Source organism: Tinamus guttatus, unplaced genomic scaffold (assembly GCF_059628265.1).
Source record: "Tinamus guttatus ecotype Peru unplaced genomic scaffold, ASM5962826v1 Tinamus_guttatus_pri_ptg000649l, whole genome shotgun sequence".
Classification (NCBI taxonomy): Eukaryota; Metazoa; Chordata; class Aves; order Tinamiformes; family Tinamidae; genus Tinamus; species Tinamus guttatus.
In genome coordinates, this window is record NW_028289183.1 from 642,276 (window position 1) to 872,829 (window position 230,554).

Consider the following 230,554-nt stretch of genomic DNA (forward strand, 5'->3'; position numbering starts at 1 on the left):
GGAGCGGGGCCGGGAGCGGGGCCGGGAGCGGGAGCGGCGGGGCCCAGTCTAAAATGCACTAAAATCCCTCCTGACTCCATCTGCTCACGGTAATTCAAGATGGCGAGGACTTCTTTTTTTTTTTTTTTTTCTTTTTTCCCTGGTCCTCCCGTCCCCCAACTCCCGTATGAAATAAATGCCCCGTTCCTTTGAACAGCAAACTCTATTCATGCCCGTTTTCCACATTACACTCGTTCAGCTTACCGCTTCCCAACGTTTAACACGTGTTTCTGCCTCCTGTAGCCAGACAGGAAGGGAAACATCGGTTTAGATCTCCAAACGCAACTCCAGGAGGATTCCTAAAGGTGTGCGCTGTGTCTGTGCGTTCCTTCCCTTGGCTGCACCATCCCCTTCCCATGCCAATGGTTTTCTGCTCAGGTGATCAGTTAGAAACTATGGAAACATTTTTAGTGTTTTTAATAGTTTTTTTTTTCCCCCACCATTGGAACCACTGCAAAGGTTTCTTAGGGCATGGCATGGGATTTTCAGAGAATGTTTCTTTAGTTGATGCAAAAACTAAATGACAGCGCGTGGTATTTTGTAGTCTAATAAATCTTGGCACTGTTATCTGCCATTTTTATGTGCGCAGTTCAGTGTTTGGATCTGTGACTTCACTAAAATCAGTGGAATTCAGTAAAGTTACAAAACTATCTTTAATCTTCTGATTACAAAGTCTTACAAAGTCTTACAAGTCTTACAAAGTCCAGCTTTCTGAAGCTGCAGGATGGCGCAGGGCAGAGCCCATAGCTCTGCACCTCGGTGCAGGAGGGTTTGTCCCCACGCTCGGCCCCGGAGCCCTGCAGGAGGCCAGGCCTGGCCCTAGATGGCAGCCTCCGCCGCGGATTCCTGCACGGGAGCCGGGCTCCAGCGCTGCCTGCCTGCGTTCCCTGCCTCCCCAGGCCGGTACCCGCCTGGGTGTCCCTCTGTCCCCAAGAGGTGCCCGCCTGGGTGTCTCTCTGTCCCCAGGCTGGCACCCGCCTGGGTGCCTCTCTGTCCCCAGGGTGGCACCTGCCTGGGTGTCCCTCTGTCCCCAGGCCGGTACCCGCCTGGGTGTCCCTCTGTCCCCAGGGTGGCACCCCCCTGGGTGTCCCTCTGTCCCCACGAGGTGCCCGCCTGGGTGTCCCTCTGTCCCCAGGCTGGCACCCGCCTGGGCAGCAGGACCCCAGCCAGCAGGGCTGAGCACGGGGCACCAGCTGCCTTGGGATCAGTTGCCCTCCCACGTATACTGAGGGGGGACCTTGGGCCAGGGGTCTGAGCAGCCTCTGCCACCCTGTACAAACGCCCCCAGTCGCCCCGTGCCCCCTGTTGCTGCCCCAGCCCGTGTCAGCATCCTCGGCATCCTCTCCTCGTGCCCCCGGATCATGGGCCATGCCCTGCGCAGCACCAGACTTAGCTCCGCTCCCCCATGGACCTTCCGCGCGCCCGGAGCCGCTCCGGGCCCTGGCGGAGACCCCTTTCCCTGCTGAGTCTCACACTGTTCCCAGACCGCCCACCCTGTGGCACGAGTGCCAAGGAGCAGCCCGGGCCAAAGCACATGCTGCACATGCTGCTCTGCTCGGGAGCTGGGAGCAGAGGGGCTGCCCCGGTGCCTTTTATCTCCTCCAAAGCTGCCCTCAGTGCCATCCTCCAGCAGGTCACCTGCCCCTCACAACATGTCCCCACTGCCCCCATCCCAGCAGACCTGCTCAAACTGACTCCGTGCAGGATCCATGGTCTCTTTAACCCACCCTTTGTCCTTGATTTCGAGAGTTGGGAATGGGGATTTGAGGGGTGTTTGTCCCAGAGAGCAGGCAGCCGGAGAGGACAGGGAGAAGGGGATGTGAGTGAGAGCAGTGATGGAGAGGGTGTTACGGGAGTCAGACAGGAGGTGTGGGGCTGCCAGGGCATCACTCGTGCCAGGGACAACTCTGTCCCTTCAGACAGGGTCTAAGGGATGCTGCCTGGAAAACAGGTACCAGTAGCTGTGCATCCATGGCACCATGGCTCGTTTGCTCGGGCACCCCTTACCAGGAAGGCCCCTCTGCCCTGCGGGTTGTCCCTATCTCCTTCCCCAGACCAGCAATTCTCCAGCCTGGTCTTTACATTGCGCTTGAGCAGCCCGTGGGACATCAGCAGAGCCAGGGACCCTTTCTTGGCAAGGAAGGCACAACCCACCCTCACCCCTCTTGGCCCTGTGAGCTCCAGCCATGGCTCAGATGCCTGAGGACCTGAGGGGCTCCTGGGTTTTCTGCCAGCTCGCTCACCCCAGCACCCAGCACAGGGCTTCAAGCTGGCATGGGACCATCCTCAAACAGGTAAACACCGTGAAGATGATATGAGGTTCTAACAGATATAGTCATCCTTGTCTATGGATGCAATCTTTCAAGAGCAGCCTCTCCCGTTCCTGCCTCACCTTGCATACTAGTGAAAAGGGGCTCTAGGGATCTCACAGATCCGTGTTTACTGCAAGGTAAACACAGATCATCCCATCAGCTTGGGAACAGCAGGACACAGCCTGGAGAAAAAAGCTGTTCCAGGACTCACCAGTCTCTATTTGAGCACATGCAGCCGAACTACACCTCTGTCTTCCAAGCAAGAGATACCCTGTCAGGCAGGGATGTCTGCAAGCTGTGAAGAGCGTCCTCGCTTCCTTCCCTCCGGGGAACTGTCTTCCCAAAGAGGAGCAGTGGGCCACAGTTCCACGCGGAGAACACCTCACTCCAGCCCCAGCTCCCTGTCCTGCTTGACAGGGTCCGTCTGGTACAGGAGCGACTTCCACAAAGACCCTTGTGAGCGAGAGCCAGGATTGCTGTGCCCTATAACTTTCTCCAAAGAGCAGGCTTTGATATTTATGCCAAGATTTCAGCCCAGCCTGGGTCACTTGCACCTGGTAAGCAGGAGTTATATCCAGATATATCTGGCAGCTCCCCGTTACACAGAACATCTCCTCAGTCAGGTAGTGCAGTACGTCCTGCTGCGCTGGATTATCCTCATGGCCCAGCTTGCTCTTTTTTTTAAATTTTTTTCTTTTTTTTTTCTTTTTTCTTTTTCTTTTTTTTTTCTTTTTTTTACCAGTGGGGCAAAGCCAGCCCCACTTTGCTCCCAGGTGGACTCAGGGGGCCTCACAGCCCCATGAGCCACCATGTGAAGCAAGACCCAAGATCCCAACTCTGCTCGGTCCATAAATAAGAAGCTACTTCCCTTAATTCCCTGTCATCCCATCTGCCTTCCTGCAACTCACAGGGAAAGACACATTTCACCAGGCAGTTTGTGGTTCACCCCTCGACACAGTGCTTGTTTAATTCAGTGCCCCCCCAGCATTTATTTATTTATTGGCCTTCATCTCCCGCACGTCTTTGCCCTGATGGGCGGCATTTGTACATGTCCTTCTTATCCAGAACATGGAGCTTTGCAGCCACTTCTCTATTTACTGTAATTTTTAGCTCAGACACAACCAGAACTCCCACCCTGTCTGGGCGTCTCAGAGTAGAAAACAAGACTAAACTATTTTGGGATGTTTTTCCCTTTTCCTCATACTTGGGTGCTTTCCCATGTGGCTAAGTCTTTGGAGCCTTGGGGAGGGTGAACCTGCTTAGCACACCCTTCAAGAGCTGCCTCCGACCTTTCCACCCACTTTAACCCTCTTCTATCCATGTACTACTCGACATAAGGCACCTCTTCGGTTTTTGTTGCTTTTTTTTGAGATAGAAAATGTATCCAGTGTCAGGAGATGAACTGGGAATGTGATAGATGACAACAAGCCTCCCCAGCTCCCTTTGCACCATATTCCCCTTAGCCTGTCTTCTGGCCCACATCTTCTGAAGGTGCAGAGTTCACTTTTGTGAAGGCTGCCAGAGAGCCGTGTTTGCCCTTGTAGAGCTTCAGGACGCCACATTCTGCTATCCCAAGGCAGGTTACCAACATTAATTTGAACCTATTGGTCCGGGCTCTGAGATACCCATTCATACAGAAGAGCCTGGGCAATGCACCTTTGTCTGCAGCACTCACACCAACCCTCAGCATCCACCACGGAACAGCCAAACCCTCCCCTGGGTTTGCCCACACGCGCTCTTTGCATCCCCAAATGCAGCGTGCACTGACAGGCACCGTGCAGCAGCGCTCTCCGCTGCTCCCCACGTGCCGTCCCTCCGCTTAGACGGATGTGACAAGCGCTGGGAGGTGAATGTTTGACCAAGCAGCGCCCCGGAGAGCCGCGTGCCTTGGGCTGGCCTGCCCCGCGCCTCGCCGCTCACAGCCAAGGGCTCTCTCCATTGACGTTTGCTTAGAAGTCCAATAAAATTTTGAAACTGGAAAAATCCTTGTGCGGAGGGTTCGCTTTGTTTAAAGGAAAAGAACCATAAAGATAAAAGTTGTGCCGGAGAGGCGCTCCCCTCCCGCTACCAGGGCCAGGGGCCGTGGCACAGCCCTTCCCACCCAGCCCGGCTGCGCACGGAGGAAAAGCTTGTTTTCCTAACAAGAAGTTTGAAGATTAAAAGGGGAAAAAATCAGCCATTTGGAATCCTCTACTGACGCTGCAAATACCCTCGTTAATAGATATGTCTCGTTTTGTTACCTCATTTTAATTAATCATTAAACAAAGACAGCTGCCAAATTTTGGCTCTGGCTCTGAGCCTACAACTGCCTTGGAGCCCTTGAAAAATAGACTATTTATGGTGCCTGGGTTTAAAGCTTAAATTTCTTGTATAAACTTTACCCTTCCTAAGAATAGCGTGGGGAGTGTATTGCTGGCTGCATCCGTGGTGCCCCACGCCCCAGACACCGGACCCCGAGCAGTCTGCCCACGCTGCCCCACTGCTGGACAGCAGCAGGGTCCCTTTGGATGCAAATGTCCCTATTTAGCCTCAAAGGGGAGGCTGCAGTGGCTGCGAGATATCAGCACTGTCCTGTCCCGTGGTCTGAGTTGGGGCAGGTGTTGTCACTGTGGGAGGCAGGATGATGTCCTGCCCAGCCACGCTCCCTGATGCAGGAGAGCATCCTGGTGTCCCCCGGGCTGGGATGAGGGCTAAGGCTCCTCTGGGAAATGAATTGATACACCTCACGGACAGGGCAGGACATGGGGAGCCTTGGTGAAAACCTTACCTGGGATTAGGTCACAACTCCCGCTCCTGATCTTCCCATCGCCCCAGGACGTGGGTTTCCATCTCCGCTTCATATATCACCCAGATATCAGGGCTCTTGAGCCCTGCTTTGTGGTGGCTGAAGTTTCGAAAGGCTGCCCTGGGGTGGGGATCCAGAGCTCCTTTGCCTTTCCTTGGATAGTGGCTTGTCTGCTCTTTGGACACAGAAATGTTGTTTGTTCCTTTCTTAGATATTTTCTATATTTTTCTTGTTTTGAATTTCTTGGTGGTTTATGGCTCAAGCCAGCTCCAGAGACCATGCCCTTGATCACAGGTGAAGAAAGATCTACCCTAAGGAACCTTTGCAAGTCTCATGGTCAGGGACCATGCAGACAGCACATGCTTCTGGCTGCAGGAAACCACACATGTGCCTGCTCCCCCAGAGCAGCTCCCTGGGAATGGCCAACCTGCACGGTCTGCGCAGACCTGCTGTCTCAGGTGATGCTCATGGAGTGCTTTACATTAAAGCAAGGACTGTGGATTCTGGAAGGGCATGTGCCCTGGCCCTCTGCTTGCAGAGAGCATGTCCTACTGCAGAGCACACACACGTGCACTCATACCCACAGCTGAAATGTGCCCAAATTCAGTGCACATCAGTCCTCATGCACAGACACACCCTGCTACAAACCCCATCCTTGCTCACAGAGAATTGCAGACATGGCCCAAATAAATACATTAGAAACTGGCCCTGCATCCTATGCTGAGCAGCTGCCTGTGCCATGCTCGAAGCATCCTAAGGCGTTATCTGACCATCCGACTCTAATGCCCGCTTCCTGACCGCAAGGGGAATCTCAGCGCTCCGCCAGGAGGCACTGCATCTTTTCCATCAGCAGCAGGGGGGTGTTGCTGCCCTCCACAGTCCTCGGCTAACAGCTCTTTACGTTGTTTTTAAGCTGCCGAGATGAGAGCGCCAGAGCTGTTCCTTCCTCTGGAAGGTTGTTGGGTAATTCCTCCTAAGCGCCGGCGGGCTCTGCACTTTGTCAGCGGGGACGGCCTGTGGCCCGCAAGTCCTTTTCGGGATCTCCAGCCCGCTGCGAGCACCCCTGGCAGCCAGGCTGCATTGTGGAAGGGAAATGGCCCTTTCTGAATACGAAGGGATCAGTGAAGTCCTGGTGCATGCAGTGCTCATTTGTCCCAACACCAGAAATATTGGTGGGGTTGTAGCAAGTGCAGGGCTTGAACCAGACTCAACTCATGGCTTGTCCTGGGACCGTTTGACCCTTTGAGTGCCTAAGAAGCAGCTGAGTTTGGAGGGCTGGCAGAATCAAGTGCCCTGGATGGCTGCTGGTGGATTGAGTTGCCGTTGCTGTCAGGGCAGCACGGCAGCACCAGCTCCGGCACGTGCCAGAGACCCTGGAGCATTTCCCCAGGCAGCTACCCTGGCACAGAGCGGGCCAGGGCTGAGCCTGGCCAGCTGTGGGGCCCTCGCAGCCTGGGGATGTTTATTTGGGGCCGGCTGTAGCCGCTCGTCTCGGCATCGCCGCACGCAGCCCACCGCTGGGATCCGCACCGGCGCTTCCCGCTGACCTGCCCCTCCTGCCATGGAAACAGAGGGAACAGGGCCAGGCTCCAGACAGGATGAACTCCTCCAGCTGTGTCTGGGAACCCGCAGCTCATATTTCACCCGGCTCCCAGATCTCCCACTCGGGTGACACCAAACGCGTGTCACACGTGCTGGAGGCAAGCGCGTACGGCCCCCCTGACGCCAGCACAGGCCCAGGCCGGAGCCTGCAGCCTCCCTGCCCTCCGTCTCCCTGTGGTGCCACAGAGCCCTTGCGCTGGCCTGGGCTCTGCAGTCCCCCGTGCCCCCATGTTCAGACAGTCACCAGCAGCAGATCCCCCTTCCCCAGCTCCGCTACAGGTTAAGCAGCTAAAATAAACCATTTGAATGCACGGCCTGTGCAGTGCGGGGAGGCTGAGGCTGAATGAAAATCCAGCCTGGCCTATGGAGAAACTAGGAGCCCCTGGCTCCATGCTCAGTGCCTTCCTGGATGTGGGGGCCTGCGAGCAGCCCCACCGCCGTGGCCTGGCCCCTGGGCATCCACTGGTAGCTTCTCATCTCCCCCATCCCAACCAAAGGCAGGGGACATACACAGAGACACAGCCACGTGACGGCCAAGCCACCCGCCCGTCCTGCTGCCATGACCCTCATCGGCTGTGCTGCATGGACAGCCAGCAATCGATCCCCAGCATCGTCGGATGGGAGGCAACCCCAGCCCTGAGGCAGCCCCACGCAGCCCAGACACCACGCGGCACTGTCAGCACCCGCCTGACGAGACGAACTGAGTGTGTGTGGAGCACACGGGGAGATTCCACCCCAGCAAGATGGCTCTACCCAGCCGCCAGCTGCCGCTGCCGACCCCGTCACGCAACCAGCCTTCAGGCAGCCCTCCAAAAGCTTTCTGTGGAGCGAGTTCATAGCCCTTCTGCCTTGCACACACCCCAAGAGAGCCGCAGGGCCTGTATTCATGCCCCTAGGCCCAGGACCTGGCGGGAGGGAAGATCCTGCCGCCCCCTGCTCGCTCTGCCCACCAGAACTCACAGACTCACAGAATGGTTGAGGTTGGAAGGGACCTTGGAGATCATCTAGTCCACCCCTCTGCTCAAGCAGAAGCAACCTAGAGCATGTGGCACAGGGTGGCATCCAGGCGGGTTTGGAAGATCTCCAGAGATGGAGACTGCACGATCTCTCTGGGGAGCCTGTGCCAGGGCTCTTGGCAGGCCTCACCCCATACAGCAACAGGAGCAGGTGCCATCAGGGTGCAGTGTCCCCAGGGGTTCTGCTCCATCGGGCTGCAAGAAAAGGGGTGAGAAGCCCAATGTGGCCGGGCCTCCACACGAGTTTGCCTCAAGAGCTGGGGCCTGCTGCTGTACTCAAGCAGCACGAGCAGCATGTCATGGGGGAAGGTGCTCCGTCTGCTTGCCCCGCATCCTGGCCGAGCTCCCAGAGTGGGATTTAGGTGTTGATATAACATTAATCGATCTCCTCCAGGCAACGTGACTAGATGTGATAGGTAATTACCCTCCACAGGGACCACCATGCCAGTTAGGTTTCTGTGGTGGTAGCCCCTTCTGGTCCCCAGCACAGGTACCTCCTAGGGCAGGAACTCCTAGGAGCTTCTCTTGTGCCCAGAGACCTGGACTGATTTGTCAAGGAGCAGGAAGGGCTCCATTTATAAGCTCCTGTCGGGAGTCCAGGATTTATGGAATAGCTGGAGAGGGGCTGGAGGTGCGGCGGGCGACAGGAAATCTTGCTGCTGCATTTGCCCTGCCATCAACTTCTGCACAGACTAAAGGGACATGTTTGTTAGTAAGAACAGCAGATTTGCAGCCATGTGAGTTCACAGCGAGCGGGATATAAATAAATAGAAATGAACTTTCCGCGCACAGGGAAGCCTCATTCCGCCTGCCTTGGAAAGCCTTCCCCTAGGCTTGATGCTGGTCAGAAGAGGGCTCTCTTCTCGACAGAAACAAGGCCCTGTTGCTTTCTGTCTTCAAGGAAATTACCTGCTGGTGTGCAAAAGAGACAGAAAGTGAAGCAGATTATTTTTTTGAAAGCCTAAATGTTCATTTCTGAGGAAACAGCTGAGGGCAGAAGTGTAGGCCAGGTCAGAAGAGGCACTAGCAGCGTGGACAAAAAGCCTAAAAGAGCTTTGCGGCTCAATGTTAACAGGGAAAGAAGTTGAAGTCTGAGCAAAGACACTGCCCTTCGTCTGATTTCTCCTGTGTTCAGAAAACATACTTTTACACGCACACACAAATAAAAATAAAAAAAGGATTGCATCTGGGAAGACCCTATCTCCAACCAGATTCTCTTCCTAACATCAGTAAACTGCAAACCTCTGGGCTTCAGCCAAAGGCTGAGATCAAAAGGAGAAGCATTTCTGTAAGGGATGTTAACACATTATATATGTGCTGCATTGGCACAGCTTTGTACAAGATAGCCTTTGGCTAGCATAAACCCAGAAAAGGAGTTGTGTAGGTCATAAAGTGACACAACTTGGGCATTGAAGTGTAGAGGAAGTTAGAGACATTCAGCAGTGCTTCATTCTTTACTCCTGAAGATCAGTGCCGAAGGCAGGAGAAATCAAGTCCCTTGGGACCTGCCGTGGTGAGGACGATACTGTAGACACGCTGAAGAACAGCTCCATTCCCAAGGTGAGTCTGTGACTCTGCAACATGGGGGGACAGCTTCCCATGCACCAGCTTCCCCTCCCTTCCTGGTCCAGTGGGGCTCCCCAAAGCTGCCTTTGGTACCCCTCGATCAGCTGGTTGCTTCTGGGTGTGAGGGTCTGTGGGGTGTCATACTGTTGTGGCAGTGCGGACAGCGGGTGGTGCTATCTCATACTAGCCAAGGGCAATGAGGGATATACCCCAGAAGAAAGTAAAGAGGGATCAACCCTGACCTGTTCAGCGTGAACGACCTCTCTTATCAAGAGAGTTCTTGATGCACAGTCATTCCCCTCTGCATTAACCTGTGCCCAAGGTTTTACACTGAATAAGTGGCTTGTCTGCTTGATCAACAGACTCCAAGCAGAGATCTCAGAAGCCCAAACACCTCCCACAATAAATGCCAGGCTGCCCTTATAAACCTGCCTATTGCTCTGCTTTCCAAGAGGATAGATAGATGGATAGATAGATAGATAGGTGTCCCAGATGGGCCAGGTACTATAACTTAGAAGAGCTGCAGCTTTGCCAACAGCAAATCCCAGCTCATCAAAACCTGTGCAGTTTGTCATGAAAAGGAGATTGGTTTCTCTGGCTGGCCGAGCTAGCCTTCCTTTTTCAAATGGGGATGCACCAAGGTCTGGAAGGTCAAGGGTGTCTGAGCCAGGACATACAACTCCGGCTGTTCCCAGCCAGCTAGAATCCCTACCCAGCTCATCACTAGGCAGGATAGGTCTTTTCCAACTGCACCTGCTTCCACATACAAATACTAACGTATGCACTGGGCAGCCGAGGAAGGGAAGGTTGTGGTTGTTGCAGGAGGAGGGAAAAGCACAGTAAAATCAAGGCACCGCATGTAAGGGTGTGCTCTGGCTGACTTCCAGCAGGTTGCAAAGGTGTGGGGGGTCTCGGGCTCTGCACTGCATGCGCTGAGGCCAAACTCTCTGGGAATAGCTAGGGAATTTCACAGGAGAAAAACACTAAGTTTGCAGTGGATGAGAACAGGGAGGTGCCTCTAGGAGCATCCCGCACAGCCCCAGAGCCTTTCGCGTTTCACCAGGGAGTTCAGGTGGCCCTTTCTAAATGGATGAACAGTGACCTCAAGAGCTTTCCTACTTCAAGACCAAGAAAGAGACCCCCGGGCTATCAAATCAAGGATTAGAAGGCAGGTGAAGGAGCACAAGGCAGAGCAGAGCGCTTGCTCTGGCGGGACACACGCATCTGAAGGGAAGGCTGCAGCTACTGCTGTTATCTGAGCTCTGGCAGAGGAGGCTCCTCCTTTTCCTTAACTCTTGCAGAGTCAGGGAGCACAGCCTGTGGTCCTGGGCTGCAACTCGGGGCCACCGGGGCCACCGGGCACGGGGTAGGGGAAGAGCTGCACACGGGGGAGCCCCGGGGCCGCGAGCTGCCGGGGCCCATAGCCCCGCGCCGCCGGCGGGGCCGCAAGGCAGGCGCCCACCCTGCCCAGCTCTGCTGCTCCGCTCGCTCCTCGCGCGCCTCGATGCTCTCCCCTCCCCTCATCTTGGGCCAGAGCTCAGCAAGGTGAAAGACACCCCGGCAGCCCCCTGCCACCGTAGCCAAGAACGCATGGCAGGCAAGCCCCCGGCCTTCCTCCCTCTGCAACGCGGGCTGCAGAGAAGTTAATTTATTTTTGGAAAAGCAGCTCTCAGAGTTTGTCTAATTCCATCCGCACCAGCTCCTTTCACTCTATTTTAAACCAGTTCTTACTGTGCTTCAAGTTTATAAAAACAATCATTGCTCCCTGATAAAAGCAGCCCTAATCCTCGGAGAAAGCAAGGAGTCACAAAAGCCGCATCTCCTCCGGGAAACTCTAGATCAGCTGAAAAGTTCACAGGTAATTTCCATTTCATACTTAACGTCTTTCTGTTCTTGTGGCTGCTTTCTCACAGGCGTGTTCAGCTATATAGACACATGGCACTTGCAGAGGTGGCACACAGCTCTGCAGGGAGATGGAGTGTGGTCAGGCATTACGCTTATCTGCTGCTTATTCTTGGGTTGTTGGCGGGGACTTTGGTGGCCAGTGCACCTGGCAAGTCTTGGAGTATGTGCAGACCTACATGGAGCGTCCTGCTTGTGTGAGGTACAAGGTGCATTTTGTGAGTCAGGAGCTGGCCCAGCAAGGAAACATGGAAAGATTTGGTAGCTTTGGCTTTGCAAAGGCAAGATGATGGTGAAGGGCCACGCGAGGTCTTCCCAAAGGCCGGGCTCCTGCTCTGTTGCAGCCATTAAAGGCTGCTCGGAAGGTTATTCTAATCCCGCTACCCCTAGGCATTATCCCTAGGGGTCAGTCTGTGTGATGGCATCCTGCTTTTGTCCCGTTTATTCCCAGTTTGCTGGAAGAGTGTCACGGCTCTGTTAACTGTGGAGGGTCACTGATTACGCAGAACAATCCGCCGTTTAATGCTATTTCTCAGTGACTCACCAATGCATCCCACCAAAACTGTTTAGAAAAGCTCCCAGCATCGCTCATGCTCAGCAGTCTGGGGCATTTATGGACCATTTTGTTTCTTTTAAATAAATGCTTTGCAAAATGTTGCCTGACATAAGCTCCTGATCTCATTTGCCGAGCTCTGGGAGGAGGCTTTGCCTTCCTCGCGCTGTGGCTGCTGGCAATCCAGGGTTAATGTTTCCTGCCTTGGCAGCAGCGAAACGGTTACATTTCCAGGACAGTGAAACTGTGCAGGGAGAGGGGATGGGATTGCGAGTGCGCGGCCAGGCCGGGGCTCTGCAGGCTCTCCCCACTCTCCCCACAGGCTGCACGAGCCGGCCCTGCGCTCGTCCTCTCTGGGACCTGGTCAGCTTTTCCTGTTGATAAAAAATGCATCATTTCAGCCCCAAGCCAAAAAAAAAAAAAAAACAAACAAGAAAATGAAAGGGTTTTTTTTTTTTTTTTTAAACTGGACAACCTGGGTTCTCCTGTAAATGCCACTTGTCAAGACAGGCAAAGGCATTTGGGGTCTAGGGACCACACATCCCTATCTCTAGTGCTCTGTCCCTGAATTTTGGTGGTCCAGTTTGCAGAGGAAGGGTAATGTGGTTGCTGTGTGGTGTAGGCAGGCTAAAAATAGTCTCCCCCTCATGCTCCATCTGAATGGGCAGCCGCATATGACTGTACATCTGGCCATTCTGATGGAGCCATTGCAGGGGAGAGACAAAATATCTTAGTTATGGCTTTGTTCTTCAGCTAACAATGGTAGCTAAAAATATCTGACTTTGTTCCACTCAATAAACTTCTCTCAAGGGGAGACACTAATGCTACGTTTTTTGCCAGATTCATGCAAAACGCAGCCAAAAGAAATTCACATTTTTGCCAACAACTTTTCATAAAACATGTAACTAGCAGAAAACTTCACACACTGCTCTGCGAGCGGGGCTTTGCTCTGCAGCAGCATCCTCGGGCTTGTGGCCGTCCCGCTCCCTGGGGGCATCGGAGGAGGGCAAGGCCTGGCGGTGGAAGAGCCGCCTCCTCCTCCTCCTCCTCCTGCTTTTCCTCCTCCTCCTCCTTTTCCTCCTCCTCCTCCTCCTCCTCCTCCTCCTCGGCGCTGCTGCCTCGCGCCAAGGGCCAGCGCGCTCGGGCTCCGCGTCTCCGTGCGGCGGCCAGGCCTGGCTGGGGGCGAGTGCCCCTCGCCGCGAGTGGCAACCGCTTGGTGGTCGCTGCGGCCTCCCTCCAATTTCCGTATTTCCCGTTTTCTGGCAGTCGGGGCGCTGGAGGGCGGCCCAGCCGGCCCGGTCCTGCTGTGCAGGCGCTGCGTGCGGTTCAAGGCCTGGCACGGCCTGCCTCGAAGCACTTGCGGCCTGGCAGCCGAGAGGGAACTAGCGGGGACCTCACCGGGCTGGCACAGGCCCTGCAGGGAGGAATAGGATGGGCCCTCGCCCCCATCTCCGACTAAAACCCCGGCCTCCTGGCTGCTTCCAGCTTCCCAGGGCCTTTCCTCTGGCTGCCGTGCTGCCCCACCGCTGTCTGCACCCAGGGGCACTCCGGAAAGACGGAGGATGGGGGAAATTAATGATAAAGGGTGATTAATGATAAAGCACAGTAAAGACAGCAGCGAGGATGCTGCCTGGCCGAACGATCCCAACTCCTGTGCTCAGGGCAGGCTGTGCTGGGCGGGCTGCTCATTGGGTAACGCAGCAGCCTCCCTCCAGAGCTGCCGTGTCTGTGCATTGCACCCAGTGAGCAGAGCAGAGCAGAGGGGCTCCAGCTGGGAAGGGCCCTAACTGGTTTTGCTCAGTAAGCAGCAATCCTCTTGTCATACGCGCCTTGCTTTCTGGTTTCAAGAATCCAGGCTCTGCTTGGGGCTGGAGAGCTATCCACCAGGTGTTTGTTGAAGGGGACCAAGTCTCATTTTGCTATGTCTAGCATAAGTAAAAGAAATTGGTTTTCTTATATCTTCAACTGCGCAATAATTCTCCCATCTGCAAATCGTTCTTGTAGCTGTTTCTGAACCTGTTCCAGTTTTCCAGCATCCCTCCCATCATGTAGGCACAACGACCACTAATGATGTACCTAATTCTGGATGTCTTTCTCTGTGCTATGTTTGCTTTCTAAGATGTAATGGCACAAGGGGAACTTGTACTCAATTGTGCTTCACTGTGACCCTCTTCCTGTGACCTTGTCCCTTCTTTTGCTTCCCTTGATTCTGAATGTGCCCGTGTTAAACTCTATTGGGATTCTGGCTCCTCTGCTGGTAAAGTGTCAGGAGAAGCTTAGAGATGGGCAAGAGAGGAGTTTTGTGTGTTGTGGCAGGAGTAGTGCTGTTATGGAAAGAGTTCAGAAGTGCTTGTGATGCTCCAAGAGTTCAGAAGTGCTTGTGATGCTCCGGAGGGGTAAAGGCAGGAGTGGTTCTGCCGTGGTCACTTGGTGAAGTCTGGCTTGTGTCGACTAAAGAAAGGCCACTGGAGCTGGGTCTAATTGCAATGAGTAGTTGAAGCTGTTGGTAAGCGAGAGAGGCAATCAGGAATGTAGGCCAGGAGAGGACACTACTTTCCTGGTTGGTGCTGCTCATTGGATGCTGATGGTTTAATTAAAGCTACAAGGTAATTTCTGAGAACTGAAGGCAGGGTCTTGCTGTCTGGTTATTCCAGTCCATGTTGTGTGTGTGGTGCACAAGGCTTCCTGGTCAGCATGCCCTTCTCCTTGGATTCATGGAGCACAGGGAGCTCTGCTCTCAGGATTGTTTCTGTATCCAACCGCTGGTCTCGAAGCCAGAATACCCAGTGCAGTGACCTTCACCCTCCTCTGGCCACCTCACCTGAGACCTGCCTACATCCGTCCTGCCACGTGTCCCAGACATACAGGAGCCACCAGCTTGGGGCTGTCTCCAGTGTCCTCCTGGAGAAGGCACCAGGGCAGGCAAGGCACATCTGCTTTCAATACATTCTCTAACTCATGATAATTTATGTCCCAACCTCAAACCAAAAATAAAAGCTGGACATTGTTGGAACAGATGCACAGGACTTATCAGCTGTGGCCCAGGAACTTCCTGCCTTCTGACATCCTCAGTGTGACAGCCACGAGCACCCTGCAGTCCGTAACGGAGCTGCAGAACACCCCGGCTGTGCCCTCTCATTCCGGTTCTCCCCGCTCAATCCTCCCTCTCCCTTCCCTAGCAGTGGGTCCATTCTGCAGGGAGGCTCTCGCCCAAGCTCACAGCCACCTTCTGGGGCCACTCCAGTCCCCAGCGAGAGCCCAGGGCCTCCTGCTCTCCTTGTAGCCCGCCAGCCCCATTAGCTGCAGAGCCAGTTTTACTCGTATGTCATTCTTCAGGCCTCCCAAGGCCAGTCCATCCAACACACTGCTGTGATCAGTGGCAGGGAAAAGAGTGACTGCAGCCTGTTTGGGATGGCAGTCTGGCAAACCGTTATGAGAACAGCACTTCTGCTCTTAAAGTGAGTTTGTCAGCAACAGGATGTCTCCATTCCCGTAGCATGTTACTCCCAAACTGACTGGGTTTTGCACCTTTCTGACATTTGCGAGGCCTAAATTTATGCTGAGATAGAGAAAACGGTCAGGAAATCAGTCTGAATGTCTCCCCATAGGAAGCAGATCAGAAGTGAAAGCTCAGCAAGTTTCAAGTCTTTCCTGTGGGGACTTGCTGAAATGCAGAAGGACCTGGGGATGAAAGAGCTGAAGAGAGCACATGGACACAATAGGGTGTGGAACGAGATCCAGTGCATGTCTGTGCGTGATGTTCCCTATCTGCACGGCCGGCTAATGCAGTAAATCAAAGCGGATCACTCGGAGGAGGCCTGTCAGAGCAGGTCATTTCACAGGCTTTGACATCGGCCAGCCAGCTGCTGGACGGGGCATATGGAGTTTGTTTAACTACCAGCAGCAGCACGTATTGCCTGGGTCCAACAGCTCATTTTGCAGTGCAAGTAACAATAACATCCATTTGTAGTTGACGGAGGGCTGTGGTGCCATGTGGGATTTGCTCTCAGCTCAGGAAATGTTCCTGGGAAAGTCTTTTCCCTCCCAGCGTTAGAAGAAGAGGCTTGAGCCCTTTCTGAAGTGGGGCGATGAATAAGGTCTCCCGAGAGATGTAGCAAATGCTGCGAAACAGCCTCACAGGGCTGTGAGCTGCAGCTCAAAGGATCCTGCTGTGTTCTGTCCCTGGAAGACTCGCGGTGTCTTATTTCTGCTCCGCAAACAGCACGTAGGCATCTCCACCAGCGGCTGTCATCGCTGCCCCGAGGAGTCGTCCTGGCATGCGGCACGGAGTCCCCAGCCCCGCGCTGCCGCGCTGCGCCCTCCCCGCGGCCGCGCTGGCCCTGCCGCACACGCGTGTGTCCCGGGGCCGCACGGGCTTCCCGCCCTGCGGCCGGCCCGGCGAAGGGCAGCGGTGGTTGCAAACAGCTCCTCGAAACGCCGCGCTGCCGTCAGCACGGCCAGGCTGCTGCTCTCCCAAACCTCGCTGCTAAATGGAGCTCAGATGACAGAAATGGTTTTGGAAGCGGTGTTTGAGCTTGGCAAGTGCTTTGTGCCGTTGCTTGTTCAGCCCTGCTCCGCTGTTCCACTGTGTCTCTCTACTTATCCAGCATTTTGAGTAAGGTAGGTTCAGCCCTTTCAGTACAAGTCCTGCAGAACAAGAAGATTCCTGGGGCTTCATGCTTCACCATCCCACTGTGGTGCTTTTGAGGTGCAAAACATTCTCCTTCTCTGGTTAGTAGTGTAACCAAATTAAAAGTCAAGTAGGTGCGTAATTCCTTTACCCTGATCCACGCAGCAATTTCACATGCCTTCCAGCAGGGATTGTGCCATGTCTGTGTGGCACCCAGTGCAGTGGGACTGCCTTGCTGCCACGTCCTAGATGACATTCGTGAGCGGAACCTTTCACGTTTTCCCAGAGCTTTGTCCTGTAGTTACATTTCATCTTCAGGGATGTGTGGTGATAAGGAAGGGCAGACACACAGGCTTTCAGAGGGTTTCTAAAGACACTCCTTAGCTCACTTAGAATAGCAGGATGCAAACTGTGCCAACAATATGTATCCCTGCAGACACTGCCAGCCTTATTCCTCCTTCCATACATCTATCTGACAGAGGTCTCCTGCCCTTCAGCCAAGACGCTGCCGCTGCCTCCCATCTGTCTGCTGCTGTCAGCTCCGGATGTAGCCTCACTTCCTACTCGTACCCTTGCTCTCTTCTGTGCAAGTGTTTGCCTTACTCCTTTTCTGAAACCACAGGGTATCTCAGATATACAAACAGCTCTTTACGGATTCTTTTGCCCCTTCCTCAGCTGTCAGCATTTGTATTTCCAGGGGGCTGCACGACACTTTACTCCTCTTGTCTCCTCTTAGCTCTTCCAAACTGTGCTCCCCTGCGGACAAGCTGGAGAAAACAGCATGGGCAGGATGCCAGGGGGCTGTAAAGGGACAGGTTGCAGGTTTAGGACCACTAGAGATGGTTTGTTTGGAAGGGAGGTACATTTAGTTCAGTCTCTGGTGCACAATGATCCCTGCTGTTGCAACTACAGTGCTGCTTTACTAAAACAAGAGCATAAAGGACCTAAAGAGTGTCCTGAGGGCTGGTGCTCACAGCAGTTAATCCACAGCACACAGCCAAGCCTACACAAAGAGATAAGGGATGTCTCAGCCCAGGGTGGGAGTCAGCAGCTTTTTGCAGAAGAGCCTGGCTTTGCATTCTGTAACTGTGCAGTGGGCTTGTCTGTCAGCCCATGCAGGCTCTTCTGATGGAGATTTTCACCCATACGGTGTGCTTGGTAGTATCTGCTCCTCTGCACCACGTTCTCCAGGGCCATCTGACTGCAGCGCACACGCTCTGGGCTGCCCAGCTCCCCAGCTATTTGTCACGGAGAAATTTAACTTTCTGAAGTCTGCAAGCTTGCTAAGAATAAACTTAATAAATTAGTGAGCATATTTAAAGTGCACCACTGCTCGCTGATCTGGCATTTTAATCTACTTGTGAAGCTATCCAGAGTGTTTGCTCAGCGTGTGGCCAAGTTCTGAAATATTTGCATGCTGCTATTGTCAGTACATCTTCTGACCCCTTGCAAAAGGATGGCAGGAGGAGTGAATTTATAAGAATCTTCCACTGGCGAAGGTAGTGGACTCGTTCCTCCTAACACACTCAGTAGAGTTATCTCTCTTAGATCATCTTCGCCGGTTATTCCGATCTGGTAGATGAGATACTATTAAACAACGCAGCTGCGTTTTATGCTCTCCAGGGCTACATATCCTCTTCAGTGACACACATTCTTTGCAGGTCAGTTGTAAAACATGTTTGATGTTGGCACATAGGCAGCCTGAGCAAACCAAAGCTGCCCTTTCCGCTTAGCAATGACGGCAATCATAGCTGCAGGTTAGACTGGCCTCTGACCTGCTATGGCAAGAAGTGACCCGCTGGTTTCCTTCCTGCCTCTTCTCTGTGGCCACAGGGAGGTGGGCAGAGGGGAGGAAGGAGCTTACGAGGAGGACAAGGACCAAACTGCTGTGCTCAGGGCACCAGGAGCTGCTTCTTCCACCCTCACCCTCTTGGATGACGGCCCCACCACAGGGTGCCTGACCCTTCCACAAGCTGCCTGTTCTGGTCAAATTATGAGGGTTCACAAAACCGTAAGGAACTGGGGGGAGAAGCCCTCAGCTCTCCAAAGACAACCTGTGGTCGTGCTTCTTTCTGTGATCATCTCCGTGCCCTGATATGCAGCTGGTGTGGGCTCTGTAGCCCTTGCACGTGTCCTGAAGCTGCCAGCGCTGTGAGCAGGACCAGGATATTTCCAGTTTCTGGGCAGTTCTAGGTCTCTTGGTTCTAAGGCATTAAGATGACAAGTCTTCTTCAGGATCACAAAGTTAAGTGAAAGAACTGGGCAGGGAACCCAGGAGTCGCGGGCAGCCTCACTCCATGAAATTGGCATTTCTAGATAATGAATCACTATTTTAGACATCTTTCTTTTTAGTGCATAATTAGTTGTTTCATAAACACCACTGACTATAAAAACAATACTTGTTCACCAAAGTATGGAGAATGAAAAAGAAGCCTAAGCAAATTACTCCCATTCTTCTCAATTTTGTGAGGTCAGATTTTCTGATGAAAAACTGTTTTGTTGAAAATTGCTAATTGTCTTGAAAATTGTCATGTCAATTGTCATGAAAAATGAATATTGGCAGAAGCACTTCCTCTTCTTGGGGGCCCGAGCAAGTCTTCAAAGGCTGGGGAGATCACAGGCCAGCGGTAAGAGTCTGAGCAACCGTGAAGGTGGCAGTGCTGGAGCTGGGAAGTGAGGAAGCAGCTGCAGGGGCAGGTTAGTAGCTGGGCTTGGGCCACAGTGAGTCAGGTGAGTCCCTACCTGGCTGTGTAACGACAGCAATAAGTAATATTGCTCAAGAAGTAGGATTAGCAGGAGATCAGCTTTTCCTTAGAGCTCATGGAGGAGTCAAGAGCTAGAGCCAAGCTTTGAGAGAAAGCCCAGTTCTCAGTTAACCTTGAGTACAAAGCACTAAGAATTTGAAGAGAAATATTGCCAAGGATAAAACTTCTATTCTTGCAAAAAATAATTGGGAAAAAGATAATTTAGGGGAGGGTAGACAAAGTCACAAAGGGAATCCAGAGCAATTAGAGCTACAAAGGATCAGGTAGGGTGGCAGCTACAAGTGCCTTGGTGTGACAAGTAAGCAGAGGTTGGATGGAGAGGGAAGTCCTAAGCCTCATCCTCAGCAGAAGGGCCACCTGCTCAGGTGTCTGGCCTCCTAGAATTCATGAAATGTCACTTTTCGAACTGTTTTTCCCTTCTAAAAATGACCATAACATAACCTTCCCCACTTCCTTTGGAGGCCTGTTCAGCCTGTGTCACTGTTTGGCTGTCCTGTGGAGCACCCCGAGGTCCCACAGGGGACCATGCATTTGCACCGAGTTCACAATGCCCGTGGGTGCAGGTTCCCAGGCTGAGGATGTCCTAAGGACCAGCTCTGGGGAGAAGGACTGTCAAGGTCACTTCTGCTGCACTTGATGATTTCATAAAACTGCTGTGATGATTCACCTCTTTTGGCTCTGTGAACTCCTTCTAGGTCTGAGAAATGGACCTTTTCCCTTTTTTTCTGTCACATATATCACTAGGAAAAATGCTCATGTTGAAGCTTTTGCTGGTGATGATGGATGAGTCAAAGGGAATAGTGGGACTCATCCCCTGCCTGTGAGTACAACCAGAGTGAGTAAGAGGAGTGAGGAAACCATATTCGGAGTTCCTTTTCGTTGTTCTTTGGAGTATGAATCCTGCAAATACTTTTGTGATTATCCAGCCTGGTTACCAGGTATAATCTGTGCTGCAAGCCTGCTTTGTGTTTATTCCTGTTTCAGTGGGGTCCATCCTTTAGCAAAGCAACTAAGCATGATAGAATATTTGGTACTGATGCAGATTTCGGCACTGCCGTGGTAAGTTGTTCCAGTTAATTACCCTTGCTGGTAGGCCAGTAAGTGTTGTGCCTATTTACTCATTTCAGTTTGCCTAGCTTCAGCTTCTAAATATTGGGTGGTGTTAAATCTGCTTGGCTGGAAAGCCTTCTGCAAGGAAATGCTTGTGGTCCAGATACAGCAGAGCCTGTTTCTTTGGCAAGCAGAGCAGACTGAGTTCTGAAGGTCTCCCCCTGTAAGGTTGCTTCTCTTCAATCACTTTTCATGGCTCTTCTTCCAGTCTATCAACATTCTGGTGAACAGGGAGCCTCAGAACCAGGTGCTGGTGGAGTGGTCCAGCAGCAAACACTCAAAGGAGTAGTAGGATTTCTTTGCTTCCCCTCCACGTTCTCCAAGGAATGCAGTAGCCTTGTGTCCACGTTCACATACAAGAGGTTATGATCAGCAAAAGCCCCACCAAACTCCCAAAGGCCTCATAGTCACCAGTCCCCAGGACAAAGGATCCTGCCTTGTTCACATGCTGATAGTTCGTTCCTGGTTCTGTGACTATATTTGGCCATATTAACGATCTGCTTGTGCCCAGTTTAACCAGCAACTCAGGCCATTCTGTAGTAGTGAGCTGGATTCTTCGTTATTTGCCACTCTCACAATCTCTGTGTCATCAGCAAACTTTGCCACAAATGATTTAATAGTTTTTCAGATCATTGATAAAAATGTTGACTAGCATAGGGCCAAGAACCGACCCCTGGGGAACTCCACTAAATCTGCCCCTGCTGGGTGAGGAGTTCCCATTTACAATTGCATCTGAGACCCAGCATCCAGCCAGCTTTTAATCCATTTAATATGTGCCATATTGATTGTGTATTGTTCTAGTTTCTTAATCAAAATATCATACAGCACCAAGTCAATTGCTTTGCAGAAGTCTAAGTGTATTACACCACCAATATTATTTTTGTCAATAAAACTTGTAATTTCACGGAAAAGATGAATATTAGTTTGAAATGTTCTGTTCTCCATAAACCTATATTAACTAGCATTAACTATATTTCTTTCATTTAAATCTCTATCCATTGCATGCTGTAAAGGCTTTGGAGGTGAGCACCAGAAGCTGATGCCAGCTGACAGACTTACCAATATCTGGTTCAGCCAAACACTTCTGCAAATACTGGCAAACATCAGCTTTTGTCCACTGCCACTGACTGATCTACCACATCCGTCTACACATCCATCTAATACAACCAGCAACATCAGAGGAGCTCTACTTACTCCTTGTATATAAAGACAAATTCTTTTTCGTTAGCTTCAGGTTTGCAGCCTGTATGTTGTCCTCAACTCTTGGCTTTCCCTGTCAGTCTTCTGCAGTTTCTCACTTCTCATTCATTATTATCAGTTTCCACTTTCTTAAGTTACATATGGTTTTCTAGGTTTTTTACAGTTGTCTTCACTTCCCTCACAAGCCAGAGTCTTTTTTTCTTCTTTTTTTTTCTCTCCCTTTTTTTTTCTTAACTAGTGTTGTCTTCTTTCTCAATTGTGGGATTGTGGTTTTGGGGCAACGCGTAAAATGTTTTTCAACAATTCCCAGTTAGCATTCACATTTTTTTGATTAAATTCCTTCTCCCAATTGATTCGCTTCATAATTGTTTTCAGCTCTGTGAAACTGAATCACTTAAACATTAAGTAGATGTATTTTCAGAACAGAGCCTCACTTTAAATATTCGTTTTATTGTCATTTTGCTTTTCAGTTAAATAAAACATCGAGTCTTAGAGACATTTGGCATGCATTTTAGGGTCACAAAATTGGGAAATGGGATTTGTTCCTGAGAAAAGATGTTTTCATGAAAAGCTTTTTGTCAAAATATATTTAATTTGAATAAATGGGCTTGTCTAAAATCCAGAACCAAGAACATGACATCGTTCATCTTTTGGCAACTGAAGATTGAGACATTTCATCCAAAACTTTTCAATTCTCAAAATTTCCCCAACATTTTGGATTTGGCAACCAAATTCAGAAACTCTTCAATCACTTTGAAATTGTTCAGACTTCAGTGGAAACCCAATTTCTCTTTTTGTAGAAATGTGGATCTCCCTTTTAAATTGCAAAGTTGGTGTCCACAATACCACATTTCTTTGACAGAACATCTGAAGTGGCATTTGTGACTAATTTTGCGAGGATATCTGTAGCCAGAAGGTCTCTTATCAGTTGCCCTGCCTCCTGGCAGGACTTCCACTTTCGTTGCAGATTAATGGTCTGGAAGATGACTAGAAGAGACAGGGAGATGCTGCTGGATAGTGTGTGCTGGAATAGCACTGTAGAGAGCTCAGAGTTGCCACTCCATTCCCATGGGAAGTGGTGGAGTCTGGATGATGTCTTTGCAGAAGTCATTGCAGCCACTTTGTGTATCAAACAGTGCACGTGGGAAGGAGGAGAAGCCCAAAGTGAGATGTGCCCCATGGCTGGTTGCTCTTTGGCCACCGCCCTATGAGGACTGTGCATCCTGTGGGACTACCTGCAAATCCATCCTCAGTCTCTTAGCTGTTACTGAAATGTGTCCAGCTGGTGGCTTTGGTCCTCCTACCTGCTCTTGTCTCTGATATTTACAGTAACTATCTGTAATTTTTAGCTGGCCAGTCAAGCCACGGGCTTTTGTCTCTGCTGACTTAATGGCCAGAATGTTGACCAGGTGAAGAGGTATCTGGCTGTGCACCCTCTTGTTCACAAGCACTGTGGTTTCCCTCATCCTTCTCTGACTTAGACCTCAGGGTAGTCTGAACTTTGTCATACAGTCTCTGCCTTCCCTAGATGTGGTGCATTACCCTTGGAGGTAGAGTTACAGGAGTTAACCTGGCATGTTTTCAGGAGTCACTTTTTCATTCACACCTTATGTTTCTGCAAAGCCATTTACAGGTTCTCAAGTGCAAAAGGAATCATCTTCTCTCACTTCCTGCATGGCAGGCCAGGGACTTTCATCCATCAATTCTTGTGTCCTGTCTGCAATTTTTGATCAAGAAATGGCATTTATTTCACAACAAGACACTCAGTCTTGTATTAAAGTCTTCCTCCTGAAAGCAGATTTGTTCTGTCCCTATGCAAGTTGGTCCAATGGGCCGGTAGAGGTCGATGTTAAAAGTGCATTGCATATTTCTGCGTAGATCCTATATTTGTCTGCCAGATTAAAGAGCGCTCTGCCAGGAGAGATCTCCCTCCCACATTGGTGTTGCTGGATAACTGGAGCTGCTCCTGCTTGCCTGGAGAAAACAAAGCTTGTTGTTCAGAGGAGGGCTCCTGGTTTCTCCAGAGCTTCAGAGCTTCTTCAATGTTTTCAGAGTCCAAGGCAGCCCTGCCAGTCTTCTCTCTTTTTCCCCATGTTTCTCCTCTTCTGCTTCCTCCCCTAAGGAGACCTGCAAGACTTGCACTCTCTGAGGGGCAGCATATCTTCCATGGGCTGTTTCCTCATGGTTTCTCTTCCCCGTGCCCTCATCTGGGAGCCCTTATTGGCCTCTCCATAATGGACATCATTGCCTCTGTCACTTTATCACCGGGCACAGGGTGAAGCACCCTGCTCACGCTATGGGACAGCATCTCCCTCGGGACCATGTAATAGCAAAGGCAGACCTGGGAGGACATGGCCACTCACCCATGTTCAAAAATCGGGAGCCTCTTGGCTGACCCTAGAAGGCCAACATATGTGAGATGCCCTCCTGGGAGGATCCTCTTGCGATATTCAGGTTTTTCCTGCTCACTCCCCCCTCTCCCTGCAGTCTTGGGTCACGTAACTCGTGCTCAGAGCAGGCCAGACAGACTCTCTGGCAGACTCTCTGGCATCGTTTTTTCAAGCCTGATTAATGGGGCCAACTCTCCTCCAGATTGAACTCAAGAAAATACCATTATCTCCTGTGCAATGACTCAGATATTGTATTGCAACATCTTGTTGGTAATGTCAGATTGCAGGCAACGATATTAAAAATGAGCATTTTACCCTGGACAGGGTATTAACTATGAAATTAAATCTGTATTTATTGCCTTTAGCCACGAGCCTCTAGACCCTTCCAGAATAAATGTTTTTAGTTCCGTGCAGGAAGATTCTGGCATTTATATGCCAGACATTTCTAAGTAGAGTATATACCCTGTGCATACACCCAGCGCAGTACTGTGAGCATATACATTACTGTGGCGTGTGACGCCATAGGAGATAAGGTAAGCTCTGTGCCTTGCACCCCACTATGTCGTGCTGAGATGAAGGAACCCCCATGCCCTGCAGACATTTGTCCCTGACCAAGTGCGTGTTGTGAACACCAGGCACAGCTTGTGAATGGAAAGGGCTGTCTGCGGGAAAGGCTCCGCGGTCGGTTATGAGGGATGAGCCCCGCGCGGCCGCAGGAGGCAGCGGTGCCGGAGCTGCTGCTGGTGCCGCGCGGCAGCAGGGACTGGTGCTTGGCAGCAGCAGAACCGCTGCACGTCACCGGTGACAGTGCGAGGGCTCCGCACTCGCTCAGCATCACCCTTCCTCACCCTCTATTTGCTATTATTAATGGGATTTTTCATTTTAAAAACAAAAGAGAGATCTTCAAAGAGTAATCAGAAATCATGATGTTCAGTTTGATTCAGTTTAAAACTCCCTATATACAGATTACTTCTTTTAACTCCATATATGCAAATTACCTTTTTTTTTTTTTAACTAATATTTAGGATGCTTACACTAGGTAGAGCCTTTGCTCTGAAAGATTTCTCTGGTGGTATTGACACTATTGATTGCATTTTGGGGGTGCTTTTCCTGGAAAGTGGGAATCATGGACATGCATGCAGGTCCTATCAAAATGCACCTTCAATTTCTAGAGTGGCATTTTATGATGATGTCTTACCAAATCAGCTTTTCAGTGAGGTTTCCAATGCCTTGGAGTGGCTTTAAGTATTACAAAAACATCCAGCTGCTTGTTAAAAGGATGCTGACTCTGTGGTTGTATGGAAAGGAGAAATGAAACATCCCAAACTTTCCTTAAAAATCAGTGTGATGTGGCTTGCTTTCACTAATCATAGCAGTGCAGCTTGGGACAGCAGCACTGAACACAGGAATGAGCTGTGTCGTATTCACGCTCTTCCTTTAGGATGCTTCTCAGGGCTGCTGCAGTGGGGGTCCTCCGAGTTGGACCTGTCCACATCGTTGCCACACGGCCTTAGAGGTCCCCACGTGTCCTCCCGTGATGCGTCACCAGCTGCCTATTGCTGTCAGGGTTCCTGGCGTGCAGGAAGGTGTCTGGTGACACAGGGTGTCTGGTGATGACCCTCTGTGTGGTGTCCGTCTGTATGTGTTTCCAGTTTGATAGCCTGAGGCCCTGGAAAGAGTTTAATTGCATCCTGATATTTTAATGGGTATCCCTAAGTCCGCTTTGGCTGGATCCATGGCTCACCATGCTCCAGTGCCACCATGGACTTTTGCCAGCTTTCATTCCCTCAGGCCTCCCTTGTTTTCTTCCCATCAACAGGATGAAACTACAGCTTTTGGCTTGGATTTTCCATCCTTCCTCCCCTGTGATCTGGGGTATCTGCTGTCCCATGAGATGCTAGCAGCTTGCTCCAGAACATCCCCCCTAGGCAGCAGCAGAACACAGGCAGATTGTCACTTGTACCCCTTGGGAGGGTGGAATGGGGCTGATGGATTTAAGGACTTTTCCAAAAGGCACTGAGTTTAGGGAACACATACTTCTAGTTAAATGCAAGAATGCTTCATTGTTGTCAAGTGTAAAAATCACTTTCTGTTGTCTTGTGCAAGCAAACTGTGTTGGCCTCACACAGAGACTGCTGGCAAGGAGTAAGTCCTGAAAGATAGTCTGCGTTTAACAGCACGGCAGGGGCTGCTTGACCCCTTGGGAGACAAAAAACAAGAGGATGCACATGCGGCCAGCCCTTTTGACTGGTGCCAGCACACATTACTCTGCACTGAGCTGGGAAGTGTGTTTAACAGGCCACTGTTGCTTCCTGGGGACAGCTCAAATTAGGTGCAGCCCTTTGGTGACAGCCCTCCGCGTGGTGTCCATCTGTATGTGTCCTGCTGCAGGAGGCTGGGATGGTCACATTTGCTTCCCAGAGCCATCCGGAATCCCGCAGGCCTGTTGCTCCGCCGAGTCTTGCTGGAACCTGGGGCTGATGGCTGCCTGGAGGCAGGCAGGGACGTGACCCATGAGGTCACTCTCCGGCCATTAAAAGCACCTGCAACAGGAGGCAGACCCTGTAGTGTCACCAAACCCCACAGGTCACCAACCTGCACTGAGCAGTGAGTGGGCAGTGGGTGCGATAGTTGACTCTACTGGCTGGAGTGGCAGAAGTGTCTCCACTCCTGGGCTCTGTGGTACAGGAGGGACATGGAGCCGCTGGAGGGAGTCCAGCACAGGGCTACAAAGATGACAGGGACTGGAGCATCTCTTGTATGAGGAGAGGCTGGAAGAGCTGCGCCTGTTTAGCCTAGAGTACAGAAGATTGAGGGGGATCTTATCAGTGTGTGCAAATATCTTAAGGGAGGGTGTCAAGAGGATGGGGCCAGGCTCTTTTCAGTGGTCGCCAGCAACAAGACGCAACAGCCACAAATTGAAACCCAGGAAGTTCTGTGTAAATTTGAGGAAAAACTTCTTGACTGTGAGGGTAACAGAGCCCTGGAACAGGCTACCCAGAAAGGTGGTGGAGTCTCCTTCTCTGGAGATCTTCAGAACCCGCCTGGATGCCACCCTGTGCCCCGTGCTCTAGGTGAACCTACTCGTGCAGGGGGGTTGGACTAGATGATCTCCAGGTCCCTTCCAACATCAATCATTCTGTGATTCTGTGGTACAAACCTGCAGGTCTGGAGAGGTTTAGTCTTTGTGTGTGCATAAGTGGAAGGAGCCCTATCTATGTGGATTTTCTTGGTGAACCAAAATAAGACAGATGATGGGCATATTTGACAAAACTACCCAAATACCTCAGGAAAAAAAAAGATGTGATCTAGGAGAAGCACTGGGCACCTTGCTAAAACCAGTAGAGATCCCTTTAGAAGTTTTCATGGAAGACCTGCAGAGAAGAAGCTGGGGCAGAAGGTCCAGGAGCATGACTGCTAGCCAGGACCTGATAAGCAGGATCAAGGAGGTCAAGCTGTGCAGCACCAGGTATCTGCAGTAGATCCTCTACTTTTTGAGAGGAAAGGGAGATGAGAGCCTGAGCTCTTCTTCTCACATGGAATCAAAAAATATTGTCTTGAGTAAAATCTCCCAAGGAAGTTTCTCTGCCTCAGTTTAATATCGCAGAGCAGTGAATGGCTGAGGAAACAAGCAAAGAGGAGAGGGTTTTCGCAGTCAGCTTGAGTGGGCCATTTGCTGCCAAACGTATCCCCATAAAAAAGAGACTCAGTGATCCAGATCTGATACCAGTTCTTGATGTGTGGCTCAGAGCCAGGCATCTCTCTGAGCTGGCCTGAGCAGAGCTAAGAGCTAGGGAAAAAGGGAGAAGTGCAAAACCCCACCTGAACTGGCAGTGGGTCTGCAGAGACTCAAGTGACGAACGTGGCTGAGCATCAATGAGGGCTTCCAGGATAAACTTGTACTGAGCAAGCAAATAGTCACTCTGTTGGGCTTGGAGATCAGCAGAGGAGGCCAAAGGCACTCTGAAAGCCCTGGACTTTGCCACGGATGCCAAATCTTTTCTGGCAGAGACACACCTGAATGGGAGGCAGCTGCGAACAGGGAAGATGGACACTGGTTGAGATATGGCTCCGTGTCTGTTATTAATGTCGGAAACCTGTATATAGGTCCTTGAGCAATTAGAAAAGATGCTATGTCCTGTGTGTAAAAGAGGAGGACTAGCAAGAAGGCAAAAATTAAGAGAAGCAGTTGAGCTAAATGCTGGCACCTTCAAAGCTGGCCATTTAAAGACCCTTCCTGGTTGATAGGGCCAGTCCAAAGCTGAGCTGTCTGAGAAAGGCCCAGCCCAAGGAAAGCTGGACAGTGACTGCTGAATGTTTCCTGGCTCCTGTCCTGGGCCCAGGACCCTCAGAGCTCTCCCTGGTCCAAGCACTGCTGATGCTGGGACTGTTTTTGGTGCTTTGAACACAGTATTTTCTGGTGTGGCATCTACGGCCAAACTCCACAAACCAGTCCCACAAATCATGTAATGGGCGATGCAAAGTGGCAGCCTTGAGGAGTCTGACCCTCCCCTGCCCCTGTGCTCCCGAAAGCACCAGGCCACGGTGCTGCTGGAGTGCGTGCAGATCCCGCAGCGGGAGATAGTCACTGTCCAGATGTATGGGCTTCCCCTGCAAGCTATATCCTTGATTTCTGAGCAGGTTGATGACAATTTTGCTTCAGAATTTGCAGTGATGTCCTGATGATTAGTTTACAACTGTTTTCCAGTGCCACATTTCTTATTCTGGGCAATTTTAGCTCTCCAAATACTGCATCTGCAGCACCCTTGCCAGGTTATTGCTTGCTTTCTGCCCTCTCAGTCCCAGCATTGCAGAGGCAGAAAGGTAAGGACAGACTGATGGCTGACTTGAGGGATGGTAGAATTAGACATGCTTTAAGGTGTAGGAGGTTTTTTTTTCTCTCTTTGTCTCGTGCTTCATGAAGAGCAAAGGCAGAGTCTTTCTGCATTTCCAGCTCCATTCGGTAATGCAGGAAGGACCAGGTGATGGGAAAGCAGCCTGGTAAAACAGATCAGGCTGCAATATGGAAAGGATTGAGGGCTTGCTGGCTGCTTTTGTAGCCGTTCACCACCCTTGGATCGTGCGGACCATTGGGAACGCTCAGCATCTCGTTGACGCTGGGTTTCCCTTTGCAGTCCAGAGGTTGCCCTTCTGCATTGGATATGTTCTGCACTCTGCCTGTAGCTCTGTCTTGTTTCATGGATTTGAAGTTGTTACTAAGTGCTCTAGGATGAAGAGACTTTGGCTGCACAAGCTTCACAGGTTCTGACATCATGGTTCTTGTCAATCATCCCAGCAACACTGACCCCAGTGAGAATTGTGGGGTGTCACAGGATGTGACAGCTGTTGTGAGCCCACTGGATCTTCCATTTATCAAGGCTGTTTCGTGGCGTAGCCTTTTCCGCTGAATCATGTGAGTGCAATAATGAGACCTTGAATTGCCATCCTTAAGACATTTATCAAAGTAGTCACACCTGTATTATGGCCTTTTATCTCCTTTTCACTTAATTTGGTATCCCATGTCCACCAAGCTGTGATTTAGAATCTTCCATAGCTATGTAGTGCATTGTGCACCAGCTACATTTAAGAACAGCTTTCAGGCTGTCAAGATAATCTCTTTTAGCTGAAATGGATCCTCAACATCTTGAGCCAGGAAACCTCTTACAGTTTCAGAGAATTTTTAGTTTTTTCTGTTCCTCCCTTTGTGCTGGCCCAGGCCAGATGATAGTGTTGGAGATGGGAGGCATGGAGTTGCTTTTTGTGGGTGTCTCTAGGAAATGGTCCAGAAACCACCTGAGCCTCTTCATCTGATCCCTGCTCCAAGCCCAGGGAACGTACTGTTTCCCACTTGTCAGGGCATCAGTGCTGTGTCTGACATACAGACAAGCATGTGGCTGACATGCAATTCCCACAGGCCAGGTTATCCATATTCTTGGAAGTCCACAGATAATTGCATGCCCCATTCCATCCCATCCTGTCAACTATTCTAAGTCTTAGCTGTGTTTTTAAGTGGATCATGCTCGTACCATTCTTATACCCAGCTCTGACTGCAACTCCCTGATCTTGGTAATTAGAGGTGTTCTTGGAAATATCTTTGCTAGCAGCAGGATCTGACCAACATAGTCCCTCAGACCAGTTTTTCTGCAGTAATGTGACTGTTTCCACAGCCTTAACCACAGCAACATACACGATGGAGCTTTGACTTGCCTGACAAATGTAGACAAACGTTTCTCTAGTGCCTTCTTTGTTTTGTGCTGCCCTGACCTCCAATGTTACATGGAAATACACCTTTTCATTAGCTTTCAGTGTACAGAGGAAATTTATTTGCCCATAGCTGAGGGTGAGATGGATGAGCTCCTCTTTACTTGGGATGGACAAAGCTGTGTTATTTCTAGGGCAAACTAAAAATGCCCTCCAAGGACCGTACCTCATAGCCCGGGCTCCCTGCTGCCTGTCTGAGGGTGGCTCAGCTTTGTCCATTGTTTTTCCCCCATAGGAGGCTGCTTCTGCACCACTCTTTCCTCCATGAATTACGCTGAGACAGGTGACCCAAAGACAGCAATGATTTAGGGCCACAGCAGTCACAGCAGTCATAGCTTGGCAAAAAGTGTCTAGCAGCTGTAACCAGAGCAAACGTGGGCCACAAGCCCCAGGCTGCTGTGGGGATCCTAGGAGCCGAGAGTTAGGAGAGTTTTCTTTCTTTAGGGATGAGCGCAGGTAACTGGAAGGTTTCCAACACTCCCCTTGCAGCACTTGCAAACCAAACCTTGCCTTTTCCTGGGATGGGATGTGCTGCAAGTGAACAGAGCAAGGATGTGCAGGGAGGCCCACACGCCTGTGCTCAGAGCCCTCCTGCTCTGCCCGCAGAGTGCAGGGCAGCGGGTGCCTGCTCGCTGGCTCTGCAGCCGCAGCTCTGCTGCCAACGCACTCGCTGCCAGAGCTGATTATTTCTCCTGTGCTGCACTGAAGGGAGCAGCTGGCAGCCGCCTCCTTCACGATAAGAAGGAACTAAAAATAAAAGCCAGGCCAGCGTGGTGCAGAGTCCCCAGGAGGCTGAGCTGTCTGGGAGTGCACGACTCAGCTCTGCCACCCAGCCTGGCACTGAGCTCTGCACACATCCAAGGAGTCACTTCATTCCGAAGGGGCATTGCTGAAAGCTGGGAGTCGATGTGCAGCTTGCGGCGATTCCTGCCATCCCGGTACGAATTTGCAGCTTGTTGCACACACGCACCCCATCATCAGCAGGGTGCTGGGAAGAGGCTGGAGGTGAATAAGCAAAGAAGCAGAGGGCTCTCCCGCCTCGCCTTGGTGCCGTCACCCGAAGCGGACGGAGCAGGGGAGCACAGATGCTAAGCACAGCTGCTCTCGGTCTGCATCCAGGGCACAGCTCATGCAGGAATGTCAGCACAGCTTTTCCTCTGGGTCAGGTTCAAAGCAGCAGCCCAGCAGGAGCAACGCTGATGTAACCTGCAGAAGCTGCTCGTGCTCATCGTCCCTCACTGGGAACGGCAGGGAGCCTTGGGCCCTCTCCTGCACTTAGTTTCAGCACGGAGAGAAGCCAAACGTGGGAGAGCTGCATTGCGCATGGGCAGCAGAGCTCCCATGTTCCCTCTAGAGGTTTGCAAGCATGATGACTCCAAGCTGCTAGTGATGATTTCCAGGATGAGAGATGCGAGTGCTACTGAACAGCATGAGGAGTGCAGACATTTCACCAAACGCTCTGGCTGACCCTTCTGCAGATGGTCTCCAAGCCCTTGGAGAGCAGCGGGTTTGTTCCCTCCTTGGGTTTGTTCACCTGCCTTCTAGGTGGGTATCCACTGAGCAGTATCCCCCTACACAGGGCTCTCACACACCTCTGGCTGGTGTCCAGCACCAAAACTGAGACCTATCTAGGGTCCCCATGTAACCCCAACCCCTAGGAGGTTACAGAACCAGACACCAAAGCTGAGATCTACCAAGCTGGTGGACACACTTTTAGCTGGTCATGGACTCTCGGAGCATAGGTATGTGGGAAGGAGCTATGAGCAGGTAATTTCCTCTCCATGCATGTTAGTTCAGCCTCAGGCTGAGATCAGCTGGCATTTTCCATGGTGCTCCCCTCGGATCATTAGTGTGTCCTGGGCCTGCTGGGGTGGCCAGTTCGGCAGCGTGGCTGGTAGCAGTGGGGTGTTCCTGGAATACGGGGGTGGAAGGAGACCATCCAAGGAAAGGTGAGGGCGAGCTGCCTCCCCAGGAGGAGTGAATCCAAATTTACTAGGGTACCGAATGGTGCATTTATCAATCTCCTCCCGGAGTGACTTTTCAGGCGCTGCTGTGTAGTCAGGCTGTGTCACTCACCCTCATGATGTTATCCCTTAGAATTGCATGTTATGATGTTGCCATGGGCCTTTACAGTTTCCTCTGTTCTTGGAAAGATGCTTATTGTACAAATCAGTAGAAACACTTGGAATCTGCACACCTAGCAATTCTTGTTGCCTGTGCCGGTGCACATTTCTCAGCTTGATTTAAGAAGAGGGGTGTTTCTAAATAACACCCGCTTCTGTTATCCCTGCAGCAGCTAAAAGGCACTGATGCAAAGTTGCATAACCCAGTGCTGTTTGTGTACATGCTTGAGAAGAAACAGCTATGGAAAAATCCTGTAACATTCCTTGACTGGTCCGTCTCCTGGTATCAAAGTGTTTCTTGCTATGCTTTCACCTTTGAATTTTAATCCAATGGCTTTGTAGGAGTTCTGAAAAGGAGGTGGACGAGGGCTCTGGTTAGTTAAAAGACCCTTCTGTGGAGTGGGTAGGTAAAAGCTGAGTCATGTTATCTTCCCCTGGGGAGACACTGATTTAGTGTCTCTGGCTGAAGAAAATCCATCACTCGTGAAGTGCGTGTCGAGTTGTGGCCCAGAGTCCTGGTTTTCAGGGTCGGAGCATAGAATCATAGAATCATAGAATGCTTAGGGTTGGAAGGGACCTCTAGAGATCATCTAGTCCAACCCCCCTGCACACGCAGGGACACCTAGAGCACGTGGCACAGGACTGCATCCAAGCGGGTTTTGAAGATCTCCAGAGAAGGAGACTCCACAACCTCTCTGGGCAGCCTGTTCCAGTGCTCTGTCACCCTCACTGTTAAACAGACACTCCCGTTTGCTGTGGCCGGGATGGCAGCCCTCAGAGGCTGGGCTTGCACCAGGTGAGCTCGTCTCAGCCCTGACCCGCTCATTTGTTCAACCGCCCCCGTCCGCCCGAGCCCACCAAGCCCCTGTATAGGTGGCCCGATCAGTCTGTGACTAGAAGTGAGCTGGTTTGTTTTCTCCTGTCCTCCTCAGTTGACTAATGGAAAGGTTTTGCAGGGACATAACACACCACATAGAGCAGGTCTTTTTCCTTCCAGGCTACTCCATCCCGGGGAGCTCGGCCTGGTTGTGTTACTGCGTCGCTCTTACTTCTCTGCCTGGTACATGAGTTTGGGAACATTAATGTAACGACGTGCTGGAGGCCACGTGCTGCAGTGCAACCGTTCCTGGAGCAGCCGCTGCCACGGAGCTCCTGCAACCTGGCAGGGACCTTGCAGGCCTGCACGGTGCTGGGGGACAGGGAACCACAGAGATCGGCGCTACTCAGCTTTGGGCTCCTCTTTGTCCTCAGCCTGAGACTTCTCAGCCATCTTTCCAGGAGAGAAAAAAGGTGTGCAGGATGGCTGTTCCCAAGAGGGTTAGATCCTGGTAGCTACCTGCCTCGAACAGCAGTCCAGAGGCAATGTGATATAGGGGTGTGCCTGTTCCAGCCCCACAAAAAACAGTGAGCAAATACAGAAAATGGACCTGCTCCGAAGGTAGCTGTGGACCATGGGTCTAGGGTACTTGAGGAGGGAGAGAGGTGTTATTTCTCACTTATGTTTATGGTATATCTCTGAAGGGTGTGTGGAGGATACCCCAGCAGTCTGGCAGTGCAGAGCCCCATGTTAAGGTGTCTTCCACCCTCCAGGCTAATCTGCTGACTGTTCAACACGGAAAGTGGGGAGCACGAAGAAGCTTCCAACCAAAACTCAGTGAGGTCCTTGCTCTCAGAGCATGAACCATCAACCCACAGCAGCTCCCAGTTAAAGTACCTGCCAGCATGACAGGTTGTTTAATAAAACCTGCTGTACAGAATAAGCTCTGCATCTCTGCTGAATCAAGTAGGCATGAGAAGGGTCCACTCATGCAATCAGGTCTATGTCCAGTGCACCAGCAGCCTCCTGTATGTCTGAAATGGCTTTGGAGTCCTTCTCTGCTACTGCAGCTGAAGCAGCCCCTGCTTGCTTGGAGAGCAGAGATCCCTGTGTATTACCGTGTACCTCCTGTGTGACATTTAGACTTTGCCAGGCCTCACCAAGACACAGCACATTGGCTCAATTGTATAGATTCACTCATGACTCACTCTGCAACTTGATGCATTATGTCCAGATAAAAGATACTTTATCCCTATGATAAAAACGGACACAGATGATGTCAAAATAAAAGAATGTTTTCTCATCCGAATAAAAGTTGAAGCTGCTGTTCTTGGGGTTATTTTGCTTGAAAACCTCCAGAGAAAGCAGGACTTTGAGTTTTTACCATTTATAGTTAGTTTTAGAAAATTCAGCATATGAAGTTTACTGTCAGCCTTCCTCCCAGCCCCTGGACAGGAGTGTCTCTGTGTCGTGGGTGGTGGTTACCTGACCATGCGCAGGTGTCTCCAGCCTATACCCAAGGTGTCGGGACACACTCCTCCTCGGGAAGAGACCAAGTGGTTCTGTGCTGAACTCCCACTGTCTGCCAAGGCAGCAGAGCCATGTGCTGTGCAAGTGCTGGCACCCCCGGGGTGTGCAGGGAGGTTCTCGTGAGTTCACATGGCTGATGAGGGGCTGTACTCGGCAGTGCCGCCACCAGCAGCTTGGGCATTCCTACAGCAGGATCTTAGCCATGCACGAGGGCAGCTGGTCTGATGGAGAGTCCAAGCCCTGGGGGAACTGTGTCTTCCTGGCTGCAATTCATTGAGCAGGAGTTTATTTTTAGCAAACAATGCCAATTACAGAGGGATTGTTCAATAGCTCCATCTCGATGGATAGCAACAACTGCTGGCAGTGCTCTGACGGACCCCATTTGTGGGAGGGATCCTCTTGGGACAGGGGAGGGAGCAGCTGAGATCTGCTCTTTGCTGGTTTGGGCTGAGGTTCTTCCATTGCAGTTCCTGGGTCATGATTCTTGTTCCTTGAGTGAGCAGCAGCGATGGAGCTCGCTGAATGTGTCCAGTGATGGTGGTCTGATGGGGGAGCCTGAAAGTGTCCTGCTGAGGCACTGAGTCCGGATGTCACAGTTCCCTTCACTCACCACTCTCAAACATGCTGTGCTTGCAGTCACCCAAGTTAGTTGTCACTGGTTATTTGCACAGGGGCTGGAGGCCAGCGGGTTGCCAAGGCATCCAGAGAAGGATGGACAGATCCTTGTCCACTAGCTGGGTTAGGCTGCAGCAAGAGGTCTGGGAAAGTGCAGAAGAATAGTAGGAAGGAATTAAGGACATGGACTCCCTGCATTGATTCTCAGTTCAGAGTTAAATTGTTTACTTCAGTTAAATCCTTCTTATTAATATAACTAAACATTCTCCAGAGAAGGATCTCAGGTCACCTACATCCTAACTCTGTGTGCTATGTAAAATGTCACAAAAGTCTCTCTCTCTAAGGACATCTCCTGTCAGTGTTTACCCAAGGAAACAGCTTCATGAGGATGCCTTGGGATGAAAGTGCCCAGCAGCAGGGCACCCCAACAGCTTGTGGCTTTTGATACTTCTCTTTCTGTAGACAGCAAGACCTGAATCAGTCTCTGGACCTTCAGCATCTTTCAGAAAGAGCCCTGGAGACAGCTGGGAGATGAAGGTGGTAGGACTAATGTTACTGAGAGCTCTCAGAGAAGATGACGTTATGTGAATCCATCAAAACACTAAGATAGTGCAGGTTGCAAACATGTCCTCCTTTGGGAAACAAGAAAGCCACCTTTTCTTGCCAAAGGAATTTATATCCTGAGTGCCAGGCTGCTTTCACAGTGAACAGAGAGCCCATTCCTAGGTTAATTTTCCAATGAAACAACTTGTAAAAAGGTGAAGAGTGACTGCAAGAGGGAAAGAAACAATCACAGAGATTTCTATCTGTCTCATTTTGGAAATGAAAGAGAATGTTGGCAATGGCAGAACTGCACATGCTGAGCTTGAATCACAACCCAAGGAAAAAAGGAATGAATTAAACAGAACAAGAACTGAGGGACTCTAAACGCTGTCTTCGACATTTCAGTAGAGTCCTCATAAATCTAAACAATTAGGAGATGCAGTTAAAGAAGCCCAATGCAATTAAGTTAGGACATGAGGCTAGCTCTTTGGAAAACAAAGCCCTCTATAGTTCTTGCATGAGGCCATACTGGAGCAGTGTGACCTGTGTGACTACTTATTAGCTGGATGAGAAAGGCTAAATGAATAGAATGGGCTGGAAACATTAGGTCTATTAACTCATGAAACACGGGTCAAGAGAAATGCTCCTTGGCTATAGCCTCTTTCCTTTTTTGGATGCTTGTCTGAATCCTGGGTAGCCAGTCCTGGAATCACCCCTAGGTTTCTAGGTAGTTTGTGAGAGGAGGCTTTCAGTCTAGTTCCTCTGAACAGCTGAGCTCATGCAACTGGTGCTAGTGGATTTTCCACCAGCTCTTCTTATACTAGAATCAGCCTGCATGGGCTCTGCAAGAGAGGCAGTGCTGAATTGTTCAGAAATGTTAAAAAAAAAAAACAGAAATGTTAAAAAAACAGAAGAAAAAGTAACACCATCTTTTGGGTATTTTACCTTCCAGACTGTATTAAATGAAACACATATTGTTTATTAAGGCACTGTTTTGCTGCATGCATCTATAGTGACAAGTTAGTCATGAAAAGGAAGCTAATACAAAGCAGTGTAGATGTCTTGTGCATGGTGATGTGGGTGGTTTAGGGATGAGGCACTGCCTGCTGCAGGTGGGAGATCAGCATCGTGCTGACTGCAGCTCTCATGATCTGCTGGCATTGCTGATTGCAGGTCAACACTCAAGGGCCTCAATTGCCTTTGTGGGAACTTGCAAAGAGGAGCACACAGTGCAGGAGCAGGGCTCTCCTGTGCCATGGGCACCTTGTGGATTGTGCCTGCAGCCCTGCAGAGATGCCAGCAGTGACTCAGTGTAGGCCATGGTGTCTCCTCACTTGCAAGAGAACAGGTTGATACCTGTCTTCATTTTCTGTTCTATGGGTGCATGCTACTCCCCTCAGCAGCATTGCTGTTCCCAGGCCTTGGAGGTGAGTGAAGCCTGCGCTAAGGAGGGAGACGCAGGGCTGCTGGGTACCTGGGTCTGCAGTGACGGAGTGCTCTGGCTGTGGGGACCGTGGAGGATTGGGCAGACACTGGACCAGCACCACCAGGGCATGTTGCACCCATCCTGGCTACCAGGGTGGCAGTGTGCAGGAAGCAGCGTGCAGGTGACAGGCAAGAGAAAAGAGGCAATTCTCTGGGCAGGTTCAAGAGCGGGGTACGTGTTTGCTGCCCAGGCTAACACTCAGTGGGCACACAAGCCTGCAAAGCCCCCCAGCTGGGATGATGCTCCGTCTGAACAGTGTGTCCTGACGGAGTCGGGGCTGCGGGAGCGGGGACTGCATGTCCTTGGGCTCGGAGCAGCGCCCGAGGCCTGGCACTGCGCTGCAACGCTAAATCCCCACGCAGAACACCCACGGCGCCGACACGAGGCACGCAACGCAGGCCGGGCCGGCCAGCATCTGCCGTGACCTTCCCTCCGTGCAGAACTGCAAGGTCAGTGTCTCTTGGCGTGGCCCCGCTGAGCACCTCTCCAGCGAGTGCCGGAGACACCCGCGCGGCTGCTGCGGAGGAGCTCCGCTTCCGGCATTCCTGCGGCGCTCGCGGCTGCCCGGAGCTTCCCGGGGGCCACGCAGACCGCGGGATAAAGCAGGAGTTCGCTGGCCCCTTCCTAGGAAGAGAGTGCGTTTCCCCATTTCCCTTCTGCGGGAAGGTGAATGAGCCAGCGACAGCAAAGGTCACTCACAACATGGAAGGGGACCCGGGGGGCTCGGTGGGTGTTGCGGTGCCGCCTGCGCTGGGCAGGGTGGCAGGCACGGCCCCTTGGCAAAGACTTGCTGTCAAAGGACACGGCTGTGTATTTGCATGCGTCTTGCTCACACCCCCTGCTCAAAGAGCAAATCCAGAGGTATTTTATCCTCTGTACGTTTGTTTAAGGAAGTTTAAAAGCAAATTTGGCCCCTGACTTTGAATCCTTGCTCCTATAAATTCAAACACCTTGGACAGAGCATGTCTGTGCAGTCTTACATGTGACATTTAGCTAAAACCACTTACAAACAACTTGCATTACAAGTTTATTCATTCCCTGCAGAATGTTGGCTCCGCTGAGCGTCTCGCGAGCCATCTGCTGCGGGCGAGCTGCTTATCTTTGCTATCGGAGCCCTCTTCTAAATATTATGACCAAACAGAATTCCAAGAACAACATCCATCCCGCTGCACTGCAAATGCGCAAAGCTGATAAACTGTTTATATATTATCAGCTAAATAAGTTGGGTTTATCTGGAAGAGTTTGCAAAAAAAAAAAGCCTCTTGGGGCGCTCGGAAGGAATGCTTTTTACAGGCAGCGCTCGGCAAGACGGGGAGGTCATCAGGGCTCACCCAGCAGGCCACATAGTGCCAACGTCGCTCCGGGACGGCCGCTGTGCCAGCCTCGGCAGGTCCTCCTGCCCGCGCGTGGGCCCACAGCCTGCTGGGGAGCTGCAGCCTTCAGGGCTCAGCTAGTCCCGTCAGCAGCTTCGCTCTTGGTGCTCCACTGGCGTCTGGCTTTGGGCTGAACCGCTGCTTTACCCTCTGCAATACAGAGAAGAGTCCTCAGGCCTTCTGCTGCCCTGGGTACCAGTGTCCGTGTGCTGGTTCTTGCTTTTCTCCTGCGCCGCACCTGACTTTTTGCCACGTCAGGTTGCCTTCAGCACCTTGTGCTGGATCGCCCATCAAGACAGACTTGGCGTCTGGTCTGGCAAGGCAAGGAGCTGTCTAACCTCCATGCCTGGGATAGTGGCGGGAGGCAGCTAACCCTGGCGCCTGGGACAGTGCCCAGAGCCACTAACCCCAATGCCCCAGTATAAATTATCGAAATGCTTGTGAAATCCACCCGACGTGTCTCTGCCCCTCCTAGTGTTCCACAACCCAAATTGGGTATCACACAGTGTGTTTATTCTTGCACATTTGGGTTTTTAGTGTGGCTGAGGACTTGCCTTTCAGTGTCAACAAGCTCCGGGACAAGGCCATGAGCAGAGGTCAGTGTGGATCCCAGCCGTCCCAGCAAATGGAGAGCATTTATTCCTCCCAGGGGAGGCCGGATCTAAGGACACTCTGTCTGCTAGCTGCCAGCAAACAGATTTCACAAATCAGGCTGGTTTCTGCTGGCCCCGGCCATGCTCACCAGTAGCACTTCAGCACAGCTTGACTGGGGCAGTTTAGCTGCTCATGGGGTACTGGCAGCCACAGCAGCTCCTGCAGTGACCCTGCCTGGCCAAGACCACGAGTGAAAGGAGAGCCTGCGGCACCGAACAGCACCAGAACATACCCAGGCCTGCCTACTGGGTGCCATTTTAGAGCTTTTCCTAAGTCTTAAAGAACTTTTAGGACAGACTAGGGAAGAGATCGAACAACTGACCATGCCTGGGAGCTGCTGGATTCAATAAACGCTCCAGAGGAAACTGGGTCTGGGTGGGAGGAAGAAGAGGAACTGGGAATGGGCAGATGGCTCCTGGGGAGGGAGGCAGCAGGGCAGGAGTCTGGGGGTGAACATCTTGCAGAAACCACTGCAGCAGCGGGGTGTTGCAGGCAGGGAAAGACAGATGAGCAAATTTTAAGAGTGGGGATAAGCAGTCGGTGGCACAGACCATGTAGGAATCACAGCTGTGACGGTGACAGGTTCTCCTCTCCCTTGGTATTGTTAGATGGAGACTCAGAGTCTGTTTAGAAAAGAAATATTTTATATAAAAATCGGTTGCTCTGTGTGGCAGCGAGCAGTGAAACGTGGAGTGGGGTTGGTGACAGGAGACCTTCGGGTCCCCTTGCCTACAACGTTACAAAGTTCTCCTCAGTTTATCCCGCACAGTTAAGCCATGTTCATGGGTGATGTGGGATCAGGCACTGCCGCCTGACTCTTTCCTCAGGCACAATTCGTGTGTCACTTGTGTGACAGGGTTACAGCTGTTTGCTTTCCCCTAGGGGTGGCCTTGGTCATTGGTCACAGCAGGGATGCTTCTCTGTCGAGCTGTCACAGGGTTGGCACTGATGTGATTCTTGACATGACACCGTATGGGGGGGACACAGCCACATCTGTGCCAGCTGGGTCCCTTAAGGCTTGACTTATCCTCCCACAAGCTCCTGCTATTGATGTTGAATCAGGGTGTTCTTTTGCAGGCACAGATTATTTCCATATTGTTCTCATCCAAGCAGCAAATCTTCACGCTAAGTGCAACCTGGTCCCTACAGGTGGGTGGTGAAAGAGACCTTGGCTCTCCTGATGATTCCTGGTCATGTTTGTGATGCTTGAGGTCTCTGTGGCAGCACTTGTGAACTGTGCAATGAGTCCCTCTATGCATTGCCTCTCGGGAGGCTTCAGTGAATGCAACCAGCTCCGGGCTCTCACCCTGCCATGCTCGGACACCCCGAAAAATCATTGGTCCCATGAAGAGCCTGTCTTTTTTTTCAGGCTTTCTGTCATTCCTTTATCCAGAAAATCAGAGTGAAGAAGCTTCCCAAAGCAGACTTGCAGCATACATAAGACACTCCTTGTCCTGGAAGTTCAGGCTGGCACTGAGCCTCATCGTTTTGCATATCTTGTATACATGAAGCAGTTCCTTTGCATAAAGATATGGAGTTTATTAGGAGATATTGGAGCTTAGGAGCTGTCAGGAGTGGAAATCAATTCTGTTTCTGACACGCAAAGAGCCTTTTATAGCCTGGAATGGGCACAGTACCCTAGCGGAGTACCTCCCCCTCGGCACTCAGCTAGTCCCTTTCCAGGCACGACCGCTCTCTGGAGCCAGTTTCCTTGGACTTCCTCCGATTTGAGATGGGTCTCCATCCCTTGGCGTGAGAGATAACTCCACAATCTAAGGAATCTCTTGAGCTGAACTCTTTCAAACACACCCACATGGAGAGACTAGGCTCCCCCAAGACTCCTCTTTTGCTCTTTCCCCAACACACCCATTAACCCTTGTATTGTTTAGTGGAAGCACAAGGCCACAGTAACCTCCTGGGCTTATTGAGGAGGGCCCTGGGACCCTGAGCCTGTGCCCGCTCTCTGTAAAAGGGTCATTTTTGATATCTTGGTAAGGCTGCAGACGTATCCGATCCTCTCTTCTGATTCCTGGGTGTCTGGGCTGCCCTGAGCTCCAAGAGCTTTCTCAGCTCCTTTATGACATGACACTCTTGAGGAACAGAAAGTTCTTTTGCCTTTCTTGGAGCTATATATTTTGCACACCACTGCCATATCCCTCCTCAGTCACTCTCATCATAAGCAATATTTGTCATAACGTGGCTTGTCTGCATCAGCCAAGCTTTTGACGTGCCTTAGGTCTTCTGACTAGCTATCACTCCCCAGGCTCCTCAGTTCCTTCAGTTCCCCAATACCCTTATGAAATATAGGACAAAAGTATCCTTTCTGTCCTCATCCTGCTCTGGCCTTGCTACACTGGCTCAGAAACATTAGGAAGTGATTTTTATGAATTTTGAGGTCACAAAACACCTTTCCTGGTCTTGGAGCCCTTGCAGAGCAACTCTGTCTAATTCCCCTCCTATGGAGTCCTTGGAAGCTTTGCTTTTCTGATAGCATCAGCCACATCTTTCAGCAATAAATCTCATTCAGGGACATTTTGGGGATGGAGTTCGCTCAGGAACACATTAGCCCTCCTTCCTGGCTGTGCTGAACAGGCCTCAGTCGCCTTTGACTGCTGCAGCTGGACACTTCACCTCTTCCCAGTCTGTAAAGGAAGGAACAGAATCAGCCATGTTCTCAAAGCACTGGGAAACATTGCACTTTTAAAACTCGAAAGGCAGGACAATGTGCTCATGTGGAAAGAGTTTCAAAAGGAAACTCTTGACTTGTTTTCTATGCTATATCAAAGGAAGTTGCCTTCTACCAACATTGAAAGCTTCAGCTTGAATGGCAGTTCTGTCTGCACCAGGCAGCCACCAGTGGGCTGTAATTTATGTTTCAGGCATATGCTGTCTCCCTCCCAAACTTACTTCAAGCGGTCTTCCCTCTGAGATGCTTCTGGCATGGGCACAAGCAGCATCCTCAGGGAACCTAGAGGCAAAGCTATCTGTATCATTCAGACCTTCACTCTGGACAGTCTTCTGGACAGAGCAGAGATGTGAGCCAAAATTGTCTGCCAAAGCTCCAACCAGATTTCTGCCACATGCCTGTTCTTCAGGGATGCAACCCTCTAAGCTCTGCACTGTGGGTGGTGGGAGACTCCAACAGAGCAGAAGACACGTCACTGGGAGTCTCACTGGTTTGCAGTTCATTCCAGCTACACAGCTGTCTCCTTTAAACAAAGTTTACTCAATGTTACTTAATGCTTCAACCATGTCTCTTCCCAGAAGATGTTCAGCTGCAGCATGTATGACCTTTACCCACCAAACTGGCTTGGTCTGGGTCTGCAAGGGGGGTGCCAGATTTGCGAGGCTTGGGCATGGCAGTGCTTGGGAGCTGGCTCTGACGGTCACCATTGCAGTCCAGCTCTCCCAGCACTCGCACTTAACAGGCACAGGACTTGCCATATCGCATTTTGGATGCTTTCCATAGAGACCTATCCTCCTTTTACCCAGTCCCTTTCCTCTTTGGGTGTTACATGGATGTGCCCCATGGCATCACCCAGCACAGGGGCTCATGGCTGGGGTGCACCTTGCCTTGTCTGTGGTGAGGAGGCTCCTTCTGTCCTTGGAGTCCCTCTACCTTCCTGAGCCTCTCTGCCATGACTGTTCCAACACTGGCTGTGCTCTTAGGGAGCTTTGCAAACCCATTTGTTTCCAGCTTCTGCCCCTGTGCCTGGCCATTATCCCTTGAGAACAGAGCTGACAGTGCTCAGCTTGGTCCTCCGCATCTGCCACAGGAACTGCTCTGCTCAATCCATGGCCTGGCAGCACAGGGTATGTCCCCTAGGGCTGCCCGTGCTGTGAGTTTGGAGTCCACACTGCTCCCTTCATGGAGCTTTGTCCTGGTGGAGTTGGCAGGTCATGGGCTCCCTGCAAAGACAGGGAGGCAGGAAGAATTTCTGACTCAGAAACTCCGCTTCAATCTCCTCAGGCCATGCTTCATTTTTCTCACTTATAAGAGAAGAAAAGTGCTCTGAAAACTTGGAGGAAAACGTGCTTGGTGTCCCCACCATTCTGAACACGTGTGTCCTCTCCCAGGGTCCTGTGCACTGCGCGGTGCTATTAAAGCTTCCCAGGTGCCCAAGAGGGGTTGCTGGAGGCTGTGTTAACGTAGGATCTTTCTTGGCTCTTTTAAACAGAGGATCTTTCTTGGCTCTTTTTTAAGCCCTTTTGCTTTTCATGAACACCTTGTCAAACGGTGCAGGCGTTGCCTCCTGGTCCCAGCAGCGGTGGGAGTGCTGCACGGAGCAGCAGGCAGCAGATTTATGGCCCGAGTGTCTAGACCAGCTCCGACCTGCCTGGGATGACGGGTACATCCTGGTGAGAGGTATGAGCCTTGCCTCTGGCCATCTGGCCCTTCCTCGCACAGATAAGCAGGGAGTTTGCCAGGAAGCACGCTGCAGGGTTGCCTGGGGACCCCGGCAGCCTTGTGGCACGGGATGTGTGCTGGCCACCGTGCCATCCTGCAGCACCGCAGCTGGCGGCAGGGAGCTGCACCCCTGGTCTGGCGTCACGAGACACCGTTTAGTGAGCATTTGTACTCGAAAGGGTGGGCAAGGAGATGGAGGGCTTCACTGAAAAGAGCAGGGTGTTTTGGGGGTGGGCTGTGATGCTGGGAGCAGTGAGTGACTGTGAGAAGAGGGTCCCTGCCTCTCCAGTATGGGAAGTGGGCACTGAGGATCTCCCTGGGCACAGACAGCGTCAGCATAGCTGGTAGATAGCTTGAACTAAGTCAGAGCCGAGGGCTAAGTGTCTGCTAAGGAGAGTGGATGCAGGGATGTTGGGATGCTGGGATGCAGGGAGCCGCCTGCCAGGAGCCAGCTGGAAGCAGCGAGTGAAGCGCAACCCGTCACCCTCCTGGTGGCATCACTGCGTGGGGGCAATGCCATCCAGAACGCCACGGTGGGGACAGAGCGGGTGCCCTGGAGCTGTCCCCTGCCCTTTGGGCTTCTCGGGCAGTTGGTGGAGCAGCGGGGTCTATGAGGAGGGGATAAGAGTGCGATTCTGCTGCTCGTTTCCTTGTGCTCGTGGGCTTAAGGGAGATATTGCATGTGTGGCAGCCCCAGTGGCTGCACCGCTCCATCTGCTGAGCCGTGCGGTCCGTGTGTGTGTGTCAGCATGTACACATGTGTGTGCACACGTGCCTGCTGATAAACATACAGATATGAATGTGAGGGAAAACATAAATATATACAATAATTTTCCACAATTAAAAGATGTTTTAGAACAGAAAATTTCCATTTTAGGCCTAGGAACATCAATTTTATAAATAAAAGATTAAAATAAACATTAGCATGGATACATCAACACACACACACACACGCACACACACTTAAAATAGGCTCCCACACTATAATTTTAAATAGTACAAAACAAATGAATTCTCCAAATATTGTTTAAACTGGCACAGGGGGTTATGATGTCATCTCTGTAGTAATCATAAACTTGTTTTCCTGTAATAAATATGATCGTTTTTCCCATTAACAGTTTATTAGGACTTTGGTCTATGTGAGACCAATACCAAACTGTGGCTGGTTTTGATTGCTGCAGACTGCATTAGGTCTCCATCCTCTCTGCTGGCTCGCTAGCACTGCTGTCAATAGCTGCTTTTTTATTTTCTCATCCTTTTCCTCTGGGGAAATGCAGAGCGGCGCCTGGCTCTGGAGCGGGCTGCGGGTTTGTGCAGCGCGTGGCGAGGCCCTGCCTGCGGATGGGATTGTCAGCCCGGCCGCTGCCTGCGGCGGGAGCGGGACCCCGGTGCGTCGGGGAGCCCGCGGCAGGGCCGGGTGACACGGGCGGGCACGCGTCAGGGCAGCCTCTGCGTCCCCCTGCCTCACGCCCCGCTCCTGCCCGCGCGCGGCCGCGGGGCACAGTGACGCTGGGGACACCGAGCAGTCACGGGGACCGCTCGGGACAAGGGCTGGCCACGTTTCACACCATCTCTGAGCAGGTAGAAGGCCCCGGTTCCTGCTAGAGCACCGGGGCTGTGTCCCAGTGTCATTAGAAGCCCCTAATTGTCCCCTGTTCTTACACGCAGCCCTGTAGGAAGCGCTGCTGGAACATGTGGACTCTGCTCCTAGAGCTACGTTCATTCACACTTACCAGCATCAGGACACAGTGTCTCTGAATGACTTAGAATAATATTTGGGAAAATCCATCTTAAGTATATTAGTCCACTAAGCCTTTAAGTCTTCACAAGGACCTTAATTCCAAGGACGCTGATGCGTGTGTGTGTGCCAAGGATTTTGCAATGCGGTGACACACAGGCAGCAGGGCTCGCTCCGAGCCCCATCCTGCTGCCTTGAAAATGGTTAACAAATGTCTTACTGCTGGAAATCTGTTTCTGCTTAAATTGAAAGCGGTGGGGTTCTGAACCCTGCTTTGTAGCACCCTGCTGGCAGCTTTTGTCATTCTCAGGCTTGGCATATTATTGGAACTATTAAAGGATGCTGCATTGCCTCATTGTATTTAGATTTTAAACATATTTGTAAGGCTTAAAAAAAATTTGTTCTCATTATTAAAGCAATGTACCAAATACCTTCTAGTAAATAATCTGTCCCAGAAGTGCTCTGCTCATCCAGAGCAGTCTGGGGAGCAGTAAACCAGCAAAAGGAAAGAAAAAAAAATAGCAAGGATATCATAGGAATGTAGAGCCTGGAGAAACGAGAAGCGGGAAAGCACTGGATGATGCAGCCAAACTCCCTGCAAACTTTTAAGTGCACAATCACCTGCCTAAGAGGGAATTCAACAGCAATCCTGCTGGTTCTAGGTTATCCAAGAGAGCAGATTTCGTGGAGCAATGGTGCAAATAAGGCACTTCTCATGGTGGGTGCTGCTCCTAGCTTTGGGAATGAGGGTCCTGAAGGATACCAAAGGTCTCTGTGCAGGCTGACGGGGAGTGCTGGAGCAGCTTTCAAGAAACAAAGCACTTTTTAGGAAAATCAAGAGCTGCTGCCATCGAGCTCTTTCTCAAGGTCTTGAGTGTGGTGAAAAGAGTGATGGAGGGTGCAGAGTCCAGCAGAGATGTAAGTGGTGCCAGTGGTGGAACATGGCCTCAGGAAGCTGGGGAGTTTATCCCAGGGCTTACAGATCTGCTGAGTTTAACTCTGCATTTTGCTAGACACAAAATTCTTTTCATTCCAGAAGACTGGCCCTCTGTGTGCCCAGCCTAAGAAACCTGGGGGCTTTAGAAGAGGACATACAATTTCCATGCTTGAAAGCTCGGGGTGAACCTACAAGCCTTGGTGACACAGGTGGGAAAAGCTCCTCTGAGAATGGAGCTTTTGGAGTTGGTAGCCAGTCCCCTGGCTGGAAAACCAGGGAGAGTGGGCACCATTCCAGGGAGGCAAGGAGAGTTTCCTGGGGCTCAAGAAACTGTTGAGGAGCACGAAGTCCTGGCAAAACTGGAAAGGCCAAAGGGGCTTGAGCAGGGAGTTTGGGACAATTGGGACATGGACAGTGAGTCCCCAGATCCAGGAGCTGGAGCAGGAATACCACGGGTTGCTGCCCACGGAGCCTCCACGCCAGCATCCCCAGGCTACAGAGCTGCACATACGTTGATGATCTCTTCACTAGCCACCAGCTGCCCCAGTACTTAGCAGTGCAGCTAATTACTAGTGATTTGACTAACAGGACTAGTCTGGGCCAAGTATATATTAGGTCAATCTTCTAGAAGCTGGGAAAGTACCAAAAAGCAAACACAACCAAAACAACAACAACACAACAAAAAGCCAAGGCGAAAGGAAAATAGCTGTGATACTGTTGTGATGTCTGTGCATGAGTATTTTTGCACTCAAAGAATGCAGATGCATTTTTGCTGTGTTACAGCACAGTTTTAGGCAGACCAGCAATGATGCACTGTAAACAGACCATGCTAAAACACATAGTTCTCTCTAGATCTTTCTGCAGTATTTTCTCTAAATAGTTTTTTTTTTTTTTTTCATAGTCATTTTATTTGCTTTGCAGAGTCCCTAAATAGTAGGAGTCCTAGCTGAAGAACATGCATGTTCTGGAATTTATTTTAAAGGGCTCTTTATTTAGTAAGAGCACTGCAGGAACCGATGTCCCCGGGCAGCCCTACCCGGGTGCTGCTCCCGGGGCTCTGGGTGTGCGAGCGGCTTCGTTTGCTCCGGTCAGGCTGGAGCTCCTGCACCAGGAGCACCTCGAGCTGCTCCAGGATGACACTGGTGGGATGGAGAACAGGGCCAGCCCGGCTCTTCCAGACGGATTTCGAAGCATTGGGCATTTGGAGAGGTGGCTCCCTGCTCCTCTGCGCCTGCACAGGGATGGGGTTGGGGCTGAGAGAGGTTTTCCCCACTACTGACAGGGAAAGGGAATCAGAGGATGGAAAAGAAGAAACTAAAGGGGATGATCTAGGGTTCAAAAGCCTTTGATGTTTTTCAAGGGGTGTTTGGACATGCTAGGAAGTAAAGCCAAATTCTGTACTCAGCTACTGCAGTGGCAAGAGCCCATTTTGCTGTGCTCCCAGAGAAGAAAGAAGATTTTTTTTCTCATTTATACAAGAAGAAATTGGATCTTTCTGTTATCTAATCTGGATCCAAATCAATATGAGTCTGCCCTTGAGAATCGAGGACAACCCTTAAAATTCTGGATTGATCAAAAGTGATGTTACGAAGATAGCAACTACAGATACTGGTAGATATGGCAAGTAGGGCAGGACAGTCAGAGAAACTCTGCTGCCTCCCTGCAACCTTTCCACCCGAGGAAGGGAGACTGGGATGTGGCTCTAAGACACCCCTGGAGTTTTGGGAGTCAGGGACAACTGCTCCTTCCCACCGGCTTTATGATCTCATGTCAGGGAAACTTTTGGATGAGGGGTTGGGTTTTAATGCAAGCGTCTATCACTCAGCTGCAGTGTGAAGGAGCCCCTGGTTTCGGCTCTCCAGGGAGCTGGAGGATGCAGAGAGGTTTGCCCATCGCTCACGCTGTTCTGCTGCCTCTGGGACACGGGAGGGAAGCCCTGTGCTGAGCCTGGTTTGGGCTGTGCCATCACAAAAAACAGCAGAAATTTCCTATGTCCCTCCATTAGCGTTTTCTGGTGAGGAATGCAAAAAACCCTTCTGTATTTAAGGCCATATTTCTTTTTTTTCATGTATTTCTCATTGGTTGCTCTTTGATTCCTCCCCCTCCAAATCTTCCTCTGTCACCGGCAAAAATTACTTTATGGTTTGTAGAAAACATATTGGAAGCAAACTCCAAAATATTTTGCTTTTGCAGAAAGGGGGAGGGGTAAACAAAAGTTAAATGCTCTTTTCCTTACTGGCCTCATTTGTGATGCCAAGTTTTACCCATCGTGTCAATCTCAGATCATTTACCGAAGCAACAGGGGTGGAAATCCAAGGCTTTTTGATGGATGGGGCTGTTTGGGTTTGGAGATCACGCTATAGGAGTGTGTGCAGAGGGAGGGCTTGCCATTGTGGTTACCCGCTCCAAAGGGGAATGGGATGGATAGCCAAACTTTTCATAGGCACTGTAAATTGTGTTTCCACAAACCAACTTCCAGGAATAACAGCATGCTTTTCTAAATGATGTTTGTTTGCTCTCTACACCCTTTCCAGCCCTCCCCCCCCACTCTCTGCTCTGCTTTTTATTCTTTTTCCTTCATTAAAGTGATGAAAACCTAGGGAATATTTTGGTGACTTTCACAGACATTTGTGATTTTCCTCCTGAACTGCCAAAGTAAAAGTTGGCCCAGAGCAGCTGAAGTACTTCCAGTGGGATTTGAGGATGGTAAATCGGGAAGAGGCAATACTATAGTGAAATCTTGGTTGGAAACTACAATGCCATTTCCGCCCTTGCAATCAACCGAAAGACAGGAATAACCTAGGGAGAGACTCTTCTGCCTCCACAAAGCCGGTTAGAGTTTGTGGCAAACCCAGAGTGTTTTTCTCCTTTCCCTCTTGCACGTGTTCATACTCAGGGTCAGGGAGTTCTGGACACGAGTCCTTATGTGGCACAAGAAGTGGAGCAGCTGGTTGTGAGTAACAGGCCCACCTAGGGTGTGTGAAAATCAGATCTCCATGCGAGTGTGTAGGATTGTGCAGACTGTCTCTGAATCCTTCTTGGAGATGTTCCTCTGTAGGCCATGCTTATGGTTAGATTGTTTTCAGGCCTGGCTCCGAAAGGCCTGTAGCTCAAGGCTGTTGTTAGCAACAGTTCAGTTCTGTAATGCTGGCAAAAGACTGCAATCCATCCCAGCACAAGCAAAGGATCCCCTCCAGGATGCTCTCCCACCTTCCTTCCAGCACCGTATGGCTGGAGGTGGGTGTCCTGGTGGTCTGTGCATCAGGGAGCAATGTTGTTTTCTAGTTCCTTAGCGAGTGCAGTCACATGAGATGCTCTAGAGCAGCACTGAAGGGTCACATCACCTAGGTCTGTGATCTAGGTAGCTCATAGCTCTGTGAGGATGATGGGTTTCACAGGACAAGAAGCGTGTGGCTCTGGCGCCAGGCCACCACAGGCAGAGCAGGTCACCCAGCAGTGCTGACATGGAGAATCCCCCTGTGCAGACTGCACTGAACCACGTCACGTGTTGATGTGCTGCTATCAAACACCCAACAACCGCTGGGCTCTGGGTCCAAGGAGATGGAGTCCTATCTCCTTGGAATCGATCTGCACCTGAAGTTTGGCCTTTTCAAACTGGACTATCTTACCTGAAAACTGCAGTTTCAGGACTGCCAGGAGAAGGGATTTCATGGAACCAAATCTGTTCTGGTAGCACAAAGATGCCTGTGGTGACTCAGAGGTCGACAGGAGACAGAGGACAGATCCCATGAAGGAGCTTGGTAATGCTGATTAGAACCTGGAAATGGGCCTTGGCTTTCAAGTCAGAGGATCATTAAAAGAATCCATTCTGGGCTTTTAATAATGTGATTCTGAGCTATTCTGAGCTATTCTTTGAAATTCAGAGAGCAAGCAACTTGCTTGTTTTGAGAAGGAAGACAAACTTCTACCATATTCATGAGTATTCAGGACAAATGGCTTTAAGTAACATCACCCAGCATCACAGGGGATGGTTGGAACCTTCTCATGAGGTGGTGAACATGCCTAGAGCAGCCTGGGCTCCCCAGGCAGGGGAACCGGACAGAAAGGCCTGCAGAATCTCATGGGAGAAGCCCCGTGTGCATTTCTTGCAGCGGTAGGAGCAATGTGCAATGATGGGTGAGGAACATGTCTGTGCTGCATCCTGCAGAAATTGCCTCCCAGCTCCCTGAGCCATGTGCAGGGATGTTGCTTTCCTCCTTTGCTGCTCCAGTCAATACATTGTCTGGGGACTGTGGACTGGCAACTTCATACTCTCTGGTGAATTGCCCTGCTGAAAAATCTAGTCCTATGCATGTTTCCATTTCTATACCCACTGGTATAACATCAGGTCCCGGGAATGCTCCCCCCTCCTGTACTCTTTCAGGGGGTATCGATGTTTCCATTTAATGTGGGTTTTTTGCCCTCACTGAGGAATTTTACGAATAGTTTGTTTATTGTGTCAATCTCTGCCTTTGTGAACAGAAGAGGGAGCATCTGGAGAGCATCATGAACTCTTGGCATGGATGCTCCTGGGAGGCTGTGCTCTCCCCAGCATGAGAGAAGCAGCCCATCCCCGCTCCCCAAAGCCCCTCACATCCTCACACGAGGTCCCGTCGGAGCGCATCATCCTGCTCCGGACCACATGGGAGGCTGAGGCAGGGTGCAGACAACCGTGGTCTCTAACTGCTCCTGCCGATATTTGCTTGCTTCTTTGCCTGCTTCTTTGCTTGCTGATAGTTGCTTGCTTCGCTGCAGAGGAAGGTCTTCTAATGTCTTACCTTTTCTGGGAATTGCAGTTGGTGCAAAAGGTAAATACCAGTCTCTCCATGTGGACTGTAGCAAAGCCAGGCTGTTGTGCCCAGCTCCGCTCTGCCTGGGGACCCAGAAGAGCAACAGCTCATTGCTGCTGTGTTGAGCCTGCATGTGAATGTTCACTTCTGCATTAGCTGGGTGTTTTCCATCTCAGTAGGGTTTAATAGCGGAAAAGAATAAAAGAGTTGATTAATCAAAACTGAAATGTTGCACAGAAATGTACCAGTCTGAGTTCAAATCTCATGTGGAAGGGTCGCTGGAGTTTGGGAAGGAAAGTCCTGTTAAGACAACGAGAGACCACCCTGTACTGCATGATCACCTACTGGTCAGGACACGGCTGGGAGCAAAGCAGGGACTTGACCTTAGTCCTGCGTGTCCCAGAAGAGCAGGGCGCTTGTTACCCCGGGATGAGGCATGCCTTCCCCCCTGCCCCGCTGGAGCTGCGCAATTGTGTATAGTAAATTAATATTCATTAAGTCGAGGGGAAAGTTGGATGACAGTCTGCTCATTAAGGTACTGACTGGGGCTCAAGTTCAAGTGGTTATTTCTTTATTTACACAGTGGAAGTGGCAGTGGGACAGGCCGTATAAACCCACTAGCCTGGTGATGTGAGTGCTGAGCTGGGGTCCAGGGCGCTTCCAGCCAAGCTGCTACACTACCAGCTCCAGAGAAGGTCTTGGTCCTCCTTCCTGCACCACAGCTGTTTTTGTGTCATGGCAGGCCGCTCAGGAGGGTCCTTGGTTTTCGTGGAAATCACTGCAATGTTCTGGTTTGCCGCTGGTGTGGGCTGGGAACATTTTCTGAAGCTGTGAGAGGTTTTACTGGAATGACAAGGCTCTTCCTGCCCAGCCCCTGCTGTGAGCACTTGGACACAAGCTGCTGCTGGGTTTGCATCCAAGGTGAAGGAGCAGCTTCTCAGAGACCTCCGAGTGATGAGTGCCACACGAAGTCTGTGACAAATGCTGCCACAACCACCCAGCAATCCCTCAGCCTGCCGTGGGGAGGTGCATCCCTTCCTGTGCAGCTCTCATCATGGCCTGTGAGCTCAGCTCTGGTCCGGGTGACGGGCACTGCAGCCAGCTCTGGGCTGGCACGTTGGATGGGGACAACCGAGTCTGTAAATGGATTCCCACTGGAGGCCTGCTGTGCCCCAGGGAAGGAGCATGGCCTGCTCCATCCCTGGTACTTGCACTGCTGCAAGGGATGGTCAGAGCTTTAGCAGCCCCAGCCAGCAGACTTCTGTCATCTGCAGAAGATCTGGGCCTAGACTGTGTTCATGGGGCACATCTGTCTCCTGCCAACCCTTGTCACTGGTTTTATGGTGGGTTGAGGGTGGTTACAGCCCCGCTGGGTGTACGGGGTGTGCAGTGGGAGAGGGTGCTGAAGTGCTGCTGTCTGCACTGCCTGGCACTGGCTTGACAGGGGGTGAGCTACAAAGCCCGTGTGCTCATTTCTGTGCCCCAAACTGACACAAGGTGTCTCTGCAAAGGACAGGGGCTGGTAGACATCAACAACAGGTGACAGCCTCCTCTGTGGTGCTGTCCCACTTCAAAGTGATCCGGTTTAAGGTGTCTTCTGGCTTGGTGGTTCCCTAGAGAGATAGATTCTCACACGTGGCAGGAAGATAGCTGGACCAGGAGCTCATGTTCATCACTACAGCAAGCATGTGGCGATTGCCAGGTGATGAATTTGAAGAACATATCGGGGAGAGCCTGTGGGTGCCTGTGTACCATTCCTGTTTGCACAAGGATGTGCACGGCCACGGAGACAGCTTGTGCCCTGCCAGCAGAGCTGGCAATTCTGCCAATTCATCTCAATGGAAACTTTCCATAGGAATTAAATTTGTTTAGAGAAACCATTGAAATGAAACATTCTGCTGATGTCAAGATGTTTGGCTTTTACATTAGCTGGTGAAACGCTCTGAATTTTTGTTTTGACTTTTTGTTTCTATATCCTACTGACTTTATTATTCCAGTATAACTCATAAAAAGAAGAAGTAAAAGAAAAAAATACCAAACAGAATTACTTCAATTCGCCCTAGTGTCATTCTTTAAAATGCATGTGACTGGGCATTTGGAAATTCATAGTTTTTATAGCAGTTAGAGACAACATTTCTCCAAATCTCCAAATGGCAGCATTTTATATGAAATAAGATTATTTCAAAGGCAACTTGAACTGCTAGCACACACTCCTTCCTTTCTCAGCCGCCTGAGGAGAGCTGGGAAGAGGCCAGTGTGGGCAGCTTGGCTACCACATGGGGCAGTGGTGATGAACTCAGCAAGTCCTCTCTGCCGTCTACTGAATTTAAAATATTGAAGGGTGAATAATCTAGGATTCTGTATATCCCAGTTCACTCAGTTCCCTTTCTTCTTCTTGTACTTCTGGCTTTCTTGCCAGTCTGTGCCTGGATCCCAGTGCAGCTGGGTGTTCGGTGCAATGGATAAGTGAATCAAGACTGCTCCTAGGTCTGAATCCTCACTGCATTAGTTCTTGCAGCCTACGGGTGCTTTGGTTACTTCCAGCTGAGCTCCAACCATTCTTCTCTCTCTTCACCTCCCTGTCTTGCAGCGCTGCCCACCACTAGCAGGGGAACATGCACTGCTCCTCTCCATCCATCACCACTAGCAGGGGAACATGCGCTGCTCCTCTCCATCCATCCAGCTCTCTGCTGTTCCCAAAGGCCACAGGCATATCATCCTGCTATACACCAAGGACATTCCTCCTAAGAGGCTGGTTGAGAGGGTTTCCAGACAGCAACTGCTAGTACAGCGCAATCTAAACATCCCATGGGACAATATTCATTTAGAGACTGACGTAATACTGCTGATGTACTTTGTTTGGGTCAGCTAGAAGCATGTTGCTGTGGCTTCTTGCTATTAAATTGTGCTTCATCCACCACTGGTTGGAAGAGGCGAGCGTGTTGTGGGGTGGCATGAGCTTCAGCTCTTCACGTGAGTGCTCACTCCATGAGTAACGTCACAGAGCAGTTTTGGAGGGGGACCTGGTGCTATGAGCTGCTGTGCCGTTAGTTTACATCCTCATTTACTCTGCACAAGTCACGTTGGAGAAAACCTTACTGGGAAACAGTAGGACAGGCAATCTGGGGCAGCTTGTGTGAAGATTTGAACCAGGTTCAAAGTAACAGCATAATCCTAGGAAAACCCTGAATAGGCCCTTATGGATACTCTGAGCTCGCAGGCAGGGACTTTTGGCCAAATTCTTCCCTGCAGTGTCTTTACTTCACCATTAGCTTCGCTTATCAGCACCCTGAGAAGGAGCTGCTTCTCTTGAGATGGTGGCGAACGGCTACAACCATCAACTCAGAGAGCTCTATTTACCCTGTCAGAAAGGGAGTTAGCTTTAGTTGGTGGCCACGCAGAGAGGAGCTGCCAGTTAATCACTAGTGACATTCAACATTCATCTACTTCTAGTAGCTTCAGGACATAGTCCCTGCCCTGAAGATGCTGTAACCACTCGAAGGCGGCGTTTGTTGAGAGCTGATGAACAACTTGCCTGGGGAAGGTTTAGATCCGTCTGCTGGTCCTTCTGCCCAGCTGGGCTTAGCCTCCACCATCCCCGGGCAGCCTGGTGCTCCACAAGGCTCCCATGCTGAGAGGTCCTGGCTGCCTTCGGAGCTGGTTTCTGAGTGCTGCACAGAAGTGTGTGTGGTTTCCCCTCGGGAAGGTCTGGTGCCTGCGGCCAGGCCAAGCCTGCAGCAGGGAGCCCTTCCAGAGGCAGCCTCGGCCTCCCTGTTTGGAAAAGCTGTATTTGGGCTTGCATCCTTCAGCAGAAACACAGTGTTTGTTTATCCACGGGCTGTCTGGGTCTCCTAAAGGCCCTTAGGGACAGCTGCCTTCAGAGAGCTTGGGTAAGTGAGCTGTCAAGTCCAATAAGAAAAGCTGAAGGCTGATGACCCCTAGAGTCAGTTTAGGAAATGCAGCCCTTCCTGAGCAGCACCAGAGCTCCGGCTGACCCCGTGTGCTGGGCCCAATGCTGACAGCCTCCCTGTCTGCAAGGAGCATCTTTGCCCAGCCTGCCTCTTGCAACAGGGATGTGTCCTCCTCCTCTGGTGAAACCCATGTCCTGCAAAGAGGCTCTGCAAAAAACCCCTTCTTGCTCAGCATGGATGGAGACCTGGCTGCATGGATGGAGCTATCTCCTTGCTGGCAGCAGGAGACCACGTCTAGGGATAATTTTGCAGTAACATAATGTGTCCTGTACCCATCAGTAGCTCAGAGAAAGCCCTAGAAATCCCTGTGATGAAGGTGATGCAGTGGTACGGACATACCCTGCCAGGTAGTCACCCATCCACGGGGCAGCACAGGCTGGTTTATTGCTTTGCTACTTTTGGTTTTCAGTAGTATTGCTCGAATGGCATCACAAGCAGTATAACTGTCCCACTGATGAAGCACCTACAGTATTTTATTTCACGGTGTTTCCCAGGTTAATTGTCTGGCACAGGCACACCTGTGCTTGTGTGTAGGTGCGAATGTGTGCATTTGGGTGAAAATGCGCCTTTTTTAGTGACAGATGCAGGAGTGGAAGGGGGCATCTGTATAGCTCATCATTGTATGGACCGTGTTAAATAGCGACTCTTGTGGGGACAGCACACGATGCTGTGACACACAGTGTCACTTTTTCTAATGCTGCCAGCGTGAGCACGGCCGGAACAAGTGCAGGCCTTTTGAACCAGCACAGGAGACAGCCCTGCCCCTGGAGCGTGTCCCACATAAAATAGGCGACGGAGACAGAAGCATGGCTCCTGCCCAGCTTTATGGACGGGAATAGAGGGAGACTGGTATTAAAAAAAAAAAAATCCCTTGCATGTAAAGAAAACATGTTGCAGAAATAATTGGTTTTCCATGAAAACAATCTTTCTATTTTTTCACCAACAAGTGAGTGTCCTGGAGCTGCAATTTGGAATCTCATTGCACATCCCCTGGGAATTTAACTGCTTGGGTTTCCTCCTGGCCTTGTCCTCTTCCGAGGGCTGGGCTCCCTGCCAGCCTCCCTCACCTACGTGTTGCACCACATCCAAGGACATGGTCGGCACAGCTCCTCCACAGCGTGCAAATTCTGACTGCAGCAGTTCAGCAGGGATCCAGGGTTTTTGGTCTTTGACCATTTCCTGGAAATCAGCATTTTCCACGAGAAGGGAAAAAAAAAAAAGGGGGGCTTTTGAACAACATCAGGATTTGGTCCTGAGGGAATGGCAGGGCTCACCCAAGGTTGCAGAAGGAGGATCTGGCAGGGTCAGGGGCTGACTCACTCCAAGGGGGAGGTTCTGAACAAGCACCGAGCTGGGAGATTGAGTTTGGGGTCTTGAGTTCTGATGGGGTGAGATAAGCCCACACAGGGGGCTCTTCCATGTGTGTTGCAGGGCACCACTCGGCTTCCCAGACATCTAGGTCTCATCCAGCCTGGGACCCTGAAGCTCAGGTCAGGATTATGAGCAGAAAATCCTTCTTCCTTCTCCAGACAGCCATGGATCCTTTGAGGCAGGGAGCACTTCCTAATGGTTGTGGACCTACAGCCCACCCCGATGCATTTTCTTCCCGTACTAAGGTACTTCTCTGTGGAGGGTGCCAGGGTGCCGTCACACTGTGCCTTGTCTGGGAGGTCCCACAGACCGTCCTTGTGTGGGAAGGGAGGACACCCACCATCTGCCTGGGGATCTCCTGTGATCCCCGGCCAGATAACTCCCCACGATTGAGGAGCAGCGATGACTTTCCATGAGCACTAAAGAAACTGCTTGTTATCTAGGGTTTCCTGAGCACATGTGGGCAGGATGGAAAGCAGATTGTCAGAGCAGTGTTACTCGTGTGGTTTGTCACGGGGAAGCTGTCTGATGGGCGATGTGTTCCCCCACATGGCTGGGCAGTGCTGTGGGGGCTCCAGTATTGCTTTTCATGTGAACGTACGTGTCACCTACTGTCCCAGCACTGAAGAGATGGGCACACCAACCCCAGGCAAACTGATGGTTCTCCCCTATGGCTACAGACACAACCTAGCACTTACAGAGCAGAAAGAACATGTAAGTTGAACTAAGCTGAAATGCACCCTGAGGCATGGCCAGGGTTTGAGCTCAGCCAGGTGTGATGGGCAGAAGGACTCTCGGCAGCAGAGATCAATCAGTTTGCTTGGTAGCGACCACAGGCAGACCTGGGTCTCACCAAATCCTACAGGAATTTTGCCTATGACATCAGTGGAGTGGAGAATTCACTTCATTCTATTTAAAGAGATTATCTAGAGCAGCAGTTGGCAGCCCGTCAGGGTGGGATGACAGATTTTTTTCCCAAATTAGAGGTTAAATGGGCCAGCAGAGACTCGGCAAGAGCTGGGCTCCCTGCCTCCCCGCAAGCCGGGCGCTGTGGATCTGCTCACGGGACCGGTGCTGCTCATCCCGCGGGAGCCGGGAGCCACGGACACCCCTGCCCACGGGATCCCGGATCCCGCGCCTGCTCCCACACCTGTGTGCTCCTGCTCCCACAGCCGCGCTGGCTCCCGGGTCAGCTCTGGCATCTGTGCCAAGCAGAGAGCAGCTCTGCCCAGCTCCGGGGCGCGCGGCTTTTCAACTACATATAATGGAAATTAGTCCTGAATTTTTCCATGTTAGTATATTTTTTCCCCTTCAAGGTACTTCTTCGCCCACTGATGAGCTTTTCAGACAATTTCTATTAAAATGAGGCAGGAAACCAGTTGTGCTCATGTGGCCACCAGGCTCCCCTGGGTGCTCAGCTGCAGAGGGTCCCGTGGAGCTCAGCTCTGGGATCCTGAGAGTGAGAACTCACGTAGGAATTTTTGATAGAGTGTTTTCTCTTGGATGCTGTTGTGGAGAGCACATAGAAATGGCTTGGTTTCAATGCTGATTATTATAAGAAAAATGTCTAAGTGAATCATTAATGCTTTCAGGCTTTATATCCGCAACCAAAATGTTAGAAACATTTCAATGCAAAAATGTTATTTGATTAAGCAAATATGCTTTATTGTTTTGCTTTATTTTTAGCATTTATGTATGCCATTAGTTGCTATTAGAGATTAGCTATCATGCTGCTATTTTTGGTATAATAATTTGGTAGTATAAAAGCTCATTTTTTGAGTTTCTGGTTAAGCATATTTCAACACCTTATTGAGAATCAATTCTGAGATTTCCTAATGGTTTGAAATCCTGTGCTCTTCTGCGTGGCTCATTACAGGTAGATTTGCTAGTACTTTGGTTTGTCAGGCTATGTTATTAATTATCACCGTACATTAGTGGGGGAAATTTTTTAAATTGACCCGTGCACCATAATGTGTGTAAAGCAGGGACCTTTCCTAATGCTTGCTGTGAGAAATCCGATACTAACACTTACTTTTTCACTCTGTCTCACCAATAAAGCAAGATCTGTTTTGCAAGAAAGATGACCAACACCCACCCTGGGGATGGGAAGGTGCCAGCCTGAGCGACCAGGAGGAACAAATCTCTTCATCATTCAAGTCACACGCGGGAGGTGGGGCCAGCAAGTCGTAATCAAACAACAATTTGCAGTGGAAAGCTGGGGATGGGAAGCTCTGACATGGCTTTGGAAAGCGCTGGTAGGAATCCTCTGCACAGCTCTGCTGAGATCCCATCTCTCGTGCAAAGTTAAACAAAATGATGAGATGTTGACATGCTTAAAGGGCAGAAGAGCTAGAAGTGGGAAAAATAGCTGACCAGAAAGGTCACTGCAAATAGGCAAACACTGTAAGTACCATGGAGGTAGAGGAGATGAAATTGCCTGTGGCCCTGCAGTGGAGAGCTCCACTGTGAACCTAAGTGGAGGAAAATGCAGGCTGGATATCCGCAAAATCCCGTCTTGCGGGCAGCAAGCCCTGTGGGAGCAGAGTGCTTCCCCAGGGGACAGAGCAGGCTCGCTATTACCGGAGTAACTTAAAATTGGATAGGACAGAGTGCTTGGGAACATGCTGCAGAGGCTAATTGCGGGGCTGTGCCTGTGTGAAATCTGGTGTGCTTGGGAAATAACCGCTCGCTGCAGCAGAGCCTGCCGATCGGCTCCGGGGTTTGGGCTGAAAAGGGAGAGTTTTGGTGTGGAAGGGCAGAGCTGCGCAGCACTGCAAGGCCGCAGCACCGCTCTGCTGTCCGCGGCGCTGCCGCAGGCGCCGCTCGCGCGGGGCCGGCCGGCTTCGCCTCCCGGAGTTGTGTGTGGGCTGCTTTTTTCCCGGAGGAGCCTCGCAGCGCTCCGTCCTCCGGCGGTGATTTACAGCGCTCTGCCCGGCTCCGCCAACCTCTGCGCTGCTCCTTAAAAACATCCTCGTGACCCCGCGGGGCTGGGAGGCGCAGGGAGAGGCGGCAGCGGCGCGCGCGCGCGGTGGACGAGTCCCGATGCCCCGAGGCTGCGGGGAGAGAGGCTGCGGGGTCTGGCCTGGGTTTGCCGTGCAGAGCTCCCGTGGGATCCTGCGTCCTGGCCTGCTGCCGGAGCGCTGCCCCACGCACCTACGGCACAAGAAAGCAGCGGGTCCTCCCGTACCCGCCCCGCGGCTGCGCTCTGGGCCGGTTTGCCCAGGGTTGCTCCCGCCGCCGTCAGCGGCACGTTGCGTGGTGCGCAGAATCCCGGAATCCGAGAGTGGCTGGGGTTGGAAGCCATCTCTAGAGATCATCCAGTCCAACCCCGCTGCTTGGGCAGGGTCACCTAGCGCACGTGGCACAGGGTCGCATCCGTCCTTCCCCAAGCCCCTCGGCTCCCCTTGCACCCTGCTCTCTCCCGCCCCGAGCACCTCCATCCCCGGGCTGCACTCAGGCTGCCAGGCTGTGGTTCACAACCCACGGGTGTCCTCTCCATGGAGCTCGGCGCTTCCCCTGCCTTCGCCCCGTTCATCCCTCCACTGGAGCAGGCTCTTCCAGAGGGCCGCTTGCCCCTCCACTGAGGCACTAGCCGGAGGCTGATGCCGACGTGGCTGTGGCTTCCCACCGTGCAGGTGCTCGGGACACTCCAGCACCCAGGACGGGCTCCCGCATGGCGATTTCCTCACTCCTCCTGCAAGACAGCCCCTCTCTAGGCCCTGTGGAGTTAAAAATAAAGCCTTGCTTATGGAAAGTTTGCGCTGGAAAAGAGACTTAGCAGGACGCTCCTTAGATCCTAATTTGAACGTAAATCAATCGCGGCGTTGCCGGCAGAATCTGGGCAGTCCGGAGGCAGGAGACGCCCCGGCAGCCCCTGTCTAATCAGAAGATCGTTGGGTGAACGTGCTCCGCTTTCTCTGCATCAACAGCAGGGCGGTCAGGACACGACCTGCAGGCTCCTGCTGGGGCTGGACACCAGCCTGGTGGTCGTGCATCCCGGTTAAGCCACCCCACGGGCCAGGCTGTGCTTTCTGCCAGCACCTTGGAGCCATCAGGACGGCGGGTGAGACCCTGGCTGCTGGGAGGGGTCCTCACGGTCACGTATTTGGGTGCATCTGTGCTTAGGGCTGAGCCCGTGCCCTGTGCCACCGCTCCCCCGGACAGCACAGGGTTCATTGCTGCATCTTTCAGGACACTTTGGGGTAAAAGGACCTGCGCTGTGCTCTGCTGGGAGCTCCCTCCTCTCCCCGGGCACCGTGGGTGGCTGGGGTGCAGGGGGAGAGGGGTTAACGCAGCCTCCGGTGTGCTGTGGGCGGGTGCTCGAGCCACTAACAAAGAATAGTAATGAATGGAAAAAGTGAAGTGTTTTTTTCCCTAAAGCAAACAGCTCGGTCAGATTAGAAGCTCGGAGTGCGCTTTACCCAACTATTAATACATTCCTCGCTCATCTCAAACTAAACAGCCGCGCTGAGCTCCAAGTTCATAAAAACAGCATCAAATCCATGAGAGCACAGTACATTTATAGTGTCAGCCAGTAAAACTGCCTGCTGGAGGTGGTGGTGCTCTGGATCTGTGCCTGCCAGGGCAGGAAAGGCAAGATGACAGGCAGCCCTGAGCAAGCGGACCCGTGTCCTCCTCATCAGAGGCGCTGGTGCCCATGGAGGGGGCTTGAGGAAGCCATGACCACCACCTTGCTGGTGTTGTCCTGCTTAGACATACCCACACCGAGCAAGGAGCACGCAGGGACTCGCATCCATCACTGCCAGCACGTGCCCTGGGCGGTCAGACAGGCTCGGGCTTCCTCGCAGGAATAAACACGGCGCACGTTTTTGATCCCCCCCAGCGCCCGCGTGCTGCTGAGCCCCGGCGGGCATTGCGAGCGCAGAGCCGTGCCCTGGGTTGTGCTTCAGACCACAGGGTTCGCTTGTCCCCGCGAGGTCCCCGCTCCCCGGCCCGCGGCGCCCCGTGCGCTGCCCCTCGCCGCTCGCTGCAGGAGCTGCTCCTCGCTCCTCGCCCGCGCGTGCCGGCGCGCACAGCTGCCTGCCAGATGCCCCCAGCTGTGCAGCGCAGCTGCAGCGCGCGCCGGTGCCAGCTGCAGCCCTGCGAGCGCGCGGGGCCGGGGGAGGCCGCCCGGCGAGCCGGGGACAGCGGCATCGCCTTGGATTCCGGCAGCGCCGGGGGCCTGCGGGGATAAAGGTCCTGCAGCCCCATCGGAAGAGAGGGGGCCCTTGGGCTCCTGGATTGAGCGGCTTGTGCATCCTGGAGCCCCAGCACTGCACGCTCACTCCCACTGCACCAATAGCTCTGGCCTAGGTGGATGGTCCCATCCTGTCCCCAAGGGCTCCTGTGCCAGGGGTCAGCAGGGACAAAGTGGCCTTTCTGCAACTGCCAGCTGCATAATGAGATCTTAGTGATGCTTTAATTCTCACAAAATGGGATCTAGGGTGCTTTATTTCTCACAGTATATTTCCCGCTGGGCTGATGTATCCTCAGTGATTTACCCCTTACATATGTCAGCGTGGGGTTGCTAAAGTGATACAGCCTGGTGCCGACTCAGTGCTGTGAATGTGTTTGGGCTGGGCATCACCTGGGGGCTGCACTGTCTAGAAGTGTGCAGGAGCCCGGGAAACCTCGGGAGCTTGGTTCTTCTGTAGCTTTGTGAATAGGACTGCAATAGGTTTGCAGGGGCTTGGGAACCTGTCAGGAGAGGCAGACCTGGAACAACAGCAGCTATTTTCCTAGTGTTAATTAGATGCTAACATTAAATAGCTGTGCCATTAGGCAAAAGAAGGATGAGTCCTTGCAATCCAGGATCTCATCTGGTCCTTCCCTAACTGCAGCTCCCAGTTCCTTGACTCCTGACATCCTTGGCTAGAGATGTCCCTTGGGTAGAGAAAATTCTTGAAACTTCTTCCTTTCCTTTCCTTTTTTTTATTATTTTAATTTTGTCCTAACTCAGTCTGAGAAAACTGAAACATAGCGCTTATCAAAAAAGCAAAACACTTGGGGAAAAATAAATCAGGTCGGAAGTAACAAACGAACGGCTTTATTTCACGCAAGCTCCACATCATTACCCAGCATTTGTCCCTCGGGGCCAGCGCCGGGTGAGCACAGGCCCTGTGTGCTCAGCAGCCACCCGGCTCCCACGGGGATTATCCCGTGTGGGGGTTCGGCCGTCGTGGGACACGGATCCGGGCAAGGAGCCCAGCTGGCTGGGCAGCCTGGGAATGCGGACGGGGCAGCGCAGCGGTTGAGGCAGACGCAGGGTTAATGCGGGATGGACTTGCAGGGAAATAAAAACAATTCCTATGGAAAAGTGTTATTTTGGTTTTTGTGGAGCTGCGCTGCAGCAAGAAGGTCACTGTGTCAGAAAAGGCAGCACTGTTGACAGCAAGGAGACTGAAAGGACTTAGAGACCTGGTTCTCTTTTCCTCTTCATTGCCTCATTTTACTCCTCATGCTGACACAGGGCATCCTCATCCCCACCATGTGCTGCATCCCCATCATCCTGTCCGCGTCCCTGTGGTACCCGGCCCACTCAATGTTCATCACCAAATCTCTGTGTTTCATTGGGTTGTACTTGACTGTGCACAGGGCTCATCCTTCCTGGAGGAGAAATGCGGCTCACTTGTTCTGTAGAGTCAGGCCAGGTTCAGGAGAGAAACAGGGTTTATTCCAGGGGCTGCATTTTGCATCCAGCTTCAAAGCAAGGTCCAGGACCAGGCACACGTATGTAGAATTATTCTGAAGGAGCACAAGCACTTGAGGTGTAAGGGTGGATATGAACACATGCAGGTCTAATGACTGGCAGACCCTCCGCACAAACCTTCCCTGGCTGGTGACAACCTGCCTGCCAGGTGGCTGTCTGGAAAACCACCTCTTCGATTGCTAATGGCCTGTGCTAGGCAACAAATGAGGCTTCTTCAATGATATTTTTATATAAATGTTCCAAACCGTTAGAGTGCTGCCACTTCAGTCTGCCAGAGGCTAGACCCCCCTTCAGAAACTTCTCCTTACTCTTTACCTAATGCAGAAAGCTTCGCTGAAAGATCCTCTAAAACATGACAGAACAGAGGACTTGTCCCAGAGACTGTTACTTTTTAAATCAGCAGAGGAAGAAGCTGATCACGATGAATTGATAGAACATGGCTCTGGGAGCGGAGTGACCTCAGTGTCATGTTCTGCCCCTTTTTTATCTTTCCCACACAGTGCGAAATGGCCGAGTCTGAAGCGATGCTATATATACGTCTCGCCGTGCCATCCATGGGGGCAGCACAGCGTCCGCGTTTGCACGGAGCTGTCTGGCATTAGAGGATTGAAAGGTTATGTTATTGGTACATTTCTGCACATCCAAACCATGAGTCATCATTTCCAGGAAGCCAAATGCTTTCTTAAAGGACCGTGATGCAAATTGTTTATCACAAATGTTTTATTCCTTGGTTTATTAATGCAACAACTCGCACCAAACAATCGTTCTCAGCCATCTAATGCTTAGTAAATAGGTGTTGGTACTAAATCTGGGTGCATCACGTATGAACAGCAATGTTACAGCAAAACAGTAATGGGTTGCCTCTGAATTTAGCCTGATTTATGAACAAAATTTTATTATGAAAAATATAAGTACTTGGTTGCTATGGCAGATCTTAAACAGCGCACATCACCTTCAGTGTACAAGAGCTAACTGCAAGGAAGCCTCACAGCAGAAAACAGGCTGAGATGTGCTTGCTAGTATTTCATATTGAGATATCATTGCTAATATTTCATATTGCTAATCTCCAAATTATTATTATCAAGAATTTGAAACAATGTTTTAACGAGATGTGTTTTGAGATTTTTGTGGCACCCATTCTTCAACACTGACCGATCAAAGCTTTTCTTTACAATTTTCTTCTTAAAATCATGGAAGAAAGCCTGTGAATGAAACCCAACTACAACAAGCACCCAACCATAAAAAAGGGCAAAAGTTCTGCCAAAAATATATAATTTCAAGAAAATCAAAACAATTTCAGTAAAGCTATTCCTGCAAAGCTATCTACATCTGGTTGCAAGAGCAATCGGATGGATTCCTTCCTCTCATCGCGGTGGCTGTCGCTATGAACCCGTCACACTGTGCCAAGGGCTCTGCCAACAGGGACGGGGTGACGGGGGTGGCCTCCCCTTCGCAGGGGGACTCGGGAAACGTCCCGTTTCATGGAGCAGGATAGTTCCACAGCCTGCCAGGGACGTGCAGCACGGCCTTGGTTCTGGGCAGGAGAAGGCACTGCGGGGAGGAGGAGCTTGCACCTCTGGAGATGAGATATTCCAAGGGCATTGCACACTTGTACCAGGCACTTTGTACTGTGTACACCGGAGGGAATGTGTCCAGGCCCCCTGCCATGAGTCATGATTCAGAGCTGCAAAGCACCGATTTTTGCTTTCCTTCTGATGGAGGCACAATGCAGATGCCAGCTTGGTGACATTGCCTGACAAGCACAGCTAAGAGCAGGACATCCTGGCTTTAATTTGTCTGTTACAAACAACTTGCCCTCATAAAAGTTGCTGCAGCTGTGGGAAGGGCTGCATGAGCTCTAAAAGGTTTGGGAATATCTTGGGCCGCAGGAGCTCAGGCTCCATTTCAGACCATCTCTGAGTCTGCAGTTGGTGGGGCCTGGCTTTGGCTCTGTGCTAGGATGTGGCGCTACCCTGGAAGAGTCCAGCAAAGTCACCAGCCCTGGCATGGTGAAACAGTCCTCCTCCCATCTAGGCCCAGTCGGAGCCCTGTGGTGTGGGTGCATGTCCATGGGACCTGGTGTGTGCGGGTATGGATGGTCTTGAGGAACAGGAGATCCCTGCCAGGATCGCCTTGGCTCTGTGTGTGTGCACAGAGAGGACAACAGAGCCAAGGCAGGGTTCAGGTGCTGAGCTGCGGTCATCCAGGTTGTCCAACTCTTAGCAGGTTCCCTAATGCGCATCTGGGTCGGGCAATCACGGCTCTCCTGGGCAGTCTTGGGGCTAGCAGAGCTCATAGACAGCTTCCCCCTGGCAATACTGTTTGCTCTACTTGAGAGGGTCGCATAGTTTTGTGGAAAAGCGTGTGGAGGTTTAGATACAAACAGTGTCTTCAGTGGCACTTAGGGACAGAGGAGAGTCCCTGAAGCTTTTACTTATTAATTATGTCATTTAGCAAGTAGCCACGTCTCCAAGAGTCTCTGCCCGCTCCCTGAAAACTTCCTGCCAGGCACGTGCACAGATGTACACCCAGACAGAGACTTGGCAACGGCTGGACTCATAAATTAATTATTTAATATAAATTAAATAATTACTGCCACCAGCCAAACCGTGTCCTGTGCTATTGACTGTCAGGTGGGTTCCTCCAAACTGCTACTCCTTATTCCCACGGAGCCACCAGTGCAATTTAGCGGACAGCTGTTTCTCAGAGCTGGACCAAGCAGAGATACCTGAGGGGCTGAACAGGCTGGTTTTCTCCCTGGGATCCTCTGTAGCATCTATTCTGAGGTTGGTCGTGTTAGACTCTGGGAATGGGATGTAAAGCTTCCTCTCGGCCTGCCAGCTCTCCCGAGGGACTTCATGTCAACACACACGGCCTTCCCAAGCTTCAGATGGCCACACTTCGTCACAGGGAGGTGCTCTGAGCGCTTTGCTCAGGCTGAACCTTAGCAGGCTGGGCACCTCCCAGCTCTCTGAGAGTCCAGAAACCACCCTGCAGACTCACCTTTCTGCTATGGATCTGTTGTGTAGCCTCCTGCCTGGATGAGCAGCTTAACAAGCCACGTCCTGTCCCGCCAAAGCAGCCCCCCATCACTGAGCACAGTGTTTCCCTGAGTGCCAGCTCTAGGGGTGCCCGTTCTAACATTTACTTAGCTTGATGCATAGGTTACATAGATGCAGGTCTGCAAAGGTCTACAATGTGTTACTGCTTACTTAGGTCATGAGATGGACACAATTAGGTAGGTAGTTTTACAGAGGTGGCTCTCGTGGACCACAGAGAGACTCTGTGACAGTCACCGCAGGCTGGACCTTGTTGGGCCCACAAAGAAAACTTCCTCCAAAAGCTAAATCCTTGTAGGGCTGCGAGGGGAAACAAAGAAACAAATAAATCCTCACAAAGTTTAATTTTAAGAACAGAAAGAACAGAAACAAGATAAAAATACAAAAAAAAATGGTTAAAAAGGAATTCAAAAGAAAAATACATGGGTAAAATATTTATAGAAAGCATGAAAACTGTTTAAAGACTAAGTATTAGAAGCTTAGAATAAATATACACAACCAATCAAAAATGTGCTAAAACATGAAGGAAAAAAACTGTAATGCTTAGTAGTGAAAGAGGCTATAAGAAGAAAAGAGATATCCATCAAAATTGAAATAATTTCCAAAGAAGGAAGATAGAGCACAGTGTAAACTCTGTTGATTTAGAGGTAATACCCAAAATAAGGACAGATCCCATTTTTTCTGAGAGAGGGAAAATTGCTAAAAGCATAAAAGCAAATAATAACAGCTTTCTCAAGGCATGAGTACTAGGAAGTATATCAGAAAGTGTGCAGGCCATGATTCAAATCTGTTTATGAAGAGTCAAGGAAGATAACGTTGTAGTGCAAGAGCTAAGTAGCTACACTGATTATTTGTACTGATGTTCCCCGGAAAGGGAAGGATGTTTCCCCTACTGTGTTCATCCTTTACCCAAAATGAGTGTGAGAATAGGAAAAAAACAAAATAGATTATCAATGAAGCCAGTGTGAAATTTTAAAGTATAGATATTGTGTGTCAAAATGCTGCTTAGTTTTTAAGTTAAATTGTGGTGGACAGGTTAGGCTCAGCAGCAATGATACTGATATTGTAGAACGGGCCCTATCTGTTAACTGGAATCAGCACATGCGTGAACGTGTATGGTATAGACTGGCAGAAATTACTGCAAAGTTTAGAATAAGTGGAATTTGTTTGTCTATGATCTAATGGGGATATTACGGGGAAGAGTCCATGTGGCTACGGTCATGCTTCATGAACCGACGAGGAGCCTCCTGGGAGCGGACACTTCTTTGTTAGCTGATTTTTATTTAAAGGACAGGGAACGAAAATAGGAGTAAACTGGTTTTCAGAGTGCAGGGCATGGGACATGAGAGAAGCCATGCTGGGGACTGAGGTGCCGGGGCTGTGGGAGAGGGACGAGCCGTGGCGGCCCGTGCCCACGCTTGGACAGAGCCCTGTGCCGCGGCCATCGCGCATGGCTCGGTGGAAACAGCGAATGAACTACTGTTAGCTTGGAACCAAACGAGAATAACTTCAGTCGCATCCGAGCCCTAAGTGGAACAGAATGAAAAAAATGCAGTGGTTTGACTCCCTGCTAGCTGAGCACTAGGCTCTAAATTATTAATTACCACTGAGGGAAGAGATCTGGGGTTCTTGGGCTAGGTCATGGAAAACATCAACTCAGTGGGGAGCAAGAAAGGGAATCAGATTGGAGGAAAGATTAGGGAAGGAACTGGGAACAAAACAGAAGATGCAGCTCTGCCATGGTGAGTCCATATCACCCTGCTCATCCTGTATTGCCCTGTCCGCTTCTCCCCGCAACCTCTCAGAATACTTAAAACAAACAAAAAAGAACAAAAATTAAAACAAAATAATAATAAAAAAAAGAAAACTGCAACCAGCATGACCACAGGAATTTAATGGTGTCCACAGGAACCATTAAGAACCATTAAATAGACAAGGGCACTTTAGCCTGAACAGGTGTTTTGTTTGTTTTGACCTTGTTGCACAGAATCACAGAATGGCTGAGGTTGGAAGGGACCTCTAGAGACCATTTAGCCCAACCCCTCTGCTCCAGCAGGGACACCCAGAGCACGGGGCACAGGGTGGCATCCAGGTGGGTTTGAAGATCTCCAGAGAAGGAGACTCCACAGCCTCTCTGGGCAGCCTGTGCCAGGGCTCTGGCACCCTCACAGGGAAGAAGCTCTTCCTCACATGGAGATGGAACTGCCTGTGTTTTAATTTGTACCCATTAACCCTTGTCCTTGGTGTCCTTGACCACCAATAAGAGTTTGGCCCCATCCTCCCTGCATCCTCCCCTCAGGTACTTGTACCTATTGATCAAATCTCCTCTCAGTTTTCTCTTCTTTAGGCTAAACAGGCCCAGCTCGCTTAGTCTCTCCTCATATGATAGATGCTTCAGTCCCCTAATCATCTTTGTTGCTCTGTGCTGGACCCTCTCTAGAAGTTCCACGTCCCTCAAAGGTGACATCTGAGCAGGGTGATAGAGGAGATATACAGCAGTCCTAGGTAGTCTGGCAAAGATGGTTAGGGAACGATCAGTCTCTGCTTCTCATTGCTCAGGAACGAGGAGGCACTGCATGAAATTGTCAGGTAGCAGATTAAAGCAAACAAAAGGAAGTACTTTTTCACACGACTCATAATTCATCGTGAAACTCATTACCACAGAATACGGTAAGGCCAAAAGTACAACCGACTTCAGAAAACAAGTGCATCCAGGAAGCAAAAATCATTGAGTCTACTGAAAACAAGGACCCAACGATACCTTTTCATTCATCAGACCCCAAGGCTGGGTGCACAGAGAAGGATCCTAGTGGTTTTTTTCTGGGTCTTGTGCACTCCTTCAGCACACTACTAGCCATCAGTGGAGAGGGGATGTGGTTGCACGGGGATACAGAGCTGAGTCCTACAGGCAGTGTAGATGTTTTGTCTCCTCTTCCAGGCTCTCCGTGTTCCTCTGCTATCCGAAGCTCTCCTTGTCTTTCTGATTCTCAGCCTGAGGAGGATTCATCTCTATCTCCTGCTTCGCCTTTTGTCTTTGGACACTCTGATGGCAGCTGTCCCCCCACAGAAAAACAAGCCTCTCTGATGTTGCTTCTTTAGGCTGCTGCAGCCGTGCCCACGTGCCAGCCTTGTGTGAGGGAGCTGCAAAACATCCTCTTGCCAAGGTTTTGCCTGACCTTTTGTTCTGGGCAAACAGGATCTGCTCAGGGCTGACAGGCTGGCCACATATAGGTGTACAGAAGACATCCTCCCTCCTAGCAACAGATACATGAGGCCCAAACACAGCCCCCCTGAATTCCTCGGGCAGATCATAAGCAGACATCAGATGCCAGTATCAGCTGGTTATAGGATTCTTTCTGTAGTTGATGGAAAAGAGAGATTCGTCCTCGGGCTGACCTGTCTTACGTGGTGGGTTGAGACTGAGGCCTGACATCCCCTGAGTTGTCACGGACATGAATGCACCCCACGGCTGTTGGGATGAGACTGCAACAGCGGGTCTTGCAGGGAGGACAAGGTGCTGGGGAGGGTGCCCTTACCCTGGGAAACTCCTGCCTCCTGACCCCTGGGCCAAATGACAGCGCCCGGTGATGTGCCAGATGGCACTTGTCCTGCAAATGACGTCAGTGCTGGCATTCCTCAGACACACCAGGACGGGCGGTGGGTGCTGTAAGGAGACTGGGAAAATCAGGGAGTTCCTGACTTCCACACACACGTGGATACGTGTGACCACGCGCTGCCCACCCGGGCTCTCCGGGTCTGCGTTCCCGTGCTGGAAGCGCAGGCAGCGGGAGGCAGCGGGAGGCAGCGCGGTAGTTGTGAGCAGCGGGCACTGCCGGGTGATGGGCGACCAGTCAGAACCTGCCCCCGAGTCTATAATTAATGCGGTAATCAGACATGATTACTCATGCCAGCCGCAGCTCCATAGTAATGATCACAGACATCTTCCAAGTACATTCAGTTCACTGCCCTGCTTCCCATCCACCCCCTCATTGGGGAATATATAAATAGAGGATATTCTTAGCAGAGAGGATTCCCAAGAAAATGCCATGTCTCCTTTATGCAAGCAGGGATTTAATACACTGGCATGAGGAAACACGGAGGCCTCCCTCGTGGCAAGCGAATCGGAGCCTCTGACACTGTAGCACCCAGGCTAGACTAGTTGGGTGATGTTTGCTCAGCTCTCCTCTCCACTCGTGAAAATCAAAAGGGGGGCAAACCTCAATCAAACAGCTGAGCTAGCCACTGCTCCAATTCATGAGACAAAATATCTTCTAGAGCTGTGGGAATTGTCTATATCGAATCCTGGGGATCAGCTTTAAGCATTTTTTACTCCTACCTAATAACAGTGAAATCCCCTGGGACGTGGGTCCGTGCGTGTGGCTGGTGAAAGGCAGAGCCAAGAGCATGACCGGGGTGGCAGCTGGTGTCCTCTGGTGTCCCCTGATGTGCTCCTCCAGGCACGATGGGCCAAAATGAGGGAGCAGAGCAGCTGGGAGCTGTTTCTTGCTGATGCAGCCCGTGCAGCCTCGGTGCATCCACAGCCTGATGTGGGGCACGTGGGAGGCCAAAGGGTGAGGAGCTCCCTCAGGCAGGCACAGAGGTCAGTGCACAGCGGGCAGACACTGCCAGGATGAATTTCAAGCCCCTAAAAAGGGATCTTTCTCTCCCTTGAGACCGCCTCGTAGGGAACGTCGTAAATCCCCCAAGCAGCCTGTGCAAGAGGCGTGGAAGCTGCGACATCCAGGCACAACTTGCCCTTAACATGCCTGATGAAGATACTCACGAAGCATGTGTCTTTCCCTAATAAAACAGCATTCAGAGCTGACATATGTAAACATGATAATCAGCGGGACAAGGACCTTGGAGACTTATTGCCATTTGATGCCAGCAGTGGTAGGGTAGCATAGAGAGAAACCTGTTTGGAACGTATGGATTGGTGGGTCAAGTTAAAAGGTGTGGATGTAGCGGGGGAAGAAGTTTTAAAGCAGTAGATTTCAGCCTGCAGCTTCCTCTGCTACTTGGGCTTGCTGTGCCGAGCTGAGTGCCTGAGCAATTCACCCTGAGACGTCAGGTTTGGAAACTGCTCCTTAGTGCTCCTGCTTCTGCAGCTAAGCAGTATTTACACACACACACAGGTACACGCAGGACTCCCGAGCCACAAACGCACATGCTGAAGCTTATGCCTGGCATGTGTAGGAATACAGATGTTAACACATGAGCAGAAACACAGGGTAGTCAAAGAAAAACTTCAGGATCTCACAGACACACACATAACAGCACTTCCCAGTGCACAAAAGGATCCCAAAGGAAAAAGGAAGCATGGCTATAAGGGTAGCAAGGTGATGTTGGAGCGTCTGTGTTAGCAGAACAGGGTCCTTTCACTTGCATATAGAGGTGAGGAAATGGCCTCAAGTGGCACCCGGGGAGGTTCAGGTTAGATATTAGGAAAAATTTCTACATGGAAAGGGTGGTGAAGCATTGGAACAGGCTGCCCAGGGAAGTGGTGAAGTCACCGTCCCCAGCAGTGTTCAAGAAACCTGTAGATGAGGCACCTGGGGACATGGTTTTGTAGGCATGGTGGGGATGGGGTTATGGCTGGACTTGCTGATCTTGAAGGTCTTTTGCAACCATAATGATTCTGTGATTCTAAGTGGACAGGTTGCTGCGGGCTGCACATGAGTCCTCCCATTTGACCTAACTCTGCAGCTTGGCTGGAGACTGCTCTGGGCAGCCTAAAGAAGCTGTTACGTGTCCTACCTGATCCCCCCTGAGATACACCAACACTAACCTCCAGGCTCAGCAGGCCACACCGATCTGAACATCTTGAGAGCCTATTTGCAATATATGGTTTTATACAGTTCCATGTGTGCCGCTTTTCAACATCCTACGTAATGTTTAGTCACATTTAATAACAATAAAAGTCTCCTTCACAGCCTCATTCTGGAAAATGGAGCTGATTTTACTAAAAACAATGAATGTGAATAGTTCATGGTCTTCTCGCATTACCCAGAGATTTATCACATCTCTTGCATAATTTAATCTCTACATCTGTGGGACACAAATGTTTTACATTTCTAACATTTATGGGCAGACATCGAAAACATCTGTGCAGACCCAACGCACAAAAACATCTGGAAGACATCTCTGCCTTTTTATGACATATGTCTCCTGATCTTTTGTCTGGAACAAGTGTGCTGCTATCAGTAGTAGCTTTATATGTCGGTTACTGGGCTTCCCGTTTGGGCTTTGACAGGCACAGGGGAAAATGTGATCAGCTCTGAATTTCAGCCCATTTCAGCAGTGAATTTCAACAAGTGGGGAAGCAATTCAGGGAGCTCCCACCCACCCACGCTGTGAGAATTTGGACTGGGATGGGAACAAGGCAGCCAGGGTTTGCTACTAAGCTTATGGACAGGACTGCTTCCTGAAGGTTCAGATACGGAGCTGCGCAGAGCTGCTTTTACTGAGCTGTTGCTGTCCTTTTTCTGGAGCATCCAAGCCTGGTGCAGCAAAACGGCTGGAGTGGGGATTTTCTTTGCAGTGGGAATCCATCCCCTGAAATGGGGGCTGGCTTGGCAGGGACTTCGGATGTGGGAGAGGCGAGCTCACCTGTAGGGACGGGAGGGACAACGTGCCCCCAAATATTGACCAAATTCTTGCTGCTGCTGTTACTATCTCGGCCTCTTAGAGAACTAGATAAGCACTTTCTGCAGCTGGGAGCAGAGGTGAGATCTTTCTTCCACTAAGATGTTACCTAAACTAAAGAAGGTAGTGAAATAACTTTGAAGGACTGAGATGAAAGCTGTCAGCAGTGTGATGATTGAAATGATTGTGAGCAGGTGTGTGAGGACACCTGGATCGTCTTAAACACATTGGTTGAGTCAGCTCAGCTGAGTCCACTCTGCAAACTGCCCTGTAATTGCAGTCAGGTGTTGAGGGGCCTGTTGCTCCCTTTTTGATGTGCTGCCCGTTGCTTCCCCTGGCACAGATCAGGCAACCCGAGGGGTTGGACTCTCACATAACCTCCTGCTCCCCTTGCTAGCCTGCCTGTTTGCTGTGGGTGTTTTCCTTGGGCCAGCAGCCTGGGCAGGAGCATGGTGGTAGCCATCTGATCTCCTGGGCTGCCTGTCCATCTTGAACTGCCTTACATGGAAGGGATGGTTGAGGAGAGCGCTCCATCACCAGGGACTGGAAATAGAAGAAATGTCAACTTCCCCTTTGCACCTTGTGCGAGTCCATGGGGCAGCAGTGACGTTCTGCGAGGAGGCCGGGGGATACGAATAGCCTCTGGGTTTGCTGGGGAGACATGGGTTTGTTTGGAAATTCCTGAGCTTGCGTTGCTGTTGGCACACGGCAGAGGACGGCAGCCAGCTCCTCCAGCCTGTGAGCTCTCTCCTTGTCCCTGCTGCCCTGACAACAGCACAGAGATCTGCGAGATAGTGGATGCAACCCAAGAACATGCTCCGGGCTGCCTGCAGCCGTGGGTCCCGCTGGGAACGCAGCCCCGGCCACCGCGAGGCTCTGCTGAGGTACGGTGGGGACAGGCCCTCGGCCCGGGGGTGGCTGGCAAGGATGGAGTAGCCTCGTGGTTTGAATCGGCGTGAGAGCCAGGCTGGGGTGCGACAAGGGGTGGCTGTGTAGCACAGAGGGCCTTGTAGGATGGGAAAGCGGGACAGAGATGCTGAGGGGAGCTAAGCATTTCATCCCAGGCTTATGGAATGAGGGTTTCTCCATCTGGATGGAGGTTCTAGGGGCAACTGGTGAAGGGAAAGGAGAATGTGTGGATTGCACAGTCTGAGTGGCTGTGGGAAGCGCTTGTCACTGCCAGGAGAGCCCAGCAAGCCCCTCCAGGCTGGTGGCCAAGCTGGTGACCAGCACTGGTGGTTGCCCATGTTTCTGTTTATCTCCAAAGCTTACCTGGGACCCTCACCCCAAAAAGCATCTGACCCACCAGTGCCAAGCCAATCTATAGTGTGTGTTTGGCCACGCTCCGGCCCTGAGCCTGAGGAAGAGCCGCCCTGACGCTCCCGCTCGCTCGGGCCCTGCAGTGACACGAGTTTCTGGGGACACCTTCGTCCAAGCCCACATTGCAGTGGCCAGGGGCTGCCCGCGCCGCTGTCCCACCACGGACACTGGTGTCCCAAGGAAGCGGCTTGGCAGCGCCTCTGAAAATCCCTCTGTTAACCATGTGCAACACCCCGGCAGCAGGACGTCCCCAGGGGATCCGGGACCAGCCAGCCTAGGCCAGGCCACCAGGAAGGTCTCCCCATCACACGGCCCATTTTGACATTAAAAACATTTCTATTGCATTGCTAATAATGAGCCAAGTTATCGAGGTTTTGGTTGTTTGTTTTCTCCACAATTGGATACTTAAAAAAAAAATGCTCAGGTTATAACAGAGGAAATGTTTTATTTCAGAAAATTTGAAATATTTCAAGGGAGTTTTAGCTTCTTTTTCACTTAAAAAAAAAAAAATCTGAATCTTTATACAGAATGTCATTGTGAAAAGAAAACCTGGAAAGGTTTTGCACAGATATGCATATGGGACTTCTTTCAACATCTTCAAATTTGTACTTTTCACATTTTTAACAAGTAAAACAAGAAAAGTCAGCATGTTCTTGTAAGTTTAAATTTAGACACATCTGCATTTTTCAATGCCGAAATGTTTTCCTCAAATTCTGAGAAGAAATTCCTAAACATTTCTGATTGCCTGGGCAATTTCATTTGCCTTCATTCTGATACAACGTTGGATTATGTGAGCAGATGTTATTTTTCCACACGACATGGTGTGTAAACTCAGGCTTTCAGAGACATATAGTTTGACCAAATGTAACTGGATTTTCACAGAGATGACTGATTTTGAGCTCTTGCTCCAGCGCTAAGAGGTCCTAACTTCTGAATGGTGGCTTTGATGAGGTGTTTTTTGCTGTCGTTTTGTTTTGTTTTCATTATGGCTAAAACAAAACACTTTTCAAAAATCCCGTTATGAAAAATGGCTGGTCTGTTAAGCTAAGAGTTAGCAAAATCCTCATCTGGAAGCAGACATCCTGGAAGCCAAACTTGGGCTTTGGCAAATTGTGAGCTACCAAAGCAAGGTTTACAAGAGAGAGTTGGTCAATGTTACTCATCCAGGTTAATCATAAAGCTTGGGATTTCCATATTTTTTAATAATACTTAATTCTAGGATGGAAATAAGAATTGGTAATTTTTTTTTTTCTTTTTTTATAAGATATTCTGAAAGTGTCTTGGCATCAATGGTAGGGGGGTCCAGGCAGGGGAAACAAGAAATCTCTGTGTTATGCCTTGGTTTGTACATGCTGACCTAGTGGTGACGCACAGTGAAGATCAGGGACGTAGAAGGGACAGGTCTCCCTGCAGACTGCGAGAGAGGCTGATTTCAAGACCATTGCAGGGGCCACAGCCAGGATTTAGCCAGGATGGTGGATGTGGGGCTATGGGCCTAGAGCATGCAATGGACTAGAGCAGCTGATGGGGGTCTGAGTCTGCTTGAGTCTGCTTCTTGCCCCAGAACAAGTCCATCCACCGCTGCAAGCACCACCTTCTTAGTACCAGCAGGATTGATCCCTTGGCTGCAACAGGAATGCACTTCCCGATCAGGGTCAGTGCCCATGCACTGGATCAGAGCCCAGGTCATCTTTAGAGAGCCTTGATGGATATCTAGCTCCTGAATCACAGTTTTAAGAGGATTTGGCTGCATTTTGGCTGCAAAATTCAGTCAACTTCCAAATCGCACCCTCTGGATTCCAAGCTTGGCATGTCATGGCTACAGAGCTGGCCCTTCCATACCCCTGCAGCAAGGGCTGTGGGATCAAGAGTGTCCCCTTTCTCTGCGAACCATGCTGAGGACCAGGAGACTGGGGACATGCCCATCTCTACCTCCCGGAGAGCTGGGGCCTCCACAGCTTTGTAATCTGTCAGGAAAGAAACACTCATAACTGAAACTTGGCAGGAAAGGTCTGCAGAAGGAGAGCTCCCTGGAGGCAGCCACTGCTCCCCCTAGACACAATACACCACTGCTTCCAAGCACAATTTTCTCAGGCGGTGTTGGATAATAGCTGGGAATGCTAAACACCAAAATGAGCAATAAGGCTGACTGGAATTTCTCTGCAGGGCAGGCACTACTCTTGTGTTTCTTACTGGTGGAAGAGGTTAGTGGTTGCAGGTCACTAGAGTGGCTTAACCCCTATGGGCTATGTTGAAAGGATCTTGGATACCTCAGGAGTTGGAGAGTCTAGGTGATAGGTGATTTAGGATTTACAGAAAGGCCTAAATCAGCTATCTGGCATTCCTCTCTGTTATGGAAATCTGGGGCCAAAATCAATTCTGTGCACATTACCCCCAGCCCCACTTTGCTATTAGAAACGGCAATTCTTGTGTGAGGTATGGCCAAAGAAAAACCAAACTGCTGAACCCTTGCTTGGCAGCTCTGTATCTCATGTCTAGGTGAAGGGCCTTTGTGCTCCCAGTGCCACCAGTTTCTCCTCTCCCCTCGTGCAGCCACATCCCTGGCCAGTGCATGGGGAAGGTCCTCAGCTGGAGGAAAGAAGGATAAAGGGTCTCCTTGGGATGTGTCTCTTACCAGTGAAGGGAAGAGCTCCAAGCAGTAGAGATCCCATGAGACAGTCTTCCACCATGGTCCACATCTTCTGGGTAGAGGGCTTCATGATGCTCGATAGGGGCACACTGAATTATACGTCCCCAGAAGTTTGGAACACAAAATCATCATTTTATCTAGCAAAGATGGGGCCTAATGGAGCCTTTTCATCAGAGCAGCATCCAGCCTGGGAAAAGCCAGGCTTGGCCAAAGCTGTTGTCTTCACTCTCATATTGGGCTCCTAAGTAGACTGGGATGTTTGAGTTGTGGTCCCAAGAAAACCTGCCTAAATATCCCTTGAAAGCCAGCTTGGTCCTCACATTGCTATGGCCCTGCCCCATATTCCTTGAACTGATGCCATGACACAGGTCTTGGCCAAAGGTTTCTAGCTCCAACTTGTGTCCAGCTTAATGTGCCCACATGAAGGGATTTTTTTTTTAATCTGGAGAGAAATCTGAGACAAATCCTGCCAGCCAGGAGCCCTACCTGCAGGTCACATCCAGCTCTGTCAGCTACGCTCCAGAGCAGAACATCGTGTCCTTCGCGAGCGCTCCGGCTCGTACCGTTAGCGAGCGTTTCACGCAGATTAAAAATGAGTCATATCCTGCACGTGCAGCACGGGGGGCAGCTGGGGGGAGCAAAGGGGGACGGATGCTCCTAGCAGAACAGATCCTTCCGCAGGGGCAAGTGGCAAATGGTGGGTGATGGTGACATGTCAGTGATGCCCCTGGTGGCTTCATGACAAAGGGGCAGGGGGCAAGCTATCTGGCCATGGAAAAGGTGCAGCTCTTGGCATGACGAAGGGGAAGGACGGGGGAAGAGGCTGGGTCATTTGTGCCGCATCCCTGGGAGAGGGCTGCTCCCCAGCCTGGCCCGTGAGGGTGGTTGTCCTGCTGAAGCAGGAGGCAATGGAACCAGCAGCCTGGAGCAGAGGCAAACACAGTGCTCACGGGAGGAGAGGCAGGAATTTCATCTCCTAGGGATACAAGGTCACCGTTTGTCTGTGGCATGCAGGGAAAATGATGCACTGGGTTAATGGGACCCTCCATCCTCCAGGAAATCTGTGCCTGTGTTTGCTGCTGCCAGGCCTGCCCCAACCTGTGCCTCTTTCCAGAGGATGTGCTGGCAGGTTCAGGTGCTCGCTGTGGGCTCTGGAGCTGCTGGTTGGCTCACCTGTGACCACCCAGTGCAATGTCCCTCTCTGAGCATCAGCGTGAGAGTCTGGAAGCACCGGAGACGTTTGGGGGTCCCTGGGCACCCGTCCTGGATGTGCTGAGGGCAGAGCCTGGGTGAGAGCGCTAGACCGGACCCGACACCCGTAAGGCTTCAGTGCAGGGGTCTGGGTCCCAGTTTGCTGCTGTCCCTTCCCTGTGGGACACGTGGGCAGTGCTGAGACACATGGGTGATGGTTGTAGCCAGTCAAGGACACAGGCCGCTGGCCTTAGCGAGAGGTAGCGTGGAGTTAATTTTTCACAAAACCAAATCATTTTCAAATTTCAACAAAATGTTCCTGCTTACATGGGAATATGATAAGGGTTGTTTGTTTGTTTGTTTTTAATAACTGAGAAATGTTTATTTCTGGGAGATTCTCCTGGTTTTCTTCCATGAAAATCCTCCCAGAAATTCAAGAGGGGAAAAAAAAAAAAGCAGGGGAGAGGGATTTGTTTTTTCATTTAAATTTCTGCTTGGCTAAAACACTACTCTCCAGCAAGCATATATCTGCCCAGCCCTGGGGATAAGTGCTGTGTGTGATAGACACCTCCAGTGCCCATCAGTGCTTGCAAATAAGCTGCAGCTCCCACATTTGGGACTCATTCGGAGAGCTGGGGCTGGCGTGTCGAGGTTGTTCTTGCTCTGAGCCGTTCCAGGAAACCTCCCTCGGATTCTTGGCGTGGGCCTGGCTCTGTGATCTGGCATTGACCCCCTGAAAGGCACATGGAGGCTCATTATCATTTGCTGACCCAACTCCTGTTTTCATTCCTCGTGACAGGAATCTGCACAGTGTTTAATGCAAACGGAGGAAACACATTTATTGCCCTTTCTAAAAAAAAAATTTGATGTTACAAAGTCATGTTCAGAAAGGCACAGCGACTAAATTCTTCAGGCTCTGCTATCCAGGCTCTGAATACTTTCTGCTCTTCAGTTAGGAAATCGTCTCAGAAAATTCCACTAGGAGATATTTATTTTACACTTACCGGGCCTTTCTCTGAGGGATTGTTGGACTTGATGTAGGGTCAGTCAAATTATTAGCTCACAAGAACAGTCAGTTCCACTCAGAAAACTGTTTCTGCTGTAATTCTGCTCTGCAGGAACAAGCTTTGACACTATCTTGATCTTCTCATGGGTTCAGGCTGGCGCCTGGGCCCTGTTTAGGGTGGACAGGCAGTAGGGCTGGACATCCTTCATCAGCACCCTAACAAGTGTAGGGTTTATTGCCCTTTAAAATGTAATTAGTCATTACAATGCTGTTAATTAGCTACATTAATGAAGAGATGTCAACAAAGACACTTCCTAAACACAACCCTGCCACAACAAGCCACAGGCACCCAGTCTGGTCCTAGCTGGGATGCTGGGACACACAGATACCCAAGAGAAACAGGGAACAAAAACCCCAGGGCAGGTCTGGGATGGGGCACAGGGACAGGACAGCTACTTTTCCAGCAGGAAAATGGTGTATTCCTAAGAAAGTTGGTCAGAAGATTGCAAATCTGACCCCGGGATGAGCTGTCAGTAAGCTGAGCCAAGCTGCTGTGCTCATGGTGAGCTCAGGTTCACTTCAGGCAGCAGCATTTCTTCAGGGCAGTGCTAGAGAAACAATCCCTTCTCTGAAAGCCCTTCTCCACCTCAGGATCCATCCTCAAGCCCTGATTGTACTGCCTCCTCTGAGGAGAAGTGTTGGTGAGTCTTCCACAGGGACTTCATGCCATAGCACCCACATCTTCAAAGAGCTGCTTTGCTCTAACTACAACCTGCTCTCAAAATCACACCTTAAAGGAGCTAGTGTTAGAAAAGCGTTAGCCAGAACTCTACCAGAGCAGAGTCTTGCACAAAATAGAGCCAAATCATTGCTCTGAAAGGCCTGAGGTCCTGGGCTCTCCCACATGCACCCTGGGTGACTTAGGGAGATTAGGAGGCCATGCACAGCTGACTTGTTGATGCACACAGGGGACAGGAGTGTGCGGTGTTGCAGGGGTGCTCTGCAGGGATTTCTTTACTTGCTCCTATCAAGGATTGCTTTCGACAGGAAATAGATGGAAGTCAGCATCAAAGAGGCTCTCTGTGTTTTAGAGAGGGGGCAAAAGACTTTCCAGTTAAGACCTCTGATTTATAAACACTGCAGAACAGTAGGTGTAGCTCCAGTCCCACTCCACTGGGAGTTAATTCCGCTGACTGATGTGAAGTTACACTTCAAATGAGATGTCAGCTGAAGGGGAGCCTGGAGGGGTGGCCAATCCCCACCACTATGTGCTGGCAGAGACCTTGGGACCTGCCGAAGGAATTGCATTCAGAGGATTGCAATTCCTAAAAGGAAGAAAGTATTATTTTAATCAAATTAGTGGTCTGAGCAATGCTGCTTAGAGCAGCCTAAAGGATAATGCATTGTTTTGAAGGCGCCTCACTGCCATAAGTGCTGTGACCTGTTAAATCATGTCAGGAAACTCATTCTGAGCAGCTTCAAACAGTTCTGCCAGCTTTACGGGTTTCTTTATTTCCAATACATCACAGCAGAGCAGTTCACGTTTGCATGCTGGCAAAAAAAAATGAGAAATTCAGTTTAAATATTCTGCATGTCAGCCCACATAACATTTGCTGGATCTGCCAAAAAGAATCAGGCACTTCCTTGAATGGTGCCCCATGCCTGGTCTTCAACAGTAACTGTTCAGTAACTTCAGTAACAGTAACTTCAACTGATGCCTCTGATAAGGCTGGGCTGACAGAGCTCTGCTTTTTGCAGCGCAACTGAAATTTTAGGCCAGATGATAGCAACAAGTCTGAAATCCGCTGAGCAGTGGTTTGCAACAGCTCCATGATGCCTGTTTGTAAGAGAGGGTAGAAGCAAAGGTTGCCTCCCGTTGAACGCGCGTTGCACAAGATCCCACAGATGTGTTTCCTGCCTTGTGCTCGTCAGGAGGAGCATAGCATAGGCTGCTTGGACTTCCACCGTTTCTCCAGATGTCCCTGTTGTCCCTGTGCTCATCGGGTTGCTTGATGTGTTGGTGTTTATGGGAGCATTGCAAAGACTTTTGTCCAGGCCAGCCCATTAGTGTTTGCTGTTACCAGCGGACTTCCTAGGAGGGCTCTGGCAGCAGCGGGCACTGCTGCTGGTCCCCGTTGCTTACAGAAGGAGTTAGGAGCACGCAGCTCGAAATCCCCGCTCTTCAGTTAAGTGAATTGTGTATCTTACCAGGACTGCCGATGAAATAAAATGCTGTCATGCCGAGAATGGCCTCACAGCCTTAGCCTGTCCTCAACATAAAGACTAAGGGAAGCAGTTCTGGTTCAAGTGTTTAAGTGGGTGCCTGTATAATTGAATTTCATGCCCGTTCATTCCCTCTGAAGTGGTGTATGCAGGCAATCACTTGAAAGGGGAGAAGCTTTCTCAAACCCTCTGTAAACTTTCATATGTTCAGCGAGGTTTTTCATAATTGGTAAATCCTGCTTCAGATCACTCTCAGCTTGGCCATGGGAGATGACAATGAGAAAGGGTAATTTTGTGTAATTTTTTCCAAAAACATAGTGACTATGGTCTCTTTATGTCCAAATGACCTGCAATGTTTTGCAGGTGTCAGAAATGTGTAAATTCGCTGCAGCCGTTTTTGTCATTGCATATGTAATGGAGAGCCTTGAGCAGGTCTTCTCTGCCACTGTGACCCTGGCAAAGAGATTTGATGTCCTCGGGTGAAAGCTCCTGAGTAAGGACTAGTGCCCTGCTGGCACTTGGTGCACAGCGATGGCCCCTCTGCCTCTGTGTTCGTGTCCCCAGGGTGTCAGTGCTGGAAGGGAGCAGCGCGGTGGAGACCTGCCCATCCGTGGTGGCAGGAGCACATCCCGTGCGTGTGTGTGCACAGGAGAGGCAGTCTGGGGTGTGGAGGGAGGTGCACTCACATGTTAAGGATTTGTATGGGTCTCAAGGACACTTTGGGGCACGTGTTTGTGGAGCAGATATTTAGGAGAGCCTTGGCAAGGAGGCATCATCATTGCTTGCAAGGACAAGTCCCATAGCAGAAGTTTTTGTCTGATCTGGTTCTGCCCCTCTGCCCGGCTGTGTTCGTGGTTCCCTGGCATTTAGTTCTGTGAGGCTTTTGGTTGTAGATGTGGCTTACACCCAGACTCTGGATTCAGCCATAAGCAAGGGCAAGCACAAGGCTCAGCAGCTTACCTAGAGCTGTCAAAGCCTGGATTGTTTCCTGTGTGATGATATCTGACCATCAGCACAAGGAAAAAGCCATTTTTTTGCCCATTGTGGCATTTGGGCACCTGGCAGTGGTGGGAAATCCGGAAGAATCACAGGGCTGCAGATGCCTTGGAAGGGAAGAGCAGATGCTGTTGACAGAGCAAGATGTTGCAGAGGAGATGAACTCTCCAGTGCTTCTCTTCTAGGATCTGGGGGAACTGGGAGACAGAGGTGCTCAGTGTTGATATTGGCCAGACACCAAGAGATTTCCTGTTCTTCTAAGAGCCCTTGTCAGCAAACCACAGCTCCGCGGGCAGCAGACGCACGCGGGAGCACGGTGGAGCTGTCCTGCACAGCACGGATCGGCACTGCACGGAGCGATGCATGGGATGGCCCATGTCAGAGTGCCTCATCCGAGGGCCCGGGGAGGCAGACGATGCTCCGAGCAACCCATCCTGAGGAGGGTGCTGGTGTGGGCAGGCTTCACGTGCCTCCTGGCTGTTGTTTCACCCTCCCACCTACCCCCGCATCCTGGGAACAGGATGCTGCATCAGGACATGGAGCCAATAAAAGCAGGGCGCAGGGTCACAGAAGAGCCCAGATCCATTGCCCCAGCACCACCACCAGTGCCACCAACAGGCTGCAACCCACGCCTGTTTCAGGGTGCAGCTCGCCTTCGTAGCACCTCACTGCTCAGAAAGCACCATGGGTGCCCTCGCCAGGCTGCATCCAGCCAGTCCTCCCCGCTCCAGGGCAGCCCCTGCAGCAAGCCCTGCAAGCAGCCCCACGCTGGCACCCACGCAGGGTAGGGGGGACACTGCGCAGTGCCCCGGGCTGAGTCCCCTGGTTGCACGCGGGGCGGTGACGCGTTCCCGGCGCCCGGTCCGCACCGAGGGTGCGCGTCGCCAGCGGTGGAACGGACACTTCCCTTTGAGAAAGGCAGAGCATCTCCGTGCTGAAAGCAGAGTGATGCAGAAGGCAGGATTTATGACTGCACGGTATTGTTGCCAGTAGACATTTGACCAGCACCCCTACACATGACATTTGTTTGTTCAAATGTAACACAATTCATAGACTCTTTAGGAGAGTGTTGATGCTGTGACATTAAGCAGCCGATTACTCCTGTGCTTGGCAGGCGCTCTGTCCTGCTGCGATATGGCACTTGCCCAGCACCTTCCCTAGCAAAGTGCCTTGGCATAAATATGTGAGTAATGCAGGTGACAGGCGCTGTGGCTCTGGCTGATTATCCGCTGCTTTTATGTAATTTATGCTCCAAAAGTAACTGTGCTCAATCTTGTCCATGGGCTTGATTCCTTTCATGTGGTTTTCTGTGCTAACGAGATTAAATCAGTTCCAATAGGCACCATTTTAATGGAGATGATAAACTTTTATTGAACTCGAGCACATTAAAATGAAATGTAAGCAATAGGTGACTTTAGCATTAGTCTAGAGTCGTTTCCAATCTGGATCAAGCCAGCATACCTTCCCTGTTAAACAACAGCCAGCACCCCAGCACATTTTATGAGCTTCTAAAAGGGCCGAAAAATCCTTCCCCCGCCCGCTTCCATATTGCAAAGCTGCTGGAGGCTGGAGCGGAGCGTTAATAGGAGCAGCTCCGTGACCTGGTGATGCAGCCATGAAACGAGGCGTAAACACAGCTAAGTACAGGACTTCACATCTCGCAAAAACAGGAAAGCAGGGGATGGGTAATTTGGTGTTTTACAGCAGCTTTGTCTGCTAATCTGTGATCTGTTTGGTCTGCCAGTAGGATTATTATGGTGGGTTTACTGAAGAAGTGCCAAAAATGATGTTAAATAAACTGTTTACACAATGTAACTACAGGCTGAAAAGCTAAACAGAGAGTCCCAAACTCAGCCCCGTTGCAGGTTTGAACAAAAATAAACCTCTTGACACTTTCAACTGGACACTGCAGCTTTGCAGAGTATGCTCTGTTTGTTGAATATTAAAACATAAAATTAATGCGTTTCCCCCTCTTTCTGGGGCTCTTTCCAAAGGTCTCATGGCTGGAAACATGATCGGATCATTTTGAGCTCCTTGGCTGTCCTTGGAATTTGCTGTGATCATTTTATCCATTATAAAATATTCAAGTTTCAGAATTACTATTAGAAAAGCTATCATTATTTAGAAGCGGGTTGTGCAATATTATTTTAAGGAGAACAGGAAGAGCTAGAGCTTGTTCTTTGCTTTTCAAGGAGTTATAAGGCGGATACTGGTGACAGAATTGCAGAGCACTCTCCAGTGTGGCACAAGTCGGCTATGCAAAATATCATCTTCATCTGTGGCTGAGTGATGCAGGAAGCCATCAACTACCTTAAAGGACTGTTTGGAGGGATGCAGGAGCTTTCATCCCTATTCTATAATTTTGTCTATGTTTAACATGGGTATATTAATTACTCAGGAAAGAGCTTGAATGTAAGTTATAAAAATCAGTGGTGTCTGCTTTGTGCTTTGGAAAGCACTCATGATTTCTGACTGTTTGTCAGTGAGAAAGGGCTCGTGATTTCTGACTGTTTGTTAGCTACAGTTTCACCCCAATAGCCAGAACAGTTTCTGCACCACACGTGATAAGCACGTTCCTCAGCAGAGTGTGTGCACAACCCATCACTTGCTGCATGTGTTAGTTCCCGGGCTTTGTTCTACGGTCTGAGGGGGATTAGGGAATAATTGGCTTTGGTATCAATTTAGTGAAGGCCCCATATGGGAAAGGATTTTAGTACTTGTGCCGAGTTTGTGAATAACAACTGCCATAAAGATCAGCGAACCACATGTGTGCTGGTCATTGACTATCACATGGTAGGACCCCATCTGCCTGGCACTGCTTCTGCAAAGAAACTGCCTGCTTGTTTCTGCAAAGATCGTATTAGTGCTCTCTGATCATGTCAAAGCAGTGGGTGAAAATGAATCAGCTGGCATAATCCGCACAGGCTTTCAAAAGGACTTTGATGGACTCCCTTACAAGAGGCCGATGAAGGAGCCAAGTCATCTGGAGCACATCTACAGATCAAAACCTGGAGTCAGGGAATGAAGAAAGAGCTCTTCACCCTGCTGCAGAACAACAGCGGGGCTTCGAGGCTCCCAGCTAGGTTCAGTGCTGTCAGATATCATTAAAAATCGTGTACAAGAATGAAGTAAAATGATAGAAAGGTGAAAATCCAATATAGAAAATGCCATTTGAGCCAGCCTGTGAAATATGGGTTAGCCCCTCATGTCTTATGAACTAGGTTTTAGTTGTATGACCACACTTTTTTTTTTTTTTTTTTAAATAGGATCTAGCCTTAGTTGTGCAATTGCACAAATTGTACTCCGAGATCTATCCTAGTGGCTTGGTTAAGCAAAGCTGCTGTGGTATGGCACATGCAATCATGAGAAGACTGCAAAGTGCAATATATTCTAAAAAAGCGAAAACTAACTTAAAAATGCAATTGTGCTATGGAAAAGAAGAACATCAGAAGTAGCAGACAAGCTTCGTAGTGATGCCTAAGGGGTCACTACAGCTCCCAGTTTCCTTCTGCCACCCAAGCTCACCAGGGCTAGGGAGCCAGGCACGTTGTCACCAACGGTGGGGGCCGCCAGCTAGGTAAATAAGTGGTCCTTGTCCCGCTGGCTTTCTCCGCAGCTCAGCGGCCGCAGAGGAATTTGGAGCCATGCGAGTAGACATTGCTGTGTCCCGACAGCCTGGGAGAGGCCGGCTCCCTCTTATCGTTCCTGGTGCCTGGAGCCAAGGTGGCATCGTGACGCTAGGGCTCGGGAGCCGGGAAGCAGGGAAGGGATGCCAGGGATGGGGCCGTGGTGTGCTCTGCTCCCTGCCAGGCAGCTCGTGTGGGGTGAGCTCGGAGCACGGGAGTTGTGGGAAACGCCGGGCACGGTCCTGTGTCAGAAATCCCTGAGCAAATGAGGTTTTCACGCCTGTCTGTAGCTGGGTGTATTTCTTACGAGAGACATGAGAGCAAAGACACAGTCCTGAGGACAAGGCTCCTGCCTTCACATTTCTGAAGCAAGGGTTTCCCAGCAAAACATCCTTAGGAATCGTAACAAGCCTGTAACAAAGCGTTTTTCCCCTAATTTTGCTTTTCAGAAGGATTGAGCTGGTTCTTGCTGAAACTATTACAAGGGCTCAGCCCAAAGGGTTAAAGTTTGGCAATGTTGTAAGCAACTGAACAATGGGTCATATCATGGAAACTGTCAGGCAGACCTTAAATATAGCTGTTATGATCTGCATAGTCTGCAATGCTCTGGAAACCAGGATGAGCAGTAAAGGGAAAAAATTCATAGAGCCCATAGAGTTGTTTAGGTTAGTCAAGAACAGAGAGGACCGCAGGGAGCTGAGGAAAGCCAAAGAGCGTTAGGGGAGTGTGGTTGGAGCAAGGGGAGGAATCTGCTCGAGAGAGGAAGGCAGGGGTGACATGGACTGATGGGCTCTCGGGAGGGAGAGGAACTCGGAGTCTGATGTGGATAATTCAGTGGATTTATCTGATGGCAGCTGGTGACCCCATGTTTTCCCCAGCCACTCTTCTAATCTGTCCTCTCCGATATGTTCAGATACCAAAAATCTGATTTAGTGTTTGGAGGAACTGAACTAACCATGAGCCAGGAGCCAGGGCTCAGCTCAGCATTGCCATGGGGGTCCCAGATCCTCACAGGTGAGACACAATCCACCCTTACCTTTCTCAAGGGTTTGCAACGTGCGGATGGTTGTTTCTGCCCTAAAGAGCTCCTAAATATCCTCAGCGAGGCAGCCTGCAAACATGGGCTGAACTTGGAGCCCAAAGGCTTCAAAGTGAGTCGGAAACTATTTTATCACAGCAAGATCAGCGCAAGCCGCAGTACTGGACGCGATCAGCAGTAGGGTTGAGAAGCCCTCTTACGGGAAGCGGCTCTTAATGTGCTGCTTGAGCGTGATCCTGGCCCAAGGAGGGAGTCGCTGTGCTATGTAGGAGGTCAGACCCAACGTCCCTCCTGGCCTCCCTCTCTGCAGGCAGATGCTCGGTTGGAAGAAAGCGTTACGGCCACAGAGCCCGATGCTTTTATGCCAGTAGAAGGGCTTTTTCTTTCACTTCTTCCTCTGCAAAGCCCTTCTCTCCATCATCTCTATTGAATTCTGCCAAGCGGAAGAAGGGGTGAGGGGAGGATCAGAGCGTCCTCCTGCACAGATCCCTTTGTCCCCTGTCCCGACAGCGGCCTGGCTGGGAGGGAACACAGGGCCTGCAGTCCCACAACAGCCCGATGCCCCCTGCACAGCCGCTATAATGACACATGTTGCTAGAGGTGTCTGCTGAGCCCCTTGGGGACAAAAGCAACTCTGACCTCAGCCCTTGCAAGCCTGCAGTGACAACATCCTGGAGCTGCTCATATCCCTTGGAACAGCTCCTCAACAACGTGGTGTCATGGGAAGATGGTGTCATGGGCTGGTTTGGGGCAGGACTTGCCAGGATAGAGCTCAGAGGCCCAGGCAAGATGCACCCCACGCTACGTGGCACAGTGCTGACCTGAGTATTTCCACTGGCCTTCTATTGACCATTTTTGGTCCCTTCCATTTGTTTTTGAATCTGTTACACCACTTTGCCCAAGTTCTTTGCACTAATTGGGAACTGGCTCCTCGCGGGGTGGGAGGTCTGTCAGGACTGCCTCATGACAGATTTACTTTGTCTCTCTGTCTCTGCATTTTGGCAGTTTGGTTCTTCTGCGATGTTCTGGATTTGGATATTATTTCTCAGTGCTGAGATCCTCACAATAGGCAGCCTATGGATTGACTAAATTAAAACATAATGAGCTGGAATGCAATTGGCAGCTCTGAGAGATTCCCATCGGGACGGCAGTGGCTTGTAAATGCACAGCTGAGCTGCGTCTCTGGGCAGGCTCCGCATCGCAGCCCGGCTGGGGATGCAGGAGACCGGAGTGGGATGAGACCAGCGGGATGAGACCCTGCTCAGGGTGCCCAGCACCTCAACGCTGTGTGCAGGGCTGCAGGCACTCGAACAGGGCTCAGCCCCATGCCAGCAAGGGGATGATGAGCATGAAATGCTGCTTAATAGACATCTAGAGGTGCAAGTTCTGAAGGAGTTCAGGTTAGTGAGCTGAAGGCAATTCTAGGGGAGAGTGGCAGTAGCTGTGCCTGCTAACCAGCACTGACTCTTGCACTCTGCAGTCTCTGGATGCATGAGTTTTCTTCACTAGCGGAGCCTTGTCCCCATCCCACTTCCACGTGGTAAATACCATCACAGCCTCCTGCAGCCGATTCCCTTCTGCTGTACGGTGGCACTATGTTTGTGTCAGCCTTGCACCTTGGAGAGGGATGTCTGCACCCTCCTTTCTGCTGCCTCTCTTTTCCTCATTTCCTCTGGGATGTCGGATCAGGGGGTGTATCTCCACCAACACAGCTGCACCCCCTTTCTGTATCAGCTTCCCCTCCAAAGTTTCCCAATTCCTGAGCACCCCATTCCCTCAGACACCTCTGCTGGCCAAGAGAGCTTTGCTAACCTCTAAGAGTCTCTGCTTATCATGTCTGGTGTTGGAGGGCAGCCCTGCTTCTTGGCTTGTATGTGGAGGTGACACACAGAATTGCTGTTTGTGGAAAGCAGCCAGTGAAAAGGAAAAGGAAATCCCTGATGGTACTGAATGTGGGAGTCTGTGGCCAGCATGGGCTTGGGGGAATGTTAATCCCATTTTGTAAGGTTTCCGAAGGAGATCCAAACCCAGGAAAGGCCCTTGAGAAATGGAGAGCATGCAGCCTGGGGCCAGAGGTTTTGAAGAAACTGCTGAGAGCTGAGAGTGGCAGTGATGGAGACAGCGAGCAAATGGGAAAGAGAGGAGACAGGGAAAGCAGCTTGTTCTCCCTCCTGAGGATGCTGCTGCTCACTGCAGGCTGCCTTGACACGCTGCAACCCGCCTGTCTGCCAGCTCTGGTAAGGTTCTGCAGCCTTCCTGCATCTTGTGCTTGCCAGTACCTGGCAGCTGCAAGCAGGAAATTACTTCGGAATACATGGCATAGGTATTGTTTAGTTTGGGTCCAGCACGCCAATCAGCAGCACAACAGGAAAACTGAAGTGGCATATGCACGCGTCAGAGCTTGCTTACATTTCCTGAGACAGCCCTGACCATCAGCAGGGCTGGACGGCGTGTGCCTGCAATTAGGCTGCAAATCTTCCCCAGTGGCTCTTTGCAATCAGTTACAGAAGGAGAAAGACAAGCGAGTTTGCAAAGTCCGGGATGAGACATGGAGCCCTAGGTGCTCCCTGTGTGCTAGATGAAATGAAGGGATAATCAGTCTCCTCTGGAAGGGGAGCAGGACTGCGAGGACAAGGGGAAATTCTGGAGAAAAGTCAGTGCCGGCACTGGCAGAGGGAAAGGCAGGAGGGGGATGTGTCCATGGAAGTGGGGAGAACCCCCCAGGGCAGTTTCTCCACTGTCTCTAGGAAGCCTGAAGTGTCTATCAGGGCATTTCCAATGAGACTCTCCTGTTCTTGGGGAGCTGGAAACTGCATCCCTGGTCCTGAGAACCCGCCTTGCTCATGGGGAGAGTGCAGAGCTCAGCACAGAGATCACCTCCAGACCAGCCATGCTGCTCTTTTAAGATACCGGGACCATCCCATCACCGTGCATGAAGGATCCCAGATTCACTTTCTTCTTTGACCATGGGGTATCTCTAAATCCTGGCAGCAGGGAAAGAAACCATCAAGCCTCACCAGTGTCTATTTAACGTGTGTTATTAACTGAACTAGGTAACTAAATTAAGCCAGAGGGCTGGCTGAAAAAGGCATGCAGAGAATCACTGGCAATAAGGCCAACAAGCAGTGTCATCTGGCTTGTCTTCCTGCACAGAGCAGGCCAGAGTGTTTCCCCAAATGAGTGCTTGTAGAGCACGTATTTTCAGAAATCATTTTATATTGATTTTTGAGTTGCCAACTGTGGGAACTCCTCCCACTTCACTGAGTATCTTGTTCCAGTGCGTCTTATTTTACATCAGATCATCAAATTAACTCAATTACCAACTTGATTAAATTAGAGTAAATAAAGCAACAGATCCCATGTCAGCTTTTGGAAAGATATCAGTCTTGTTTAATCTCTAACCTTCCCCAAACAGCTGTCACTCTAATGGGTATGTCTCTTCCAACCTAATGGGGAGTTTGCACTAGAGGATCTCCTGAGATCCCTCCAATCAATGTTTCTTTGCTGCTATGAATAGCTGGTCCTGGGAGAGTCAAGCCTTTCCGTGGACATCAGACTCTTTAGGCGACTCCTGTGCTCAGCTTTGCTGCCAGTTTTTGCAGTTTGGCCAGAGCAATGCTAGATACATAATATTTTGTCTCTTTCTTTCAACCTAATGTTGTATACACCAACTCTATCCGACCAAAAAAAGAGTGCAACATGTCACACTTCATCTTCCAGTGTCAGAGTTGGATAAAAAGACTGTGATAATACATAATTTGCAACCCACCAAAAATAAGAAAAAAGGAAGAAAAATGAAGGAAGGGGGATTTTTTGAACAGTGAAACTGTGGTGGGTGCTTGGCTGTGTTGTGAGAGCCTCCCTGTGCTTGTGTCCCTGTGCTCACATATGCCAGCTCACTCACAGCCAGCTGCAAGGGCTAAGGTAGAGACCAAGATCTATTGCTAAGGTGCAGGCAGCCCTGTTTAATTCTAGGAATTAGAAAAAGAAATATGACCCTAAGGTTCAAATCTGTGAATGCTGTGATGTGCTCAGCTTTTGGAGCATGGTTTGATGTTGAAAAGATTAATAGGTGATCCTGTGGAACCTGCTGCTTTGTGGCAACATGATTACTGGGTAGAAATTACTTGCCTGGGGATGAGGAATCATGTTTTGTAAGATGAGAGATGTCTCCAGCCTGATGCAAAATGTTAGTGGATGCAAAAATAAAAGCACAGATTTATTTGTCAGTTGTGATGGCATTTGGGAAGCTGCAAGACTGCGGCCAAGATCCACCTGAAGCCACGAGCTACCTGCCAGCTGCAGGGACATTTCCTCTCCATTTCCAGGCTGTTGTCCTGAGAGGTTTCTCATGCCTGGAATTCCTCGAAGTCCCTAACTACAATGGGACACTGCATTTCTCAGGCCATGGGCACTATCCAGTGCATATAATTAAGTGTCATTTCCATAACTAGAGACCATATATTTCCAGTATTTTAAGGCTCAGAAAGCCCCTGGATCCAAAAATATTCCCATTGCACAGGACTGTAAGTCATCTCTTCAGGAGATGGATTTCTCAGTTATTGTTAAGGGCCTGTCTCAAAAACTAATTAAGAAAAGCGAAGTTTTCTAATGTATTCCAACTTTCTCTATATACACTTAGTCAGCGTTTTCAAAGCAACATAGTTACTGCAGCCCAGGTGAAACCCTGGGAGTTCTCTGTGTATTTTGGTATTTGACAGCTTAGCACTTATACAAGAAACATGTAAATGCATAACTAGAATATGCTGACTTCTGATTGCATGAATATTGAGCTCCAGTGCTTTTTCAGCTGGAATAGTTCTCTGTGGTAGATATTTGCAGATAGCTGGATCCCTCAGCCTACACCTGAGGCCGTTTTGACTTGCCCTGGCTCTCTGCACAGCCGGTGCTTGTGTCCTCACTTAGCCACGAGCCCACTGAGCTGCTTGCCAGAGAGGCAGTAGCAAATGCTGAAGCTTTTTAGAGTAGAAACTCAGGTAGGTGTCTAACTGGGTGGATAGAAAAGATGAGAGCGAGCTCTCATGTGTGTCTCATCAGGATGAAAAACTGCCAGGCTATAAAGAGAAAAAAAAAATCCATTAAAAGTGCCTCAGTTTCATGTGGGAACAGATCCGCTCTGGACATCCCACTCACCGACCCCTGTTCCTGTGGAGTGGATGGGCCCAGGGAGCATTCCCTCCCTCCAGGTTGGAAAGGAGTCCAGCTTTGAGCAGTGTGATCCGCAGCAGCCCTCAGGCTCCCGGCGGATGAGCCCCGGGGGAGCGGTGCCGTCCGGAGGAGCGGAGCTGCGGCCGTGACCCGGCGCTTATAGAGAAACTCAGCAGGAATTAGATCTGTTTCATAAAATAAACAGCGCAAGTCTCTAATTTCCAAACAAGCCCCAATGGCCCCTTTCCCTGTGCAGTTCTGCTGTGACTAATCGTACTGGTAGGTGTTGGGTCAAAATCAACAATGGTTCTTCACTAAGGTCACTCACTTTCTCTGTTTACACTTCTAATTTTATCACTGCTCGGAGTGGTTAATGGTATTATTTATACATTTAGCAGTGATAAATGTTGATGCTAAATAAAGGCTTCCTGGCGCAGGCAGGTTGAGGGCTGATATGGCACATCCAGAACTTTATCATCAAAGGAATTAGCACTGTGGGTAAGAGCCTCTCTGGTTTTCCACAAAGCTGAGCACTCATGAATGGGAAATGGTGTCAGCAATTAGCCTTGCCTGATAACAAAGTTGATGAGCTTTGCCTTTAAGAGCCTGGGTTTCCAACAGTGCTTTGGGAGAACAGAAGGAAGTTGCCCTGGTGAAGTTTTCACCCTGGTCCTGGTGAAAATCAGCATCTCAAAGACCTCATACCTTCTGCTTTGTAAAACACGACGTAGGGGAGTGCAGAGGTGGGGCTGCATCACAGTGCACTGTCCTCTGTCCCTGCTAACGTTGCTGGGAACGGGGATGTCTCTGGCTCTCTGTGCATCCCACACTGCCCAGGGTTATCACCAGGGTGGACAGCCCAAAGAGGAGCACTGAGGTTATTGCAATGCTCAGACAAGGCTTCTCATAAATGAACTTTTTTTTTCTTAATTTCCAAAATCTTTTGTGGCATTTGATTCCATTCTGAAAGGTGTTTTTTTCATCCTAGTAGAGGGATGTGGGAGCAGGCAAGGGGTTTCAAGGCAAATTAGGCCAAAAGGTCTGGTGTGGAGACATCATGGCCATGGGCAGCAGAGGAGGAGCAAGCACTAAGGTGGCTTTTGGAGAGGAGAACAGAGAACTGATAATACGGAGGTCTGAGCTGGCAGCAAAATGAAGGAGGAGAGCGTGAAGGGCCAACGGGATGTACATCAAGATAAGGTTCTTGCCTTAGTGCTCAATGCCAATGGGGTGCACTTACAGTCCAGCAGAAAGCAGAGTGGGTGTTTCAGTGGGGTTGGGAGAGACAACTTGTCAAACACCTTGTTGTTATAGTCTATGATAACTTTTCAGCAGTTCGGTAAGGATAATTTCACTGTGATAATGAGAGGCTTCAGAGATGGTTGTTTTATGCCATATTGGCACTCCCTTCCTCTTGGAAATGGTGGTCCCTGGCCTTGAGGTGATGACTCTCAGGAATGGTGGTGCATGATGCTGGCTTGGGCCTTGTGCTGGGGCTTCATTACAGTTTGGAGGTGCATGTGCAGTCCTTGAGGAATGTCAGCGCCACGGAGTGTGAGGTCCTAGTGGATGCTCTGCCCAAATGTCCTTGAACAGCAGAGGAGAGCTCTGGATGTGCCCTCACCAGACACCTGAGACCATGATTTCTGCCTGGAAGAGGTATATTTGCAGGCCAGGCCATGGACCACTTCTTGTGGAAAGTTTCCTCATGGTAATATGACACGACTGTATTTGATTCCTGTCCTTATGATTGGAGTCAAGAGCTATATGCAAGCTAGCACATTAATGTAAACAGAAGTCTCCAAAACAGTGGCAGGAGAATTAACTGGTGCTATATGCTGCTGCTTCATGTTTTCTTTGGAGTTGAGAAATAGGTTTTGGAGAGATTTTCCTCCCCATTTTCTACTCGTGCCCTTGGACACAGCTTTGTTATCCCCAGCTGACTTGCCTAAGCCTATAATCCCTGGTGCTCAAGAGAGTGAGAAGAAAATAGGATTCAGAGTCCAAATGTTTCATGTATCGGCCTCTAGAAGATTCCTACCATCTGCTCTGGCCACCAAGCAAAGGGACTGAGCTCATTTTGATTCCTGTCATCTACTTTTGTTGTATAGAAGAAGCTGGAAAAGCCATAATGAGGTCTGTCCATCACAGCCCTGGCATGTGGACCTGTTGCAGTACTGGGGATGCAGCATGACCTGCCCCTCACACAGGCAGAGTCCAACAAGTCCTCGTGTATCACTCACTGTTCTGTCCCATGTAAACTGGAGAGAAAGATGAGCAAATCCTGTATATTTATCTCAAGTGCAGATCTTCTAGCTTGGAAGCATTTATTTTGCAATCTTGATATTGAAAATATACTGAAGATCATTCTGTTGTTTCAGGACAAGATCTAAAGCACTTTCACACCACAACCATTGACATGCAAAGGGGCACCTACGACCACTTCCACTCCCTTGATTCTGCCCAGCCAGGAGTGTCCCAGTCGCTCGGGAGGACTGTCCTGTCCCACCCGTGCAATGCCAGCTACTGTCATTCTCCAAGAATGCCCGGGGAGATCCAGCTGCTTTTCTACCCCCTTGTGCTGTCACAACACCTTAAAGGTGTCAAATTGCAGCAGCAGGACTGGTCCCTTATTGTTTTTGACACTCTATGTTATTTTGTTTTACATGCTTGGGTACAATGTGTAAGCAGTTGTTGGCATGGATGAAGTGTTTATTGTTAGTTAAGTTGTGATTCTCTTTTACAAGCTGAATGCCTCTTTTGCCAGTAAAGTCTCTTGCTGCCTTATATTGCAGCATAAGATGAATTCACAGCCTTAATTTAATATGCTGTCACATACCTGGGCTCAGTGTAGCCTATACTTGTAACAGCCTGCAAATTCAATCCTCTTCCAGCTCTGTTTTGTAATGGCAACAACCATCACTGCTGGGGTCCAGGGGATCAGGGTAATGAATCCTGTCAAAACTTTCCAGAGTCACAGCACAGTGCGGAGCAGAAGGCAGCACAACAAACCTTGGCTTTTCAGAACAGATCCAGAGATCTCTGATTGCAAATACAGGGCAGAGATCAAGCTGGAGAATGTCCGCATCAAGCCCTTAAATGCTGGTTGAGCAGGAGAGCTTGGGGAAAAGGTATTTCCAGCCACACACTTTGAACGCTCCAGGGGAATGGAGCACACGCTGTGCACTCAGGCTGAGATGATGATTTTGTTGAACAGGGAACTTCATTTATAGCTGGCATTTGTCTCACTCTCACCACCAGCCAGCAAGCCATGTTCTTTATTTTTCCACTCAATCAAAGATTCTTTTTGTAGAGATGTATATACTTGCAAACATTGTTCAGTCACTTGATCATCTTTTATTGCATAAATTAAATTAACTGTCATTCTTTAATCTCTCCCTAAAACATGACATTTAGATACTAGATCTTTTCTGTTTTTTTTTTTAAAGTTTTTCAGATTTTTGAAAGAAGAAACCCAACAGGCAAAAACAGCCAGGAGATTCTTCCAGTGAGGTCTTGCCAATGCCATAAATAGGTAAACCTGACACTCTATTTGGAGACAGCATTATCCTGTTTGTACAGGCAGGATAGTGATCTCCCATATAGAAAAAGCATCTCTTTGGCAAGTTTTACTGTTCTCAACAGTGGCCATTTTCAAGGTCACCCATTCCAAGATTACAGTCTCCTGTCCCGTCCGTGACATCTTCACCTTCCTTCCTATATGTCTGTGATTTATCTGGCTTTAGCTGTGCTAAACCATGTACTCAGTAATGCTTAGTTAACCAAAGCTTCATTTACCGCACAGTCCAGATGCTGCATCCACTAAATCTTCCTGTTTTTCCACTACAACACTTCTCCTGAACTCTGAAAAGCCACAGCAAATATGTTTTTCCCGTATTGCTGATAAAGACAATGTATCGTGCAGAGTTTAGGGCTTGGCAGTAAAGTAGCCCTACTAGGAACTCCTGAGGGGAATTGGATGGGGATGCGCTGTTAACAGTTACATTTCAGGATCTGCCGGTGGGGCAGGTTTCATTTCATTTGTCAGGGTAAATATCACATTTGTACAATGAGATTTTTTAATTTCAAGAACAAAACATCACTGAGTTTCACCCTTCAGGAAAGGCTTGCTTTTCAGTTGTTAACTTTACAGACCGACTCCACAAGATTATATATTGAATTTAAGTTCTAAAAGCAGAAACAGCTTTTAATTTTCTCTCAGATCTCTCATATCAGCTTGCCACAATTTTGTCTGGGACTGATGTCAAGCTAAGAGGCTGACAGTTTATTCTATGCTCTGTAAATATTTGTACACTGTTGGCCTTTTCCAGTCCTTTGCAACAATATTCCAACATTTGTTAAAAATAAACATTAATGGGGCGGAGCTCAGGGGCCAATTCTTTATAAACTCTTTGTGCAGATTTTCAGGTCCTGACATTTTTAAGAAATACTAAATTTTCCATGTCTTGATTTCCCAAGCTGAAAAAAGTTCAACATTAGTTACATCAGTTGTTGCTGCATTTTCAGCACAGAGGTGTCACATTTGGATGAGGATGATGGAAAGCATCCAGAAGGTAAAAACTTGCTGCAACTGGAGACCTCTGTGCACTTTCAGGTTACTCTTAAGTCTGAGCTTCCACAAAGAGACTGCCAAGAGATAAGAACTGCACATGGGTCAGTGTGTCAGAAAAGGGAGAGGATGGATGGGAGCCACCAGCAGGTTGGCCACACGGTAGGCAGGATTGGATGAACATCACCTAGCCATAGTCAAGAATGTGAAGTGTGGGGTGTCAAATGCATGGGTGAGAAGAAAAGTTAGACTTCAGCATTCAAGGCAGTGTTTTTACCAGTTTTGCCATTACTAGTTACAATCACGTGTCAAATTGGCAGGCCCAGAGGTTCAGTGCTTCCACGGCACAGACTTGGGGCAGCTTCTGGCTTGTAGATTTGAGATGTTCATTGACTGTCTCCAATCAGGAGCAAACTCTGATTACAAGGGAAGAGAAAATATGAGAGCAGGGACCATGTGGCCCAAGGCCCAAGGCAGGGATGCAGATTGGAAGACTCGTGTGGGTTGTTTCTTGGCCTGTGCTGCAGAACAAACCATCTGTTCGTCGTCTCTTCGGGCTTCACCCAGTCCAGCTCTTTGACCTTGGTCATGGCAGTGCAGTGGGAATGTTGCTCACTCCACGGGAGCTGGAGGAGACATTTCCTCCTTGAGCACTGCCACGCCAAGGGCTCCCCCAGCGCAGGGCAGGGGAGAGCACCAATTCCCTGGGCTCCTGGAAAAGACGGACAGGGAGAATGAAGATAGGAAAGCAAACATGCGTCAAACCTCAGGGAAACATTGAGCAAATACTCCAAGAGCCTGGCACTATTATTCATTATGATTCTCCTATTATATAATGGCATGAGGTTAAAATAACTTACTCAAGTAAAAAAAAAAAAAAAAAAAAAAAAAAGACCTTAAAGAAACCAAAGCAAAACACATTTGGAGGAAAAACATCTTTGGCTCTGATTCCTTCGGAGCAGCCTTGATGGGGGAGCCTCTTCAGCCGCATCTCCCCAGGGACTTGTGTGTGGCTCTGCTAGGGATTTAATGCATGAAAAGCCAGAGGAGTGTGAACCCACACAATTCTTCTGGGAGCAAACAAGGAGGTGGGGAAGAAGGGCAGGCCAAATACGGTCCCAGTCAGGGAGAAAAGAGGAATTTTAGTAAAAGTGATACTTTTTGGTGGCTCCCATGGGTCAGTTATGCAGCTTGCTTGTGTTTCGTCAGGGGTCTGAGACATGGACCTTTGAGCAGATCTCCCAAGGCAAGACCTGCTATAAAGGCTGCTCTTTTTCCTGGGGTCCTTAAGTGTTGAGAGCCAAAGATCCACTACCATGTGGAGCAGTATTGCTGGAAGTCTAAACCTGCTGGTAAGGATATATGAGATATTGAAGGAGTCGATCGAATCCCACCGTTAACACTGTGAGGTGTGGACCACGCAGTTCTGCTGTAAATCTGTGTTGTCTTCCCAAATGCAGTATGGCTGGCTCCAGATGCTGTTACGTGAGAGCCACGTGCAGGACCAGTACATTTTCAGTAAGAGGCAGAAGGGAAAACAGGGGAACAAATGCGTTGTGCATGATGACAATTGGTGTGGATGGCTTGTTTGGGGACCGCGGTCACGTTCAATCAGAGCGGGCCGGAGCGGCAGGCCAGGCTGTGTTCCCAGCAGCGGGAAGGCTCTGCTGCGCCCGGTGCCAGCGCGATGCCGGGGGAGTCATTCCCAGGGACACATTCCGATCCCCTGGGTCATGCAGCTTGCTTGGATGTTGTTTTGATAAAGCTCCCAAGTGGATCTCTGACAAAGCGCAGCCTTAAAAGCAGCAAATGAAATCCTCATTTCATTGAAGCCAATGGGATCTTTGCCTTGGACCTCAGTAGGGCAAAGATTTCTCCCATGCACACCTAGCTGGAAAATCAGTGGGCGCAGAGCGATGCCAGCCCATGGTAAGGCAGGGCACGGTCCATAGCGAAGACACCGATGACACTGGGTAGGTGGCAGTGACATGGGAGAGCGGGATGTCGGGGTGCGTTTGGCAGTGCAGAATGTCTTGGTAGTGGAAACGTTCTGAAAGCCATTGGAGAAGCTAGTCCAAAAGGACATGTGGGGTGCAGCCACACATGATGGAGAAGGACTGCCTCCCGAACTGGAAGGAGAGATTGCCTTAATTCCCTTGTGGGTTCTCTAATTCCCTTTGGTGCTTATTCCTTCGGACATATTCATCTGCTCTTCATTTGTGGGATTTTGTGAGGTTCAGAGCAGTGCTTGGTGGCTGTGTGGCACCTGCTGTGTTTCCTCTTTCACTTCCCTCAACAAGTCACCCCAGCACTGTCCTGTTGTGCACCCCACCACAAAGCTCTCAGCTCAGGGAACATGATGGGCAGGAGCATTTCCCCACCGTGTCCACTCAATCCAGAAAAAAAAAAAAAAAAAAGAAACTTTCCCTCAAAGACCAGAACACTGTATCCCAGACATCTACTATGGGCCAGATCTCCACTTCCCACAGAGAAAAGGTTTCTTTGAGCTTATGCCCCTCATCACACTGTGATCTCTACTGACACACAGGGCATTTCTCTTCCCAAGACTATTCCCTCTTGTATGCTAAAACGGAAACATTACGACTGTTTCCCTCCCTGCTCTGCTGCTGTAGCTGGGCACTGGACATCTATCAAGACCGGGTCTCCTACCTGCTCACTTTGCTTCTATCCCCTAGGTCCAGGCTCATGCACCTGTAGGAGCAGCACGGACCTCGCTGTTGATTTCTCAGCTCCTTGCTTGGAGTGTGGTGTCATCTGCAGAGCTGAAATACTCTCCCTGCCCTCTTTCTCCTTTTCCCCAAGTTAGGCAATACTTTTTTCCCTTCATTCCTAGATGGAAAGTCTTCTCCTGATGTGCAAGATGAGTTGTCACTTCCACTAAACCTCCTTTCTTTAGCAGGAAATATCTCCCTATCTCCAACTCTCCTTAGCTGCATGATCATTTATCTTTGGGTTTCCACTGGTTTCATGTTTCCTGTTTTCTTCTTCCAGATTGTGATCCCTAGCTGTAGACATTTTACAGCTCTGCTTTGCTTTCCACATATCACTGCAGAGATAATCGCTGAAGAGAGTTTTTTTGTTTTTCCTTGGTAGTTATTGGGGAAAAAAAAAAAAAGTAACTCAGCTATCAAAACATCAGCATGTCTTTGAAACCAAAAAAGCTCCTTTCTGGCCATGCACACCCCTGGCCCCAGCATGTTGCTCAATAACTGGGACCTCTGTGTTTCTTGAGGATTTGCTTTTTGTACACTTCTCCTTTAAATTCCCAGGAGCCTGCTGGCAGCGCAGGCAGTGCTGATGCTGTCTTACCCACCAAGAATGCCTTGTACTTGGGTTTGTTGATTCCCTTAATCTAAACTAAGTCATTCACTCAGAAAGTTCAGGGATCTGGAAAGGTAAAATGTTGGGCCCCATCCCAGGTGAATGCTCTATTCCCTGCCAGTTTCCAGAAATGTAACGTCTTTCTGGCTCTCTGCATTTTCAGCGACACCAGAGTCAACTGTTATAAACCTGCCACGAGGGCTGAGAGTACTCACGGGAAAAAAAAGAGCTCTTTATTGTCTGTCTGCTTGCCTGCCCTTAGTACTGCTTCCCATCACCGCGCTTATCTTCGTACTGCCACGTGAGACGTGCAGCAACAGCAAAACCACGTGTGCCCAGGTTCTTAGCACAACTGTGCAGGATCGGGTCAGTGGTCCCTCTAGCCTGGGGCTTTGTGTACGACAGTGGCAGCAGGGGATGCTATTTGAATCGAGAGCATGCAAGCCCTGGCCCTTCCTGCTGTTGCCTCTCCTCAGACAGCCCTTGCATACAGCGCTTGTGCTCAGGATGGGGGGGATGCAACCCTGCTTGTTTCCTTGAGAACCGCTTTATAGACGATGGATTTGTATAATTGCTTTTTGAGTCACTGGACTATCTGCCTTTGCAACCTTTCATGGCAGCAGGGTACTTAGATAGTCCTTACAATCTATTATTTTATCTATTATCGTTCATCTATTATCTATTACTAAACTATTACTATTACAATCTATTTATTACTACTATCACTAGTACTACTAGTGATACTACTACTTACTACTATTACTACTACTACTATTGCTATAAAGGAGTGCTTTGTTTCATCTGTTTTGTGCAGTCTCCCGATAGCTTCATCTCGTGCCCAGCTCCCAGTTCTGCAGGGTTTGGCGACAGGCCTCATCCACCCCCAGTCTGTAAGTCGTGCTCTCTCCCACCTCAGCCGTCTCTCCAGAGGGCCAGCCTGGCCTGTCTCTCTGCAGGTATCTCCCTGCAGTGCAGCCGCTTTGTGCCCTGCTCCCTTCTGCTGCCCTGCTCCAGAATTTCACCAGCTCCGCTCCGTGTCTGAGCCACACGCAGGTTGTGCCCAGGCTGGGCTCCCTGGAGCAGCCAGCCTGCCACACGGATACGGCTGTAGGAGCTGTGCTGGGGTGAGGTCTCCTCCGAGGCCTGGGCGCGGGTCCGGCGGGGGGACACTGTGTGTGTGCCCCGCATCTTCCCCGCGCTCGTGGCAGGGGTGGCCGCACCTCCTGCGTGGTGACGGCCCGCGCCGTGAACGCAGCGTTGAGATTTCCACGCATGGTGCTCGTCGACTCGTTCTTTGAGAAGCCGTTTCTGCCGCTTGTCACGTAACTGTTTGCCTGGAGGAATGTGCTGGTGTTTTTTTCGGAGGATTACTTGGGTCTTTCCTGTCTGTTTTTCCTTGGAAAAGCCCTTTCTGTCTGCAGGACCCAAGCAGCATCCCTGGGCTGTGTAAAGCTTTGCACCACACTGCATGCATAGGGCTCTTGCCTCCTGCCAATGCATCTGTGTCAGCAGATACCAGAACATGGGTTGAACGCTCTGCTCTGGATAGCAGTGACCAGCACAATGTCATGGGCAAAGCCACCTGCTCGTCATGCCAATGTTGTCTGCTTGGTGTAACCCACGTAAGGAGGACAGCTCGCCTAGATTTACCACTGCCCTCTTGGGCTGTAGCAGAGCAGCATGTGCACCCAGCAGTGGTACAAGCACCTGGAGAAGTGTCTATGGGTTTGATTCATGGTCTGAGATCCTCTCAGGGTCTGTGAGATGGGGCACGTGGCTTCTGCAGGGCCATGCAGACAGAAAACTGCCCTGGACTGCTCTGTCCATCCCCTCCTGGGGGACAAAGCCTGAGCTCAGCTCCTGTTTCTTCTGGCAGAGAGCAAGTGGTTGAAGTAGATATCCTGCATCATAGGAAATCCTTGCACTGTTGTATATTAACATCCCCAATGACTCAGAACTTGTTATTCTGAGCCATTGAGGAATACTGAGTCTCTGAGGAATACTTCCGAGGAATATTCCTCAGAGAGGAATAACCTGGAAATTCAGAGCTTGACCAGCATATGGCAGCTTTAGGCCTAATGTCCAAACTCATCTTTGAGAAATTTTATTTTCTAATAATTGGAAGCACGTTTCCTGACTCCTTTTCTGGAACTGCTGCCTGTTTTCCATGGCCTGTGTGATCAGACTGTCATTCTGTGCGGGTACCTCTAAGCTCAGCTGTGCTTTATTGCTGTACTTAGTTAGGAGGAGCAGATGTGGGCTCAGGTGGCCCAGCTGGCCACAAGTTGAAGATCCTCACCAAGGCATCCTGTTGGAGATGCCTGCAAGTGTATTGAGGTCTGACAGACCTTTTAGCAAGACCTGCAGTGTCATGAGATGTAGTTATGCTGCCTTTATGAATGCAAAGATGAAGTCAGTATTACTTTAACTGGTACCTCTTCTAAGACACAGAAGGTTTTGGAGCAGTAGCTCTATATTTGCAGCTTCAGAGTTGGAGAGGAAATGCTTTAGCTGTGACACTATTTTGCAGAAAACTGAATCATAACTTTCCTAGGAGACACTGACACCCGAGTCCACTTGGGACTGTCCATTGCCTCTTTGGAAGCCTGTGCTCTCCCTGATCCTCCAGTCAATGCATGAAATGCTCCTGCAGTGATATTGCTTGGATTGGCCTGTGGGAAGAGGACAGAGCCCAGTCTCACCACTTTGGTTTTTTCAGGCATCAGTTCACTGCAACTGATCCGCCCTTGTATATGTTGGGGTGTGCAAGTGTGTGTGCTCCATGCACACCTTTGGAGTGAATGAGAGCATGCACGGGGAACGGGTTCTGCCTGGGCACTGCAGAGCTCTGCTGCAACCCAAGAGGATTAAGAGACACGAGGATTTTCTAAAACAGTATTTCCTATAATCGATTTCCCTGAGTCCCAGAGCATGGCTCTTCTGAGAAGCAATCCATTCATCTAATGTGTTGCTGCATGAGAGGCTCTCGAGGGACAGCTGCTATCACTCTGTCTATCCAAGCTGCTCACTACAAGCACGCTTGTAAGTGGATCTGATTTCTCATAGTGATGCAGAGCTCCTCTCGCTGAAAAGTCTCCACATGTGGCTGTGGTCAGACAGAGTGCAGGACAGCACAGCCCTGGCAGGAGTGCAGACTTTCACTGAAGAGGTTAAAGAGTTACCTTGAGCTGGGATCTGTATTTTGTTAAATTATTTGAAAGAATAGCATTTCTGCTGTTTCCTTCTCCAACATGTACAAGAAAAATGACTGTATTATGGTTGTGTCTAGCGTAGTCTTTGGCACAAGGCCAGTGGGATTTACAATGGCAGGGTGAAAAGTCTAGAGGGAAGGCAGTTCATTTTACTGTGGACAGTACTTACAGGGTCTGCAAGGACCAATCTCATAGCAGAGAAGGGGCCCATTGAGCTCCAAAAGGGAAACCTGCCAGCAGAAAGCTGCTGGAGAAGCCATTTGTTCTGTCCATGAAACATGAGGTCAGCAGGACCCACCGCCTCCTGCCAGGAGTGATAAGAAGAGAAAGACAACAGAGTAAGACAGGCTTTGTCTATTCTGGATAAAAGATCAATTTTATAATGACTTTTTAGCATACAGATTTTTCATGCTCCATTTTTCTGGCTGGAAGAATAATCCTCTGATTAAGAACTGTTTTCAGAAAGAGGCACCTGGCTTCACTGGGAAGAAGCAGCTGAATACAGATTTCTAATACTCTGTATTTAATTCACACACACTCCAGAATTATGTTTTACTATAAAAGCAAGTGAGGCTGTTGGAGTGGTGGTCAGGTCTCTGTTCTGCTCTGGTTCTCATCACTGCAGGTCTTGAGCATTTTCCTTCTCTGCTTGAGTGTTTTGACTGGACCCTCTCTGCTCTTGTCCGGACTTCTGTCCTGGTAGAGTCACATTTGGGAATGTGGAAGGGGGCTATGGCACTGTAAGGATTTGCTCTTTTAATTGGGGATAGCACAGGGACTCACGTTTGCAGATCCTGCACTCTGTGGAGATCAGACATGCTGCTACCATACAGAAGGGACACACATTGCATGGCTGGAGTCTGGCAAGAGGCAGAGAGATGCTGCTGTGCATGGAAGCTCATCCAGGAATGCAACAGAGCTTCTAAATCACAACGTGCTGTATAAATCTTCACCAAGGGCTCTTTAGCCTTCCTGTATTCCTGTTCTTTCTTGGGGTGTGCTGAATTCGATCTTCACCACAGCACCATGACGGAATATGATGTTTATCAACACCATGAGGTTTATCCAAGGAGAATCTGCCCCTGGAAAGACAGACTTCAGAGACAGGAGGCCATGATCTAGAGGTGAAACCGCTTTTCTTTGCTGCTTCATCGGATCCATCCTCCCAGAAACTTCCTTGGCATGTTACCCTGGATCCTGGCTCTGGGATGGGTCAACCATCTCATGGCTCAGCAGAGCTGTTATTAAGTGCCCAGCAGAAGTGCCATACAGGTGACTGTGGTTCTGATTCAGGCTCTGGCCTTAATCCAGGTTATGATCTAGTGTCTCAGCTCCTTTAGATTATTTTGCAAGCAGTTTCAACTGATGTCTGCACTTTAACACAAGCCATCTCCACACGAACGTATCCCCAGAAAAGCTTTTAGCAGTAAACAGGTGCCTTTGAAATTCTTTTTTTACTGGTTAGATATCAAATATTTTTTAAAGACTGAAAGAAAGAACTATGCTACATGTTTACTTTGGAATATCTGTAGTGAAAATGATTCCCCATAGAATGAATCACACTGGAGACATAATGTGTTCCCACAGGGCAGACATGGTAGGCCTTGCTGCAGCACAGTTCCAGTCTCTCGTTCTTGGTGGCCCTGTAAATTGTACCACACTTTTCCAAAGACAAAACAGTCAGGCCAAAATGGCACCTTCTGTCTTGCATTCATCTGCATCTGGGCTCTTTTGTGCTGAAACACAACTCAGCCCATCCAGGGAGTCAAGAACACAGAACACTGGAGCATGTAGCAAGTATCTGGAAGTCCTCATCCAGAAAACAGCTATTGATTCAGCAAATGCAGGAGCTGAAATTCATCCCAAGCCCGATGCTCATCAAGCCTGATGCTTACTGCTCTCCATTGTAGGCCAATGATACAAGAGTTGTTCTAAATCACCAGCCAGCAAATGGTTTGCAGATAGACTCTTACAACCTGGGGAAAAAAATGTAGAAATTGAATATTTCTGATACCAGCTCTCCAGGACAACCTGCTGCTAGCACCAAGTGAGCCTTGATCCCAAGTACTTTGGAACAGGGCTAGTGAATTTTGCTGGTCGGTGGAGCCAAGGGTCCCAGCACTGTGTGAATGGGAATGTCCCCTGGCTCGGCAGACTTTGGCTCTTGTGCATGTGTACCACTGTCCTGACTCTCATGTGGGAAGAGAGGCTCCTCCATCGTCTCAGGACTCTTCATGGATGCTCCCAATCACTGCGTGCAGGTGGAGGGAATGGGTCGCAGCCAGCTCTCCTAGGGCTTAGCAGAGAGAAAAAGGAGCAGGCCCCAGGGCTCAGCTGCGTTGGTGAGTGTCTGCCTGAGCACGCAGCTGCCTAAATCCCTGAGATTACTCACAGGAACCTCAGCACAAGAGTTACTGCTCAAGGAAAAACTTCAATGTCAAGAGCATGAGTAATAACCAAGCTGGCACTTAACGGTTCAAACAGAAGATAAGAGCTAAGGCTGGATTCTTAGAGGGCTCGTTTTATCTCTTTTATATATGTCACAACCGAAGAAATGAAGAATATAAAAATTATTTATTAGCGTTTTGCTCCTACAGTACCTTAATCATGTAGAGTGTGCACTGACCACACGATACCATGGTACTGGAGAAAGGATTAGCAGATAAAGGGAATCCTCTATCTCAGTGAAACCAGATTTGGGGGTGATCTTCATTCACCCTCTGACCCCTTCACAGCTCTTTCTTGCTGCCTTGTAAAGCTGCTGTGCTGCTCCCCAGGCTGAAGAAGACGCTTTGATCCTTTCCAATCCCCTGGGCAGGAGACTGGTGGTGGTCTGGCTGCTGGTGCTTCCACTGACCCATGGTCAGCTCTGATGGTTGTCAGAAAGGAGACCATCCCCAGGCTCTGCCGGACTGCGCTCTGTCCCCATCCCACAGGGACATGCCAGAGTGCTCCAATGCAGTGAGCACCAGCTGCAGCAGTCTGGAACTAACAACAGTTTGGTGCTACAGAAAGGTGACAGAACCAGCTTAGGGTCACAAAAATGAAATTCAGACAGTAAAAATGTAAGATGCCACCTGCGTGAAAGTACCCTATAGAAAACAAAGGTAGGAAGGAAACAGGGAAAAAGAAGAAGGGAAAGGACAAGTCCATATTCAGTAAGCACAAAGTAAGTTGTCAGTTCCCTTGATTCTGTAATATCCTTTGCTAAAAAGAAAAAAAAAGTCTTTCCTACAGTAGCTTTGTCCTAGCAGTGAACCAGGCAGCTGTGAAGTGCAGTCTCTGTAGCAGCCTGTGGAAGTGGTGGAGTTGAATAACTGAGAGGTGCTGGAGAGAGCAGCCCCTTGTCCAGATGCTCCGCAGCTCCCTGGTGCTGAGGGCTGGAGGGCACTGTGGCATCCCGAGCACAGCATGAAAAGCGGAATTGTATTCAAACAAGTTTATATTGGTGCAGAAATGCAAACCATTTAGCTGTGATTTAAAACACTGCACGTCTCGCTGAACTAAACAGCAATGAAAGGTGTGGTGTTCTCAGTCTACACAGACGACCATGGTGTTTATGTGGTGCAGGCAGAGGGATTGCTCTGGGGGTTCAGGAGTAGAAAAGGTCAATAATTAATTATTGAACAGATGTGACAGTTTTGCCTGCATCTTCCTACAATTTGACTGTAAGCAGGTGGTGATTGTCTTGAATCTGTCTGTGATCTGAAATTAATCTCTGTCCCTGAGTAGTTCTTGACCCACAAAGCATTTGCATGGTGTATATGTACAACAAATTCAAGCTTTGATTCAGGTAGGTCCATCCCCTCAGGTCCCTTCTTGGATTCTGGTCTCACAGACTGGAAGGGCAAAAAGTGCATTTCTGATCCTGGATGGGATACATGCAAAATGCCCTTGCAGTGTGACTTTTAAATATTATAATGCAGCCCACCAGCTGCAGTGGAGGCTATTTAAATATTTAACCTCAGAGATCACCTTTCTCAATTCTTCTTGCTAGTGGTGTCCACGTGTCATTTGTGGCAGGTACAATAGAAGATAAGGAGCACAGTAAGAGATATTCTGTGGGAGCATCTCTGTGGAAATCAGGGGAGTGCTAGGGAGATTCATCAGGTGCCAAAAAGAGTCAGGATATCATGATGCTCTGAGACAACAGCACATATGTCTGTTAATCTGATTTCTGGCACAAATGCCGACTAGAAGTTCGAAGGGTCTTTCTGTAAAGAAGCATCACGGGATGGATGCAAGGGCTGGTAAATGCAATTCTGTGTGCAGTACTGTCTTGGCTGATCTGGACATACCAAACACACTCAGTAGCAATCTACAGACTAGTATTGTGAATACTTTAACTCCTCTGATCAGACAAAATGTCCAGGATTTTGGCATCAGTGTCACCCTTTCCAAAATACTATCTCTAATATAAACCAGATCTTCTCTCAGGACGTAATTAACACCTAAATTTTAAATTTAAACTTAAAATATGCCTTGTAAATATTACTTGTAAGAGTAATTAAGGTGAGTGACAATCTTTATAGTTTAGATCACTCAATATTTCCCATTTCAAGGGTCTATCTCCATCAGTTTATAATCTTACTTAATGATCAGGACCGGATTCTCCACTCCACATGTCTGCCCCGTGTTGGATTTGTTTGAAACAATGCACTGAAATTAAGTGACGTATGTTTATGTTAGGAGAAGATCAGATGTGACAGAAGGGCAACCTCCACTAATTATCCTAGAGACACTCAGGGCCCTCCGCACACACTGGTGCTGAGTGATGGAGCCTGTGATGAAGCAGAGGGAGGATGTTGCTACCTGGTCTGCACAGAGCCTCTCTGGTGGCATCAGCAAGAGCACCAGAGCAAGACACAGAGGAGCCAGGACAAGACGCCATGAAAAGGAGCAGTTCTTATGGATGCCATTAGTCTACCTTGTGCTTTTCTGCATACATTTCCACTGAAGATGATAGTGGACGGAGTGTAGTCAGTGCTGGGGATGTGGCATGTGGCCTATGGAATCTAGCTCCCGTGTTGTGACCATATCTGATACTCTGGCTCTGTGAGGAGGTCGCCCTGCAGTACTGGTCAGTTCTTTGTATCTCTAAGATGTTTTCTGATGTGTCATTTGGATATAGCTTGTGTAGAGGATGAAGCCAGATCTTTGGTTGCTCTTACTAGTGCATGGGTAAATGCAGAATTGTCCCTAATATTAGGGAGGTGTATTAGCAGGCTTAAGAGCAGTTTGATCTCCCCATTGACTGGTATGGTCTCTGCTGTTTCATAGAATGCTCAAGTGGCCCAAACAGCCGGAAATTCACAGTAAAATCAACTGCTAGCCAGCAGGATCTGGGGCTTTCAGGCTGTTCATTTCATTGACAGTCCAGGATGCAGCAGGAAGAAAAAGGTCAAAAGGCCACATACAAGCACTGGGCCAGCAGCCAAACCCCTGGCATTTCTGAGATTCCCATGCTGCATGGAAGCAGGTTGCTCTGGAAGCCCAGGCTGTCTTTCCCCACTGCTGCCCCAAGACCAAAACCATCTTCCGGAGCAGCTCAGGCAGCAGCTGGAAGTCAGTAGGTCCTACAGTCTGTGCGTGCACAACGAAGAGGAAACAGCCATCTGTGCACAGTTGCTTGCACTAGTTCGACTGTGCTATCTCATCAGGATTGCTTTTCCTGTCTCTGAGAAAGAAAAGACCCTCTTGCCCATGCTGTCTCCCCTAAAAAGACAGTGGTCATTTAGAAGCAGGGCAGCGAGTCTCTGTCCCACTATCACCACCAGAAAGGTCTTTGTGCAGTGGCATTAGTGACAGAAATCTCATTCACTGGAGACATTCAAGCCAGAGGCTGTAGTTTCTGAGACACTACATGACTTGTGAACCAGCCAGGAGCCCTGCCAGGCTGATGTTCCCTGCACACAAGCAGGCAGCAAGTGCTCTGGCAGCAAAAGATGGAGCGCAAAAGGCCAGCTGGTAACTGCTCAGGGAAGTGACCTTTAAATGGCACGTTGACCAGTAAAGCCAAAGAGAGGAGAGGGATCTCACTTTTTAACACCCACTCTATCTGAAATTCTTGAGTGAAAGGAAAGGAAAGGAAAGGAAAGGAAAGGAAAGGAAAGGAAAGGGAAGGGAAGGGAAGGGAAGGGAAGGGAAGGGAAGGGAAGGGAAGGGAAGGGAAGGGAAGGGAAGGGAAGGGAAGGGAAGGGAAGGGAAGGGAAGGGAAGGGAAGGGAAGGGAAGGGAAGGGAAGGGAAGGGAAGGGAAGGGAAGGGAAGGGAAGGGAAGGGAAGGGAAGGGAAGGGAAGGGAAGGGAAGGGAAGGGAAGGGAAGGGAAGGGAAGGGAAGGGAAGGGAAGGGAAGGGAAAGGAAAGGAAAGGAAAGGAAAGGAAAGGAAAGGAAAGGAAAGGAAAGGAAAGGAAAGGAAAGGAAAGGAAAGGAAAGGAAAGGAAAGGAAAGGAAAGGAAAGGTAGCATTCACAGCACCTTGGCGTCTCCTTGGGAAAGACAAATTGCACCCACGCCTGACACGCTGACTCCTGAACACTGGCAGTGGGAGTGCAGTCACTCGTGCCATCTCAGTCCGTTCTGCACAACTCTGCTGGGGTTGAATGGCCTCTTGCATGAACAGCTGTAGGAGCCCAGGAAGCAGGTTCTTGTGAGTGACAAAAGTTGTGCGTAAGGATTTACTGCTCCAATATAGCATGGAGTGGGCTGAGCACACATCCTTCCTGCACAAAAGTTCAGCTGGTATCTCATCAGTTCAGAGCCCCAGTACAAGGTAAAGATGCTGTCATCTCTGCATCCTGACCCTATGTGCAATGGGGTTTTTCAACAGAAAGGGCACTAGACTAAACTATCCTACTCGTAAAGATAGTGCAACACACAACGTGAGCGTGCAGCCGCTGCACCAGCGCTCTGTAGGCAGGTTTGCTCTGCTAAGTGTTGTCTGACAGGATATGGGAGTTGGACTGTATTTATACTACCCAGGTTGTTATATAATTACAGGCTGGAAGACAGGGAAAAGGAATATTGGTAAAGGGGGTAAGGGAGGGAAAACAAACCTGGAAGACTTGCAAACTGAGACTGTAGGAGTCTTTTACAACCTTCTGCACTCTGCAGTGAGGGTGAATGGAGCCATGGGTGCATCTGGGCCTTAGGGTAGATACGTACTGTGCAGGTATGGGACTGTTGTATGGATCAGGGGGTGGAGAGCAGCTTGTCCAGCTCTCTGGTCATTCCCTCGTCATGGATACAGAGTGCGTGCTGCTGTGGCTTTCCCCATGGGAATCTGTCTGCTTTCTGGAGGTAGGATGCAAACTTGCCCAGGTACAGCTACCTCCTAGCTAAGAAACATGCTAGGCTGATAATCCAAGGAAGGTCAAAGAAAGTGAGTCCACTGTTCAATGCAGGGGAAAAGTTAACAACAGATGAAATGGTAGGGATGAAGAGTTCAATGCTTTCTTTGCTCCAGTTGTTACTAGAGTGATTAAATTCAATGAAGTGATTAATGCAATTAACTAGCTACAAAGGGGGGAGAAATGTGGATAAACCAAGAAAAGAATCAGTTTGAAAATGCTTAAATAACTGGAATCTGCTTATTACCATCTCAGCTGGGCTTGCTGAAATACATTCTGGGCCATTTAGGGAGCCGTCACGCAACCCCTGACAGTTCTCACTGCAGGGGCTGGGAACAAGGTAGGGTCCCTACTCAGGAAGGGAGAAGGAAGGAGATAATTGTAAAGGACCCATATAATGCCAATTATACCGGGAAACACTGGAGCAAGTAATGAAACATGCTACTTGCAGGTAAGACATGATGAATTATAGCAGCCAGCTGACATGGACTTGTCAAGAAAAATCTTATTGAAACACCTACTTTCCTTTGTACTGATGTAGCCTGTATTACAGGCAGGGAAAATCAATAGGTGCCAAATCAAAATGATGCAGGAGTTTTTCACAGTCAGATGACACTGTGAACTAGTAGAGGAAAGATGAGTCCTGCTAAGGGTCCGTTTAAAGAAGGTAATGAAGTAATGAAGTAAAAAATGTACTCAGTGTTGTTGTAGTTTGGTGCCTGTTTGGAAGTCTGCATTGAATGGAAGAGCTGGAGAATGTCCTAGGTACTTTCAAAGATTTCCATAATTTCATAGAATCATAGAATCATTATGCTTGGAAAAGACCTTCAAGATCATCAACTCCAGCTGATTTAGCGGGGTGGTGGATCAGAAGGTATTTACTACATCATTAACTGATGACAGGTTGGGAACAAGAAGTTTTTCACAGGTTTAGAATTCAATTTGTTTTAGAACAACTGGAGAAAATGTCTGCAAGCAATGAGATACCATTCTGTAAGATACATGTGAGGGTGGACGCTGAGCATGGATCCTCCCTTGGGTTGGTCGTGGGTTCACCCAGGAGGTGGCAATATGATAGCTATTTATCGGGGTTGTCCATGCACTTTACCTCAGGAAAACCTCCAGATTTCCAGCAGCCACCAACAGCAGACTTAGCCCTCCGGACTCCTTTCCTTAGCCAGATGCTGCCTCCTGCAGGACTGGCATGGGGGAGGAAAGCTGTGGTGGGCTGTCCCAGTGGAGAGTCCCCAGATCACTGCCTGAGGTCAGACTGTGGCATCCAGGGGACATGGAGCTCTGTGGAGCGGCAGAAGTTTTCCTTTAGAATCGTTTTCCAATGGAAAAATATCCTTTCTTTACTAAGTCAGTAGTTTCATTTTGCAATTGAAAATGACAGCTGTCTAATGGCTTCATGACTCCTGCAGGAAAACGGCTCAGCTGGCAAGAGCCTTTCAGATCACCAGCCGCAGGGACACTGAGCACCATATCTGACCGTATGTCCCAGTCAGGAGAGCTAGGCAAGGATTTGTAGAGAAATGAAGACTCCAGTGTTCGGGAGCCCACAACCTCTGGAGGAAACTGAAATGGCAAAGGCAGACATAGGACCCCAAATGGCTTTGTCATTTCTCCTCCTACCTACACTCAGGAACTGAAGACCTTCCAAGGGAATTAAAAGGGAAAGCTTTCATCAGAATTGGCTTCCTTCAAGATATCTGTCACTGGAGGTGTTTAAGACACGCAAGTTATCACCTGATATCGTGTTGGAATTATCCTCCTTTGACCAGAAGTTTGACATAGAGGTCAGTGGAGGTCCCTTTCACCAAGAGACCTGTGACTCCACAATAGGGAGCGGATACCTTCCAGGGTATAGCCTCTACCATGCATAATCCTCCCAGACCGGTGTGCTTACTGGTTGGAAGGACACCCTCATGCATTGTCTAGTGACTTACTCAACACCAGTCCTCTCCTCCCCTTCTTTTCAGTCTCACAACAGTGTTCAAACCTCATGGAGCCAAGCTAGAGACACAGTAGATTCAGCACTGATAGTCATAGGCACAGAAGTCAAGTGAACCAGCAGTTTAGGCATTTTTCTTATTCCTTCTGTCCTGGTCCATGTTGTGATGGGAAGATCAGACCCATTCATAGTCCCCTCTATCAAGTGTGGTAATTCAGGACAGGGAGCTCCCAGAATGCCCCCACATCTCCTCTATACTATGCTCACTTTTCAAAAATAATAGTAAGAAAGATACTACTCTGTTATTAGCTTATAGGTTGACTATGCAAAATTATAAAGATGTATATGTGAAAAAGATACTGTTCTTTTCTCCATAAATGGTTATATTTTTGGTGCTACTGTGGAAGACTCTGGAAGGCCAACATCATTCCAGTTACTTACTTCAAGAAAGCTGAACTCAGATTGGATTAGGTGCAAATAACGGTTAATAGGAGGAATGGGAATCTGTATTTGCCTGTGTTGAGTAATGTGGGAAGGACAGCAGTTAACCCATAGAGGAAGAGAGTGATTACCTGAGACAAGTGCCCTGTGCCAGAAGAGGAGCTGGGATAGACCAGAGCTGTGAGCAAATACCTCTCCCTTCCAGACCATGCAGGTCTATGTATGGTGTCTTGCCTGCCAGCAAGGAGCTATGGAAACTCCTCACAAGTGTCCCCTCATCCCTGCTCCCACCTCAGGAAGTGGCAACTTACTGTAGACATACCACTGGCCTAGTGTTTGGTCACTGTGGCTCCATTGACTGAAATTTCTGCTTTTTCTAATTACATTTATATATATTTTTAAAAAGCAATTGCATCTGAGGAAATAAGTGCCCATAAGTGCATAAGTGGGATCACACAGTGGTTACCTATTGTCCCATGAACATAGACCACCTTTTCCAAGGACTTCCCTCATTCAGACCATTTTCAGTGTTTGATTTTGCAAGTTGTATTGCCTGTTCATGGCTTTTGTGAGTGAAATGGCATCTTTGGTGCCCAGCCACAGTGAGGACCTAGGTGGACCATCCCAGATAGACAAAGAGAAGTGAGTGCTGCAGGTTCCTTTCTTGAGTTTCAGTAGGAAGCTCCTCCTGCTTTTTCGTCCCTCAATTCTTCCCATGTTAATAGTGCTAACTGGACTAAGGCTGGTCTGATACAAGACCTGTATATCCAGGACTGGTTTAGCTCAGGACCACTCTGCCAATGGGAACTCCAAGCTCCCTGATGGCTCATGATCAGCGGTGTTGGATCAGGCAGTGGCAGGCCCTTATACTTTGGTCAGCTCCAAATACTTCTTCCATGGTTCACATTCAACTGAGTCATGGTGACTGATGGTCACCACAAATGGGCAGAAGGTTCCTAACATTTCATACATAGCAGTCAGATGGATGGAGCAGGGAACCTGATCACCTGTCCTCACAAAGTGACATGGCCACCAATGCGTTTCAGCAGGTTTTGAGAGTCTGCATTTTTCAGCATGTGCCCAGACATCCTGATATCTCCTGTCTACCAGAGCTGGGAGAGCAGATAGGTGGAGCCTTTTGCTTCTGGTCCACAGGATGCTGTAAATCTTGGGGAGCTGTTGCTGTGAAGCCCTTCACAGCACCAAGCCTGCTGTCTATTGAGAAAAGCCAATACCCTTCTGTCTGTCAGATGGCACTTAACCGCTGCTGTTATTCTAGATGAGTGAACACTTGTGTTAGATTTTCCAATAGCAAAAACTGAGGTCAGCAGGGTGTCTGCTGTTTTAGCCAAATCCAGATGGGGTTTTCCTATAAACAAGTGCACACAGAATATTTATACAGGCGATGGCACCTGACGCCTTAACACTTAGGCCATCCTATTGAGTAGCCACTCATACTATAAGTCACTTCAGTGCATTAAGTAAATATTTTAATATAGCCATGTCACTGTTTATTATATAATGGCGGGGGCCCAAATCTTGCCTAATGCTTGGTTAAAAAGTCAGTTTACACCATCCTTTACAGTGAATCAAAGAATGCATAAACGGGGCTCTTTTGTTACTCAGAGTTCTGTTTACTTTACTTTTCTGTAAACCTTTCGAAACACTTGCTTATAAGAGCTGATAGAACCCAGATTTTCCCCTGGGGCTGAGGTGTTCATGATGTTGGGAAGGTACCGCACCAAGTAATCAATGGAGTTTCCACTGAGCAGCTCAAGACTCTTCCCATATTATCTCTCCTCAGCTCTGCTTTGAAATCAGCTCAAGGTGTCATGAAGGTGAGTTGCTGCTTGTGAAGGAGAGGGAACCTTGTGGCTCCTTCTCCCATGCAGGTATCACCTGCATTGCTGAGACAGACTGTGCAATGTAAGCGGATGGCAGCAGTTACAGGGAAGCATCGTTGATAGTAGAGGTGCAGTCTGGATCAGGGAGAGTCTTCTCCCAATGAACCCAGCCAAAGAGATGTGTCATCTAGTGACCAGAGCAAAACATTAGTTCTTTTTTTTTTTCTCATTCTCTTCTTTTCTTCATTCAATTCTTCACCGAGGCAGCGGCATTGAACGCCTCTCAGAGCACAAGGTTCCTCTGCTTTGCCCTGTGACGTTCTTGAGCTAGAGGCATGTTCGTATCTTTCTTAAGTTCTTAAGACTTAGAGAGAAGCATGGTAAGCGTAACCTGAGCCTGGGGACTTCAGAGGTCCATCTGAGGTTTTGGATCACAAGGGTTTGGGATATTGCAGAGGAGTGCAGATTGCTCACAAAACTGAACAAGGCCTCACAATCACCCCTCTGCACTTGAATTTTCTATGATGTTTGTCTATTGTTCCTCTTCCTGCAGGGTATAAACTTGTCTGGAGCAGGACCTGCATGATTTTTGCAAAATACCTAACAGGACTGGTATTGAGTAATGTAAGAGAGGCCCCCATAGCAGCACTAGGTAGCACCATCTTGTCCTCAGTTCTTCCTCAGATGTCTCCTACATGCCAAGATTTTCAGTGCAGCAGCCAAAGTCTCTGCAGGCATAAGGTAGGATGAGGTTCAGAGAAATGAAAACTGCCATCTATAACCAGGCTTTCTTCATCATGTGGGAAAGAAAAGCTTGGGTAAGGTGATACCATTCAGGAGCCTGGGAGTGCTGAGGAGCACCATTTCTCCTTGCACAGCCTCATTTACCTTCTGCAGGTTGACTCCCAGGAGAGTCAAAGCTGCTACTTGTACACACTCCCTGCTGCTACACACAAAAATGGTGTAATGTGGCCCACTTTGTATTTCAAGAAGTTCAGGCATTCCTGTCTTCCTCTTGGGACTGGTGCATAAGGGCACCCAATCCACCTGAGCCAGGGAAGGAAAGGCCTGTGGAGCTGTGTTGAACTGGGATGCTGCAAGATGAACTTGTCACAGCATCAGTCTTTAGGGTCCAAGGGACTCTTAAACAGGTTAGAGAGCAGGCCCAGTCTGCAGATAGCAGCAGGGATGGAATGGCAGGAGCTGCCTGGCTCCGAACGTGGCAGGATGTGCTTTAGGTAGAGGGAAAATCCAGCCCTGGGCTACTTGTTTCTGTGTGTTGGGCTGTGTACACCCACGGGGAGCTCTTATACTTCTCTGCCTGCTCCATCCAGCATCTGCTTCTGGTTTCTCTGCCAAAACAGCGTGCCTGTATGTAATTTTAAGGCATCAATTCTATATCTGATATAGAGCAGAAAATTACCCCTCTGTGGGTTTCTAAGGTAGCTGACATCCATATCCTCCTCTGTGCGCTAATGTGAACGGTTAAACCACTTAGCACCTCAGCCACATGGAAAGCATGACAAGAGCCCTGGGTGCTCAGCCTGACCCAGAGCTCTGGACTGCAGTTATATCCCTAGGTTAACTTAGGTTAAGTCCAGAGAGGAGGTGTCTGCCCTCCTGTCCATCACCTGGGACTTATGGCAGTTGTGGTAGGACATGTTCGTTCTAAGGTGGCAATGCCAAGTTCCCGACAGTCTCCTCCCCTGCCATCCAGCCCCCAAGCACACCAAGTAACCTGAGTGTGAGTGCCACATGGTTCATCTCCTCCAGGCTCTGGGGCCAGCAGGTCACAGCAGCCACACAGTCCTGTCCTGTGCTACTGCCCGAGGTGTAGAGATAATCTTCATGCACTCAAGTCTTTCTGCCAACCCCAGAGCAAGCTTTGGGGGAGGCAGGAGGGCGAGAAGGAATGTATTTGTCTTCACACAAAATTTCAAAAACTTATATGCTTGTTGTGATAGAGAAAAGAGACGTTTCTGAGATTGTGAGGACTTTTCTGGGTGGGAATCAAGCTTCTGCTCAGTTCCCACGATGAGCAGAGCTGAGACCCAGGGTTAGGAGCACTCACAGTATACTCGGTGGGGGACCCTCATCTATCCCCCTGCAGAGATGATCAGGCTGAGGAAGAGGAAGGCCTCTGCATAGACTATGCCTCTCCTCTGCAGAAAAGGCAGAATGTGAAGATATGGCTCCTGCTGGCCAAGCAATGCAGGGCTGAGCCAGCCAAGAGAATGGGCATATAAGCACAGGCACAAAGCTATGCTCATTGCAGCCACCCTGCTTTCAGATCTGAGCTGGACTACCAGTGTAGAATGCTGATAAAGCCAAAAAGTAGCAATAGGCAAAGAAGCCAGAGAATAGAGTCACCAGGGACATAGGTATTTAATGACAGAAATCCCAAAAGGCTCCTGCAACATGCATGCTCTTTCCCAGGGAGAAGCTCAACTCCCTGCTCCTAGGGGAGACCTGCAAGGTATGGTGAGCAGCTCCAATGCACCTGTAGTTCTCTTGAAAACTTCTTCAGATTTTGAAATTAAGCCAGCAGCCTTGGCTAGTGGAAGGCTGTAATCCATCACCTTCAAAGAGAAAATGTTGCGAGAGAGATCATGCTGCATTAGCGAAGACCAAAATACAGGCAAACACACATCACAGTGAGCCATTCAAAGAGGCTTCAGAGTCCAGACACGAGTGCCACCCCCTTCCTTTTCCTGCTCTGGAGATGTTCACTCTAGGTCTCAAGCCCACACTTCCCAACATGTGATTTCTGTGTCCAGCAAGAAGAGCATGGAAGCCAGGGCATGTTCAGATGGCCTCTGCAATGCCACCAGACACCCTTCCAGGTAGCTTTTGTTCTGCTGTCTGTGTGCATCAGGACAGAGAGCACGCTGCGCTCACATGCTGGAGAATGTGACCGTGCTACATGCAGCCAGTAAGCAGTCTTGCAGCCAGCCAGTAGTCTTTAGCCCATCCTTGCTTTTCTTAGCAGATGTTGTGAAATATTTGGTCTAAATCTCCTTTCATGCTCCATGCTCTGGGATCTCATTGCCCATATGCTGCTGCGGTGGAGTTCCCACCTGCAGGACCAGGGAGTGGTGACATTGTCCTCTCTGCACTGCATTATTTTGTTGCCATGTGTGGATTAGGTCAGGATTAGTGGAGTGTAAATCCTTAATCTCATGGGTCTGTTGTCTATGTAATATATTGTTCTCCATTTCCCCCAGGGCAGCCATGTTCCATTGGGTAATTGGAAAGTATTTATCTGTGTCATATTAAGAGTCATTTGAGATAATTTTGAAACTGGCAGATCCAGTCCTCCTTTGTTTAGACCAGTGTATAATTTGGTTAATTTTAATGTTTTTTTTTACTTCGCCACAAAAAGGCGGAAATTCAGATTCCAGTATTTAGCAAGTAGCTCTGAGGAATGTTCTTTGGCAGCAGGGCGATGTGGTGAGGCCGCAGGGCTCCTCGCAGCTTTGGAGCATTGGCTCTGTCCCGCGTGCTCCGTCCCAGCCTGCTCGCCAGCCCCCGAGACCCTGCCCCATGTCTGTGTCCTTTCCCTTCTGATTCATACATGTTTGTCCTCACTGCCTGCACTCCACCCTGTCAGGAACCACGTCTGATATAGGTAATTACTGCGCTACAGTCACCTGTGGAGAAGAGCTGCCAGAACGTGTAAGAGAGACTTGACTGGGTTGACAAGATAGATCTGTCACTTCAGTGCTCCAAACATGGGCACGTGCCCATGGAACTTATTGAGTGCTCAGGGCCCTATTGTCTCTGTGTTTAATATTCTGTGATGAATTTTTCTTTCAAGAATATGTATGAATGCCTTTTGAACATATCCAACCCTTTGGCATTTACAGCATCCTGTAGCAAAGAGCTCCAAAGTTTGACTGCATATTGGCTGATAAAATCCCTCCTCTTTTTTTGAGGGGGCTCTTTTTTAAAATCTGCTTCTTGAGCACTTCATTGATTCTCCCTAGTTCCTGCAGTGTGAGAACAGCCAGGTTGTATTGATGCCTATTGATGCCAGTTCTCTACCTCAATCATCTTTCCAACCTAGGAGTAACAACCAATTTCATCCCGCTTTGGATCATCCTTGTTTATCTTCTCTGTAGACTGTTTATCCCTAAGGATTTTTTTTTGCATTTAACAATATCAAATGTCATCGGCCTTTTTAGCACTCAGACAGTCATTGCTTGAAAATCCTTCTGCAACTCTCCACAAACACGTTTCCTTTTCAGCATTCTGATTAATCCAGCACTGTTAGGAAAAAATCTCTGCCTCTTTCTCTGCACAACCGTTAACCTGTCTTCTGCCTTCATAAAGACAAACCTACACTATGTTTTTTGTCTCTATCTGTACTCATATTCTGTAATGCATTTGTTTCTTTAGCAACTTTTGTTGGGGAAACATATTAGAATTGTTCTAAAATTCAAGAACACTTTTATTCAGGTGTCTTCAAGGAGTTCTAGTAGATTTGAGGCAAGACTTCCTTCTCCAAAAGCCATTTGAATCCCTCCCCCATATCTTCTAACTCTTCATTATATTTCATCCATGTCTAGTAGTGATGCCAGTGTCTGCATTTTGAGCCATCCACTCTGGCACTCCTCTGCTTTGTTGAAGCTGGCTGCACCTATCAGTGCTGAAAACCAGTTTGTTTGTGTTTAAGGAGGGCTGCAAACCTGTTGACGTGGTCTGTGGTTTGGGTATCAGGAGGGCATCAGTATAGCACCTTTGCCTCAAAGGGTACAATAAGGCATAATCTTCCTAGGGTATTTGACAAGAGCAGGAAGTCTTCCTCTCCCACCACTGCACATCCATTCCCTACAAATCTTGCTGCCAAGATATAGACAAAACTGTTGATAGGCAGCCAGGAGATACCTCAGTTTATCTAGACTTGTAGCTGTCCGTGTCCTTTCCAAGGCTGGCTCAGCTCCTAAGGAAAAGGTATTCCATCAGGGATTCCGGATTCGTCATGGAGACACTGGGCATTTGTCTTTGTACAGTGTATGATAATCAATCACAAGCATCAGCGGTAATAATAATTTCCAGGTATCAGTGGTACCCATGATGAAAGAGGTCTGTATTTCCCACAAAGCTTGCTGTGTTTTCCAGTCCTTTCTCACACAGTCTGGGAACTGATTTGTTACCTGTTTCCAGTGGGTCTGGGGCACAGGCACTGAAATAAGAGGGAACAGTGAACAGGAACAGCAGTAACCTCTAGTTTCAATTAATGCCCAACCTGGCATCTTTCAATAGCCTTATCTGATACTTCCCTAAAATGGCCCTTTTTGGTCACAGGCTTGATGCTTTGAGTCTGGTTGACTTTGTGGATAAATTTAGACAGGGAGATAGATGAAACTTTCTAACCAGAAGAAGAATGACATTCTTGAATAGCCTTCCAAACTGGAAAGTAGGGGCAAAGAGCCTACATTGTTTCTAGATGAAGCCTGATAAGTTTATGGAAGGGATTTTATGACATGACAGGAATTATCCTAGAGTGAAAAATTAAATTATAGGATAATGGGCCTTGAATGTTTCATTTGCTAGTATTGCTAGAAGAGTGTTAAAAAGAGAGATCAGTTGTTCTTGATTCTCTTTATTGCATTATGTTTTATCCACCCCATCCTAGATAGCTTTGGTTAGTTGTCTAAAGGAACCACAAATTTTCTTTTCCCTCTAATGTAAACCTGGACTTCAGGGATGGGCAAAGGACTTTTTCACTCTGCTTTGAAACCAAGGCTTATGCCTTTTGCCACAAGATACTTCCCATTTGTAAAAAAAAAAAAAAATGTTTAAATATATGCTGAATTAGAGATTAAGAGGGGCTGCTTTCTTACTAGTCCTGGGCTGGTCATGACCACATAGTCTGGTCCTATGGTCCATATAAGACTGAGCAATTCAGCAGCAGAGTGCTGCAGAACATCCCAAGCTGTGCTTTATTCCCACCCATGAACACAAAAATGATGTCCACTTGCTGACGAAGAGCCAGCTATGTGATTTCTGAAACCTCTCATGCAGTGGCTCTGAATTGGGACCATGGTGTGTTGTGAAGCAGGCCTGAAAACTGAACAGCTCTTTGCTGCTGAATGTGTGATCACAGAATCCCAGAATGGCTGAGGTTGGAAGGGACCTCTGGAGATCATCCAGTCCAACCCCCTGCCCCAGCAGGGACACCCAGAGCAGGGGCACAGGGTGGCATCCAGGTGGGCTTGAAGATCTCCAGAGAAGGAGACTCCACAGCCTCTCTGGGCAGCCTGTGCCAGGGCTCTGGCACCCTCACAGCAAAGAAGTTCTTCCTCACATGGATATGGAACTGCCTGTGTTTCACCTTGTACCCATTAAAGTTTAAATGCAAAGTTGGATGTGACCTCTTTGCCAGATATATTCTACTTCAGTGTTTGATCTGAACACTGAGTTGAGCCGTGTTGACCACAGGGTTAGAGAGGCAACATTCAGAGCCTTTCTGGGCCTGGAACTAGCGTGCAGGTCCATTCAGGTCCATTCCATAGTCCTGCTCAGGTTAGTCCCTGCTGGACTAACACATCCCCTGGGCACAAGTCCTCTGTCAGGATCCCACTGGCTGCTCTCTGTGCCAGCTCAACCTGGTGAGGCCCGCGCTGGGCACAGGGACTGCCTAAGGCCAGCAAACTGGTTTTGCTTCCAGCAACAGTCCTGTTTCAGAATTGCCTTCATCACTTTATTAATAGTGTTTGTCACTGTGGCTTTTGTTTCTTCCCCTCTTTCTGGCATCTAATATAGAGGCATGGGTTCAGTTTGTACTCATTTTCCATTTCAGATCTCTGCCATGTTTTCTTTCTTTTAGAAAGATTTTGTTTATTACATTTCTAAAATTTAGCAAAATAAGAGAGACAAAGATCAGACATAACCGCAAATGCAGCAAAATTAGGATACGGTTAAACGATGCAGCAATAACCAAAGGCATTCAAATGGCCTTCTGCAAGAGAAGCCAGTGCTTGCTTGCAGAAATAAGTGGGGAGGCAGCTGCTGCTGGGGGTGAAACTGTGACCAGGAGAGTCTTTGGGGGGTGACCCATCAAGGTCGGGTCAGCTCAGTGCTGGCGAATCCACACTCCATGCATGGGAAAAAAAATCATTTTCAGTCAGGCTCTGCTAGCACATAGATGTTCTGAAAGGGAGCGACCCCGGGACGTGGGCATGTTGCAAAAAGAAAAGATGTGCAGAGGGCACATCCGTGCTGTGCAGCGCCACACGGGCAGGGAAAAGGGAGAGCTGAGGAGAGTGCCTGGGCTGAGCTGTGGGACCGAGCAGATTGAGGGTGTCTTTGAGCTCGTATCTTTGTTTGGCCCTGCATGGCCCCTCACTGACAAACCAGCCTCAGGAGAAATATGTCCACCCTGCTGGCAGAATACATCATTTTTTTCTGACTCCGGGACAGTTTTTCAATTCAGTGAATTTTTTTCTGGAACTCAAGGCCGTGCAAACCCAACATGCATTTGGATGCTTATGTCCTCAAACTCAGGAAGTTCAGCATCAGAATGGATAAACCTGCTATATTGTGTGGCCACAGGAACCCTCTGCACTTTTGAAATGAGCAATCTGCTCATTTGTAACCATCAGACCTATGATGTGGCTGTAGGAACATTCGCCATCTTAATGGTAACAGTGATGCTCATATTGTCAGGTACCAAGCTGCAGCTCAAGAGAACATGGATTTCCATCTCACTAGTATAGCTGAAAAATATGAGCTTTAATCTGGACTGGATTCAAACCAAATTCTGAAAATAGTACTGTTTCCTTCAAATTAGGAGCATGATTTGTCCTGTGTAAACAGTTCAGGTTACAGCATTGCTAATAAAAATAGCGAGCTGCTAAAGAATTAATAATAAAACAAAATCAAATTTAAAAAGGGTTTAGCAAAAAGAGTGCCACTTCTATCACAGGCCTCATGCTAACTCGCAGGACACATCCTAACGTGTCCTTAGACAACCAAGGCTGCACAAAACTGCTGCTGGAAATGAAGCTCTCTCCAGGGGTGTCAGACCTTGTGTCCACTGTGATCCAAGCATCATTAGCCGCAGCTCACAGGGATCATGAGTCAGACCTGGGCAATTCATAAGATTAGCCTAAAATCAGTTTTACAAGACAAGTGACTTGAACAAATTTGAGTTTGATAGCTGCTTATTTGAACATATTCAACCTACTTAGAATATTGCTGATTTTTTAAGATTTGTAAGATCACCTTAATTTAAAAACTACGAGCATAGACTAGATTCAGAAAGAGAGGCTACATCTAATACCTAGATATTTGTATGTGTTGTCCAGTCAAGATATAGTGGTGTTTCTATGCACTGTTTTGCTATGAGCAGTGCTAGCAGCAGTGCTGGTGACAGGGACACCTTTCCCTGGACGAGGCCAGGAACCGTGGCTCTCTCCATGCCAGGCTCTGTGGAGGAGCTGTGGTGCTCTAGGAGGAGGTGTCAAGGTCCATAAGCATAAAAGGGGCATCCTCGTCACCCCCTTCCATCACCTACCTATCCACACTCACATGACTCCTTTTGAAGGGCCTCTCTCTTCCCATTGATAATACAGGGAATACTGGAGACCAGCTCTGGATTAGACATCTAAGCATCATGCCTAAAGGTCACAGAGTGAATACTCACCATGCAGAGAGGTTTTCTAATATTCCCAGTTTTCAGGCAGCTTGAAAGACAAGTGAAGAGAATGTCACTTCTAACCACATCAGTGATGACATGCCCCTGCTCTGGTGCAGTTTGTGATACGTGGAGAACTTGTGTGCTGGCTGGCGAGTGTCTAAGCCTGTGATAAATGCCATTCAGAGCAAAGAAAGATTTTTTTTTCCAAACTGTTGTGCATGAAGATAATCCAAGCAAATCCTTTGAGATGATCCAGTGGGGTGGACACCCTAGGACAAGCACTGGAAGCAATGCAGCAGTTGTCTCAGTTAAGGATAGCTTCATCTGAGCTGATCACCCAGGCTCTCCTGTGGTGTGAAACGGGTGCTTTAGGAAGCAGATCATCCGCCCTGTTTTCAATCCACAGACAAGCCCTAAAAATGCCTGTTTCTCTCCAGTGAATGTGAAGGGAGCTAAGAGGGCCTTGCTCCAATGTCTGCACTTACACATCCAGATGTGTACCTTCAGATGGAAGCCAGCTCTGGAGACAGCTCTCAGAGCTGCACTGGGCCTCTGACCCAAGACACTCTGTTCTCAAGGCCCTGGATGTTTACTGGAGACTGTTGGTGTTTTGGGTCAGATCAGACAGCTGGCAGTGGGCACCACTCTGGATTCTGCACAGATGTCAGCTGAGGGATTTTGTATAGCACAGGCGTCCTCCCCGTGCCTGAGAGAAGGCTTGTTGTTTAACAAAGGTTTCAAGCCATTACCTTCAGAAAGGCTAATACTGACTTTGTATTTCTCAAAAAAAAATCACAAGATCCTGCAGAAGGCACAGACAGGCATGGAACAAAAGCAGTGCTTCGCCTTTGCCTTTTTCATACAGGTTATCAAGAAATATCCTTGTTACAGAACAGTTAACACCCCGTGGACTTCCTCCAGATCCCACTCATTCTGCATGCACTGCCAGGAATGCCACGTATCCCATGTGCACAAGCACTCTGCTAGGCAGAGATGGAGATACCAGTGTTCATTTTTGCAGGCACTGCAAATAGGAGGAATAAGAGGACTGGCAGCTCTTTTGGATGTCGTGGTGATAGTAAGAATGCATCAGTAGAAGCCACACACAACCTGCCAGCAACATCACTGTGCCAACCCATGCTCCAGCAGTCTCAGTTTGATCTTCTGGTCCTCATCTGCTGCCACATCAAACCTAGGTTGCTCAGCCTATTTTTAAGGTTCCTCTCAATTCTGATATTTTCTGTTTGCCTTCCCTTGCTACCATATCCTTTCTTGGGCAATGCTGAATATGCCGTTTCCTCACACAATTAATATATTAGCTACTACAATATAATGAAGTGCTGCATTACTGGGGTCACATCAGCCTGCCCATGCTGCCAAGGTGCCTGGAGGAGGTCCTGGTCCTGGGAAGGGCTTTGTGTGCCAATGCATGGACTCTGGGCATGGATGTGAAAGCATGGAGTGAGTTCTCTGCACCAGTTAATCTGTTTATTATGAATCTAAATCAACTATAAGATGAATCATTTAAAAGAATGTAGAACTTGCATCAGTCTGTTTTTGTCCCAGATATTCTTGGCCTATTTACAGGACTGATAGAGAGGTGGATCTTGGAGGATCTGGTGTAATAACCCATTTCCGAATCACCACTTCCTCTACTATTTTTCACCACATAAAGCTTCATTCAGAAGGCAAACAAAGGAGAAATCTCTCCTTTTCAAAATAGCTCAGGAGAATGGGGCTGAGGCCAGAAAGGACATCTCTCCTGAGAACAGCCACTGTCTCTCATCATTCTCCACACACTGGAGGCCAAATGTGTCCTGGATAATGACAGCTGACACTTTCCATCACAGAGGTCTTCACTGCCTTCTCAGGCCACACAGCCTTTGGGCATCTTGGAGCAGATACCAGCACTGGGAATTCGGAGGCTGGGAAGGAGATGCTATCCTAAAGCCCTGGGGGCTCCAAGAATTGGCAAACCTTGCTGAGATGGGGGGTTACAGTGTGACCAAACACTAGGCAAGCTTGCCTTGAGTGAAGATTTTATGGCATCATGCTTGCATAGCTCAGATCATTGGTTCTTGGCTTTGGCTCCCCAAAGGGTTTACTCAAAAATGTACATGGAGTAACTTCTCCAGGGAAGGAGGGCATCCAGGATTGCAGGAGGCTTCCCTTGGTTTGTTTTCCATCCACTGGGAAAGTTCTCTGGCTTCCTTTCCAGGCACTCCTCCTGAGCTGCAGCTCCTCATGTGGAGGTTGGAGTGGTGAGTAGGTCACTTCTCTAGGCCATGGGAGGAATGTGCAGCTCTGTGGGAAAGCGCCTGTAGGCTCCATGCACTCAGCCATTGCACGCAGCTCTGCTGCAAAACGGGGCTTTCCGCTTCCTTGGAGGCATGAGGGAGTTCAGAAAGGAAATCATCCAAGGAGGACATGGTCTGAGAGGGAAAACAGAAAGATAATAGCTGTGGTACATTCCCTGGCAGTTCCAGGATGGTCTTAGAGTGTTGTTTTGGATGCTGGGGCTAATGGTCAGGGAGTTGTCTTCTCCCTTGCCAAACATGACATGATCTGAGGAGGACCTGATAGGGCTCCTGTTGGAGCTTGTCTGAAGCAGGAGTTGATCAATGTCTGCAAGAAGTAGCTGCAACGCAAATGTTCATGGGACATTCGCCCATTGGAACCCAGAGCTCCTCTCACTGAGCACTGTAAACATCAGCTAAAACACACTAAGTCCATGTTTAGTGAGATTGTTTTATCAGCAACATTCCTTGGAGCAGAAGCCCAGGAACACAAACATGCCACAGCAAACACGTGAAGAATTTGATAAGACTGAACTGCCTCTCTGAACATCTCCTGGTTTTTCTCTTTGGGTATTTAAAGTTTTATGGTGGGTCAGGATTTCTTAACAAGCACTGCACATGCAACAGCACTAAATGTATTTTCTTCCATTCAACCTCTGATAGAGCAGACAGGAAAGCTGGGAGGGATTTAGATGAATCCAGTGTCTGAAGAAGTATAGACTGTGTTTGTTCCATGTTTGCATCCAGAAGCTGGCACAAGGGAAGAGATAAGAAGGTAGAAAGTGAGTAAGACAAGACATACAGGTCCACGCTGGTCTGAGAGTAACGGTGCAGGTCATCAAAGCTGTCAGTGTTGCATTTAGGGGACTTGAGTGGGAGCCGTCATTCATCAAGGCAATTCTAATGATGGTTTAGAAAAAAAGTGTGTTCCAGGGTGCTGCACCTAATCCTCCGCAGGCTACAGGTATGAGCCACGTGCTTAGGTGTGGGTGTCCCATGCCTTTGGAGATGCCTCGGGTCCAGCCTCCGCTCCAGAGGAGGTGGCTCCTTCAGAGGGTCTGCACAGTTTCCAACGGCCAAGCAGGAGCAGCTCAAAATATCTCAGGGCATCTCAAATGGTACTAGAGGTCTCTGCTGCAGTATCGGCATTAAGCTTGGAGCCCTGAGGGCTTAGCGTGGTAGATACCATCTTCTTTTCTGCCTTTCCTCTTCCTCACAGCCTTTAACTCCTGCCTTGACTTTGAGGGAAGAAAAAAAAAAATGACTTCCCCTCAAAGTTAAAGGTGGACTTACTCACCATTAATTCTATTCGTGCTTTATGCCAATGTCAACGTGTAATTTCTGGAGCTCACCTAGAAGAGAAGCACAACATGGCTGGATCTCCCATCCTATCGGCCTGCTCTCCCCAGCAGGCCCCTGTGCTCAGGACCCACCTGACTGGAGAGCTCATGGGACGCACGGTCTGTGCTGTGACAATCAGATGTCTCTGGCAAGTCACTCTTTCTGGGTTGTGTTTGTGTGACTGCAGTGACAACAAGGGGAGGGAGAAGAGGTTGTTCTTGTGTTAATTCCGTTTCAGGAAGAGTCTCAGGAAGAGTCTTGTTCTGTTCCAATGAGTGGCAAATTCTGGTGTGTACCTTGACACTAAGGTCTCTCTCTGGAAGCTGGAAAGAAGCTTAATCCAGGCATGTACTTGCCATGTGGAAACCCGAGATGTGGAAGGGGGCTGTCAAGACCCAAATATTGGACAGCGAGTTTTTCCCTTGGGATTTTTCAGGCAAACTTTTTTTTTCTTGGAAAATGAGCTGCTAAGCCAAATCTTCGCAGAGAGAAAAAAATGAGGTTTTTCTCAGTTTATAAAATCACTTTTCATTTCAGTGTTTTAATGTTAAAAACATTAAAGATTGAAATGAAATATTTTTAAATTACACAAGGAAACCTTTTGAGTGACTCAATCCATATTTTTTCTCAGGCTTGTTTTGCAACAAGTTAGAGAGGCCCCAACTGTGGAGCCTCAGTTTGCAATAAAGGAAAATAATACAAATCACAAAGTTTCTTTACTGTGGGAAAACAGCTTCTTCCCAACTCTGACAAACTCAGAGCCTGGGTGACATGAATGTGAGAGGACTGTGTGCTCTTCCTCCAGTTAAGGCTGGGTGTTTTCACAGCAGCACTTCTGCAAAGTCTGAGCAGCCTCAAGGACCCAGGGCCTCAACTTCCCCAGAAAGACCTTTGAGAGGAGACAGCAAAGACCTTCTTTCTGCATGCAAAAAACGCAGCTATCTTAGGGCTTTATACCTTTTCTATAGGGAAAGAAAAAAAAAAAAGAAAAGAAAAGTTGCAAGTGATCCATTGATCCAAAAAAATAGCATTTTTGAGTCATGTTGAACATACAGCTGTCAGAAGCCATGTGATGAGGCAGTCTGGGCGATGCAGAGTGGACGCAGAGCAAGTCGCACTGTTGCACAGACAGCCACGCTCTGGGCTTGGACCCGTGCTCCTCGTCAGGAATGTGGCTGTGCTGCACTTGCCTCAGTTTCTGGTTGCAGAGCGCAGTGTCTCCATCCAGAAGCATTAGTTCCTGGAGAGCAGAACAATATGCTCTCTGACTTTCACTGCAGCACTTGAAGAGAATACAGGACCTCCCGGGTCTACAGGCTGGCACAATCCTCAGTCTATATCTCCCCCAGCAGGACAGATTCAAAAAAGTGTGCACTTCCTAACGGCGTTGGCTGCTTGGGAGATGGAAGGGCAGGGCAGTGGCAGAGGAGCAGTCTGTTTGGATGTGCTGCTTATGTCTCGCTTATCTCCTCTTGCAGTGAGAAGAATTGTGATGAAAGCAGTTCAGAAAGATGCCCAGAGCCGTTAATCTCTAGGGAAGGGTCAATGTAAATCATCTGCATCAGAGCCCCAGACTCGGTGCAGCAGGCTGTAGGGAGATGAAACAGTGAAAGTCATTGGGGAAGGAGAGAACCCCCTCAGCTGCTTTGGCTCAAAGTAGAACACGAGGGCTGATGGAGATGCAAAGGAGGGGATGCAGTTGAGTCCCTGGGAGTTTTATCCTCTCCCTCCAGCAAAGTTCAAGGAATATGTGAGATATTCATATCAGTGAAGTAGACACGCGCATCAGGGCAGCAGGTGGAGCCTGGTGATGTGCACGGACAAAGGGTCCAAGAGACCTGTGAGCTCAGGAGCAAGTGCAACCTGGCAGGATACTGATTCTGAAGGCCAGATACTTCACAAGAGCCTGCCCCAGAGGCACTCAGGAGAAGGGTCTGCTCAGCCGGGTGGTCAGGGTTCTCAGACCTTCAGACTTTACCTGAGGAGCACAGGGAGGCAGCAGTGGGATGCAAGTATTACACCCATCAGAACAGCTATGCCTTTCCTGTGAAGCCATTTAAGGGATGAAGGCACTCACCATCGTTGATCCGCACTGATTTACACTGGGATAAGATCTGGCCAGGGTATGTTTTGGTTGTGGTGCTCTTTCCCTGACCAGATCAACAAGGGTAACTCTCAGAAGACCCTGCATATGAGCCAAAGTGCTTGGGGAAGAGATGACACCAGGCCCAACCATTCCACATCTGAGATTTTATGGATGGACAAGTACACCTAGGAGGAAGCAAACACAATACTCATCTATGCTACATTGCTCTCTGCACTGAGGGAAAATAGATACTGAGGGAAAATAGCCAGAAAGGCTAATAGGAACTTAGCCTTTGCTCCAGAGATTCTCCAATGTCTTATAGGGAAGCACCCATGAGCTACCATGGTAGTCCAGCTTTATGAATTTAATATTTACAGACAGAGATGGGACATGGCCTGTGCTGTGTACAGCCTTGCAATTTATGAGTTGGCAGCAATGGTGGATGGGAGATGTGCTCTGGGGCTCAGAAGTGTGCTTAAGCTTTGTAAATACAATCAGTTCAGGCTGAAGTGAGTGAACAATGTGGAATGTTTTGAGGCCAGATTCAACTTCAGAAAAAAAAAAAAAGAAGAAGAAGAAAAAGAAAAACCACACCAGCGAGCCAGTGGTACTTGAGTGTGTTGTGAAAGCGTGCGTCTCCCGGGTCACAGCGTGACCTCCTGGCTCAGGCACTGAGGACCCCAGCACACTCGCTGCAGATTAAAATGTTGCATATGCTCTGAGTGCAAAAAGATTGTACACAGTGACTGTAAGAAGTCTTCCTGAAATGCTCTTGCCTCTGCTGGTGGTCTTGCAGCTTCAACACTGGATGTCTGGCTCATGCTCTCTATTTTTCAAAAGCATTAATAATCATAATCCATATAAAACTGTCATATTGGTTCAACATGTACGTCACCAAAGCCCTGACTAATTTATCAAAGATTTAGTGTTCAGTTGAACAAAGTCTCATTTTTGTAAGCAGATGTAGTTTGCTGGATTGTCCTGTCATCACCCACTGTTTCCACTGGAAAGATGCATCATATCAGCAACTTCTAAAAGTTAAAAAAATGTGCATTTTAAAATAGTAAAGTAAACACTTATTGCATGTTCCACGTTAGTCATGAATTATATAGAGAGCTTAGCAGATAATGCTGCTTGTGATGAAGTGGGGCAGCAGGACTACAGTCTCTGGTGGGTGGATGTGCCGCAGAGGCCATCTCAGTGATGATGATGATGCAGAAGATGCAGCAGTCACAGCACGACAAAGGAGATCACGAGCTGCTCCAGGCAGCTAAAGTTTCTCCAGCAGAGGTGGGATCTGAAGATGCCAGTTCAAACACATGCCGTGCACTGCAGCCCTGGTGTGTCTGGGTGATTGCAAGGCCGTGTCCAGGGCACAGTGACACGCAGTATGCAGAAAGTCAGACTTCAGCAGAAATAGCTGAGCACATGAGACATCTGCAAAGTGGAACAGTGTAGTAGTGCCACGGGCCTTGCATGGGACAGGAGCTGACAGGCAGAAGGAACAGGCAGGTGCAGAGGTTTGCCCAGGGAAAGACTGAGTTTGGATCAAACTCAGTTCTGCATTTTGGTTCAGAGCACAGGCACCAGGGCTAGATATGGCTATATTCTGTCCCAGCGACTGCACGTGGGGACAGTCTTTGTCCCCTCTGGGATGTAATAAAGTGACAGAGACACCCTAGGAACATCCTTCGAAGCCAGCACACTCGGAACCTCTCCCAGCAAGGAAAAGCAGCACAAAGCAGAAGAGGATGGTTATACTAGGTGACCATGGGAGACAGCCCTGTGTGAGCGCTGAGGGTAGATTGGGGCAGACACTGAGAAAGATGGGATGAGAGAGCAGATGGCCAAGTCCGTGCTGGTACAGGGCAGGAACAGGGGTGTGAGAAAGTCCTGGCGTGTGCAGTGTGGAGGAGATGGTATCATATACAATGCACTATTCTTACTTCCTTATACAGTAAATTGGTAACTTTTTTTTGTATTAAATCAGATTTTATCACTGAATCAATCTAGCACTTTTCTATTCTTGTTCTCTACAAAAGACCTTTTTTAGCTCTCCTCAGCTCTTTCCTGATGGGACTCATTAGGAGCTGGTGCTGGTTTTAACAGGCATTCACTTTCACTTATCATCTGGGGATTTTTTTGGACAATACTTTGTTGAAACGGTCCTTGCAGCTCTCTGGTGCTATGCTCAGTATCAGCCAGCAGCTCCTCTAGGGTCGTGTGTCTGCATCCCCCAAAGACATTTGATGAAAGTGGTATCTTTTCCCCCCAGTCTCCACTGAAATATGAGTGTCATCAAAGGAAGCACCACCTGTCCAGATGCTTTGTAGATGCACAGTTCAAACTCGCAGGCTGTTTATGATATATTTTTCCCAAACACCACATAAACCACAGAGTAGAGCAATGTGGTAAATAAATAAACAATTCCTCTCATCCCGCAAAAACTCGCAAAATTTTACCTTCTGTGGTTCAGTTCTTCATAAGGGCTACCAGATGTGTTTTTTTAATCACAACTTTCATGTCAAAGAATAGTCTCTGCATGGGCTTCTATTTTGCAGACCATTTGCACATTGGCATCGAAACTAGGAGGGAGTTTGTAATCGTTGTTTTGTGCAATACAATTAGCAGACTGTTGTGTGTTGTATGGAATTACTTCCATCACCCACTTTGCTCAGCCAACCAGACCATTATGTTAAGGAAGATTGTTCACATTTATAGATCTGCTCTGTATTTCTAATAGTTCAAGAACTCTCTCATCTGGGTACCCTAAGACTGCTCCTTTTTTGTTGTTTTTTCATTACATTCCTAACTTTCTGCAAATATTCTGTGCTTATGGGTGTAAATTCTTCCAGTGAAGCATCCAAGGGTGCAGAACCAGCAGACAAGGTAGACAGCATCACATAGACAGTAAAGAACAGCATAGTATTTTCTTGATTTTTTTTTAATAGGAGACAACATATGAAATAATGGTCTGTGATTTAATTGCTTCACAGATTGTTTCAGTTTTTGTTCTTTGTTCAAAGGGTTTATTGGGAACTTAGTCCTTACCTACTCATCTTTTCTTCCAGAGATAACTTTGGTATTCAGTCCTCTACCTGACCATTCAAAGTGGAGCAGCCAAAATCTGGACCGGTCCCTTCAGACACGGTGATGAATGGTGTGATCAAGAAGGAGCGCCCGGACCAGAAAAGTGCACCAAGTGGAAATGAAGAAGAAAAGGCCCCCAAAGAAAAGTCTGCCAGCGAAGTGAGAGACAGCACCAAGCTCCAGCCGCCTCCCTTTGCGGAGAGGAAGAACGGTGAGTTCAACGTCCAGCGGTGCCAAGAAAAGGGACGGGAGCAGACGCAGAGCAGGTGCATGAGGGCTTGGCATCTCTAACACGTGCTGGGTTTGAGGGATGGCGCCGCATTATTTTTGCAAGCTGCTTCTGAAGATGCTTTTTGTGGGAACCTGTTAGGATGGAAGTGGCTCCCCAGGTCAGTAGTTCTGCATTAGCCTTGAATGCTGTTGTTGGATTCTAGGCAGTTTTCATGTTCTTTGCAAATGAAGCTTTTGGTACAATCATGGCTGAAATGTAGCAATTTAGTGTCTGGCATTCTGTCTTTGGAAGTGGGATTTTCTGAGGAATTAGGGTGACCTGAAATTTCTCACTGGAGAAGAAACAAAGGAGATATCTTGTTTGCAACGGCACCGATAGCTCTGTTATGCTCTCCCAGAGCACTGACAGCTTATTGTCTTCAGCAAAATGATTTCAGATATATGTAACAGAGAGTAGGACTTGATCTGGGCTTGTGCAAGAGTCGTTTGTGTTTCCATAGCTATGGAGTCCAGAAACTTGTCTTTTTGTCAGATGTTGATCCAGATTTCAGTGGAGATCTGTTGGATCTGATGGACAACAGGGAAAAAATACACAATTTAGCCTGTGTAAAGCATGCTCAGGCTCAGAATTGTTTGCCATTTCTTTCAGGCAACTGTGTAATATATGAAATGAAGAAAATTCCTTTTGTGCACTCTAAGGCTTTCAACATTAAGTCCTCAAAATATCATGCAATGTGAAAGTGCAGCTTAAAGGCACTATTTTTGCTTTGCGTCTTTGATTGTTTGCATTATTGTACAGGACCCAATTTTTCTCAATCACTATAAATCAGAAATAATCCAAATGATGTCATCATGGCAATGTGCTGGTGTCAAACTGGAATAACACAGCAGAGAATCAGGCCCAGAGTCTGCCCATAGTCAGAGTAAGTCACACCAGGGTACACATTTCTTTTTGCAGACCCAGATATCAAAGTATGCCTAAGATAGCATGATACCAAAGGAGAAGATAATGTAAATTTGCAAAGGTACAGTGTTAAGACCAGTTTGTTAGGCATAATATTTTCACTTACCATTTTGTATTTTTCCTTTTTGCATTCATTTGCCCACTTATGTTTTCTTATAGAAAGACAAAGAAAGAAAAATCTCCAGCTGCCCATAGGCAAAAGCTGCCTTCGAGCGTGACTGGCAGGTTTTGCGCTACAAACATGTAGGCAACAACTGCATTAAGAGCGTGTAGTAGGGCCAGCATCTGCCTTGCAGCTGATCTCTGTGGCAGGGGGTTCATGCCCTGCTTGCAACTGTCAGCTTGGCAGCCTAGGCAAGATACACTCCACCCTGCAGGCCCTCGAGGCTGGTCCTTCGCAAAGTCTTTAAGTGAGAAAAGCCTCCCACAGTCTGGGCATCCCTCCAGCCCTTTGGTCTCCTCCTTTTGCTGTTTTTCCCTTTATTTTGCATATTTAGACAGTACAGGAGCTCAACTCTTCTTGTGGGCCCACAGGACCTGCTTGGGAACAGCTGGCTCCCTTCGTCTCACATCATCCCAGGAGCTGGCAGGCCTGCCAAGTGTCACACATCTCGTGTGGCACTCAGCCTTCCTTTGATGTCACGTTCTCCTGTGACAGCCCCTACAGGGCTGATGAAACGGCCTGATAAGCGGCTGGTTTGGGGGATGAAGAGCTGGAGTGGCTTCTCCCACTGTACCTTGTCCTCCCTAGTGCCACCTCCCTTTGTCCTGTGAAGGCCAAGGAGACCTGCAGGGAAGAGCTCCTGGGTGCTGTGCCTGGGCCATCACCTTGTCCTGTTCCCTGACATCAAATCCTTCATTGCTGCACATGCTGCTGCCTCCTCACTGCCCACTCCCATCATTACCCTCAACTAAACTATCAATATTTGGGGCAGAGCAGCAGTGGGGAGCAGGGTAGCACTGGATGAGAGTCATATACTGAGGTAGACAAAGTGCCTGCAAAATAAGGTGGGGAAAAGGGATACAACTCCCATCTTTAGGGACCTATGAGCACGCGTAAGGCTTCCTGAACTCGTTGAGTAGTGGGTCATGCCAGAGCTGCTGCTAACATTTTATGTCAAGGAGAAGCAGGTGCAGGTGGTCCTACCTTCTCTCAGCCTGCTGCATCCCCTCTGCTGAAGGTGCACACATCGGATCAGATGGGCTGGCTTTGTCCCCTGCCACCCGCCCGGTTCAGAGCTGGTGATCTGTAGAACTTGGTAGGCATCAGACAGACACCTGTGTGCCAAGGGCATTGTACCTCGGGGAAGGCTAGTTCCTGCATGAGTCTGAACTTCCAAACTGCAGCCTTTGTTTGACTTAACTTTGATTTAATAAAAACAGTCTAGTTAGAATATTTTTAAATAGGAAAATAGCCTTTTTAACTCTTACATTATTCAAAAAAATGGTTGAGGGGATTTCATTTGAATTTGTAAAAATAAATCACCTTGGAGAAAGCAGAAAGCCCTTTCAACAGGACCTACAACAAACAAGGACTGGATACGTAGGCACAGGAAGATCGAGACTGTTGCCTCTACAGGAAGCAGTGCTCTTCACATCCGCTTGTCCAGTTCTGTATCCCCCCTCTAACCTATTCCTTCCCCTAAGATGGGACACTCTCCAACTACTTTGTACCAAGATACACCAAGTGCAGCTCAGAGTGTGCTGACTCCCACAGCCCATGGTGTCCCTATGCTCAATGATATATTCTTCTTGTAAGTTCTAGCCCACACTGGCCTGGACTGGCCAGAGCTGTCCCAAAAAGCCTGAAACAAACATGCCCTTGGGTCTTCCTAAAATTACCAGTGTTATTTGTTTTGGAGATATGCAGGTTTCAGCAAGAATTTCGCGATAGCACTTTTCATAAGAAAAAGGATCAGAGAATGTGCAAGAGGTGCTTCCTATTGAACAGCTTCTCAAAGGCCGTCTCAGCCCATGTGCTCAGTGGCAGTATCCAGCCTGATCTGATGAGGTTTCTGTGACCAAGAAGCCCTGCTCTGGGTGGGCTCGGTCCCCTCTGGAGTGACCCCATTTCTCTCCAGTGACTTTCAGAACTTAGATGACCAGCTCTCACTGAGACTCCCATTAGAGAAGACTTATCTTGTCCCCATAGACCTGGTCGAATCCAGTCTGGATGCCCGAGTCCTGTTATGGGTTACAAATCTATTGCACTGAGCCCAGAGAGCTGCTTCTGTCACCCAAATGTGGCCAGATGCCACTAAGAGGCAAGATGAGATGTATGAGGTGGATTCCAGCATTCAGACAAGTGAAGTTAGGAGAGCTGAGAGGCCCCCTGTGCCTGCTCAGGTTCAGCAGAGCGCTCGCTAACTGCTCATAATGTTTCCACGCAGGTTCTCCATCACAGATTTGGGAAGTAATGTGGTTGAACTCTTCTGTTTATTTGTGTAGTGAAATAGACCCTCTGACCACTGGCTCCTTCAGCCTCCTGCAACAAAAGGGAGGATTTTGAACTGCCCATCTGGTTTGCGTTTAGGGTAATGTGCAGAAAGGTTGCACATTTTCAGAGCCCTTGTTCCTAAGTAGTAGATTGTACACCAGCTTATTACACAAATGGAGCTTTTTATTGCTGGGCTTTGTTGAACTGCCAGTTAAGATAAAAAAAAAATGTAACGTGCTTCATAAACCCTATCAAAGAAAATTAGAAAGCATTAAATTATGTTAAAACTATCAGCCATTGGTGAGTGAGTAATCAAATCCAGAAAGGCTGGTTAGAGGTCAAGACTTTCTTGCGCTTTGTTTTTGAATCAATAATTGCTATGAAAGTCATATAAGTGAAACATTAAAAAAAGAAAAAAGAGCAGTCAGCACAGCAGTGCAATTCACGGGCCAGAATAGGTAAGATATCTAAAAGTTTGGGGGAGGACACTGAAATAGACTCTGCTCAGTTCTTACTGTGAGCATGTGTTTCAGTTTAAATGTATATTGCAATGGTTATTAAATTACTATCTAGTCCCAAACATAATCCAGCCCTTGTTCCACATAGCCAGGTAAGAGGTGTATCTGAAGGAAGATTTTCCAAATTACCTTTGAATCCAAATTAAATAAATAGTGCAAACATTGTATTGAACCCAGGTGATTACTAATCCGCAATGAAATATCAGTCTGCAGCCTTGAACCGCACAGCCCAGATATAATGCCACTTAAATCAGAATGTAAGAACTAAAAGAATTTCAGGAATCCAATGATATAAATTGTATTTTTAGAGCTGTGAGTGACTTGTGAGAGTGAAACATTGCAGTGACTAAAGATAGCACAAGCCAGGTTTTCCATGATTTATCGCAAGAACGTTCACAGTGAGTTAAAGTCATCGAATGATGTGATAGCAGCACCTACAAGTTGGCGTGTTTGCAAGACGAGTCATTCATAACCTCATTGTCACAGCAAAATTTCCATAACAGAGGTGCGACTTCCTTGCACAAGAACCACACATCACTTTTCTGTTAGGCCATTGAGGGGTTCATTTGTTTTCTAGGATCTATTTTTTCCTTTAATGCAGTCAGGGAGGAACCCACTGTCCTGCGCGTTTCAGACATCTCACAAACTTGCAGTCTGGGTGAGCGGTCAGAACAACAGTGGCAGAAGAGGAAGCTCCTGCCTTGGTCTTGGCTGGTTGTGGTCTCACATAGGAGTTTGTTAAAACTGGTGTGCTGCTGGTATTCCTCCCTGAGGAGCGGAGTTGCTTTGTGCGCTCAGAAGCCGTGTCAGAGCACAGCAAAATGTGCACAGGGGTTATTTTAAGGATAAAGTCATGGCAAACATTTCCTGACACCTCACGATCAGTGTTGCTTTTGGCTCCTGGCCCTTGCTAGCTGTAGTTTGCAAGGGCAAAGTAACCAGCCTGTGGGGAAGGGGCTTCACTGCAGAACTCTCTTTTTTCTCAGTTTCTAACACACTTGGACGCACTCAGACGGCGAAGGCCCAGCACATGGCATCACAACACCACAGGCAGGAGAAATCCACCTGCAAGCACTCAGCTCAGAGAAAGGTGGGACTTTGCTTTCTGCAGCCTCATACCTTGTAGGCTAAATGTTATCCTGAGTCCCTTTTTTTTTCATGTGCCACTATCTTGGGCTCCTCTGCCCTGTTTCTGCTGAAGAACAAGGGTGTGCTCAGCTGTGTGACCACCCTCACTGCCTCTCCGGGGGAGTCCCTGAGTTTCTTTTTCAGGTATCTTTTGAGATGTTTTTAAGTGCAATTTTAATCTCGTTGTGACTCAAAGCTGCAACAAAGGAACTCCTTGAGCACAGGTAGTTTATACCAGCATTGCATTCTTCTCTTGGCCACCATCAAGACATCGAGTTTGACTGTTGCAGCCACTTTTGGTTTCTCATCTGGAAATTATCTTTGCTGTTAACTGTGTCTGCCAAGATCAGTTGGCTGGAAGCAGAACTTGGACAAATTTGGACTAAGAAATGGGGTTCAAGTAGTCCTTGAGGGTAATTTATCTATGACCAGCTTACCTGCAGCCTCCATCACCTGAAATGTTTCAGATCGAAGTAGTTGGTTCCTTACGAAGGATCTAATAAAAAAAAAGAAACCACAGATTTATGCAGAAGTCTCTGAGAAACTTTCTCAGGACCTGGCTACGTCTTGGTTGGCTGAGTGCTCTCAGCCAGTGTGTAGCAAGTTCAAAGGAGTCACACGAGATTGTCACAGGAGACGTATAAGGTACCATAAACTTCACTACAGTCAAAAACAAGGACAGTTTTGCTCCACTTGAACAAGTTCTAGTCAGTGCATCATTGCTGACGCTGACAGCCTTTAAGGCTGTGCTTCTGTAGTAGCGATGAGAGGGGAAGAGGTGATGTATTTTTACAATGCTTTGTAGGAGAGCACCAACTTGTAAAGATCAGGAATGCTGAAGAGATGATCATAAATGGTGCCTCCGTCCTAGAAAAGAATGAATATATGAACATACTGGAATGAAAGATGTTTCCAGTTAATGCACCATCTGTGTTAAATTTGTCCATTCACAAAGAGGAAACAGATATTTTCTCTCTGAATTACTTTTTAAATTAGGAGACAACGAGGAAAGAAAGTGCGTAAGTGGTATCTGCGTGTCTGTGTGCGCAAGTGTTTGTGAGGGTGGACGTGCACGTGTGCGTGTGTGAACCCCTCCAGCAATTTGCTCCGAGCCGTCTGACCTCCGCACAATTTGCAGACGAACAACACAGAAACCACATGGCACTACATAATCTTCAGGACATTCTTCATACTGCAGCATAAGGTCTTTTTTTAACTAATTTCATGGCAATCATCATCAGCAGAGGCAGCTCGTGGTTAAATGTCACTTTGCCTTCAAATGCTATGGGGAGGACAAGCAGACCCAGCGAGCTCCCTGTGTAGACCTGTGGTAGGATCCCTTTCTAGGGAACCTGGACAGGAACTGGAACAGAGTGCCAGGAGCATTAAGGAATCAGGTCCAGCCTCAGTGACAATGCAGCATCTGAGATGGATTGGGAATGGCCTGAAGATAGAGCTTCCTGCAGAAAGGATGGTCCAGGGCTTTATATACACTTGCAGTGCAGATTTTCACTGTGCTCGTGAAGCCTAAGGAGTGGTCTGAGCAGTTGCGTCCTGGATGTTGATTTCTCTGGGACTGGCAGGAGAAAGTGCAGCCCCCCCATGCCTGGAGAGCATGATCTACACTGCTGTGCATGTGCTGACAGCGTAGCCGGAGTCATGGACCTCATGGAGTGATTGGGAGGCACCAGGGAGACCAACATGCCAGACCCAGAGCCAGCTCCCATGGCTGATCAGCAGCCAGAAACATCTCTGTGGGAGACCTGCTCGGAGCTGGTGGTGTGCTGGCTGCCCAGGGCTAGATCCTCCCTTTCCTTGACATTCCTGTCCCAATATCTTCGTTTGTCCTAGCACTCCCTTGTGTGCCCCATTACTCTGGTTTCTGTGACAAGCAGAAGCTCCCCAGGGGCTAGAGGAGCTGCTATCATGGCCTTTGTGCTCCGTTCTCATGTTTGCTGTGGCTCCAGCTTTCTCAGTGCTGGTTCTGGGCGGGCTTGAAGTGGTAGCACTTCCAGGAATCCATCTCCAGATCTAGCACTGCATCATCTTCTGGTAACATCTGGCACAGCGCGGATGCACAGATGTTTAGCACTGGGGCTGCTTCCCAGTAGTTAGCTGGGGTGGTGTTCAGAGAACAGCTCCATGGATGGGAAAGGCTGCTTTGTACTGGAGCTGAGCAAACCAGCTCATATTTTTTAAAAGGAGAAGAGAGGAAATTCACAGCTGTGTCTTTGTTATATGTGCATCTAGGGCCAAATCAGGCCTCAGTTTCTGGCTTGGACGTAGAGAACGCTGCAGGGAGAGGGCTGTTCCTTCTGAAGCTGCTGAGCAGCAGCAAAATCTTTCCGTAGCTACTGCTGCAACCCTGGGGCTGCACAGCTGTTATTTCTCCTGCACTAGAGCTCCCAGGAGAGACATTTAAAGTATTCTGCCTGATCCTTATTCCATTCCCCCTAATTCCTGTTGCTTGGATGCCCTGCATCCTGGAGGCTATGATGTGTGGACACTGTAGAAGAGCTAGACTTTTCTGGCCCTGTGGGACTGGGTTAGAACCTGCCCTTCCCTTCTGTTTCTTTCTCAAAACTGCAGAGTTTCTGCCTTATAAACCCTCCTTTCCGACACAGCCTCCCGCACTGCCTGGCTAAGCTCTCCAGCAGAAGGGCAAGTTTTGCTATTTGGGAAGCTTCTTGGCTCTCCCATGGATGGCAGAGCATGCCTCATGCCCAGTTGTGTGCCCTGGAAAATTGCTGGTACTTTGTTTCCCTGGACAGTGTTTTTGATTTTCACTGAAATAGGAGGCGGTAAATCATTCCACTCAGTTCTGTCTTCAGGCTTTTTCATCAGAATGCTGTTGCACTTGTCACAGAAGAAGGATCAGAAATCAGGAGAAGAATCTAGAGGTCTTGCAGATGAGCCATCATCAGTATTCAATTAGTGGTTTAAACCACCACGCTGCGTTTGCACATACGGCAGTCGCTGCCCTGCCATCCAGACCTGCAGTTCTTGCAAGGCTGCAGAATGTGAAGTACTTCACAAGCATGGGGACTGTAGTGCTGCTGGCTTTTGGAGACCCTAGGTAAGGACTTGTGGACCTCTTTCCAACATAGGTAAGGCAGCAGCAGGTTTTCTGGTCCCAGTGCTGCTTTGTGCTTGCTTTGGGTGCAGGATAACGTAGCGAGCCCTGCAACGCTGCAGAGTGGCCTGTCCAGCCTGCTGGCCACACAGAGGTGCTCAGCTCTGCATGCTTGCTGCCCATGCAGCCGTGCTCCTGGGTAGGGACATGTCTGGGAATGTTCTATAGCAACAGGGAGGGAGGAAAGCTAAGAAACCCCGGTAAGACAAAAGCTGCTTCCATTGCTTGAAATAACTACTCAGACCAGGCAGGGCACAGCAGCTACAACTTCACACTGAGAAAACTGCAGGGCTGGTCAGAGCACACATGGAGCTTCTGGGAAAGGCCAGGCTCTCAAGCCACTTCTGTGTTCACCATGCCCTGTCCTCCTGATGCTGCAAGGCTTGTTACAGAGCTCCCAAGAACATGTAAAACTTTTAAAAGTAGGAGGAGACACGTACAGAACTGCAGGGACTGCCGTTGACTTTTCAGATCATGCTTAGGGGTACAACACACACTGCTCTGTCAGTGGTCTCATCAGTTCCCGGTAATAAACCTCAGTTTGTTTCTTTTATGGGTGCTTCTCCCAAAAGCATGGTTCTGTGATGTTCATACCAGGTATGAATGGCCAGCTAGCAGCATGTATACAATAGACATTGTCCTCAGTGGTATACAGTTTATCCAAGGATGGATGAACTGGTCAGGGTGGAAAGGTTATATGGAAATGTGAACGTTTAGCAGTACTTTCTGTTCAGCAGTATTTACACTGAAGAGTAGCTTCCAACTAGCAAGGAATTTTAAAAAGGAGAATAAAAAAGTGCCAGAATATATAGGTCCTGCTAGACGGGAGATGAGGTGAGAAGACTGGTTTAGCACACTCATGAACACCAGGCCATGAACCTGTATGTTTGCAATGGGACAGGGAGCAAGACCTGTAGCTCCATAAGGCAACACTGGAACAGACTCTGGGTTGTTCACAGCTGGAGCAGTGTTGTCCGAGCAGCAGGACGGTCAGAGCTGCTTCTTCCTGCATCTGTGAGCAGCCATGGCTTGCTGAATAGTGACAGGCATGGAGACCAAGGTGGCTGTGGATTTGTTACAGTATTTTCGTCCAAATTCACTACAGGAGGGACTTGTACGAAGCCAGCAGGAGAAGCACTGCACATTCTGTACTCAGGGCTGTCTGCGAATCACCAAAGCTATGCAAGGAGCATGGCTATTAGCAGAGACGTTAGTAAAGCAAGAAGAATCGTAACATTAATGTAAACATGACAGATCCTTTCCTGATGGATGCATGTAGTCCATAAACGTTGTCACTTTGGAGTTCTTGCCAGAGATTCCTGAAGGTGCTTTTAAGCGTGCTGCAGTCTTGTCCTGTGGTTCTTGGGGTTTCAAAATTATGCTCATCTGTTTGTAATTAAGGCCAATTTGAAAGCAGGAGAGAGTGATGCTGAGAGACTCGTTTTGAACTAGGAGTGTCTTCAGTCCCGCTGAGAAGTTCCCCTAGGCAGGTGAAGCTCAGAAATGTTCTGCATCAGGCCAAGACCTCAAATGGGTCTGATGCAGGGCAGGCACAAGAGTATGTGAATATGGTGATCACTACAAGTTTTCCAGATACAAGACCCAACCCTGTAAACATTTCCTGTCTACAGTAGTGGCATAGTCATTGCTCAAAAGTGCTAGTTCCACCAGTAAGCATTAAATTCACTTTCAGATTTTTGCAACTAGAACCTTGATGCCTTGATACCTCAGTAGTTAATTTAGGGAACATTTGGGGACTTGCTGAGGTGAAAGTACTCTTGCTTTCTTGCTTTGCAATAACTGTCATACATTGTGGGCATGATTGCAGAGAGTTGTTATCGCCTTGGACTCCTATGGACCCTGGGAAGAGATAGTCCCTCTCCATGTTGTTCAAGGATGGTGGCTGGGTGTTGTAGAAGGCCTCTACCACCCTGGTGGGTTCTGCCCTGGTGGGACCCTGGGAAGAGATAGTCCCTCTCCATGTTGTTCAAGGATGGTGGCTGGGTGTTGTAGAAGGCCTCTACCACCCTGGTGGGTTCTGCAAAGACACTGAGAAAAGGAGAAGGACACAGCTACTTTCCTGTGGGGAACATGAAGAGGGATGGAGAGACTTGGAACTGCTGGAGAGAGTCCAGGGGATGGCTGTGAGGATGACTGAGGGACTGGAGCATCTCTCATATGCGGAGGGGCTGTGAGAGCAGGGCCTGTTCAGCCCAGAGAAGAGACAATTTGGAGGGGATCTTATCAGTGTGTACAAATATCTTAAGGGAGGGTGTCAAGAGGATGGGCCCAGACTGTTTTCAGTGGCAGTCAGCGATAGATCAAGAGGTCATGGCCGCAGACTGAAACACAGGAAGGTCTGCCTGGATATCATCTGTGGGTTATGAGACTCCTCTCTCCTTGGTCTTACTGTTTGGATGGATCACATGCCCCTGCATTGAAGTGCATTTTAAAATCAGTCAAAACTGTCTGAAAGTATGTTTCTCTGCTGTTGTGTATAAAAATATTATCCTTCTGGCTTGTTGCCATGAGAATATTAAAAATAGGTTACTAAGTTACTCAGTGAAAGTCACTAATATAATAAGACTTTTGTGCCTTATTTCATTAATGAAGGAACTCTAGTGCTGTACTTTAATGTGATACTGCTGTAAATCAATACAGAATATTTTTGGAAAAACACAATCCTAATATTCAAAGATATTTTTGTAGGATAAGTCAGAAAGGAACATTTATTGCCGTGACTTTTGTCCAACTCAATAAGTTATTTGCATCTGAAAACTTTAGTGTTGGTTAAATCAAAGCATGCTTCTTCACATGGGATGGCATTTGCTAGTTGGCTCTACTGCCATTTGTCCAGCCCAGAAGAGAATATGTGTGGCAGAGAAAGGCTTGGAGCTATTTCTTTCCTTGACTCCACGGCTTACCTAGAGAGCAGTCAGAGCAGGATACGGCTCTGAGCTTCTAATGAACAGCAGCCAGAAAGCAGTGAGTCTGGGAGGTGGCCTAACGTGGAGACACAGAATTCCTGTCCCTTTTCCAATCTCCAATTGTTTTTTAATCAACCCCACAGTCTGTGACCATCCCAGATGAAGGTACTGAGAACATAGCATAAGAATGCAAAAACTGTTCTGCCGGGTCAGGGCAGAGGCTATTCTAGATCACCGTCTTGTCTACTGTGCTAGTAGCCAAGGAAATGTGGAAAAACAAGGCAAGCACACAAGCAGCAATGCTTCCACAGTTTCCATATCCAGCATTTAGCAATTCAGGTTTTTCCTCAGCAAGGAGAAAGCCTTTATATTTAATGGCCTCAGCAGATATTTCTTCCATGAATTTATCTAATTGCCTTTTGAACCCATGTAAAAGCTGATTTGCTACTTCCGCTGTAGCCTACTGAGTGGTGTAAATCACTTTGCTCCTGCAATAACAAGAGAACCAGACAGCATTCCTCCCGTGGTTGCTTTCCTGAATGCTGCACCAGTGCTACCATTGCCTCTGCTCTCTCCAGAGACAGCTCTAATTTATTTTTGTTTAAAAAGGCTTCCATGATGGTCTCTGCTTTGAGGTAAGAAGCAGTGTTCTTACAACGCCTAAGTCCCCAAAGTGCCTCTTGGTTTGCTCTGCCCATGATCCACACTTGCAATCCCTTAAACATCTCTGCAGGGTGAAGAACAGCTTATGCAGCGGGAGAACAGATAAGTTCAGGGAAAGGGGTCCTCTTAGACAAGAAACAGCATTCAGCTCTTAAGCTGAGAGCATGCATCTGGGAACAAATGATATAAAACATCACAGCAGTGTCATGAGCCAGGAACTAAGTATTACACACTCTCTCTAAATCCATATGTTCATACTGGGTTCCTCTGAAAGAAACCTCAAAAAGTCCTCCACCCAAAGCCAACATCAACTTTACCTCAGTCAGTGCTGACAGATGTTTGTCCATCCTCTTGTTAAAAATTGTTTTTGGTGGAGATTCCAACTCTTACCTATGTTCACTTCAGCTAGATCCTCCCATCCCATCTGAAATGCAAGTCCATAACTTCTTGTCCTACCCACATGGGTACAGAGGATAAAATATTCCATGACTTTCCATAGTCGCCTTTTCTAGATTTCAACACTTATTATGGTTCTTCTCATTCCATTTTTCTCCAGACTATCACCCTGTTCTTCCCTTGAATGTCTTATTTTTTAGGCTTCTGGTCATTCTTTCTGTCCACTGAATTGTTGGTTTGCATCTTTCACAATGCAAAGCTCACAGCAGAACCTACGGCTCAAGCTAAGAACATACCCATGTTGAGCAGAGCAGCAGGCTGTGCTCTGCAGTCTTCACTGCATGTACTAACCAAGTGTTTGCCTCTTCATGCCTGCACAACATCAGTGGTGGTCTTGATCCAGCTAATGATCCAGGTCTGTTTCTGCAGAACTGCAGCATAAGATATTGCTTGAAGCATTTTAAATGTGTAGCTGTTCATCCCAGCATAATTCTCATAGAATTTAAATCTGCAAGTGCCCTGCAAAATTCTTTTTCAAAATTATTGCAAACTGTAACATGTCTGCATCCTCTTCCAACTTGGTCCTTCCTTATTATTAAATGAAACAATGCTTTACTCCATTTTGTGGATGGAAACACAGGGAACTCTGTGGGATCTAGTGACCCACTGAGAACTGCTTTTCAAGTCTACCTAACTGTTCTGCACCCACCTTTAGCAGCTTCATATAAACAATATTTTCCCAATAAGCTTTTGCAAATGTCATGTCACACAGCATCAACAGCCTTGTTAAATAGAAAATCGATGAAAAATCCCTATCCACAAGTGTCACAGATTATTAGATCTGACATATCCTCACTGGCTTCTATTTATTCCTTTTCATGAGCTGTTTCAGTATGTGTTTGTTGGCTTGATTAGTTGTCCCAGTACTTTTCTGGAAATGGATGTTAAGATAGCTGATATATAATTTCCCTTTTTCAAAAATAGATTATCTGTTTACCATTTGCCTAAGCAATAAGGAGTGTTATATGTCTATTCCAGCCATATGTCTTTAAAAATCTGTTTAAATTGTCAGTACTTAGAACATTACAATAGATATATATCTTTCCAGCAGAAAGCACAATTAAAATCATTTGTACTTTCACTGGTTATTTCCAAGACTTGCTCTTTCATGATGTTTCATCCAATAGACAGAAGATAACTGCTTAGGGGGGTATCCTGCATGAAGGGGTGTTCTGTTGGAATGAAAGACACTGGTGTGAGACAGCACAGCTCTGGAAAGAGCTCTTGGAGCTGACATTTCATAATTCCCTTTTAATAAAATAATTAAAGAGTCAATGAAAATGTAACCCAAGAGGTAGTACAGTCTAGGGGAGTTTATGGAGTCTAACCCTGTCCAGTGCAAATTCTGCTGTCACTGTGTATGGCATATGATTTTAATTCCCTAGCTCTGCAAGGTCCCACTCAAAGGAAACAAAGAGCTGAAATGTTCTCCGAAGCAAAGGGCAAAGCAGAGTGACACTGTCAGTAGAGGAGATGTAGCAGGTAGGTACCCAAAACACCTCTAAGAGGAGTGCAAGTATCACTGTCTCCTTAGGGGAATCATAGAGCTTGGGAACAGCATCTCTTTCTCCATTTGGCCCAAGAATAGAGTGCGGTTTTCTCCTTCTTCACAGTTAAGTGTGATTTTCTGTCCTCACTGATGCTGAGTTGTGGCCTGGGAAGAAACAAAATGCCTTGGATATGGTAGAGTGTTTGAGAACATTCGAGACAGAGGAAAATGTGGGTGCGGACAGTTGCCTCCTGGCTGCCAAGGCACTGCAGCAGCCTGTGCTCCTCTCGGGCTGTGAGCAGAAACATTGCAAAGGGCCCTTCCACAGTACATGGTTTCCTTCACTTTCAGCCTCAGGAAGCCTCCTGCCTCACAAGCAGGAGAAAGTCTTGCCATAAGCAATAGGCAAACAGTATCAGATGGAGAGCATACACCTGCAGAGACTCACAACACCCAGCACAGGCATAATCCCCTTTTGATTGCATCAACGAGCCAGCCATGCTAAAATAATAGAGCATTATGGAGTCTATGGGCTCAGGTCAGTTTGTTAACCATATATAGCATAACCCACTACAGCTGACTGAAAGCATTTTAATAACTTCGAATTTATTTCTGTAAAAATAGATTAAATCTAAAGTGTAATCTATAATTCATGCAAAAAAATATACATTTGCTTCTTTGTGCCTCTTCGGCACTCCACAGTTCATTGTTTACAATATCTGACATGCAAAACAAATGGGAATGTTACCTGGCTCCAACCAGTTCTCATTTTCAGGTCTTAATACTTTGTTTGTTTAGCTTCAGTAAGCCTCCATCTTCCATAAATACATGCTGTCCTAGCAATAATCTCTCTTGCATCTCCTCCTTGCAGATGCTGTTTGTTCCCTTTGATCCCCACATCCATTGATCCACAACATGGGAGGAGTTCACAGATATAGAGGCCCTTGTCCCTTATTCTGAGGAATTGTGCGCAGTGAAGCCCTCACTCCATCCCCTTGTGCTCGGCTCAGGCTTGGGGTCAGCTTCACTCTTCCTGTGATGTGAGCTAAAATCGTTGTACTTTCCCAAATCTATGCAAAAGACTTATTTTCCTGTGATTTTGAGAATAAATATACCCCACTCATTCACTCTGCAGAGAAGGGACACAGAACCCATAGAACAGAGGTCGTGGTGTCTTTTAAGACAGTGAGGCCACAGGGAAGGGAGGAATGATTCTGTGTGTGATAGCATGAACACGGTGTGGGAGATACGTCCTGCTGGCCCGGAGAATGGATTGTCTTTAAATGGAGTCACGGGGCAAATTTCATCCTGAATTAGTCCACAGCCATTTCACTGTAGGTGAATTCCTTGTCCTGTGGGTTTCAGTGCAGGTCCTGGCTGACCGTAGCTCAGTCTCCCTTCAAATAGAAAAGGAGGAAAGAATGAGTGAAACTCTCTGTTGCTCTGAAATCTGGCAGTGAGGCAAACAACTTTTATCTTAATGATCTTGGAGATCTATTCATCTTTCCTTTTCGTCAGAGAATCCTTTTCTTGCACTTTTCACCTGCTCCAGACTCTTTGACTTTCACTTGATCTGGGCTGCTGTGACTTTCTTTGCTGTGTTTTATTTCCTGAATAAAATTGTCTGTTTCTGCTTTGTGAGAAAACAGCAACATTAGATGATGATCACAGAAATGCAGCTGTGCTAGTGGTGACTCATCCTAGAGCTTCTCCCCTCTAGGTCCTTCAACAGGAGTGGGCTAATACAGGAGGCCGTTCATCCTCAGGTGTTGGCATAGTATTGGTGGGAAGAACAGGGCTGGAAGTTATAACAATAGTAATAATTGACAGCTTGTGGGATTGCTGTCTCTCTCCATCTCTCAGGAATCACCAAACCTTACTGGACAGCAGCCAGAGGGATGTGATGGGCAGGAACAGGTAAGCACAGTAAGTGCCATGCTGTGCAGAGTAAGGGTCAAAGCCCTGGCATGGGCCTCTCCTTGTGCCCAGATTGCAGAAGACTGGACTGGGCTGCAACGTATGGCCCATCTACCCATATGGGGAAGGACTACCAATGACCAAGCCCTTGAGAAGTTAGTGACAGGATCATGGTTGGTAACATTCACTCCTAGGTGGTCCAGCCCCAGATGATCCTGAGATGGGGTAGTAGCACAGAGGGTTGTGTCAGTTCATGCCGTGAATTCACAGGGTGCACGAGCAAAGCAGGAGGCCTGGAGGTAGGCTGTGGATATGTGGTAGGCTGCTGGGCTGGGTTACAGGGTATGGCAGAGCTCCCGCTCCAGGAAATCTCTGAGATTTTGAAGATGGTTTGTCCAGAGTGGGAAGATTGTGCCAGGAAATTCCAATAAATTTCCTCTTTGAAGAAATATTTTTTTTTCATGTTTCTAGAAAATACTAGTCACTAGTTTATCAAAATAATGTCTGGTTTTCCTTGTAAATTAATAAAAACTTGTGCATGTCCATTAAACATTTTGTTGCCTATGAATCAGCATTTTTCCGATAAAATTGTTTCATCAGAAAATTCCTAGTGAGATCAAGTACTGACAAGCCTTGGTTCATTGGCTGCAGGCCAAATAACAACCCTCAGTTGTGGTATGATTATGGACTGTGATCTCTTTAGGCAATGACGATCATGCCTGACCTTTCCTGCAGTGCAACTGTGTGGCCTGGGCATCTGAAATGTTATTTATAGACAAGAGCAGCAAGTGCTGTGGAGACAGTCTCCAGCAGGCCCTCCAAGCAGCACACTGCAGCTGGATGTGCAAAAGTTGCTGGCAAAAAAATTCTGTCCTGTGGAAAAGCCACTTTGCAGAAACCTGAATAGACACAAAAGCTCTTTTGGTGGTAAAACGTTCCTGCAGGAGGCTTGGTTCTATACATGTACTTCTATATGGCATGGGAACACTGCTAAGAATGGGACATGGTTTGATCTGCCTCTCTCGTTCTTTTCCCCAGTCTGTTGCCAGAGGAAGATTCAGTACAGTGTGCTTAGAGTCTAGTTTTGTTGTCTGCAGCTCTGTGTGTGCATATCTTTATGTATCTCAAACTACAAGAATTGCTGCACAAAGTCTGCTGGTATCACAGAATCCCAGAATGGCTGAGGTTGAAAGGGGTATTTTGGGGTTTTCTAGTCCAACGTCACCCCCTGCCCAAGCTGGGACACCTAAAGCGCATTGCACAGGATTATGTCCAGGCAGCTTTTGAACATCTGCAAGGATGGAGATTCCACAGCCTCTCTGGGTACCCTGTCCCAGTGCTCCAGCACCCTCACAATAAAGAAGTTTTTCCTTTTGTTCAGGAGGAAATTCCTGTGTTCCAGTTTGTGCCTATTGCTTCTCATCCTATCACAGGACAACATCTGAAAAAAGTCTGGCCTTGTCATCTTAACAGCCTCCCTTCAAACAGTTATGCACACTGATAGGATCCCACTTAGTCTTCTCCTCTCCAGACTGAACAGGCCCCCCTCTCTGAGCCTTTCCTCATATGAGAGATACTCCAGTCCCATCACCAGCTCCTTCAATGGACTCACTCCAGTAGCTCCCTGACTCTCCTGTGTTGTGGAGGCCAGAACAGCACAGAGAAAAGTTGACCATAGCTGTTGAGAGGAAAGTGCTGGAGCAGAGGCTGGACGTCAGGCATGACAGCAGCAGCACGGGCAATAAAACTGAAGTCTGAACTGCAGACCTGCCTTTTCTTTGGAAATTCATTTGTTGCTAAGAATAACCTGCCTGGACAATGTCCTACAGCATGCTCCAACCTAAAGGGCATTTTGGTCTGACAAATGAAAACTAATAGAGCGAAGTTATTAGCATATGACCATGTGTATTGGAAACATGTGTTGAGTGAGTGATTAAAGGCGAAGGCTCGATGACAGGCCCATACCAGAGATGGTGCATCTTGGGGAGGACACTTGCTGTTTGGGAAATGCCATATTTTACCATTGAGTTCATTAGCATTTGCCAGAAGGAAAACAACAAAGCAAAAAACTCCAGTTCAGATCCTATCACTGCACACAAGATGTTTGCTTTGGAAACACCTCGCCGGGGTTTCTGTGAGTCTGTTGCTCTGTGCACGCTGTCTCACGGACAGTTTAGGATTTCATTCTGTCTGCATTTGGACAGCATCCCAGGCATGTGCTTGATACCAGGAATCCAAGCTGGAAAAAGTGTGCATTCTGGAAGATTAGCCACTGAACGATGTTCCTGCAGCGCCCGCGTGCCGGGTAGGTCAGCGCGCACTGGAGGGCCGGTGTGGACAGTTTGCAAGCCCTGCACCAGGAAGCGACCAAGGGGAGCAGATATTTTAAAATCTATCAGCAATTCTGCAGGCAGGGACAGCAAAGCAAGCTGTGCGGAAGTTTTGGTTCAAGGCATATTTATTCTGAATCACTTGCTGCTTGTCTGTTTACAGTATTCTCTCTTTCCCTAATGTTTTTAAGCTAATAACGGGCCCAGTATTTTAACTTGATGACAATATTTTTATCTGAAAAAAAAAAATGTATTCTTGTTATTCATATTTTTGGGTGAGATGTTAACCAGAATGAAAGGTCCAAACTCCTCACCCAAAATACTGCAAAATTAAGAACAAGAAAAAATTAATGTCAGTGCAAAAATCTTCTAATTTTTATGACAACAACTGGTGTATGTGTTACTTAGTGTGATGTACCTGCACCAGATTGACAGCTGAACAGTTATAGTCAATGTCAGCTTTCTGTCAGTGTATCACACCTAGGGCTGGTACTAAAAGCTGAACTCAGTGAATATTTAGGACTCTGAAAACATTTCACTTGCATAAAATTTAATTTCTCAAAGTGTAAAGAGTACTGAATAATGATTGAAGGAATTTTCAGGATTGAAGGAGATGACGTTGCTATATCTATTTGGCTAATATGTTTATATAGATTCAGAGATTGCTGCCCAAATAAAACTTTTGTGAGGTATTTTTAACCTGCACCATTACCCAATGTGTTTTGCCACCTAAATGATTTTGCTGGCACAAGGAGAGGCAGGCACAGGGACTGGGAATGACCTGCTTGTGTTTTGTTGTTGTTGTTTTCTGGCAAAGGCAGTTTAAAGTGGCTGGAAACCCACATAATCCATGATCCTTCCTGTTTGTAGTCTTGCCTTGGTCTCACAAGTCAGTGTCTAATAACATAGCTTAATATAACATAACTTAATTTGATATTTTCATAAAGGCGATTTTCTTTTCCCTTGCAAGCACTGAGAACTTAGAATGATGTGAGCAATTCGGATAGTTTTTGGTGTCTCTCAGCTGTTTCACAGCCCCAGCGAATCTTTTAATTTTGAAGTGTCTTTGTAGCAGTTTCCCACTAGTCTCCAGTGTGCACTGGTGTGCCTGGGGCAGGCACAGGTGTCCCAAAGCTGCAATCCCAAAGCTGATTCGGGGAGAACTGCTGCCGTTACCAGCAGGACCACAGGAGCTGCTGCTCCAGGAGAGGCAGAAGTGCAGTCGCATGCAAGAAGTTGCCCCAGGTGCAAGGGAGCAAAGACATGTGGTGTAACACCAACCAGAGAGTGGTTCTCTTTGTGTTGGATGTAGGGATTCAGCTGTGTGCCGGGACATTTCATTTCACAGGTTGGAAACGCTCATTACAGCTTGGGGTTGTCCATGATGTGGGAAGGTAGCAGTGGTCATAGAATCATAGAATCATTGCGGTTGGAAGGGACCTTTGGAGATCATCTAGTCCAACCCCCCTGCGCTGGCAGAATTGCCTGGAGCCTGTTGCACAGGATTGGGTCCAAGCGGGTTTGAATGGCTCTAGAGAAGGCAATTCCACAACCTCTCTTGGCAACCTGTTCCACTGCTCGGTCACCCTCATGCTGCAAACTGGGACATCTCTCGGCTTCTCAGTTTGATAAGGGCTCTGCGTGCTGTGTACAGCTCTCCACAATAGGCAAGACGAAAACTGGAGGTTGTTTTTCCATATTCAACATTGCTCATGTACCTCCCATGTTTTCTTTCCCGAGACATGGATAGAATGCCTACAAAAAGAAAGGCAGGTAGATGTAGCTTGAGCTTCTGTGACACCAGAGAACGATGGGAATGGGTCAGAGATAGCAAAGGGACAGACAAAAAATAGTGGGGCCTGTGTTGCCCAACATCCCCTGCCCACTGAGAAGGGACTCAAGGCATGGGGGAGGCTGCCTCAGGAGAAGGGGAAAAGAGAGCCCTTAGGGAGGATGCACCCCTGGGGAGGGGAACCTGCTGTGTCCCCTGCACAGGAGCCGTGCTGTGTGCAGGCACCAGCAGCTCTGAGGAGGGAGGCAGGCAGAGGAAAAGAGCATTTTCCAGGCAGGCTGAGCTGCCCTTTTCAAAAGGAAGGGGTAGTGCTCACCAATGCACTGTGCAGGAAAGAGGCATTCGTGCAGGGGGGCACTCCAAAGCAGTCCTCGAGTCTGAGCTTGCTTCACGTTGAGCTCTTGCCCCTGCTGTTGTCTCCAGAGGCTGTAAGGACCATTAGCCCATGCTGCAGTCCTGCAGTGCTGTCCACCGTGTTGTGCTCGTCCTGCTCTCACCCAAGAGCAGACCCAGGCCGATGAGCTCTTTGGAAGAAGCTGCCTGCCTCATTCAGTGTCACGGCCCCCTTCTTCTTTCAGGCCTGCAGAAAGGCTCCTGTGGGCATGTACAGCCACTTGCAAGCCAGGATGTTTTTCCTGGACACAGCATTTGGAAGGGCAGAGCTGCCTGCAAGGGCTCCCTTCACGTGCATCCTTCCATGGCTCAAACATGTAAAACGCTCTTTCTGCTTGTCCGTGTTGGAATATATGAAATTGTTTTCTGTCTCATGGTATTAATAATCCCTTGGATGTCTTTGTTTAAAGTACTGAAGTGGGAAGTGCTATTTTAAGTCCCCATTGAGTCAGGCGGAATGTGGAACCTCCTCCCGCTGGATACTTCACACTTGGTCCTTATCTGCTTGCGGGCTGATATTTTGTCTAATACAATGCAGAGATTAGTCCTTGTGGCAATTTCACTTTCACAATTTACATTTAACGTATTTGTAGCAGCCACAACAGTCTGTATAAGATCGTGTCCATATGTTCCTTGTGCATTGTATATGAAGCAGCATAAATGCTTCGTGGTGGGGCTGTGCTCAGGGACACGTGGAGGATCAGGTCCCGAGAGGTGTTTGCTGCTTCCTAACAGGGGCAGGCCCTGGGGCTGGCAGGCTGATTCCAGCATCATCAAGGAAGTTCAGCTTGCTAACAGTTAATCAAGTAGCTATGAACACTGTTTGGCTCTGTAGCTTGCGATAACACTCAGCTGGCCTGCTGCATATTCAGAAAGCATTTTTGATTTTGAAGTGTCTCTCAGTTAAACTCCTTCCTCACGTTTGCTAAATTCTTAGGGGAAAGGTTGTGGTGTCAGCACTTTCTGAGTTGAATACGATTCACTCCTTGACAGGCACCACATCAGATCTGTATATTCATCCTAGACTGCCACAAAGAGGGGTTTTCTTTATTTATTTCTTTTAACCCCGTGCTATTTTACTGTGCGAGCAGACTGAATGAAATTCACATAGGAAAACCAAGGAAGGGAATTTCTCTAGCTAAAAAAAAAATCAAAATATCTGAAAACCATTCTGGAAATATATATATATATATATATATATATATATATATTTCCATTAAGCTTGCAAGAGAAGCCCAGAATAAAACTGCTGTCCAAAGAATGATCTAGAGTGTAGTTTTTGGTGACTAAATCTTCATGTGATGCAACAACAAGGGAAGGAGAGGTGGGCTATCAGAGTGTTATTTTAACCATTGAAGTGTGTTTGCACCTAATGAGTGCAAAACCAAAAATGAGCATTCTTTATAACAAGGAAGGAAGAAAAAATGGAAGTGGTACACTAAAGCAATCATACAAATTAATGATCCTAGAAGTAGCACAAACACTTCAACTCTTTGATCTGATTTTCCAGAAAATATAGCAGCAGAGCAACCCTGCCAGTTTAGGTCTTTCTTGGATTTCAGGTAGGGTTTCAGCCATAACAATGATTTTTTGATGAGAACAAACGAAGTTGCCACACTAGTGACTTTTTCCTCTAATCCTGGAGTAAAAATCATCTTTCGCCAGCTCTCAGGATTTGTTCCCTGCTCCGGGAAGGCAGGATCCTCTTTCTTTCTGTCTTTTTTCTGGCTCAGTCACCTGACACTGAGTTCACTTTAAAGGTGAACATAAGAAGAAGAGAGCTCTTCCTAGGTCCCACTTTTTCAGTGAAATTCTTCAATATTCCCTTTCTTTCTGAAATACTAGATCTGGAAAGGAAATGAACACTTTAAGCATTTCTCCATCTTCTCTTCTGCAACACAGGAGAGGGAAACCATGGTGCTAGCACAGGGAAACAACCTCTTTGGAGCAGATCTGCTCTCCTCTGCTGATTGAGATGGTGGGATCTAGGCTTGGCAGTGGCACGATGAGGGGTTCTCGCCAGCAATCCCATGTATTTGAGAAGAGAGGCCTGAAGAATCATGCTGACACGGCAATGGTGCTGGAATAGGTGGCTCACGACTGGGCCAAGCTGGACGTGTAGCACTGATTTGTGTCTCTCCCAGCCTCGGGCATTATCCCATGCCCCAGTTCCTTGCTTTGTATTCATACTAGTTTGCTCACAGATCCTTCCTGGAGCGGAACAGCTCAACCTGGGGCAGTTTAGTTTTCAGATCTGCCCAGGGACAGCTCCAGCAGGCTTGGTGGGACCATGCCAGGCCATCAGTCCACTAAGCAGCCTTCCAGAAAGTTTGGGGAAATGGAGTTTGGTCAAGCTCAGGTATCCTGTATTAGACTTCGCTGCACTGCTCTCAGAAACCTTCACAGACATCTTCTAACTTATATTAATCCTACAGTGGGGAGTTTCCACAAATGTTTCCTCCAAGAGCAATTTGGTTGAAGAGAGGCAGAAAGCAGGCCCAAGACAGAAGCAAGGGCTCTTGACTAGACCTTATGAGTCATGAGTTTGATGGGTGGACCTGGAAGACAGTAGTCTGCTAGCTCGGTCCTCTGAGGATCCATTTGAGCTGGCAGGAATTGAGCCGCTGTCATACCAGAAGAGCGATGCTTTGGGCAAGGGGGCTGGAAATGCAGAGCTGATCCCTCTTCCAAAGGGCATTCTGCCTCCGTGATCCTGCCAGGATCACTGTTGTTGGATCACCGGATCACAGATGACCATGTTATTGCTGGATGTCAACAATGTATCTTACTGCTTTATGCTTTGTAACTTTGCTTATAAATATCACACTCTTTTTTGCCCTTAACTCTGAAGGAATGAGGCTGATTTATTGTTGTCCTTTCAGCTGTGGCTAATAATAAAGTGCGAACTACACGCAAAGCTCATGTCCGTATGAGGAACTCTGTTGTTATGAGATCAGTGAATCTAAATACATAGAAGATAGGAATACTTCGAAGGCCCTGTTTTTGCACGTGTTGCAAACACCAGCTTAGGGCCTGAGGACAGTTTTGTTTAAGGACAGTAATCTCCCTTGGCAGGTAGCAACTGGTACCTCTATTTTTTTTAAGTGGCATGGGGAACTTGAAATGATTTACAAGACAGAAACAACAACATGCCAGCAACACTTCTGAAACACATTTTTTTCCTCTAAATCATTTTCAAGTATTTTTCTGTAGAAGCTGGAGCCCTGCTGAGGAGCAGTGGCTGAGGGCTGCGTTTCTCCCGTTTATGGTACCCCACATGCAGGCAATAAATGCCTCAACTCGTTGGCCCTGTAGTTCCTTTGCCATCACATGGCTGCCCTTGGAGAAGTCCAATCACTGCTTCTGGCCGGCAGGATTTCATAAATCACAGGATTTCACATCCTGCCCCTCAGCCATCACACATTCACTGCAAACAAGCACTTTCCCTGCTTGTCTAGAAATCCTTTAACTCTGACCCTGCTGGAAAATTCAGCAAGATGGGGAGGACTGTGTCAAAAAAAAAGAAAAAAAAAGATAAAAGACAACCAAATCCTCCTAGGCATGACATGGAGGAAAAAATAATATTTGAAATGGATGTATGATGTAATGGGACTTAAAATAGTCTGTATCCTGGAAAAAAAGAATAACTGCTTAAGGCAAACTAATGAAAAGGTCACTTGGACAATACTTGCAAAGCACTCCCTGTACTGCCTCACAGACTTATCGGTTCTGTTTGACAGGGACTCACACATGATCCCAAGCACTTATCTCTGTTTTATACTTTATGAAAAATTGATTGACTCCTTTTGCCCAAGAATTTGCATTAAATAAGAAATAAAACGTTGTTTATGGGCAACCTTGTCTTCCCATAATCAGCAGGGGCCAGCTTTATAAGAACAGGGCATCAGTTCTTAATACTACAAAGTACCTGCATATTTGACATGGCAAAGTGAACTCCTCTGTTATTATCTCAGCTGGATCAGTTCCTAAAGTTAAACAGAAACAGCAGGGAACATTTTCCATTATTTCTGCCTTTAACTGACTTTCTACACCCTCTCGGACAGACTGCATCCTGTGTAGGTAGTGGACAATCCTCCCAGCGTGCAGAGTCAAACGTGTGGAGTGGAGATCGTCATCTCTTGCCACCCCAGAAATTTGTGGCAATACTGAGCTCCTGCGCAGAGAAAAGGCTGTGCCAGACAGCAGGCGCCCTGTGCACATGCACACAGAGTTACCCCTGGATTTGGAAGCCCATTTGGCATTAGAGAGGTCAGCAAAAGTGATTACCTTCATCTACTTGAAACCAGCATCAGTTAGAGCACTCATAGTGTGTGTTGGCCACTATCATTGTGCAATTGTATACAAAAGAGACTAGCAACTCTTTAATTGGTGTTTGATCTGCATTGCTGGAGATGAGGACAGTGGCTTAGGAGAGTTCATATTTGAGTGCATAGAGTGCATATTTGGCTTGTCCTCATCTTCTTCCATAGGCATCTGCTATTGACAGAGACATGATCCTTATGTTCCCCTTCCTCTGATTGTAGCTAGAGTTGTAATTCCTAGACTGACTGACCTCTAGGAAAGCCCACATGGAAATGGAGCTCTATCCTGAACTCTGCTTTCCCTGCTAAGTTGTCTTTTACACTGCAGAGCCAAATGTAGGCTATATGAAGAGCTTTGCTGACGTCCCCTCTCCTGTCCAGACTGAGAAGTGGTGGGCTGAGCAGCAGCTCTTCTGAGAAGAACCTGGGAGTTGTGGTGGGCACCGAGTTGAGTATGACCCAGCAATGTGCTGCCATTGCGAACACAGCAAAGCAAGGCCAGGGAGGCATTAGGAAGAGCATGGCCAGCTGCCTGAGGGAAGTTATCATCTCTCTACTCGGCACTAATGGGACCACACGAGGAGAACTGTGTTGTTTTGGATTCCCCAGCTGAAGATGGATTTGGAGAAACTAGGATCAGTACAGAGGAAAGCCAATAAGACAGTTGGACACTTGAACAGATGTCCTACAAAGAGAGGTGAAGGGAGCTGCACTTGTTTAGTCTGGCAAAAGGAGACTCAGAGGGAATCTAATAGCAGCCCACAGCTATTTGAAGAGTAGCTACAAAAAGACAGTGTCATACTGTTTTCAGTAGTAGGAGATGATAAAACAAGTGCCAGAGGCCACACATGGTGGGAAGCTCAGACTGGATTAAAAAAAAAAAACAAAACAAAACACCTCCATGAGGAGGGTAGTGGAGCACTGGAACAGATCCCCTAGATACATCGGCTGTGGCATCTCCATCCCTGGAGGTGTTGAAGACTCAGCTAGACAGAGCCATGGCTGTCCTGGTCTGGTGTTGGTGATAGCTCTGCTATGAGAAGAGCCTGGATGAGAGACCGTGAAGGTTCCTTCCCACCAACACGTCCCATTCCGTGATTCTTTTCTCCACCCCAGGGGTGCTGTTACAGTAGCCATGTGTGGAGGGCTTCACATAAGAGCTGCTGTGTTGTAAAACATTTATATTCTCACAAAGGAAGAACTCTGAACCAGTATCTCCTTCTGCCAGACTGTACCCCCTGTTCTCCACTGGAGTTGTGTATTCACAAGATTTCCTTGAGGATTTCTTTGTTTTCCAGCAATGCCTCACAGCTGCAGTGTGGGAATGTTTCTTGACTTCCTTTGGTGCAGCGTGTGCTCTGCCTGGGGAAGATGGATACTGTTTGACTTACCACAAAATAGGAAAGGCATACATTCCTCTGTTACATTGTTTTTCAGTCTGACTTGGAGGAATCAAGCACAGATTAGTCTATACAAAGCTTTTCTTAAAAAAAAAAAAAAAAGCAATGTATTTCTAAAGGTTGAGAATGCAGCCGCTAAAAGGGAGATTACACAAATGCTCTCTTCAATATGGTTTTATTTTCCTAAATAAGGTGTGATAAAACATTCATAAAATTTGCTGTAGAACTCAAATTTTGTAGTGCCAAGCAGAAAGAGGTGTTAGATCTCACAGTGTCAGCAGTTCCAGCTTATAAACTCAGCCAGTATTTTCAAATATTCATATTTTAAGTTGGGAGGTGTAAGAGAAGTCATTGCTTAAAAGCCTTACACTGGAGTGACACTAAAACTCATCCAAAGCCTCGGGTTTTCAAAGGTAGGCTTTGTCCCATCCTCAGAGTTGAAATTGCTGTTAAAATTTGTTTTCAAGTGTATTGGGAGCTGCCTTGGTCCGTGCCGTGGATAGCTACGAGGGCGACATCACTTCCATCAGCCAGGTACTTTTGTAGTCACGAGTCCCACACAGGACATGGGACAGTCACATAGCTGAAGACCACCCTTCTCTTCCCTCTGCTGGGTTTGCATCTGACATGGAGCTACCAGGGAAAACCCGTGCCCAGAAGCATGAGCTCTCATCCGTTTCTACACAGCCTCACTGTGATCTGCAAGGATGAGTGCATCCTGCAGGACACCTCTCCCAGGCTGTGCACACACCAAGCAGCGGAAAATTCAGCAAAAACCCTGGGAAACAGAGCCTTTTCCAGGGATAGCAGCAAGGCAAAGAAGCTGGGCATGAAGCTTTGAGTGATAACACGTGAATCAGCAAAGGGGGTGTGATGGCATCATATTCTATCTGGAGCACCCTGCATATGAAATCTAATACTGCTAGAGCAGTATGAAATGGTCTTGCCTGTAGCTGTGCCACACTGATTGAGTGGGATTTTGTTAGAAATGTTAAGCAGGCCATAAAAGCACATTCCATCTTGTGCTGAACTCGTGCTTCGTTTGCTGGGCTGCCCAGGGCCCTGCTGGAGAACAGCTCTGGAGCAAGAACAGTTGTTTCGGTTTCACCCGCTACCAAAGCTCCTGTGTCCCACTTCTCAGGACAGTCCACGTTGGGTGGTGTTTGTCTTCTCTGCCCCATGCAGAAGCAAGAAGAAGAAGAAGAAGGAGTTCAGCACGGAAGAACAGAACTGCTCTTTGCAATATTTGCCTTCCTGCAGGATTTCATGCTATGGTGCCATTAGTGGAGCACCTCTCACCAATGATAAATTCCCCCAAGAAAGGAGAGAAAATGACCCAGATACATTGTTACACATAAACCCCTCAATTATACAAAGTCCTACAAACATCAGATAAGAGCATAACAGAGAAAAGGTCACAGCAACACCAGCTATGTCATGAATAGCAGCAACAAGTAGCAGCCAGTGCCTGATTCAGTCTAAGGCTAGAAAGATGAAAAGATAGAAATGTTGTTGGCTTTAATCCTTTTGTAGTGTGTTCCAGGCAGCTGTCAACTGCTGAACATTCGAACAGCCAGGGCCTCCCAAAGGGAAATAACATCTTTGGAATGACCAGGCTCAAGAAAACACCACATATTAGATGATGCACTGATGGGGAAAAATAAATTCAGAGGAGAAGTTGGTGCTTTGCCGAGCAATGTCCTGCAGATAAGCTTGTACCAGTTCTTCAGTCACGCACTAATGATCTTTGGTTCATTACATGTTATAAATCACACTGATTAATACAGGGAAGGAAAATAAATGAGTAAATAAATAACAAACACTCTATGGATAGTGCTGGTCTAAGAAGACAAATTAATCATAAACACTGTTTTCAAAGACTGTAACACGATTGAACATTCCTTTGATATCAGCCATGCTCTTCTTCCCACCAATGTATTTTCAAATAAACATCTCAGTAAATATTTGCCTCCTTACTCTGGACTTGCAGATGAAATGGAAAAGGCCACATCTTTTCCTGGACTGCAGGGAGCTATTCCCTTAGAGAGCTGCTGGATTTCAGGTAGGGATTCACCTTAGCTCACTTAGATAGCTACTGATCAGCTATATCAGTCTAGGCAGGTCTCTGTGGACTCCCTTTGGGGCTGATGGAGAGAAAGACACACTTTGAGAAGGCAGGTGTTCAGACTGCTCTTGACACCTGTCCAAGGAGACGGGTCTCGCCCTACTCTGGAGTCTGTAGGAAAAACCTCAGGTGACTGACTCAGAAGAAAAATACTCAGGAACAGCAGCCTAATCTCACCTTCTTGCTTCCCTCATCCCCTCAACAGGCAGCATTTTTTACCTTTTGTTGATCTCAACCCATATTTTTGTTTTCTATTTCCCTCCAGTCTCTCCCTGCTGTACCTACCTGGCTGTCCCTATACAACTGTGTAGTTTCCTGGGGGATTTGCTACCTTCCAGTACTTGTAATCTATTTTATCAGTATTTCACTGTCCAGTGTCCCTGTCCAGTGTCTTCTTTTTCTTAGAAGTAGCCGTGAGATGTTTCAATGATACACTGCAATACAAGTCCTTTCTCATAAAGCACTTTCTACCTGCGTGCACCTAGTTCATATGGCACTGGAGTTAATCTCCAGCCTGCCCCTCACTCTGCTTGGTGCTTGGACCATCACACCAGAGCTGGAGTTACAGAAGGGGCAGTTCTGAGCTGCTCGCCTGTGTCTGATGCTCTGAGGATGTTACTGCAAGGTCTGAGTGTGCTACTGGCAATGGAAACAGTTGCATCCCTGTGCCAGCATATGTTGTCTGCTACATGTCTTCACTGCCCTGCTTCTGTTCAGCTTCTCCCCTTCCCCTGACAGTTGGGTCACCAGGACTGGAGCAAGCCAAGGAGGAGCCACACGGGATGCAGAGATCACTGTCCTTCCCGACAGACTCAGGGCTCATGCCAAAACCCCACTTCCTCTTTCTGATGCCATGTGCCTTCAAACCTCTATTTCATTCCCCTCCTGCTCTCTTTCCTAGGTTACAGCTATTCATTATTTTTTACTGTGCACATAATTCTTCTTGAACTCTAAACCCCAGTACTCCTCCTGTCTACATTCATGCACACTGTCTCCTAGCAGCTTGTCCAAGCACACACCATCTTGATGCTCCCCTTCTATATTTCCGTATGCAGTGGCGGAAACTCCGAGGAAGCTTTTCTGAGGCCTGGCTCTGCAACTGGTATCTCATTATTCGGACTGTCGAGACTGCTCCAAAAACATCCATATGAAAACATTCTACTTCCTGAAGTGCAGTCTGACCTTGGTCATTCCTCAGTTGCGTTGGTGCTCTTTGACCTTGAGGATCCCTTGGAGATTCCAGCCTGCAAGTGGCTGCTCCACCAGGGTGGGATCATTCCAGCCTCTGCAGGGTGCTGGATGCTTCGCTCAGACCACAGTAATCCCACATTTGGACTGGGGCCACATCTCAGCCTCCTTTCCAAGCTCTTATTCCTACTATCATCTTCATCTTTACCAGGTTTTCAGCCTAAACTCCCATATGTCAAAGCCAAATGATGTCTCTTTAAGTTTTTCTAGCTCATAGCCAGCTTTCTTTCAGGATTTCTGACAACTGGGAATGCTTCTGTTGCTGTAGGTAAATGGTGCTCACAGGATTTGGGACTGGGTCTGGGGAGTAAAAGCCTGGGTCTTTTAGCAGCAATACAGCAAACTTGTGATGCTGCCTTTGATAGATAGATTTGGTTGTCTCTGTACCTGCAGCATTTCCATGTTAGCACTGCCTTGAGACCAGATAGATGGAGGGAAGCTAATTTTACTGAGTAATCTGAGGCAATCAGCAAGTTCTTAACTTCCCCTGCTGTTCATTTTCCTTATATTGGAAAAGAAAAGGGTGTCAAAAGAACTGGAAGATGTTTTAAAATGTGGTTCTGGCCTGCAAAAATGAGCCTATAATGTGGATATTACTGGGTATTGTTTTCTAATAGGCCCCTCAATTAGTTCTGCTGAATACAGCACAGTGGGAGAATTGGTTTTATCTCCCTGCTTCCAGCTTTGCTTTTAGCTCAGCCAAAGAGGGCTGTCCACTGCGCTTGAGGAAGCAGCGGTGAAGAGAGCGCAGAGGTTAATGCAGCTACGAGAAGAAAGGACAGAGGAGTGGATCCCAAACACAATGTTCTCAGCTGACAAAAGCAGCAAGGTCTTCTCTAGCTGGCACCACAGCACTCCAGGCTGTAGGAAACATGCTGGGCTCCTTCCAGATGAGATGCCACCCTCAGTAACAAGGGACGTGCAGGACTTTGTGATGCTTGGTTTAAATCCCAGCCTCAGAGACGCCTGTACAATCCCCTCGCCTTCTGTGTGACTTATGAGATGCCTGGGCAGGAGTCCTCGGAGTAACGGAGTGGCACATGGGTGAATGTGGAAGGAGTCAGTTCCTGCCAAGCGCTGGAGTTTTGCTGGGTGAGGGATGAACCTCCCCGCCGCAGGACATGCCCTAGAAGTTGTATGCTCAGGCCTGCAGCATTACTGTGAGGTGAAAGCTCTCATTTGTGCCGAGGACAGAACTCCAAGAAACCACTGAGCCTGGGAAGATGTGCACGCTCTCCCACTTGACTGTCCACCTTGAAATAGAGCCATCCCGAAGGTCTTTCAATCTACCAGTTCAGAAAACAATTTCTACCAAACTGTCTGTTATGGCCTGGATTCCCAGAATGGTCTTCTTACACTTGCAGGTCTGAGAGTCCTGGTTGTCTTCCATTAGTCCATCTCCTCTGCATGACCCACAGTGATTCAGGTGGGCAGACAGCCAGTTTGTGCTTGTACATCTTTGCTCTGTATTAGAACTCCTTGAAAATACGCTGCCAAACTAGTAATGAAGCCATCACTTCTTTCCATATTTTCTTTCCATGTGCTAAACAAAGTAGGGAATAAAGGGATATCCATAGTAGATAACCATCTTTAGAGGAATCAATATTAAGTAATAGACTGACGACATGATAGGAGGTGAATAGCAAAATGGCAAATATTGCAGGTGTTGGAAAATTATATAACGTAGTCAAGACTGGAAGGAACCCAACTCAACTTAGGTCAGTCTGACAAGAGAGTTTTAGTGCTTCAAGTGTAAAATATGCACACTCACAGAAACTGCATGAGATGAGTTCAAGCAGGAGATCTGCACAAAAATGTGGTCAAAGGCATTCAAAAATGTGCTTACTTGTAGTGCTACAGTGAATAACACATCTTACCCTCCAACAGTCTTACATAAAATGTCTGTCATGCATTGCTCTGGAATGTAACAGTCACCTTGCCTAAGAAAAGGGTGTCATCAAGACAGAAAAAGTGAAGAAAAAGGGCAGGAAAATGAAGTGACAGAAAGTGTCCTCCCTGAGGAAAAGGTGCATAATTGCTGTGGTGTAGCAGAGAGAGGGAACACAAAACCTGAGGAACAGCAGAGAAACAGCAGGGATTACTGAGGTTCCCATTTCCTTTTTTGTTGTTTTTCTCACATATAAATAATAATTCAGCGAGTATAGAAAACAACGCATTGAAGCTGAAGGAGAAACTAGATGCTGTAGAAAGAGAAACTTTAGGGATTCCAAACATATTATACATTTATAACGATAAGAATATGCCCTGTGATAAAGCTTTAGAGGAGATGTTTAAAGCTTTGGGGCATTATCCAACACTACTTTCTTGTGCGAGGTAAGCACTTGAAATATTTGTCTGGTCTGCCCTTGGAAGTTTTATATTGCTCTGCAAAACATCCAGTACTGCCTGTACGAGAGACATGTACAGACTGTACATCCTGCTCCAGGCAGGATGGCTGGAGGTGGCTGAGTTTCCAAGGAGCTTTCTGTAGATCACATGCTAACAAGAACTTGGAAGAACTAGCACAACAATATGATTCGAATTTGTGGGGGAGATGATAGCAAATGGGGAGGAGGGGGACCAGGCAGGGAAGAACTAGGACATCAAGAGATTTGGAGGATAGTTTAAAGCTGCATTGCTCAGGAGGGCACATGGCTATTTGCAAGGAGTTTTAGTCTGGGTGGAATTTGCCTGTACAGCCTGGGAGCTGCTGTGCTTAGACTGTTTCTTGTGACATTCGCTGGCCTTACTTCCTTTTTCCAGGATGAGCAGAGGGTCTCTCTGCTGGGCCTGTTGGCCTATGCTGATAGATCTTGGTAGAAGCTAGATTATTCCTGACGTATTTTGTTGCTTGCGTGTTGGTGTTCTCATGGCTTGGCAAGTCAGCAAGAACATCACCTGTCTTCACAACTCTGCAATTGATCCAAAGTGAACCCATCTAATATAATAACTCCATATGAATCTTCTACTTGCAAAGAGTCTGGTCTGTGACAGAGCCCAGAGTTTTAGAATGGATCAGTGTCAGCAGAAGTTTTCTGGCTTCATCCAGAACCAGGATGGAGCAAGACAGAAGGTACATTTTCCCCCTTGCTTCTGAATTTATCTCAGGTGACACTGATTTTGTCCAGCCTCCATCATCCCACCTAGATGCCCTCAAGTTTCTTGCATCAGATGGCCTTGTACCCCTTGGCCCCAATTCTGGAGGGTGAGATTTGGACCCTGGGAGACTACCTGTCCTGGATAAAGTTCCAGCCCTGTTCCTCCTCTGGCCCCTAACCATGCTGGACCAATGGGTGGAGCACAGCAAAGCATGAAGGTGCAAAGGAAAAAAATCACACCAGCAAGTGCGAATCCTATTACAAATCAGGAATTAAGGAGGGCATCCATCCTGCCACGAGAGGTGGCTCCACAGTACAGGAGGTCCTGCCAAGAGCTTTTCTTGACTATACAGTCAAAACTTCCCTTTGCCTAATTTTCCATTGTTCCTGGGCACACTATGTGCCTTTTTCGAGCACCCCAGATAACCCTCCCTTGCTACCATTGAGTTATTGTTCCATTTAAGTGATACTGGAAGCTCCTCCAGCTCCAGCCAGGGAGAAAGGCTTCCCTTCCCTGCCAGGGCACTATGTAATACAACAGTTTCTGCCAGTACTGCTCCATGGAGGCCAGGAGAGAAGCAGGAGGGACATAATGTGCCTTCCACAAGGGAAGCCCATCCTATGAAGGTCTGCTAGGGCTTGCTCTGCTGCTGGCACAGTTGCCTCTCCCAAGTTTTACAGGAATTGATAAAGTCAGACAGCTGGATGAAAGAGCGTAAATACCCTAAACTTAAACACGCTATTGAGAAGCTGAAGTCAGGACATAAATAACTGCACTCTCGCTTTCATGTTTATCATACAATTGCAACAGGACCATATTTGGAATAAATATTCCAATATTTGAATGCAACATGTGATTGGAGTTTATCTGTTGTTATGTTTTGAATAAATATTCAGGAAACTCATTATTGCAGTTATCTCCCTCTTCTCACTTTCCTCAAAACGAGGTGGAGCTGGGAAGCTTGGGCACTGCTGGAGCTGTGTTTTGTTTTGCGAAGTCCCAGGTCTTTCCCAGTGCAGTTGTTTCCTGACGCGCTCAGGAGGCAGGAGCCGTGCGGGAGCAGCAGCCCAGCGCGTCCCTGCGGGGACGGTGGCTCTGCTGAGACACATCTCGTAGGTGACAGCGGCTGCTCACGCTGTGGGAGGGGACAAGGTGGCTTTTTTGTGATGATGCTAAGGCTCCAAAGCAAGGCAATGCCAGCATGGGATCACTACATCCACTCCAGGCAAAACAGGAGGGAGGCAGAGCAAGCAGTCTTGTTCTCTTTGCCATTGACAGACAGTCACTTACACCTGGCTCTGATTCCCAGCTAGGAAATCCCACTGCGATCACACATACAGGAGCAGTTCTGGAGCCACCTGCCCATGGTGATGCAAAGGAAGCACGGGGGTTGTCTCTCAGGGCATCCAGACATTCTTATCTATTGTAATCACTCTAATGGGACATCAGAGTCTTGGTGCTGGATAGGTGCCCTTCAGCATCAGGAGTTGCCCAAAACTGGGCTGAGATGGTCCCTTCTCACTAAGGATCACAGCCCATGCAGGTAGGTCCTAGTCATGCTCCGCAGTGCGCTCCTGGGCTCAGCGGGCACATCCTGCTGCTCCTTCAAGAAACCAGTGAGATGGACTTTTGTCCAAGCCACAATTACTTCAGCTCCCAGCACTAACATAAGCAGTGCTGGTACAACTGCTGGGCCGTTACATTGCAAGATAAAATGATGGGTCCAGCTCACACCGATGCCCCGTGTCCTTCTGAATCCTCCAGATCTGCTCAAAGTCCTAGTTCTCATTTGCAAAACATCCTGCATGTTTAGGTGCAGCCCCCTGTGTAACTGTGGGCTGGTATGTGGAAATTCTGCCTCTCCCCTGAACCTCACTAAAGGAGGATACTTTCAAACAGTATCCACCGAAAACTCTTAAAATAATGCTATGGCCCAGGGTAGACACAAAAATTTCAGTCAGGGCTGCGTAGATGCATCTGCTACTCTTCTGCAAGGCAGGCCAACTACAGTTGTTGATGGGGCAACCAGGGCAACGTGACCTGAATCACAGTCAGACAGGTATTTCAGTGGGCATTAGGAGATCTTTGAGTTCAGTTCATGGAAGATGCACAGGCTGGCCCATACCAACAATACAGACCCCTGCACGGGGGAAACTGGCTTGTCATCATGCAGAATGCTTAAAGGTAGATGATGTTCTGCTCTTAATACAGGTTACATTTTGGTAGGCATCACTGGCAGCCAACCAAAGTGCTAGTGAAAAATTGGGCCAATGCTGTCAGCCTGCGAAAACTGATCCAGGACTCTGCAGAATTCCTGTGAGCAAACTTCAATGTCTTGCATGACATTGGTGGTACTTTTCTGCATTCTATGGGACATGTTTTGTACCAACCTCTACAAAAGCAGTTGATTCATCCAGTACTACCTTTGCTAAGGCAATGTGGGTTTGATGAGAGGTTGTACCCATGGTTAATTTTGCTGGGGAAATGCAGTGTTACAAAGTAGCATTTTCTGTGGCATTCAGTCCATTTACCCTTTCACTCTTAGTCTTACTAAATCAGATTTTGGCAAAGAGCATTTTGCTTAATTCCATTTACTTCTAAAAGTATGAGTTCTGCAATTAATTTTCTTCTTTCTATTGTCTCAGAAATGTTGGTCAACAGGGAGAATAATTACCCTTCTGGACTAGATTTCTAGTGTACACTGGGGTTCTGCATCGCATTGTGTTGCCAACTGACTCCCAGGCATGGGTTGTATTAGAAAGGAAATGGAATCCAAAGGCATGCCATTTGGAAACTCACATTTTCTCACTTACGCATTTACACAATCACAAATATACACGTGCTTTCACCACTGCCAATGCACTCACACATATATTCACACTCTCTCATGGACACTATCACTCACAGGCTCGGGCATGCACTCATAAAACCATACTTGTGTTCCCAGCACTGTTAGCACTAACTCTGTTCTCACCATTCTCCCCACACCACGCCAGCACAAGCTAATTGTTGCACAGTATTTCTTCCTAGGTGTCCTGGGTTTCCTATTCATGGGCTACAAGGTGCTCAGCATTCTTGGAAATGATAGATGTGACATCCCTTCAGAGCCTGCAGCATAAATCTTCATCAGACCTAACACTCGCCACACCTCCCATGCCGTAGAAAACACAATCCAGAAATGAATAAATGAAACTTTTCCTTGTGTCCTCCTTTCTGCCAACTCTGTGGCTAAATCCCCATTCACTTGGTGACTAGGACCCCTGGGCTGCAGAAATCTGTTTCTCCCCTATCCAAAATGCTACTGCCCCTTTGGCAGATGGTCACCTGCTTCCTTGCAGGACACTGCAGGAATGACCCCAACTCCCTCTCGTGACTGCCTGACCGCTCTTGAGTCTGGGTAGAGTCCCCAGTGGGTCTCATCACTGCTTATCATGGAAGCTGGGATGCGTTTGGAGCATTCCTCTTTTCTGGTTTTATACTAGGGTTCAAATTTATGCCATTTATGACAACTCTTAGTATTTAGCTGCCCATTTTTGCAACTCCATTTTCACCTCCCAAAAGAAGCAGTAAGAGGAGAGCACTCAGAGTGGACAGAAGGGTTTGTTTCCTCCATCTGTTTCAGTGTGATCTCCATGATATCCACTGCTTTAGGAGAAGATTCTCCTGCATCGCTTCTCCCTTAGCTGGGTCCTTTGCTGTGTGACTCAGACCCCGCAGGTTTGAGCTGATCCTAAACACAGGGCTCTCTCGCTCAGAGCAACTAACTCGGAACAGCGGGTTGAATTTGTTGACACATCTCAGAAAGATCTCACTGATTAATGTGCTGAATCTCAAACACGGGCTAAGAGCATGAAATCCCTAACAGGGGTTTAGATCAGAGATAACGTAATAATACACAGAACTCTTGGAAACATTTTCAAACCATGTAATGTCTATATTCTTAGTGTTCCTGACAGTGCTAATGGAACCAGCTAGTTGACAAGATCTCTTCTGTATTCAATTCCCTGACTGCTTTTAAACCCCTTTTCATATGCCCAGGATTCTTCCAGCATCATTTAAATATTCCATGCCTATAGGAACCAAGGTCTCAAGCTTAAAGAGGCCCTGCCACTTCCAAGTTCTCTGTGGCCAAGGAGGTGCAGTGCAGCTTGAAAGGCAATGTAAAGGATGAGCTCTTCAAAGTGGCAGCAAGGTCTCTGTTTTACTGGTGGAAGGAATGTGGGCAAAGGGGAGGATGTGCATGTTGCTTCCCAGGCTTTTATGTTCTGCTTCTCAGCAGTGTGAGGAGGAGGAAGATGAAATTGCTGTTTGAATGTTCAGGGCAGGTTAGGGAATTCTTACCACTTTTCCTCATCCTGCACGGACAGACATACTAGAGACATACAGTCAAGTGATGCATCAAACAGCTCCATTTCCCCCTGGCAAAGCCTTACATGGTGCATCACCTATGCCTTAATCCTTTGAAAATGCTGGGTCCCTTTTTCCTGTTCATACGGCTTTAGCTGCACAGGTCTTAGTGCATGGAGCTGCTGAAGAGTTTCCGAGCTCCTCGGATAGAAAGAGAGGAAAAGTTTTAACTTGTGCTGCTTATCTGGCCTGTGTTTTGGGCAGCGTTTGCAAAGGGAATAGAGAAAGAGGAGGTAAGGCCCTGCCTTTTCCCACCAAGGCCACATGTGTCCGTGCCATCCTGTTTACTCTCTCAAGGACCCCTGGGAGGCAGCCCTGGGATTTCATGCTGAAGCAGTCAGGAATATTTTCTCTGTGTTGTGAGGCAGCAAGGGGGAAGGTTCCCGAACCCCCCTCCGAGTTCTGGCACTGATGCAATTAAATGTGCTGGAAAAGGGCCCTTCCCAGCAAGGGCCGTGCATGTACTCACAACAGCATGTGCTCCAGGGAGGAGTTAGGTCCACATCCAAACCTCACACACAGCTGGCTGCAGAGCCCACTTCACCTTCACCTGACTCCTGTGTGGGTCTCGACTCACCCCCACTCATGCCCTGATTTTATCTGCTTCCTGTTTGCTTGTTTCTTGTCTTTGGCCTGATTTCTTCAGTCTGTCCTCCTTTCTTCTGTGGGACAGACCTGTTTGCAGTGAGCTACACGGAAGCAAAGCAAGATTGTTCTTGGAGTAGAGACCCTTAGGAAGAGCCTCCAGATGGAGACCCCCCCTGGCTCTGGCAGAACCTGAACTTGAGCTGTTCCCACTGAATTGGGATGGTCAAAACTGCAGTGCCCAGGTGCCTGGCTCAAGGCACAATGTACCATCAACAAGTCAGTGAAACAGTGCCATGGCTGCAACCACCTTCCTACTGAGTGGGGTCCAGCACTTGATCCACAAAAAAAGAACACCCAGGGCAGCTGTCACCTCGTCATGTGGTACTGCTGCAGTGGTACTAATGAGGGGTTACAGCCCCATCAGTGAGGCAAGTCCAAGGGCAGACCCAGCCTGCAGGTGCCGGTGGTGGTGCTCCTGTTGTCTGCTTATGGTAGGTGCTAGAAGGCCCCGTGTGGTGCAGAGAAGCATCCTTCCAGCAGCCAGGTCATCCTGGCCCCAAACTCTCACCTTCAGGGCAACAAAATTAACTTGTGCCCATAACACTGAGGTAGCTTTGCCTATCAATCAGCTCCGTCCACTCCAGTACATGAAGGGCTTCCTGTTATGCAGAGATCTGTGCTGGGGTCAGCATGTGGCACGGGTGAGGAAGGCTGCCAGCACGGACCCCAGTTTAAGCTTCTCCTCATCTTTTCAAAGCACAGATTCTGCCCCAGGCCTTGGCCAATCTGCTGTGCTGGCCCCGCTGCTGTAGCTGTCAGGAAGGCATCTCCTGTGAGCTGGTGCCACAGGCTCTGCCAGTTCCACGGAACACTTCACCCTGCCAACAACATCCTCTGCATTATGTCCCGCTCAAGTAGGTGCCTGCAGGGTAGGCCCAGTGCTGCTTCATCCACCAGACAGGACAGGATCGGCCCCCAGTGTCCCACTGAGTGCGCCCGGTCGCTGTGCCTCAGCCTGCCGCCCCACTGCGAGGACAGAGACAACAGCACGGGGTTTTGAGGACTTGCAGAGCCACCTTGTGAATAGTCTGGATGTACTTGGAGCAGGTGTGTAACATCACAACTATCCTGGGTCTGTCAGAAGAAAATCAGCTCACAAAATCTGAGGCTGTGCTATCTAATCGTGGGCTTGCTAACTAGCCTTTTGTGGCCTCTCAGCTCTATTTCCACGTCCTGCAAGCTCACTGCCACCTTCCATGGTAGAACCTCTGGTTTATGCCAGAACTCAAGGTGAGCTCCAGTTTATTTAACAAACTCTGATACTCAGTTTGCCTTCTAAGATAATTAGTTTCCTGTGTTATTGCCAAACCGCATGGAGGTTTAATTTTTTTCCAGGCTTTTGGGGACTGCAGAGAATGTAAACTAAAATGTTAAGACCCAGAAGCCTTGTTATTTTCTCTGAATAGACTAGTAAATAAATAAATATTAAATAAATAAACCTTGATAGTGTTCCAACTCTCCACTGTGTGGGTTAAGGTGCATGTGTTTGGAGACGTTTTATTCAGTGCTCATTCAGTAGCCTTCCGTGCATTGAAAACAGGAGTTCTCTCAGGAATTATCCCATACCAGGGCTCTGTACCTAGTTCTGGGTAGGGAAAGGGGATGTGCAGATGGGACTGTAATGGGGAGCGAAAACACAAAGCCGAACCCACAGGGGAGCTCAGCAACCCCTCGTATCCTCCACCCTGAGAAAAGAGCAGTCGGGAGCCTGCTGATGTGAGCCGAGGGAAACCAGGACGTGTTTGTTATACATTAGTGCAGGGTAGTGACAGCTTCTCTCCTTCGGAGGAGCTCTTAACCCCCCCGTTCCTGGTGGGACTCAGCAAGTCTCCTCACACAAGCACTTGGCAAGGGGAAGCTTGGAGACCCCACAGCCGGGAACCAGGCTGTTCTCACCAGCTTCTGCCAATGTGCCCTTGTTCATGAGTGAAGAGTTTGAACAAATATCTTTCGACTTGGCTATTCATTAGCATTCACATTGTGCAACTGATAGTTTAAATCATCTACTATTGTTTCTGTTCCCTAACTGAGTGGCTTTTAAACAGGAGACCCAAAAATACACGCTTGTAAGAAATATCAGATGGATATTCACTCGGGATGAGGTTCACATGCTTCTGCCTTGCGAACATTAGCCCCAGCGTGGAGCAGCTGTGCACATGCCCATCAGCAACACCAGCGCTCCCAGAAATCCCAGCAAGCTGAATGTCAGGCAAAGCTGTATGCAGATCTTGGCAAAGCTCCTGTTCTTTAGTATTTCAAGGCTGCAGGGTGTACTGAGTGCTTTGAGCATGGGAAAAGTTTGGGAAGTGTTGTGGAGTGAGCTATTCTCCAAAGTTTGACCTTGTTACTTGTGAGCTTTCTGATCTCTTCTGCGTGCCTTGCAAAGGAGAAAGTGCCACTTTGGGTCCTTGTTGTGAGATATGTCCTGGACAACTTCTACTGTGACAACACACATCAATGTCCTAATTTCAAATTGTCCAAATCCTTTGACACTGCCCCTATCCCAGCCTCTGCACTTCCTTTCTCCAGGCTGCCACAAGCAGATGGAAGCTGCTGATGCAGGATAGCATCCTTGTTCATAACTGTTCTTGTTTGGCAAGTAAGATCCGTGGCTAACAGCCCACACTCAAGTTTCGTGTACACCATAGGCCTCTCTCTCTTCACATGCATGTTCTGCATCCCCAAAGACCATTGCTCAGCTAGGCAGCAGGCATGAGCATCAGGCAAGTAGGACATGCTGCCTTTGCTTGGACTGGCTATAGGAGCAATCCCAGATGAAAAGTGATTTTGTGCACCTATCACTTCCCACTTTGCCCATTGCCAGGAGAGAGCAAAAGGGGTGGAGAAGGTTGGTGAAATCACAGCCTGCACAACCAAGTATGTGCCAAGACCCTGCTCTTCCTGCTAGCTCAACACTCCCATTTAAAATGTCTCAACTGGCCTCACCACAGAGGCTTTCTGGAAACAGCAGTTGATACCTGTTGCAGCTCCCTGAGTCATTGCAGGGAAAACAGAGAGGCAGACATTGCTGTACAGTCTCAGAAGGATGATAGATCCTGCTGTTTGTGCAGGAAGGGGAGTTGCCTGGCTGGTAGATACTAGTGTGCAACTGGAGCAAACGTGATGCAGAGCTGCTCTGCAATGACAGGTTCTCCATGCACATGGCTGGAAAGCAGTGAAAGGGTTCAGACCTGCTGGCTTTCCAAGGAAATGCTGTGCGAGTTCCTGGGAACTGCTGCGTAACCTCTTCAAGGCACTGGAGGGGCCTCCTTCAGTGGTGGAGCGGTGGCTGTCAGGTTGCCAGGAAATGCAAAGATGGGGACTGATACCATCTGGAAAGGAAACCATAAGCAGCTCAGCCAGGACATCTAAGCACAAGAAACATTTCAGGAGCTTGATAGATGAGGATAGGAGTCCTGACCACAGAGGGTTGTCATTGCTGGGGGAGATCTCCTAAATCAGAAGCGTTTTGACTTTGAGGTGTGTTCAGGCCAAAGAGGAGGGCTCTGTGTGAGAAGCTGCCAGAGGGGAAGCCAGGTAAGCACAGTGAGATCACCCCGGAGCCTGTGACTTAGATGGTTGAACAGTTCAGATCACATCGCTCACCTGCTGCCCAGGAATTAATAATAATAATATTTCTACAAGTAGAGTTTCAGATCCTCCTGCTTCCCACTATGGATCCCAAACACTTCTGTGTAAGCAGCTCAGTTCTTAGGGACTAGCCAGGTTAGGGCAGCAGACTCTGCTGCCTGAGCATCACTGCTTTATCTGTGCAGGCTTTCTGCTCTCCCCTGGCCTGCCAGTTATCCTCCAGCACCTGTGTCACTCGACAGGAACCTGGCCTTCCTTGACAAGGTCACCTTCCAAAGAGGAGAAATGTTTGGCAGCTGTAATCTCTTATTATCCTCTCCACTGATCGTATTGAAACCAGGTCACGTGTGGTGCCTTGGCACTAGCTGGCAGTCAAACATCTGGCCGTAGTGACTTTTGACTCAGTCACCTGCCATGGTTTATTCTCCAGTCTTGCCCAAGGGCTTGGCTCACGTTTAGCCCAACCCAACAGTCTCAGCTGTTCACAAGGCTTCCTGATTTATAAACTGAGGGAGAGCACATGCAGATCTCTGCCTTTCCTGTGGAGGAGCAGGTCATCAGCTGCATCTCCCAGGGCTGTTGAGATGCTGCCGAGGAAAATTCCTCTTTCAGTGGAGCAGTAGGAGCAGGCGGGTCTGGGCTGTCTCTCTGTCAGTGTGGGATGTCCCAAGCAGCTGTGCTGTGCAGACAGTGCAAATGGGAAAACAAATCAGCAAGGCAGGCTGGAAAAGCAGCTCTTTGTGACAAGCTGAGTCACTGTTCTGCTTTCGCTTTGAGCTGTGGCCATTAGGATTCCTACTGCTGGTTCCCATACCCTTTACACTGCCCAGGGGATCCCTGCCTTGCAAAGTATGTCTGATGTTTTGTTCTGCATATCTGTCCTCATTACCTGCAGTCTGTTCCCCATCCAATAGTTTTGTGAGGGACAGAGGACTCTATGAACAGGACTGTAGGACCTAAAGGAAAAGACCATACTGCAGAGTAAGCGGACAGCATCTTTGCATCAAAGTGTTCACAGGCAGAAGCATTTCTGCCTATTTTCTCTGAAGAGGGAATCTTATTTCAATGTTTATTAGCTGCACCCAAACCAACATCCCAAGGAAAACATTTAGTGCTAAACTCCCAGTGATAAGACTGGTTCTGGGCTGGTAGATGGGTTAATTCCTGAATCTCTTGTATTATGTGCTGGGAGTAGAGGTTTATATTCTGCTAACATAATGCTGGAGTTAATAAAACTTACAGAGAGAAGGCAGGATAAGGCTCAAGGTAGGGTGAGGCTCAAGGCAGGATGAGGCTCAGAGCCCACAACCCTGAGCCCAACTATTTTTGAAGGACCTGTCCTTTGCCCCAGTGTTTCCAGTTGCAAGTGTAGGTTGTTCCCCTGATTAAATCTGCCTGGTTGCGACTAACTCTTCTGGGGATTAGGCATGAGAGATATTTCCATGGTCTGCTCTCTCCAGTGCTCATGACCCTTAAAGACAGTCCAGACCCTCCATGGTGCCCATCTCTCTGTGATGGCATTGAGAGCAGATAGCAGTTGTGGGTATCAGGGAAAAGCATATATTTGCGATATTAGAAATAGTTTCAAAAATACAGACAAATTAAAGCCATGATTCAGGCTTATAATAAGAAATGCATTCCACAGCTGCCACTGTGTCTTAGCGTGCTTGGGAAGCTGGCAACTTGGCCTCCCGCTTCCAGGGCTGGTTTTGTCTGGAGGGCCGCGTCAGCTACGTCTTTGCTGTGCCTGTTGTCTGAGATGTCCAACCCCATTCCCAGGGCAAAAGACAGCGGGAAGGACATGAAGTAGAGAGTTCTGGGTAAGTGTGTCCATCCTCATCCAAGCTTTAATGCATACTCCTGCTTTATCCTCTTTCATAAAGACTCCTTTTTCTCTAATCACAACACCATGGTCTGGGAATGAAGTTAGTCCCTTTCTGCTTCCTGCATATCTGCTGGAACCTCATTTATTTTACACTCTTGGCCAAGATGGGCAAGATTCATCTGCAGTGTATTATGTGTGGGCACAACATAGCCTGTTATGTTCCCTTAAAAAGCCTGTGGCTGGCAGCAGGAAAGAAGAGCACTTGTTTGCCATGTCCTGGATGGCTGGATTCATATAGAGGGAGGGCAGAGTGCCCTCCTGGGAGAGCCAGGGGAATGACACCTAAGGCTGGAGAGCAGAGATGCATGTGCAGACAGCAGAGATCCTTATGGGGGATCCAGAGCATCACAGATATGGTGACATGGTGGATACTGTAGTAATGGTGAAGACACTCAAAGAAACTTGTTGAGAGGCACAACTCTTCCAGGTTAGAACGGCTTCTCTCCTCCACCAACCTATCCTCCCAACCTATCCTCCCATACCTCAGATAGGTTTGCCTTTTAGAGATGTTGGGAGACATTAATGAGACTAATTGATGGCAATTGTATATAATTCTCTTGGCCAATAGATTTCTTCTGGAAAAAAAAAGACAATTCCTTTCTAGAAAACACTATAATTAAGCACATTCTGCTCTAATGAGGTATGAACAGTCTGCACAGTAAAAGTAAGGTTTCACTTGTGAAAATGGCTTTGTTTGCTTACAGCACAAACCAACGCAACACAATGATGAGACTCTGCCAGTTCCATTGGCAGCGCCTGCCGCTTTTCCTTGGCTCTGTGCACCATCCAGAGCAGGAGGAGCATGTTTGCTTGTGTGAAGCTTTTTAGCATCCAGTTTAAGGATTGTTTCTTTTCTTCCTGATTCTTCCCCCAAGAGATTCACTTATCACATTCTTTAGGTGACTTATTTTTTATCACTTGCACCTTTGAATGTACACATTCTCAGGTCAGAGTTAGTAATAAGTAAAACTATTCCTTCCATAACAGAAACTCATTCTTGTCAAGATTCCCATCTATAAATATCTCTGAAAAGGACAAGAAAGTTTAGCTTGGCATGAAAATGTGGGTACCATAAGGAATGCCAATTTTCAGAGTTACCAGAACGGACTCTGCTATTGTTGCATACCATGGGTACATACATCCTGCCCAAAATACACGCCTCTCTTGTGCCTCACTGTGCACCGTGACTTATAAATTGGCCATGGCTGGTAAGAAAAAAGTCTGTGGAAAGTTGCATGATTCTCCAGCCTGAGTGGCTCGGCCACAGCGCGCAAATTCCAGGAAAAAAAAAAGAAAAAATTAAAGAAAGAAAGAAAAAGAAAAAAGAGAAAAAACATTAAAAATATTTACAATGAGCTGACAAGAATATTAAGTATCTGGATGTGAACTATGCAGATCCATGATAGGGACACCCCCATCCAGTGGAATTTAGCATCTAAGTAAACCCTAGGTGACAGGAGAAATGGGCCAAAAGTTGACTTGCTGGAAAGGGACTTCCCTGAGTTAGCGGGTCACAAAAGCGGGTTCCCTGAGCTTGGTTGCCAACCATCTCTCTGTCTTCTAACCAACCATACCCTACGTTCTTTGAACTCCTTTGCTCATAGGTTCTTTGCTCGGCAGTCAGCATTTCAGGATAGGATTAGCTTGGAAGTGTTCTTCTTCTTTTTAGTAACATAACTTCCACACATACGCATATCTCCCAAGCCAGGAGCCCTTTCAGGACAATGCTAAGTAGTTCACCCACATTTTTTTCTTCTCAAACAGGTTGTGGCTTTGCCCAAGCCACTGTAATGTGCTTCTGTCTCAAGCATGGCTTGGGGATCAGAAAGCAGAATGCCAGGGACCTTCTCATCTCCTGCACCCTAGGCAATAGATTGGTGCCTGTGATGGGAGAAGAGAGGAGTCCCTGCTTCCCGTTATCAGCGAGGACTGTCTCTGAAAGGACCACGTCTGCAATGGCTGCTGGGCCTGGTGATAGCGAGGTCCTTAGGTCAGACAATTTCTGAGTAAAGCCCTCTATCTCCATTCAAAACCCTTTCCCATTCCGTGCTTTAAAATAATGCCTAGAAAGCCTGAGCAGTCTGGGCCAGAGACACATTTGGCTAATCTCTGTCTGTGGCTGGCTGCTAAAAGCGCGGCTGACACCTGTCAAATTGATAGCAGAGGTAGGTTTCCAGAGAGGTTTCCTCCGAGGTTCATGGCAAGCATAAACCAGTGTCCCTTGGTCCTTATCTCCCAGCTACTCTGAGAGGAACCTGAGGTGTGTGAAGGCAGCGTTATCTTAGCAAGTGACAAAATGTCTTGAATGAATAAGCTACTGGGGTGGGAAGGTCCAGGACACATTTCTGCGTCGTGGAAGGCCGGGCATTTTGAAGCCTCACAGCTCCCCGCTGCGCAGGGAGGAGTGCACGGAGCGATACCCTGTGATGTTCCCTTCCAGCACAACCGGGGCCTTCCTCACATCCCACGGAGCACAGCAGGGCTGGCTCTGCATCGCCAGCATCCACCAGGCCCTCCCACGCAGCCTCCAGGGTAGACATCTGAATCGTTGATAAAATTCAGCATGTCTAATGTCCACAGTGATGAGGAGATGTCTCTCCATCTGGACCTAGGTAAGGACAGGGTGACTGTCTTGTCTCAAGCAGGTCCTTTGGGACCATGGTCAAGCTGTTATAAAGATGTCGGTCATCCAGGATGATGAGATCACCTGGAACATCAGTCACTTGCAGCTTGTCCTTCCATACTCACTCCACAATGTCCACCCTGGGTGGGCACCTCCAATGCAACATCGCTCTGGATGTCATCTCCATTCAGGCCAAAACTACTGTTTGCCCCCTCTTTCCTAAGCCCTAAAATCCACCAGACATGCCCTCTGCAGAGCAGCACCTCTACCACACAATGTAGAGCAGAGATCTGCGAATTTGCCACCTCCTTGCCAGGTTCTACACTCCAGGAGTGACTAACAACAACCTACAGAACAAGCCACCTACGACAAACAGCAGTGCCTTACCAGAGCAGTGATTTTTCTCTTTTAGCTCTCTTTGCAGCTGCTTCTCTTTCTCCTGCACTAGGGAAACTTGTGACCGGAGACCGAGGGTCAGGGCGGCACTCTGAGGAGCAGGCAGTCCTAACGTGTCCTGATTATGTCACTGGAAGCCAGAAAGAAAACCAGGTTTTTTACATTTTTTCCCCAAATGTCATTTCCATTAGGTCGTCTGTTTCAGCCAATTTAAGCTCTCAACAGAATTCCCACCAAATTTTATATCCACTATTTTAGGGAAGGGTTTAAAAAAGTGAGTTTGACTAATTTTAAACTCAATTTTCCCAAGGGACACTTAACAAAACATACAATGTCTAAAAACCTTTGCCGTTTCAAAGAGTTCAAAATAACATTCCAAAAGGGATCTTTAGAAAAATGTTCCTGCACCGGTCCTGTTCCCTCTGCTGGGCTGGGTCGCCTCCCTTTAATACAGCACATTTGTTTTTCATTTAGTTATCAAACCTACATTAAAATAAAGTCTCAGAGTAAACGAAATCAAACTAACCTGCATCTTTTCATTTTCAGAATATTTAAAGCATATTAAGGGAGCAGAGGCTGGCTATTTTTCATTTTCAACAAGGGCAGGTATTGCAGCTCCCAGACTCACCCTTCTGAGCCAGGAGCATTGCCAGTCACTCCTTTGGTGTTCCTCCCCTGGCAGAGGCCCCATGCTGCTGTCCTTTGCATGACAGTGTCCAGGAAACATGTTTTAGGGCTGTCCTTGTTGTCCCTCCTTGGGTATGAATGCACCCCTGCCGCCACTTTCAGGGAAGAAAATCTCATCTTTACACTAATCCAAGGATTCTGTGAAGCTCCCTCAATAGCTTTTGTCTGAGGAAACTGGGCAGATTCAGAGTTTCATTAAAAGGGACTAGGAAGGAGGTATTTAAATCACCGCTCAGCAGTCTAATGAAATTACCTGTGCTCACAAGGAAAAGTCACCAAATTGCTTTCAGAATCCTCTTCCTTAGAGAAATACTAAAACCCTTTCCTTACTTGACAAAAAGAGTTTCTTCTTTTTTTTTCTTTTTTTTTTTTTTTTTTTGTATTTCAATTTGCAGTTTTTAACATGCTCGCTCCACAGCTACATCTCTGTCACTGCTTCTTGTAGATTATCTAGGAGCAAACGGGCAGCAGATATCAGAATTAGGGTGGATGGTCTCCAGCTCACTGACAGTTTCCTTGTTCCAGGGCACAAGGCTTGAAACTCAGAGTCAGAACTGCACGAATGATCTGAGCAGTTCACACTGCTCAGAACACACTCCTGTCTCCTGTTTGCTGCAGTGTACTCTAGAGGCGACTTTCTGATGTGCATTTTCTCAGAAGCAAATGTTATCTCTAGAAAAACTCATCACCCAGTACTTGAGGACTTCCATTTGCGAGTTTTTTGTTCACAGATTCAACTGTGAAAAAGAAAATTTTGCTGGACGTTTGGGGCATAGTTCCTTGTGTATTCTTCAGATGAGGCCAACACCAACATAAGTAATTCTGGTGATAGCAGGCACTTTAAAAACACTATAGATTTGTATTGATTTGCATGGGAGTGATTGTTATTGGCAGTGTTAGATCTTTCAGGAGGAAGTAACTCAATATACTTACTACCCTTTTTTCACTAACAGCAGACTACATTTCCCCCTGTTAACAAGAATATTTCAGATTTACTGAAGCATAATGGGACATGTCTAGGTCTCAAGCGTACAAACAAAACTATAAATAAACTATAAATACTTAAAAAGGATTTTAAAAGTAACTTACGTAAATACTCAGCCTAAAATGAACACAGAATCCAGGAACTCTTCCTTGGTCCTCAGTATATTTAATATTTCCAGATGTGCCTGGATGACTAGTTTGGGTTTAAAGGTCTGAAGCTGAGGAATATTAGATCTATTCTTAAAACAGACTAAGTCAGAATACTAGTGCCTCTTAAGTCTTAACTGTGACATTTCCCTGTAAGAGTTCTCTGGCTGTAGTGATGTATGAAGGCTTGTCACATTTTCAGTGTGAACAGAGCCAGCGTGCGTTATTAGGATTAACCCATGCAAAGGGGTTACATTTCAATGCATTTGCCAAGGAGACCTAGGTTCATTAGACAGCCTGACAACATGTTCCTCATACAAGATGCTCCGTATGAGTTATGGAGTGCCTAAAGTCGATACATGCTCCAAGCAGAACCTCACCTGCCCCTTGATGTATGAGCATGGGGCAGCCTGGCAGAGATGTGGTGGCTGCACAGTACTGCATAGGATGAGAGACGTTCAAGACAGAATTATCCATTTTGGGGAAGCTACATCAGTCTGTATACAGCTTACCATGCCCCATGCTCATTCATTTAAGCCATCCCATTGCCACATGCCACCAATACCACTAATTTTGTCTTCTCTGTGCCAGGCAAACCAAGAGGCACTGCCATTAGAAGTTAACACTTTATACAGGTTGTTATAACCATATCACGCCTCTTTTGTACCACTATTTTTTCCTGTCCCATTTTGCATGCACACAAATCTACTTTTCTCTTATATAAATCACTGCACAGCCCTTCACCTTAGCAGGATTTCTTCTGCCCCCACAAGTCTATTCCCGTTATACTTGTCTTTCCATGCTCCCTGGCAATCAACCTTCCTCTTGGGTCTCTCTCACTTCTCGTGGGATTAATCTCATTTCAGTTATCTGAAAGTTAGTATCTAGTCCCAGCTGTCATCTAGGGCTCCTTTTCTGGCCTCTCGAAATAAAGTGCTTCCTCCAAGGCCAGTTTGTCCCAGTCTGAGCTCGGGGTGCAAGATAAGTAGAACAGATGGCCCTTTGCCACCACCTGCTTCTGTCCCTTGCCTGCACAGGAGACCTAAAAGCTTAATTCAGGGCCTAATTTTTAGATAGCCAAACTGTGAAGGATGAATTTGTATCTCACAGAAGAGCAGATTTGATACTTGAAATGAGGCAGGAGGTTTTAAAGACTGAATATGGAGATGCCAAGAGCCCTCAGAAAAGACTTCCTTCTGATTCATTTTTCCTCGGAATGATCAGGGAAAGACTTTTTAGAGTAATGTTTAAAATGTTGTTATTTCCAAGAGGCTCTTGTCCATCAACATGATAGCATGAGGTCTGCATAAATGCACAATTTCAGAGCCCTGTCCAAATAACTTTCCTTTTTGCTTACAAGTCAAGAGGAAGCTCATTATTGTCATAATTTTAATGATTTCTTATCATAGAGGTGTGTTCACAAGCAACTTCAGCTAAAGCTCTTAAAGCTTTTAAAGTTTAAAGTATTCTTCTGTCTCTAGCAGTGAGCATATTTATTATTCAGAGGAGACAAGCACATAGCTAAATACCTCAAAGAATGCACCTATCAATGCTTTCTATTCTCGCAATCTTGAAAATGGTAGAAAATAGATAAAAAAGAGCAATAAGTAGATAAATACTAGTAAATAACTTCTACAGCTATCTACTGTAGGAGTGCTAGGAGTCCTACAGACTTTTTGTTAATTGGGTTTTGCTCTCTTGGAAGACGTTTTCTGGAAGTTTGCACCCCTCCTGGTTCTGCAGCAAAACAGGGTTATAACAAAGTCTTTGCTCGGGTTATTCATCTCCAAATCTCCGTGCTTTGCAAACCTTGGCACCTCCACATCCCTCCGCATCTGGGAGAACTTTAAAGATTCTGTTTTTTCTCCTCCTTGAGCAGCCTAAATTGGTTGAAGCAGAAGACTTTGGGAGGCTGCTGTAAGTGGGATTAACCACTAGTTCTCCCAGCTTTATGGAAGCAGAGCTTCTATTTCAGATTAAACGGTACCTGTTTCATGTGATGAAGAAAAACTTTTCTGCTGTCCAAGGTGAAAGGCCAATGGGAGGTGATTTTTACAGCAGAGAGGCAGCTGCCATATGAAGGGCTCCAGGGACTCCTGGTATCCTCAGGGAACTCACAGCTCACGTGCCATAAACAGCACAGCAGATGATAAACAGATATGTGCATGGAAGGGCTCCCTATAGACCCACTGGTTATAGCAGACTCTACGGAGAGTGAGCCAAGGTGCAGGACAGTAGCAGCCTGAAATCTTATAAATAAACAGCACAGGCAGACTGTAATGAGCAGATTTCTGCTTTTGCCTCTGTCTTTTTCTGCAGTCCAGGACTAGCTGCTCCCGAATGGTGCAGTGTCTGAGAGGGAGGCCCGGGGGTGGTTTCACGGTGTGTAGAGATGCTGTGTACAGATGTTCTCCAAAGGAGACTGGCAGGGCCAGCTCCCCATGGTCCTGCTAGGCGCAGACCTCACTGTGTTGCACAGGCATTTAAAGGAACTAAAGCCCTGCTGAAGTAGCACCTTCTCTGTTCTTAAGCATTTTACTAGTTAGGTAGTGAAAGTGAGAGAATTAGGCTGTGAAAGGTTCGTGTATGAGGGAGATGGGATAAATGAAGCCAGGGAGATGGAGGCCATTTGGGATGCTCTTGAGGTAGCAAGGGAACTCAGAGGGTTCCACGGCTGGGTGCTAGATCCAGAACCTGAAGGAAAACATTGTCATCCATGGGCTCATTTCTGCCCAGAACCTCCATATCTGTGGTTGTGCATTCCCGTTAGATACTCACAGCTGAGGGGACAGTGAGAAACCTCTCCTAAGACAGTGAAAGGTCAAGGCTCAGGTGCAGTGGCAGCACAGGGGGCTTCAAGAGTCTGTGATAGGCCAGGCAGCTCGGAAAAACAAGCTGTTGGTCTAAGGAGATGTATGAAGGAATCAGGCCTAGGAAAAGGCATTTCCTAAGAAGCTCATGTGGGATCAATGTCCTTGTGTACCCAGAGATCACCTGAGTGGGGGCAACTGACAGTGCTACAGTCATGTTTCTCCAAGGTGCAAAACTGACAATCTGGGGGAAATTTTGGATCCATCTGCACCCCTTTCTGTGCCAACAAGGCAGGCAAGCAATGGCACAATCTTCAGTGAAATAATGCATCTAATCCGCCTGAGTAATGCTAATGCAAGCCTCTTGATTAGTGTTTAGAAAGCAGGCAAACAATTGATTTAAAATAATTGGTAAATTATGATTAAATAAAAACATTTATACAAAAGAGTTTGTCATTGATATGGTTAAATAAATATTTGTAGAAGTAACTTATACTTGGCACTGTGCCTGGGCGATGAGCTCTCTTGGGCTGACTGTGGTTTCATTTTAATAAAGACCAGAAGGCATTCCAGAAATACATAATGCTCCCAACCGATCCAATGTATATCTGGGGCTTTAGCTCTGCTCGCCACTAACCCAGTCCCAGCTTCACTTCATATCACTTATTAGTGCTTGTCACACACCTCCTCCCTAAAAACACATTCCCTATTTAGGGCTGAACCACAAAACAAGTGGCTGGGGCAGGATAGTTTAGTGGGCAGGAGGGATATGGATGGAAACATTCAATTCATTCCCACTCTCCCGCCTCATCAGAGCAGGGGTAGGACTGGATAAGCTGCTTTTCAGTGAAACCTCAAGCTTTGGAGCTGCTGCAGGACTTACAACAATACAGCCCTTATCAGGCCCTGCTTGGTGGGAGATTTCCAAGAGCTTTAAGAAGGCCTCATTATCTGCCATTTAGAGATAAGGAAGCTGAAAGGAGACGTGACTTGCCCAGAGTCCCACTGCAGAAGGAACAGAAGCCAGGTCACTGTGTCGGCCAGTGCCCGGGAGCTGCATCTGGGCAAGCCCTAGGGCCTTCACGTGTCCCCAGGACAAAGGCACCACTCAGAGACATCCTCCTTCGGGCTCTTAGCTAAATGGCTTCAGTTCTGTCTGACCAGAGAGACACTCTTGTGGGTTAATGGGGTTTGTACATCCCCTTGCAGACACCTGTATGCTGTTGGGCTTCTCTCTGTAAATAGAAAGTAGAGGCGGAGGGAGGGACATAGCTCAGCAAAGGGAGATGGTGTCCATGCCCAGAGACAACAACATCAGGGGCAGGTTGCTGGTGATGATGGCACTGGATACAGAAGTATGTCCTGTGTAATCCTGGGAGCAGTGTGTGGTGCTGTCACCATACGCTGCCCTTGTGCTTTCCCTTGTGCCTAGGGGTAGCTGGCAGGTCCTCTGTGTCCTGCCACACACTCACAAGTCAGGACACTTCTTCCATCCCACCAATTGGACCATTTTTTTTCCTGGGGGGAATAATGGACATGTATAACCCTTCCTCCCTCTCTGGATGGACAAAGGAGGTCTCCTGAGTGCCTTGAAATCCTGCCAGAACAGCTTGTTTAGCCTGAGAGCTGTGCTCAAGCCAAAGTCCCCATCAGCAAGCTTCACTCCTCCCATTCACCTCTACAGTCTCAAACTAGGCTGAGACTTTGGGCCTTTAACTCTTTCTTTGTCCCCACTAATCCTTCCCAGTCTTGGGCCTTGTGGAGATGATGAACCTATGGACCAGCCTCCTCAGGAGCTTAGGAATATCTAGAATAGCATGACAGTGAGACAGGGGGAAGGCTGTCAACACATCTGCCTTCTCCCACAGCTCAGAGCTCCCCGGGAAGGGTCGGAGCAGGGATGCTGGATCTGCCTCCGCCACGGCGGCAGGCCATGGCTGCTCTCCGCACTCATTGTGCATCCCTGATCAGTAAACACAACACGCAGAGTTTTACAATCAAATATTTATGCTAGTAGAAAACATTTTACATAATCTTTATACAGCTATGTCATCTTCTTATTTTCATTCTCTGATCTCCCTGTTTTGAATTGGGATTGGAGAATTTAACATATTTACAAAGAAGTAAATATTATGATGAAAACATCAGGCAGCTTAATAGTAGCTTTAGTAAAGTGCAGAAGTATTTTGCATTAGTGTTGTCAATTGCATAACATCTTGTGGACCTCCATAAATTAAGGGACCTTCCTTGGATGCTTGCAGCATTGCGATAAATAGTTCACAGCTCGAATTGAAGCAAGGCCTGTCTGCTGTCAGAACGAGGAAGAGCTTATGACATTTCCACCATAAATGCCTACCCTCCAGTTCTGAAAGCAGATAGGGAAGTGGTAGACTATCTAAAATTTCTAGCAGGCAAACACAAATTCAACGCAGGCAAATGCCACTGTGATAGTCCTTACCAGGGCTCCCTGCAGTCACAAAGTTAAGACTGAGTTCTGATGGACCAGCCATGCTCACACCCAGAAGTAGCATGATCTGGGCTAAGCATTTGACTAGGATCATTCTGAATTATTCCTTAGAGACCACTTCCATTTCACAGTTAGAGATGTTGCTGATTCCTGCATACAGCTTAGAAAATCTCTGACTATCCAAGGGCAAGGAGAGGAATATGCTGAATATTTGTCTTGCAAGCCCTGAGGATTCCTTTTCTTGTGTAATTCATTCTCAGACTGAGTCTTGGCCAGGAAAAGAGAAGCTCACATCTTTGCAGGTTCCTGACCTGCTGGGGCAGACTCCAAGCAGGAGATTCAGTCTCATCTGAATTCTGGTGGCTGTAGTGAGCAATGTCTCTGTCACTGGGACTCATTAACCGGCAGTTCCTCTGGCCCATTGAAATGTCTGCCTCAGGGAAAGATGAGTTCCTTGCTTCTTCTACTGTAATGATATCCATGTGGCAGTATTTTCAAATGATATTCCAAGCCCATCCTCTCCTGGAACAGAGGTTTCTGCGAGCCTTAGCTACAGATTTACCTGTGATGTCTGCCCTGCCTTTAGTGCTATCAGCATAACTATTTTGGTTAAGAATGGAAGAACTCACTCTTCCTAAAATGCATATTAATAGAGGCAAATCACTCCCCAACCTTCCTCATCCTCCAGGAGACACTGCTATGCCAGCGTGGGACACCTACCAGAGTTCTGTGGCAGTGCAGCTGTATCTTCTCACAGGGCCTTCGTCAGCATGACTAAAAAAGCTTGCAGAAAATTATCACTAGCTGACACGTGGGGTCATGACTTCATCCCATCAGATTTGCCTACCCAGAGCATGCTGTGGAGATTCAAGAAGCAAAGCCATCACAGAAGGGCTCTGCGCAAAATGGAGCTGCTAGGCATTAGGGAGAAGCAGCCCAAGACGGATTGGGATCATTCACTCAGGAGAGGATGAACTAAGTGGACATGACCAACAGGAGATGGGATGGAAGGAGGCAGACCTCAGGCTGTGCCTCCATACCCAAGACCTGCTGGAGATCAACCTTCTGTGGCACAGACACTGTGACACACACTGACCCCTGCAAGTCCCCAGAGGGATCTCACAGAAACATCGGTTCATTTGAGTCTTTTTCCCACAGATGCAAATCTACATAGAAACAAACAATCTTCTTTAAAATAAATCAGTACCATAAACAGTAGAGTGTGCTGGAAGATTAGAAGGGACCATTTCCTGATATCTGGAGAGTAACACAGAACTGATATCCTTATGGCTCTGGGGTGTGACTTCTTAGTTCAAAGGAATTCCCCACCATGACTAATTTATTCTGGTATTTAAGGCTCACCCCTTCACTTACTGAAGTCAGTAAGATCCCCACTTGCAGAAGAGATGCCTACAGCAGTATTGGAATCAGGAGAATGGAAAGCAACGCGAGTCTCAGCTCTTGATACTTAAATTCTTGTTTTGCCTTCCACAGGAAGATGGTAACTAATGGTGCAGCCTGCCCTTATCAGGGCAGAATAGTGAGTGCTCTGTGGTTCAGCACAGCTCCTGGTGACAGATATATCCAGTAAGCACCAGAGAGCTGGGCAGTGCATATGCTGGAAGTACATGAGGACCTTGTGAAGAGATTTAATGTTTCTGTGCAATCTAAGGCAGATAGATAGCCTGCAGGAAAATGGCTCAGTATCTGTGGTCTGATCTCAGTGTCTGTGTTCCATATACCCCTGTTTCCTAAGGACATCAAGAGTACATGTGGAAGGGCTGACTTCCCCTGTCTTGGGGAGCATCAATTTTAGACCATGATTTCAGTTGTCAAGTCATTTGTGGAGATCATTCCTCTGAGCAGCTGTGTCATCTCCTAAGGGTCAAGTGTGGATGGTGATCATACAGCTAGCAAGGCTTAGAGGCTGAGACTATTGAGCCATTTCCCAGAAAGGAGAATGTCTTTCACTTGTTTTGAATTCTTAGATGGTTCTGCAAAATAGTTTGTAGCTGTTCAGTTTTGGAGATGAAAGATTTGTAAGAGGTAATTCTGGAATCAGCATTATGGGACTTTGAATATTCACCATCTCAGAAGACTGGGGTCAAAGCATAAAGTAGCCTCACTGAGCTACTGTGTTCATGATCCCTTCCCTGCACCTGATCTTTCAGGGAGAAGCAACAGTCACATATCCCAGGGGAAGAGGAGCAGGCACTGCAAGCCACAGCAAAATGACAAGAAGCATGGAGTATTGTGGTCAGGTGTTAACATCTCCAAGGCCAGTACTGGACTGGTCCCTGTCTTTCCCAGGAAAGTGGACCTGTTGAGGATCCACCATAAAGGGTTTTAGAAGAAATCTGTCAAATAAAGCCTCAGAACCTGACAGTGCTTTAGGGATTCAAGTGTCGCCGCTCCTAAGTATGGTGTGAAACCTACCAACCTCACCAGCCATGGGGGTAAACGTGGTGTACATTTTTACAAAAATGTTCAGTGAAGACACAAGAAACCATAAACCAATAGGTCTGAATACCAGTTTGCAGATGCATCGAATATATTTAGTAGAAATATGGATGGATTGTGGAAAAGTATTTTGCATAAAACTAGTATGTCGACCAATTGACCAGAAGTCTTTGAAGTAGTCACTGATAGTGGGTGACCCAAAGAATGACCCAAAGAGTGACTCAAAGAATACAGTGACTGTGCATTTAAACCAACCTTATGATGGTTGGTGGAAACCAGAGATCTCCATAGGATCTCTGGCTCCAAGCCTATACGTAGGAATGGGAAGATCTTTTCAAAAGATGAGAGTAAATGGTCTATTTTCACACTTGATTGAGTTAGTGGAGTGCCAATGGACTATGTGCTGGCCGGGGGCTGGTCAGCAGAAACATCACAGAAAAGGGCAGATGATTCAGAGTGACACAAGTAGCCAGAAGAGATACTGCCTGCAAAGAGTTACAGAGGCTCTCACCATCCAGAATGCCTGGAGGATGAAACATCAGATGGGACTCAACAACAATAAATGCAAACAATGCACACAGCAGGGAGGGGAACTGGCCACTCTGTGTATCTCCACAGTGGTGGACCTTGCAATAGCAATTACAACACAGAAAAAAAGAGATCAGAGTCACTGCAGACTACAGAACTGTCAGCTCCATGCCTGGTTGCTGCTGAAGTGGTCATGGCCTTCTCACAAAGACACAAGAGTTTATCTCAGAGCTGTCGTAGTGGCAGCTCCAAAGCCACCTGGAAGCAGAGTTGTAGAGAGAGCAGTGCCAGACAAGTGAGAGATACTATTTGTGCTGACACAGACTTTATCCTCACTTCTCATCTAGGAAGCTTCTAGTTTAAACGGAAGGTGTAATTTTTAGATGAAACCGTTGTACCAGTTCAAGTGTCGTGGTAGACACTTCAGACTTCCTACTCTTTTTGCTTTGCTGGGTGCTGCAATGAGGCTCTGTTTCCTGATTCAGGTTTGTGTTTGGAGACTTATTTATTTCAATAATCTCTTTCCTATCAGGCATTAAGAAACATCCATCTCACCAGCTGCAGAATAAGCAGGAAACCACATATCCAGGCAGGGATTGAGACAGCTCAGGGCAGCCTCACTGCATGTATTGTATAAGGACCAGAGACACCTCCCCGCTGTCCCAGGGTTCCTGGGCAGAGCACCTGAGTGTCCTAAGCAAGTCACTGCTGAAATCAGAGCTTCTGGAGCTACTGGGTTTGTAAGCACTGCAGCAACACAGAACTAGGAGTCTGCAAGCCCTGAAGCCTCTTATCACCAAACCAGAATACATGTATGTTTGTATGTATATACATGTACACATGCATGCACACATATACATATATAAATATGGGAAACTCTGTTTTTTATTTTTATATATACATATACTTTCATATGTATATATACATGCATATTTATTCTCAAACTTATAATACACACATATGCATGTGTGTAAAATAGTAAACAGTTCTGAGAAAGTTTTCATATAGGTTTTTATGATCTAGCAAGATCAAGGCTTTGCAGGTGAGACCTGTGGGTCAGCGAAGCTGCTGCCCACCCTTGTCTTAGCTTGGCTTACAGTCCCTATGTTATTAGGGAAAGGTGCCAGTGATTCACGGCAGTATACCTGCCACTCATCAGAAGTGAGCTAGCCACGGGCATGGGGTTGGAGACTCTCAAAAGATCTGCATCTCTTCTTACACAGCGTGTTTGCAGAAGGTTGGTCATCTCTGAGAGGGGTTTTTGTAGGTGGGGAAGCACTCTGCATTGCAGCTCTGCATAGCTGATGTCTGTGCCCACCCTCCTCGGGATTACTGTATTCTGGAGCATAGGAAAGAGTGACTCTAACTCAAGATTTAACCCTGCCTTGTTTATTTGGCACTATTCTCTGTGCCTCTGTATAACAGAAAAAGAAGACATGTCTGAGTGCACTCAGCATCTCCTAATAGTGTCATACACATTCCGTCATCTTGAGCATCTTGGGAGGATAATCATATGGATGCAGCCATACATAGAGAAAGATGTGCACCATGCAGGGGCTTTGAGCATGCCTACACTGCAGGAAGGTGCAGCAGAAACATGTGGGCACCCCCACACTCACTTGCAGCTTCCCAGCACAGATGTAGGATCCACAGAGCCCAAGCTGCACCCTGCTCTGTGTTCTCGGTCCCCAAATGAGCCAGACCGGGGCACAGGCGCTGGAGTCACGTCTCTCTTTGCCAAGCTGCTGAACCCTCTGACTCCTTGAAGTAACGGGCATGCATTACACCACTCATGCCAGACTGTGTCCTAGCCTGAGACACCTGCCCTAACTACAGCCCTTGTGCTGGCTTAGGGCTGTAGAGTCTCTGAAAACGTGTCTGCCAGGCAGCGGACCTGCCTCGTACCACGCTGCAAAGAGTTAAGCTCTTGCTCTGTTGATATTTCCAAGCGGCTCCAAAAGTCGGCCGAGACGGGGAGCGCCCTGATTGGCTGCGTACCGGTCGGTAGTAATTAGTATCAGATATCAAACTTCTGTCTTTGCTAAGACCCTTTCCGATAGTCGCTGCTCCCTGCTAGACTATGACATCAGCCAGGACACCCAGCTGCTGATAGTAAACTCCACGTGGGAGGAGGCTCCTGTTAGCTGGAAGTTAATTAGTTCAACACAGCACAGGGGGAGCAGTTGGTTTCTGTGGAGGGTCAGTGCTGGATGGGACCAAATCTTTCAAAGCCACTTGCTGCTTCTTGCCAGCCAGCTGTAAAAGCACCCCGAGACTCCCACAGAGCTGGATGAATCCTGAGCACTAGCCGTGGCCAGCTTTCCTCTTTGGAGCACGTTAATGGTTTAAGTGAGGGGCGTCTGGAACTGCTCCCCGAGTCACCATGACACTCCTGGGGTCTGAGCATTCCTTGCTGATTCGGAGCAAGTTCAGATCAGGTAGGGGAAACCTTGAGATTTTTCTTAAAACTTCTCTCTCCGGCAAGCCTTAGTCACAGACTGTTTTGCATTAAATGTTTGGAAGCAGCGTGCGAGTAAAATATTCATGGGGTCGTAGAGCTGTCACAGCTTCGGTCTTGTAGAGGCTATTCTTTGAGCAAAGAAATGAATCTTCCTTCCTCTCTGTTGCTATTTTTCTGATTTTTTATTGTCTTCAGTTTATGTCTGTGGTTTATTTTGGTAAAACTGCAATTCCTGGGTCTTCTGCCCTGGCCCTATTGTAAGGATTTTGGGCAAGAATCCAAAAGGGCATCTTTGAAAAACAACGTACCTAACTCCGTCCGTATATTCCAGGTGCTCTTGTGGGTCTATCTGTGATAATCGCGGTGAAGACAGGCCTGACATTCCCTCTGACATACAGGCAGCTGACTTTGTTCCATTAAGTTGTGACTAATTGGAGAAAAATGAATTTGAAGAAATGCGTCATTTTTAGAAGTAAAAATAACAAATGGAACATGAAAAGTATTTAAAGTGACATCATCAGAGAAATAAAACCAGAGGCACACAATTGATTGCCAGTCTCGGAGGGTTTGCAAGTAAAACATGTCTCAGTCTCGTAAGTTAAGGGAAAGCTCCGGTAAGGGGCTTCTCAGAGGACGTTCAGCGTGAGTGAAGGTGAGTGAAGGTGAACTATGGGACGGTCGCTTCTAAACCAGACCCTCTGCTGGATATTCATGCCTTTATTCACAGGCTGTATTTATAGTAAGTATGCTGTGTTTGTGAGTGGGTATTTTTACTTTTAATTGTTTTAATTAATATAGCATTCTGTAATATTAACAATATTGACAAAAAATGTTCTTGAGGGGCGTTGGCTGACCTCCCCAGGGGTGAGGTTCTCCCTGTGAATATTGTCTGTCCAGATGCTCAGGAAAACCAGCTGCATGTGTCATGGGGGACTCTGCAGAACCTGACGGGTAGTCACGCTGGAACACGCATCCCTCCTGGCATGTCACCCACGCCGTGTGTGTTTTTGCCTCCTTGTGCATTGTAGATAATGAGATTGGAGATTTACGATACTGATGGTAGACATGAGTGGTGTTATCAGGATCTCTTAGATAGCTGGGTGGTCAACTTAAACTTTGTTTTCTCAACAAATACAAAATTGGCAGTTGGTTGAAAGCCCAAGAGTGTGTGTGCAAACACGAGTGGTCCTAGTCTGGCTGAATTATACAGAACTTGGGTCCAGGGCTTTGGTGTGGTTTCCATATCGCTCTGATCTTACATTTCATTAGATTAAGTCATTCCTTAGATTTTGTTGGTATATTATCGTACATTACTGTTCATTTGAAGCAAATCTCAGTCTGTAATAATTCCTTCAGCAACTACAAAGCAACACTGCCACCTTTCTGAAGAGAAGAGGATGGGCTGTGTTCTAAAGTCCCTGCATTTTTTTCAAATGAACTAGCATTGTTTTTAAGACTCATTTCTGGTTTATTTGTAAGCTGGCTTTATTATGGAACTAACAGTGGGATCTCAAAACATGTTTTTCAAATGATTCTTCACAAAAAGTAAACTTTGTGGGTTTTACCATCCATAAATCCTTGTGCCTTTCAGCATTTCTAGGGCAGTCAATTGTGGGGCATTCTTTGGTTCATGACTTATTCCCACAGCTGTGATCCTTCACTATTGGCTGGTGAAAGCCAGGATTGCCATTTGACAGGATTTCTTTGCCTATTTATTATGTTGGACTCAGAGCTGCCAAAATCCCAAATGTGTAGCTGTCCCTTGCTCTACCCATGACTGCAACCGTTGCAGGTAATGAGGGTCATGGTCACAGCATAATCCTGGTATCTTAGTCTCTGAGGCAGTGGAGGAAAGCAGCATACAAATAAGTAATGCTGCCTTCAGTTTGTTCTGGATGTTAGCAATATGGAGAATAAAAGCTGGTATAAATGGTCAAAATGGTTATATCTCTTTTACATGAAAGGTCTTTACAGCACAGATGCTCCACTGTTTTCCCTTGTACACACGCAGACCTCAGTAGCTGTCGAGCCCCAGCAGTGATGGAAGGAAGTGCAGAGCTCTGATTTACTGTCCTCCTCCACGCACTTGGCAGAGGGCTGAATGGCTCACGGAACCCTTGCCCTGCATCTCCCGCTCCTCCTGCATTGCTCAAATGCTCTAACACACTCCTGAACAGGAGCAGTTTACACAGAGCATGGTGCAGCCTGCACGGAGCAGGCAAAGGACAGGCCTTTAGGGATCATGCCATGAAATGCAAAGCCTGGGGGAAACTTTTACTGTGATGTGCTGGTGCTTTGGGAATGCGGGCAGGCCTGCGAGTTTGCTCCCCCAGGTTCAGGAAGCAGTGACTTACGGTGAGCTTGAATCCTTTTTGAAGGGTTTCAGGTCAATCTTGCTAGAGCTGAGGCAGATCTTAGTAACTAAACTTCTGCTGCCTCTCCATGGTCTATGTATACTTAGCAGTGGAAATAGCTATTCCAGTGCTAATGGATGCTAGAAACAAATCTCATATTTGAGGCTTCCCCATCCCAGGACCCCTTTAACCTCTGTGGCACACCACATCCAGAAGGTAACAATTAGAAGATGATGGCCAGTAAGTGTCTCTCCTAGAGTGGTTTGAGGGTCAGCTTTATAGCCTCTTGTTTCCATGTGGTTGCATCAGTAGCAAGAGAACGAACAAGTTTGCACAGATAACACTGAGCTGGTAGAGTTGGTGACTTTTTCACACAGTGCCCAATAATCCGTCCTTGAGTTCCTCAGTATTTTCTCCCACTCTTTCTAGTGGTTTGCAGCAAGGGAGCCAGCACAGCTGCGTGGTGGGTAGAGGCAGCAGCTACCCCAGCGCAGGGCACCAGGAGCCACTCCAACACCAACATGTTGCAGGCCTCCAGGTTTCCCCTCCCCTTCCTCGAGGATTTGTGTGTGTGTTTATTTTGACTATTTTGTAAAAGATAAATATACTGATTTGAGGTCATCCTGACAAATTTTTGCAGGAATGATGGTTCTTCAAGCCTGCCATGCTATCCCATGTGCTGCAACTATCAATGGGATTGCACTAAATCAAATAGGACACCTACGGGCTGTTCCAGAAACATATTTAACTCTTCCCAGAGATGATTATTTATGTGAAATGGTCTTCTGCTTTGAATACAAACCAATTGTGCTCAAGCAGCGGAGAAGCGTTGTCATCAGACAGAGGAAACAAAGCTGGCAAATGCAGACTTAACCTTAACTCTGACCTTTTCTGCCCAGACAATATGGAGAGTTTACAAGACCTACATCTGTACTGCATCAGTGGTAGTTCAGAAGTGAAAATTTAACACTCTAAATATGGCTCTGCATGGTTTGGCACATGGTAGTATCCAGGCCTAATGGTGGACACATGTATGTGAATTTGCAGAGAAGACTTGTCTGACTCTGTGGCGGAGAGGATTCAAGCCTCTGTGCAGGGCTTGAATGAAGCTGGCTGAGTTGGGAGAGAAATTTATTATGTCTGCCTCTGGTGGAAAGGTGCCACCCTTGAAGGAGAGAGTGATTTGGACAAAAGTCAGCAAGTCATTAAAAGCCAAAGAGAGCAGGTCTTGGTGGAGCATTAGACTGGACATGCAGGCATATTGCTGGAATCTTTTATTTTTTTTAATTTTCCTGGTGTCTAAAGAAAATGCGTGTGCCTTTTTTTTTTTCCTTACAGATCACAAATTCATACAGTTTGCAATCAGTGTGTGCATTTCCAGCCATGGCCTGTACTTAATTGATGGCATTGTTGCCTGGTTTTCATGAAGTTTTTCCAAAACATTGACTTGATGGACATCAGTTTGTATTAGGTTCATGATGCTGGAAAAACAGAACCAAAGTGTTTTGCTGAAAAAATGTATTTTCTCTGTCAGTGGGTGGGCATTATAGCACAGAGTGAACCATATCTCAGTGTGCATAAGGAAAAGGATGTTTGGCCTGCTGACGTATCAGTGCTGAAGGGATTACTCCTACAAGGTTGGTGACAGCATATTCTAAGGAATATGGAGACTTTGGGATACCAAGTTAAAATGGACAGAGCCTTCAGAGGGGTTTCACCACCCGATTGCTCTTTAAAGGAGATTTGTGCTCATTCAGTAGTCTGGCACCTTGCCCTGCACCCAGGTTTCAGTGCTAGCAACCAGGGCAAGGGCTCCCTGCGTTGTGAACCTGAGAGGTTTAGAGACATGGCTGTAGAGACCCATTCTCACCAGCGTGGGTGGGTTTTTCAGAGCTGTGATGTTTGGCCTCCTGAGTAGCGCACAACTCGAAGCCCCTCTGCTTGAGAGAAGGTAAAACTCTTCTTCCCCTGGAGCGCCGAGTGCCATGTGCAGCGTTAAGCTGGTGTGGTTCAGCCCATGTTCCAAGGCAACGTCCTGCCAGGAGAGGACTCACCACGGCTTTCTGTGACTGTCCAGGCTGTGTGGCTGCTGCCCCACATTTGCACCAGGGCTGTGACTGGCTGAGTGTCATCTCTGCTTGCATGGGCCCCACACAGACCAAATGTTGTGTGATGATCCGTTTGGGCCTGGAGATGTCATGCTGAGAGAAATCCCTTGGCGATGCCTGACTATTGGCAGAGCAGATAGGCCTGTAGCTGGAGGGGATCAGGAAAGAACATGGTCAAGGTGCTTCTAGCTCCAGAAAAGCAGGCTACTTGTGATGGTTGTGACACCGAAGATACTGGCAGGCCAGTTACCTAGCACAGGGGTTCTCATGCCCACTTGTCAGGGAGCTTGATGCCAGTCTGTTGCTTGGTCAGGAGGGAGCGCAGGCTGATCAGTCCTGCTGAAAGTCCTGCTTCTGAGGCAATTGTGAGAAACAGCAACAGGCCTGAGAAGGCCATAAGCAACATCACTGCACCCTGGAGTTAGGTTAGTCCTGCTCCTGCCTTGGCTGGACCTTGCAGCAGCCAGGGGGTCTCCAATGCATCCTGCTCTGGGAAGCTTCTGTCCTGCAGGCCTGAGACACCAGCTGTAAAGAGTCTCAAAGCAGGAGGCACTGCTGTCTTTCAAGGGGGCCTGTATTCAAAATGGGGTTATTTTCTGCCAGGCAATGTTCAAACAAGGCAAGTCACCACAGTGCTCTGAAATGCCCGGTGACAAAAGGCAAACATGTGCTTAATGTTTGCTCAGCTGTTGTCTGACATGCAGTAAAGCTGATCTGGCTGCTGAAAACGGGAATCCCTCCTCCCCATCATCCCATTCCCAACTTACTTGTTTACTACTTAGTTGCACTTATACTCTTAATATTCCAGTCCTGGGGCAAAGGAGGGGAGAGAATGAGCTCTTGCGGTGGTAGGCGGAAAATACTGTGACCTGATGCTGCTTTTTTCATTCGTAGTGTCAGCTTCAGTTGTTGGTCAAATCATTGACTTCTCTTAATAGCAGAGAGTCCCTCTGCAGGGTTTGTTTCTAGAGGCTGTGTTGCTAAAAGGGGTTTGAGGCTAGCACAGAAGAGAGGGATACCTCTAACAGAGAAAGATCATAAGCGGGATCAACTGGAACAACTATGACATGCCTTGCATCACCTAGGAAGTGATTTCTCAGAAGTATAGGCCTGAGTAGAGTCTCTGAGAATACGGCTGTTTCTCAGCTGTGGACTGCAGGGCCAGAACAGCTCTACACAAGGGTGGCCCATTTGTGTAACTGCTCCTTGAGCTGGGCTGTTTCTGGCAGAGGGGTTGGGCTAGATGGTGTCTAGAGGTCACTTCCAACCTCAGCCATTCTCTGGTTCTGTGATTCTGGCCAGCAAGTTGGTGTAGACAGCAGCAGGGACACTGTGGGCTGTGGGAACAAGATTGTCTCCCCATCGTTGCTCTTTGTAACATAAATGTTCCTCTGAAGTTTTTGTAAAGAAGTTTCCTGGAAAATTAAGAATATTCATTCTTTAAGTGAGTCATAGACAGGGTTCAGCACTCAGGCCCCCAGATGCGTAATGTGGGAGAGAGGACAGGAATGGAGCTGGGGTCAGATATAGCTTCAACAGATTTCAAGCCCTCATAAAGCAGCTAAATGGTAGTCGTTTGGATAGGGCCAAGGGCTCTTCTACCCCTGCATTTCAGGACTGCTGGTTGTGAGCAAAAGATGGAAGCTCTGAACAGTGTCTGCCAAGCTGTGAGCTACAGAATTGGCTTGAAGGCTGCTGACAGTAGTGATCGCTTTATTTCCTGCAGGGATGACCACTGTTATTAGCTTCTCTGATACTGTCCATGGCTGTGCTTCTTCAAATGGTTTATGACAGGATTTGGAGTCCATAGAGTTGGTAGTTGAGAGGTGAGGGGCACATCTTGCTGCAGATCTGGCTGAATGACCAGCAACTGGAATCACTGTTCCATCAAGTTTTGGTAACTGCTGGGAATGGCTAGCACCTGCATGTGCATCTCCTAGCATTCTCCATCAGACAAGGCTAGATGGACCTTTTTTCCTTGCTCCAGCAAAATGTCCTGTTGCTTCAGAATGGGGCAGGAAGTTCGTAAATTCAGCAATGCCAGTGACAAATGACATATCGGGAAGTCGCATGAACTGCACGGAGCAGTCAGGCCAAAGCCACTCAACTGTAGAAGAGCCAGCCCTTACCTGCAAAAACGTTCTGTCAGTGGTGGTTCAGAGACTTTGTGAGTATAAAAAACAATTTGGAGACATTTTCTTACCACATAAAATTATGGTTGAATAAAACCTGGAAGAGGCCCCTTGTGTGGTGGGTTTTCCAGCAGTCCTTAGTGCAGGAGATGGAGCATGGGCCAGCTGCAGGCGGGCAGGCCTGTCTGGATTGGGCACAGTTTGCTATAAAGCAGCAGGAGCTGGAACATCCAGGTCGCTGAGTGCAGCTTCTGGCTCTGGGTAGCAGAGAGGTCTGGCAGTGGAATCTGTCTGTTCTCAGCACCCTTCACATCAAACCCGTGGCTGAATCTTACAGCCACCTCGCTGGCGTTCCGGATGACCCTCCAAGTTGTGCCTCTGGGGAAATGGAAACACCTTTTCCACTAAATGGGCCTACCTGACAGCTACTGCAGCCTGAGGCTGGTAAATAAAGACATGACTACCAGGAAGAGCTGTGAAATAGGCAGGAGTAGCATTAAAGAGCAGAGGAAGTAGTATTTGAACATGGGATCCTCTGACTGCTAGCATCCCCTACGCTCACGTGGATGAGACGCATCACTTGGCCTGGCTGTACACAAGTCTGAGAGTGCAATGCCACAGAGAATTTGGTGTGCTAGGAGCTGTGAAGGGACGGGAGGCAACATCCTCACCTGGGATATCCTGCAGCTAATAGGACAGAATGCCGTGTCCTTTGCATGGTGTTCCATGTGACCCTAGAAGTCTTTGCTACCTCTGTCTCTTGTTCACTGATGGGATGCTGTGTGCAAACTGCCACAGTTTATGGAAGATGCCATAATGCCGGGGACATTGGACCAGAACCTAGGAGAGTTGACCCCACTTTTGGGTGAGCTACAGGGCTTCTTGCATTCTTGGAGAATCTCCAGTTTCTTTTGCCGACCCGTTCAGTGAAGCTAAATCTCCTCCTCAGAGGATGTGCAAAGCCATGCGTGGTTCTTCAGATGCTGTGATTGATGACTGGGAAGAAACTACAGAGAACCTGGGGTCTGTATCACCCTGCATGAGATATGTAAAATGAGCTGGTTGGTGTAAACTCCCTCATAGTCAAGGAGGAAAACCAGGCATTGCTAAAGCATGGGTTTTCTAATTTGGATATAAGGTCCCCTAGTGAGGGAAGACTTCTGGGGGTGCAGGTAACTGGATCTTCTGTAGATACCCACAGCGCAAGAGGCCAGTCATCAAACTGAGCTGTCTGAAGTCAAAGAGAAGGGACTTCTTCAGGTATTCAAAACTATGCAATCTCTACAGACTTAAAAACCTCTCAGAAGTCATAATCTCATGTTGGTTCACACGGTCACATCATGTCCCTGTGGATGGTAGTTTTAGTGCAATATCAGTTGCAGATGCTTTTTGCTTTATTTTCAGCTTCATTCTTTTTGCTCTTACCACACATTGAACATTTCTCTTGCATTCATGGCAATCCTGGGTCACCAATGGCAGAGGTGGCACGTACCACTTCTAAAGTGGTCAAGAAGTCAACTTCTGTTGACCCTTGTCTCTTTTTATACTGCTGCGCACCCTTAAGGAGAGTTGAGCCCTGTATCGCTTGGGGTGGCAATATCCAGTTGCAGGAGGTAGTGACAGAAGCTCAAACCCAGCCTCTTTCTCAGCCCTCTGCCCACTCACAGAAGCTATTGCAGGCACCCAGCAGGGATCGGAGTCTGTTCCTCACCCCTGCACCATGTGCACATGAACCAGCCCTGCTCTGCTTGTCTTTCTGCAAGAGTGAGGCCTGGGTTGGTGCAGAGTCCCCAGCCTCCTCCTTGGCTCCTCCTTGGCTTGCTGCCTCCTTTGGCTGCACCAAAGCTGCTCCAGCAGCACCATGGATGTGTAGCAGGTCTCTGTGCCACCGGGTCCCCAGCATGCCATGGCTGATAGATGTGCTAGTGCCCCACATCAAGCCTGCATCTCTTCATGACACTCTTTCTCTCACAGTTTTACAGCTACGGCTTCAGCAGAGAAGGACCCGTGAGCAGCTGGCAGACCAAGGCATTATGCCACGTAAGTATCTTTTCCTGCTTTTTTCACCCGTTCCTGACTCAGAGGGGCTGTCTTCATGTTCGGCACTGTTGGGGCACTGTGTGTGGCACCATCTGCCTGCTCAGACTTTCCCCCACTCTGAGCATATTGTTCCTGGGGTAGACTTTGCTTCCTGCCCTGTAGCCATACTGTGATTCCTGGTGCTGTAAATGGAGCCCAACACCTGCCACACAAGTTATAATGCTGCTGCTTAGCTGAAGTTAGGAGAGCTGTTCAAATACACCTTAAAATCCATCTATATAAATCTCCCTCTCCATCACTGTAGCAGGACAGGCATATCCAGCTCCAAGATACTCAGAAAGCACTTCATGAAGGCAAGTTTCTCATGTAAAAGCCAGCTGAGGGGGTTCCAGGATGTGGCAGGATAAAGCCCACAGAAGGGGAAGAAGTAGAGAGAACCCATTCCATGAGGCTGTTGCAAAAAGCAAGCAGTGGATTAACTGTGCCCAAGTTGAGGCACAGCCTCTGGACGAGGGAGTCTGATGCCCAGTGATACAGAGTGCCCAGCCAGGATCCCACAGGGGCAGAACTGGCAGAGTGGGACTGAGGCCAGTGCAGCCCCATCTGGGCCTGCCTGCTGGAGCCTGCCAAATGCCGGGGGATGTCCGTGCGTTCACTTCTCTGACACCATTCATCAACCTTGCAGTCACGTCAGAAGGACGAGCTCCAGCCCAGCATCATTATGTGACTATTCAGCATCAGAAAGCTAAACCAGCTGGTATCTGGTGCTAGAGCCCAAAAAGTAAAAAAATGAAAAGGATCCCCTTCTGAAACTGCCCTGCCCATCATGATTAAACCAGCAGCACCACTGCAGAAGAGACATTGAGGTCTCAGTCTGGCTCAGTGGGTAGCCCCATCCTGACCTAGTTCATCCTCCATGTGCATGAGTCTGTGGTTAGTTAGAACCCAGGTAGCAGATTATCCTGGAATGGCTGTGGAAACCATCCACCATCCTGCAAATACCTGTGGAAAGTTATTTCCATATCATCATGCGTCTCTTTGGGGCAACACAGCTTTCCACAGGCCGTGCCACTTCCATCGCTTACGGCTGCCTCTTAACCTCAAAGACTGGGACACATCTTTCGTGTCACAGTTGTTCATCTTTAGCTAGCAGCACAGCAGCTCACTAACAGCACGGGTCTAGCACTGCATGCTGCACTTGCATGTCCCTTTGCCACCCCTTTCTCACGTAGCTGCCTTCCTAAAGGACAGAGCTCAAGGTAGCCAGCAACAAAGGTCCTCTTGGTACAGCACTGTCAGCATCAAGCATTAAGAAACCTTGAGTGGGATGACAAAAATCATGTCTGTGAATATGACCACAGTGTCTTAAAAATGATTGGTGCTGGTTCTTTTCGCAGTTCTTCTTTTCATTTCTTTAAGTGTTCAGATTTTATGTTGCCTGCCACCAAAAGTCAATCATTTTAATCACAGGACTCCAGGAGCTGGAACTTTGAGCAAAGCAGTGTGACATTTGGGATAGCATTGCAAACACTGGCAATATATACAGGCAGTGGGCAGAAGTCTCCTGGATTTGCCCTGCTCTGCGGGACTGTCTATGGGACTGTGCTTTTGCAAGCGATGCATAACTCTTTAAAATTGCTCACGCTGAAAGCCACATATTAGACCCAGTTTATTTGGTGACAGCTGAAGGGTCTTTTCCTGTTACTTGAAGTTTCATTACACTCCCAACTTATGCTGACATTTTGCAGTCTGGTTTCTGTCCAAGGAAGCCATTTTGGGAAGCTTAAGCACAAACAGTTCAATCACTGAAAGTAATAAAAGAAAAGGCACTTTTGGCCTATAAAAACAAATGTGCAGAATGTAACTGCTCTCTCACCTCAGGAGGATGGGTCAAATGTTAGTACTTAATATGTGGGAGTCTCATCCAACTTCCTTATGGTTTGGGCATGCGCAGACATTCTTTACAAAAAAACATAGCTTTGTTCAATCACGTCTTCCCATGGCCTGTTGGGCCTGAGCACCAGCAGGTGAGATGGGCCCTAGGGGATGCACAGGGACTGGATCACAGCCCACCTTATTCTGCAGGGGATCGGAAATGGATTCTGAGGGTTGTAACCCACTGTGGTTACAGCCCTTTGACAAGAGCCATTCCAGAAAGAGCAGAGGGCTATGGCCAGGTTGAGAGCTGGGTATGGCACCAGACTTGAAACTTGCACTTTATCCTATGTTGCATATCAGATTTTGCATGGTTTTTCAATGCTGATTTTTCACGCAGATTTTTCAATCCTTTGGCTACATTTTCATCGGATACAAACCCAGGACATGCAGACTTTCATTTTACAACAATTCCATTTTATACAGAGAACAGAAAGGGAGGTGGAGGATCAGAATAATAGAGCAGCATTGCATAAAAGCTTTGAAGGTTCAGAGAAATTTATAGAAGCTGAGGCTGGTGAATATACACAGAGCCGGTGAACAGTTAAGCACTGTGGCTGTAGCACGGTAAGCATGAAACCATGCAGCAATTTTGAGGAAGCTGATTGGGTTTTGATGTCCAAGTTAATAACCCAGCAAAGTACTAGCGGTACCTAAACATATGAGCGCCCTAAACATATGATGCAAACAAAACCTAGTCTGTGTTTGGCGTAACAAGAGCAATATAATGATATTACATACCTTAGCTCTGCCCGCACCTTCTTGGATATTTTGAAATGGGGTTTTGAAGAGATGGGGGAGCTTCAGTTGGCCCCATCACTGGAAAAGGCAGGAAACTGCATCAAGGAGGATGCTTGGGAGCAAAGGGGAGTAGCGTTGCACAAGCCTTCAGGTTTGAAGCTGAACTCTTATCAGCAGATGTTTTCTGGTGGTAAATTAGACAACCAGCTGGCAAAACTACTAAAAAAAAAGATTCCTGGGAGCAGAACCTGGCCCCTTCTTCAGGCTCAGTGAGTAGGAGGTCCCTGGCTCATGTACCACTACATTATGCACAGTTTTATTGTCATAGTGAAACTGGTACAGACATGGCAAACATGTTTTAAATCAGAAGCAGCCCTGTGGGGTCAGGCTGCAAGGCCAAGTGGGCAAGGAGCCTTCCCGTGGCCCTGTGCAGGGGCCAGCCTGGACCTCGGCCAGATCCTGCTCACTTGCCAAAACAGAGCAGGAGGCTGGCTTGAAAGATCAACGATTTCTCAAGGCAAGACTCTTCCCTCCTGCGATGGGCTGCAGAAATAGCTGCACATGAAGTGGAGACCCTCTTGCTCTACACAGTCTCATCCCCTGACAGGCCAAAAAAAGGAGAAAAAAAAAAAGAGCATAGTTCTAATATTATCAAGCACAGCATCTACACTCTGTTGCCTCCAGACCCTCAGCAATTTCAAGAGGACATGTGTTATCCCCTAGCAAGCTGTCTGAGTAACTGGTGCTAGTCATACCTTTATTTGTTTTGCAGACTAATACAAGCTGCAGCATCCACATAATTCCTCAAAAAAAAAATCTTGGTAAATGATTAAATTCCGCAACACTTTCTTCATGAATAGCATGATGTTTGACTTGGTCAATGCCCATGGCAAACTCCTAACGTTGGGACTTCACACTGAATGGGGCTGTAAAAATAATCTCCTTTGCTTCATTTTCTCTTGTGCACAATTTTATTTTGCTTCTGACCAGACTGGCTGTCACAAGTCCCTATGGCTGCTCACCAGAACACAGCACAATAACACCAGCCTGTCCACAAGTGCGCTCCTCAACAGAAGCAGGAATGGGCCATATATCTTTTCCTGTGATTCACTTGAGGTTATGGGTGTTGCCTACAAAAACTCAATTAAATGGCCTCCAAAAATCTCCAGGCTCTCCCATCTAGTCTGTTCTTACTCTTCTAGACTGAGGCAGGATTCCACGTCCTATGTGAAAAGAAATTCTGTCCTCACTGAAACCCATTCACAAGATGAAAAGAAAATTGAACACTCCAAAAGACTTGTAGCAGGCCATTTTTGTGGGTCAGGATGCTTTGTCTTTCCCCCAGGCCCCCTGGGAATGCTTAATTCTGCTTGCTTATGTAGCTAGAAAAGGATTTCTGCAGGAGCTGAGAGCTATTAACCCATTCACCAAAAATTTTCGCTCCAGTTTTCACAGGACAAGCATAAACAAGGCAGTGTGCAAGATCCTCAGACTCCAGCCTGATTGCTCCATGGGACTGGAGCTTGCTGCTCCAAAGCCAGAGATCACTGTCCTTCCCTCAGGAGCCCCTCTGGCTTCAGGAGATGCTGGGAGTGTGGCCTGCTGCCCAGTGCACCTCTGGGCAGGAAGGAACCACATTACACAGATACAGGGAATGGACAAGTGTCTCGTGAGAGGAAACTTGAAGGAGACAGAGAGGTAGTCCCTGATGGGAGAAGGGCAAAATACCAGGGTCCTGCTTTGAGGTATGCTGGCTAGAGGCTGTTCCTGCACAGCCCCACTAGGCAAGACAGGTCTTTTGGGTTCTCCTTGCAGGTGAGTCTTCTCTCAGCTTGTTGCTTCTCCCAGATCTTTGCTTTCTGGGGCTGTGGCACCAGAGCCTGCAGAAAGCACGCAGGGAAGAGCTGCCTCTGCTCTCGGACACGTTCCACCCCAAAGCCTGCACCGTCTCCCTGCCCGTGTGCCCTCTGCGCTCCCTGTGCTCTCCATCCCCTCTGCTCTCTTGCCATGGCCTGGCTGAGAGTGAGGGATTTCCCAGAGCTTTCCTGAGTTATTTTTAGTAACTGCAATAAAGACGGCGGCTAGTTTGTGTTGCTATTTTTATAGCACTCATTAAAATGCTGTTGCTGAATATCCCGGTGGCTGCTTGCTTCTGCTTTTGTGCTGACTGCTCCTCTTCTTTCCTGTTGCAGCACTGAAAAGCCCATCTGCATTCCATGACCAACGAAAAAGTCTGGAGCGAGCCAAGGTAAATCCTGCACCCATTCTGTTGAGGGAACATGTGGGCTTTCTTTGGACAAGTTTGGAGCCAAAACCACCTACCAGCACTATGTCCTTCTCTGGCATCCTCCGTCTAGGCTCTGTGGCCAAGGAGGAGAATTAGAGACTCTAATTTGCTTCTACACGTGGTGGGGTCAAATCAGGGTTTATATCTACTAAGATACACCTTTCACCAGGCAGCAGACATTTAAAAGGACAGAGAGGCCATCTGTTCCCAAAGCCCTGGGCTGGGGAGTGCATCTGCACCTCTTGTGGCTCAGAAGGGTGACCTTTCTTTGGAGGACCTGCAGGGAAGGACAGAAATGCCATTTTCATGAGCTTTGGGGCTTGGTGACAGGGAGGAGAAACCAAAAAGCCCCACAGGGCGCAGGGGGTTGCAGAAGCCCCTTGGTCATCATTCCCCGGGTTTTACAAGGGTCTGTGGACAGGACACAGCAATATGGCATAGAATCATAGATCATGGAATCTTTATGGTTGGAAAAGACCTTCAAGATCATCAAGTCCAACGATTGACTGAGCTTCCAGTAAAACACTGGCTGAACCTACTGTTGTTTTCTGAGCTAGGTCCACAGCCCGTTCCTCCCTGCACTGGTTGCTCTCTGCTCCTCCTCAAGTCTGTGAGATTAGAGGACAAGCAGCAAACAGGATGGGAGCCGAAGGATTGAGCAGGCGTCCAGGAGGAATGTGGATGCCCTTTGTCAACAGCAGCAAGTCCCCTGGGAATACTATTTGGCATCTAAGGATAGGCTGCTTTTAGTTGAGCATCCCAGCTTGGTCCTTATGTGTCTCAGGGGCTAAGCGGGCCAGGCTTCCACCAGCTCCTCTATCTAACTGTGCTCAGGCTTCCCTAGATACTAATGAAGGCAGAGATAAGATAAGTAGTCACTTCCAGAACACATCGAAACTGCTCGTGATGCGATCACTTTCTGGGAAGTCCTGGGGTCTGGAGCTGTGTCCACACATATCACTGCAAAGGGATCGGTCACACAGGTTCTATTTGAACAGAAGATTTTGTTTCATTAATCTGCAAGACGTGCTTGCAAACACACAGAAAAACTTTTTTTTTTTTACAAGGAGGAATGGCTGTGAAATATGGAGAAGTGCTCTTCTGAACTTAAACACACTCCAAGTCACTTGCCCTGAGTCTCCTGCAGTAATAAATGGCTAGCATAAGAAACACAATACAACTCTGAAAAATTAACATGCTTAGAAAATTTCAAGCAATCCAGAGTATCCTTGAAGTGTCATATATTTTACAGTTTAAGTATACATTTGTGTCTCTTGGTCTTTCCTTCAAAGGCTTTCACTGGCTGGTTGCCTGGGGAAAAGGGAAGGATAGACTAGAGTATCTGAAGATGCCTGAATTTTCAGAGCACGCTAACAAACACGCTAATGAGCACAGGGCTTAACAAAAACATACTCCTTTGCAAGGATACCCTGGTTAGAACTGTGGCAGGGAAGGAGCAGCAGCTGTTCCAGATAACCACTCAATAGCATTTGCTTTTTCAGCTGATACTTCTCCAACTTGATACGCTGCAAAAAGAAAGCAGATAACAAAAATTGCTTTCATGTATTTTAAAAGCCCGCTGCTTCAGCTGATGCTGAAAAAAAATAAAAACCCATCTAGGGTTGTTCTCCACCATTTGCACCCGTGGCAGAAATGCAGCTTATAAACAGGAAAGGTCAAAAGGAACTCGCATCACAGCAGCAAGTCAGCCTAACACAGTGTGAATACTGGGTTCAATATGCTGATACCACATCTGTAGGACAGCAATTCAAACCTAAGTCAGGACCTGACCTGCGGGTTAACCAGAAATGCATTTGGTGAATTTAACCAATGATTTGAGTGCAGACACCAGCTAGCCCTGACCTGGCAAGGAAACCAGGCAAACCTACACATGGTCCAAGCAAGGGATTGTGTTGGTGAAAATAAACTGGGGAAAAATGGGGGGAAGTGTAGGAATTGCAAAGACTTCAGTAAATAAAATGTCTTTTATTTGTTTAAACATGTCACGGGCTATTTAGGAGGCTGGCATGGGGCCAGCTCAGCAGACTTTGAAGTCAATGTCCTGTAACAGATTGCGGGGTTGGAGGACAGAGAACAGGCTGGCTCGGAGAGGCCGTCTGGCTCGGCAGCCTTGGCACCGCTCCTAGCGCTGCAGCGAGCGCGGGGCCGGCACCGCGCGCGCGCCCCACGGCCCGACGCCCCACGGCCCGACGCCCCACGGAACCGCGCGCCCGCCCCACGGCACAGCGTCCCACGGCACCACGCGCCCGCCCCACGGCACAGCGCCCCACGGCACTGCACGAGAGCCCCGCGGCCCAACGCCCCACGGCACCGCGCGCCCACCCCACGGCACGACGCCCCACGGCACCGCGCGCCCCACGGCACAACACCCCACGGCACCGCGCACCCGCCCCACGGCCCAACGCCCCACGGCACCGCGCACGCGCCCCACGGCACAGCGCCCCACGGCACCGCGTGCCCGCCCCACGGCACGACGCCCCACGGCACCGCCCGCCCCACGGCACAGCGCCCCACGGCACTGCCCGCCCCACGGCACAACGCCCCAACCAGCCCGTTCCCGGCACCGGGAGCAGCGGTGGCTCTGCCGCCCTCCCAGGGGGCTGCTCCAGTGCTCTCCAGCCTGCACTGCTCTTCCCGGGCTCCCAGCACAAGCCTTACCCTTGCAGTTCAAGCCCATTACTAGGCACAAGGACATGTGGAACTGCTTATCTTCCTTCCTGTAGCCCATTTTAAAAGCATTTTGCATCCTGTTTCTCTTCGGATTTTTCATCTGTGGACTAATCAATGTCCCCTCACTTCAGTCTCTCCCCACTGATCCCATTTCTTACACACAGGATTTCTGTTGCTATCCCACAGACTCTCCCTTTGGGTCCTTTCAGATGCAGGCTCCAGAATGGGACTTCACTATTCATAAGACCCATCTGATACTCTTCTTTCTATCTCCTAGAAAGCTGCTCACTGGTTTAGGGATGTGGTTCAGGATCACTAGATTCTCCAGAACTTTTTATGTATTTTCTTCTATATTTACATAATAATGAATTATTGCTGAAAGTCTCTGTTGAAAGGCCAGCATAGAAATGTCTCCAGTGGATTAACATTGGCTCTTCATCTGCTTCAGCAATTAATCAGCTAGCTTAGCTGTGGCTAACCATGACCTGAATATAGTCCTTTCTGATTCCTTCCTGAACTGTATCCAGTGTATTCAGATTATTTCTTCAAATTGTTTTGCATTCTAATCTGTTTAAATGATTCAGAATTAGTAAGTGTGTCTTCTATCATCCAAGATGTTAATGAATATACTAAATAGTAGGGGAAATTGCTGTAGAATACCATTTGACATGTTCCTCTATTTAGACTGTGAACTATTTCTGATTTCTTAGGTGACTCTCACCTGTACTTACGTTCCTTTTTTATGTTAGTCCCATCTAGACCAAACTTCTCTGGCTTACATATGAGAAAGGCATGTGAGATAATGTCAAAACATGCTTAAAATCAAGCTTCATGGCATTCTTTATTCTTATAATAGAAATCTCTAGTCTCTCCATAAATGGAAATTAAGTTGGTGTGACATCATCTGTTCTTGATGATTCCATTCTGGCTATTGTTTGCCTCTTTGTTATCTTCAAAATGCATTTATATAGATAGTTTGATTACTTTTTCAGATTGGTTTATAATTTCCTGGTTCCTGTTTTCCCTCTCTTTTATATTTTAAAAAATATGCTCTTCCTTGTCCAGTTTCCTGGAGACTAATATTGTGTATTTCAAACTGTTTGGGAATATTGATTTTATCCAAATATTCTCAAATCTGTTCTACAAGTTGGTAACTGGAGTTTCTGTTCTCTTGATGCTGCAGATTTTTGCCTTTGTCATCTAATTCATAAATACCCATTCTTTTTTTAGTGAAGATGATTTAAAAAGGCATTAAATACTGTGGCCATCTCAGTAGCACCCGTATTTCTCCTGTGTATGGAGCACAGAGAGCACTTTCCATTCCCTTCTCCTGGCCACATAAGTTCTTATAAAATCTGTTTTTCACGATCTTATACATGCTGTACTATGGAGTTTCCAGCTTTGCTCTAGCTAAAAATTTCCTAAGTTGTTCTCTAGCTTTATGACACCAGGGACTAAGCTTGTATTTGTGTTCCTGAGGTCACCTGCCCCAGTGCTGGCTTGCCTGGCCCAGCCCTGACGGTTTCTAAAGCCATGGGCAAGGTGGCACAAGGCTTTAGGAAGTCTTCCCTTGCAAGCCCAGTTGCAACAACCTGCAAAGTGGAATTTCCCAACCCCACACCACAACTAGGGTGAGAAACTGCAGAGCCCTGGGACTCTGGGAAATCGAGGCCTCCTGGTTGGCTTGGGTAGAATGAGTTTGGGGATCTTCAAAACTTTCTGAGTCTTATAGCTCATCCCAGAGCACCAGCCTTCAACAGAAAGCACTTGCTAATGCTACAATATGGAGCTGTCTCAGAGCAGATTTCAAAGGCGACACAATATGCTAAGACAGGATCGGATCCACCACTGCCATAAAGTAGGTATCACCTTTCCCATGAGTTTTCAGAACACCTTAGGCATCAAAGGTCAAAGGAAACTGGGAAGGAGACTGTTTATCAGTGGTGACACTGAACTGTCAACAGCTCCATGAACATGGTTCCTTTTCTGAAGAAATTTTGTCCAAGAACCATTATACTTCTGGTATAATGGTACTTCTGGAAAAAAAAAATGTCATTTAGGAACTCACTCAGCTCAGAGTTAAATAAATCCTTTAACAACATGGAATTGCACAGGGGCTGCTGCTCTTCGTACTTATTGATGATCCAGTCAGGTCATATTCTCTGCATTTGTGCTTTGCAGACTGAAGATTATCTCAAGCACAAGATCAGAAGCAGGCCTGAGCGATCAGACCTCGTCAATATGCACATTTTACAAGGTAAGATTGCCAGAGCTCCTCCCACGATGCTCCTTGTGTCTTCTACCTTATGTTTCAAGATTCTCGAGCCCCAGATGGGTTCCCTTCAGGATGGGTTCTCATCATGATTAACTTTGCCCCAGCTGCTCATGACAGGCAGAGTCCAGGGGGTCAGATGTGTCTTGGTACCTCATCCAGAACTGGTCTTTAGAAGGCAGACACACAGAGAGACCCTGGCAGGAACAGACCAGGCCCTGTGATCCATGTCCCATCTCTGGCAAGGACCGTTTTAAGATGCTGTAGGGGACAGTGGGATAAAGGGCAGCTGGGAAAGAGAGTGTGTTAGGCAAATATGCAAGGGTCTGATTCTCAAATCCTTGGCACTGACTGCCATGCATGGGTAGATCCCTGTAGCGAGGGATACCCTTCAATACCCTTCCAAAACTGCTTTTGTTTTGTTTTGTTTTTGCTTTTGCCCTAATTAATTACATTCTCTGCGCCATTCTGTGGTGATACCCTCAATGACCCAAGCGTGGCCACGTGGACACGGTGAGCTCTGCTCTCAGTCCGTGAGCCAGGGCAGCTCTGCTCTCCCGGCCTGGCGTCCCCTCCCTGCCACCAAATCAGCACCGCTCTGTCACAGACAGCAGAACTCTGCGGCCGTCCCTTGTTATCACCAGAGATAAGGAGCTCCTGAGAGACAGGAGAGGATGTTCTGCCTCCCTCCTGGAGTCCTGCGAGTCCCCGGAAGAAGCAGATGTCTCTCTGGTGACTGTACATGCTCTCTCCGTATGGATAAGGTCCACATTTCCTTTTCTTCTGCTGTGCAAGAGGGGCCCATTGCCTGCCTTCTTCCTCGTCTCACTATCACTAAAATAAGCCAGCATCATTTTCCATTTAACAGATGGAAAGTGGGTCTTTTTTTTTCCCTGAGATTAAATAACAGAACCAATATAGACTGGAGTTGAGGCCCAGGGAGTGTGCAGCAGATGTGGAGGCAGCTGTGGTTATTGGCCTTTGCCATGGCCAGTGAGACACAGCTAAAGGAGGCAGTGGGGCACAGATGACGCACGTTGCTGCAAAGCCTTCAGCGGGTCTCCGTGCTGCCCCGCGCACTCTCCTTGGCCTGGTCGCTGCTCACACGTCTCTGTACTGTGCTCTGTCTCACATGGAGGTGCACCCTGGAATAGCGTAGACCTCAGCATCCATCTGGTTCATAACAGCAGTTAGACATAACTAAAACTGGCTAGCTGAGGCACTTTCCATCATCTAAATATCTTCCAGACACACCTTCTGTCACTGTTCCTGCCAAGGAGCTCGTGCGGGTTCACTGTCCGATAGGGTCGGAGCTCCGAAGGGGATCCAGATCTTACCTCCTGCAGAGTATTTGTTCCTGGTATCAATCCCAGCAGCTTGTGCCTGCCTACAGTGTCTCTCCCAGAAGGCTGTCCAGTCTTTGGAGACAGGACAGCCTTGATGCAGCTCTCCTTACTTTAGACCCCCAAGAGTATATGGAGCTGGTCTAGTCTAGGATCCTCCTCCACCCCTGCACAAGAAAGTGTCACCAGAGGTGTCACACACCTTCGACTGAGAAATCCCCACTGTAGCACCTGGGCACTGTTCTGTCACCGCTGAATAACCAACATTTCTCATTTGGGTTTGTCTGGCTGCAGCTTCCAGATCTAGCTGCCTTTGTTATGCTTTTCTTCACCTGCTCATTTTTTCTCCGAAGGGTGCTGGAACAGTGTAATCCCTCTGCTTCCCAAATGTTCCACTCCTGAAGACTGAGCTTTTTGTCTTTCACTGAATTTACTCACGTTGTCAAACACTATTAACGGTTCTTTTCTCCAATGTTTGGTTCCCCAGAAGTAGGCATCCATTTACGTAAGCCCACTAGGTCGATGGTCTCCTGACAGGCTGGAGCTGAAATCCCTTTCAGCTCTCCTGTTAGTCACAGCTTCTTAATGAAGTTTCCACTGCAAATCCTTAGTGAGGCTTGGGAAGGATGCTCTCACTGCAGGCCAAGTTTGCAAGATCAGGCTATAGAACTTACTTAGGAATGGAGAAGCTTGCCCTAAGGCTCAGAGAAGGGTCCCGAAGCCCCATCCAGTCCAGTGTCTGCAGGACCTCTCCAGCTATTCTTGGGTTTCAGCTGTATTCCAGAAAGGCTGTTCTCTTCAAGAACTGTGTTTACAGATACCCCCGGGTCCTGAACTGATGCTTTCCATTTGGCCTTCTAGACTCAGCAGCAGAGGGGTCCATTCAATCTACTCAAATGAAGCTGAAAAGAGCCCGACTGGCAGATGATCTCAATGAAAAGATTGCCCTCAGGCCAGGTCCTTTGGAGCTGGTGGAGAAGAATATTATTCCTGTCGACTCAGCTGTGAAAGAGGCCATAAAAGGTAGCGGAAGTAAATGTGTGTTTTGTGCTGTGAGAGGTCACAGCACAGGGCACGGGCTGGCGAGGTTCACAGGATGCCTAGCAGAGACTGCAGGAAGTGGCCAATAGAGCATTAAGAGCAGCATTTACACATTACTTAGATTGTATTATTTTATTTTATTAGCGAGCATCCCCCTCCAGCAAACCTATGTTATCTTATCCGGGTCTATGAAAAGGGAGGTCTCATCTTCTCAGAGCAATGACCATGGACACATGCAGGATTTTTCAGCCACATCTCATGTCTTCTTTCTTACATCCTTCCCTCCCCAAGTTTTGGGCACACAAACAGTATTGTTGGAGAAACGTCATTCCCTCCAGTATGTCGCATGGGGAGAAGCCTTGGATGCCCATGTGTGGTTGTTGGATTCTCCAGCTTGTGCCCTGCCAATCATTTAGTTTGTTTAGCTCATTTTTCAACAGCTCTCTGCCAGCTTATGGAGGGAGGCAGAACCTCCTGCAGTTATTTCCTCCTTGCTGAGGCAGGGAGGTCAGTGCAGGAGTTGACACAAAGCAAAAAGCTGATTCAGATGCCCCAAGGGCCCAGTGCTGAGACAGGAAGACCCAAAAGCAGAGAGAGGAGTGAAAAGCCAGCAGGATCCTGCAGTGTCAGCCCAGCAGCCCATGTTTTTGAAGCCTGAGGCCACCTGAGCATGTTCAAATCAGCTCTTGATATTTAAGTCAAGCACTGAGAACTGCTCTACTCCCAAGCTCCTCATTCAGTTGCTCCTGGTTCTTAACCTCACTCAATTATTTCCACGGGCATAATTAGGCACTGGGTGTCCACTTGGGACTCCAAACACGCTAAGGATAGTGTCAGGGCTCTGGAACAAGGGGTGCTCTTTGAACAATGATGTAGAAAATGGGAATTGGAACAGGAAGCACTTTGGTTTGCATTTCATCTCAGAAATGAGTGAGATATCCCAGGCTCAGATACCCCTCTTTCTTGTCCCGCAATTGTTCCTGCTCTTCGTTTTCCTGCTGCAAAGTGCACGCAGAGTACATACAGCAGTTTCTTTAGTCTGGTTCTTGAGCCACTCCGTGCTCACTGTTTTGCAGCTCTTGTCTTTGAAGGTGAAATGTTCCAGGGCTCGGCCTGAAGAGGAATTTTTAAGGAGAGTTCAAGCAAAATCTCCTCAGCCACTTACTGAAGGAGAAAAGAGTGAAAAAACATTTAAAAATCCCCTCTTTATAAACATTTGAGGCAGTTTGAGCAAGACTTTATCCACTGCAGCTGAAGCTTGGAGGCTGGGCAAGCATGTTTGAAGCTTGAACAGAGTTTCTGTCCAGCTGTCTTGTCAGCAGCTTGTGATAAATAGAGATTTACAGGACAAAATCATTAAAAACAAAAAGTCTGGCTTAAAGGGATTTGCTCAATTTTGAAATTTCCCTCTTTCACAATGGCCTTCTAGTACATTGCTAGAGAAAAATGTGTCCTATAAGCCCATTTTATCCCATTTGGGGTGAAAATATCAGGGTGAAGCTATTTTGTACTGCTGGGTGCCACGAGGAATGCACCTGTACCAGGAGTACAATCTCAGACCTCAGGTTTCTGCACTAGAAAGTCTCAAGCTGACGGGTCCTTGAGTTGTTTTTTGAGCGAGAGGCATTTTGTGGCAGTCACCGTTTGGGGCGGCCAGTTGAACACTGAGCAGAGATGAGCACTGGCACTTCTGAACTTTAAGCCTTTTGTTTTTGCAATACCAGAAGGATGACAGGGTTTAAAATCATTTTACTTTAACTTTGGAATCTCAGCTGTTTATACAGTGGAAAATTCAGTTGACGTGTTCCTCTAATCACCTCCGGCAGGGTGAGCAGAAAGCGCCAGACCCCAACCGAAAGCCCTAACGTCCCAATGACAGGAGGCCGCCAGTGCCCTGCATAGCTGAGCCGTGATATAAGAACCCTTTTTTACCAGGTCCTTGTCATCACTTTGTCCAAGATGCTTGAAAGGACAATACCCAGTGCATTAGAAACAGCCCCAAGCAAACACCGCTCTGCCTAAGATTACAGCAGAGACATCGGATCATGAAACAATACGGTCAGCCCCAGGCTGGACGAGAGCAGGACAGATAAGGCCAGCATTCCCCACGCCACACAGGTCTCTGGTATCAAGAATCAGGATGCAGCACATTCCTGAAGTGCTCTGGGCTGCCACTGTGTCCTGACGGTCCCTCTGGCTCTCTACTTTTGTGTGTCTTCTCTCTCATCACATTCCTCTTAAATGCCCGTTCACTGGACCTGGACTCTCATGGTGGCAGAGTGAGAAATCAGCACAGATTATCCAGAGATGAGGCAGAGCTGAAATGCCAAAGGCTGCAAATTGGCACTGTGCTTCCTAAAGCTCCTCCGTGCTGGATAACACCCTCTTCTGTCCTTGAGAACCTGGCAGGCCCTCAAGTCCTCCTTGCCTGGTGTGATTATACCTGAGAGAGGATGCCCTCACTTTTCTTCAGATATGGGAGAAGCGAACTTCTATCAGCAGGGAGACCAATCCCAGCTTTACACATCCTCAGGGAAAACCTGGCTTACATACGAAACATACTAGTCTTACATACAAAAACAACTGTAGCAGAGAGGAGGCAGCCCCTATAGCTCAGCAACTCCAAGAAACCTCAGACCCTGGCATCTAGAAGGACTGAGCATCTCTACAGGACAGTTACTCTCAAACCCTTATGTTTGTATTCCCTCAGAGCTGCCATGGGGACAGCGTTATTAGGCCACTTGTGTTTCCCTACCCAGCAGACGGAGCAGGTACTCCTGAGCACCAGGGTTCCTGTGGAGACTGGTGATGGGCAGGCACTGGTGACACCTGCAGAGCTCAGGACAGGCATGGCCAAGAGGGGTGCAAAGCCAAGCCGTGCTTGGATATCAGTAACTGTTGGCTCTCTAGGATCTCTTCACAACCCAATCCTATCAGATGTGAGCTTCCCATCCATCTACCAGGGCTCCAGCTGAAGGTGGCTGGGTAGCAGTTCACAGACTGGGCATGGGGAGGGGAGCCAGGGCTTCCTGCGTCCTCGGTGCCACCCTGGCACTGCAATCGAGATAACCTTTATCTCTCAGATAGGCACAGAGGTCAGAGCGTAAGGGTACGTGTCAGTGAGAAGGCGCACATTGCTAGGCCAGCAGGGCGAATGGGTGGAAACATGTCCCCAGGCCCTTCCTATTTCCCTGTTTGTCACCTCCCTATCAGAGTGCCAACTTGCCTGACAAAGGCCAGATGTGAGCATGAGGAGATTATGAGCACAGTGACATTACTCCTTCCTCCACCCCCACCTGTAGCCTCCCCCAAAGCTCCCATGAGCTTTTCTTTTTCAGCACTTTATTTATCAGTACATGCTAGGGGTCAAGAGCTCTTGGCAGATACGGTGCCGGGAGCCTTGCAGAGAGGAGAAGCAGTGCCGGCAGCAAGCCCTATTGGCAGTTAGGCAGTCATGGTAGTGATTCCAAACATTTCATAGGGGTGGAGCTTGTTGACAGACACAGGATCTGCAGGCCTCTATTTAACTGCAGCCAGGTCCACCCATGCAGCCAGGTCCACCCAAGCATTGGCTTCTCTGCCATGAAAGGATGGGTCACTCTCCACATGGATTTCAACCTCAGTCGAAAGGTATAAGTCAGGCTCTAATGAGGACAGGGTCCCATGTGCTAAGGACAGGATCCCATGAGCCTCAGAAGCCTCTTTTCTCCATTTTCTAAGTTAAACTGTCCAGAGTGACGGCCTGGAGGTGACGCCTCCTCCTCTTCTCTCCCACTGGTTTTGCTCATTTACCCATGGGGGCATGCCATGTCATGTCCCTTCCCCGTCACACCCTGCTGATGCCATCCACTATGCATGGTCTGGCTTGGGCTGAGGCATTTGGACTCTCATGGACACATGAGAAGCAGAACTGGTCCTCAGGGCCTACCCCACAGGTAGAAGGCACTCTCCATGCTGCCATCTGATCACCTCAGCCCTCTCGTTGGGGACAGGCCAACTCCCAGTGGGTTTGTTCCTCACAGTGAGTCCCTAGGTCCCCTTGGTTGGGGTAGCTGAGCTCTGCGGCCAGCAGGAAGGGACAAGCAGACACTGGCATGCCCTGGGGAATGCTGGCAGACAGGTACAGCCCGGGCTGCGTCTGACAGGTCCCCATCACCTCTGTCTTGCCTGTTCAGGTACGCAGGTGAACTTCTCCAAGTCATCCGATGCATTTGCATTCGAGGAGGACAGCAGCAATGATGGCCTGTCCCCGGAGCAGGCCAGGAGCGAGGACTCCCAGGGCTCCACGGAATCATCAGCAGGCGCTAAGCCCTCGGAGCCAGCTTCCTCTGCACCCTCGGGGACATCCCAGGTAGATAAAGTCACCCTGCCAAGGAATGGCAGCTCTCAGGTGCCTTGGTGAGACTCGTTTTGTCTGCTCCATGGAGCAATGGCAGGCAAGGAGGCAGGAGTCCCTACCCAAGCAAACTCACAAGCCTGGTTGGGGCCTCAGTGCCTCCATCTCAATGGCAGCCCTTCCTGGACGTGTGCTCCACCTGGGGGCTTAGAGGGGCCCTTCACGTCCCGGGGGCCAGGAGGAGATGCACTTTTCCCCCTCCACCACCACCCGGGCAAGTTTATGCCCTCAGAAAGGGCGAGCGCAGCCCAAGAGTCATTGGGATGAAGAGAGACCAAACGCTGTGGCAGCCGCCCTTGGTGCTGGGGCTCCCTGCCCAGCACCTGTAACCAGCAGCACCTCCGTCCAGCAGGCAGGTGCCTAAGCCACTTTTGCCCAATTTTGACCTATTTCCCGAGCAGCGGTAGCTGTGCCAGGGGATGCTGCGAGTTCCTGTCAGGACCTGCTTTGGCCCCCCCCGCCTCGACGTCCCCAGCGCTCCTGGGTGCAAATACTCCGGGGTGCCAAACGTTCACGGTTGGCCCCGATGCTCTGGAAGGCCTTTTCCAGCCGCAGCGACTCCCTGGTTCTATAAGGACTGTGTGACCCAGTGCCCTCCCCGGCGCCGGGCCGCCCTGCCCGGCCCGCACCCCGCGCGCCCCGAGCCCGCGCGCGGCGCCATGAGCGGCCCCGCGGCGCCCCCTGCCGGCCCGCCCGGCGCCGCAGCCGCCGCGGGCTGAGGGGACCTGGGGGAGCCTGGAGCGACCCGCGGGGAGCCGGGATTTACTGCGGGATACTGTGAGGATTGGCATGGACGTGGGCGCTGCTCTGCTGGCCTGGGGGTGCTCATTGGACCTGGGAGGAGGGCGGTCATGCTGGGTGCCCCTTCAGGAGAACAGACCCTTGCAGTGAATTGCGGACTGCAATGAGCCCCCCAGAGCCTGCACTGGAGGCATGCAGGGCTGTGAGGGGACTCAGCGCCTGTCTCCATAGCACAACTGGCCTCTCCATTGCAGGACCAGCCCCCCGGCGGTGACAGCACCGCGCCGGAGCTCCCCTCGGGGCCGGGCAGCCAGTGCGACAGCCCCAAGCAGGACAGCCCGCCGCTCCCCGTGCCCTCCGTGGTGAAGGTAACGTCCGCAGGGACAAGGGAACGAGCCCAGGGTACAGGGCTGGGTCCAGGACTGAGCGACCCTCACGTGGCTGGGAGTTTTGCAGGTTGGGCCTTTAAGGCCTGGTATAATGTAGGGAGACAACTGCATCATCACGTGCTGCCAGTTGGCCCCATTTTGTAATTATATAAAGTTATAACATTGCACTCTGTGAGAGACAGTTGCTCAGGTTCTGCATTGACAAGATGCTCTGGGGCTAGAAGCAGAGGCACAAGGCAATGGGGAGATACACTTAAAGCTGGGTGCAGAGTTCTTGATGTCTTATGGTCTCCAGCACAGCTGTGATGCATTGTGTCCTGGGGCATCTCCCCAAGTGCAGGCTCAGCTGTGCTTGGAGCTGGATGGTCAGGGTGCCTGCAGGGATCTGCCCTTGCTCTGCCTCTGTTTGCAAGGAGGTGATGAGCTGTTCTCCTAGCTAATTCCTTTTCTTCTTGGACCGACAGTCTAAATCATCCAGTGATAGCAAGAACCGTCACAAAAAGCCCAAGGACACCAAGCCCAAGGTGAAGAAGCTGAAATATCACCAGTACATCCCTCCGGACCAGAAGGCAGAGAAATCCCCTCCACCCATGGACTCTGCATATGCCAGACTCCTCCAGCAGCAGCAGCTCTTCCTGCAGCTCCAGATTCTCAGCCAGCAGCAGCAGCAGCAGCAACAACAGCAGCAGCAGCAGCAGCACTTCAACTACCCAGGAATGCACCAAGCCCAACTAAAGTGAGTGGTAGTGTGCCAATAGCAGGAGTTAATGTCCCTCCAGGTATTCCTTTCATTTGCATGCCCATTTGTGCCAGTGCAAAGGGGATAGACACATGCAATGAAACATGAAGGCCTGGGAGCACAGTATAGTCTCTTGCTTTGGACTCTGGTTGTGATGCCTGTGACCTACTAGTAGGTCCCAGTGATCTCCTCACAGTCCAAGCTGGTTCTTCTTGGTTTAGCATTCCTTCAGGTCTCAAACAGGAAATGATAGACCCAAGGGAGGAGAGAGGTGGTATATGGCACTGGGCACAGAGACCTCAGGGAGCAGACAAGTCACATCAGATTTTCTTTCTTGTTTCAGGCAATCAAATGAGCAAATGGTCAAAAATACAAATTCTTCATCATCTTCTGTTAACAACACCCCTCTTTCTCCAGTGAAAACCACCTTTTCAGGCCAGAGTTGTGTCTCATCTGTCAAGCCAGGTCCTCTGCCATCTAACCTGGATGATCTGAAAGTGAGTACAAACTTTGTCACTATGAGAGCAGAGTCTTACAGCCTGAATGTGCCTTGCTATCTTCTAAGCATGCCGGGTAATGCTGCAGGGTGAGCTGGCTGGGAATGGTCATTTGTTACAGAACAGCAAACCAGAGCCACTGGACTGCATGCAGGCCCAGGAGAACAGTCATACTGGGTCAAGATTCAGTCAATGCAATGTTAATTGAAAACACTGGCTTGCTACTCTGCAGGTGTTGCATGGGTGCATTGCTCCGAGGCAGATATCAGGCAGTCCTAAAGTGTAGCTCTTGAGATGGCTGCAGGCATCATAGGATGGTTTTCCTGGTAGGAATGCTCAGGTTCCTGAAGGATGTGCAGCAGCTAGTGCTGTGCAAAATGGCCCTGGCAACTGCAGCTGAGACAGTGAGTATCTGTGGACTCAGAGCATTAAAGCAGGAGGCTGGAAACCCCTGTGATCTGAGACCCCTTGTTATAAATGTCAGGTGCCTCTCCTGCTAGGAGGGGAGGTGAGAAATGCCAGCAACCTGAGGGCTTGTCTGCGAGGGGAAGCGTTAGGAGTGATGATCAGTGACTTTCCTTCTAGGTGTCAGAACTGAGGCAGCAGTTGCGAATAAGAGGCCTGCCTGTATCCGGTACCAAAACAGCATTAATGGAACGGCTGCGGCCCTTCCAAGAGTGCAGCAACAGCGCAGTACCCAGTTTCAGTGAGATAACAACTGTCACCTTCCCAGTCACTCCAACGAGCACCTTGTCAAGTTACCAGTCGCAGTCCTCCACCAGCATGTTATCAAACGGCTTCTACCACTTTGGCAGCACAAGCTCCACCCCACCCATCTCCCCAGCCTCCTCTGACCTCTCTGTGAGTGGCTCTTTGCCAGACACATTCAACGATGGGCCCATGTCTTCCCCACAGTTTGGTCTGCAGCCATCCCCGGTTCACGGCAGCGCTGAAGAAAGCCTCATGAGCAGCATGAATGGAGGGAGCATTCAGCTGGAGCTGGAAGGGATTGACACAGAGAAAGACAAGATGCTGGTGGAGAAGCAGAAGGTCATTAATGAACTGACATGGAAGCTGCAGCAAGAGCAGAGGCAGGTTGAAGAGTTACGGATGCAGCTCCAGAAAAGAAAGAGAAGCAATGGCCTTGAGGATAAGCAACAGTCCTCTCAGCATTTCTTTGGGGTTCCCATCAAGCAAGAAAACACAGTGTCCAGCTGCCCATTTGCATCCAAACAAACTGCCTTGAAGGGCCAAGCCAGCAGCTCGGATAAGTTAAGTAACTGTGGGGTGCCGCAGCTGCCTCACATTGTAAATAGCCACTGCTTGGAGCCTGCAGGCCAGAGCACCATCACCTCCTCGACATTCCTTAGCCCGCAGTGCTCCCCCCAGCACTCTCCACTCGGGGCTGCAAAAAGCCCCCAGCACATCAGCCTGCCGCCGTCCCCTAACAGCCACTATCTCCTCTCGGTGTCCCCCAGCTCCCAGGCAGAAGGGCGCAGCGGGTCCCCGCAGAGCAGCAATTGCCTTCGCACGGCATCGGTAAGTGGAGGGTGCCTCAGCTGGCATCCTGCTGGAGAATGTGGTTTTGTTTGCGGACGTTTAATGGAACCTGCCCGAGCATCCCGGTCAGATTGATACTGCTGCCATCCAGGGGGTTGTGGGAACATCTGGGAAAGGTAGAGAGTAACTGTGATGGAGGGTGGTGGCACTGTAGACTCCTCTCCAGGACATCTCCCAGGAAACTCTGCTGCCACCACAGCCAGGTGGCTTAGGGGGACCACAACACAGCTCCTTCTGCCCCACAGAGCCCTGGCGCAGCTTCATCTGCTCTGAAGAGGCTGCAGCACATCACCTTAAGCCTCATGGAGCACTGGCACAGCTCCTTCTCCCCCAAAGGAGCCTTGGCATAGCTCCCTCTTCCATAGCTCCCTCTTCCCCAGGGGATCCCAGCACAGCTCTCCCAGCCCCAGGCAAGCACTGGCCCAGCTCTGTGTGCCCTTGGGGGAGCCCTGGCACAGTTCCTTCTTCCCAGGGGTCCTGGCACAGTTCTCCCTACCCCAGGGCGAGCACTGGCACAGCTCTTTCTGCTCTGGGGGAGTCCTGGCACAACTGCCTTTGCCCTGGAGGGGTCTGACACAGCTCCCTCTGTCCTTGGGAGAGCTGGCGCAGCTCCCTCTGCCCAAAAGGGTCCTTGCCTGGCTCCCTCTCATGGGAGGAAAGCCATGGCATAACTCCCTCAGCCCCACAGAGCCCTGGTATCACTCTGTATGTCCCTAAGAGAGCCCTGGCACAGTAGTATAGGACTGAGCCATTGCTGATCCTAGCAGCGTGAGAGGGATTTGACCACTGGATTGGAGGCGTGCAATTAGCCCACTCTGTTGGGAGGCATCTTCTTGAGAAGACAAAGCAGACCTGCCACTGAGGTGTGCAGTCATGGGGGAGCTTGTGGCACCATTGACACAGGCTACCAAGTTAGCATCAGAGAGTTGTCCCTTCAGCACCCACCACTCCTTACTCACCAGCTGGACTGGTGTGAAATCCGGCAGATCCGCAGAAGCAGCCACAGGAGGAGCAGCCCAAGGCACCCAGTCCCTCCCCGCACCGGATATTCGTCCTGCCAGAGCTTCCTGGGCAGCAGGAGAACCCACCGTGCCCCGTGTAACGCAGCCCTTGCGTGGCGCACGGCGCCGTGCTGGGCGGTGCAGTGCAGTGCCACGGCGCTGGGGTAGATGGTGAGATGCAGCGTTGCCTCCAAGCGGCTCGGGGACAGTGATGCGGGTGAGAGAGGCAGCTGGGCACTCTGCTGTCACGCAGGACTCTGCTTTGGGGTGATACACCGGAGAGGCAGTGAGGCAGCTCTCCCTCTTACTCTGCACATTCACCAGTCCCCTGTGAGGGATGATGTCTATGGCCAGGTCTCAGGCAATGACCAGAGGTCAACGTAGCCCTGGACCTCACTCATTTCCTCAGAACTAATTAAAGGCACTAGTTTACCTACCTTTCTCCTGCCCGGATGCCTGGCACCTGCCCTGTTTCATCTAATTTGACCTATAACACCCTTCATTTCTCCCAAGTCACTCTGGTTTCAATTGGGGTGAAAGAGAACTGGGCCTTTGACAGTGCCAAAAGGAGCATAACCTTTTCCCTGTGCATTGATTCCATTTCCCTATATTTCCCCCACGCAGATGGCTACGCAGGCAGGTCAAAAGTTTTCTATTCCATCCCCAAGTTTTTGTAAGTCAAGCCCAGCCCTCTCAGAGGTAAAGCAGCCTCCACCCTATGAGGATGCAGTGAAGCAGGTAACTGCATGATTTTTTTTTTCTACAGGAGTAGGGTGTTCTTTTACAGTTAGTGTAACCATCAGCTGCAGGAGTAACAATCCGTGCTGTTGCCTCTGTGTGAGACAAGCCTATTCCCATGGGTAAAAGGGGAGTCCATAAAATCTCCTGGGAGGTGAGCAGTAAAATCTGAGTCTATAAAATCTCCTGGGATGGGCTTTCCCTGAAGTGTTATTTGCTAAATACAGTCTCTGCAAAGCAGTGAGATACAATGCTGTGTGTGATGTCTGCAGTGCCAGCCCACCCTGGGAACGTGACGTCCCACACAAATGTCCAGAAACTTTGTGGGGGCTCCTCTTTGTGGGAGCTATGTGAGAAACAGACCCTTGGGCATCCCAAAAGGTTAGTCACTGGGAAACCTAACCTCTCTTTAGCCCAGGAGCAGAGTGCCCTTGAGGAGCAAACTGCCTTTGCTGCATGCCCTCTGCCTCCCTTAGCCCTATTCTGGAGTGTTGTTCCCATGGAGAGGACTATTGCCATCACCCAGGAACCCCTTTCCTTCTTGAAAGTCTGTGGCAGCCTCAGTGCCGGTTGTGATGGTGCCTTTAGGAAAGCAGAGTGATGCCACTGGCAGTGGTAAGGAGCGGCTCATGTGAGCGGGCAGGGAGCACAGGGAAGTCCTTCCAGGCTCGGGTCCGAGGGTGCTGCCCCAGCACTGCCCCCGGTGAGCCGCAGGGCACGCGGGCAGGCACGCACCAAAGCTGGGGCCCAGGCCCAGAAACTCTGTGTGTCCAGGAGCTCTGAGGTGGCTGCAGGGAGGGGGCAACGTGGCGCCGTCTCTCCACATCCACCTCCCGTGTCCCAGGGCTCTGGCGCTCACCTGAGCGCCGCTGCTGCCCTGTGTCACCATCTTCCATGCAAGGGAGGAAGCCCTTTGTGAGCTCTAGAGCCGCCCGCCTGGCTCGTGGCCAGAGGGACCTTCCTCCTAACACGCTCTACTCTCCTCTTTGCTGTTTGCTGCAGCAGATGACACGAAGTCAGCAGATGGACGAACTCCTGGACGTGCTCATTGAGAGCGGAGGTACGCACTGCTTCTCTGTTCCCCTCCAAGCGAGCGCAGGCCACGGGGCCCCGCAGCTGCCGGGGTGCCCCGGTGGAAGTGCCCAGGTTGAACCCCGCGGTCATCTGCCGTCCTTTCTGTTTCAGTGGAGGGCTACGGGCTTGGGTGTACTGCCTATGCCAACTGCTCAGGGAGAAAGAGCTGCAAGGCCAGTGCCCACCCCCACGCAGAGCCACCAGGGTCCTTCCCCAGGGTCTTCTGCCATTCCCAGTGCTGCCAGTGCCCTCCCCTGTGCAAAGTGCTGCCAGTGCCCTCATGCACAGCCTTAGCCACGCGCTTCCCTGTGTGATCAACTGCCAGTGCTCATGCCCTGGGGACTGGACACAAACCCGGGGAAGTCAAGATGCCAGGAAAAGGGCATTTGTCAGGATTTCCACAGGGTGAGCAACACAAGAGGGACTCGCTCAGGAGCGGGCCCAGCCCAAACGTGCAGCTCGGGGGCCTTGGCAGGGCCGCGGTGGCGAGCGCTGCCTGAGCACCTCAACCACCTTTTGTTTGTTGTACAGAAATGCCAGCCAACGCCAAGGAAGATCGTTCCTGCCTCCAGAAAGTACCTCAGATAACAGTGTCGACAGGGAACTCCAGCACTTCGCTCCCCAAATCATCGGCCCCCTTTGAACAGGTCTCCTCAGCGCAGCTCTCATACGAGCACTGTCCCGGCAGCAGCGACACTCACCTCGAAGTCTTACTGAACGCTCACAGCCCGCTGGGGAGAGTCGGGGAAATTGCCCTGCTGAAGATGGGAGGAGAAGAGTCCCACTTCGAAGGGATGATAGAGGGGTTCTCTGGCAAAGCCACAGATGAACTGCTCACTTCCCAGGAGATTTTACAGACTCCCCTCTCGCCCATGGAAACCCAGCTCTCCCCTTCCCCTGCTGACGGCCCTGGTTTACAAATGAGTTTCACTGAATCTCCATGGGAAACAATGGAATGGCTGGATCTAACTCCTCCCAGCTCTGCCACGGGCTTTGGCTCTCTCACCCCTGCAGGTCCCAGCATCTTCAACATTGATTTCTTAGATGTTACTGATCTTAATCTAAACACCAGCATGGACCTTCACCTGCAGCAGTGGTAAAAGGGAGGGTGGTGGAAGCAGGATACTGTACACCCACAGCAGCCAGCACAGTGTTTCCATCACACCAGAGAACCCACAGGGCTAATGTGTCACAGTCAGGAGAAACTGGAGTCATTTTCCCAGCATATAGACTTGTTCCAACTTCCAGGTACTGAGAACTGACAACACAATAGCTCTGGTACTTTGGTTTTCCTCCATCTACACATCCTCACAGAGGGTGCCAGTGCCTTTAAGAACACTTTTCTAGACTGACAATTTTCTAGAAATTCCATTTTGTTTCTTCTGTCTTTTTTTCTCCCTCCCCCAGTTTCAGGAGTCACTGGAGCAGCTCATGACAAAACTGTGGGGTGAGGAGACCTCACGTGGGAAGCAGCAGGAATCCTCCAGAGGAGGGCCCATTGCTACCCCACTCCCTGCCGCCCTCCTGCCCCGCTCGGCCGTACCGCAGGGTGCATCCCAGGAGGGGCAGGAGCGGGGAGGCCGGGCACGCTGCACTGCCAGGCCTGCCTGGCTCCCTCCTCCTGCCCAAGGCGCTCGAGGCCACGCTGTCCCCGTCCCTGCAGAGCTCCGGCTGGTCGAGAGAGGGAGTCTGTCATGTGCGTGGTGGCACTCGCTGATGTGCACACACTGCTCGGTGGGATGCAAGCCAGGGAGCAGTCCCAGCTGCGGTCTGAACTCAATCAGGCTGATGCCTGCGACGTCGAAAGAGAGAGCTCTGGATGTGGAAGGCCCAGGCTGCAGGCGCACGTGTTGAAAGGAAGGGCGTTCGGGTGGAGCGGCCGTGTCCCCGCTCGCGTGGTACAGATGTGTAATGTGTTTTGGCCCGAGTTCAGGAGCAAGTTGTTTAGGAAATGCTGCAAAGCTTTGTAGGGACCATCTGCGTGGCTGGAAGGAACAGCAGATTGTGGCCACCCTGCCTGACCTGGGTGCCAGGGGAGCCAGAAATAACAGCTCAGCAACCTGCACGTGTGACAGGGCTGAGCGGGTCCTTGTGCGGCCACAGTTCTGTATGAGCATCCGCTGTCATGTACTGCACTCCTCCGCACCCATTCCTTCTTCCTCCCCGCTAGTCTCCCTCATTCCCCAGTAGATTCTCCTCCTTTTGACTATACTCCCGCATCACTGGTCGCTCAGCTCAGAGCCAGGCCATCCAGAGAACAGCTGTGAATCACTGAGCCTAGAGGAGCTTGTTCTTCTGAAGCCCGTGGAGATGGATGCTCTCCTGCAGTGATGCTTCCAGTTTGAAGTCACCAGCATTTCTCCTACGAGGCTCTGTGCAATATCCTTCCTCAGGCGCGAGTGAGAAGGAGCCTTCGCTTCACTTCTTGGCTTCCACCAAAGAACTTGCTGCAGACTCTTTGACGGACACGTCAACTTCTTTGCAATTCCGGTTTTGCCAAAGTAAATATTGTTGCTGACAAAGATTGTTAAACTATTTACAGACTGAGTGTATTTAATATTTGTGTTACTGGAAGGACAGCACGTGGGAGGTGCAGCAGCTGTCGAGGCCCAGCACGAGGGGCCTGTGGGCAGCCCGGCCAGCAGCCCCGGGGGCTGCTCCGCTCCAAGGGCTGCCGGAGCCGGCAGGGAGCTCCGCAGCCCTCGCGGTGTCTCCCGGTCCTGGCGTTGTTGCATGCTGTATAAAGAACATGGCAATAGCTTTTAAGTCACTATTTAAAGCACCACTTTTCTATTGTACAAACGGTCACAGGGCACTGCTAGGATAGATGATCACCGGTTGCATTTTTTGTGTTTTTTTTTTTTTTTTTTAAAAAGGAATTTCTTTTTGTAAGTGAGAGATTTTTAGAGCCGTTTCATGGAGAATAATAGCACTTGATTCAGAGTAGTGTTAGCAGCTACACTGCATAATTGTACAGGGCTTTCCAGGTAATTTTCTCCTTTCAACAAATGTATTTCCTTATTTAAAGGGATGCTGTCAGCTTCAAACTTGTAAGCAAGCACATTTCTTTACCTATGTTACCAGCAACACCTTCATTATTAAAAAAACCCTTTGTCTTGCCACTCGTCTGCTCGTGATTTGCCGTTTGATTTCACTCGTCTGCAACAGCAACAATTCCAGTGCAGTCATTCGGTTTTAATTCCATTCCCTGAGGCAGTTACAGTCCTTGCAAGAGCATAGGACTTACTTACTTTCTTTCAAAGCAAGTTTTTTTTTTTCCTGGAAGGTTTCTAAACAAGCTAGCTGGAGTCTCATGCTTCTCCTTCTGCTGGCTTTGGTTTCACTTTCTTCTTTAGCAAATTCCCCTCTTTGGGGCAGCCTCTCTTTCAAGAGTGGACTGGAGATACCTCGGTGCGTTCGTGCCCTGGCCCGGGCCGCCCTGGCCAAGGGCAGCGCCGCAGGGCACGGGCAGCGCTCGCTGCCAGCTCCCACCACAGCAGCAACCAGCAAAACCAGGCTGCAGGGGCACCCCAGCTTCACGTGTACAACCCCTGGGCACGAGCGCACACTCGGAAGCATAAACGTGCGCACGCAAAACCCCTCTGCTCATTACATACAACCCGACAAGCAAATACAGCTACTCCAGGTTGAGTAGATGGCCTTTCTGTCCACGCTTTCACCCCTTACACTTCCAGAGCCTGCACGTGATTTGGGGCAAGTTAGCAGAGCTAAACTTCAGCCAAGTAGCTCTGATTTTATTCTCCAGTACAATAGTGGCACTGTGTGTTTCCAGAAGAGGGAGTTTGTGCTTCAGTGTTTGCATAACTTCGAACATAACGGGAAATTCAAGAGCTGCTTTTTTCTCCTGTTCCCTGGAACAGCCATTCCTTCTTTTCTCGGTCCCCTCATCCATTCAAAGCAATGGCAGCCTCTGTGATTCTTATCAGATGTCACAGCAAGGCTGGAGATTTTTTCCTAAGTGGTGAATTGAGGCCTCACTTCATTGACGCTCACAGGAGAGAAGAGTTTGAAGGCTAAAGGAAACCAAGCAAAAGATGAGTGGAACTACAGAAAACACAACTCAAAATGTTCCCTGTAGGAAGAGGTGATGGTGCACGTGCTCATTCATGCTGTTGGGGTCCATTCCATACCCAAGCTCATCAAAACCTCAGAGCTGGTCTTGGAGCCCCATAGACAAATGATAACCAAAACAGAGCTTAGCGGAGTGTATTTTCTGTATGCTACCTAATGCTTGGTGGTGCTCTGAAATTAGGGTATGGTGCTGAGGTCAGTGAACCCTTTGCTGAATAGTATCACAGTAAATTGCAGTAAAAGTGTAAAAAGCTTCAGAACATGGAAAAGAGGATTTCAGATCCCTGCTTTGCCCTCCTGAATTACGGGAACAACTATGCTAAAAGAGATTCTGTCAAGAAATGGGCTGCTGTTCACGAGAAAACCTGGAGTCAGGCTACCTGACTGTTCACATAAAATACAGTGATATAATAAATTGTTACAAACTCTGAGGAGAGGGAAGTTCTGAGGATGAAGCAGCCGGTGGAGGCCTCAGTCTTACATTACACTGGGGAATGGGGTCGTGCCAGTATGTTGCATGAGCGAGTGTGTGAACCCCTATAGTCTGCTTTAGCTTCAGGCAGAGACATGAAGGGCCTGTCTCAGCAGACTTCACAGCAACTGATTCTGTCAAAGTCATCCAGAGAAAGTGAAATAGAAGTGATGTCTTGGTAGGGACATGGTCTTTTTTCCCACAGGAGGTCTTCCAACGCTAGAGTTGAAAAAAAAAGCCATCTATGCTTATTCATAAAAATGTGTGTCTGAATAGTCGACACATACTGGTCAGGTATGTGTCCCAGCTGAGGCAGTAGAAGCACATGGGATGTGGCTTGAAAGATTGATGTATAACCCTCAGCAGTGGCACAATGACAGCAGGAGTCCTCGGTAAAGTCTATAAAAGTTCAAATGGGCAAGGAAAAAGTCTTCAAGAAGAGAGCCTGAGCATCAGGTCAATGGGATAGTTGAACTGAAATAACCAGAAGTAACAGTTCCTTTTACATGTCACACAATGTCAGGGAAAGAGGGAATCTTCTAACTCCGTCTCCTGTAGAAGTAGGGAAGAGTCAATATTAGGATGGGCAAGTGGACTCTCATATACCCACCAACTTCTTTTAGCATCTTATCAGTTGTGACTGCTGCCTCGAGAACAAATTCAGCATGGAAAGAGAAGCTGCAGTGCAAAAGGAACAGAATCCATGAACAGCTCAGATTCATGGAGTAAAGGCTTGTAAGGTGAGGAGATGAATCTTTGAGGATCTTCCTGTTGGTAAAGGCTCTTTTCCCAGCATTTGTCTGGATTTTGTCTTCAACCTGGAGTTCAGGGAATTGAGAATCTTGGATGCTGAAGAGCAGGGACAGAAAGTGGTCCAAAAAGATCTGACGAACTGTGGTCAGGACAGGAACATTCCAGAGGAGCTTTTCGATGGTGGAAACACTGCATCTGCACCAACTGACTTCAGTTAGTACTAACCTTCATTCAGTGAATCTCTGCATAGCAATAGTTTCTTCAACTGCATTTTCTGCCTTCCCTTCTCATGATCAAATCCTCATCCTCAAAATGGAGAGACACAGCAAGAGCCAATGTTGAGTTACTCTACCTATTCCTGCATACTTCTGGTCCTAAACTGTGGTATGACCAGTGCTGGCTGACACTATGCTCAGGCTCTCCCCTTTGCTGAATCCTGCAGTCCTGGTGCAGTCCTGGGGCGATCAATCAGCCTTGTTTGAGCATTACAGACCTGCACGGCTGGTCGCTCTGTCCTGTCACTGCCTTCTTTCCTAGGAAGATTTCTGGGGTCCGCTGACGCTGTGCCGGCCGCCTGCCTGACAAGCGTCCAAGGCCTCCATGGCTTCCAGGCAGGACAGACACTTGTTCCAACACTAGGAGGCCCAATGTTGGGATTTGCCCAGGACTAGGTCCTCCTGGATTGGCTGCACTTTGCAGACAGTCCCCGCTCTTGCAAAACGAAGGAGCCCGTAAGGATGAGGATATCAGCTCCTGCCTGGCAGGCGGCCGCAGCTGCCCTGCTCCCAGCGTTTGGGCACCACCACTTGCCCTCCGCGCCAGGATGAGGACCTGGGGCCACCAGATCCATCAGAGCTCCCTGTGCAGCAAGCAGGGCTGATGCGAGAGACACCAGCTGCACAGAGGAGCTGTTGAATTCTCAGCAATCCCCCAAAGAAAATACATCCAGCTCTCCCTGCTTCTGTTTTTCTTTTTAATTTAGCATAAGCATTTTCTAACTGAAAGCTGCTTCTCTCCTGCCAAGCCACCTCCACCTGGAGGAAGGGCCTGGAAGTCAAGCATTTCAACAGCTTTTAATGAATCTTCTCGTTTATGTCTGACCTTACAAAATGAAAATAACAAGGTCACAGTCGCATCCTAGTTTTATTACAACTGACCTGCAGGCAAGAGGATAGAACTATTACATAAACACTCTGATTCCATGTATAATATCTTATATAGAGAAGAAAGTCAAACCAGGATATTGGATAAAATATTCTGAAGCTCTTTGAAGCAGTTATGTTCCTGAGCTCCATTTTACAGACAATAAGGCAACATCCCTGCACATCAGCTTTTTGATCATTTTTATACATTTTTTCTATGGTACAAGAAGAAAAAAATAACCAGAGTTCACAATGTACAGTTCTTACACTATTTTCACAGCTTCTGAACACTATATACTTTTTATTTTAATAAAGATACATTGTAATAAATGTTGCACCCTTAATAGTTTATAATCTATACTTAATACACTAGACCTGCCTTTCTGTATACCCATCCATGCCACAGCACATTCCAAACCTGACTTCAATACTGGGAGCACAAAGCTTCTGTTTTCCATTTCCCATCGGTTGAAAGCAAATTAATTGACCTGCTAAAGACGAGCTAAAGGTGGGGTTGGCAGTGGAGAACAGACTCCAAGCCTGTGAAGGAGCAGAGCGAGAGTGTTGCTTAGGATGGAAGGAAAGATTCTGGGGGGAATTCATCTCTCCTAGTGTTAGCCCTCTAAAAGCTGCCTCACCTGCTGCTGTTGTCAGAGAGTTGTTGTGAACCAACCATTAACGTCTGAAAGGTGGGACCAAGGGCAGAGCACCTCCACATATGCCTTTCTTTACACAGTCTATCATTCTTGATTCAGCCTAGCCAGCACTTTGTAAAACTCACTCGTGCCCGATGCTACATTATAGGTGGCTGGGGATTGGTAAAATGAATTAACGGATATTGGGATTGGCCAAGCCAAAGAAAAGTTGAGTTTTCTGAGGCTAAAGGACTCTAGATATTAGATATTTAGATATCACGTATTTTGTTTGACTAATACTTCCATGTTGCTGTCTGATTAATCAAAGGTGCTGAGAACAACTAGTTACCTTGGAGAACTCTGCCTTGGGAAGACTTTAGTAACTGTTTCATCTGTCCAACAGACCTTTAGGAACACAATCCGTGAA

General features: G+C 48.6%; 1 protein-coding gene across 9 annotated transcripts; it reads left to right on the forward strand.

The window, feature by feature from the left end:
- Positions 1-10,855: 10,855 nt before the first annotated feature.
- MYOCD (myocardin) lies at positions 10,856-224,432 on the forward strand. Of its 9 annotated transcripts, none has more exons than XM_088535818.1 (14): positions 10,856-11,178; positions 132,270-132,499; positions 199,523-199,588; positions 204,457-204,512; positions 209,424-209,499; positions 211,719-211,880; positions 216,074-216,249; positions 217,290-217,403; positions 217,889-218,160; positions 218,507-218,660; positions 219,246-220,199; positions 221,846-221,959; positions 222,962-223,019; positions 223,565-224,432. In XM_088535818.1, exons 2-14 carry the CDS (start codon positions 132,352-132,354, stop codon positions 224,131-224,133), a joined length of 2,919 nt encoding a protein of 972 aa, XP_088391944.1. In that variant the 5' UTR covers positions 10,856-11,178; positions 132,270-132,351; the 3' UTR covers positions 224,134-224,432. The 9 variants fall into 9 exon arrangements, with proteins under 9 accessions (XP_088391944.1, XP_088391945.1, XP_088391949.1 ...); XM_088535819.1 differs by having other exon boundaries at positions 222,965-223,019; XM_088535823.1 differs by lacking the exon at positions 221,846-221,959.
- Positions 224,433-230,554: the final 6,122 nt, after the last annotated feature.

What these genes read in the sequence shown, in the direction of transcription:
- MYOCD (XM_088535818.1), top strand. Translation starts at nt 132,352, where the DNA reads ATGAATGGTGTGATCAAGAAGGAGCGCCCGGACCAGAAAAGTGCACCA. An exon ending in CTTTGCGGAGAGGAAGAACG is followed by an intron (nt 132,500 to 199,522) that starts GTGAGTTCAACG and finishes TTTCTCTCACAG; the next exon opens with TTTTACAGCTACGGCTTCAG. An exon ending in ATGCACCAAGCCCAACTAAA is followed by an intron (nt 218,161 to 218,506) that starts GTGAGTGGTAGT and finishes TTCTTGTTTCAG; the next exon opens with GCAATCAAATGAGCAAATGG.